Source organism: Lycorma delicatula, chromosome 2 (assembly GCF_047948215.1).
Source record: "Lycorma delicatula isolate Av1 chromosome 2, ASM4794821v1, whole genome shotgun sequence".
NCBI classification, from domain to species: Eukaryota; Metazoa; Arthropoda; class Insecta; order Hemiptera; family Fulgoridae; genus Lycorma; species Lycorma delicatula.
Window position 1 is genome coordinate 55,839,974 of NC_134456.1, and position 288,358 is coordinate 56,128,331.

Here is a 288,358-nt window from a genome sequence, read left to right on the forward strand (position 1 = left end):
TTCATGTATAAAATATTAAATATAAAAATAAAACAATATACCAGTAAATTTAAACTTGAAAATAAAATGAAATAATGCTCAAATAAAAGTAGAAAAAGATAATTACATACCGCATACGGTACTTAATAATTTATAAAAAAATTCATTAATTTCAAGAATAAGCATAAGTAAAAAATCATCAACTATAAAATTACGATAAAAATAAATTTTAAATAAAGAATAGAAATTTAAGAAAAAACAATAAATGAAAATTAATAAATTAATTACTAAGTAATATATATATATATATACACACGAGGTAAGTGTGTATACATGATTAAATTTCCTGATCTAAAGTGAAATTTAAAAATATATGCAAATGGCAAGTAGAAATTTATAAAACGCTTTTTTAATAAAACCTTTTATTTATGTTTATAAACATAATTAAGTTAATAATTAAAAAAAAAAGAATAAATAGTTTTTCAGACGTAGTTGTTATGACATTTAAAAAAAAAGACCTTATTTACTTTAAAGTCGTATCAATTATTAATGTTATTCGTGACTATGTTTTGATTGACTTGTTATAAATTTTCCAAACTCTAGACTAGATTATAAACGAATTTGCGCCCTTTAGTACAGCTGGTTAGTTCGCTATCGTCTATGCTTATCAGATAGTCACAACAATACTAAAACTTTATAATAAAGACAATTGATGCACATTTTTGAAAATGCGCAGATAAAAACAATTTTTATAAAATAAAAAACAATGCTGAAAAGATAGTTGACTTGAGGAGATTATTTATTTAATTTAAAAAGATATTAAAAATTTAGGATCTTTTCCACTATAGGACTGCACGGCTTAAACTTATTTTTCGTTGAAGTCTGGTATTAAAATAACGACTCGACGGTAAGCAGTAATTACTTCATTTATTGCGCTGTTTTTAATTAACCTTAATAATTATATTGTATTAGTTTTTCTTTTGTTGTATACTTATGAGTTGTATATTTAACGTTAATTAAACCAGGTTGGCGAGCGAAACGAACAGAGGTTACATTTGATTAGGTTATATTGATTCCATGCGCTGACGAATAGTACTTTTTTTTTGAATGCACCATTTCTTATCCTCCTCCCCCGGAGCCGGGCACTCAACTAAGCCCTAACACAGCTCTAGGGGGTGCCTTCGTCTCAAACTGCCTTTTTTAGAGCTGTCCCAACCCTAAATTCTCCCAATTTGTACATACATCAAAGCAACTAAACGGTAAAAATTTAACCCGTGCAGTTTTATAGTGAAAAATGTCCAGAATTTATTGAGTTTTTAATATATAAAAATTGAAACTAAAGATAAAAATAGATATAAACTACCATTACACGCAGAATATAAATAACATTAGAATTACTCAGTTTTGAAAATTAATGTAAATAAATAAAACTTATGAATTAGGAAATAATAATTAACCGATTAAATGACTTATAATTAGTGAAGTTTTAGAATTATCAAATGATATATCATTATTGTTTTATTGTTAAATATCGATTTAATTAGCGACATTAAAAAATAAATCGTTGTTAAAATACATTCTGGTAATTAAGATGATTGAAAAAATTATCTGAAATTGTTAATTTAAACCATTTGCAGTATACACTATGGTTTGCACAATTTTTAGTGTAAAATCCTTGTATCACAGTTTTTAAAATTTTTGTACATAATTTTTATGTAAGTTTACACAGATTTCAGTTTAAAACTCAAAAATTATTGGATGATCGTAATGGTATTTTCTTTAGAAAATTGACAATTACATCCATTCAAAGATCGTGAGTGAAATATGAAATGGAAATGTTTAGTTTGAAAAATTCCCAGCACGGCTAGTATTTAAACCTTTCCGATAAAAGGTTATTTGTTAAGACTCCTCATGGAAATTGTCGCTTTACGCTGATTCTTCTACAGATGTTTAAATAAATTTTCTTTAAGAATTGTTTCGGATGAAAATAAATTCAGATAAATAAATTCGTGGATAAGCAGTAAATTTTAAAGGAAGGCCTTGTTTGTATAATACAGCCTCATTTCTTCATGTAAATATAAATGAAAACAACGTATTAAAATAATACATAATAATCGCTGATTAAATTCAGTTCTGTAGGAGTTAGCGTTCTTGTTTTTCCCCAAATGAAATTTAAATATTTTTTTCGCAGTTTTCAACAAGAAAACCGCCTTTTTTTTGTATAATCCTTTTCGTCAAAAATATACAAAACATTAATTAAATTAAAATATTAAGGGTATATTTTCTTTTTTATTTAATATTAAAACGTATTTTTTGTTTATAAAAAAATTAAATGATTGTAACCGTAATTTAGTGAAACGATTAAAAATAACGAGTATACCCTAAACACGAGCATTAATTTTAAACTCATTCGCTACTGTAACTCACTGCATAAGTGCGTATGAAAAAAAATAACATCGATACAAAGCCAACATAACCACAAATTGAGGTTATATTCTCTGCTGTTGATCTTAAATTGTGCGTAATTGAAGATCGATTCAACCAATCTTCATCAAATTTTCACCTGTACAACTTCAATTACACTGCTACACCATATCTAATCTTCACTGAAATTGATTAGGTAGTTTTGGAGATGTACGAGCCAAAAACTTTTAAATTTTTGGGACAATTGAGCATTACTCAAGAACGAGTCAACCGATTCTCATCAAATTCAAACTTGCACAACTTCAAATTCACTATTTATGCATATCTAAATTTCAATGAAATTGATCCGGTAGTCTTGGAGATTTTCGAGTCACAGTTTTATGCATAAGCTATATAAGGGAATTACATTTTAAGTGAATGATATTTTCGTATTCCTCATACCTCTAAACGTAAAATAAAATTCAAGAATTTGTAAAAGAATTATTTTTTACCGTACTTTTCTTCCAAAAGTACGTAAAGTGTAAAAAGAAAGACTGGATATATTTTGGTATTTCATTTATCAAAATCGAGTAAACTTTTCTAAAACTAGAGACATTTAAAGGAAACTTTTCTTGAAACCACGATTTTATGTTTTAAGATTTTGCGTAGGTTGTGACGTAATTTTTTAAATGCTGGTTATTTTTTTTTTTTTTTTGTCTTCAGTCATTTGACTGGTTTGATGCAGCTCTCCAAGATTCCCTATCTAGTGCTAGTCGTTTCATTTCAGTATACCCTCTACATCCTACATCCCCAACAATTTGTTTTACATACTCCAAACGTGGCCTGCCTACACAATTTTTCCCTTCTACCTGTCCTTCCAATATTAAAGAGACTATTCCAGGATGCCTTAGTATGTGGCCTATAAGTCTGTTTCTTCTTTTAACTATATTTTTCCAAATGCTACTTTCTTCATCTATTTGCCGCAATACCTCTTCATTTGTCACTTTATCCACCCATCTGATTTTTAACATTCTCCTATAGCACCACATTTCAAAAGCTTCTAATCTTTTCTTCTCAGATACTCCGATCGTCCAAGTTTCACTTCCATATAAAGCGACACTCCAAACATACACTTTCAAAAATCTTTTCCTGACATTTAAATTCATTTTTGATGTAAACAAATTATATTTCTTACTGAAGGCTCGTTTAGCTTGTGCTATTCGGCATTTTATATCGCTCCTGCTTCGTCCATCTTTAGTAATTTTACTTCCCAAATAACAAAATTCTTCTACCTCCATAATCTTTTCTCCTCCTATTTTCACATTCAGTGGTCCATCTTTGTTATTTCTACTACATTTCATTACTTTTGTTTTGTTCTTGTTTATTTTCATGCGATAGTTTTTGCGTAGGACTTCATCTATGCCGTTCATTGTTTCTTCTAAATCTTTTTACTCTCGGCTAGAATTACTATATCATCAGCAAATCGTAGCATCTTTATCTTTTCACCTTGTACTGTTACTCCGAATCTAAATTGTTCTTTAACATCATTAACTGCTAGTTCCATGTAAAGATTAAAAAGTAACGGAGATAGGGAACATCCTTGTCGGACTCCCTTTCTTATTAGGGCTTCTTTCTTATGTTCTTCAATTGTTATTGTTGCTGTTTGGTTCCTGTACATGTTAGCAATTGTTCTTCTATCTCTGTATTTGAACCCTAATTTTTTTAAAATGCTGAACATTTTATTCCAGTCTACGTTATCGAAAGCCTTTTCTAGGTCTATAAACGCCAAGTATGTTGGTTTGTTTTTCTTTAATCTTCCTTCTACTATTAATCTGAGGCCTAAAATTGCTTCCCTTGTCCCTATACTTTTCCTGAAACCAAATTGGTCTTCTCCTAACACTTCTTCCACTCTCCTCTCAATTCTTCTGTATAAAATTCTAGTTAAGATTTTTGATGCATGACTAGTTAAACTAATTGTTCTGTATTCTTCACATTTATCTGCCCCTGCTTTCTTTGGTATCATAACTATAACACTTTTTTTGAAGTCTGATGGAAATTCCCCATTTTCATAAATATTACACACCAGTTTGTATAATCTATCAATCGCTTCCTCACCTGCACTGCGCAGTAATTCTACAGGTATTCCGTCTATTCCAGGAGCCTTTCTGCCATTTAAATCTTTTAATGCTCTCTTAAATTCAGATCTCAGTATTGTTTCTCCCATTTCATCCTCCTCAACTTCCTCTTCTTCCTCTATAACACCATTTTCTAATTCATTTCCTCCGTATAACTCTTCAATATATTCCACCCATCTATCGACTTTACCTTTTGTATTATATATTGGTGTACCATCTTTGTTTAACACATTATTAGATTTTAATTTATGTACCCCAAAGTTTTCCTTAACTTTCCTGTATGCTCCGTCTATTTTACCAATGTTCATTTCTCTTTCCACTTCTGAACACTTTTCTTTAATCCACTCTTCTTTCACCAGTTTGCACTTCCTGTTTATAGCATTTCTTAATTGCCGATAGTTCCTTTTACTTTCTTCATCACTAGCATTCTTATATTTTCTACGTTCATCCATCAGCTGCAATATATCGTCTGAAACCCAAGGTTTTCTACCGGTTCTCTTTATTCCGCCTAAGTTTGCTTCTGCTGATTTAAGAATTTCCTTTTTAACATTCTCCCATTCTTCTTCTACATTTTCTACCTTATCTTTTTTACTCAGACCTCTTGCGATGTCCTCCTCAAAAATCTTCTTTACCTCCTCTTCCTCAAGCTTCTCTAAATTCCACCGATTCATCTGACACCTTTTCTTCAGGTTTTTAAACCCCAATCTACATTTCATTATCACCAAATTATGGTCGCTATCAATGTCTGCTCCAGGGTAAGTTTTGCAGTCAACGAGTTGATTTCTAAATCTTTGCTTAACCATGATATAATCTATCTGATACCTTCCAGTATCGCCTGGCTTTTTCCAAGTGTATATTCTTCTATTATGATTTTTAAATCGGGTGTTGGCAATTACTAAATTATACTTCGTGCAAAATTCTATAAGTCGGTCCCCTCTTTCATTCCTTTTGCCCAGCCCGTATTCACCCACTATATTTCCTTCCTTGCCTTTTCCAATGCTTGCATTCCAATCTCCAACTATTATTAAATTTTCATCTCCTTTTACGTGTTTAATTGCTTCATCAATCTCTTCGTATACACACTCTACCTCATCATCATCATGGGCGCTTGTAGGCATATAAACGTTAACAATCGTTGTCGGTTTAGGTTTTGATTTTATCCTTATTACAATGATTCTATCGCTATGCGTTTTGAAATACTCCACTCTCCTCCCTATCTTCTTGTTCATCACGAAACCTACTCCTGCCTGCCCATTATTTGACGCTGAGTTAATTACTCTAAAATCACCTGACCAAAAGTCGCCTTCCTCTTCCCACCGAACCTCACTAATTCCTACTATATCCACATTCACCCTATCCATTTCCCTTTTTAAATTTTCTAGCCTACCAACCTTTTTTAAGCTTCTAACATTCCACGCTCCGACTCGTAGAATGTTATTTTTTAATTTTCTGGTGACCCCTTCCTTAGTAGTCCCCACCCGGAGATCCGAACGGGGGACTATTTTACCTCCGGAATATTTTACCAAGGAAGGCGCCTCCATTATTGTTATGTGAAAATGCAGAGCCACATTTTCTTGGAAAAAAAAAAGCAGCTGTAGTTTTCCATTGCTTTCAGCTGCGCAGTACTCAGAGGACTGAGTGATGTTGATACGGCCGTTTAAGTCGTCCTGACTCACGCCCCTAACAACTACTGAAAGAGCTGCTGCCCTCTTTCAGGAATCATTCCTTAGTCTGGCTCTCAACAGATACCTCTCCGATATGGTTGCACCTTCGGTCCAGCTACTCTGTATCCCTGAGCACTCAAGCCCCCTCACCAACGGCAAGGTCTCATGATTCATAGAGGAGGGCTGGTTATTTATTTACTGTAAAATCAAAGTTACGAAATTAGTTACTATTATTTTCTTTTAATGTAATTTTTGTTTTCTATTACTAAAATTTAACAAGCGTTCTCTTTTTTTTAACAGCTTTGTTTATCTCAGTTCGAGTCCATTATTTCAATTTACGTCTAATTTACTGTAAGTACGGATTTACGAATAAAAACATTGATGAAACCTGAGAATGTTATTTGAATTAGTTATAACAATTTATACAATTGAACTCTTAGGAATTTTTGTTATTTCGGATCCTGAGATATTTACCAGTGTCCTAACTATGATAAAAATTAGCTAATCAATTCCGATAGTAACAAACGTTTTAGGTAGTACTATATAAATCATTATTTTTATTGAAAAGTAAATTATTCATCAGCAAATTATTTCCTTCCTTTTTTAAAACAAAAATAAATTTGGATTAATATTGTAGAATTTAATTACTCATATAAGTAACGAGAGAACCGAGGATTCACAATTTTTTTAAGGGTAATGAGATTTTAGGTTATAAATTCTAATTTAGGCTAAGGTTAAGTTTAAATAAAGTTAAAGGTTATATAAGCAGAAAATTTTTAGAAAATAATAACTTTGTATAACTAAGATTGGACTCCAATCCAGCAATAACTCATTCATACTGCAATAAATATTCTAGCATTATTTGATGATAAAAATTTATTTATTTTTTTTACTAACTCGCTTAGAATGTAACTTTCTAAACAAAAAGCTTGTAATAAAAAAAATTAACGAGTTCCTGTTTGGATAACATTTTTAATTTACATGCTCAGACGTATCTTAATAAAGAATTCAGAACAGAATTTTAAATAAATAGTGTTTTATATCAATTTCGCAGGAACCTTTGAATTTTAGAGTTTCTTTATCCGTGTTGCTAGGCAGTTTTCATGATTGACATATTGCGGTGATATTTCAGCAAGATTTCAGAAAAATTAGAATTAAAGTAAATAAAATAATTTTATTTCAAATATTATATTTAAAATTTTTATTTAGTTTCCCTTATCAGTAATAAATAAAATTGAGCTCCAAAGAGAACGGTAGATTTAGTTCTGCTTGTTATTTTATGTAAAAAAATCTGATGTGGCCACTACATGACTTTCTTGTACGCCTATTAAATTGCATACACTTTTTTTGCTACGCTTCATTTAAACTTATTTCATTTGAAAGTGAGGTACGATGCTCCAGTTCTTTAATAAAATGGACACAATTGCATTTTGGTGGGCAGCACATTGCACCACATTTTTTTTGTGTCCGTACCAGCATTTTATTCTAGTTTACATATAATTTTGTTTCCCGTCGCTCAAGTAGTTATGTACTGTGAGAACGTGTCAGATCCGTAACCATGCACACGTCGAATCGAATTTGACTTCATATACATTTCTGTCTTTCCTTCCTTGTACGAAGTAGAAGAAGTATTGTGATCGTGAAGAATTTCGGTTTTCAGATTTCAACGGAAATACCCATTTTGACCATCCCTGAATCCATTTTGAATAGTTTCGGCGTGACTTATGTGCATAAATCTATATTGCATAAATCAAAAACGATTAGCCGTAGGATGTTGAAATTTTGGATTTAGGACTGTTGTAACATCTAGTTGTGCACCTTGCCTTTTGATTACAACTGACTGGACCAAAAGTGTCCAAAAAAGCCTAAAATCGAAAAATATTTGGATTTTGGATTTTTTCTTAACTGCAGTAATAAGCCCTTGTAATTATGATATTACTCGTACTTGCATTCAAAAGTGAAATTTCTCTTAGTAAAAAATATTGCCACGATCCAGAAGCTGTATTGCACCAAAAAACCTCTCAGAGAGACCAGTTCAGACTAGCAACGGATGTTTTGATTTTTAAAAACTACTAGTGAAAATCGTTTACTTTTCTATCGATTAGCGTTAACAAGCTTTTAGATAATTATTAGATATATTTTAACAAATTATTTTCTATTTAGTTCTTCGGTTATTTAAAACCTATTAATTACTTTCCATTGGCAGACCTTCAAAGGAATTAAACACAGAAAAAGTTTATATGGGTATTTAATAGATAAATAACTAATTTTTAGTCAATCGTTTTTATTAAAAACACCGTGCAACATCGGTTGAGAGGAGGTTCAGTATCATACAAACACAAAGTAACACTGGAATATACGTTGAGAAGTTTCATTGAGTTGTTGTTAGATGTGTCTAAATTTACTGAAATAAATGTATAATTTTGTAAAGACTTTTTGCTTAAACCATGTTTAAGTAGATGTGTACTTTTATTATGTCAATATATATTTTATTAACTTAAAAACAAGAGTTTTTCATTGACAAAAAAGAAGGAACACGCGCAATTAATTGTTTCTTTTTTCCATTTATAGACTAGAACTGGTAAATAAAACACGATCATTATGTTATTTTGTTATATCATATAAGCAATTAAAGTATACTAAATAAATAAAAATTCAATTTTTGTTTTTTTTCTTTTTTTTAAATAAAAGAAGGAAATAATTAACTTGGTGAAAAATTACTTTATTATTTGAAAAGTAATAATTTTTGTTCAATTTATGGTATTGACTGCAAAGTTTTTCTCGTTGTAACTGATTACTGCTGGCTTCAAAGATAAAAAAAAGTAAATTATGAAAGAACCTTGATTATTTTATGAATATTAAACTGTTTTTGTAAAAAAAAAAGAAAACAAAAAAAACAATATTATTCTTCAATTCTGTGAAAGGAATTCCTTTTTACGATTGAGATCTTGTTTCCAACTCACCGATTGGTTAGGGATAGTGTCGTCGTTGATCACCTGTTTCGGATCGACATGCGATCCAGTTCATACCATTGTTCAAATAAAAAAAATGTTGCTTTTAGTAGCATCCCAATCTCCACGTTATTGTTAATTTTTTTGCTATTGCAGTTCAATTAATAGCGTATTTTGAGGTGCGGTTGGCATGATGATTTAATTACTTACCTGTAGTTGTACTTTTAGCCTGTTATAAGTCAATAGCTAATTTTACATTTCCAGATTATTTTACGTTACTTGTAATACTACATCTAAATAATTAACCATTTTTAAAAAATGCACTTTTTATAAATACATTTTTGGATGAAAAGTACCAAGGTTTATCATTAAAGTACTGTTAGTAAGGAGTATCAAATCACTTATTGATTTCAGTTTTTTTTATAGTATCTTTTTCTCATTTATCTCATATTGAACCACTTTTTTTTAAATTACTGATTGTTCAATTTCTTGCTCTAAGCAAGAATTGGGTATACTTGAGTTTTTCGTAAGTTTAAATGAATATTTTACAAGTGACAGTGAAATATTTTTATTTTGTATTTTCGGAAAAATTGACCGACACGAAATTTAATGTCCGCAAGATGTATAAATAAATATATATCATGTATATAATATTGTGTGTTTATATAATAAATATAATATTTTGTATATATAAATATATAGAGCATGGCACTAACTTAAGTGTTTCTTGAACATATTGAACCTTAATTGGATTTACAGCGTATTTTGAGGAAGTATATTTAAGATATGGAACTAATATTCATGCATCTGGATGTAAGTATATGTATTCGTATAAATTACAGCGTTTATATTTACTAAAGGGGCAAAAATTTACATGAACGCAGTTTCATCGATCTATTCCTTTTAAGGGAGAAGAGAAAATCTTGTTACAGAATGTCGCAGACCGGAGTATAATTTTATAACGTTCATCACTTTAGAGTACGATGATAAACTATTCTGTTAAATGGCTGGTTGCATGCACTGTCAGTTTGCATAACCTTTATATTTCCTAGCTTTATAACTAGGGCATTTATATTTATCGAATACGGAAAAATAATTTTTATTTCATGTTATGAAAGAACCGGGTTAAATTTTTCTACTACTTCTATATTGTTTGGTAAAAATAAATTTAAATATTTTTTTTTTATTCTTATACTTCCCGTCGGAATTGAAATATCTTTATTTAAAAAATTAGTTATTTCTATGTTATCAGTTGAAATTAGCTCTATTAACTGTTAAATATTACTTTTTTTTTTTTTTTTTAGTCAGTTTCTGTTTTTCAAACATTCTCAGAGTCGACGGTAACGATGAAACGATATAGCAGTATGAGAGCATTCGTCGTGTCAATTGGTCAGCTTAATTGTACTCATGAATTACCTAACGTTTTTATTATCTAATAATCAGCAAATTTTTTTTAACTGTGAATATTTCTTAGTAGAGTTTGCTTTTTTACTCTTTGTATTTGAAAACCGGTCTGCGAATCAAGCTATTTAAGATTATAGCAGGCAGTTACCACGGTTTTTGTTATATTAACTGGAATAAAACTCATTTGTTAAATACAAACTAGTTAGTTCTATTTAATATTTTAATTAAATAATGTCTTCGGAGGCTTCGAAAATCTTGTATAATATTTTTATAGTTGTTTTCTCTCAAATACGAACAGGATGTTTCAAACTCTGTTTAGTTTGAAAGACTACCCCACATGTGCATTAAATTAATAGAGGAGTGCAGTCGAATTCGAAACCCTTTATTAGAGCTACTTCTGTAGTGTTAGCTGGTACTAAACAAAGTAATCAATTTAATAAGCAACCGGTTGAAATACGATGCTGTTAATCAAAAGTCGACTAATATTTTGTAACATGAGTAGTAAGTATATAATTTGTAGTGCTTCAAAAACTACCGACGTGTTCATATTGAAGCTATAATGTTTGAATAACATTATATAATATATTCTCAGGTATAAGAGATATACGTATTGTTACTTCAGGATTAAGAGGAAGAGGTGAGAATTTATTCCAGTAGTTTAGCGCCACAAAGGTAGGAAATACAGAGTGTCCCATATAAAACGCAACCCATCAATCATTCATCCATGAAATTTCAAAAGTCAAACTTACTCCCTTGCTCATTACTGAAATGGACTCGTCCAACATCTGAACATCGCGGCGACGCAGTAGAACACTACCGATAGTAACAAAAATGCAATCATAATGTTCAATGTATTGCCAGAGACATGATGGTGTTTTCGCTAGATGAACGTGTTTTCATTGTTGAGTCGTACTTCAGTACGAAATCAGTGGTCGCAGTGCAAGATTTGTTTTGCCATAAGTACCCAGATAAAGCAGCTCCTAACAAAACATCAGTATTAAGGTTAGTTGCAAAATTTAGAGAGACTGGTTCTGTTAATAACAAGGAACACAAAATATCTGCGTCAGTGTTGAAACACAGTCACTGAAATCAAAGACCGATTACTCGCCTCGCCAAATAAATCGATCAGACGTTTGTCTGCTGAAATTAATTTGTCTAAATCAACTGTTCATCGGGCGACCAAACAATTACAATTACGACCTTATCGCATTCAAACGGTTCATCGACTTCTTGAGCCCGACAAAGAAAAATGGCTACAATATTGTCAATGGTTCCGTCGATTTCTGCGTGAGGGAATTAATGTTATGGATTCGTTATTTTTCACAGATGAATCACGGTTTCATTTGGATGGCTACGTATACAGCCAAAACGGTAGAATTTGGAGTGCTGAAAATCCCCACGTTTATCACGAAAAACAATTAAGTTGGGCGTGTGGTGCGCGATATCGCGGAAGAAAATAATCGGTCCTATTTTTTTCGAGTACACCATTAATGCAGAACGATATCAGGATATTTTATTTCAGTTCATTGCACTCTTGGAAGAGGAAGACAGACACTGCTGGCTACAACATGACGGTGCGACATCGCACTACGCAGGTTCAACTTCTGATTTCGCTGAGGAATTCTTTGGTAATCGTGTTATCGGTCGAGGATTGTGGCCACCAAGATCTCCAGATTTGACTGCGGCGGACTTTTTTCTATGGGGTTACCTCAAAGAAAAAGCCTACAGCAACAAACCACGAACACTTGAACGATTGAAAGTCAATATTGAACAAGCTGTATTAAATATCCGGCCACAAACTTTGAAAAAAGTTGCAAGAAACGCTGTAAAAAGAATTGAAGCTTGTATTCAAGAAGATGGCGGCCACTTCCAACATTTACTCTAAATGCAAGGTAATGGATAGTAATAATAAAAATTACATTTACATTTACACATGTCTTTTTATTATTTCAATACCTACCAATATAAGGTTGGGTTGCGTTTTATATGGGACACTCTGTACTTTTTTTGCCAACAAAATCTCCTCCTTCAACGTCTCTCTCTATTCATAGCCCAGTAAAAGGAATATTGATTTTACAGTATTAATAGTTAATTTTCAGAAGTTAAATTATAAATACCATTATAGCTTGCACCCTTCATAATTAATAGAGGGAAGTTTATTCATTAAAAAGTTAACTACGTTTAAATATTTTAAAATAGTGACAATTTTATTTGATTTAAAACTTTAACGAAAAATTCATTGGAATGAATATCTTTGATTAGATCTATCCGTAATTTAGTAGAAGTTATACGTTTATAATTTTTTCTCTTAATGAATTTATTTTAATACTACAACATTGACGGTTCACAAAGTTAAAGAAAATTAAGCTCTTAAATTTTCATTATCTTTACCTTAATGTTTTCTACAATTCTATATTGGATTCTGGAGAAAAGACAATTTTATACTGCTTGTTTTTTTTTTTTTTTTTTAATAACTGTTGTGAGTTTTAACTACTATTTATTCTTCATTTACTTTATAAATTGTTTAGTTACATAAATATTGCGATTAAATGACGTAATTTATCGCAGTTATTACCAGTGACTATTTATTTATTTACTACATTCAAATTTGCAAATCGGATCTCTAAATCCAAAAATTTTTCTTCAAATTTACAGATTCATTTAGCTGTAATGTAAAACGCTTTTAAAAGCATCTGTATCATTTTTTTTGTTTTGTTTATGACCTTTTAATTTAAGGCTTTGAAATATATGATGTCTAGGATATAAAGTCGTATAAATTCCATATTTATTCCAGATAACGAACTCTAGTCGATTAGTCTAAAGAGTTTCATTAGGTTAATATTTCTTCCACTCTCTACCAAACAATTTAAACAATAATTTTACTTTGGTTTAAAAATGTAAAATAAGAATGTCTGTAAAATAAAAGTGATCTTTTTTATTCTTCGTAAGTATTTTTTGTAAATTCTGTTTATCTATTTCTTGAAGATTGTTTTTAATAATCTGAATAGCTTTTTCCTGTTCCAGATCGATATAGTAAGTTAAAAAAAATACTATTAGGTAATAAGGTCTATGACATCTTCATAATCAAAATAGTTGTAACAAACAGTCAAATTCATTACACATATTAAATTAATTTTTTCCATACACACTTATTGATATTTTATATATATTAACCCGTAAAAATAATCCCAGTGAAAACACTTTTAAACTTTGTATGTATTTTTCAAAGTTATTTACCCATATTGTAAAAAACGTACTCGAGTTACGAAATTAAGTCTTCTTAATATCTGATGAAATATTGTTTTTATTGGAAGTATTTTACCATATCCTTACCTTTTGAACTCAAAAAAAGACAAGATATAAAAGTAGTTAGGTAGTTTAAATTTTAGGTTTGTGGAGTCCTCGCCAGCTTTCATAGCAGACCAGTCCAACACTGCATTTCACTAAAATAATTTTATTAACTCCTTGTTGTGTTTAATTATGTTATTAATCTGTTTAGTTTTTTATTTAAATTCATTTATAAATTAAAAAAAAACATAGTTTATTTGTTTCATCCTAATCTTTTCCCATTTAAAATAATATCCTAGTAAATTTAGTTTGCAATAAATTACCTGATATATTAATCGTTTTATTATTTTTTTACTGGAGGAATAAATTCGTAATTTGGTATAGTTTGCTATTTGGTATAAAAACGTATCTTTAAAATTTATGTAGATTATTTTGTTGGTGTAATCTAACTTTTAATGCTTTTAATATCACACAAAAGCGCGCGTGCAACGTAAATACACATATCGGAGAGTTTTACATTCAAGAATTTGGTTGAAATAGATCATAATACTTCAAATACATGGATCTAGACCATATATGTTAACATGCCAAAATTTCATAACATGGAAATAATATAATTAATTTTTCATGGTGTGGTATAGATGTTTGTCTACTAAATAAAAATATAAACAAATTAATTTGTAATGTCAGGTGTAATCTGTTTTTGTGAGCAAATTTATTTATTTTTTTTTATTTTCGGTATGTAAAAATATATATTTTATCGTACGACAAAATATAATGATAAGACTTAACAATAAATTAAAAATTGTTCTGTATTCCGTCAGTCATATATGAAGTAAAATAAGTAAATCGCTAAATAAACACTTACAATTTTAAGATTGTTTGATTGATTTTACCATTTTAATTCTTAAAATTAATGTTACGATTTTAATTGTTTTGATTTGATGTTTAGATTGTAATTAAATTCAAAACATCTGAAACAGCATTTTTCGTTAATTTTTGTAGTTTATTTTAACACAGATTGCTTTACCTGAATAATTGTGAAGAAACCCGTAAAAAATAAATAATTTAACGAGTTTTGGAATACTACTTAAGGAATGATTAGAAAATACTATATTGTAAAGCAAAATTAAGCCGAAATAGATCAATCTTTGAGATTTTTATTTAGTAGTAAACAAAGCCGATTAACTATAATTCAATTGCTCTTTTTACGTCATAAAAGTTTAATTTGAATGAAATCTACTTACAGAAAAATTCAACATTCGTTTTTTTGAAAAAACCTTTATGCTGTTTAGCTGGTACATTTGCAGACTTTAAAGAATATTTAAAAGGAAACAACGAAGTTAGTTTCAGAAAACCTTTCCATACTAAAGCCGCGTTTCATAAATGATAATTATTTTTATTTTGAAATTAAATTATGTTTTACGAATGTTTTTGGAAATAATTTTTAATTTACGCAAATAACTGATTTCATTCTAATCCTTTCAATAATAAAAACCAAAACCAACCATAAATCTTCTAAGGTAATAAATAAAAGTTCTACTACTATTTTTTGTGACTGATTAATAGCATCTCAACCTTGCTCCCACAAGATCAAGTTCGAATTCCAGAAAGGCTGGGAATTTTTCATACATTAAAAATTTTATGTACCATATTCCGTACATAAGCTTCCAACGTATGAAATGAATTAATTAAAAAATATTAACAAACAAACCACCTGTTAACGCTCGGTTGGAACGCTAACGAAGAAAAATTTAGTCTAATGTAAGTAGAATCATCCAAATAAAGTTATGATAAGAGATATTTAGTGATTTAACAGGAGTTGGATTCAAATCTAAGCAAAATTTTAGGTACTTTTAGTAAGATTTAACTTTCGTATTGGGACATACTTAAAGAGAATTAACTTAATTTGTTGTTTAGAAGATGTTCCTCATATTTATTTACATATTAATCAAAAAAAAAAAAAAAAAATAGAAAAGTAAAAGCTTATCTTTTTAAGTAAGGAATTAATTTCAGAGATGTAGTTCGATTTACAATTCTGGCTCTTAGTATTCAAGTAAAAGCTTATCTTTTTAAGTAAGGAATTAATTTCAGAGATGTAGTTCGATTTACAATTCTGGTTCTTAGTAGTCAAGGGAAATAAGATTTTATTTTATTTGAACGAGTAACGTGTATTGGATTTGATTGCCCCAGGGTTTAAGGAAGATATACGAGTTATATTTTTTAAAAATCAAGGAATTTCTTGTTGAATTTTAATTTTGTGTAGCCTGTGGAGGTTTCCTCATGTAATAGAATTTTAATATTTTCATAATGTAAATACTTCCCTCGACAAACTTTTAAAGTCTGACAACAATTTATTAAAATGTTCTGTAGTGTGTGTGCGCGCGCGCGCGCGTAGGTGGGTGAGTGTGTGTGAGAGAGAGAGAGAGGGAGAGAGAAAGTTAAATTTAGCGCACGTGCAAACTGCAATCTTGTGCTGCATTCAACGTATACGACATTATCAGATTAAAGCCTTAAATTCTCCTTCTCTCCTTCTCACCCCATATATGTAATGTTGCATTGACAGACATACTTATGTCTTACTGATAGGTTAATCATCCCAATTGCTGTCAAGTTACAGTGTTGATGTTCTGAATTGTTTACAGCATATATCCTTATCTTACCAGTTACGAAGCTGATAATGTTAGTTTGCGAACTACGTTTGTATCACGCAGCTCCCAACATCAACACATAAAGTACTGTATAATCTGCTAAAACCAAGCAGTTTATGTTGCTTTTAGTCAGTTGAATGATTTTATTGGTTAATATTATCGCTGATTTTATTTCTATCTTTCTTTTAGGGCTGTTATTGAGTAAACATATTCTTTATGCACAGATAAATTAAATATTTTGATGTCTGTTTTGCTTTATATTTTCACTATAAGTAACTTTTTTATAAATATCTTAAAAGTAATAACTTTTAACATTACCATGATTTAATGTATAAAATGTGTTCTATTTTAAAAGACATCCTAAGAATGAAAATAAATCTGTTAAGAGTGTAGTTATTTATAAATTAATCTTTAAAAGAATTATTGTGTTACAATACTAAATAAACATTAAATTAGAATAAAAAATTAAAAAGAGCTAGTCTGTTAAGTCCAACGGACTAGAAATAATAATTACAGCTTAAAATTGTTTGGAAATTGTTATAAAACATATTTATTAGAAGTAAAGTTTAAAAAATTCGTTACAACCTTCATTATAATCTAAGTAGGCAGGGATAATCAAAAAACATCTTTCAACATGGTATATTTAGATATTGAGAATGCATTTTAACATTAAAAAAAAAATGGTCCAAAATATAGGAAAAAATAATTAATATATTTCTGTAAGAGTCACGTTCCACTTATAAGATAGAATTGTCAGACTTCGATTTAGAAAGGAGTGAGATAAGAATGTAGTCAATCTGCATTGCTTTTCAGCTTATGTGTAGAAAAGCGATACAAAACTTGAAAGGTTGTTTGACTGTGAAGCAACTGTTCATGAAGAAAGGATAAAAATGTTAGATTTATTGATGAATTCTTCTTTTGATCAAAAATGAGTTAAATGAATGGAATTAATTCAATAATAAAAATCAATTTCAGTTTAAAAATAAATAATAAAAAGCTTACGAAATTTGACAAAGTATTAATATTAAAATAGATAGTATTAAAATAAATTATAATATTCCAAAAGCTGTGGAATTTTGATATGTAGGTAATAAAATTATTAAGAATGCAAAAAATAAGCTACCTATAAAGTTGACTCGAGTTCAAGCAAAAAAACATTTTATCCAAATAAGAAATCTGCTAACGTCAAATAATGAGCTAAGAATTAGAAAGATATTTAAAATATTTTTCTGTGAAGCATCTTTATGATAGCGAAACCTGGACGGTAGGAAAAAATTAGAAAATGGGTAGGATCCCTTTCAAATGTGGTTTTAGAGGAGAATAAAGAATATTAGATAATTATATAAAATACGAAACGAAAAGGTCTTAAGATGAACTATTCTGGATTAAAATCTTTTCGGAATCGTCTGAAGAAGTAACTAGATCGGCAGGGACAAATAAACATCCAAGTTTAGTTTATTTGATCATAGTTGTATGTAAAGATGGTAAAATACATTAAACAAGACAAAGATTGGAATATATGAAACAAAAAACTGCGGATATAATAATTATATTGTAGCTGAAAGGATAGCACAGAAAAAATGTAATAAGAAAAAGCATCAAACCAGTTACTGATTGCTTTCTATCAGTGATGGAGAGAAATACCTAATGGCTTTTTAGAATTAAATACTTTACCAACTACTATGTCAGTTTTTCTACCATAAAAGTAATATTTAACATTTTTTTTTGTTGAGATAAGGGAAGTTTCTATTACTTTGTCTTTTACTATTTTACTATATCTTTCTGTTGGTATTGCTTGAGATAAACATTATTTTATTATGGCAGTGGAATAGAGAGTGGTGACTAATCTTGGAGGCTTTAAACGGTATAGATATTGCTACAGTATCGAAATAATTCATTAAAATATTCATATTTACTTTTTCTACCTCTTCATAACACATTTTTACAGTTTGAGTAAATGTTTGAGGTTATTCAAGACTATTTTTTTTTTGTTTTCTCACTTTAAATTTCGTAATGGAAACAAAGTGTAATAAGTAAGTGTTCTTACTTTTTTCTGTTACTGAAAATAATGTAAGTTCTTTACTCATTTAATCTGCATTTCTTTTGTATTGAAAATAGAAATCAATAAAAAGTAAACGGAATTGTTACTTTGTTCCAGTACAACGGCACAAGAACGTGCCATTGTATTGGAGCAAATATCATTAGGAGATTCTCTATAATTTAAGATTTATAATATCATTTTCGGTTGAATAAAAAAAGAAAACTTGATCATTAACGTAAATAATTGCTACGATAGATCACTTATGATCACAGAAAGTAATACAAATCCAAGCTGATCCAAATGTAAAGTGTCTATGTAAGCGTGACTATTAAATAAAGGATTTGACTTTTACGCCGACACAATTTTAAACTGGATAATAAAAAACTGACAACGTTCAAAAGAAAATAGGTTTACTGCGCTTTACAAAGCACTTTTTAAAACAATTTATTGTATATTATATAATTTTATTAATTACGCTCATTGTATTCATTCATATGTATTTTAATGAAGACTCATTTGTACGTGCTTTTATTTAACTTACAATGGTTCAACCGTATCCTCTAATCTTGCAACCTTAATTAAACTCATTTCCTGACATCATACAATGGTGAAATTTTAAACTGCGACGTAGGGAGGATGATAATACTACATTCCATTGTAAATTTCATATTTTTCTATATTTAAATATAGAAAATTTATATACGTATGTATAAAATACAACGACAATATCTGGAGAAAGACAGCTGAGTCGATAAGTTGTACCTATTGATCAGATTGATTTTTACCGTCGATTCAGTGTAAGTCTATCAGATGGCTTATGAAGCGGATTTTAATATAACTAGTATAGAATTTACCTTTAAAAATTTATGAATGCTAATCACCTGCTTAATTTATAAATAAATGGTATTTTTAAAACAACTAGATGTAAAAACTTATTTATCAGTTTAAATACTTACGCGATTAAAAAAATAGATAAAGGGGGAGCATTTGTAATTTCATTTAATTATGAATTAAAACACATTTAATTAAATTTATGTTCAAAAAAATATTTTTTTAAAGTAAAAACTAATACGCAGTAAAGAGTAAAAATTAAATTTTGTTTTCAAGAAAATTACTTTAAATTACTTCTGGGTCTCTGTACGGATATAGGCCCGGCAGTGGACCCATCCGACTTTGATTCTTTTGGCCACAAGTTGGACCGCTGCCTTATAACTGGTAATAATCGTGGCAATTCTTGTGTCGCCATAAGCGTGTCTAATAGATGAAATTCTAAACGATTCATTTTTACCAATGATTGCATGTATTGCTTCTTGTAATTCTTCCTCAGTCGTGTCTGCCTCTAAGTCTTTGATGTGTACTACCGAGCGTCTATCCCCTCTAGATCTTACGTCCACCTGAAGGTCAGCAGCTCTGTTCTTAAGCACCGTGGTGAATTGCGCCGCTTGTTCGGCACCCTTGATCCTGACCTCCAATTCGTTGTTCCTTCCTTTTCTTAGAGAAAGAATTTCTCCAGCTTCTTCCTTGTTTATTTTGCCTTTCATGGTACGGAGCAGATCCGCGTAGGACTTTCCCTGTGCCTTAATGACTACTATCTTGCTCCTCTCACCCGGAGGCGTTGAGCGACGTGCTGAGGCGGATCTGGATCGCCCACTGCTTGAGTCTGATTTCCTGGGTACTACCAATGTTGCAGTTTCCTCGTTGGTTCTATGCAAATAAATAAGTATTTTTCTCAAAATATTGCCATATTCACCAGTTGGTAGAATATAGGTCACTTTGCGTACACTGACTAGTACCTTTCTTAATGCATTTATAATGCATCTGGCCGTAAGCTTTACCACTTTTTCGGAATCGAAGAAAATAGTAAATTTATTTTTCTTAGTAGCCTCCATTTGGAAACTCTCCATCATTGTGGAGGAGTCTAATGCGATCATGCCTGCTTGGATCTTCTCTGTGGCCGCACTCTTCGATTTACTGATGTCAACAAATTGACATGTATCCCCGTCTGTCGGAAGAGTAACGACTTTCGCCTTGTTCATTGCCCACGCAAACCACCTGCGCGGGAGTAACTCAATTAATTCATCATCAGACCGATCAAGATTTAAGATTTCTGTCTGATCCGTGTCAGAAGCAGCATCAGTCTGGGTGGACTGCGTGTTAACCTCTACGGGAAGGGGCACATCAGACAGATCAGTTAAGCCCTCATGTATTCTCCTCAGCTCCTGATCGTGGATATATCTAGTCAAACCTGACCCCGTATGCTTTTTCAGGGCATCAATCGCTTGTCCAAGCTGGTGAACCAGACTGCCAAATGAGTAGGGCGACCCATCCTCTTCTTCAGAGGAGCCCTGACGGGCTCTCTTTTTCCCTTTGATGTCCATTTTCTTGACTACAAACGATTTCGTCGTGCCACCACTTTGGGAGAATGAACCTTCCAAAGGAAGTGACCCACGCCTTCTCATGGTGTGGCACTGGACTCAGTGGGTGGGGTCAAAAGTTGAGGATGTTTGTGATCGGGATTTATATCAAGGAAGATTTTGGATAGGGTAACTATTGCAGGAGTTATGAAGGAAAAGGAATTCCCCCTACTAAATTCGCTTCGTAGCACTCAGTAAAATTTCCTATACACAGTAGGAAATATTAGAAAATTTCCTAAGTCCTTGACCGATGTAATCAATTATCTTAAATAACAATTATATTATACTTACTGATATGTTATCTGTTATCAGCTGGAGATAACCGAATAATCACGTACAGCGAAGAGACGCTCCACTATAATCCTTATTGCCTGTGACAATAAGGTTGAAACGACAAAAATCACAATAAAAAATCCGTCCGTTAACCAAAAATCGTAAAAATTTCAAAACACATCCAGTAAACACTCACCTAACAATACCTATTGTCCGTCTCCAAGAAAAAGCCGGAAAAACCAGTCCAAAAATATTATAATTGCGGAGCAGCTCAACAACACGTCCGTACGGTACGAGTACACTTACTCAACTCCTATCATTATCATTAATAGGAATTCAGTCCACACGATCAGCAACGTTACGTTTACTGTTTTACTCGTATTTAAATTTAGATTCTATCAGGGGATATCGAGTGATATCCCCTGATACCACTGGATATCAGGGAATATCCGGTGATAAAGTTTTTTAAAATAACTTAAAATTTCAAGTCATGTGTCATTTTGCTTTCTATAGCTTGAAAAAAACATATATTTCAGTGACTATGGTAATGATAGAATATTATGATAATTCAGTGGGTAATAATAAAATATTATAATTTAATGCCCACTTCCACCAATCAAATTAAAACTGTATGGGAAATTATTAAAAAGTAAAAGCGTATTTGAAAAAAGTCGTCGAATAATAAATCATCAAAATACCAAAAGACACAAGATAGGTTTTTTTTATAAAAAAAATACCTGTTAAGGTAAATACCTATGTTAATCCGGGGGTCTATTTCATTAATTCTTTTTTTTTGTTATTCATTCCTACATTAATTTTAATTTATAATAAAACTAAAAACTTGTTTCAATTTAGAGAAACTATTTTACCTACTCATGGAAAAGGATTTCATAACCCACTTATTACAAAGTGGGTTACACGATGTCTTTTACGATTTTGTGAACAAATATCACCCAAGAATAAAGTGATAATGGTAAATAAATTACCAAATAATTCACAACAAAAAAAAAAAAATTCATTATTCAGTGATAAATATGCACGCTTTTAGTTTAACCAAATTTTATCAAACTAAAAAAAAAAAAAAATAATTGGATATGTAAAAAAATAAGTTAAAGAAATAATATACGAAAACGCTTAGCCACCTGTCCATTTCTCTGTTAGCGGTTTTTTTTATACCTCTCCTACCTCACTAAAATAAACTTAATTGAAAAATTGAGTTTAAAAAATAATTAGTTTCAATATAAATTTGTTTTTAGTTTTTTTTTTTTTTAAGTAAAGGTACAAAAAAAAATTGTGTACAAATCATTAATTCTTTTTTAGAGTTAAAAACGTTGAAATTTCAAAATCATTTTAAAAGTATTATTTTATTAATTTTTATGCATTTCTTTTACACGACAGTTTGCAATTATTTAATTTGAAATGTTTTTTTTTTTTAATTCTTTAATAATATTTATGTTTTATTTTTTTACACTAGATATCCAGGAATTTTTTTTATTTTTGAACGGATATATGTTAAATATCAGAAAGATATCAGGCTATTTATCATTACGTTATGACAAATCAAACATAAGGAATCTTTACGGTAAAAGTTTTAGAACGTGCTTTTCTTTAAAAAAAATAAATATTAAATAAAAACAATTCATAGTAAGTATTAAAAAAAATGTTTTTCTGAAAATTACTTTTAAAAGAATTTTTCTATTCATACTTGACTAAAAAAAGAAAGCTTGTGGGCTCGCTCCCATATATTATAATTAGAACGCGCTCCACACTTCACAGTTTTTTTTTAATCACGCATAATAGAACATTTTTAAAAGTAAAAGAAAGTTATTTTTTACCTTTTTAGTTCGAATTTTTTTATTTTTATTATTTTTTGAAGAAAAGATGTTTTTAATTTTTTTTTCTAGTTTTAGTCATAATTAAATGGAATTAAAAAATGCTCCCTTCTTTCTTTTAATTATACAAGTATATGTAAAAGAAAAACCTATTGTTAATAAGTTGTATACTTTTTACTTTACTTTTAGTTGTTTTCAGCAAACAAAAATTATTTATATGCAGCTTAAACCTAGAAAATTAGTTTCCATTATTACAAATTATACCCGTTATTTATAATTATGATTAGCGTACATCAATTTTATACGGTAAATCTATGCTAGTTATGTTATAATCCTCTTCATCAGCCATCTGATCTACTCATACTGAATAAATAGTAAAAATCAGTCGGATCGAAAGCTACATCTTATAAATTCAGCTCCCTTCCTCAAGTAGTTCTTGCAGTTTCATATATATAAATGTTTTATATAACACCGCTGAGTAAAATTTCACCATTGTATGGCTTCAGAATATGAGTTTCATTATGTTTGTAAGATTTGAAGAAACGGTTGAACAATTATAAGTTAAAGAAAAACAGCCGGCCTCCGTGGCGCGAGTGGTAGCGTCTCAGCCTTTCAACCGGAGTTCCTGGGTTCGAATCCCGGTCTGGCGTGACATTTTTCACACACACTACAAAACACTCATCTCATCCTCTGCGGTAAAAATTGCTTGACTGCGGACCCGGAGATTAAAAAACGTTATCAATTTGTTTGTTTACATAGTGTACTCATTCGTTAAAAAAATCTAGCATTTAATTAAATGATAAAAACATATAACAGAACACCACCAAGTAACTTTTTACATAATCTCTTTATAATAAACAACGAATCTTTGATCCATTCACTTTTTGAAGAACAACATTAAAAATACCGATAGAATTGAGTAACTTCTATTTCTACTTCCTTGTAAAATGTAAAGGAAGTATTGTGATCGAGAAAAATCTCTGTTTTCAGATTTCAACAGAAACATCCATTTTTACCACCACTGAATCTATTTCGACTAGTTGTGATGTGTCTGTACATACATACGTATGTATCTCGCAAAACTCAAAAACGATTAGCCGTAGGATGTTGAAATTTTTAATTTAGGACTGTCGTAACATCTATTTGTACACTTCCCATTTTGATTGCGATCGACTGGACCAAAAGTGTCAAAAAAGCCCCCCAAAAAAAAAATGGATTTTGGATTTTTTCTTAACAACAGTAATAAGCACCCATTGAGAGCTTTTCATCGATAAATGATAATAATAATAATAAAATAATAAGTGGTACTTAATTTCATTGGTTCCAGAGTTACAATCAAATAAAATTTTTATTAACGAAACATTTGGATCTTAGAATGGGAAGGCACGTCGGTTCGAATCCGACTTCATTTCCGACACTTTTTTTTATTTAAATATATTGTTTTATTAATAATTAACCTAAGACTGTAAAAAATCTTTTGCAACAAATAATAATTCAATAATAACAATTAAAAAAAAAAAGAAAAATATCAGATGTTATTAATGAAATAAACTTTTATGTGCTTTCCATTTAAAAAAAAATGTGTATATGTAATTTAATTTAATAAGCGTACAAGGTATGTGTTGTCCGCATCAGATTTTTTAATTATAATTTCATCATTGATTTTGATAAGTAATTCTTCTGAGCGGGTAAATGTTAAAAATACTTTTCTTTATGGGAGACTAGACAATTATTTAATTTAAATAGTGTTTTCGATTTGTATGGGATTTATGATAAATTTTTATTCTGTAAATTTACTGAATTATCTTGCTTGTTTGCGATACTCAAATTAACGCTAAAGTTAATTGTCAGTTTCCTTTAGTTTTCAATGAGATACAAATGTATGGTAAATAAGAAAAATATTATGAATAAAGTACAAACACAATTTGAATTATTGGCCGTACACTATTTAATATTATACTTTCCTTTTGTAAAATTTAAATTACCTACATTTTCAGAATAAAATAACGTTTCCGATTACGTAGTTTAGTACACATTTAGTACATATAATAAATATAAATAACATATGAATATACACCTATATGTATACCGTACAAAATTTGATTTATTTGTTGTCCCGTAAGTGAAAATGGATGAATATAAAATAGCATTTTTACACTGAATTAAAATGTGTTTTCAGCATTATTCTATTACTTAAGGATTTTTAGAGACAACCATTTTAATTTTACAAATTAAATATTTAAAATTCTTAATATAATGTAATCTTCCCTAAAAAATTGTAATGTTTTATTTTCTACAACATTTTGTATCATGAACATCTCTCTTTAGGGTCCAACAATAGTTCAGCTAGCATGCTCGGACCCCACTTGCCCTGGTACCGCTTTTCCATATCCGAAGTATCCTGATGGAACCGTTCACCATTTTCAGCCACTGACTGCTCCTAGAATTGGTGGAAAAAATCCAAGTGCGAGTCAGTGAAGTGAAGTTTCCGTAACATGTTGCACTTCATGATTTTTTTATCATCCACTACTTTTTAATTTTCGGGTTAAAAAAAGCATCTTCTGGCGATGCTGCTAAAAGACTTCCATGCAGCTTTCTCCACCTCATTTAACGTATTATCGAAGTTGTCATATTTAAATAAATCACTAATTTGAGTTTCTACAACGATTCCTTCTTTGAGTTTTGATTCACAGATCTGTGGAAACTCATTTTTTAAGTAAGTGGATCCAAGCCCACTTCGATCCATTATTTTTACGAAGTTTTTCATAAGCCCCTGCTTTACATGGAGTAGAGATAAATTTGTTTTTTTGAGTAGTAGTATTAACAAGTAGTGTATTAACAACATTATTCTTCGCTGTAGTTAATGCTCTTCTGATTTGGCCACTCTGTACGTAATGATTATTTGGTCTCGCAAAGAAAACAACAGTATTTGGTGAAACCAAGATGAAGACTTAGAAAAAGAGTAATTAATTTTAATTTAAAACAGATATTTCACTGAAATTCTTCATATTTTATTTTATCTAGCAGAAGTTCATGTTCTCGTAAGTTTATTTCAGATCCGCAGCGTAGGCAGTAGCACTGATAGAAACTCATTCTCAATGTGCAGAAGTACGGCTTTCAGACTAGCTTTAGACAAATAAATAAACAAACGTCAGTCTTTCTGTTTTGTACTCATGACTAAATGATTCCATTACAGACAAAACATTATTACAAAAACAAGTCCATCTTCAAATAGAAAGAAATTCTTAAAAGTCATTATGCCTATCTCTAAAAACATTTTTGTTACGTGCTGAAGGAGGTTCCAACCTTTTAATCATGTGCCTAAAAGTTTTGACACAATTTTGTTAAATTCAGATCTCGGCCAAGGTCATTGAGGTCCGCCTTGTGTTAGTAAATGTGGTTCACCAGACGAACACGAAGCTTCATAGTATGGATCAACCCTTAAGTAAATTATTACTTCAGAGGATGATATGTATGAATGTAAATGAAGTGTAGTCTTGTGCAGTGTCACGTCGACCATTCCTAAGATGTGTGGTGTTCTTTGGCCAACCACCAAAGAACACCAGTTTCCACGATCTAGTATTCAAATCCTTATAGAAGTAACTGACTACTAGGATTTGAACCTTAGAACTCTTGACTTCGAAACCAGCTGATTTGCGATGACGAATTCACCACTAGACCAAACCAGTGGGTTATCATTATCCTCAGCAAAATCGTTGTCTTGCTGATCATCGCTAAGTATGGCAAATGGTAAATTAGTGTGTGAAATAGTGTGCTTTGATTTTGAACTAATGCCGGCAATGTTATTCAGACAAAAGTAACAATCGGCGGCATGATTTTTGGTTCCCGCCAAATCATTGGAACAGCAAAGTTCATGTGCCAAGAACCCTCTGACCAGTTGGTAAGGAGTTTGACACAAGTAACACAACAAATACGAGGGCCAAATCTTTGCCTTGGTCACAAACTTTGCCGCCAAAGTAAAGCTCACAATATTTTTGAAGAGGAGTAAAACTACGTTTCTGAAATTTAAATGTTACCTCGCCACTAATGTAACATAAACTGTCCGGGCATTGGACAGCAAGAGCTGTCCAATTTCTAGGCATTTTTCAAAATCACACAATATACAAACATTACAAAAAATATTCACTACACGTCTTGAAATCAAAAGATGAAATGTAAATTTAGAACACATCGTAACTGAGAAACGTTTACACTGAACTATTACATCAGCACATACACACGAAAGATGTACAGATGTCAACAGAGTGAACAATTGATAGACTGGCTATGACTTGAACCAACCCACCCGGTTGGTCTAGTGGTTAACGCGTCTTCCCAAATCAGCTGATTTGGAAGTCGAAAGTTACAGCGTTCAAGTCCTAGTAAAGCCAGATATTTTTACATGGATTTGAATACTAGATCGTGGATACCGGTGTTCTTTGGTGGTTGGGTTTCAATTAACCACACATCTCAGGAATGGTCGAACTGATAATGTACAAGACTAACACTTCATTTACACTCATACATATCATCCTCATTCATCCTCTTGAGAATTATCTAAACGGTAGTTACCGGAGGCTAAACAGGAAAAAGAAGGGAAGAAGGCTATGACTTGAACCAGTCAAAATCAAAACAACTCAGACCAATGAACTCAGACTGCATATAACTATGGCATAGAACTGTCCTATGCCATTGCAGATCTTCTTTCATAACAAACTAATCACTTTTAAATCCTTATCAATACAATTGTTTTATTCATTTATATATTATGCGAAATAATATAACATAATTGCGTAATTTCCATAATGTATATGTATAACACTGAACAGTTATAACTTAAAAACTAAGGGCAAATGTTGTATACTTGTGTGATTTGTTTATATAAAAATAAGTATCTATTTTATTTTGTGCTTTATTAATGATCTACGATATAACAAACTTTAAATGAAGTCTCATGATAAGAGTGAAAACTGTTTTTACATATCTTTTGCAGGTAGTTTAACCTTCATAAAAAGCTTTTTTGTAAGAGTTCAAGATATCGTTGTTGAAAAAATTTCTCTTACAATTAATTTGATTTAAAATAGATATTGAAAATGATTAACACATATTTTTACTGAGGAAGAAATACGTACAAAACAAAATTCAATCATAAATAGCCAAGGAATTCAATGTGTATTTAAAAGGAATTACAATGAAGTACATTCATTTCGAACAACTCAAAAGTGATGAAATATTTATAATTTGATGAACCGAGCTTACAGCTTCTAGGTTAATATCTTACCTATCTTCATGTTTGTTAAGATACAACACGTTTTTCGAGTCCGATATTTAACTGTGAACACACCTTACAAAAAATTCTTAACTTTCCGTTCCGTCTGAGTTTAAAGATGTATATTTTAGGCATGTCTTTTCTAAATCATAATCACAAAAACTTAAAAACTTTTCTTCACTTCTAATTTAAAACACTTTAAAAATATTATTCGTATTAATTGCTACAGCCGTTACTCGTTAACGAATCACGCCAATAGAATGTATCTTTTAATGCTTTTTTTATATTGCCAGTTTCCTAATTTGTTTTAAAATTTCTTTAAAAATAATAATGCATTTTTAGTAATAAATTTAATTGGAATAATTGACTATTGTTGGGTAAAGTGGAAATTCAAACTTATTCTTATAAATGGCGTAATTATCCTGGTTTGTTTTAAGATTTATCATATTTCTTACTGTGAAAATAAAATTAATGATGTAGCTCAATTGTGATTAAATTAACCAAATTTTGAAAGCGTTTCTAAAAACGATTTTAACCCTGTGAATTATCCAATGTTTTGTTCCACTGTCGGCAAAAATTCCACTGTTCACAACTAAAGGGCTAATAATAATGCTCATTATCACTTTGATATATAGTATCGTGACAGCCAATAGATATATATTTACATTGTTGTTGATTTTATCTTATTAATTTTTTATTAAGTTATATTAAACGGTTACGTAAAGGCGGAAACATGTATTTATATTAACAAGATTCTATAATAACATTTCATTTAGATTAAACATAGTGTTATACGCCGTATTTTCCTATTAAATTTTAGTCTGATTAAATGATCGCGTAGATTCACATAGACTGTGTATAATATTCAAAAGCAAATGGTGTAAAAGGCAGCGGCAGGAATTCTAATCTCCTTTTGAGAGGATTTCTCTTTCATTCAATTCCTCTTTTGTATATTGTGTAATATACCCGATTTAGATTACACCGCTTGCATGAATAAAGTAATTCAATTTTCTAAGTTAATTCTTTTTTCCCATTTATTTTTTTACGATCGTATAAGCATTTTACTTTCTTGTTATTAATAGAGGTTTTTTTGAACTATTAACGAAATTTTATTTTTTTTAATATTAAGAATTGTATAAAATCTAGAATTTTCATTTTTATTGGTTGTGTACTTTTATAACATTTTACAGTAGTTTTCAAGTTATACCTTATTGGATTTAAAAATGCCGTAGCAAAATATTAACCAAAATCAAAATTAAAGAAAATTATTTATAAAGAAACTAACAAATATTTATAGTTTATTTAACATTAAACCAATCATAAAACAATGTTAACACGATATTATTAAACAGAGTTAATTATTGTTTTAGTTTCTCTAAACATTAATTGTCGAAATTAATGTTTAATGTATTATTAGAAAAAATGTATGTACGCTTATTAACTTTGTGGTAGTCACATTATAAAATAGTTATTGTATATAGTGTCTTGAACCAAAGTGCACCACTTTATTTTTCTTTCTTGGCTTTGCTGTTTGTTGTGGTTCTGGTACATTTTCGTTTCCCTGTAAATAATTAGTAACACAATTAGAAAAGAATAAGGCAAATTATTTTAAAAGACGTAAATTACTTTATGAAATGTTATTTTGTTTCAACATTTTTTGTCATCCCTCTAACAAATATAAACTACATTAAGCACTTAAGCGCATAAATTGCGATTTGGGGTAAATTATTTTTGTAATTTACCACTAAATATTTTTGTGATAGGATATAAAATATTCTATTTTGTTGTCTACTATTTCACTTTTAGAGAAAAAGTCCACTTCCAAACAATAAAATATATGAATTAAACATATCAGAATTAAATATTTCAAAATTAAACTAATTCTGAATTTCATTTTTATGTTTTTAGTTTTTGATTTTCAGCAAGCAACCGAATGAGAAACTAATTTACAAACTTGTGAATTTTTAAGAAGCTTTTACTTGATACATCCGAAAAATTAATTAATCTTCACCACAAGCTATTATTAACTTCCTAATTTTTTACAGAATTGTAAAATTATACTAACCAAATCAGGAAGACACAGTTGGATAATATTCGATTCCACATTAATCCCTGCATCTAGAAGTAAACTGAGGCATGCTAAACGTAAAGCTTCGTAGCGCGTTGGATGATGCTGCTTGTACACAGACACGACGAATAAGAAATCTGGAAAACGAGAATAGCCTAATAAATCATGACGAATGTTTCGAAAGAGTTCAGCTGCCTCTCCAATTAAACTGCACAAACCCGCTTCTAGTTCTGCACACTCCACTTTTCCGTCTCCGTCATTATCGAGCTGCGAGAACACCTGCCTGTAAGCAGATATAAATTTCATATTATTTTTGTTCCAAGACTGCTGTACTATTTTCTACAGCTGTTTATTAAAGCCGGAAATGTAGTAAATAAAAATAAAAAAACTATATGACAACAGTCAAACTGATATAGATGTTTTTGATTATTTTTACAAATAATGAGTGTCGTACATGAAATCTTTTCGATTTTTTTGTATTATAAATATAAAAAATGAATATAAATTTAAAAAAATTAATATTATGTATTTCCGTCAATCAATCTAATATATAGTGGAAAAACTTGATAATTTTAAAGGTGTATGCATGTTTTTTTTTTTTATCGTAACTGAACTGTTGTTTGTATTTTTCCTTAACAATACTTTTCTGGAGGAAAATAGTTTCAGAATAGTGTTTTCGTTATATTTCTCTACAAAAGTTTAAAAGGTTTTTTTAAAATTCTGTTTATATTTCATCTTAAAAAGTTTTACACTCTTTTAAAACCTTTCATTAAAACTTACATCCTCTGTTAAAAAACTTTATAATGGCAACAATTAAAACAAACCCTAAAAGTATCCGTCAGAGAAAAATGTTTGGTATTTTATAATTTGTCGGATAGCGATTGATTTTTGAGATATTAACGTTTAAAGAATCTTTTCATCCGGATATTAAAAACAAAAAGAAAATACATTACAAAGTTTGAATTCAGATTTCTAAGTATTCATTTCTGTTTAACGATTTGTTTACTTTCTATTTATTACCTTGGGTTAGATTTTTTACAAAACATGTTTTTTATTACTTCAGTAAAAACGACAAATTTTCCAGGGATTTCTTGTATAAATGATTCACACGGTCTCTTTTAATGAGGAATTGTTTTCTTTTCCTTTTCTTTTAAGTTTTTATTATAATGACATTTTTAATAATTTACTACTGTACGTATTGTTTTTGTACAAATAATGCTTTGGCTGGTCAACAAGAAAGTTCTAGTGACACAGCATCTAGTTTTGATTTTAATCAGTAAATTGTGAATTTTTAATGTGGTTAAACAAATTTTATGTGATTTTATATATTGGTATAAAATCAAAAATCAAAATGGCCATAAGATATTTTGGTATATTTTTCGGGGAGTTTTTTTGGCAATATTTTAGTTTTTGCTGTTCCTGCTGACCCGTCTAAAAATTCTTCATTATTTCTAAACAGGTCAACCCTAACATAAAAATATTGTCTAGTGCATTAATACTGCATCTAATACATTACATACTGCTAATTTGAATTTATTATTATTTGAGTAACAGACGTTCTGTTTTATAAAAAAATTGTATTTTCTTTCCAACGAGCTCCTGTGTATTCATGTAACTAGTATTTTATTAAATAAATACTACATATTCTTTGTTTTTAATTTATGTAGCGAAACATTAATAATTTATTATTTTAATATTTCCAACTTGCACGCTAACATTTCTGTTCTAATAAATAAAATTACTTGTAAATTTAAGAATATGTGTAATTCATATTAAAAAAATTATATTAAATTTACAGAGTTAAAAAGTGAATAAATTAGAATAACTTAGATCATGTATTTTTTACAGCAATTTATTTTTGGGTTTACAATGCAATTGAATATTTGTGGTAAATAAGGCACGACTTAAATTTAAACTAATATATTCTTTTATTACACATTATTAATGTGGTTAAATGTTGTGTAACATGATAAATACTGTAAATTTATGTATTCTATTTATAAGTATGTCAAAACATACTATTTTAAGTCTAATAATTCATTTTGTAGGCTCAATAATTGTGATTAGGATTATTGTTATAAAAGAGTATTAAATAAAAGTATTAATTTAAATTATGTTACCTAAAAAACTCAACTTCTTCTCGTGACATCTTAACCACGTGCATTTTTGAACAATTTTAATTTTGTATGAACTTTAATATTAAAACAAAATTTCACTGTTTGTGACGTATCCAATAACAACAAAGAATTATTCAATTTTATTTTAGGTTATAATTTTTTTTTTCTTTGGAAGAAATAAATGAATAGATTACGTAATCATTTTAATTTTCATTATTAGTATTATTATTATTTTTAATACTTCAGTTTTGTTAAACAATATGATTATTTTTGTTTATATAATAAAAGTAGATTCATTTATTTACAACTTTTAATATATGAATTTAATTTAATTTTAAATTTTTGTAAAAAATTACCTCTGACTTTTTACAGTTTTATATAACTGGAGGAAATGCAACCTATTCTAAAAATAAAAATTTTATTGCATGAAATCAGGTTATACAATTAACATAAATTTCAAGGAAAACCGTTGGAGTTGATTTTCACATAAAAATAGGTAAGAAGAGGATAGATATATGATTTTACGAATATAAGTTTTTGGATATAAGCATATATTTGAAAACTCTTAGTTTCTCGTTTGGATGTGAATTAAAAAAAAATCGTATCTCAAACATAGATTAACGAATTTTAGTAAAATTTTGTATTTATGTTTACATCGACAATCCCGGTGATTTCGTTTTAAATGGATTTCATATTAAATTTTTTTTAAACTAAAATCTTAAGCGTTTTATAGTGAAAAGTACATCTTTTTTTCAAATTCAATTTAAACGAGTTAAGAAAAAAATCTTTAGGAAGTACATATCAAATTCCAGTCAGGGAAAATATTTTTGGGCCAGCTTTTGTTTTCTCCATTAAAAAACAAATATTTTTTCATCGATATTCAAAGTCATATGACTATAATACTTTACTTACAAGTATTTCTCTACATTTATATTTACAATAATATTTGGCTATACAAGAGTATATATGTATATTTTGAGAAAAGGAAGGAAAAATAGTATTTTTTATAACTCAGATGATTGGATGTCATTCGTGACTTTCTTCCCTGTTTCAAGGGGCTACTTCAATGAACATATTTTCACCCTTTTTGATTTTTTGTCAGTTTAGGGTGGGGGAAAAACAGAATTTTAGATTTGACCAATGATTATTTGATGTCATTTTATTTTTAAAGAGTGCAATGAGATGAGAAAAATGCTATAATTAAAATTAAATTCGTATCGCCCAATTCAAAATGGCGGCCAAATGTGTGTTTGTTTCTGATAGCTAAAACTACGGTTGTATGCTTCACTTTAACTTTTTTATCGTTTGATGTATCCTACTTATTTATTCACTCTTTGGAAATCTTCTCCAATAAAACTGGCTAACTCAGTAAGCATCAGTTCAGAGTAGCCCTCAAGAGTATCAGAGAGTAGCGTGGCTAAAAATGTTTAAATGTGGCATAGAGGTCATGTGATAGGTTGTTCTAAAGATCTTTGCGAGACAAGCAGAACGTTATCAGAAAAATTAAACTCTCACTCTTTAAACAAAATGGCGACCAAAAATTTCATTACGTTAATTAAAAATTGAAAGAAATAATTATTAACATTTTCAAAAATTAAAAGGAAGCATATAAGCCTACTTCTATCTATCTTCAAATCCTAGTAAGGTCAGTTGCTTTTATACGGATTTGACTAATATATAGTGGATACCGGTGGATGGATTTCAATTAACCACACATCTCAGGAATGGTCGATCTGAGACGTACAAGATTACGCTTCATTTACATTCATGCATATCATCCTCATCCATCCTCTAAAGTAATTTAACCTTACGGTGGTTCCGGAGGCTAAACAGAAAAAAGAGTTCTATCAATCCGAAACATCAAATAATGATCGGTTGCCAACATGGATGGCGATCAGAATCTAGTTTTAATTCTATCATTTTTCTGGCCTCATTGTGCTCTTAAAATGATGTATTAAATGACAATTGATCTTATTTAAAATCTTTGAGTTGCCCCCACCTTTGACTCATAAAAATCAAAAAGAGTGAAATGTACGTTCATTGAAGTAACCATTCGGAACAAAGAAGAATATCGCAAACTGCATCCAATTATCTGAGTTATAAAAATAAGTTAGAGGGATGGGTGTAAGTTACTTTTCAGCCACCCGGTATATATATATATATATAATTTTTTTTAATTTAAATGTAATTACTTGAACAAGGTTATTTATAGCGCTTAAAATTTTATAAATTAAACTAACAAATTCGCAAAGAAAAGAGTATGATGATTTAATTTGAAATGTATTAGTTTTAAACATAAATGCCAGTGGAAATTTCAATAATAGATAATTAATTTTTAATTTTATTTTAATTTCAACTTTTTTTGTCAAAAATCACCTTAGGTAATAGAGAAACGTCAAGGAGTCAAGCTAAATCTTGATAATCTAAATCTGCGCTCTTGTTAATTCTACAAAATATAATGTTGTGGAAATTTATAAACCAGATATTTATATTACAGGGGGAAGGAAAAATATTTATGTAATAAAAAAAATAATAATAATTATTAACTAAAATTATTTCTGCTGACATTATTTTTATAGCTACTTTAATCTAATTTTTTGCATTAAACCACATAGATTGATGGTCGTCATTCCGTTCTATAGAAAAAACTTAACAAATCATAATCTACGATTATCAAAGTAATATGATAATTGAACATAGTAATATATGGTGTGTTTATTCTTATTTCTTTCCAGAGATATGTAGGATTTAGCTGATAATATACTATGAGATTTGTCATTTTTCTTTAAAATAAACATAAAAGGAAGTTGATGTTTACTGAATATCTCGTCAGGGCGTAAATAGAATTTTGTTTAACAAATTGAAACTGATATCAAGAACACTTCATTTCTATTATCAAAATTTGTTATTAATTTAGAATTTTGTTTAAAACCATACATGTTAAATATATGTAATAGACAATAGATACACAATAAAAGGTAATAAACAATGTTTAAGCGTTCCATATAATAAGAAAAAAATAGAAAAATTTGTTACGTACTCTTACCGGCCCGGTTTCATTTATATGTAATACATATCACATTTACAGAAATAATACAATTCTTATGAATATTCGTTGTTTAATAAATGAAAACAGGCTGATAAAAGTTTTGTAACAAATTTTTCAATTTTTTTCTTATTATATGGAATGCTTAAACATTGTTTATTTATTATCTATTATTGTATATCCTATTGTCTATTACATATATTTAACATGTATGGTTTTTTAAACAAAATTCTAAATTTGTAACAGATTTTGATAATAGAAATGTAGTGGCTTACAATTTTTGAAAACAGTATCATTTTCTTAAAAAAAAGTTTTATTTATATTACAGAAACTTTTGTTTTTTGAGCTGAAGAAATGATATCTGTGAGATTCTTCCTGAACGGTTACAATTTCATTGTAATATTTTTGGATATCGCTGGGTTTTGTTAGGTTATTCTTTAATTTTTTTTTATGAATTACTGATTGTTATCTTATGGATTTATTATTAAAATTTATTGCCTTTCTAGAACAAATAAATATACCATTTTTTTAAATTTTTCAACCAATTTTTTTTTTTGTTGATAATCGCATTCAGTCACTTTCATATTACATTCACTTCATTTCGTATTTTTCCTTTTTTAATAAAACTTGTGATGTAATATTACACTTATTGCTTTGTAAGTGTAACCTTCAATTTTTATCGTATCCGTGGACACATTTTTTATATGATTATTAAATTAATTTATTTTATTTCTCCATCAATAGTTCTAATTGTAAAATAAAAATTTTACTAGTCGAATTTATTTCTGTTTTACGTAACAAATCTTTGTTGCCACATTTGCAACACCTTCCATCTGTTCGTGTTTTTGTTTTTTATTAGCAGCTATAATCTCTTGTAAACTATTATTTTTATTATTATTATTTTTTTTTAATGAAGTGATAGGAATTTTAGAAAAATCGTTTCATCTTCAGTACTTTCTTTTACATAAGATCATTTACTATTAAAACAAGCTGTAGTATATTTTCTTTTAAATTTTATTATTTCAAGTTAATTATCAGGTTTTTATACGCTTTCTGGTACTATCATGTATTGCTACCTAGCGGCGCGGTTCGTAAACCCACCTTTTTGAGGAAAACTGACATATTGAGTCCCGCGGTTTATCAATTGGAAGAAAAAAACGTCTAATAAAATTAGAGGTATTTTTTGAAAGTATTCTTCATTATAAATTTAATTGAACTGAAATATAATGTTTTCATACTTATTTTTAAATTTTGTTTTCCATTTTCGTTTAACTTTTAGGTTAGGTCACGTTTAAAACTATAAACATAGTTCGTTGACTTCGCCGTGCCGTCCAGTTTTGCGGACTCTTACCGGCGAAGTTCTAACGAACTTCTTGATGTATGAATAACTGCTTGTCATTATGATGGAAGTTACAACAGTTTTAAACTTTTAAGTCGTGTTTATCTTTGTAAGATGTGTTTTTTTATGAATAAACTATGAATCTAGAATTCCCTTGCATAGGACATTGTACAGAATGAAGATATACTTCTTAACTTCTATGGGCAGTTTTAAGTGGTATCTTCTGTAGTAGAGTAATTCCCTTAAATGAAGTGTGTACGAATCTATAATACAACTTGTTATAGCTGTTAAAACTAAATGATCCATTGAATAGCATTGTTGAATGCGCAGCAACCTAAATAAAAGTTAATTAAAAAATGAATGATCCCTTAACGTGAAGAAATACTCTCAGTTTTGTTTATTCTCTGTTAAATTGTTGGAAAAATATTGTTTGTACAAACATTGTATTATTTTCTACTAATAATGTTAGTATTTAGCCATTCAGTACAGTATGTCGACGATAAATCAAATCCTGTCTCGTATATGAGCTCATCAACCCGTATGATTATTTTATCAACCGTTTAGCGACCTTATATAGATTATTTAATTACCAACTTCTGAAATTAATTCCCCAATATTCTCACGGATCACTGAACTCATTTAACTGATTATATAATACAGTTTATTCATTTTCTTATCTGCATTGATAGACTTATAATAATTATTCATATTTAAAACCGTATTTAGCAATTTAAAGTTGAAATTAAAGTTCCAATTGACTGGAAAAATTTTTTTTTTATTTTTAGGGCGAAAAACGGTTGGACGTTATCATCGCCCGGAAAATAAATAAATAAAAGTAATTAAAGTTGTTACATAAAATTAAAACTTAAAACTACTATCACAGGAAACAAAATCCGGAATGGGTGTAAAAGGCCCATTCTCGGATAACAAAAACACTAACATGTAACTTAAAACTACGTTAAAAACTATCATATTAAAAATAAATAAAACTTAAAACTAAAACAGGAAATACAACTTAAAACTATTATGTTTAAAGTCTTACAACTAACATCACAAAAATCTTACAACTAATATCACAGACGAATTTAAAAAACATAAAAAAAAATATATGAATATATATATATAAAAAAAAAAAATTCCGATAGGGAGTGTAAAAGGCTCGCTACTCGGATAACAAAAACAATACATAGGACTAGAGTAATTAAATTTTTTGTATTAACCCTATACTACGCAAAAACAGAAACATCCGGTTTAAAACCTCTATATCATTACACAAGATACCACGGATGTTTCTGGGTAGTTTAAATTTACGACGCAATGCCGCATAACATATGCAGTCCACGAGTATGTAGCGCACAGTCACGCGGCAGTTGCATCGTGCGCATAGAGGTGCTTATCCTCTTGTAAATAGGTACTCGTGTGTGACCCTCGTGTGTTCTATCCGCAATCGACAGAGAACTACTTCCTCACGCCGGGGTTTTCTGTATGAAGAGTCCCATGGTAACACAGAATCTGACGGAGTTTATTATCAACGGTAGCCGTCCAGTCACCTTGCCACCTTGCTCTAAGTAATTGTTTTACATAGTTAATGAAATCAGAAGTAGTAACTCGGGTGGTGAAAGGAGGCTGGTAACATGCTTCTTTGCCAGCGGAATCTGCATGTTCATTACCTGGAACCCCTACGTGGCTAGGGACCCAGCAAAAACTTAATTCTGTGTTGCGATTATTCAACTCAGCGATTGCGTTGTAAATTTCAATGACGATAGGATGTTTGGAATAAAAGTTTTTTAAGGCTTGGAGAGCACTACACGAGTCACTGCAAATAAGAATTTTTCTATATTTAGGGTTAATGATGTTTAGAGTCTTATTTATAGCGTATAGTTCAGCGGTAAACACACTCGTAATACCGGGTAGACCAAACATATATATTCTTTCATTGACAACAAATGCACACCCAACTGTATCGTTTTGTTTCGATCCATCAGTGTATACAACCGCGTCTGGTTTCATCTTGGAGCGAACACACTGAAACATTTGCTGAAAGACAATAGATGGTGTTGATTGTTTATTGTATGTCGTAAGGTCAAAATTAAAATTTATAAGGTTTATTCTCCATGGAGGATATGAGCAAGGATACATAGGAAAGAATGACGGTGTGTCAACATTTATATGCTGCAGCAGACGCCAGGTAAGGACACCTACAGGTGCAGTACGACATGGATGGTCCTCATACTTTCCTAGATTAGGATTTCTAAAGACTGAGTCAAGAGCTGGGTGATTTGGCTGTCCTCTGAGACGAGCAAAATAAGATAATAAAAGCTGGTCTCGTCTATCCCAAAGTGATGGTTCACCACAGTCTACAAGTAAGCTTGCGACAGGACTTGATCTAAACGCGCTTGTGGCAAGCCGAAGGAAAGCATGATGTACACTATCCAGCATTTTAAGCACGAATTGACGAGCTGAAGAGTAGGCGACACAACCATAATCTAAACGGGAGCGAACAAAGGAATAGTAAAAACGTATCATACACGACCTATCGGCTCCCCAGTTGGTGTTAGTAAGGCTCGCATCATATCTAGTAGTTTGAAACATTTTGTTTTCAATTCTTTTAAATGTTTGACCCAAGTAAGACGGCTATCAAAAAATAAACCTAAAAACTTGACGTAAGTAGAGATAGTAATAGTCTCTCCGTTCAGAAAAATTTGCGGAATAGAAGGGTTTCGTAGCCGAGAAAAAACTACACATTTTGTTTTTTCGGATGAAAATGTGAATCCAGTAATCCTGGACCAAGCTTCAAGGTGAGATATAGTGTTCTGCAGTAGTCTCTCTGCTGTAGGTGTTGAACGGCTTGCAATGTAGATAGCAAAGTCGTCAGCAAATAGAGAACATGAGACAGGAGCCTGCACACGTTTGGTAATATCGTTATGGCTAAAGAAAATAAGGTGGCACTTAATACACTACCTTGGGATACTCCATTCTCCAAGATGACACTATCTGAGAGCGAATCATCCACATGAACACGAGCCGTTCGGTGATTTAAGAATCCCCGGATAAAAGCAAGCACATTGCCCTTGATTCCCCATTCTTTGAGAGTGTTAAGAATACCACGTCGCCAGGCTGTGTCATACGCCTTTTTTATATCGAAGAAGATAGCGACGAGGAATAAATGATCGCGACAACATGAATGAATAAATGATCACGACAAATAAATGATCGCTAATCATCAATAACGCTGAATATTGAATTCGTTGACTCTAGTTTATATATATATATATATATATATATATATATATATATATATATATATATATATGGCCTTCAGGTTACAGGAATGCTCTCCAAAGCAGTTTATCTAGGGCAAGGAATAATTGCAAAACCCATGCTTCACTATCAGACCTAATAACTACAGTTAGAAAAAAAGGTTGAGAACCAAAGGTCTTTTCATGTTTATTACCTAAGAACATTAAGACATTTTCAAGAGCAAAGTATGACTTTCAACCAAATAATCTTAAAAAGTTTTTTTTTCATACAGCCATAAATGGGGCTAGTGATTTCAAGACGACTATGAGAAGCGTAGCGGTTACAACTGAAATATTTTTCCATATTTATTATAAATACAATTTTTTATGTATATTATCCATATAACATAGATATTATTCATGTTAATGGCGTTTTGCCGCGACTTAAAATATAAATAATTATTATCTTTCTTTTTAATGGAACCGACATCAAAATGCGCTAAAAAGTAATAAATAATATCGTCCAAATACTTAATTTCTTAGATACTTTTTTGAATCGGTGCCTGTTTCTAGAAAATTAATATCTAGATATAATATAAATTTGTTCTATAATACTACATAAAAACCATTACCGATATTACATCAGTGGAATTCATATTTATGTGTTTTGATTGCTCTTCCGTTTGCAATTATTACGACTATTTATATACGCCATCTATAGGTCCATTCAAGTACTATATAATAATAATAATGCCTGTTGGCGCTATACGTTGATTACTAATGACATATCAACAGTGTTACGAGTATTATGAAGAAATTTAGATGTCCAACCTTGCGAGAGACCACAAAAGACCAAGTAATGTTATGTACGTATATAAAACTATAAGATTCCCAATTACTCTCTCTAGTTATGTTCTTTTATGAATTTAATTTTTATATTAAGTTTCTGTAGTGAATTAATTCATCGAGCAAAAAAAAAAAAATTATTTTGGCAATTTCTCGGATAAACAATAGTCTTAAATCATTTTTTATCAATGTCAGAATTTTCAATCTGTCTGCGAGTGAATTAGAAATTGGGATTTAGGCTATTGTTATCCTTTATGATTATAGCAATTTAAAAGATATTTATTTTTTATATATATGTAGACATGATTTTAAAGTGAAAATAAAATGTATCCATTCGGTTAATCTATTACTTGCAGCCATTTTAATCGTTTGTATATGCGGCAATATGTAATAGAAATAATGAAATAATTTCAGAAGAATGAATTCATTTTAAATTTGAAACATTTGTTTTTAAATTAAATTGTTTTTACGAGTTACGTCAAATTAAACTGGAGAAAAATTTGGGGATGTTTTGATACGGTTCGTTAAACTAAAAGTGTGCATTAAATGCGCCATCTGTTATCCATCTGATTTCCTAATTTATCATGCAGGAATTCATTTGTTAATTCGAGGTCACATATATTTTATTTAAAATAAATACATATATAATTCGTGAATTATTTGTTTAAAATAATTAGTATACATTTTCTACATATTAATTTTTCTGAGAATTAGTGGAATTTCTTTTTTCATTCATGACTAACATTGAGTAGCACACAAATTTTGATGATTTAACTGTAATTTAAACACACACACACACATATATATATATATATATATATGTACTTTATCTACTTTATATTTATGAACTTGTGTACGAAAATTTTAAATGTCGAACAGACCTTAAACTGTAAAACCTACCACACAGACATTTTTAATCCAATATTGAGGTCGCAAACAAATCTATCAATAAGAACTCTTCAGATCCTTAACGCTGTTATCCTTAAGATATTTTATTCTTAAAAAAATGGATCAAAACTGCATATATAAATGTAAATCTACATAAGCCTCAAAAACCTACAAGTCTCCTTTAGGAGATATAAGTTCCAAAGGGGCTTATATTTTTAATATAATAATATAATAAAATAGGGACTTGTATTTTTAATCAATTGACTGTCCGGCTATTAAGTTCTTAAATGGTTAAACCTCTTGTAAAATCCAGGAATCGATGGCTGATCTGATTGTTGATGACCAGTTGATAGAACTTCAAGAATTTATGGAATGGTCTGAATTTTTTATTAGCCCACTTCCAGAGTTTTCACTCTTCTCTTCATTATTACGAAATTATCCTACATCCTATTTGATTTCATTCATGAAGTATTTTTGGGAACTTGCATCCTCTATTTAGTGTTATGACTCGTACACATGGATCAGGTTAATTAAAAATTATTTCTTCAATACTTTCTCAGAATTTTCGTAATAAAATTCCAGGTTTAGGACTGGTAGTATTAGTTCAAAATTTAATATAATTATTATTTAAAAAATTACTTTATTTTCTAGGTGTATCAATATCGATTTAGAACAACCTTGATTGTTCCTATATTCATTCAGAAAATGCTTGGTTTCTTTGAACTGATTCCTTTGTTTCTTTTAACTGATCTTTAATCGACAGACTCATTTTTTACGTAATAAAAAATATGGATATTCTCAGAAGAAAGAAAATTTTGTACGGAAAAAATTAACCGTTGTTTTTTTTTAATAACAATAAAAGAACATAAGCCCCCCCCCCACCATGAGTATGCCATTAACTAATACATTTAATTACTCGTAAATTGCATCGATAATTTTTTTTGTACCTATTTAGAAAAATAATAATAATAGTAATTTTTTTGTTGGATGTAAGTTTTGCAAACGAACTTACGTTTTATTTTGGTGTTGAACAAAATGTTAACTTTTGTTATTTTTTGAGTGAAGGAATCTTAGCTCTAAGATAAAAAACAATTTACTTTATCATTTTATAATTTTTTATTGTATTGTTCTTGCAAAAGGTTTATAAACATATATTCGAGATTTTTATGGCTAGTAAGAAAGAATTAATCAATAAAATTATAATTACATTAATTTTTTTATTATATATTTTTAAATCGTTTTTTTTTAGGTTGGGGTTATTTGGTACGCTATTACAAAATGAAGTAACCTGTTCATTGTAAACGATATGTAATATAAAATGGAATACCAGATTTTATAATATATAGGTTACTTTACGGCTGCAACTTCATTTATTTAAGATTGGTTGTCGGAAGGATATAGAGTGTTAACACGTTGTGACGTATATGTAAGCACGTATATCACGTGTTCTGTAATGAAAACACAACCCCACAAGATGAGGTGAGATGGTAAAGGAAAGGAAGGGTGTTAGTTATCCCTTTATTCACGGTAAATAACCTGAGGGAAGAACAAGGATATAGGCTATGTCATTAATATTCTACTTGAAAATGTACACATGATACAGAACATCCAACCAACGAGGATTATAATATTTATAAGGAAGAATTTTATAGCTTTTTATCTTTATTGATAATTAAATAGTTATTTATTGTATTCTAATAAAACAATTCTCATTTAGTAAATGGTATTTATTTTAATTAAAAAAAAAAGTACTAGAATTAATTTTTCGTTGAATAATTTTTTGTATTGAATTTTTAAATGGGTATTTTAAATGCATTTGTATTGTATTGAAATAATTCAAGAAAAAGGAAAACATCTGGATTTTATTTTTAATTAGGTATAATATAGAAACAAACGTTATAATAATTGATTAAAGATAAGAAAAATGTAGATCTTGAACGTTCAATATTTTATTCGTACTGTTACTACTATATTGTGAAAGAGATAGTAAAGATAGTAATTTGTAACGAGTAGCTTTTCGATTTTTCTCTCTGTGTGGGATTTCCGATGTACTCGTTACTGCTAAAATTTCATCTAATATTACTGCTAATATTTCTCTAGTGTTTCTGAAGTATCATTTACACAAAGATTATGATGCTATTAAATTACAGATAAACCTGATAAAATTATTAGAAGTTATCAAAAAATACTTTAACTTTCATAAATTTTATTAAATGTTTTATTTTGTAGGTAACGTCATTACTACATATATTTATCAGCGTTTTGTAAATTAATTCAAATTAAAATCAAGTTACTCAAAAGCCTAAGTAATTTACCTGGATATCCCCGAACGTTTTTGACATAGTGGTTTGAATGGCTAATTAGGATACTTACCTGTCATTTTGTTTTGTTGATGCTACAGGACCTACGTTTAAATTTAAAAACCGAATATTTAGCTAAATCTGAGACAAGCAAGACCAATTCTATTTGGTCCTTTTTTAACTGCCCATTAGACGGACTGATCTTTAATCGACAGGCTGATTTGTTTCCATAATGAAAAAATTGTACATTCTCAGAATAAAGAAAATTTTATATGGAAAAAATTGTTTTTTTTTTAATAACAAGAAAAGAAAGATTGGATAATGTTCACCAAGACCAACTATTTTTTTTTGTACTATAAATTTCAGGTCAATTTATAAACAATCTTTCAATTATCATAATAAATAAAAACAGTGTATAAACCTTTAGAGCAATAAAATTTTATTTGTCAACGTATATATAGTATTATATATTTTATTATGTTAAATGGCGTGGGTGGGGTGGCACAAGTTTACCTGTGAAACGAAATTTTTCTTCTGCAAATTCAATGGACAACAAATGTCGTTCGAAAAGTTTAATTGTACTGTTAAATTAAAACGTGTTACATAACTTTTGATGTAGAAATTCGGCGGTCTTAGATAATGAGAATGATGATATTGTTTGAAAACTTAATTTTTAACTTGTAAACATATTATATCTTATTGCTTAATCATGGTGAATTTTTTTAGTTTATGTTTTTAAAAATAAAAACACGTTTGCACTTTGAAATAGCTTGATTAAGTATCAAACTATGTAGTTTTTTTTTACTGAATGATTAAAATCTAAATTATCCCGTGAAATCGGAGGCAATAAGATCAGATAAGTAGCCTTAGTTCTAATCATCATTATTAAGTCAAGTATTCTTTTTTTTTTAGGAAAAATCACATAATGAAATGTTAAACTTCTTCTGATGAATTGTTTTTAATATTTTCTTAAAATGTTTGTTTTGCGAACACGTTTAATTTTTTTTTTTATCATTAAAATATGTAATCTTATTTTTTAGTTAATTTCCATAATGTGATAAAGTTTGAACAATTTTTATTCAGTAGCATCAGTAAATAAATAAAGAGAAAATTTTACACCTTCGTACAAAAATTTCGCAAACTAAGGTTTCACTGTTTAGCGCTATCATTGTCTGACCACTAAATTATTATTTGGTAGCCTATCGTCTTAAAATTGTTATTCGTATATCATATAACAACATAAATAATACCTTAACTGTACAGTAATATATGAACATTAATTCATTATAAATAGAAGTATCTAGTAAAATAAACAAGACTACGAAGTTCAATCCGAAATTGAGTTTTAATAAAATTCAGTAATAATCGTACAATTACCAATGATTTTCAGCAAATAAAGTCATTTACCGGCCTCCGTGGCGGTCTTGCATTCGGAGGTCCCGGGTTGGAATCCCGGTCAGGCATGTCATTTTCATCTAAAATCAATCATCTAGGCTAAAATCATTCATCGCATCCTCTGAAGCAATACCTAATGGTTGTCCTGGACGTTAAAAAAAAAATAATAATAATAATGTCAAATGTACACCTAAGTCTTCCATTGAATTATTTTACTGATCTGTATATAACTGGATAGGGAATCCCATGTATTAGAATTGGTAAAATTTGAAGCATAAATTAGCGCCGCTAAATGCGTGATAGAGCTAAATAAATGAAACGGCGCATGTGCGGAGGTAAGTGTAAGAGTAGGGATAAAACCACTTTTAAACCGATGCAGTAGAAGTGTTCTGATTTTGTATTTTAAACACTTATCACTATATAACTATATCCGATCTGCTGCCGCCACCACCACCACCACCGCCACCGCTGTAGGCGTTATACAAATGTGCGAACCTGCGGCCCCGAACGTTGTCACCACCTAACTGAAATACAAAGAAAAAGAAAAAGTCCGTTACAACTGAAAAAAAAAACCAAATCAGCCCTACATTACCGTATGATGGATTATAGCGTTGTTGTTGCATTTTCACACCACCCAGGAGGTAGCAACCGCGGCGCGTCGAGATTTTTTTTTTTTAGAGTGAAACCTCTCCCCAGCAGGCCTACAAAACACTCGTACAAAATTAAAACGAATTAAAATATAAGCTAAAAATTATGTTGTATACTACAGAAATTACCCCGAACAAAAATCAAGAGAGACTTGTATTCGATGTATAAAAACGTCGGCTAAGACCAAAAAAAATAAATGGTGGTTGCATTTCCACACCACTCAGGAGGTAGCAACCGCGGCGCGTTGAGAATTTTTTTTTAAGGAGTGATATCTGTCCCCTAGAGGCCTACAAAACATTCGACTATATATCTTAAGAATTTAAAACGTCTTCATGGTATTTCTTTACAAGACCGAGATGTTATGAACAACAAATGCAGATGATGAGTAATGATAAACTTGCACAAGAAAACACATCTATCCGGAATAAACAAAATCTATTTTAAAAGTTTACTATCATTTATGTATGCGAAACCTCTCATCTCGTGCAAGTTTATCATTGCTCATCATCTACGTTTGTTGTTCATAACATCACGCTCTTGTAAAGAAGTATCACGAAGAAGAATATGTTTCGCATACATAAACTGTGTTACAAGTAATAAGAAATAAAAATAAATAAAATTTCTTACCGGTTATGTAAATAAATCATCATATTTGGTGGGGAACCACCAACAATCAACCGTCGTCTCCAAGAAACCGACGCCACCGGTCGTTGACGTCTCGCAATTGTGGTACAACTTTTTCCGAAGTCTCTCCACCCGATTCGGACGTAACCGCAAGCTACGATTTCGAATTACTGATTCCACCGTCCCGTACTTGCTCTCATATAACGGGCAAACAGGACAGAAATGCACAGTCTGCCCCTGCGAAGAACTTTACCAGCGCCTTCCGCAGACTCCTCTCAACCGAATAAAACTCCTATCTCATGGTGAAGTACAGTACGGGTTCCACCAACTCGTGTACCGGTGATGTGATGTATACCCGGCGGAGTATAGCCATCATCAGTAAATTATTGATATAAATATATATCAATAATACAATATATATTGTATAAAATATATATTTGTGTATGTGAGTACTTCAGCTATAAATGTCAGGTACTACGCCTTAGGTTGGGAAAAAATGAATGCTTTCTGATGGGAATAAGGATTAATACAAATGTTTCTAAATTATTAAGGAAAAGAATATATTAAGTGTAAAAATATTACTATTCCACTTTACTGGTGGATCAGTCATGCTGCACATTTAAATTTATTTAGTTTTCTTTGAAAAGGTTTTGTAAAACCATTATTGTATTTCAGTACAGTAAATTATCAGTATTATTTAAAGTACCGGTAAAATACGTAATTAGTAAAGTTCCAGTACTGAATGCTGAAAAACCAAAGTAATTATAATTTCATTCAAGTATTTTTTTTTTTTTCTGATAATACTGTTGCATAAATTAGTATCTTCTTAAAATTATTTAATATTTATTATTGTTGTTTTATAAATAGTTTTATATTCGCTTGTTTTTATTCGATGTACCTGTAGTTGTTCCTTTCAGTTAGTTGATATTATAAATCAGCGGTAGGGCAATCTCAACAGAAACTCCCTCACCTTCATTAATTCCTTTTAGGCGCCGTGTTCAAAGAATTTTGATCTGAATATTTCTCTCACGCCTGTCGCTCGACGCACGCTTTGGAATACTGATGGGCTAGAACACGGTTTGCGTTCGAGAGATATGTCTACCGAATAACACCGTTACTCTTACTTTACTTCTCCCGCCCTTTGGACTGCCTGTACTTCTTGCAAACCATCAGCTAGCTAATTACCTTCCCTAACTCCTACTTCTAAAACTTTGCTCGTAACGTAACCCAGATACACAGGTATTTGTTAGTTGATATTTCTACAACACCTTAGTCTTAATGTGTTTACTCTCAGTTTTGCGACGTTGTTTATGTTAAACAAACTTACATATAAAAATAAGTATAAAATATTTCGTAGATATTTTACTGATTCTTTATTAATGACTTTTTTTGTAATAAACGAAGTGAATATAAGGAATATTAAAATTTTTTCTAAAGGTCACTTCTTAACCTGTATAAATCGGATTTGATACAAAATAATGGTTGGGAATTGTATAAAACATCTTTTGTAACAAATACAGGAGAAATTCTGTGATATGATTTCCTTAAAAAATATATATATAGGAAAATATTATGGAAATTAAAGTGAAATGAAATGTCCTATGATTTTTAGATTCCAAGGTTAAATGACTATGTAAAATTTTACCAAATAAATAATTGAGCAAGATTTAATAATCCTTTCTTATAATCTACTGAAAAAGAATTGGTGTATGAAAGTTACACTTCTTTCCCATCGAATTCCCTAAACCGCTACTATTGTAGTTATTTGCATACGTTTTACAGAATAGAAAAATCTCCAAATTAAAATACAGTTATTCCTGACCTGTTTAACTTTAGTTTATATATGAATGTAGAAGCGGTTTCTAGGTTACAAGAGACAAACTAAATGCAATTTAAAACAAAAACAACCTACTCTTTTATCCTGTTGCGAACCACAACAAAGCAAAAGTTTTTTCTTTAAATTATAACATATAAAGCTAAGGGCCATTAGATAAATTAATATTAAATCGCGACAGAGTATAAGTTTTTAAACATAGCTATTTACAGGCATTTTGGTGTAATAATGAATAATTAACAACTCATTCAATCAAAGTAAGAACATATGTCTTAATTACAACAAACATTAATACTCGAAATTAAGGAATATTTGTGTAGAGTGGCCGAACTTTGAATACTTAAATAATAAAGGTATAACAAATCATGGTATAGACATATCAAACCAGTAAACAGAAGTCAGTTAATCAGTAAACAGTACAAGGATTGATAGGGTTAACCATGTAAGGAAAAGGTGTGATCTCCAAATGCCGATTAACTTAAAATATACTGTAAATAGTAACAGATGTTCAAATATTTAATGTCAAAAGATAACATTTAATTTGGTCTCTTAATCCCAGGTTTTGTAGCAAAATATTTTTCCACGGAAATATTTTGGAAGTTTATTTCGTCCTTCTATGCCTAAGGGCCAAATAAAAATTAATCTTTAATTCCTAATCTGGAAATACAATTGTATTATAAACAAATACAACCATCGTTGAAGAAATATTTCTGAATCCTGTACTTTAACTAACATAGAAATTAAATTTTGCTTTGAGATTACATACCTATTGACTTTGTTAATATTCTTACATTGTTTACTATAGGAAAATATTCCTATTTTTATAACAAGTTGTCAAAGCAATGGTTGAGAGTCTCAATAGTAACTCATTTCAAATAATTCCGACCAGGCATTGATTTAATATATATTTTTTAATTTTAACTCGTGGACTGTTAGAAAGTGACTAGCTACCAATGATTAGATCCAAATTTCGTAAAATTCTTTCTCTACTTTCTCCCGTCAGTTTTATCCATTGTTAAACAAAAGATTTCTTAACTCCTTTTTTTAAGATCATCATTAAAATTATTGGCTTAGTCTTTCAAATTATAATACTGTAATACACTGATATTCTGTTCACGTTTAATGTAAAGAAACTTTTTATCTCTTATCTTTATATGAAAATTGCAAATATACATCTTTCTGAATATATCAGTAAACTTTATCAGCTTTAAAAAACTTTTTCATTTTGTTAAGCAGATTGGGAACTAAAAGTATATTGATTTTTAATGAAAATGTTATACCTGTTTTTGAGATATTGCTAAGAAAGAAATTCTTTCGTCGTTTAATCTAAATATATCAACCGTAGTACGATGAACATTTATTAGAGAAAAATGTTAGATTAGGCCTTTTTTTATATCTATTTCATAAGCTAAATTAAGTATATATATATATACTTATATAATTATATATATATATATATATATATATATAAAATTATAATATCCGGACATGTTTTAGTGATAAAAATAAAGAAAAGAGTTCGTTAAGCATAGGTTTGGAATCAATTGGTTAGCGAGTGTCGGTTGGCGAAAGATTTCGCCCAGATTTTTGCCCCTTGGCTAGAAATCAGGGCCAGAAATCAGTAAAAATTTAGCCAGACTGTAATTTTTTTGATCCGCATTACGGAGTAAGTTTAGTGATTTTATATGAAATCCGGCTTGAAACATTAAAGAAAATAGATCCCAATATCTCACTTTTATTATTTATCGAGAAATCTGGGTTTAAAGACGAATGATTGGGGTCGAAAACTCATCCTAATTTATGTTTGACGTAAAGTTAATTGTTAAATAGGTAGTAAATATACAAAAAGTTAAAGGTTGTAGAAAATCTTATTGAGTAAAATGGTTTGAATAGACTGCGTAAAAAAACACAAGCGCAAGCATTGCGAAGTTTATTAAAAACAGTACTCGTACGAAATAGTTAATTCTTAATCACTTGGAATGGTGTTTACTGCTTTTAATTTTGATATTTCTTATGCTTCTAATTTTTTTTGGTATTTCTATTTGCATATAAATATTGAGTTTTAATTATAAAAATCATATATATTACATGGAAATCCATTACGAAAATTTGACTGCAATTTTAAAAAATTATTTAATTACCGATTCTAACCGTAATTATTTATTTTCATTACATTTTCCTTAGTTTATATACTATTAAAATAAAAAATTAGTATCAATTTACAAGTGTTTACATATCTTTATAAAGTAAGAAATAATATACCCTTTTGTGTGAACCATTTTTTACGTCCTACAATACCACAGATAGAACTATTTTAATTATAAAAGCATGCTGCTGTACCAGTACCAACGAATGAAATCTCTCTTTTAATCATCTAAGAAGAATGTTTTATCTCAAGAAACAATTTCAGAGCAGATTAAAAGAACGAGAAATTGATTTCAGAGAGGTGGATTTACTTTGAATTCATGGAAGTAATTATTATTACTTGAATAGCTATCTCAAATTACTGTTTAGTTTTCGAGGAAACGAGGGATACAGTAACTGTTAAGTCTCTATTGCCTTTAAAGGTATATAACAAAAAAAAGACAAGTTTTTCTTCGAGTGTGAGCGCGCGTGTATGTATTACTAAATTCATGGTAGCTCAACAAAAACCTATAAAGCTTTAATTACCGTTATTTTTCTACTAGATAAATATCTAGCTTATTTTTACATCATATTATTAATTAGAGCTTACAAACGCTTGAATATTAGCCTGTATTATATTTTTTTACAAAGAAAATACTTTCTTTTTAACAAGTAATTAATTTCAATCTTTTTAGTTCAAAACTGTAAATAAATATGAAAAAGTAATTCTTAAAGAAGAAAATACCCAACAGTATTGGTTTCAATACATAAAATTAGGAAATTAAAAGAATTAACGATAATTAATAATAATAATAACAAAATAATGATACAGGTTTAAAATAAATAATAACAATAAAGTATTATTATTATCATAAATAATAATAAGAGCTGTTATCCAATCACTTCGAAAAGGCCAGCAGAACGGCCAACTACGAAGAAGATTTTCGTACTAAAAAAGAACAACTTGAAGGTCTACTAAACTTCAGAACTGAGTATAATTACTCATATAATGTACCTTTTAAAATGGAAGAATTCGCGAATGCGTTGGAAAAATCAGGTAACACAGCTGCTGGTCCGGATGAAATCCACTAAAATATGATCAGGCAGCTGAATACCACTGCAAAGCGTAGATTAATAGAACTTTATAAAAAAAATATGGCGGGATGGAACGTACCCGCAGCAGTGGAAAAAAGCTCATGTTGTTCCAGTACCAAAGAAAAATGAAAATTTAACAGACCCCAATAGCTATCGTCCTATTTCTTTGACGTGTGCTAGGGGGAAAATATTGGAAAAAATGATTAATAATCGACTCGTCTGGGTTTTGCAAAAAGAAAACCTGATATCACCGTATCAAGCAGGTTTTCGGCAATACCATTCTACCACTGATCAAATGATCAGCTTTGAGGACGTTATATATAACAGCTTCATTAAAAGGAAACATTGTGTCGGAGTCTTCTTTGATCTTCAGAAGGCTTTCGATATGACCTGGCGTCATGGTATAATGCTCCAGATACATGAATGGGGCATTCGTGGCAACCTGCCAGTCTTACTGAGCAACTATATGAATGACCGTACTTTCCACGTACGAGTCAGTAGCGAATATTCATCTGTAAGAAATTTGGAAAATGGCATACCACAAGGTTCGCCGTTGAGCGGTACCTTGTTTACCATTGCCATTAATAAATTTATATTAGCCATTCCAGCAGAAATCAGCAAAAGCGTCTATGTTGATGATCTGGCAATTGTGTATGCCAGCAACAAGACTGCTATGGTGAGGTACAAATTGCAACGAGCGATCAATGCTCTAAATGAAGTTGCAAAGAATAACGGATTCCAATTCTCACCAGAAAAAACGTGCTGTGTAAACTTTTGTAGGAAGAGAATTCCTCATCAAAGTCCTGCGTTGACAATTGATGATAATCCAATACAATATAAAGACAATGTAAGATATTTAGGATTAGTATTGGATAAATCCCTTACATGGGGATTACATATACAGGACTTGAGTGATAGATGCAAAAGAGCCCTAAACATTATAAAATGTTTATCGAACTTAAATTGGGGCTCAGACAAAGAGACATTATTGTGATTGTATAAAGCATTGGTTCAGTCTAAACTAGACTACGGATGTATCGTATATTCATCCGCTAGAAAGTCGCATTTAAAAAAGTTAGAGGTAGTTCATAATAGCGGAATAATCCGGCGGTAGTTCATAAGCAAAATCCGGCGGTTAGTCTGATGTCTGAAGCCTTAATAATGCCACTACATTATAGAAGAGAGATCCTCTTGTTAAGATATGCAGCAAATATATGGGCTTATCCTGCCCATATAAATAATAAACTTTTTAACAACCATCCTATGGCTGCATTATACGAACGTCGTGCTAACTATTCCAGACCAGCCGGAATTAGGTACCACGAATTAAGAAGTAAATATGAAATTGCCATTCCAGATACATTGGCAATTTCTACTAGAGAAATACCGCCATGGCTCTTGCCAGCGGTAAATACAAATTTGGATCTCTCTCAAGGAGAAATAAAAAAGAAACCAGCAGTGATCATCCAACAGGAAGTTTTGGCAACCGTCAGTAGTTACGAAGAACATATTAGAATTTATACTGACGGTTCTAAAACCGAACATGGTGTTGGATGCTCAATATATGTAAATGAAGAAGCCCACTTTTGGAAGCTAGCAGATGTGGCCAATGTCTACACGGCAGAACTCACTGCAATTCAGCAAGCTCTTCGCTACACTGAACACTATTGCGAAGAGAGAGTGCTAATATGTTCCGATTCATTAAGTGCACTTGTCGCAATTCGGAACAAGAACATTAAGGATGTCCTAATTGCAAACATCCTGTTCATTTTATACGTACTAAAACAACGAGGACAACGATGCGTATTTGTATGGACTCCAGGGCATGCTGGTATTACAGGTAATGAAATCGCAGACGAAGCTGCCAGAAAGGCAACAGTCTGCGATGACTTGGATGCATTTCCTGTAAGAGTGGCAGATGTTAAAAACCGTCTAACAAACATAGTAAGAAACAAGTGGAACGCTGAATGGAGGAGTTTAAATACAAAATTAAACTCAGTAAAAACTTCTCCTTATAAATGGAAAAGCGACTTTAAGTTGACTCGCCTTGAACAAGTAGCGGTGACCAGACTTAGAATCGGTCATTCGCGATCAACAAATTTATATATGTTAACCGGCGAAGTGAGACCAATGTGCGGTGTTTTTATTAAAACACTGACAATCAAGCATCTAATAGAAGAGTGTACCATATATGAGGACCTCAGAAAGAGGTTCCGTCTTACAAATAATATTAGTGCTGATCTGGATAATGGAAATGAAGAAAATATAGTTGCATTTTTACACGCCAGTGGACTTCTTAAAAGTCTATAAATGAATGTTTAAAGCTGTGACAAAAGAATCTCTAAGCGGTAGTTTTATATATACATATAAGGGAGTCTCGAAGCGTGGTACGTATAGTGACGGGAGGTAGCCCTCTTGCCTAGGCCATTTTGGCTCACCTGCATTCAAGAGCAGTGAGTCGGGGTGTTTCCGATGATGGCATGGGGGACCCTCAAGTGTGGATTGAGGGCGCGAGGCTGTGGGTGTACGCTGTGCATGCCTATAGCCTGTTTATAAGAAGGATTCACCTGCCACGGCACCCTGGCGCGACTGATATACTACTCAACGGCGGTTCTGGTCGCCCCGAGGGTGCTTGAACACACTATAAATGAGACTCGTAGAAGAAATAAATAAAGATATGGTATTGATAAGCTGAAATTTTAATTTTATGGTCTTTTAAGAACCTATCTCAAATTTTAATATGGGGGCCCTTTACACCCCATAAGTGTTCGTGATTGTCCTTGTCTTTTATGTCTTAATGTTTATTGTGAAGTTTGTGTTTTTAAATAAAATGTAAGGGCCCTTTACACCCTTACATATGACGATCCTGATGGAGATAATAATTTCTTTTAAAAAATGAGACGAGGGCTAATGACCTTAGCAGTAGATGCCCGTAAAAATTCAGTTAAAAAAAAAAAATAATAATAATAATGATAATTACAAACGGTAAGGTTATAACTGTTAAAATGTTACAATATTTAAAAAAAGGGTAGATTGAAGAAATAATGAAAAAAATAATAAAAGTTATTGAAATGAACGTATGAGTTATTTAGCGTATCAAAGGAAAATTCAAGCATCTTTATTCTCTTTAACCCGGACCAGCCTTTAATGATATCTAATAAATTGAGCGTTACAGATTAGACGGGTTTTCTAATTTGTTTTAGTATTTCTGGTTGGAAAGTCGAATTTTTCTCTTTACCGTTTTTTAAACGCAAGTCTACGAAGCATGCTAATTATAACTTGTCATAAAACGTCAATAATCTTTCTCATATTTATTGATTAGAACCGTTGTAATTTTCTCTTGGAACCCAAAGCCCATACTATAAGCCTAGTAGCTTGTAAGCTTTGTAGCCGATACATAAACCATGAACCGATTTTTAGCCTTATGTTTATTATTTCGTGATTTGTAACAGAGAAAATTTCATGTTCAATGGAGTTTGATAGCAAAATTTGCGAAGACGAACCTACTATGTTCCGGATGTCTTCCGTTCAATTACACAAAATGATCCTTGAAACTCGAACCAGTAATTTGAGTTCAGGGCCAACCAGACGCAAGTTATAATTATCCAATTTTCAAAGCCATCACCATTTTGCGCATCATGTTGAGATAACAAATCATAAGCCAACCAACATGAAACATCGTTCAAAAATTAAAAGAACCATGGCAGCAATTCTTTAGGTGTAGTTTAACATTTCAAACAAGCCTGAAAAATCAAATCTTCTTTTTCGACTAGACAGATCTTGAAAGTTTAGTCAAATTTAAAATTAAAGAAAATAAATAGTTAATTAACCATGTTTAACTGTAATTTTCAATCTATTTTTATTACTTTTTAATTTTATAATTTATTTCAAGGAAATTTAATTAGAATATTAACAAAATATTTAAGGTTTCAGTCATTTTAATAATTTATCAACTTCTTTCTAGTTTTTTTAATGCTTTAATGGTTTGGTTCACTGTTCATTTAAAAAAAAAAAAAAATGCTAAGTTTTATCATATAAAATTATTCCACTTAACTATAGGAAGATAATATTTTATAAGGCTAGGGATTCCCTTCATCTATGTGGAATTACTTAGAGATGATATTTTTGTAGACTGTATATTCAAATATAAAATAACATGCTGATCAGGTTAATGTCGAAATGCGTGGGTTGATGAAGGGGACTCTTGTCTGATCGAGGGTTAAAATATTGAGTTACACAACCCTATTCGGTGGAAGAGCGTGTTAGGATATATTTGTATGTGTGTGTGTGTGTGTGTATATATTCTAATAATGGGGAGGTAGGTAAGTCTGAAAGACCTTGTATAACGTTCACTGTTAGAAAATTTTGTTCATTCGCTGAAATAGATATATATATATATATATGTTCATTTTTAATTATTTCTAATTTTATTCCAAAATTATTTATTAAAATATTGTGAACTGGTTTGTGGTTTGTGAAGTATTCATGATCGCAATAAAATCTGATTTTTTAAAATTACATGATTAAATAATTAAAAAATATTTACTATTTAAAAGAATGCATGTTTTCTTAATCGATCAATATTTTTATTTTCATTGAGTTACGTAAATAGTCTTCTTCATATGTATTTTCTGAATAATTTAATATTAGTAGTAATAATCTTGTGCAATGCTGTAAGTAAACTCCGTTTTTTCCCGTTGTTTCTTAAACTAGTATGGATTTTGATTTGCTTGGCATTTCTCCCGTCACCCCCCCCCCCAAAAATCGCCCTAAAGCATACGACCAAATGTCTGTGCCACAAACGGCTATTAAGCCTTGAACAGTTTAGCGACCAGTATCCTAAATAGCTTCTTCAGCTTACCTAACAACGTGACCGGACTAAGCGCGGGCATTAAACCGCCGGCTTACCTGTCCAACCGCTCACCTGTCATATGTTTGCTAAGATGAATAGGTGCACCCGGTCAACTACTAAAAGTATCCATAAATAAAAATTTATTTCATAAATTTATAAATAAATTTATTTATTTTACTTAGACAGTAATTCGCTACCACGCCTAGGTCGCTGAATGCCAGTAATATTAAAATACCTGTCCACCATATTAAAGCGCTTGGAGCCTTAATTGGCTATTGGTCAGCCGTATATATCTTTAGGTTAGCCTTCCACAGCAGTGCGATAGGAGTCTATTCCTTTGCGTAAACTACTGATGTCGGTTTAGCAAAGCAATCCCATCAAGGAACTCCCACACGGTCCAACAATGCGGCTCTCGCCACATTGACTAGCTGGTTGTGAGTGGCTAACTTTCCCCTTGACCTCTAAGTTCCAGGGTAACCCGGTCTCTGGCTCCCCCAAGAGCAGGGCAGTCAAACATCAGGTGTTCATTTGCCTGACCTCCCCGCAGACGCACAGCTCATCAGCTGCCAGGCGGAACCGAAACAGATATTGGTTTAACATTAACATTAAATCTGTTATGAAAGTAATTAAACAAATGCGTGATTTACGAAATTTGGTGATGTAACCAATGTAATTTTTTTTAAATTTATATATGATTTTTTTGTTGTTCTACAACCAGTATATTTACAATTGGCTACTTAAATGGAACCATAAGTAAATCGTTTATAAGAAGCACATGATAAGGTGTTCTTAGGGAACTCCCATAATAAGTAATTCATAATCATAGTTATCAATAAGAAATAATCGTAAAGTTCATTAGAAAAAATATTTCTGCCAACACCACATAGTCCATAAAACCAAATATCAATAAATAAAAAAAAAAAAAAAAAACAATAAGCAAATAAATAGCCAAACCAAAAAAAAATAAAATAAACAAGAATAATTTCAGTAGATTTGGCACTGTCATTTTATAGCCCCTACGTCAAGCACATGGAGACGTTTCAACCTCGGATGTCCCTGCTGTTATCAAGCAGATTGATTGCTAAATGGTTGACGTGATTTTCTAGTCGTTGTTGGTATTTAACACTGCGCTGTCTAACAACCTCACGAACCATCGGAAGCTCCAGATATTCATGAATTTCATCATTCCGTGTGAACCATGGTGCCTCTGCAGTTGCTCTCGTTACTTTGTTTTGGAAGCGTTGTATGATATCTATGTTACTATTACTTGTTGTTCCTAAAACGTCCACGCCATAAGTCCAGATTGGTCGTAAGATAACTCTGTAAATCAGAACTTTATTGGACAACGTGAGGCGTGAGTTTCTCCGTAGCATTCAATGCAGTTCCCTATACTTTGCGTTCAGTTGTTTTCTATTCATCCTCACGTGACACTTCCAGGTCAAGCGCCGATCTAGATGAAGTCCTAGGTACCGCACACTCGCTGTTTGTGAGGTCAAGACACTATCCATTTACTCACTGGGACAGTCACCCTTTCGCATGACGAATGTAACAAGCTTTGATTTATCTTGATTAACGTTAATCTTCCATTTTTCTGCCATGCGCAAACAAGGTCTAATGCCATTTGCAGTTCCCGCGGGGCTATGTGCGGGGAGGTGCAGTCATATGAACACCTGATGTTTGACTGCCCTGCTCTTGGGGGACCCAGAGACCGGGTTACCCTGGAACTTAGAGGTCAACGGGCGAGTCAGCGAGTCAATGTGGCGAGGGTTGCATTGTTGGACCGTGTGGGAGATCCTTGATGGGATTGCTTTGCTAACGGTCCCGCGGGGCTATCTAGTTAACGGCAAAGATAGTAGTGTCATGGCAAATGTAGCGACGATGCAATCTTCCATGGCTGGTAGGCGGCTGTGAATATGGAATATAATACACGACCTAGTACAGAGCCTTGAGGGATACCCGACCTAATATCAAGGAATTTGGATAACTCATAATTACATCTTACCTGCAGAATAGGCCTCCTTTTCGTCCTCAATACCGTCGTGCTCAATGTAAGTAAAACGGGCGAGTGGTCCGACGTCGAATCGTAACTGTGTTCTACTAGAGTGTATATGATATACCTGAGTTGATAAAAAATTCAAGTAAATCCGGTATCTTCGTAAGGTCCGTAGGCCAGTATGTCGGCTGGAATCCCGAAACTACGTCCAAGCGTAGATTTTGAACACACCTCCTCAACATCCTTCTGCTGGTTGTCAACCGCGAACCCCACAACGGGTCTTTTGCGTTCCAGTCCTCTAACGAGCGATAAACCGTGATCTAGTTCAGCGAAAAACGTAGAACCTAGTGTTACAATGTATTCGGAGAATAAATCGTTAAGTTATAGTATGGCGAGGAGGAAAATACAATGCGGACAGCCTTATAGGTTCCAACCAGTCTGTAGTTTTAATCGTGGCTGCCTGAATCTGGTTAGTACAGAAACCTGGAAGTTGGTGATACCTCAGAGAATTCCTAATCAGTAGCGCAGTTCCTCAATGGGTCTCCCGTCTTGGTAATTTGTTACACCGAGAAACCTTGAAGCCTAAGGTAATTCCGGTCTGTAAAGTGCGTCTTTGATGCTGGTATTACGTCTAGAGAATTGGCAGTTGTCATAATTTCTAGTTCTTCCCTTCTAGAAAGTAGGCTGTTAATGGTCCATGTAACGATCTGGAAATATTTTGTCATTAACAGATTTTTGTTAATGACAAGGCATGCTTACCTGAGTAAGCAAGCCTCTTAGGCTTCCAATTTTTTGAACTACGAAATCTATATTTAAATAAAGCATGTCTAATCTGTATACATTTTTCTCACCATTACGGCCAGCTGCCGCAGCATACGTTCGGGGGAGACTCAGGCGTTACGCAGACTGTCCCAGGTGATCTATCTTTCCCCACGTCCCAACACGGGGAAATTTTTGTCATCAAATGTGAGGCCGGTCGCCGTACGACTAGCCGATTCGACTCTCGGAGCAAGTTGTGAGTTCCGATTCGTCTTTTGTTTTGCCTTCGTTTCCTCTCTAATATTTGTTGGTACACTCTGCAGCTCCGATAGTTTACCGGATGGTCAGATTGACATAATGCATAGTTTGCAGGAGTGCTCCTATGCTTCCTGGAATAATCAGCTGTAAGGTAAAGTGTGGGGAAAGCTTTCCCACACTTTACACAGCGGAAGGGCCTGATGCAGTTGTTTTTGGTGTGTCCATACTATTGGCATCTCATGCACTGTTCGAAGCCTGCTGATTTCCGCAGTATTTCGAACGACACGCTGCAATTCCCAATGTATTTTAACACAAATATAGTTTTATTGTTCTCCTATGGCTCTAGGTTTACAAAAAAACTCGATGTAGGCTCTTAAGTTACTCTGTGGCGTGCATTTATTAAGTTCTTCCCCCTTTGCCTTGGTCTACGATTTCTTCCTTGATCATCTCCAATGGAATCGAGTGGTGCAGGTTCCTAATAACAACACGAAAGGCTCGTTGATACTTTCTAGTGAAGGTATGATCTATTAATAAACCATGTTCTCGAACTATATTTATGATTTTCTTGTACGCTTCAATACCTTTAGACATTATTCTAAGTTGTTTACCTTCTACCAGGCGAATGTTGTAATCCTCCGTAAACACGACCATTTCTGACAATTCGTATATCCCTTAGCACATCATTTATCCCGTAAAGTACAATAGGTGAGGGCTTGACGGGTTCCGATTGGTTCGTAATATTCGTATCACCTAATGGAAGGCCACTAAATATATATGATGTGGATAATCCATCACTGCTAGGATTATGAATTGCAGTTTTCTTTCTCGGCATAGGTATCGTTCTCCACTTACTAGAAGTAGGTTGGTATTCCATAATTACACTGTCGTTATCACTTGAATTTCAGGATAAATTGTTCATTATGTCATCTCTGATTAGTTTTTTACGAGCACCCTCCTTGGATCTCTATTTGACTACGTTAATGGATCACGTTTTCTTGATGTTATTTGATAATCTCCACAATCAGATGCTCCTTCGTCGATCATATCAGTTGGTTATAACTGATCCATGTTGTTTGCATTCCTCTATGGCCTAGGTTAGCCTAACCAAAATCTTAAAAAGATACACTAAAATGACATATAAATAAGTATACCTTACAAAAAGAAATTTTTGTTTCTCTTCCAAATATGCAACAAGGTCCGCAATAATCTCGTACAAATATTTATTTCACAAATTATCAAATATAACAAAACATAATAAACACAGCTACAGTACAAAACAACAGCTGATTTTATTTAAAAAAATTTTTTTTTTAACCTCCGGGTCCTCAAGTTGTTGCTTCAGAGGATGAGATGAATGATTCCTGACCGGGATTCGAATGCAGGACCTCCGGGTGAAAGGCTGAGACGCTACCACTCACGCCGGTAGCTAATTTAATTACATATGAAATTAAGTACAATAAAATAAAAAAAAAGAACAGTACAACATTTTTGTTGAAAATATTGCTCTTAAGAAATAAGAAAAGCGTGGTTGCTATATGAAGAGAAAAGTTTATTAAAACAAGTTTTATTTATAAATGAAGTTCGTTATGCGTTGACCTATATTTATTGGGTAAATATGTTCTTATGTGAAACAGTGATGAAAGGTTCCAGTATTGACCGCGTATTGCTCATAGCCACCAGATACATTTCAACTATGTGAATCAATAGACATATAAAAGAAATTCCTTCCCTTTTGGGGAAATATCTCCGTTCTTTATCCTCGATATAATTTCGTATCTTTCCTGGATACGTTCATTCTCCCACTTAAATCCAGATATGAGATTAGGAGATTTCATCAGCCCCTTTATTATTTTCACCATAATATTGATTTCACCAATTTCATTTATGAATATCTCTAGATATTTTTATATATATATATTTAATTACTTTACTGACTTTCTTTGATATGTACATATATATTTATATTATATAAAGTGATTCAAAAGGAAAGGGATATAATTTGGAAATTGATTCTAGAGCTTGAAGAACAGGAAAAAATTCATACATATATCCGAAAACGCTTTGATATCTGAGTTACGGCTAGCGATATATTTCACCCGGATTTCAATTTTTAAGGCATTATATGAGGGATAAGCTTGATGGTTTCTTTTATTTATGGTCCTGCAAAATCGAATAAAACAGGTACCAGAACTGTATCTCCCGTATTTTTCATGATATCAAAAGAAAATGAGAAAAATTCGATGACAAAAAAACACGTATTTTTTGGTTTAAAGTACAGTAATTTTGTTAAATGGCTAATAAATGCGTTCATAAATCTTATAATTAAAACTTGTAGAGAATTTTACCCTGAGAAAATTTGTGTAATAAATTCTATGATAAACAAAAAATCAATTTCTATTTTCAAAAACAAAACTTAACAGAAAAAGTTCGCATATCTTAAAAATTAAAAACAGGTGTTTTTAGTACAATAAATGTAGACTTTTGAGAAGTTAAAATACTATTAATTTTCTTTTATAAAAATCCTCACTTTGGGTTTATTGTATTATTTTACTATACATGTTCGAAGATATTTCCATTGACATTGATTCACTTTTCAACTTGTTTCCTTACATTTTCTGTAGCCAACCTAACGATACCTTCGCGTTTCTTGATGAGGTTTTAATGAGATCAGTACTTCACATTAGTCTATTGGTATATATCGCATTTCGTCCATCCCCATAAACATTAATATAAAGGCGTAAGGTCCAATGATCTAGGCGGCCAATTTACTGGCCATCTACCTCCAATCCATTTACTAGTAAATTTTTCATTTAAAAATTGTCTTACTTTATTCATGAAAATTATTGATATTCATGAATCATCAATTGATAGTACTTTTAAATTCGTTTCTCCAATGAGATATTTTCAAGCACTGTAAGAAATTCATTGATTAAAAATTCTAGATAATTTCTCCCCATGAGACGTTATTCTGATATGAAAGGACCTATTAAATGGTTATCAATCATGCCACACCAAACGTTCACCGAAAATCTTTGCTTGAAATTTGATTCAACTACAGCATATGGGTTTTTAGACCATCGATGTGATATTCGTCCAAAAATAGTATAAACGTAATTATTGTTAATTACGTTCATAAGTGGTAATTATTCATACCAGTGGTAAATAGTGGTAATAATCATAATAAGTGGTAATTACAATAAGTGCTAATTATTCTTAACCCATTAATGTTAACTGCAGTCATCTAACGCACGGTCACGAAGCTGGAAGTGTTGAATTTTCTGAACATGATAAGAATGCAATCCTTGAGCATGTAATACCTATATAGTATACTTTGTGGAATGTTGATTCGTGAAATTCTTCAATGCTCGTTGTAGGACTAAGCACAGTACATTTGCAGAATGTTTTCCCTTTCACCACCAGAACCGGATGACGTTCAGATGAAACATGACCTCAGTGTATCATTCTCACAAAGCTTATTAAAAATTCTACAATTACTTTAGGGTTTGGAATTTAAATAAATTGTTAACATATTTCTGTTAAGTTTTTTTTTAATAGTAAAAATTAGTTTTTTTTTTGTTTTCAGAGACTTATTACATCAATTTTCTCAAAATTAAATTCTCTACAAGTGTTGATAATAAAATTAACGCATTTATTAGTCATTTATCAAAGTTATTGTATATCGAATCTAAAAAAAAACGTGTTTTTCGTCACCGGACTTTTATATTTACGTTGTATATCATGATACGGTTCTGCGACCTGTTTTTTGATCTTTTCAAGTTGAAAAACATATGAAACCATAAAATTCATCCTTTATATAACACCTTAAAAATTTCAGTATGACCTAATTTCATCGGGGTAACTGAAATCCGGGTGAAATTTTTTGCTAGCCGTAACTCGATAACAAAGCTTTTTCAGACGTATGTTTATATGAACTTTTTTCCTTATTTCATGCTCTGGAATCAGTTCCAAAAGTATTTATCTTTCCTTCGTAATAACTCTGTTTATTAAGCTTTTTTACAGTTTCCTGATGATTGTATTTTAACAATCGTAATAATCCGAGTTTTACATTGATCTTCAGTTTCACCAATATCATGAATACCTTAGATTAATCGTTATTTCTTTGTAAGTGTATTTATGTAAGTTTATGCTCTAGAACTTCTGCTGGAAACAAACTTTGGTATTAGGCTAAATTCTTACAGACACAAAGAAAATAATACTTCATGTGTTGTATTTTATAAGAATTTGCCACGCGCTTTTGAACATTTATTATGATCTCAATTATTTGGACCAATCCAAGGAATGGAATGGCTTTCACATCATTCACCTGTTGCCATACTTTATTCCTACTGTTTTGTCATTTATCTTCTTTATCGTTTTTCTCCTACATCAAAATAGCATATGTTATGTGTGTTTATATGCGTTTTCATTTAAAGATTTCTTTCATTACTTAGATATCTTTAACGCGCCCGACCACTATCCCTTTTTATATATTATGTCAGCCACTATTTCTTTTTCCTCCACACATTCTAATAAAAAACATTTTTTAGTTCACTTACTGAATGCTAGCGAAAAAAATCATTAGCCGTTACTGAATGGCTAGTGTAAAAAATCACAACTTTACTCTATTTAATACAGAAGGTGAGGCTTTAAATGATTATCTTTGTTCTTGTTAGGTTCCACTTTTGCCGTCGGGTGCTGCTAGCGAGGGCTAGAGCTCTCCGGCAAAATATGGTCATAAGATGCCCTACGTCATAATACCGTAAGGAGTGGTCATTGTGATGTAGCGATTTCTATACATTCGGCGCCAGAATCTAACCCAGAGCGGTCGTGTTGTACACTCAGTCCGGATGGACGCGCACACTAATGTTCGGATGAACGCTTATTTTATTAGTATACTTATAAGTAATTAAGTTTAATTATACTTGTTACGTTATATGTTAGAAGTTCAATTGTATATTATCGAAATGTCAAGACGACAAGATATTAAACAATAATTCAATAAGCAACCAGGTGTTGTTTCAATTCATCACCTATGCATCTACAGTTCATACTCGCTCTAAAACCTGCCACAAATGGTCCTCCACATCGCAAAGGATCTAACAGTTCTTTATAATATAAATATACATAATATTAAAACAATTTTGAGAGAAATTACCTTCAGATCAGCGTGAAATAACTCTATCTTTTTTAATTCATTGTCTTAAACTGCTTAACATTTTAAAAAAATTTAAATAAATTTACTGTATCGCAACGGTGGATTTAACATTTGATTTTCATCATACGTTTATCTCACCGATCAGGTAGTTTATTTATAACTGAAGCTATTTATTTATTATATGTGTTCTAAGTTATTAAAGACAATCAAATAAAGATTCATTTGCTTGAATATGATATATATTTTATTTATAATCGATGTTATAAAAAACCTGTTATCAAAATCAGAAAACAAATCCTTTTTTTTCTCTTAAGTAACCTTTGTCTTTATCTGACAACTGATTGACTGAAATTAATAATTAACATCATAGCCGTCTTATTTATTTCTGGCTATAGGACTACAATCGTTTTATATCTTGACAATCGTTTATTTTTACTTATGCATTTTGTTTCAAATTCTCGTAAGGAATAAATTTGGACAGTATTTAAAGTAATTTCTTTAAAATAGACTTCGTTGTAATTAAATTTTAAATAAATAAATTTATGTTTTTTAAATAAATATATGTTTTTATTGGCAAACGTATGTTATCAAAATCTGTTGTTATTGGACTCCTGGATCTTCTAATCATTTATCACAAATAAAATTATTTACGATAATAAAGCTAAACTCTGTTTTATTTTCGTTAACAAAATTAAAAAAAAAATAGAAATTATTTTTTCTTGTTTAAATTTTAAAAAAAATTACATAAAAAAATGTATTTTACAAACAGTTGGATTTTTACAATCCGCTAGGTTTACAATTACGATCTTATAGCTTAGAGCGATGAGTCTTTAACTGTTAGAAAAAATATTGTCCAAACAACGTGTGTGTGTGTTTATTATAAATATATATTTATACATACGCACATAGAAACCGTTCGCTACAACAAATTATGTAACAATTATATTCAGGCGATCTTGTATAATGCTGAAGTGAAAATATTTGTTTTGAAAAAAGTTTTAAATATTTTAATAAGAAAAATAAATAAATTCTGTGTCATTATCGGACATATATTCTAGTTCTTTGTATTATATAAGAAGGATCCAAGGGATAATCTGTCAATTAAAACATCAAATATCTTGCTATAAAATAAAATATTTCTAAAATTCTAGTAAAAGAAAAGAAAAACAAAACAATACTAAAGTAACATATGAAAGAGAAAATAATAAAATTAGGCTCCCCATGAAGTAATCAAGACGACGCTCACCACTCAGAAATCCAACCCAAAAATCACATAGATTTTCCCAAATTCAGTACGCGAAGGCATTTCAGATGCCTAACATCATCGCTACTACTGTAAAGAAGATTTAGCTCTTGATAGTTTGCATGATTATTTACACCTTTATTTGTATTTAGAGCTTAAACTGTGGATTTCTTCTAGAACATACGGTGATCCCAGATAATCATGAATTTGAGTGTTTCTAGCCAACCACGGCTTCTCCATTATGGTTCTCGTCAACTTATTCTGGAAACGTTGCACAATTTTTTCTTTCAAATAGGTCGGCCTTTTTCGTCCGTCACTCCTAGCCCACGACCCATACGACCCTCTCAATGGAGGGAATGAAAACTGAGATCACCGAAAATTCTTCGTGGCCACTATCACTATCCAAAGTCCACTAATCATAGTAAAAATGATAGTCACTTTCCATAATCGTTTATCTATAATGGACTTCCGCAGTTTTTTTAAGTTGCGTACAGTTATGTTAAGAGATGTCCTACCCTAAGGTCTCCGGTAGGATTGTCGCCTCCTCCTAAGTCGCCTCTTTGCATAAGGTCCATCACCTCCCTTGGATTCTCCGTACCTCCCCTCCCATTATATCTGTCCTCAGGTGTACTCATATCTTTCTTTTCTTTCTACATTAAGATCGTACTCTTGTCGGTCACTAAAAAACGAAAACTAATATTTTAATACCGTTTGAAATACTAGTATTTCTAACCAAATTCATATACTGGGAAAACGAAATTCCGAAACTATTTTCAAAATGATATTAAGCTTAATGAAATTATGCTCTTTCTGGCGGGCTCCAGGAAACTTCTTGCATGATCGAGGTTAGGTGCTGTGTCGCATAATCAATTTCGTCTGCACACTTTAACGAGACAGGTAGTACTAGTTCTTCTTCTAGCCAGTTTTGATTCGAATCCCAGCCGATCCTTTTACTACGAAGGACAGGTAACTTCTTCTTTCTTATCACCATCGTGCTTACGGTTAATAGTACAGGCGAGTGATCTGACGTTGAGTAATATTCCTAACCGAATGTACAGGGATAATACTCCCAAGGCAATGACATATAACAGTTCGGCTAAGATCCAATTCTTCTTGGCGACTAACAAGACCGTTGATTTTCCATGTTGCAATCTTGAGAAATCTACTCATCAGCACAGTTTGGTAATTACCTTGAATAGTAAGTTTTTAGATTTCTTATCTGCTGTACCAGGGATTCTATGTTTTTGGATAGTTGCTCTAGTTTATCCTCAGTTTCTCCACGGTTACAATTAACCGCCGCAGCGGGAAGGACTAGGGAAAAATATTTGAATCGGCACCAAGGTTCCTAACTACTCTTCCTCCTAGTGAAGGAAATTTTGCCTTAAGTCAAAACAAGCTGACTGTTTCACCTCAGACTCGAAGGAAGTATTAATCTTAGAATTATAATGCACTCCTTGCCTCTGTTGTCTTTCCAGGGTTTCTCTACACCCTCTGCAACCTTTGTAGGTGGCAAGGTGTTGAAGGGGCCGGAGTGCTTCTTCGTCCTTTCCTTCCTCAAACAATCTGCACTCCTCTACACATTTGACGCAACGGTAAGGCCGCATGTAGTTATTCCATTTATGACTATACGTATGAATTAAACTAAACATATGAATTAAACGTACATATTATTATATGGTAACGTATGAATTAAACTAAACATAGCAGCTTTCTGGGTGTTTCGAAAGTAATACTGCAGTTAGCAATGTAAAAAAAAATCTAGAAAATTTTACATAATTTCCATGCAGACGTGTTTAATAATAATAATTAATAACAAATATTTTTTTTTTTAAAGATGAATTGTGTAACTTGATATTATGTGAAACAACTCTGTTTTGATTGTAATAAATTTATAATTTTTTTTTTTTTTTTATGTATGGTCATAAGAAAAATAATAAATTTTCACTTTTTTGTTCTGGTAAGTGTTAATTTTTACTTCCTTGTACTTAAAGTATTGTAGTCGCAAAAAATCTCACTTTAAAATTTCAATAGAAATATCCATTTTGACCGTCGGTGAATCCATGTTGACTAGTTTCGGCGTGACGTCTGTACGGACATATGTACTATCTCGCATAACTCAAAAATGATTGGTCGTAGGACGTTGAAATTTCGGATTTAGGACTGTTGTAACATCTAGTTGTACACCTCCCTTTCTAATTGCAATAGACTGATCCAAAGTGTCAAAAAAATCCCAAAATCCAAAACAAACTGGATTTTTTACTTTCTTTTAACTGCAGTAGTAAGCCCTCATTCAGAACTTTTCAACGATATATCATAAGTGTTAATTTTTTAATTGGTTCCAGTGTTATAGCCAAATAACATTTTAATTAATGAAATATTTGAATTTTAAAGGAAGGCACATCGGTTCGAATCAGACTTCATCTCTATTTTTTCAACTTTTTTTTATTTAAATACATTGATTTATTAATAATTATTAACCTCTCATTATTAAAAAGATTTACGATGAATAATGATTCAGTAATAACAAAAAAAATGAAAAAATCAGAAGTTATTAATGAAATAAAATTTTATGTACTTTTCACTTTTCATTTAAAAAAATGTGTATAACAGGCGTACGAAGAAGTCATGTAACCCATTAAATTTTTAAAACTTATGAATAGTGTAAAAATTTCAATACAAATAAAATTTATAGCTTTACTTTTTTAATTGTAATGTAAAATAAAAAAAAATATTCTTAGATAAAATCGTAGAAAATTCAATGAATCGGAACCAAATTCGGTGGCTTGGTCTAGCCTACGTTTACAGTATCCCTTACGGCTGAAGAGCCGAAAGAGATTAATACAAAATTATTATTTTAATGCGTAATTTAATTATGTGATAGGGAGAAGGAAATTATTACGTCGATGATTACAGAAAATGATGCTCAACTGGTCGGTCTTTCGATTAAAAAGTTACAAACGAAGTACCTTTGTTTTGTTTATATTATTACTAGTGTATTACATTTCATTTTAATACCGTATAAATAAACCGTAATGCGGTAAGGTATTCGATTAATAAAACTAAATTAAGTATTAAGAAGAGCAAACTTATCCGTTAAGTATTTTCACTCGTTTTGTTGTTAGCTTTTTGAAAGAGTGAAAGAGACAGACTGATAGAGATAAAAACAGAACGTTTGATAGGGTAAGAATAAAGCGAGCAAGATACTACACAAGAGAGAAGTGTGTTTTATTGCCGTCAGAGTGCGTGCAGGGAAGTCCTATAGCTAGTGCGCCCACTGCTGCTGTCTCAGTTTATATCGTGCTGTACGACAGAAGCGTGTAAGAACGTATTTGGTTGTCGACTCATCTTTAACTAAAATTATTATTTAAAAAGGTACTACACTTATTTTAATGCGTATTAATATTATATTTACATCATAAGATGGAATATTTTATGTTTTATACAAAATGATGTTATAAACTGGTATATAAAAACGTTCATTTAATATAAATGCTATTTCATACGTTCACGTGAAAAACAAAATACCGGCTTTTTTTTACTGTCAGTTCACGATGTGTTCATGCTACTACAAAAAACACGTTTCAGAATATACTCATCTACTGTAATGAAATTATAAATATTCAAAGATCATTTTGTTTTTATGTTATGTTAACCGGGTTGTATAAAATTCAGAAATTATTTTACGTATCGTATTCTAAATTTTATAACGGACTTACATTCGTGTATTTTATGTAATTGCAAGTGTTTCACAAATTTTGTTAAAAAGTTTATTTAAAAAAAAAAAAACTATTTAAATGTAGTACACTTCTAAATGTACGACTTCTGTGTAACGACTTGAGTGACTGTCGTCACTTCCATATTTTGTTTTCTATTGGTTAAACATTATGATTATGATTATGATTTACACATAATCAAAGCGGATAATAAATTATTCATGTTTATTACTTCTATTACAATTTTAAAATAAAATAAATCTTTTTTCATAGTTATGATACAGAAACGGCTAACATTTTAAAATATTAAACGCCCAGTTTTTGCTCTATAGAATTCCATTTGATTTTACTTTGAATGTTCATTCTTTTTGATTGATTTTTTTTTTTATTTAATCAAGACAGCTATTCCCTTTAAGAAATATAGTGTTGTCTTTGTGTGTTGTTGCTTCATAAGATTCTGCTTACTCAGTAGGTTGTTATCAACATTGTATGTTTCTCATTTTTGAATAAACTTTTTTAATTGTTGTCTGTCACTCTTCCTTATCTACTGTTAAATTTCCCCTTTCACTTTTTTAATTTTTATACTGACATATATTCATCTTTCTTACAAGATTATCGTTTGCTTATGTTAATCTCTATAAAATTTCGGTGTTCTTTTCAATGTTTACAGTTTTTTCTGATAAATTATTTATTTATTATTACGTCTTATTTTTCTATAAATGAGATTTTCTTATTATTATTTATTATTGTACATTTTTATTTTTATTTAAAAAAAATATAATCGGTAATATATGTACATTTTTGTTTGGTTATTACTTGTAAACATTTCGTTAAGGTCCAACCTATTTATTTTCATTTTACTTTTCTTTTCAGATATTTAATACAATCATCTTTTAATCATTTAACGTCATTTTATTGAATTATTTTATTGTTCGATATTGATTAATATTTTTGAAATTTTAAAGCCCGTTGATCAGAAAGATAGTATTCAAGAATTTTTTCTCTGAAAACTTAGGACTTAAAACTTAGGATTTAGAGAGTAACTAAGTATATAAAGTAAGAGTTTTATTAGATATTTTATTTCCATATAAATCTGATTTCTATGGATTTTTCTTTTACGATATGCTTTATTGGTATAGCTCTTTGTTTCTTTCTTGTCGTGAAAGTACAGATACTGGGAATCGAATGCTGATACGTTCATTTTTACTGATTTTACCAATGAGGCAGTCTATCAAAATCTACTATTGTTTTTTTGGATTATTTATCTAAATATTTTCTGTTAGAAAATTTAAATCTTTCAGGTATTTTTCTTAGGCTTTTTCTGGCTTCATTAGTACAAATGAATCAATCTAAGGAATCTAAAACCTGAAATCAAATTCAAAATTGTTTATAATTTGCCCATAACTTTCAGTTTCCATAATCAATAGAGAATATATTTTCAAACTGTACTACATAAGAGATATCCTTTTGTTTTATGTTCTAAAGTAAATTATACCCGACGTAAAAAAGATTAAAAAAAAATAAATTTTTATTACAGATAATAGTTATTTTACGTTAAAAAAAAATTAATAAATTATGTGATTAGGGTAATTTAAAAAAAAATTTGAAAACTAGACTTCGTGATCACATACCGAATAGAAGTAAATTAAAAATAAATATTTCGGTAATTTATTTCGTTTTTTTTTTTTAATGAAAAATCAAATAGATCTTCCCTCTGCAGAAAATTATCACCAGTTCATTTTATTAAAACGAAAATTCTTAATATTTTACAACCACTATTCAATGCACATTATTTATTAATTCGCTGGTGTTTAAGAATAATTCTCTTTTCTTTAGTATATTACGTTTCTTTACTCCTATAATTAAGGATTTTTTTTACTGAATTTTTATTTACAATGTAAATAAAACTGTTCCATCAAATTATGAAAATTGTGACAGGGATAAACTATCCTTGTCAAATTATACTGTCAATTGACAGACTTATTACACACGTGCTAAAATTTGAATTTACAGTATAATTGTCAAATTATACTGTCAATTCACAGTATAATTCTAAGAGAAAAAAACTATATATAAAACAAATAATTTTAAGATAGAAGTTTATTATAAAGTATTATCATATATTTTTTAATTTATTTTTAAGTAACAAAAAACTACACGAACTGGCAATTTTTGTTATTTAACTCGAATTATACTGCTTCAAAAATCTTTCACAGTATCTAAATAGTTTAATGAAGTGATATTAAAGACACTGACATATTAATTACTTATTTTAAAAAAATTGAAAAAAGGTCATATGCGAAACTAATAGTGATAAACATATTTTTTTTAATGTCTCATACACCGGTAGTTCTGACAATTATCATTTAATTATGGCATATTACAGTTATAAGTTTGATTGAAATTATCAGATTTCATTTCGGTTAGACATTTTACATAAATAGTTTTTAAATTCCATCGAACAAATTGTAATATAAATGAATTTCATTAATTTCATCAGAATTAGGCCAAACAAAATATTTATGTTGACAATTCAGAAGGTAGAAGACAAATTTATCAAAATCAGAGTGGATCAAACAACTTATAAATAATAAACAAATATTCGTTATTTTAATTTTTATACTTTTTAATCTACCTTTTATAAAGTTGACAACAGGATTTCATCCTACAACACTTGAGTAGTTACTTTTGTTCATATTAAGGCCAACCGTACTCCTTTGCAGTTGTTTAATTAAATTCTAACAGCCAAATTAACGAGCGAATCCAGTTACAATTAAATAAAACTAATATCTTTACCGAAAAAAAACAGAATCAGATAAAGCTAATTAATTTTGTAAAAAAAAAACTTAATTATTCTTTCTTCTCTTTTTATGTTTTGTTTAATTTATAATTAATTTTATTTTTTAACGGTGTGTGTGTATGTGTGCGCGCGCGGTTTTTTCGATGTATATGTTAGCGTAAATCCAACAAGAAGTGTTCTTTATTTTAATGAGAAAAATAGATCCTCTGTTTTATGGAACCTTCTTAAAAACTAAAACATATTATAAATTAGTAGAGTATTATGAGAATTGATTATTTTTCAGGATAATTTAATCGCAAGTATTATGACCGTTTGTGTTATGCAAAATCCACTCAATTCCTTAATAATTTATTGCTACCATAAATGTATTTATTATATTTTGATTTTTTTTTAAATAAACTTATGTTATCTAAAAGAGGTGCTTAGTCGAGTGCTTGTATATTTATGGTTTGGTATGTTGTATTATACTGGACGTGTATTCGGAGTAAGAAAATAAATTAACTTATTGATCTAACCACGGTTTCTAAACGGCCTGACCACTCTACAGAACAGTAGTCTATATGTGTAGTATGCGATTTGTTTCAAAATGTTGTTGGACTAAATACCTGTTTTATACATGTTCTATTTATTTAATAAATTCTGATTATATTTGTTTTTTTTTTAATAATAAATTAGTTTAAAATATTTATATTTTTTAAGGTTACTTCATATAGTTATTTCATAGTTTGTTAAGTAAGAAACAGAAGTTTTTTATTGATTTTTTTTTCGTAATTTATTAATGCAATTTTCAAGGCTAAATAAAATGTGTAGTTGTTTTTCATTAATTTGTTATTCTATATTTGCTATTAATGGATTTCTTAACTAAATAAAGTATAGTAGAAACTCCATTATAGAACTGGCACACTTTGGTTGGGCTTACAGCTTGTACTAGGAGTTTGTTATAGTGCGTTGTATACGTAACACGATATAATCGAAATACTTTAGAAATGAATTTTTCGGGTACCTAAATGTAAAAAATTGTTAAATATTGTCCAAAAACAATTTATAAATTTTATAAAAGAACCTTTATCTTAAAGTGTAGTTACTTATATAAAACTTGAGAATGATTACTTTTATATAGTCAATTTATGAAAGGTAGAATACAACTGAGTCAATTTATAAAAGGAAATTTTAGAAACTATCAATTTTCTTTTTATAAAGTCGGTTCCCTTTCGTTATCTTCTCACCAGTTTTTACAATGAAGTTTTGTGATATTTATTTTGTTAATAATAATAATATCAACAGTAATTATTAATAATAATAATTAATTAATTATATGAGTTAATTAAAAAATTTAATATTTTTTTAAAAGTATAATATTTTAAAAGTGCTGTTATCACCGAAATTCATCAATTCATTGATACGGCTGGTAGAGGAATAACGAAAGAAAATCATAAATTCAGTAAAAAATTACATCGGTGAATATTTATGTTATCTTACTCATCTTTCGAAATCTATATTATAATAAATAGTTGAATATTGTAATTGAACTGTTGTTTCGTAAGCTTATTTGTAATACGATTTTGGGTTAAGTATTATTTTATTTAACTAATATTTATTCAGAAATTTTGTCACTTATTATTTTAATTTATCAATTATCAAACTGAAAATTTTAATTTTCCTGAGAAGTAATCAACATTAAGTGCTTTATACCATATTAACTATGAGTTTACCCGTAAAATTTAAGTATATTCATCAGTTTAGAAATGAAATTAGATTTCACTTTTGTCGATTTTAAAGTAGGCCTATTTGTAAAAAATGTTTATTATTAGTTAATCTTTACAGGCTAAATTTTGGATTAAATATTTCAAATGTAATGTGCTTAAGCAAGGTATCTTTTGACCTATGTTCAGTTAGTTTCGTTACTGATTGTGGGTAAGGACAGAGGACAAATAATTTTTTTTCATTAGTAATAATAGTAGAAAGAGTAAATTAAATTTCTGTTTTACATTAATAATACACAAGTGATAAATTCAATACAATATTACTTATGGTTTGGATGCATTTGTATCACCTATATACAGCGGTACTACTCTGAGAGATTAACAACTTCGATGAAACAGTTAATCCCTGTAGTTAACAAATTGAAGAGCCGCTGGTAGTGGTTAATAATATGAGAATTTTGATAATTTTTGCATGTAATATTGATCTATGGGAAACCACTTCACACCTCATTTTTCATTCAAAATTTTTCGTTGGCTTAACATAATGTTTGTTATTTATGAGAATAATTCCTCCTCACAATCCTCTATTCCTCAAACTCTCACTCTTTAATTCTTCACTCGCTACCTGTTGTAACGGGTACCATGATTCGACTTCCGGAAAATTTCGAAATAACTTCGTGTTTCACATCCCCCAGACCCAAAACCACCAAAAGTTTATATATATTTCACTTTCTTGTGGAACGATAACCGCCGTAATTTTTCGCCAGTCACTTTCAAATTTATCCATAAAATATAACTGCTTAAAATCTCGGTCGAGTTCGTTAATGGCAAAATCGGATCATGGGGGTGGAAATGGAAAAGCTTTTTCGAAAAAACAAAATATCGCTACAACTTTCCTATTAAGTAAAATATCGAATTCTTTTAAAGTTCCTATTATTTGTAGGATAAGGGCCTGAAACTTATCTAAGTAAAGTTTGTTGATATCACCAACCATTGGCCCAGGAGGTGGAAAAAATGGGTTTTGAAGACAAAAAATATCATACTTCCCTTAATAGGCACAGTATCGAATCGGTTTAAAGTGGTCGTTAGTCCTCTAAACATTACCAAAAAATTTTGTCTGAAACAATTTATATGACCAGCCCTTGTGGCAAGGGATGACCAAAATGTTGCTGGAATTGTAAGAAGATGGGACTTGTCGTACGCTAAACATGTGAAGCTTATTTCACACGCAACCATTATTGTATTGAGTAAATTTGAAGTTTTTCGTAACTTTAAGATGGAAATTTTTTTTATGCCCTACTTAGCACCAACGAAATCTACCTCCGTCTTCCGGCGTGCCAAAAGGGATTTTTTTATATTATACGTAAATTTTAATTCGGTTTGAATACAGCAGGGCATAGGGTTTACGCTTAATTATCACTTATCGTCTGTTGATTAAAAATATTTACACTTCCAGTTAATTTTATTTTCTCCATTTATTTTATCGTTTTATTCTTTTAACTTTTTTGTAATTGATTATTTCAGAGTATAATTTTCTTTTTTAGTTTCCAGTTTATCACGTTGAAGTATAAATAATGAACGTAGCCTACATTAGGCTACACCGTATTTACAGAGTCCCTTGTCAACAGTCTTTGTAATTTGTGTAACCTTGGCAAATAGACAATAATATGAGATCTGGGAACGCTTTGTGCAGCAAAGTATACAATTAATTATTAGTTATACAATACTACTAATTACTATTAGTTTTCATTAACTACTCCACTAAATATTAGTTAACTTTATTAAATATATAATTAACCCTTCCATCGATTGTTCTATCGATTACGAAGAATACATTTGCACGAATAGAGCAGCTTTGTGGGGAACTTTCTAAAAAATACTAAAAATTTGAATTCATTCATTTATTATGTTTATTAAAAGTACAATTATTTTTCAGGTAACAATTTTTTTATTTTAAGATATATGTACTTAAAGGAAGGTGTTTATGCATTCGTTAATTAAATAACTTGAGAAATTTAGAAAATAAAATTTCAAAATTATTTTTTTACTACACATACTCCCAAGCGGATGAAGACACACACGCGCGCGCCCACGTATGAAAGAACACATTCATATTTTTATAATCTCTGTTAAATATGCTACATAATGAAAACAGTAATATCAATTTACTCTTCAGGTCAGTAGTATTATTGATAGGATAAACAGCAATTTACTTTTTAATAGTTAGGGAAAATATTTTTTTATATTGTTACACTAAATGCATAAAAATAAACTATAAACTGTACAAAAAATTACTGTTAAAATCAAATCCTAAAATTCCAGTTAAATTCATTTATTTGAATGTAAATTAAATTACCTGGTCTATATTGTAAATTACTGGTTTAAGTATGTTGTAGTTCTTAAAATATACTAACACACACACACACATAAATAAGCCAGAAGATTAAAAAATTATTCAACAGAGAAAGGAGGATGATATTTATGTAAATTATTGTTTCAAGAATATCAGCACAATTACATGTTGAATATAATGCATTATTACAATATTATTAATATCTGGATTATATACCTATTCTAACATCCCCAGATGTCTAGTTAACTGAAATGGCTGAGATCCTCAGGAATATAACATCTCCGGCAATTGGCCCTCTTATTTAGTGTTCCTCTCTTACGTGACCGACGTTCTATCGGTCTGTTTTTAGCAACCGGTAAATTCAGTTTCTATACAACTAAATTGATACGTAGGGGCAACTACTGCCATTAAGGAATCCCTACGGATAACCTAAAGGATATTCTCCTTTCTAAGGAGAAATTCTCTTGTGTTTTAGTTGATATAAATGGTTGGAAATTCACTGAAGGTTGACAACTGACATACACAGATAGATTAGCGATCATGCTCTCTCATTTTCTCTCTTTCTTTTGTGCATACGCCTACACAAATTCATACACACACAAGTGATGTTCATTTTAAATCATTATTATAATAAACAATAGATTATTTACTGAACTGAAGATTATATAACGTTACGGATTAATATATATTTCCTTTGATCTCTTCTCTTTGTTTACCACACAAATATATGGTTGTTATGTTATACATTACAGTAATGTAAGTATGAGAGTTTCAGATAATCTGTATTATATAAACATCTATGTTGTATTATATTACGAGATTAGCGCTTATTTGAGTGAGAAAATACGGAGATATAAATCGAATTAATTAATGTTTAATTAGAATTAAGATAGAATAACGGTTTTACTTGTCAAGTAGAATTATATAAACAATATTTTCTCATATGAACATATTATTGAGGTTCTGTTTTTATTACTCGAACCTGGTTAGATTCCGGGTGTCATATTTATTTTTAGGTAATATGCACGTTGTCTGATATATATATATATATATATATATATATTATTCGGGAGATTCTATTAAAGTTAGCAAAAAACTATATCGGAATATTTTCGTTATAAATGTAGTTAAAAATATGCCATTGAGACCTTGAAATTAGTTGGTTGGTGTTTAGTAACCTTATTCCGTACTTACGTCATTCCGTACTGTAAATCACTACAAAATACCATTCAGTCTACTCTGTACTCAGAAATAAAACTCTTAAGCGGAAGAATGTATTATAAAGAATTGGAATAATTTATTGTTTATTTTATAATTTATTACTTGAATAAATAATAAACTTAAATATTTAAGATAGATTTGATATTTTTTGTAACTATACTTCATTGTCGTTTTCGTTAACTAATATTCTTTATGAAATATTAACACATTGTAATTATATTTTTTGGTAACACAACTGAAGTTATTTTGACAAATTTCAAAATATCTGGTGCGGATTTACATAAGTAACCTAGAGAATGAAGAAGCCAATTTTCAGAAAAAAATAATAAAAACTTCCGGTTAAAACATGAGTTTTTAGTATTTATTATTATCAACAATTGTGATTTGTTGTAATTATAAATGATCGCCTACAATTGTTTTTATGGCGTGTAATACGTTGCAACCGGTGTATGGTGGTGCTATGAATAATCTGATACAAAAAAAGATAATCCAAATCCAGTTTAGTTAATAAATATTCCTCTTTTTTTTATAATCAGAAGGATTTAGTTATTATGAAATTAAATGATCTTATATAAAATAAAATATATTTAAGATTATCCCATTATATTTATAATTTTTTACGATCTTTTTTTACATAATTTACAGTAAAGTTACTGAAAAATATGCGAATTGTACAAACATATTTTATCATTTTCCTTGTACATTTTTCTATTCCTATTTTTTCTTCCTATTTTATCATTTCTCTTTTTATTTTTCCGTTAGTTTTTTACTCGTATTCCCATTGCAACATCTTCAACTGATAAAGGAAAAGATACATTCTTCTGTTACCTGTCTTGGGAGATAGAAATGTCACACCATCAATCACCTTTCATCAGTAGTAGTACGTTCTTAAATGAAACAACAAAAGAACACGCATACGCGAACGCGAAGGCATAAGCGCACGTACCATATAATGTGTTTTGATAACATGTTACTTTAATAAAAAGAATTTAGGATATATAAGATAAGGAATTTTCAGCGTTTGAAGTAATTATTTGTTACGGGAATACTTTTTTTTAATATTTTAAAGTAATTTTATGATACTGGATGTTGTTAGATCATTAAGGCAAAATTATTATTATTTTTTTAAATAACAAACCTAAGTTAATTAGTATTAGTTAATAAATTAAAAATTAGTTGTATAAAATTATAGTTTTTAGAATAGGAAAAAAATCGCAAAAATACACTAATACAAAAGTCCTGCGAACACGAACAAGCTCTGTCCCCACTGCACGAATTTCTACATGGACAAACAAAACGCAATTTGTGACGAATATGCATTGTGAACTCGTAAATGAATGCTTAAAAACCGTAAGAAATAATACATTATTTTGAAAAAAATAAATTAAAATATTTAGTCGGTCGTACAAGGTGAAAAAACTTATAAGTACCTCAAGCAATTTAACTTTATCCATAAAAAAAAAAAAATTGATAATAAAATAAAATCCCTTTTTTTCACATTTTCTTCAATTATAATTTTGTTATTTTTACTTTTGCGTTTGAAGAATTTATTAAAACAGTATTACGAGAGTAAGGTAAAGGTGCAAAGAGGGGACCAAAATTATTCAAAATTATACATAATCAAAAAGAAAATTATTTCATGATAGTATGAACTTAAATATTTTGCCGAAATAATGAGAACGAGTAAGGAAATGATTCTAGAGACTATTTCACGAAAATAGAATTAAAACTCGTCAATAGTTATTTTAGTTGAATTAAACATCCATCATCCATTCTATAATCTCTGTTTATATAAATTTCAAAACAAATAGAAACAACGTATAGCTCTCTAATGGTGACAGGCATTAACACAACTATCAATAACAGCGTAGGCTAAAGAACACTTCAAACATGTATAAAAACGTAACTTCTGTACCGTACATTGCACGTACATTAATGGAATTCAATAATCCAGTTATAAGACTAAATTAAATAAATGCAAATACACGATGAGCAGAAAAATGATTCGTGGAACAAATGTTTATGAAATCAGCTAGTTGTCTTTAAGAGTGTCCGAGTTTTGCATTAAAAAAGAAAAAAAGCAACTGTACAAAGTTTTTAATTAATCAAAGATTGTGTTTTGCGCATGCGTAATACAATTTAATAGGTTAAGTACTAGTGTTTTTGCCCTGTCGGTTAAGTCGCCCATGAACCTTTTATTAGGATAAAAAATTACTACAACCATAACTACCTACATAACGAATTACGGTAATAAATCCTTACATTTTTTCACGTTAAAGCAGCAGAATGAAAGGGTTAAGTTGAGGTAAAAGAAGTATCCCGCTCGCTTTTTATGCTTGATACTGAATTGAATGGCTAGTTCAGTCTTCTCATTCTCCTTTCTGCATCGCTCTCGTTTTTAAATTACCCCATGACAAGCGCTCTCTGATGTGTTTAAAGATGAGGTCATAAATCTTACTTCATGGCCCTTCATCCATTGACAGGTTGCGTAGGGGATGAATTGTGGGATAGGGGAAAGATATGCTCCCCCAACTTTGGCAGAAGCTACTCGTATTTATCCTGCTGTTAGCAGCAATAATTATCTAAAATTTCATTACCATTTAGTCTTATTTTTTATTTTTTTTAATTTTATTATTTTACAGTTTTAATTAAAAATTATATTATATAAGTAATTGTTTTTAGTAAGATAAATATACGATGTTAAATTGTAGGTTATAAGCAGATAAATTATTATTGGTAAATACATGTAAATAACGATGATTTACACATTAATTATTACGTACTTCAGTACAAAACCTTTTCTTTTTCTTCATTTTAATATGATGACAACATAATTAAATTTAGATTCATTATAAAATAAAAATAATAAAAATTAATGAAAATCGTAAATAACACGAAAAAAACTTTAAGTACTACGATAAACATTTTATTCACATCATAAAATAATTACACATTATATATGGGTGTATAGCATGTTTGGAATGATCTATTTCCTATTCCACGGAAAATAAAAATACACAAATCATCAAAAATCAGACAAAAAGTTTTATAATAGAAGTAGCATTATCATATAAGAATTTTTAAATAAAAAACGGAATTTTTTTAAAATCCACACCAAAACAAAAAAAAATTAAATTAATAACTAACAAAACAGTTATGCAAAAATAATAAAATCAGTATGCAATAAAATAACAATTTCGAAGACTTTAATTTCTGTCTATGAATTCTAGTAGTTATTTAATTATTTAAGTACCGTTATACAATAAATAAAATTTAAAAAAAAACAATTTTGCACAAGAAAATATTAAAATTAAAAAAAATTCGAAGATGGTTTTCAAGTATTTATCTGAAGTGTATTTTGAGTAAGATTAAATCAAGTAAATATCTCGTTTAGTGTAGTTGGAAAAGAGGAAAATTTGCATTCATAGTTCGAAATTTTTAGCTTCCTTCACCCCTTTTTAAGGTCGAATTTCAAAAATGGAGAAATAGGTTTTTAGATATTCACGTAGATTACACATGCTAATATTAAAATTGATATCTTCATCTACTAAAAAAAAGGTAGTAAAATTTAATCTTACCCCCATTTTAATCCTTAAACTAAGAATTTCAAAAAAATATAAAAATTAGTTTTTAGAAATTTACATGAAGATTACTCACCAAAAATCAAGTTGGTATGTTTAAAAAAATATATAATAACTAATATAATATAATAAATTATTATTATTATATTGTCATCTATTAAAGAGAAATGAAAAAAAAATAGCCGGGTTTCAAAAATCCATTTTGACTTTTTGACTTTCGGAATTTCAAAAAATTCTTTCTTAGTGTACACTTTCACTGTAAGAAGAATGTGTATACTTTTTTCATCAATTTATTGTCAGTAGTTTTTACTGAATGTTGATTATGAATCACCCACGACGTGTTCTTTTGCACATATGTATATATATATATGGAGCGAGAGAGAGAGAGAGAGATAGGAAACCGAATTAAGTGAATGGTATTTTCGTGCTCCTCCAACCAAAAAACGTAAATAAAACTCATTTTCACCCCCGAATCCAATCATGCGACCGAATGTAATACGTAATACCGTACTTCTCTTCGAAAAATCATCGATAAAAAAAATTAATTTACCTAATCAGTAGCTGCTATTTACAAAGCCCTAGATTTTTAGTTATTGAAAATTATTACACTCGCTGACAAGTATTGAAAAAATAATCAAAAAATGGTAATTAAAAATGTTTATGTACATGAAGAAGTGATGATACATAAAGAAGATAATAACAAAAAAAAATTAATGAAAAATTTAAAGACTTTTTCCTTTTTTAATGTGCAGTAATCAATATCTAAGTTTGAAACATTCTTTTATAATAATTATAGTAATAGAATAATGAAAGTTTGGTATTGTAATCGTAGCTACACGTTCATTAACAAATCGTTAACTTTTGTTAAATGGAAGTTGACTATTGTTAAATGGAAGCCTAATTAAATCTGTTCATACATAGAAAGTATTTATCACGATTTTCATCCTTTTCTCTCATTTTCTTAATAATTTATTTTTCTTAAGTTAACCTGTTTTGTTTGAGTAAGTGCTCATTTAGTTTCAAATATAGAATTATTATTGTAGTGCAAAAAGTTCAGATACGGTATCTTATGTTAGTCATAGCAGTATGCATAACTATACAATCAATAATAATTTTAAAAAACCTGATGTGGACACATGACTTCCTGGTACGCCTATTAAATTACATATACACATTTTTAAAACTACATAAAATTTTATTTCACTAATAATTTCTGAATTTTTTTTTTGTTATATTGAATTACTATTTATTGTAATTTCAGGTTAATTAATCTTATCTTATATATATAAATGAATGTTTGTTTGTTTGTCCCGTATATGCGTTTCTATACCATTCATCCGATTGCGATGAAACTTTCACGTTGTGCGCACGTCCGCGAAGGCAAAATAGAAATATTTTTGCGAAAAATGGAAAAGGAAAATAGGGAAATTGAGGAAAAAGGAAAAAGAGAAAAAGCGAAGATGCGAAAAAAGAAGAATGGAAAAAGGGAAAGATTTGAGTAAGTAAGCTTTGTGAAGTTCCATAATGTTCAGTTTTTAATGTTTTATCAAACTTTCATTTGTGTTCATTTGCAAGTATGTGTGTGTATATATATATATATATATATATGTATATACTATTATACTACATACCAATACATATTTATATTTATATAAACATTCGTATTTTATTTAGAAAATGACAGGTTTTTGAAGAATTTTGATTCAAGTTTCATTAAATCAACGAACTTGATTAATTAAAATAAAATAAATATTGTCATACTCATTTTTATAAGCTGTTAAACTTTGTTACTGTTTATATTTTACTTATTTTTCTTTAAGCCTAATTCATTTGGTGCATTTTGTTGTCTTCTTTCTTAATACTATTTCGGCCGATGGAAACCATAAGATTTTTCATATTCAGAAAAAGGATCTCTTCGAATTTTGTAGGTATTTGTTGTCTCAGTTTTTCTCTTGGTATTGATAGTGAAGTTCCAAGTTACCTATGTATTATTTTCTATTCTTATAATTCATCCTGTTAATCTTCAGTTAAGTTCTACGACATATTTCAATTTATCCGTAATGTAATCTGTCATCTTTGTTCGTTTATCAATTCACATATTTTCGGGTAAATTATGATGTTTCTAAATCCTTTTGTGCTCGCCGTTTAGATAACCGCTTTAGTTTTATTCTCTTACGGCAGAATCTTTATCCAGAAATACAAGCTATACAGATTAAATAGCGAATCATGTGTTCCCTTTCATCCTCGTTTGCGACAAGTATGATTATATTCGCAATATGTTTTATACTTCTAAATATTATAATTGTGTTCTGCTTCATAATAAAAGCTCTGCTTTTAAGTTGCTATGATACTGTTCTATTACATGTTAGTATCAGATTATTTTTTACTGGGTATCTATGGTTGATCTGATATTTTTAAGTAGTCAATTAATTTTTAATTAAAAAGTTAATGCACCTCAGTCAAGATTTTCGAACATAGATGTAATATTAGTGAGAGTTCTTTCTGTAATATTATGTTGAAAAAAAAATTATTGCTTACGTATTTAAAAGAAACATCTCTTTGTTAATTATTTTATGTATTAAAAGTAAGCAAAATTATTTACCAAATTAAAGTTTACGATGAACAAGTTGGTAAAAAATTCAAAAGAATTTAGTTTTTCAGGTAATCATAGGTAATTAATCTTTCTCTTTTTACTTTTTCTTGAATTAAATGTAAAATTTTTATTAAAAATTGGGCTACTGTTTGTAACACAATATTAAAACTATAATCTGTAAATGAGTTGTACGTTTTAATAAACATTTGCGAAATAGATTGTTTCTGTTATCACTTTTGCTGATAGAGATGATGTAATGATCATTATTTTATATTTTTATTTAAAAATGTGAAAATATTATTCGATATTTATCAATTAAGCTAAGCGTTATAAAACTGTAAAATGTCATATTTATTTAGCATAGATATTAGGCTTTGTATATATATATATATATATATATATATTTATTTATTTATTTTTTAGTAATACTGAAAATTATATGAATTAAATAAAAATATTATTATTTAAAAAAAAAAAACAAAAAACATTATCCTGTATGTATAACACGCCTGAAATATCATTTCCGATGTTAAAAATTTACTTTTTTACGACTGTAAAAATTTTGAGTTGTTTGTTATAAATGATATAATGAGTTTCAATTGAAAACTTTATATATCTGTTTTAATTAATTTTTAATGAATAAAATCACATTGCTAATCTCTATAATAATTTTGTAAAGCAATTAAACCGATGTTTTTTGCTAAAAATTCTCATTTTTGTTTTATATTTAGAAGATAAATTTTTCGCTGGTAATTTGTTATGTGATATTGAATACGAGTGTAACCGCGCTGGAGTAAGTAGACTGTCAGTAGAAAATTGCTGTTCATTCGCAGATGCACGACCAACATGTATATGATAACCCCAGATAATAATCATATTCAACCATTTAAGATGAAAGTCCGCTTTTGACAGTATCTTCAGTGAACTAGATAAATGGAATTTTATTTTTGAAAAATGCAAAGATGCGTTATACTTTTTTTTTTAAATAATACTGCAACAACCAGACTGTTCAATTTTTTTGAAAAATAACATAACATTCGTATATATTTGTAATATTGAAAAACCCATAATAAGAAAAAAAGGTAGTGAATTATACTTCATTTGATTTGTTTAAAAGATAAAATTCACTTTCAGCAGTGGGCTATTTGGTTTTGTAGACCTTGGAAAATAGTCGTTGCTATTTGTAGGAATGTTCGGAAAGTTCTCGGCCCGACAAAAAAAATACAAGATGTTTCTAACATTTGTTTGTTTATTTTTCAACACAGCTACGTTGCAATTCAATACATATAGAACAATGAATTAAAAAATTTTCAATACCCTCAATATAGTGGGATTTTTCAACTCTCCAAAATAAATGTTACCTCAGCTTTTACCGCAGTATTTTAAGTGAATCATAGCCCAGCGAGCCATTTCTTTAAGTCTAGGAAAAGGAAGTAATCGCTGGGAGCCATTCGGAGCGAAAACAGCGCATATGGAAACATGGAAATTAACTACGTTTAAGCGTAGATCTTTGAATTTTGCGCCAAGCCGAAATAAGCATGGAGGCGCATTATCATGGTGAAAGACTACTTTTGTTTTAGCCAGATGGGGATATTTAGCCCGTTGCCACCACATGTGCTTCATATCGGCGAGCGCGACTCTAGCCAGCAGGGTGCCTGGGGGAGTTGCAGTTCACATTCGCATCTGCACTTGCACTCCCCTCATTAAGCCAGGTGAGCGCGCAGCGCTGAGCCAGCAGTCAAACGGAAATGCTTAAGCATTGGACCACCACCAGGAGAAAAACCACAAGAAGAATGAAGTCGTCTTGCCAGCTCAACGTGGGCTCTCTCAGGGGAAGCCAACATCCCTGTCGAAGCAGCAAGCCTGTTCGGTCCGTCTCGAAGCCCACTAGTGCAAGGAGCGTAGCGGTGAAGACGAAGCCGGACGAACATCGTTTGAGCAGAACGCCTCAGCCGCGCCAGCGAGAGTCCAATGCTGACCCGACTTGCGGGGCTCTGAAGCCCCCCCACTGCCAAGCTGTAGTAGGGACCGAACATTTGCTGAGGGGAAGTTCGATCCGATTCCAATGAACGAGTCGTAGCTCCCCGACAACGACCTGTCGAGCCAAGCCGACATTGCCTGCCAGAGACCAGCGACCAAAGCGCTTCTTGGGCTACCTTATCAAACGCACAAACGGTCCTTTCAGGGCTACTAAAAGGCTCATAAGGTGCCACGTGCTGTCGAAGCGATCCGGTGACAAGCCTAATGGCAACCTTCATCGGCCAAATAATGAAGGATAATTCTCTACGGTGATGATCTCCTGTCTTTTTCCAGACATGTACCAGCACCGCACAACGAAAAAAAAATCATAGCCGTGATTTTTCCTGCAGATGGAAACGTTTTTGCTTTCTGTGGCATACTTTTACTTGATCCCGCTAATTGCTTGGAGTGTGGCGTGTTATGGTAAATCTGTTTTATCTATTTTTATAAAACGTAGAAGAAGCTCAGTGAAATCGCGTTTAAATAAGTCTAAACCTCTCGAGAAGAGTAAAATCGAAGCGTTTTTTGTCGACTGCTTTTTTGAAACGCAGCATTCATCGAGCTGTAAGTTTTTTCATACCAATACGTTATTGTACCACTACAAGTATAGTAAATACTGTCCTTTCGAGATGTTTGCTATGTTACAACCTTCAGTCATGACTAAACCTTTGCGTACCTTCAGTCGGTGATCATTTAATACAGCTTTGTGGATTTTTGTGACGATTTCGTCAATTGTAGCGGCTTTTGAGCGTTTCGAGCGTCATCATTTTAAAAGGATGTACGATTGCGTTTTAATTCAGCACTCCATTTCTTTTATGGTTGAATAAATGAGGGGAAGAATTCTTTAAAATTGACTCTTTTTGTTATCTTTTAAAACCAAGTACTTTATAACGCGTGGAACTTCAGTTTTTTGCATTTTTCAGAAATTATCAAAAGTTTGATTTAATCAATCGTCATAAACTAAACGCACGCGTCTGAATCTTCGCAGAATCCTATGTAAAGGAACATACCTGACAAATTTATCATAGTCGTTTCGTCATACTTGCGCTACACCTGGGTCAGGCCGAGAACTTTCAAAACGGTCCGTATTTTATAATCAGGAACGTTTTATTTATTAGAAGATAGTAAGTTATTTATTCTATAATACGAGCATGAAAATAATCTGTGATTACAAAAAGAATACTTAACTTTGAATTTTTGTTAATTTGATATATAATATCGTTTGGTCTCTTTGTTATCCGAAACAGTTCACAGAAAATGAAAACACTGCTGGATTTTTTATCGAAAATTGTTTCCTTGTGTAGGTTTTAAAATATCATTTTGTTGTTTCTACCTTCGAGTAGATCGAGGAGTATCGCACTCCTCGTATGAATGCCAGAATATTAACTCCTGCATATGAATGCCTGTATATTTGTAATTAATTGAACGATATTCATTATTGGCGATGATTTTTACTGATAAATATATTTCATTACTTAATGATCCGTTGCTAATTGTAAATAAATAGAATGACGATTTTGTTGTGATCTATCAGCAGAAATAAGACAGAGATTCAATCCGAAATAATACTATTCCTAACGTACTTATATTCTTACTAACATTTCTGTGTAGGTTTATTCGGCGGAAAATTCTAGAATTCCAAAAAAATTAAGCAACTATAATTTAAAATAAAAAAGAATAAACATAGAATTAAATTATGTAATATATTTTATTATATTACCAAGAAAATTAATACACATATTAATACATTAATAATTAATACACATATTCTAACAATGAAAAATTAAAAATTGAAAAAAATGACTAAAAATAACAAAAAAAGTTTAGCAGTTTGCATAATTAACTTTCTTACATAAAAAAACTTATTCACTCCTGGAACAAATTTTTGAATGTTATTTCAAGCAAAAGTTTCATGTAAACAAGATTTTGGACATGCTATGTTTTTTTGAAAGCCTAGTAAAAAATTCGTCCTAATTTTTGTTCTAAACATAAAGTAACAGAAAACGTTAAAAAACGTTTAATGATTTATTGAAAAATTAATAAAATATTGTTTAGCCAGTCAAAATTATAAGCGAAACATTAGGAGGTTATATATAGTCTTTTTTTCCCGGGATTCGAACCCGGAACCTACGGGTGAAAGGCCGAGACGCTACCACTCGCGCCACGGAGGCTGGCAGTTATGTATAGTCTAAACCGCTAAAACTCACAGCTTACATCACTCATTACAGCTAGGATAAGATAAAAATTATATAATCAAAATTGGGTAGCATGAACATTCAATTTTCATAATAATATCTTGAAACTTAAAATATTGAAAGTGATTTTTCACTTTCAATATTTTGCATCTTATTTTTAAATTTTACTTTCGTAAATCATTGTAAAACGTTTTTTTATTTTATATTTTAGTTCAATAACCGTTGTATTTGTATCTATTGTTATAATGTTTTTACTTCTGATTTATATAATTTTTGCTTTTAATTAATACGTAAATAAAAAAAAATAAATTTAAAAGTTTTCAGTTTTTTAAAAATTATAATGTATATTTCATTGTACCACAACGAAATTCAACTGGTGTGTGTGTGTGTGTGTGTGTGTGTGTGTAGATAATTGACGTTTCTTAATGAATATTTTTAACAGTAAATAATTTTCAAAAAGTTTTCATTGATTTTTGCGTACAAAATTTTGTTGTTTATTGAAAAAGTTTTCTATCTTCATTACGCTATGTAATTTTTTACTTGAATAGTATATAGAAATGCTCTTTTTAGAACAAAATAATAGAATAAAAGAATACAAAATAATAGAGTGGAGAGTAGAATGTAGTAGAATAACAGGAATGTTCCCTTTGAATTACTTAGAAATACAAAGGATACTTATTCAAAGGGACAGTGCAGTATATTTGTGCTTATCATTCAGGGAAGTACATAGATGAATCATCTTCTTGCGTAACATGCGAGACGAGAAAAAACTGTTTTCTTTTTTAAGTTGCTGGAAAATATTAACTTTTATAATAATATAACTTTTATAATAATAATATTTAAGAAAATGATTTTGACTACAAGAAATGCGCGTTTAAATGGGCTAAACTGAGTTAAATTAGTGGATTATATTAGGAATACTTTAAAAGTTTGATGAGAAGGAGTTAAAAAAATTAATTTTTACAGTTTAAAGTTCTGTATTAACTTCTTTGAACAAATTTATCGTAATTGTTTAACTTTGTAAATTAATTTAATCATAAAGAGAAGTAGCGTTTAGTAAAAATAAGTTGTTCAATCTAATTTATTTCGGTGAGTAATTATTTTGAATTTTAACGTTTAACATTTTTATTAGAATAAGAAATAATGTCTATTACATACGGAATGATTCCAAATTGCAAGGCAATCAATTGGAAGATGATTCTTTAGTCAAAAATAAAACAAAAAGGTATAATAAACAAAGATCAGAAAACGGTTCGTTAATGAGTTTCTGCTCGCAGACAGAAAATTCTTGGGGTAAAAACTAAGAGGTGCTTTCTTATGGTTTTTGATCCAAGAAATTGAATGGTAGTCCCAGACCTCTATCTTACTTAGGTTTTAAGAAAAACTGGATAAACAAGAAAAGGTTTTGTAGGAAAATACACTTTTAAGTTTGGAGTAGAATAACTTTGTGAATTTACCGATAAATTAACAAAATTTTTAGTTAACTTGTAGAGAATTTAATTTTGAGAAAAGTGGTGTAAATAACCTCTATTAAAATTAAACACAGAGTTGAGAAGTTCAACTTTAATTAAAAATAAAACTCCTAAACTTGATTGGAAAAATGATACAATTTTAAACAGAGACAGTAACATACAGATGCTAAAAGTTAGAAAAATAAGTTTGGAAGACATCCTTTTTTCATAGGTTAGCAATAATAGCTAATCAGTAATTGTGTTAGTATCTAGGATTTGAATATTCATTCGAGCGGTGTTTGTGCTACTATTTTTCGGTCAGTTATATTCTCAATGGATGATACTACATACAAATTTGTTTTCATTTGAAGAGTTTCTAATTAAATTTAACTTCTCAAATTTAGGTTTAATTTTAATAGTCTGTATTCACATCAATTTTCTCAGAATTAAACTTTCTCTACAAGGTTATTAGAAATTTTTATTTGTTTATTTGTAAATTAACATAGTTATTTTATTCCAAATCTAAAAAAGGGTATTTCTGGCAAAACCATTTTGTGTTTTACCTCGTTTTTCTTAAAACCCAATTCAGATAAAGTCTGGAATTACTTTTATTCAATATCTTAGATCAAAACCATAAGGAAACAGTAAATTTATTCCTCGGCTTCTACCCCAAGACTTTTGGTACGGTTTAATTTCAGAGAGGACAGGACTAAATGGTTTGCAAACCGAAACTCGCTAACGAACGGTTTTCTGACGAATGTCAGAACGTTTTTCTTATTTTTGGCTGTAGAACCATCTCCCAGGAGATTGCTGTGCAATTTGGAATTACTCTGTATTTAAGTGTTTGTGTGTGTGTGTGCGCGCGCGCGCGCGCAAGTGTTGTTTTCTCTAGAGGAACATGGCGGCAACCTCGAAGATCATTCCATATGTTGTGGAAAGTTATATTTTAGGAATTATTTTTTGTTACATTATTAAAAACCTATTTCTTATTATTATTATTATTCTCGAGCATGTATGTGTAGGGTTGCAAGATATATTTATAGTTTTTTTTTTTTACAAATTGAAAATCACTATTTATTCACATTAAAACATGTTATTATTTGATATCTTTACTGTAATGTAATTCTTTTAATTTTTTTCATTTATTTTCCGGTGTAAAAATGATATTTTTGTCGTTTAATGTAAAGCATACTGTAATACACGATTTTTGATTATAAGTTCAAGTGAACTCCTCCATTAAACTGAGTGGTATAACTTCCAACTCGTAGAACACTGTAACCAGCGTGTTGTCGCGCCTGTCCTGGTAATAAAATGTAATGCAATATCACAGCAAACTCGCATGTTCAAACTTCAAATATTTCCAGCTGTTGAGATACGTCTAGATTTATACTATAAATGATTTTATGTTTTTATTTTTAGCTAAATGTAAAAAGAAAAAGAAAATTAAGAAAAAAATATTTCTATACTTTTCGTTTTTATATTCAATATTGTAACTTACAATTTTTATTTTATTTATGTATTTATAGTTTAATGAATTAAGCTTATTTTCATGTTTTTAGAAAATATTTGTATTGAAGACGTATTATTTTGCCGCTTTTTTATACGACATGAAAATTTATTACCAGCGTGAAATTAATATTTATATAACGATTCTTTCACATGTAACTGTAAACTTGATGCTACAACTTAGCTAATAGCTAATAATAAATTTCTTTCATAAGATTAAGTTTTAGATTTTGAGTAATTAATTTTTTTCTTAAAGTTGTAAAAAACTTTTTAATATGTGAAATGTAAGTTTTTGCTATATTCTCCTCTTCAAAGTGAGGATTTCATTTTTATGAAAATAATGTTTTTTTCATGTATCTAAGATATATTCTTTTTGTTAACGTATATGAATAAAGATGTAACGTTTGAGATACACATTCCGGAAATAATCACAAAATTAAATCCTTTGTTTGATAAAAGAAGAGATTAAATCCGTATTTTAGCATATATCACAATTATATTCTAACATATATAGAATATGTTATTAAACATACATACAAACAATACAGGATTTCTTTGTAAATGTTATAGAGCGGGTTAGTAACATAAACCAAAAGTGAACGTACAAACAGTTTGTAAAAAAACGCAGTAACTGCGTTTAATACAAACGAGACTTTTCTTGCTTTATAAATGGGTAAAAGAAAACACAACTAACCAGGACAGGTTTTGTTTTATATTTTTTTATTGTAACCGTTACAAATTATAACGTCTCAAACTCAGAAACTATTCTTCCATTAATCAGATTACGAGCATATCTTAAAGTAAATTTTTGGCAAAACTCATAAAAATTTCAAACCAACTAAATATTTACGTGTAAGTTGTATTTTTTGTGTAGATTAAAATTAAAACATTTATTTAGCTTGGGATGGAGGTATTTCAAATAAAATTCTTACACAAATAAAAGAAAGTGGAATTTAAAAAATGAAGACAAGTCTATATATTAAAACAGATTTTCATTTTATTTTTCTATAATCAATTTTTTTTCTGAAAATAAATGGGTTAACACGGAATAGACGATTAGATGGAAACATTGGGTGACTTCTTTTCAATGAAAATAAAATGTATACGTTTGATCGACAATATTTTTTTTAGACCTGCTCATTCATCAAATAATATATATTTGATGAATGAACAAATCTAGATGGAGCTGAACACAACCGAAAAAGTGTTTGTATGATTTTACATATACCTTAATGCACAAAGTAGTATAAAAATCAACGAGAGAATAAATGTTAGAATTTGTTTCTTTCCACGCTTTGATAAAGTTTATAAGAATAAAATGAGTGCATAATAATACATAAAATCAGGCAAAGTAGAGCGAGATTATAAAAAGCGTTGTTATATTTAATGATCTTTAACGTGTTATTGTTATGATACTTATTAATCACTCCCTTGTTAGCAGATTCCCAAAGAATTTGGAATTTGGAGGGGTGTTGCGACTTACGTATTGAGATGTGTATGATACCTTATGTAGTTCATAATATAGGTGTTTACTATGACCTAATTGTAATTGAATTTCTTTTACACGTGTTGATGCAGTATTTCTCCGAAGTTAGTGATCCGGCTATGGCAATGGATTTGGAGAAATTGGAGGATCGATCAGTCATAAAGTTTCTCACCAAAGAAGGTAAAATATCCGAAGGACATCCACAGTAGGATGGTGACTTGTATGGAGATAATGCGCATTCACAAACCAAGCAAAATTTTGGTCCAAAAAATTTAAGTGGGGCAGGGAATCCATCGAAGATGATCCCCGCAGCGGAAGGAAGACCTGTGGAAGCTACTACACGCAACATCTGACAGAAAGTCTACAGATTGGATACGGAAGACAGACGTGTTATACGTGCTACAGAATGTAGGGTGTCCGACAGAACCATTATAACAATACTTCATGAATATTTACACATGACAAATGTCAGTTCCCAATGGGTCCCACAAATCCTCACACCACATCAGAAGCAATGTCACGGGCAGTTGAGTGCGGAGAACTTGCAGCTTTGTGAAAGGAATCTTACGGATTTCTTCAGAAGGTTGGTGACTGGTGACGAAACATGGGCGCATTACTGGGATCCTAAGACCAAACAAGAGCCCACGCAGCGGAAACACAAAGGATCCCCAACACCCCAAAGATTCAAGACCCAGCCATCGGATGGGAATATCATGGCCACATTTTTTAGGATAGTGAGGGAATTTTGTTGATTGACTACATGGAGCACAAGTAGACAATCAGTGTCTACGAACGCTGAGTATCTTTAGAAGCTACTGGCAGCAATAAAGGAAAAACGGCGAGGGAAGCTAACCAAAGGTGTCTTGCTTTTGCATGACAACACTCCAGTCCACTCGCACAAAACAAAATTTGAGGGAATGTGGATTTAAAAACGTTCTCACCCTCCCTACAGTCTGGACCTGGCCCCTAGTGATTTATTTCTGTTCAGAAACCACAAGAAAAACCTTTGGAGTAGACGTTTTCACGAAGATTATGAATTGAAAGCATTGTTTCAAGGAATGTTGAGGAGCAAGATCAAATTTTTTTACTCTGACATAACCTCTGTGCAGGCTAAATGGAGCAAGTGTTTTGAAGTGTAAGGAACCTATATTCAAAAATAAAAATAACACTCCTCTCCGCTAACACTTTCTAAGGTAGGCAGATAACTTTTTGAGTGCCCATCGAATGTGTGTACGAATAATATTTTTTCATTCATTCTACCGGAGCAAATCTTAACAGATTTTGACAGTACTTGGTGGGGTGAAGTAAACCTTCTGGGTATAAAGCTCTATTGACCTTCAATCGAATCGGTTCACAGGAACCGATTAGAACCCCCAAAACAGTTTTTTTAAATACATTTTCAGCTTTTATTTTCTTTCTCATGGGCATAATTGTTTTACATTTCCTTCTATTTTCTTAAGAATAATTATGTTAAGAGATAAGACTGGTTTGATGCTCACCAACCGTTCTATACAAAGCCTATACAGCACTAGTGAAGCGTAAAAAATATTAATATTGTAATAGCTAATATTTAAATTAATGATAATATATACTAAATTTAACGTTTAATTATCTGCAACTAGAAATATTTTTTTGATTAAGTTTTGATATCCTAACCGGTAAATTTAAATATTTAAAAAATAATACAATAAAAATTATTTCTGTTTAGCGGATTTCCAAATAATTTTTGTAGAAATCGCTATTCTACTCGGTCATTGTTTATAAGGAGGTGTCAGTAGATGGGGAAACTAATTTCTCTTTACATTTCGAAGTCTCGTAAACATGATTCTACAATGTTTATATGCATATATATGTATGTGTGTCCACTCTACTGGACGTAAATCCTAACCGATTTTGACAAAACTTGTTGGGTTGATGTGAACCTTCTGGTAATAAATCCTTATTGATTTTCAAGTGAATCAATTCTCAGGAATCGGAGTTAGAGTCAAAAAACTGGGTTTTGGGGTAAAGTTTTCAAGGTTAACTAAAACCGGAAATCCACCCTTCAGAAGCACTTACTGGGACAGAATTTTATTTCAGTATTATAATATTAAATTATTTCATTTTATAATATCGTATTTATACACCTAGTATTGAAAAATGAAATCATCAGAAAATATTACATCGTTTTTTTGTTTTAAATTTTAAATTGTTCTTAGCTCAGTTCAAATGATAATCAAAATTGCAATATTTTTCTGGATTGATAAATTAAGCAAATAGAATTTACAGTAATAAGTACTCAACTATCTAAAAATTAAAAAAAAAAATTAAAAAAGATTTTAAGATATATATTTTTATATATAAAGTCGAATGATGTTCTTTTAGAAAATCTTAAATAAAAGTAATGGAATAAAATTATATTTTGCTCTATACTGCACCTGAAACATGTTAGGTTAATTGTTATTGAGTATCCTCTTTTAATAAGAATTAAGAAGTTTAAGCAATATGTCCAAAAATTAAAGTTCAGTTATTTAAAATAACTAATAACTACTACTGAATAATTTTTTTTTAATTTTTTTAATTTAAAATCATTGCTGTATTACAGCGCAAACAAACTACTGGCAAAATATTGGCAGACATACATTGATGCACTCGGATATAATTGTTTATTAGGTATGATTATGTATTGAGAAATTTTTTTTGGATTGCTAGTTATGAATCATATGTAAGTTTAATTTTTTATAAACTTTAACTTTTTATAAACTTCTGATTCAAGGCATTTGCGTACCAGTGAATTTTATTGGTTATTTAGCTGTCACTGCAAAGACAGATCTAATGAAAGAAAAATACTCCGCCAACACTGTACGACTTGCTGCATTCTTTCCAAATACTCAAATCTCACGTTAGACTCTTAAAAAGAATAAAATTGGTTGCACCCCATTAAAAAACATCTGCCGGAAATTCATCGCCAAAATTGTAAATATTTTGAATTTAAAAGCACATTAACTGCTTGAATATCCAGATAGAATTTTGTTGCTATTAGTCTGAAGTACAAGAATTGAACTTTTTTTCATTATTTTTTATAAGGCTGATTACAAAAAAATATTTCATGCTTATTTTTTTTTTTTAGAGAAAAGATCTTTGTTCAGAATTTTTTCCGATTTCTTATTATTGTACAAAAAGTGAAAGTGTTCTAAAAAATTTAATATTAGAATTTCATAAATAAATTTTTGATTTGCTTATGATTTGGTTTTTTAGGTTAATAACTATTTTCAAAACTCAAAATATACTTTTTTAAATTCGTTTTTATAAAATTTGAACATTACGAGTATTATAAAGTTGTTTATTATTAAATGATAACTGCTATAGGTAACTTACTAAGGTAGAAGGATTTTTCATGTAAAATATTTCTTGTAAAACGCTTCTTTAAAGCCAAAACGGATTCACGGTCCAAGCTAAATATTTTTTTCAAAATTTCTCTGTTTAAGAAAAGAAGATAGACCAAATAATTTATACGAGCAATAGCCAATTTTTGTTTCCTTTTTGTAGTATTTTCCTTGATAAGTTTCCTTTTCAGATCATGTAGCCTTGGAACTGGTTATGTACGGCGTCAGTTTTAAAACGCTGTTACAAAATCATTTTATATGGCATCTAAGTCGGTTATTTTTTTTTATATTCACAAAGTCATCAGTTTTATTACACAATTTGAACGACGTTTATACGATCTAAAATGTTTTATTTAGACTAGAAAGAATATGACCATTTTTTTCTCAGAAATGTGCTTGTCTGTATGTGACTTGTGTATTATAATTGCTATGAGGATTACGGATTTATTTATTATTTACAAAAATAGCTTATCTTACTAGCAACATATCGATATTGAAACACATAATAAATTATGATTACAAAAAAAGGCTCACAAAAAAAGGAATTTGTGGTCATAAATACGTCACTTTTACTTGAGGTCTATAAATATCTTTTGAGACAAATGATATCGGTAAACATGTAGCACATATTGATTGATAATGAACAGCAGTATACAGTAAAAATGGTTTTTTGTCAATCTGAATAGCCATTTGAGTAGTGGAAATTTTTATAAAACGTAGTTTTCTGAATCTACTTTCATTTATACTAACATATGTTACTAATCTGTGATTTATGACACGGGTTTTTCATCATATTTTGCCCAATTTTCAACCGATTTGCTTGAAAGTATTATTTTTAAAATCAGCAAACTATGTTTCATAAACACAAAACAAAAAAAAAAAATCGCTAATAAAAAACGCGGTAGAAATGCGCAAAAAAAATTCGGCAATTAAATTATCGTAATTTTTGTACTGTTTCAATTTTTTTGTTGTTACAGGCATATAAAATATCCATTCCTAACGGTTTTTTTTATGTCAGAATCTGTTAAATCTCTTTAATATACTGTAATTTTTTCACGAGAGGGTAGCATAAGACTATGAAGGGAGGCAATCAGATACCAACATATTTTCGCTGCTATCAACTGCGGATCATTGTGATGGGAAAAGGTTTTTTAAAGAACTTATGTATATTAAATCACAAAAGTACCAATAAAGAGTTTTCTAATTTCTTCTTTACTTATTCCCTGCCAAAAATGACTTTGTTGTCTTAATTTTAACGCATTCTGGAAATCGTGCAATTTTTTAAAATTTTCATTTATACGTGTAATTTAATTTAATTTTCAGTTCCGATATAATCAATCAAGTGATTGATTTTTACTTCCTTGTACGAAGTAAAGGAAGTACTGTGATCGCGAAAAATCTTGCTTTAAGATTTCAACGAAAATATCCATTTTGACCATCCTCAATAAATTTTGACTAGTTTAGGCGTCTTCTGTACGTACGTATGTACGTATGAATGTCGCATAACACAAAAACGATTAACCTTAAAATGTTGAAATTTTGGATTTAGGACTGTTGTAACATCTAGTAGTGCACCTACCCTTTTGATTGAAATTGACAGTACAAAAGTGTCCAAAAAAGTTCAATATCCAAAAAATTTGAATTTTGAACTGTTTCTTAATTGCAGTAATAAGCCCTATACCCACCAGGTTTGTCTAGTGGTTAACGCGTATTCCCAAATCAGTTGATTTGGAAGTCGACAGTTACAGGGTTCAAGTCCTAGTAAAGCCAGTTATTTTTACACGGATTTGAATACTAGATCGTGGATACCGGTGTTCTTTGGTGGTTGGGTTTCAATTAACCACACATCTCAGGAATGGTCGAACTGAGAATGTACAAGACTACACTTCATTTACACTCATACATATCATCCTCATTCATCGTCTGAAGAATTATCTAATCGGTAGTTGCCGGAGGCTAAACAGGAAAAAGAGAGAGAGAGAGTAATAAGCCCTCATTGAGAGCTTTTCAACGATTTATCATAAGTGGTACTTATTTTCATCGGTTCCAGAGTCATAGCAAAGTAAAAGTTTAATTAATGAAATATTTGGGTCTTACAAGAGGAAGGTACATCGGTTCAAACCCGACTTCATATAGATGTATTTTTTTTAACTTTTCTCTTTTTAATTTAAATTTATTTATTAATTAATAATTATTAACCTCTGATTGTAAAATCTTTTTACAATAAATAATAACAAAAAAATACGAAAAAAAATTAGAAGTATTCACCTTATTAGCGAAATAAAATTTTATTTACTTTTCATTTTAATTCCAAAAATTTTACACAGGTTAATAATTATTAATAAATCAATATATTTAAATTAAAAAAAAATTAAAAAAATATATATATATATATGAAGTCGGATTCGAACTGATATGTCCGTAATTATGGATCCGACACATTCTCACTTAGACCACTTAACTGCTTGAGCGCTATAAAATTAAATGAGTGTATAAACTGATATAAAATGCTGATACGGACACCACAAAAAAATGTGATGCAATGTGGTGTCTGCCACAATGCAATTGTGTAACTGTTCACTTTATTAAAGAATTGGATGATCGCATCTCACTTTCAAATCAAGTAAGTTTTAATGAAGTTCAGTAAAAAATGTGTATGTATAATTTACTAGGTGTAAAAGGACCACCGGGTTGGTCTAGTGGTGAACGCGTCTTCCCAAATCAGCTGATTTGGAAGTCGAGAGTTCCAGCGTTCAAGTCCTAGTAAAGCCAGCTATTTTTACACGGACTTGAATACTAGATCGTGGATACCGGTGTTCTTTGGTGGTTGAGTTTCAATTAACCACACATCTCAGGTATGGTCGAACTGAGAATGTACAAGACTACACTTCATTCACACTCATACATATCATACTCATTCATCCTCTGAAGTATTATCTAAACGGTAGTTACCGGAGGCTAAAAAAGAAGGAGGCTAAGGAAAAAATAAGAGGTGTAAAAGGAAGTTATTTGGTGTCCACATCAGATTTTTAATTAAAATGTTACATAAAGATGTTCATTTGGCTTAGAATTTTTGTTAGATTAAAAACTGGTTTAATTTATTTGGGAGACTGAGGTAATGATTATTATATATTTATAAAAATAATTTTATTTATTTATTTATTTTTTATTCATTACGGATTATTTATATAAGAAAGATCAGTTAAGGCACTGAGCGTATTTGTCATATTTAATATATTCTGTTAATTTTCGGAATCAAACATCAACATTTATTATAATATTGATTAATTCAATTCTTATTTAATACAAAGTATTCTACATATATTATATATTTTTTTTATAAATTCTGAATGATATCGATGAATTTTATTATATTTTTTTTTTAGAAATCTGTCATTGTAACCTATTTTCATATGATCTGACTACGTAATCGTTGTTTTCGAGGAAAAATTCATAATTAATTTGACTTTAACGATTAACATGAATGAGATATTTTTGCTGTTCATTTTTTTTCTTGTTCTTTTAAAATGTTAAGGAAAAATGAAATGAAGATAAAAAACTATAAAAATAAAAGACGAAAAAAGAACAAGAAAAAAGACTATGAATTTGATGACGTAAGGTCCTATTTGAATGTAAGGATTTGCCTGAGGCAAAGAAGTTGAATGTTGAAGGGAGATGTTAAATTAAAATTAGTGAGCTTCTTTGTGTGCGCTACTGCAACAGTTCCGTTCATTAGAAAGAAAAGTTGTTACTGGATGGTCGATAGGCTGGAGGGGTAAGGATGGGTGCGATTCAAGAGGGAGAACTAAGGGTAAAGCGCTAACGAGCTACGTCAAAGAAGTGAGGCGTACAGGTTATAATCTGTCTCAACATTTCTGTCAAGTGTTATTTGTAGGTCATTAACGCATCCACTTACTTTTCGAAACAGTCAAATGGAAATAACTAAACGGTTTATGTAATTGGTTCATTACACAATATTATTAAATAATTTTTTTTCAAATTAATCGGTATTTTTTTAAAACAGGACCTTGTTTTTGATCATTTTTTTCATTTGTTTAATATTTATAGATAATACTACTATACGTATTTAACATTCAGTAAAGTATGACTTTTATTCTACCATTAATTTATATTTCATTAAATTTTATAAAGAATTATTAAATAATATTTTTATTACTCTTGCAATATATAAACATTTTAAAGATCATTCATCTAATTATATTAATATATTTAAACCTAAATAGTATATTAACATTTATAAACAAACAAGAAATTATTAATTTTATAATTTTATCTGAACTATATTTTCCAGCCCATTTTTTCCAAACATTTAATTTCATCATTACAATTATGTTTAATTAAGTTATGAGATTTTACAGCAGTTATTTAAAACTGCTGTAAAATTAAGCGGAAATAATTAGTACGTTCAATGTACTCCTCTGAGTGAGATAACTGTACTTCATAAAAAATACGAATAATTCTACTTAGTAGATTAAATGGATTTCGCATCTTTCTTTTCTGGAAAAATATTTTTTTATATATTTGTAAATGATGATCTTTCACAGATCGTTAAAATGAGATCATAATTATGTTTAAAATTACTAAACAAGAACAGATGTTATTTCATTAAAAAAAATAAATGATATTACAGCTGTTGTTTATTTGTTAATTGTTCAATCGTTGTGACTGTGTGTGAGCATCTGAGCGTGTCAGTTTTCATTACAAATACTTTTTCAAGATTTCTGTTTTATTTTTTAATGTATTAATACCGTAATGATTTTAATAAATCTTTTTTTATTGATTTTTGAGATAATGGAATGAAATTCGTTTAATTTAACTATCTTGCTTCCTAAATGATTTGGTAGGAAAACCTACGACATGATTTTGTAAAAAAAAATCATTATAATTAGCATTAAAATCTGCCACATTTATTGTTTAATCCATTCACATCTTTTCCAAAATGTTTTTTTTTTTTTTTTTTTAAGATAAATATAACGCAGTTTTCTAGTACTAGGTAGAGGCAGTGTGTTTTAGTCACTAAAATAAAGTTTTTAATGTAAAAAAAAAGTAAATTAACTCGTTGCATTGCTCTATAGATCACAGTATTTCTTACGATCACGACGAAAAGCATTTAAGATACAAGTTTCTACTAGTCAGAGTTGATTTCTCTCAAAGTAATAGGGTTCATTAAACAGACAGTGTCATGTGAAAAGTAGAGAGCAGTTGTTATTCACAGCTGCATATCACCTTTATTTCTTCGATAGTTTGGCATGGTTCATTGGTGTAACCATTTTTAATTTTTTGTAGAAGATAACGGGCGATCACTTTACTTCTCATTTCCTTAATTAACCTGTTAAGAGATTTTTAATTGCATCCCTAGTTTGTTATTTTGAGAACTGCTATCTCACTTTCGTGTTCGACTTACGATAAAGAAGTCCAACTAAGAAATGATTTATGTATAAGTTACTGTGAAATACCGATATCTGGCAAATGTCTATGTTCTCCGGTGAATGGCTACACGTAGCAAATACGTCGGTGAAAGACAAATATTTGCATATATTATACATTTAGGAATTAACGTTAAATATACAGATAATTTATGTTATTCTTCAACACTGGAGGCGATTAATCAAATTCATAACAATTATAAAAAAATTTAATCAAATGTTCAGCATTTTATAAATTGAAAAGGCCATACAGAATATGTTAACTGCGTGGATGAATGACAGCATACAAACAAATAGTCGCTCTATTTCTTATAAATATATTTTTATTCAAATTTCACCATCAGTGCATGTTGAATGCGGTGAATTTGATTAATCGCCTCCAATGCTGAAGAATAACGTGTATAATTTGTATATTTAAAGTTAATTAGACGAGGTTAGGGAACGTATGTTTGGCTTAAATTTAAACTTCCTTTTTATATGAGGGTTTCTCGTAATTTATTTACCTTAGCGATTGGTATTAGGTGATTTTTTAAATTTGTAGTTATCATTTCGAACCCCACCAGAGTTTATATCTGTGCTTGTCGACATATACCGGCGAAGGTCCGAATGTATAATAATATAAGCAAATATTTCGGTCTTTTACCAACGTATTTGGTATGTGTCGACATTTATCGGAAAATATTGTTGACATTCTCTAATTTCGATCTTTCACATAACATATATATATATATATATATATATATATATACATATGAGTAATAACACTACTTACATTTTTGTTAAGAGATGCTATATACAGATATCCATTTAATACATTTGTTTGTAGCTTTCCTTCGCTTAAGCAACTGGTAGGCTTTAAGCGACGAAATATCACCTCTTTTTCGGGATCTAGATAAGAATTATTTAAAATGTATTAGTTTTTGTATAATTAATTGCTTTCTAGACCGTTACATAGTAAAAGTAAATCAAATTTAAAATAAAGAAAAAAATGTTTTAATAGGAACTTAAATGTATGAAATAGTAGTCAAAGAAAAGACAAGAGGTTTAAAAACATTTTTTCTAAAGCTTTACAAGTGTACAGAAGTCATGCAAGTCTAATAAAACTAACCTTTACTTTTTTCAACTTATTGACGTGAACCTGCACTAGATTACCTAAGAATTCTAACTGTGACGTTTGATACAGTAATTTTAAACATCTTATCACTGTCAATCATCTATTCGCTGAAATTGTTAAGCTGTGAAAATAATTCTTAGTTATTTATTATTGGATAATGCATCTCTTGATTATATTTTCCGTGCTAAATCTTGACCGATGAATTTGAAATTTTAGTAACTCGCATAAAAAAAAACCCGAAAAAAATCGAGTGTAATTTGTGTTGCTTCCAACTTTTATTTCCGTTTGCCTTTACAATGTCACTTTATTATCGAAAATTTTCTTCAAAAACCTCAAGAAAACTGAACAAAAGTGGTGCACTCTTAAAATAATTTTTTTAATTAACACAAATTTACCTCTGTGAAAAAAATTCTAAACATTTCCCTATTTAACGTCGAAATAGTTAATAATATTTACTTAGTTTTCTTCCTCAGTTTGGGCGTTTTTCGGAAAGAATTCTTCGAAAAAACCGATAAGTTATTTGTATAAGCTGAATAAGACTGGTCTTTGTGTAGAACCATTAAACATTTATTAATACAAGGAGGCGAATAGTGTTAAAGAACAATTTAAACAACTGATGCGGGTAAGAAAATACTTCAAAAATATCTTGTAAAATAGTATTTGTAATTGCTGAACGCTGCAACAAGACTGAAGTCCAATAAGTTTTTTGAGAAATTTTAACTTTTTTTTAAATTCACGTTTTATTTATATTCACATTATTAAACCGAATATACGAGCTTTTTAATTTAAAAAAAAATGGCTATTCTTTACTAAAATATGACAAAAAGAAAATAATAGATAAAAAATTATATATAAACATTTGCTCAGACAAACCTAACTAAACTTTTGTTTCCAACATCGGTCGCTGTAGGATACAGAATAACTTCTGGCTAGTTTTTTAACTCTCCAATACTCCATTTTTTCGCTGTGCCGCTTCCTCCTTTTTTCCAAACACTTTAGGTTAGCGCATTCGTTCTTCTTCGGGATCCCTTTGAATTCTTTTTTCCTTAAGTTCCTTTCTGTCTATTAAATCTGTTACTTTTATTTTTGCTACCCTTAGGTCCTCTTTAACTTGCTTGAAATATTATAACGTTCCTTTTGTCACCATTACACTTATCAATAACTCTCTTCGTAAGCCTTTTTGAATCTATTCTTGTCAGAGTCCATAGAATGTCAGTCTTCGCTTTTGTATTGCTTCCTTGATTCTATATAATTCCCGGTAAATAAATATTTTAAAATAAAACTTTTTTTAAAAATATTTATTAGATCCGTTTTGAGTTATCATTAGAATTATCTTCAATGACTGGTACTGCTGTTTTTACACTATATCAGATAATGTTACTCCTATTGTTGTTTACTTTTTTTTAATTGAACAGACATTAGATTTCTTTAGAGTGTGATCTTAAGTTTGATTTGAATTTCAGTCCATTATTTTTATATATTTTATAATTTTCGACTACATTAAAAGGAAGTGATTTTTAAATAAGTTAAATTTTATTTCGGTTTATTTCCTGCAAAAGTTTATATTTTTAAATTAATATCATCGCCAATTATACGAAAAAACATAGCTACTATGCAGTAAATACAATGTACACAGCTCCTTACGATTTTACAAATATAATATATACAACTTAATATTTTGTTTTTTAGTCTAATTTATTTAAAAGATACATTTTGTGAATATAATCGGAGATATTTTCCTCATAAGTATGAATGAAGAATCAGATTTTTATTTTTTTGTCAACTATTGATTTTCGGAGCTGCTTTTGCTGATGGCGTGATCATTATAATTTTTTCTCGCCATGAAATCAACATTATCATGAGGGTGCAGTAGTTGTTTCTTTGCGTGTAGTAAAATTTAGTATTTTGCGGTAAGGATTACGATCCTACCGTTGTCGGGTTGTAAAAAATAGAATAATTGATTAATTCCATTTTATCAGTAGTATTATTTATCACTACATGTTACATATTTGTTTAAGTAATTAGTTAGATGAATATATTTTGATATCCAAATATAATTGCTCGAAATATACTTGCTGATGTTTTTTCTCTTATTTGTAAAATTCATCTTTTGTTTATCCAGATGAAAACTTAACTTCTTTTTACAACTTTTAACCTTATTTGTCTTCGTATCTACTTGAAATGGGTAAAAAGAAAGAAACAAGACATATTGATTTATCGATAAGATCATCTGCCAAACAACCAGTAATTTTTCATTATTCTCGCCTTATTTATATTATATTTCTTTCATTATTCTTACATTGTATTTTCGCTTTCTTCTTTCTAAATGAATTCAAGATTTTTTTTTTTAACTGGAAACTTTATTTATTTTTGTGGCGTAAAATATATGTGTAAAGATCAAAATTAATCATTATTGTGAATAATGATAAAATATCAGTCAATGCTATATTTAAAAACAATGTTAAAGTGTTTTAACTTAAAATTTCAGTGATTGTAGGAATCGAAGAACTAATTTACATAGGTGTTGAATATACTTTTTATATTCGTTTTAGCTCTTTTTTTAATAATGTCTATTGTTAGAAGACTTTATTACGTCCATTTCCTCCTTACAATTAAATTATTCTAGTGTTCATGGACCTGAAAAACAAATTTGGTATCAAGAAATTTTAATTGTATACCCATAAATAATGCTTGTCATTATAAGATTTGATCTATGAAGTCTCACCAAAGTTTGTGTGCTTCTGTATTATCGATTATGTTTCCAGTCAAAAACATTCTCTCGCATGCGTATTCAAACGCATTCTTCTAGCAAATCGTCTTCCTGTCATATTAGAAAAGGATAAGAATTAACAATTAACATTTTCGCTATTTGAGATAACGTATTATCAGCATAAAGTATTATCAGCATTATGTTGTATCGTGTGTTTTTTCTTTATTATTAACATTCCTTTTCTCATTTTTTATTTTTAAATTTGTAATAATATTTTTAAATTTTAAGCGTTTATATATCTGAATTTTCCCGGAAACAGTAAATTGATTAGTATTGAAATTATAAAGCGGTTATTTACTTGTAATTTTATTTGTATCCTAATTGTTAGTAATTAATAGTTTTTCGAGTAGTTTTAGACGATCATTATTCCTCATCAAAATTAATAATTAATAAAACGTAGGCCTCATTTATCTTGTCTCTTATTTTTTTCACTATTGAGTATACCGCGTTCTGTGACCTATCTTTTTTTTCTAACTTTAATTTTATTACGGAAAAAGTAAGAAAAGGTGTTTTAAAATATATACATAATTTCTAAGTATCGTGCTGGTAGTATTACATGTATTAAGTGGTTCTTACAGCTATTTCTAACTATTTTAAGCTTATTTTTAGCGTATAAGGTGGAATAGGGAGTAACTCTCTTTTTGTGGTCATCGAAAGTTAATTAGAGTGTTAAAGTTAATTAAAGTGTTAACAACTTTCATCCTTTCAACAATATGTTTATTGTTTACTCTTCCAGAATTATCAAGTATATTTTTCCAAGTTTCCATTGTTTTTTTTTTTTTTTTTTAACTGAATTTTTACGGGCATCGACTGCTAAGGTCATTAGCCCTCGTCACATTCTTTAAAATAAATTATTATATCCATCAGGATCGTCATACGTAATGGTGTAAAGGGCCCTTACATTTTATTTAAAAACACAAACTTCACAATAAACATTAAAACATAAAAGACAAGGACAATCACAAACACTTACGGGGTGTAAAGGGCCCCAATATTAAAATTTGAGATAGGTTCTCAAAAGACCATGAAATTAAAATTAAACTTATCAATACCATATCGTTCTTTCTTTCTTTCTTCTACGAAGTCTCATTTATCGTTTGTTTAAGCACCCTCGGGGAGACCAGAACTGCCGTTGAGCAGTATATCGGTCGTACCAGGGTGCCGTGGCAATTGAATCCTTCTTATATCAGGCATAGGCATGCACGGCGTACACCCATAGCCTCGCGCCCTCAATCCACCCTTGAGGGTCCCCCATGCCATCATCGGACACACCCCGACTCACTGCTCTTGAATGCAGGTGAGCCAAAATGGCCTAGGCAAGAGAGCTACCTCCCGTCACTATACGTGCCACGCTTCGAGACTCCCTTATATGTATATATAAAACTACCGCTTAGAGTATCATTTACCACAACTTTAAACTTCCATTTTATAGACTTCTAAGAAGTCCACTGGCGTGTAAAAATGCAACTATATTTTCTTCATTTCCATTATCCAGATCAGCACTAATATTATTTGTAAGACGGAACCTCTTTCTGAGGTCCTCATATATGGTACACTCTTCTTTAGATGCTTGATTGTCAGTGTTTTATTACAAACACCGCACATAGGTCTCACTTCGCCGGTTAACAAATATAAATTTGTTAATCGCGTGTGACCGATTCTAAGTCTGGTCACCGCTACTTGTTCACGGGGAGTCAACTAAAGTCGCTTTTCCATTTATAAGGAGAAGTTTTAACTGAGTTTAATTTTGTATTTAAACTCCTCCATTCAGCGTTCCACTTGCTTCTTACTATGTTTGTTAGACGGTTTTTAACATCTGCCACTCTTACAGGAAATGCATCCAAGTCATCGCAGACTGTTGCCTTTCTGGCAGCTTCGTCTGCGATTTCATTAACTGTAATACCAGCATGCCCTGGAGTCCATACAAATACGCATCGTTGTCCTCGTTGTTTTAGTACGTATAAAATGAACAGGATGTTTGCAATTAGGACATCCTTAATGTTCTTGTTCCGAATTGCGACGAGTGCACTAAATGAATCGGAACATATTAGCACTCTCTCTTCGCAATAGTGTTCAGTGTAGCGAAGAGCTTGCTGAATTGCAGTGAGTTCTGCCGTGTAGACACTGGCCACATCTGGCAGTCTCCAAAAGTGGGCTTCTTCATTTACATATATCGAGCATCCAACACCATGTTCGGTTTTAGAACCGTCAGTATAAATTCTAATATGTTCTTCGTAACTACTGACGGTTGATAAAAATTCCTGCTGGATGATCACTGCTGGTTTCTTTTTTATTTCTCCTTGAGAGAGATCCAAACTTGTATTTACCGCTGGCAAGAGCCATGGTGGTATTTCTCTAGTAGAAATTGCTAGTGTCTCTGGTATAGCAATTTCATATTTTCTTCTTAATTCGTGGTACCTAATTCCGGTTGGTCTGGAATAGGTAGCACGATGTTCATATACTGCAACCATAGGATGATTCGTAAATAATTTATTATTTATATGAGCAGGGAAAGCCCATACATTTGCTGCATATCTTAACAAAAGGATCTCTCTTCTATAATGTAGTGGCATTATTCCGGCTTCAGACATCAGACTAGCCGCCGGACTTGTGCGGAAAGCGCCTGTTGCATATCTTATTCCGCTGTTATAAACTACGTCTAACTTTCTTAAGTCCGACTTTCTAGCGGATGAATATACGATACATCCGTAGTCTAGTTTAGATTGAACCAATGCTTATACAATTTCAATAATGTCTCTTTGTCTGAGCCCCAATTTAAATTCGATAAACATTTTATAATGTTTAGGGCTCTTTTGCATCTATCACTCAAGTCCTGTATATGTAATCCCCATGTAAGGGATTTATCCAATACTAGTCCTAAATATCTTACGCTATCATTATATTGTATTGGATTATCGTCAATTGTCAACGCAGGACTTTGATGAGGAATTCTGTTCCTACAAAAGTGTACACAGCACGTTTTCTCTGGTGAGAATTGGAATCCGTTATTCCTTGCAACTTCATTTAGAGCATTGATCGCTCGTTGCAATTTGTACCTCACCATAGCAGTCTTGTTGCTGGCATACACAATTGGCAGATCATCAACATAGACGCTTTTGCTGATTTCTACTGGAATGGCTAGTATTAATTTATTAATGGGAATGGTAAACAAGGTACCGCTCAACGGCAAACCCTGCCGTATGCCATTTTCCAAGATTCTTTCACATGAATAGTCATTGTTGACGCGTACTTGGAAGGTACGGTCATTCATGTAGTTGCTGAGCAGTATAGGCAGATTGCCACGAATGCCCCATTCATGTATCTGGAGCATTATACCATGACGCCAGGTCATATGAAAAGCCTTCTGAAGATCAAAGAAGACTCCGACACAATGTTTCCTTTTAATAAAGCTGTTATATATAATGCCCTCTAAGCTGATCATTTGAACAGTGGTAGAATGGTATTGCCGAAAACCTGCTTGATACGGTGATATCAGGTTTTCTTTTTCCAAAACCCAGACGAGTCGATTATTAATAATTTTTTCCAGTATTTTTCCCATAGCACACGTCAAAGAAATAGGACGATAGCTATTAGGGTCTGTTAAATTTTTATTTTTCTTTGGTACTGGAACAACATGAGCTTTTTTCCACTGCTGCGGGTACGTTCCATCCCGCCATATTTTATTATAAAGTTCTAATAATCTGCGTTTTGAAGTAGTATTCAGCTGCCTGATCATATTATAATGGATTTCATCCGGACCAGCAGCTGTGTTACCTGCTTTTTCCAACGCTTTCGCGAATTCTTCCATTTTAAATGGTACATTATATGAGTAATTATACTCAGTTCTAAAATTTCCATTGTTTTGTTTAAAGATATTACTTTTTTCTTAGTTGGGATTCTTTAAATTCAGCCATGTCGTGACCGGTAATTATACAGTCAAGTCACAGTCGTAAAATTGCATACTAAAATATTTATGATTTATCGGAATAACCCTTTCTGTTACACAAAAGAAAAATTTGAGTTAATATGTTAACTAGTAAACTGTAGTAGAACAGAAATAAATATTTTAAAATCCCTTAAAATATTTTTAAAATAGCTAGTGTTGAATGGTTTATATAATGAAAAACTAAAGAAAAGTTTATCTAAGAATTAGTTACCTTTAAACCGTCACATTAAAAAAACCGTAATGAACATGGGAAAAGTTTATGAAGGTCTAGCACCAAAATTGATTTTAAATTGCTAAAAAATATCTGAAATGTACATAAATATCAATATAAAGCTGGGAAAGTTTGTAAAACCGTATCCGATCCAAGTCAAACATAATCAATAATAAATAAGAAAAAATCATTACAATTAGTCCGTAGGTGAATTAAAATAAATTCTTTAATAAATCTGATTTATTTTTTTGAAGTATTAATCGTGGCGTTGGGCTTAATTTAATTTCAAAATATCGAAATTTTAATATTTTCATAAAATTTTTTATTAGTTTTATAAGATTTAGAGCTTATCTAGTACAGAATTAATTTAATTTTTAAATATTATGATATATATATAAAATTATTTATTACTTTTTATTATTGTTAATTTTAATTGTTTTCTTTGTACTTATTCGTATTCAGTTCTACATATTTTCTGCATTTAAGTAATGGTAGTCTTTAGGTTGTAGCTAGAGCTTCCACCGCAATATATTTGGTGAAAAAACTCGTTTAATATACAACAGAGAAGCTTAGTTTCACAAATTTGCAACTCTGGCAAACTGATTTCACGGAGAGCCAATCAGTTTTCACTACCTTTTCATTCTATTATTAGTTTTCCACTTGAAAAAGCTGTTCGATGGTGCCTTTAGAACACTCTTGTCAGTTTTTATAATCAGGGAACCGGACAACCATTAATCCCAGATGAAAGTAAACACTCAACTCTGATGGGATATTTACATTGCAAAACACTCAACCCGTACCAATACACTTGCCACCACCTGTCAGCGGGCGAATAGTGGTCTGTGTTGTATTTTCTCGTTATTTACGTTTGCCGTACTGTTTAACTTCGGGAACTTCTGTTTTAACTTTCGTGTCTCTTTTTATATACATCTTCCATATGGAAATGAAAATCACTTTCTATTCGCTTTCAAATTGCTCTGGTTTAATAGAACAAAAAATTCAACAATTTTACAGCATTCATGTTAATGTTAGAAATATTAGTATTTATAAACTAATGTCGCGAGATAAAATCAATGAGAAATAGAAGTGAAATTTAAAGATTACATATACCCAAATTTATTTATAGTACTTCAATGAAGTACTATATAGTACTTTATAGTACTCTTATATTTTGAATGAAGAATATATATTTCAAAAATTCATTCATATTTTTTTTTTCTTTCTAAACGTGTACTTAAATCGCTCGGTACTCTATTGTACCGAGTTTTCAAATGAAAAAATTGATGCAAAAACCATTGAAAGATTGTATTTAATGGAATTTGTGTCGTCAAAAAAAAAAAGGTTCAATCACCTAAATTAAACAGGAAGTGTTATACTTATTTAGTAGGTGTCTCTTATTGTTCTTATTTTGTGAACTGCTATAAAATTTAAAATAAATATTCCTTACAGGAACAAAAAAATTTCTCAACTCCAAATTCTTGGAAATTTGTTCAGTTGGTTGAAATTAAAAACTAAATTTTACTATTGTTATAGTTTCTTTTCGTATTTATAGAATTAAATATATTTTTATGAGAACTAAATTTCTTGAACGTATGCATTTAAAATATTGGAAAAGACTTACTTTAGTTTGCTATTTAAGAAAGAGTATTGTAATCATAATGTTACCTGTTCTGAAATCTTTTGTACCATGTCCGTTTCCACTCTGCTCAATCTTCAGCTAAACTTCTTATTCTTGATATTTCTTATATCTTTTTGTATAGTGTATACCTTTTCATCTTTTCTGGCTATTTTTTTTTTTTTGCTACGTTTTACTGATCTTCTTAGTATTGTTTTAATCAATTGTTTTCTTTTATATAGAACCGAGCAAATTTAATTAATTTACTTATTCTGAATTGTTTCGATTATTATTTTCATTCACTCCCAACCACGCTTTTTCATTTTTCACTAGTTTTCCAATTACTCTTCTTCAATATCCTTCCTTTCCACATTTCAAATGCCTTCACATTTTCTTTTTCTCGTGTTTCTATGATTCAGATCTAAACAGAAGTACGTACCAAATAAAATACTTCCCAAGATGCTTCCTCAAATCTAACTAAATTTTTCTAATTAATAATAGTATCTTATTTCTGTTTTGTCATACTAATTTAGCCTATTTTGTTAACCTACTTTATTTTCTTAAAATTTATTTTATATCATATTCTCTTACAACACGTAATTTTGAAATCATTTGTTAAATATCTTGCATGCTCCATATTTTAAAAAGACTATGTGATCTGCATCTACTAATAACTAAAGACGTATCTTTTTACCAACAATTTTTAAATGGTTTACTGCGTCAAAAAAGATCAGTTGATAACATTCTTATACAAATACACCCCTTTACATGACATTAAGATCGGTTTATTACTACAAAAGCATAGAAACGGCTAATATAATATCTTCCTCCCTACTATTGAAAATGGTAAACGATTAAGAGAAATATTTGTGATAGGCGTAAAACATTCGATTCCGTATCTCATTCTCTTCTACTTAATAAATTACAGAAGATTATTTTTAAAGAAGACTTCGATCCTACAATTCTGGTAAACAGAAAATTATGGAAGTCAGAAAACTTAAAATAATTCATTAAATGTCAGAACGGGCAATTCGCTATGTAATGTTTATAGTCTGATTTCATTTTGTATTTTAATTTACATCAGAGTTCCGTTCCTGAATCTGTTTCGTACTAATACAAATTATTTCAGATGGTTGTAATTTTATAGTAAAATATAGTATAATAGTATTATATAAATCAGTAGAGTATTGAACTGTTACTGACAAATGTAGTTGCTGCCTTAACGAAGCTTTCGAATCATAAATGTTTTTAGTTTTTTTTTTTTATATATGGTCCTAAATACTTCAAATTTAAATACATGTCGTTTGGAGTTTAATAAACCAATCACTTCTCGGTTTATTTGTTTTGTGAACGATGTTGTAAATGTGACGATTAGATTATAATTGAACTTCAACAAATCTGTTAATAATTTAACTATTTTACAAGATAGTTATTGCGTCTTTTTAAATATTAAAAAAGACGTACAGTCTACAGAATCACCCTTTTTCGTCCTCCTATGCATATTTTTATTCAGTAGACAATTTGACATTGTATTTTGAAGAAACGCGTTAGTAACCTAATTAACGAATTAAGGTTACAGAATAAGTTGATTCGAATAACTGTTTGTTACCTTTTACGCTTAGAGAAAGAAAACTTAATATTTCCTTTAAGTAATAATAATAATAATAGTAATAATTTATTAATACAATAACGCAGCAGGCTGACATCTACCTATAGTTACCGGTGGATGATAAACGAATCTTGTAGAATGTGAAAAATGCTATGCCAATCCAGGGATTCAAATCTGGACTTCCTGATGAAAGACCGAGACGCTATCACTTCGCCACGGAGATTGGCGGATTATTAATAATATAATAATAATAATACTGAGTAATGTTTAAGCAATGAATCATTTTTATTAGTGATCTATATGCCTTATTTACAAGTCCTGTGGAAAATTTATCAAACGTTTTGATATCAGAATAAAAACGGTATAACAATAAACCCAGTGAAAGTATTTAAAAAGAGAAATCTAATAGCATGTTTAAATATAAAATGTTGCCGTGTTGTTTCTGTAGGGTTGATGAATAACAACTAATCATGATGTTACATGTTTTTTTCTGTAAATAATAATTATCATACTATCAATCAGTAAATGTTTATTCAATAAAATAAAAAATTGTATTTAATGGAGCACATTGTGTTTTATATATATATATATATATATATATATATATATATATATATATATATATATAAATTTATTAATAGAGTGATGTAGTATTTACTTTATGTACAATAATACATGTAATTTACATAATGCAGTCGAATACGTAAAAAAAATTGATTGAGTAAATAAGTAGATAGATGGTGATTGGTTGCGTAAGTATGTATACGTGGGCGCAAGAACGTCGTCCGAACGAAATTCTTAGGATTATAATTTCACTAATGTATAAATAAAAAAAACACTTTAAATAATTTTTTTATGTCCCAAAGGCATTTAATCAGTTCTAAAATATAATAAATAATACGTATTATTTTTTAATTATAATAAGTTTAATTGCAAAGAAATCATTTGGAATTTTGTTTTGTTCGGATTCAAAATGCAGTATTTTGATTCCATACCACTAAAAATGTCTTAATTGATTGTACCCGAACCGATACATTTATTTTCTTCTATTTTATTTTAAAATATCCATTAGAAGAGAGCTCGTTTACCAAAATATGTAAATGAATGATATATAGATAGGCACATAGATAGATTAATGTGCCTCATAACGAACTGTTTGGGAAGGCCAGGCTGCTGTTGTAGCTTCTGCCTCTGCCGCTGCTCGCTACTAAATTAACCAGTCCTACCACTCCTCCACCAGTCATCAAAACCACCCATCATCGTTCCCCTCTTGCGACCCGACCACCGCCTCTTCACTTTCCGTTCCAACTTTCCTAGCCTATTTCACTGATGACAATGGAACAGGCGGTCTTAATTTTAGTAATTGCACTTTGTGCGCTTTTGAATTTACGACTATCTCGTTATTTCTATTCGTAGTGAAATTAATTTGTTATTTTAAGTTCATATTTTACTTCGATGTGATGTATTAATTAGAATATACCTCATTAAATGTATTGAATAACAAAATTTTGCCTTTTAAAAACAATCATTAAATTATATACATTTTTATTTGTTAGTAATTGGATTCCAAATTTTGAGACAACATACGTATTTAAACATTTTAAATTTTTCTTGAAAATTTAATTTCGTTCTACGCATCGTGGTAAGTCTATGTAATCAATTTAAGAATAATATTTTCATATGAATAACTAAAAACTGAAGTGAGACTTGTAGAACTTAAAATATAATTCGTCGTTAGTTCTTCCATTACTATTATTATTTCTTTAATTTATGTTACATGTTTAGTATTCTAAAACATTAAGATGTGTTATAAAAGCGGGAGGCAGCACCATAAGCTTAAAAACCGGAAGCGGTATACAGAGGGTTAAACGATTCGAATGAATCAGAAGCGCTGCGCGGCAGTGCTGATTCAGTCACCCACCAGTATACTATATATACTGTATTGAAGTTGAGTTATTTATCTGGGGGAAGTAAAAGTTCGATGTTATGCAAAATCTAAAGAAAACAGAAATAAAGAAAATGATTTTTGCAGAGATTGACTGATGTTCGATAAAATGAGATAACTAACGTATTTATCAGGCCTTTTTGTCCTATTCACAGACAGTTTGACAATTTAGGATGAGTATTCCATAGCCTTGTTCTTCGTTTTTTTTTGGGTGAAATAATTAATTTAATGTAATACTTAACAACACAGATAGGATATATGGAATGCAGTTTGAAATTAAGAAAGCGGTAAAACTCCTTGTCTAGGTTTGCACTTGGTTTGGTCATGGTCTTACCATTGCGATTTTGCCATTCATATAATTTTTAAAATGAAGGGACAGTTGGTCGCCACAAATCTGCGGTAGTTTTCTCGTTCACACAGTTTCAACCTTACTGTTAAAATGAAAATATTTTGGAATTTCTATTTATTTAAATTATAGAACCATTTTTTAGTTCGTTTTGTTTTGTTGTGTTGGTTTACTTTTTAAGCTCGCTTAATGTAATTTATCATTTGATCTTGTGTGCGCTTAAATGTGCGTATGATTTTTCAGACCGAAGGTTGATGGCTTTAGTGTAAACATGGTTTTACTGAATTTTAATTGAATACTTTTGTCATTTTTACAAAAAAAAATATTTTTAGAAAAAGAAATAAGCTGAGAGTTGTGAAATTTATAGCTTCTTTCCTATTGATATTGTAATTGATGTAATCTTTATTATTAGACGACACATCTTTACGTTCGCGGAATAAATTTTTTGAATAAACATATAAAGAATAATCCGGTACTTACGTATTAACGCCAACGCAACTACAGCTTTATTTTTAAAAAAGTAGTCAATCGGATTTCGGTGGAAAATGGGCCGATGTAGAGTTTAACATAGATTAAAAGAGGTAACTTAAAAAATACAGTGTACAGAAAAATAATAACGGGGTTTTAAAGCAATGTAATACCTCTTTCATTTATAGTAATTAATTATTAATAAAATGAAGAAACTTTCTCGTTTTTCCATAGAAGTTTTGGATGTAACCGACAGAGGGGTTCCTCTTATACTTTAACCAGCTTGTCTGAGTAATGAAAGCGACAGGTGCTTCAATCCTATGTCTCAAATCGGGTTGATCAGTAGGTAGCGGAGGCACATAAACAAGGTCCTTTGTAAAATCCAAAGGAACAGATCAGATGACCTTGTAGGCCAACGTAAAACGAGTGTTCTCATTGGGTTCATGTCCACCGATCCAGCGGTTGGGGAAAACGTCATTCGACCTTCAGTTGAGAATTTTCCCATTAAGGTGGCGCATCATCTTGTCAAATAAAATGCTGTGATTCATTTTGCAATTCAGGAAAGAGCCATATACACAGCATATCCAAATAAACAACGCCTGTTATTCTTGCTTTTAGAAAAAAGAACGGTCCGTAAACTTGCCGTACATGAAATTTTTTTTTTGGGGGGGTCCCTTTCGAATAAAAACAGTTCATGGGAATTTTCTGACCGCTAGACCGCTGACATTCCGCCAGTTAAATTTCTCATTAAAATGAAATGTTGACATCACTAAACACAACAGTACGATCAAAAACCTCGTATTGCTCAAGAAAGCACCTTTAATGCTTCAACATTTCACTTGTGAAGTCAATATGCACTGCGTAATCGGTAAGCTTTAAAGTCTGTAACAACTGTAAATGGTATAGATGTATATATTAGCGTTTCCTTAAAACATTCCACGCTGTCCTTCCCGGCATTGCTAGTTCGCGGCTGGTCTTCCTAACAGATTTTTTAGGATTACCCAGGAAAGACTCGTCGACACATTCAACATTTTTTTAGATACTCTTGATTGTCCAGTACTCTTCCCTTTACACAGACATCCGGTTGTTTCAAAGTGATTATGCCAACGGCGAATGTTTTTATCAAACATTACGCTACAATTTTGATCACAATTAAACTTTGTACGAATGCTCGTTGAACTGTAACTACAGATCCATATTTATCAAAGTGCAAAATACAGAAGGCCTTTTCTGTTCAGTAGTCACCATTTTTAATAGTGCCTGTCAAGCAAAAAGATTGAGAATCAATTTATGGCCATGGGTGCAACTAAAACTGTTGCTCTTTGATTCTAGCCTTAAATCAATACTGTATACCTCACTCAGTAGATATTATTACAAATTTAAACTTCGTTACCTCCTTTTTACTCACGGTATTTAACGGATAATTACATTCAATGAAAATTTGTTTTCTACGCGTGAACTAAACTTCAAATTGGAAATATGAAGTTAGTGGTTCCTAAGAACCAGAAAGGGACCACCTAAGAAGCCGAAAAGGAATAATTCATTCATGTGTATTAAATACACGTGCATATGTCTACACGCGTATACACATTTACAAATTGTGTCAGGTATTGATTAATTTCTTTGTGAAAATTATATAAAAGGATAATATCAAATTATTGTATATTATAAAATAATATAGGAGAAATAGCGAATTTTAAATTTCGTTTAAAAAACATATCAGTCGTTTGAAAGCTTTTTTCTGTCAAACTGATTGACGAGGCTTGTGTTTTTTTTAATAATAAAGTATAGGCATATTAGCAGTACACACTGTGTTTATAATTATATATATATTTTGTTTAAAATTTGTTTATCTGAGCAAACTAAGCTTATAAATCAAGAAAAAATAAATGAATATTATTTAATGCATTAGCGTTTATAAATTTCCTCCGATTTATGAAATCGGTATATCACAGTAAGTGAATTTTGAATATGAAAAATTTTTAGTCGATAGGGCTTTAGTCATTTAGTGATTTAACATTGTAAATTTAGCAACGTCAACGTGGTGGTAATATTTTTACTGTATAAAGAGAGAAAAAATAAAGAAAAAAGTTAAAACAACCGTTTATTTATAACACGTAATAAATTTTTGTTGTTTTCACTTTAATTTTAATTTCGCTGAAAGCTTCCAAAATGGGCTTTACTTAATTGAAATCTGCTTGCTTTTTCTTTTTTGATTTTGTGGTGGAATTTTTCTTTAAGTTTATTAATATTGATTTATTAAAATTAAAAAATGAACTGTAGTCCCGTTATTCCTTTCTCATTTCTGTGTTAAGTTCCTTTGTAGCTTTTGTATTTATTCTCTTTACGCAAGTTGTTTGTGCTCATAATTAACTGTATCTAAATTACAAAAACTAGAAAATTAAAATTCTTCTCCTTCCCTTGCTAACTGGAATATATTGGTTACTTCCCGAAGTAACTGTGAAAATTCTGAAATTCTTCTTTCTAATTCCCCTCCTACCATCCAATCCCTTGACTTGTCAGATGTACCCATATAGTTCTCTAGTTTTTTCATCATATGTTCAAAACATTCCTTTTTTTTTCATTGTATTAACAATCTTTTAATTGTTACCCGTTCTTATCAAGGCGTCATTATTTCTAACACAAGTGTATGTACGAGTATATCCTACCAAAGGCAGTTACTTTTATACGGAATTTAATATTAGATCGGGGATACCGGTGTTCTTTGGTGGTTGGGTTTCAATTAACCACATATTTCAGGAATGGTCGACCTGAGACTGTAAACTACCCTTCATTTACATTCATACAATCAGGATCCTCATTCATCCTCTGAAGTAATACTTTACGGTGATTCCAAAGTCTAAACAGACAAAGAAAGAAATGAATGTATTTATATGTATGTGTGCGTGCATGTGAGTGTATTAATAATATAAACGTCTTTTTTCATCAGTATAATATAACAAAAATGAAACTTTTTTTATGATCGATAAGCTAACAATAAACAAAAATTTCAAAAAAAAAAATTAAGTAATTAAAACAAATAGAATCCAACAACAAAAGACCAGGAAAGAAAATCCTAAAATGAAAGTTTTTGAAGAAGTGAAAAACATGCGGAGAAATAAAGAGAAACTTGGAAAACAGAAAGTAGCTGAGAAGAAAGAAATGAAGGAGGTTCGAGTATGATCCTAAGGTGTACAAAATCGTAAAGAAATCTTTTACCTATATAATAAATTGTTATTTCCATCTTATGGCTTCTAAGAAGCAAATAAGAACCTGAAACAAAACTAGAAAAACCAGCATTTTAAAATCCATACATTTATTATCTATAGAAAAGGTACGGGAATGAATTTAAAAAAGAGGTTTCGGAACATTTTTTTTCAATCTTTAGTTGAACGAAAGTAATGAATACAGATCGTTTAAAGATTAATTTTTGTAATAATCTTAAGTTTTCACTTAGCAACATTTTTTACATAAATGTAGATTAAGTTCAATGAGAATTACCTTTAGAAAGCTGAGCTTTACCTAGTATACCCTCCTCCAGCTGTTTGGATTTCTGTAGTGTTCCAGATAGAAAACAGACTGCCCTTCAAAATTCTAAAAGCAAAATATGTTGGATCGCCATTAAACTGAAAATCAGTAAAGAAGCTGCTTCCTTGCTGGTTAATAAGAGCCAGTAAGGTCCTTACTGTACAATTAATGATTATCATACTATATAGCCTACTATAAGCTACTATAAGTTAATGATTATCATGCCATAGATGAAACTAAGATGGCGACTAATCCAATATACAATTTTCGTGGCACTCGTCAAAGAATAGTGTAGTTTATTTGAAAATATTGTAAAAACTTTTCAACCGGTGTGAAAATTAATCGTAAGTAAATGTTTAATAACAGTAAAAATAGCACTAAATGTTCTTGATGGATATTTGTGGTATCACGTATTACCACATATGAAAAATAAGTTGAACCGAAAGAATTTATCGGGTTTGTTACATAAATGTCTCTAGAGAATCATATAATGGCATAGGTTGAGATACGTAGTGGAGATGCCATCGTGTTAATAGAGTTGTTTTAATCATGAGGAAAATATTTAATACGTCGTTCTCAATTTCTTTCCTTTTATTTGATGTGCTTGCAAGCAGGTAAACAGAATGAAAATGTGGCCCAAAACCCCCTTAATTACTTCTATTTCTGATATTTTCTCCCAAAAGTAAATATTTTGGGAGTTTGACTTTGGGATCCACCAAGAAAATTTCAGAGGAAAAAATTTAATTGCGGTAGGGACCGCAGCTATTTGGCTATACGGTGTAAAGTACTTAGCCCCCTTCGATCGGTTAGTTAATTTATTATACGTCTACCCAATTTTTTTGTGAGAATTCTATTGAATATTTTAATTAACTCCTAATCAGTAGAGATAAAAAGTAAAGTATTATGAAAAAAAAAATTTGTTTGCTTTTAAATTATTGGAAAGCTATAAACTTTTCGTAGTATAATTTGTAAAAATATTTACAATAAACTGCGTCGCATTATTTAATGATTATGACGTTAATGGTTCTTCAGATTAAGAAAAAACTTTAACTAAGCTGAAAAGAGATTAAATAAATAACTAGTTTAAATACATATATATTAAATTTTTATAAATATTTCATTTTCGTGTAGGAATAATCAGTAAATTATTTTACATACATCCTTTGCGTTTAATGATAACACCTGAGAAATTTACTAATAAAACGAAAGTTTTGTATTGTATTGTGATTGAAGGATTGCAGAAAGTTTTAATTTTAATTCTGAAGAAGTTTTATTTAAAAGTATGATTTTTTATTGTTAAAATTCTCTACAAAATTGTAATTTTGCATGTACTTTCTCATAAAAACAATTAAGCGAAATATATTACATATTCTGATTAATAAGTTTCCTACTGACACTTTACCTTGCTTTTTTTAGAGTATTGCTTACAAGGTAAAAACGTAAATAATTGATAATTTTAATGGCAATGGCGTAACTTGCTTAATGAATAGGTTTATAACAGTGAGTCAACAAAAAATAAGTTTTAAATATATTTAAAAGTTTACCCGTTGCTTTATTAAAATACATTATTGTAATATTACTTTTACTTACTTTTTAATCTGTATTTTCCTGCAGTTTTTTAAACAGTAATTAATTTTATTTTTTAATTAATTTTGAAAAATTTGATGATAAATTTTTGTTAATTTTTTGATAAATTCGTAACGTTTCAATAATTAATTAAAATAATTTTTTGTTAATGAATAAGAAGTTTACACTTGTATTTTAATTATTTATTTTTAAATTGTAAATTTCTATTTCTAGTCATTATGACGAATTACATAGTTTTTTTTAATTTCCTCTTCCTAATGCTTAATTCACAGTGTGTCAGGTTATGCTAGAATTAATATTTAAGAATAGCTGATAACAAAGTTTTTATACCTGGCATTGGTTATTTAATCTTTTATAGTGGAAAAATAATGATGGCGTGCAGGAAAAACGTTTAAAAAATTCCAAAAATCAATATCTTTTTATTTTTTTTCTGCTCCCACACCCCAAAATCACTTCCAATTTTTTTTTTTTTTTTTTGGTTTTTCTATGTTTATGTTGTTAATTTAAAGAAATTAAAAGAAATTCAATTGTAAATTGTACTACCAATAAAAAGTTATCTAAGTTTTATTTTTTGTGAGTGGGGGTAAATTATGATGAAATTTTGTTTTAGTATTGTTATCAAAAGTTTAAATAAACCAAAAATGTTTAAAAAAATTTTTTTAAATTAATATTTTTAAACATTGATTGGCTCTCGCATTCCAATATTGCCCCAAAGCAATTTTTTAAAACGCACTATTACTATGCTTAGGAAGACATAAAAAAATTCTGTTAATATATATAAATAAAAAGAATGTTTTTTTCGATTTTTGAGAAAGGGAGAATTTGGGGTAAATATTCGTATAAATGGTAAGATAATTATGTAAACATATACTAACCTTAATATAAAGTTGGGTTACGTTTAGAAATTTTGAAAAAAATTATCCCAAATAAACTGTCTACCCCACCAGTTGAAGATATTGGCCCCAGACTTTTATCGTCCTGAACCCGTAGGAGAAGACACCCGTCTTATGTGATCTCGGTCGTCAAACCAACTCCTCCGTTTCTAGCACTGATGGGCTTTACCGGAGGTTGTCTCTTAGACCCTTTAAACCTTGATAACATAACGCAGTCATCAGTTTGGTCTCTTTCAGGATGCCACCGATGTAAATGCCTCGACAGACATTTCCATCATTGTATTACACAACCTACTGTTGCCTTCATGTAGCCGCTTCTAACCACGATCACGTATCATAACCTACAACCCTCAACTCTCAAATTAAACAATTGGCGGAAGCGTGATCTCCGCGCATTCCTCTAACATCGAAGGTATCACACATAATTTCTCCCTATATCTAAATTCAATTAGACTATTCACTCAGATCATTGATGATTGAGTCTTTAAACACCAAAAACACTAATCTAATACCAACAATACAAGTGTTGATCGCAAAAACGAAAATATTGTCGTACAATTCTATTTACTCAAGTGCCTCTTCATTTACTTAAAAAATCAAGAAACAAATTCCCAAATTTTATAAGTCTCTAATGATTAGATACCTTATCTCTTTCTCTCTGCTGTGGTCCGTTTTCGGGGAAGAGGTCAATGCCTACACTCTCCCAGATTTTATCCCTATCACGGTGTTTTCTCCTCATCCATCTCATCCTTGCAGCTGCATAATCTAACCGGGATTCGATGCCAAAACGCCTATCATGGCAAAGTAAGCACCCAGGCGAGCTCCTAGCCACCCTGGTTGCTATTCTGTCTACACATCTATAACAGCATCAGTCCCCCTCAGTCATCCTTTGCAGGGCTAAGAATCTAAGGAAGTCAGCAACTATGTTCCATCCCCTTTCGGTTTTCGAATTAACTTGCAGATCAAAAATACAGTTATCCTCGCAAACTTTCTAGCCGCTTTTGTACGTTCAACTTTGTACCTACAGCAGATAACATAAGACATGACGCACATCATCATCAATGGCTCTACCTTCCGGACAAAAGCCTGAATTAATCAAAAGAAATCTGGCCAACCTATCTGGAAAAGCACCATGTCCAAAAAGAAACTAACTAATACGCCGATTGGGGAAAATACACCTGCATACAACTCACATCAGTAAAATTTCCATGCGTGTAACGGCCATCCGGCGATTCAGTCCATGTAACGGCCATCCGGCGATTCAGTCCACCTGACCTGACATAAATAGAAACCCTGGTCGTCTTATTTCTTTTACGCATTCAGAGGTAAGTTACTCCTGTGGTAAATACTCTCTTAGCATCATAACGTAATTAGCGCTCAATCGCAAGAACATCAATAAACTTAATACGAGAAATAAAAGGACCATCTCTAGACGGTTCTACAGGCACCAATCACAGATAACAAAAGAAGACTTTGGGCTCTCAACAAAGTATTCCCGTAACAATACTACCCCATTATAAGAGCCCAGACAAGTGAAGCATATAGCATTATAGCTTTGCATACACCCTTATGTAGAACACGCATGGTTCTGAAATTAAACTCTTAATCGCGGTGAACTGCTCTCCGAACACCGAAGAAAGCAGAACATATGCAGCCTTTTTGGCAGCATATTAAAATTCCTCCTTGATTCGAAGATTATCATCAACGATAACACCTAGATACTTGTGCAGCGGGACATACCTAATTCGATGATCTGCGATTGATACACGATGTCGTGTGTAACAGCAGTCTGCCCTTGAGAATCCTCAACCGCATCTAAGGACTGAATTCAAGAACCCAGAACAGGGGTTCTTAATCACTATTCTGTAGACAACCTTTAGATAGCGTTTTCCCCATTTTGGAGATGCCGTCTCGAAGAATGACGTCTCGATTGCTAAAAGAACTATTTAACACATTCAGCTCATGCTGCGTAAGATTACGCTTCTGAAGCTTAAATAGGAAAGAAGACAAATTATTAAAAGTTCCTGTTATGTTCAAAAAGATACCTGAGACATACTCAGACTCACTAAAAGAAACAATGTTCATAACCTAAAGAATAACACATTCCGTGCCCCTGTCTGGGCAAAAACCAGGCACTGCTCACATTATTTCCCACATTGTGCTAACAGAGGGAAGAATTAATAGGCCTGCCCTCAACCGTAACGAAATTACTAATCAGGCTACTTTTTGATATCCGGGTGGACGTACCTGCCTGATTAACTTGGCTTTCATCAAAGAAGGAGAAGACGGAAACATCCTCCACTCCCCTCTCCTCACGTCAATCTCTCTTCATTTCTAACCCACCTTAGACTCCACAGTCCCTTTGTTAGTCACTTAGATTCTCCTGATTCTACAATCGACTTTTTTTTTCAATGTTTCCCTAAGTAAATAAAATAAGATAAGAATCTATCTACTTACTCACTGATATCGACTAGTTTGTCAGGCAAGCTCACAAATGTGACAACTGCCCGCAGCGAGATATGGACAACCGGAAAAAATTAATTTACTTTTTTAGATTGTATTTTAATTAAATAGTATTCAGGAACCGGTGGAAAAAATCTGGAATTCGTTAAAAAATAAGCAAAGATATATGTCTGTCTCGCAATGTATTGAGAAAATGGAACTTTGAAGAAAAATATAAGTTCAGCCCTTAGAAAGTTAATTGGTAAATCTAGAAAAGCATTTCATTAAGTTAAAATTACTATTCGTTTTCTTTTTATGGAGAAAATTATATTTTATTTTTTTATTTAGCCTTAGTTACATTATCTATAATAAAAATCCTTTGATTTTTTTTGAAAAATTAATAAAATTTTACTTTTCCTAACACAATTTATAACCTTCAGTTTTCTATCATGATTGTTATTTTTTCGGACTTGTACAGCTCTGTATTTCAGCTAATTATTATTATCATTCTTGGTTTTGTGCATTTCTTTGGTTAGCTCATTTAAATTATCTGGATTGGTTGATCTAAATCCAATTGATTAACTGTAATCGAACTGATTTACATTTATTACGAATGATAATAAAAAGACTATACTTTTAATTGTTAAGAGAATCATTTTCTTTGGTAGCTGTGAAGTTAAATTCAGGGTGACGGGGAAATCGTGTAAATTTACTATACACATAAAACTTTTATTTAAACTGCACTGAAGCATACGTATAAAATATGCATATCATAGCACATAAATAGGATATACGTTATCAGCTTTTTAATTATTCCCTGCTGAATGAATTATACTTCCTTTGATTTCTTGCCAACTCTATCTTGCTTTTCCTTTCACCAGTCTTTTGGTCCTGATTTCTCTTTTAACATTTCTCTTCTTTTTGATTGTTCTCTTCTTCTTATCCTCTGGCTGCTGTAAGGTTCTTTTGTCTTTTTCATTCTTCTTTTTCTACCATTTATTCACAAACTTTCATCTGAAGGTTTCCATCTGTATTTCTCTTACTGTGACCTCCACGTTCTATCTCTTAGAATACCTGCAGCATATTCCTTCTGAAAGTGTTTGAATTTTATTTATTACTTTGCTATTCTTATTCGTAATATAACCAGCAAGATTAAAAGTTCTGTTTTTATGGAGATTTATTTACACATTACACCTACACACACGCGCACGAATGCGCACACACACACACACCACATCCACTACTTAATTTATTAATATTAATATTTTGTTTATAATTTCAGATTCAGTTTAAGAAAATTGTAGCTGTGATAATTATTATATTGTTAACAGCATATATTATAGCTAAAGTAATAATAATAATAATAGTTTTCGAAACAGTTTCGCGAGGTGATAAAAATGTTTTTCGACTAGGATACATAAAAATACAGGTAGTAGAGAGATTTTCATTAAACTAATCAAATTAAGTAGTAACTCAGTGTTACGCCATTAATTGTGAATGAATTATTGTGCCATGTAAATTTTATTTTATTTTTACAGGGAGTTTGAATCTCAAGAAAATATTTCTTACCGAATAAGAATACATAATACTTGTAGGACTAAGTATGTAGAACCTGTATGTATGTATACATATATGTCGAAGAAAATGCAGTCCATCATTTCCATTTAAACCGATATTTAAGTTTACAGGAATTAGTAAAAAAGCATTTTTAATAAATTTCAAGTATTTAATAGAACGTTTTAATTAATAAAAGATACGTTAAATACATTTATATTAATACTAATTTTAGAATTTTTTAAAAAATATTTCTTACTTCGATATCACAATATTTTTAATCTATCATTGGAAATTTAGTGTACGTTTGAGTAAGTTATAAACGACATGTGTATTCGCTTGACCTATATCGTTGGGAAAGGATTATTTTCATCATTCAAGTCAGTAATATCCTTATCAATTTCAAAACTCATTGATTCAGAAAGGAAACACCCTTCAGATATACCATTAGTGTTTGTATAACTCTTCCTGTCGATATTACCTCTTATCATGCACCTCCTTTCGTATATATAAAAATGATTGCTGTATCGGTTTCTTGCAGCAGTCTTTTTCGTGCTTTTGTAATTGATTGGTTGGTCAGCTAGATAGAACCAAATACAACCGGATGAAAAGTTTAATCAAACAAACAAAAGAAATCAGTCCATTTTATTATAAAACAATATTTTGGAAATGAAAGGTAACAATATTATTAAAAAAGGAAAATTCTTACATTAATTTTGCCTTTCAACTTTAAAGACTTAAGTTATTCTTTTTTTTAATATAAGAACGTATATTTAAAACCGCCTAAATAATCACCTACCGTCTTATATGTACTTATGAAACTTTTATTACTTCATTACTATAAAATAAAATAAATCAAAAAAGGTAAAAGTGTACATTTGACCAAGGTTGAAGTAAAGATAAGCAGAATAATTTATTAAACTTTTCGACATTTTAGATTTTTTTACGCAACATATTACCATTGCCTCGGTCGATTAAGATGATAAGCCATTTTCCACAAAATTTAACTTGTTTCAAAAATCTTTCACGGATTCTTTGCGTTTAACCTACGGAGGTTTTCATTAAAAAAATATTTTTATTATAGAATGAAGTTTCAGTTCTCATAAATTACCTTTAATGTAAATTAAACCATTTAAAAATTACCAATATATGCTTTGCTCAAATAATTTTCTCTATCATCCTACTGTGAAACTACGGTAAACTACTTAATTTTTGAAGTTTTAATGAATCCGTTTTATGAAATATACATAACTATGCAAGGATTACGGAAGTATTTTATTTAAATAAATCTCTTCTAGTGTAACTTCTTACTTAAGTCCGTACGGAACAAAAAGAAAGACTAATAATCAAATCCAAAAGTTATTGTTAACATTTTCAAGAACTTCAACGTTGTTTATAATGTGGAACATCCTCTTTTTTATTAGTTTAAACAATAAAGTTTTTTTTTTTTGAATTAAGATTAGCTTTAAGTCTTTAACCATTTTTAAAAAAATACATCATACATTTTCCGAGCCCGTTACTCACTAAGATTGTTCTAACAAATAACCTAATGAACTTCTCACGTAATATCCAATTCAAAAGCGTAATAATCCTACAACTAATGGGTCTTCTTTCTTAATAGTAGTTATTAGCTTTATTTACCGAGAAAAGTGTAGATAGAAGCGGTTTAAAATAATTGAGATTAAGAGAAATAGGTTAAAAAATAAAATTTGTTTAGTATAAATAGCTAAAAGTAGGATTATATTTTATAAAAATAACAACGAACAAAAAAACTGTTTAAAATTAATGTGATTTTATTTAAACAAAATAAAAACTTGAAATTTCTTTTGATAGATAATAGAAGAATTCTAATTTGCAATGCTTCGGAGTCAAAACTAAATAATATTTCCGTTATGAGGTTAGCTATCGATCTTAAATAATTAAATTTCAGAACAGTATGTAATTGCAAAGTTAAAATCTTAAGTTTTCTGTGTTAGTACCGTTTACCTTTATTAGCTTCATTCTTTTAACAGTAATAAACACAGAAATCATAGTGTTCTAGGCAAAAAATGTAATAATTGTAATGATTATCTTAATACAACAATTTTAAAATATTAAGGTATTGGAATTTATTCGATAAATTATTCAAAAGATTTCCTGAACCCAATATTTTCCTTGCGTATAGTATTTTTGTTTCAATTTATATGCCTTGTTAGTAATTTTATAGTTCCAGATATGTTAAAAGTTTTGTCGTAATGGTTTACGAAAACAGATCGATTTAATTATGAATTGACCTCATTTTAGATTCGTTTTAGTAATTATTAACTTGTCAATTACTACTTTGTAATTATTAACTTATCAAATCACATATGTACTTTTTTGAAAACGTGTTGATTATTCAGATTTTGAAAAATTCTTCTTTTGTATTTATCTTCTTTTGTATCAAAGAAGTACCAACGAGTAACTGTCGCTAGGAAAAGGTAGTAAAAATTGTGACTTACTAATCGAATCGGAAATTCATGATTTCAGTATTATTTTTAAAAGAAGGAAAAACAGAATTAGTTGTCTTCAAAATTGCCCGAACGTAATAATCTGGCAGTGTAGATTAAGGTTTTCAAACGGAAAGCGAGGAAATACATGTAAAACTTTATCTAGAACCTGTTGACTGATGTTCCCGACTTGTATGGCGGGCACGCAACTGGTCCCTCGGGAACTACAGTATCAAATGTCTGGAGCCGTTCAAGCCTCGTAACCTCATGTCTCACTGCTATCTCCATCTGCCATATCTATAAATCCTTACCGCTTACACCCTAGGCGCTAATAGTTCAGTCCACAAACTCTTCAATAAATTGTTTTCATTCTGCTTACCTTCTTTCCGAATACTCTTTTCAAACGATTTAGTAGACTTCTGCCGGTTGAAAGGAATAAAAAGAAAGAGAAGAGACGTAATAAATTTTACGGAAAGAATACGATTAATATTAACAGTATCTGTTAAAAACATTCTTAATTTTCCATTTAAATTCGCGCTAACGTTGGTACGTTGAGATTACAGTAGGAAATGATTAGCATAGAAATCGAGAAATTGTTAGACTAATTCTGTAACCGTAACTGCCTTGAAATTAATGTTTAGTCGGAACGATTTGAATCCGGATTTAATCTCCTAATTACGTAGCATTTAAATCTTTAATATCCCTCCTTAATAGGTCTATGTAAAAACGTATATCCTGTAATTTTGCTTTCCTTATTTAAATTTCTTTAATAAATTATCATCCATTAAATCTATAAATTTTTTACGAGATTATTTCAGAATATATGTAAATTTAACTGAAACAAATGAGTACTGTAAAACTAGCGTAATTTCAAGTTTATTAGGTGTCTTTATATCGTATTTATTTTGTTCTTTTCTTTAAAGTATTTTTTTGTTATGTCATTGTTATTACGTAGATAAACGTCTACTTTAGTATAAATATTCAGACAATACGATAAACCGATTTGATATGAAATTAAAATTCTACACTTAAAGCGTAAAAAAAATAGTTTTCCGGGTTGAAATTCGTGTTTTTTTGCTTTTTTTAAAATTTGTTTCATAATTTTAATGCTGATATATATTTTAAACAAATTTTTTAAACTTCTCTGAAACGTTTGAAATTTGTAATAGCTTTAGAAAATTTATCAGTTTGTACCTGCTTAATATGTGTCATGTTTTTATTCAGCACTTTCCAATTAGCAGTCATGTAAATGTGGAAATAGTGCACATTGTGGTTTTGTAATTGAATTCACCAGTTAAGTAGACAATTTTACTATTACTAAAGTTTAGGATGCCATACTTGAATCCGAGTTATGAAAGATGTTGCTAAAATAACGTAGAAATGATCCTAGGTCTTCACTTCTAAGATATAACTAGATATTTAAAAATATAAAATTATGTTTTCTTACATTACACGCATATAGTTTTTATTAACTGTCAAGAATATATAATATATGTTTTTTAATTTTTAATTTCTCTGAGATATTTCCTTAATTTTGTATTAAATTAATTTTATTTTTCAGTAATAATTTAAAACATGAAAACCATCTATGGTGTTGTGATGACTGTTATTTAATTAATAGTTGTTTTTTTTTTTTTTATTAAAAAACAAGATATTTAATGTTAAGACATCCTATTATAACATAATTCTATTATATTTCCAGACTATCTTCATCTAAACTGATGAGGTAAAATTTTTTTCATGAGTCAGTGTTTCGAAAAATGAGGAAGAAATATGAGTGTCTTCTTTTATTTTATTTATTTATTTTTTTTTGCACATGACTAACTGTAAGTGGTGCTGTATCTATTGTAGGTCTACGTATACGTAAAAAAAAAAGATTACAGGTATGAAAAATGTCAAGCGACATCATTGTACTCTATATGAATGATGGTTTCTTACTACAGTACTCTAGCTCTCCCAGCTTTATTTGATAGGAAGAAATATGTTTTGTTTTATTGCTTACAACATATAACATATGACATGAGAGAACTGTTTTCTGCTTAAGTTGGCTTATGATTGTTGATTTACAGTTATAATCCCTCTTAGGAAAAGGAACTTTATTAAACTACGAAATCAGTTTTGAACGTATGGATGAAAAATAAAATCTCGTAAATCAATTTATAAATTAAAACGATTTTAACGTATTTTAACTGATTGCATACAATAAAATTACTATTAATAATTATAAAACCGGTATATATTTTTTTATTAGTTTTCATCGTTAAAAGAACTTTTCTGAAACATGTAAACATTTTTGATGGGTTAATCAACAACATCCAAGAAATATCAAATATTTAACATCGAAGTACATTAAAAAAAAAAACGCATAAAAACATAAAAAATATTTTAAAATATAATCTTGAGACTAATCACAAAATGAGTTTATTAGAAAGGGTTTTAAAACCGTATGTAATAAATAGGAATTAAATTGTTAAGAAATTTACCTATCGATAGTGAAGCAGAATTACTGAGCATTTTTAAGAAATTTGTTGTTAAAGTTTTTAATCGTAGAAACATTAACCGTGAAATGCTGATAAAGGATTTTTGTGTTAGGTTTCTTTTTTAGAACGATTTCTTAAACATTTAGCCAAGAAAATCTTTACAATGACACAAAATTTATTTATTTGAATTAAATTAGCCACTGGTTTATAAGAAAAAATATTCTCTACAATATTCTAAGCTAGTTGATATTCTCGAATTACCTAGACTCTTTTTAAATGACATCATTTCTGGTTATTACCTGAACAAACTAAATATTAAATAATCTTTTCGTACGTCCAATTTATTATTTTATTTGAACAGAACTTGCATACTAACTATAAATACGTATCTTGAAGTAAAACGATGTTATTTTTATCAGTAATATTTTTTTAAATTACAATCAAATAAAAATATTTTTCTATGACAATCATCTGACAATTTTATTATGTTTTCTTCTACTTAGTAATAATATCGGTTCCACACTAATTTCTTCTCAGGTTTCGTATATGTTATCTTTCAGGATATTTGTGATATTCATTAGTATCTTTTTTTTTAAAATAAACTATTTTTTATTATTTGAGCAAATTCTGAAGATTATTTTATTAAGTTTTCCTATATCAACAAATTCTGTAGATTTTTGATTTCAGTAAAGATATTTATAGTATCTTTTCATAAGTATCTTTTTTTTTACAAATAAAACACAAGAATTTCTCACTTGGTAATCTAATTCTAAAGTGTAATTGTTTGAAAGTATACGTCATTTTATAGTGAGTAAAATTATTTTGTTACGTATAAATGGGTAATGCTTATTATAAAAGTGTATACTAAATTCTTTTTATCAGACATTAACTATTTCATAATTTCCTAAAAAAATCTGTGATTTGCTCGAAGTAACTGAAAAAATAACATGAATTCTTACGGGGGAAATGAGCGATTGGTCTTAAAGGCAATGTGGTCTTTTGTAATCATTTCATCGATCAGTTAATAAGATGTATACATAGCCTCTTTTGAACCTTTACATACATTACTGACTTTCATACGCCAGTGATCCATGTAAAAGGTTTAAGAGCAGACAGCGTCAGTCCAAGACTCATCTAAAAATAATTATATTTATTAACCATTCAGGTGAATAGAATAAAGCGGTTCATTTTAAAGCAAAATACCACCTATACTTCAGTACACGCTTACCAGTCTGATATGCAAAGTTACATTGGGCTCAATGCAGAAGGCAATAAAAACCCCTTCACTTCTCACTTTTCCTGGTAAGCCTGGTGTATAGAATGATTGTTATTCAAAACTGGTTGTGAAATGTTTAAGTAAAAAAGCTCTATTGAAGCTCTAAGTAAGCTTTAATAAGCTTTACTTAAGCTAGGTAGCCTATTGAATTTCTAATTCTAGGATTGATCTTTGAATCTTCAGATTAAACCAGTTAAAACTTGCTACCGACTTGATTACTCTATTGTTAGTTTCTCTTGTTTGTTGTCCAGAATCAAGATACTACTTTTTTTTCTGTACTCCTCTAGGTCGGTCCGGACTGTTGGGTATAACTCCACCCAGAGGAGTGTCTGGTTGGAGTGTCTAACGAGCCTTCCCACCAACTGACTGTATATCCGGCACGGTAGGTCGGCTCGCCGGTCAGCTCTTTTGAGGAATCTTTATTGTGCCCTTTCTTGACGCCGTGTCCGGACATATCTACCCAAAACACAGCGCCGGGTCTTTTCTCTTTTACTGTGCCTACCATCCTCTGGAATCCCCAGAGGGTCATAGGCACTGGCACACCTGGACATGCCAGCCCTCACCTCTGGGGCTGTCCTCCCTTTCCTATATTAATAGCCCCGCCGCCGCTCCTCTTGACTTTTACTCCTGATTACCTCCGTGGCATATGTGTTGACTTTTCTCTAATGTTCCTCGCTTTGTAACATGTAGTTTACAAGGGTATCTGATTTGCAACGTGCGATACCCGCCCTATTCCGTTGTATGTCCTACTTTCGGCACTTGAAGACTGTATGTTCAACAGAGTCCTCGTCTTCGCAAAACATACATGACGGTGACGCATGTCTGCCTATTTTATGCAGATAAGCTTGAAAATTATCATGCCCCGTTAATATCTGCACTATGTAGAAGTTTATTTCACCAAACTTCCTGCCGTTCCACGCGCTTGTCCATTGTGCCACCTCTCTTGCACGCCACCTGTCCTTCCATTCAGTCACCATACGTTCTCTACCGTCCCTCCTGCTCGAGCCGTGAGCTGTATCCAGCCTTTCTCCCACTTGAAGGTCGTCTGGCGGAACTGAAGCGAGAACATAGAGGGCCTCGTACGATACCGTGAGGTAGGCGGAAACTACTCCTATTAGGGCTCTTCTCTGTACGCTGTTAACTCTAGTCAAATTCCTTTTTATGAGTAAGGATGTTCCCCACACTGGTGCTGCATATAAGATTGACGACGTTATTGTTGACACTACCAATTTCCTCTTCGACGTCCTTGGCGCACTTTGCGACGTTAGTAAACCGTTCAATGCTTTTACCATGCCTTCCGCCTTCTTGCAGCAGTTGATGATGTGGCTAGTAAATTTACCGTTCTTATCCAGTAACACCCCTAGATATTTTTAAGGAGCTCGTCTCATGAATCGGTTGGTCTCCTACTACTAAATTTATCGGTCGAATTTGTTTTTTGCCTGTCATTAGAATGTACCTGCATTTCGTGGGTGCCAGGGTCAACCTTTTTGCCCTCATCCACTTATCGATCATTGCTAACGATTGATTACCTATATCTTGTACTTCCTTTTCACGTCGTTTTCTCACCAAGATCGATATATCGTCCGCATAGGCAACGATCTCTACCCCTTCTGGTAGTTGAAGACCCAGAACCCCGTCGTAGACTAGAATCCATAATAATGGCCCCAAAATGTACCTTTGTGGTACTTCTCCGAATATGCGAAATCTAATCTGTTCTTCTTGCGCATCCACAGAGCACCATCTGTCAGATAAGTGTTCTTTGATTTTCCTACGCGGGAACGGACTTATTCCTTTCTCAGCCAGAGCAGTCAGTATAACCCTCCATGGTATTGACGCGAACGCGTTCCTTACGTCGAGAGAGACAAGGAGGGGAATTTTCCTGATCCGCCAGGTACCTGATCTAACTTCTCTTGCCCAGTCAGTAACTCTGGCAATAGCCTGGACCGATCTATTCTTCCAAAAGCCAAATTGATTATGGCTTATCCCCGCTCCACTGTTCACCCCGCCAACTAGTCGATTCACCAGTATCTTTTCCACTAACTTCCCCATTGTGTTAATCAAGCTCAATGGGCGGAATTCTATATTGTCATTATCTCGATTGGGCTTTGGCAAGAACACCACCCTCGCCTCTTTCCAGCACCCTGGGTACTCTATTCATATTATTCTACTGCCGTATCCCCCACTTGAATATTTTTAGCTTTGAAATGAGGTAGCCGTAATATAGAAACTACAGTATACTTAAGTTTCTAGTCATTACTATAATTAAATATAGTAACTAATTTAATTATTTCTTCTAGCTCTATTTTATATTCCTTTTCGTATCAATAACCATCAACTTTAGAAAAGAAAAAATAATTAGTTTGAACCTAATTTTTTACGGTTAGTAGTATTTTTAGATTGCAGTAAATCGTTTTTTTAACATAGTGAAATCTATATATTCTATAATTTAATGTACAACGGTAGAATCTTAATATTATTTGCGTTCTCAACCATTTATTCATTAATTATTTTCTAATATCGGTCTAAATGTATATTTTGTGAAAGTGAAACAGAAACACTTTTTAGTAAAGTGAAATTATATTAAAGTTAATAAACGTTTTTTCTCCCACCTATCAACGTTTTAAACTTACTAATGAAGATTGACGAGATGGCTTAGAGTAGGCAGTTATTTCTCACCGAACTCCTGAGAGGAGTACTGCTGTGAAATATTGTATTCCGTGATTCCTACGGTGAGTCAAACTGATTTTGTATTTTCATACCATGCTTATACCATCTGAAAAGAACTACTTATTTCTTATGTACATTTTTAAAAGTTAAAAGAAGCCATATCGTACTTGTCGTTAAAATATTCGGACACAAAGTTGTTTTATTGTCATGCCAAATAGTTTTTCTTAACGGGACAGTTTTTTGCTAAATATTTCTTGAATTAAAGAAGATTTAGAAAAAAACCTTATTTAAAGACGCATCCAGAACCTTCTTAAGTGATCATCCAGTTTTATTACAACTGAAATTACGAGTACTATTTGTAACACATTTACAATTACAACTGAAAGTATTATAACAGTTTTATGCAATTCAGAAAATCTTATTCCGAACGAAAATTCCCTTAAAAATACAAATTAATAGTAATTATGGTTAGTAAAACGAACGGCAGTTCAAAAGACGATTAGTGTCGAGATTCACATAAGTTTTCTCTGCTACACAAAGCGTTTTATCACTCGATTTGCTTAAACCAGATGAGCAACTTAAAATCGAACTGAGCCGGCTCGAACTGCAGTTATTTGAGCGTTACATTTACGCTGCTACTAAAAGGTTCTTTATTAGTTGTGTTTTTTATTACTCTTGTCTATTGTCAGTTTATGCATCCGTCCAGTTTAGCATTTCGTTTTTTTCCTAAGATGTTTTATTCGATCGAGAAAAGGGTTGCTATAGTGCAATTTTATGTGCATTTTGGATGTTTCAAGAAACACATCAAATATTAGCAGAAAAATTTCCGAATGCCAGTATTCTAGCAAAGAGTAGCATATATGATTCGATTAAAAAATGGCGTACAACGGTGTCGGTTTTAAATGCAAAATGAAATAGGCGACCTTCGGATAGAACTCCATAGGCCATACCCGATACTCAAAAAATAATTTCTACCGATCCCGAAAAATTCATACCTAAGTTATAAAAAAATTGTTGTAAACACACATCTTGCCGTTACATTGTTTATGATTAAAGTTTGAAACCGTATCGTATAGCATCTTAAGAAAACATAATAATCGAAACCTTAAGTATTGCAACTATCTTCTCAAAAACATTGTCGATGAAGACATAGACCGGATGCTGTATTTCGTGTCAGACGAGGCCCGGTTTTTTTTTGGAGCATGTTAATTCGCACAATACCAGGTATTGGATGACTGAAAATGCTCAAAACACGATGAGAAAACATGTATTTGGAGTGCTATTTCTATTAATCGTATAGCGGGGATAAAACGATTTGACCGGTTGTCAATACAGAAGTGTACTGTGCATTTTTACAGAATTTTGTTTACAATTAACAGATCGTGAAAAAGTATGGCACCTTCCAACAAGATGACGTATCGCATATCTACTACGCGATCATGTGGTTTTTATAGAAGAATGAACTGTTACCGGAGAGAGGTGGTTTTGCGTTTCACAGAATTGAGTAGTTGCGTGATTCTCTTCGTGACTATTTGAAGAATAGTTTGTTAATAAAATCTTCACACTGCCAATGAACTGAAGGTGAGAACTTAACAAGAAATCATTGATATTGACGACAGCATTTTTCGTCGGTTGACTCTTAATGTGATCACTCGAGTACAAAAGTGCATCGTTTGCGCAGAACCCTTACTTCGAATATATCTGTTGTAAAAATATGGTTAAATGTATAAATTTATGTGTGTTTTTTAAATATGGTTAATATATAAAATTTTAAATTGCCAACATAAAAAAGAATTTAGTTTAATTTAATTTACGTTTTTATTTTTTTTAATTTCATTCATAAAAGTTAAATGTTGCTACTGTGTTTAGTCGCGGTTTGTTTTTATGTTACTCACCTGGTTTCACAACTTTCGTTAGTTATATTTTTATTCGAGTTTAAAAGAATTTTTTGAAAGATTATATTTCGTTGAAAAATTTATTTTTAGTTTTACTATTTATGTTGAAATTGATTTCTTGTTTAAACAGTCATAAGTGTGAAAGAAAAAGAATGATAGTACTAAAAAATAAATGTTTAGAATTTATTTTAATTATACTTATTAAATAATATTTTAATGCTGCTGCAGTATAAATAAATTATTCTGTATGTAGTCATTCTTTTAGTGCTACATTTGTTTACTCAAGACAGATATTATAGTTCTATTTCATAATTATGTATAGATTTACAATTACGTAAAAAAATATTTTATCTTAATATCCTTCTACACTTAAAGCTGTTCAACCTAATGTCGGTAGTTTATTTGGTTACTAGTCTATTCGTTCGTATTAAGTATTAATTATGCTGTATTAGACTATCAAATGAAAACCTGTATAGTAAAGAACAAAAAAGGAAGAGTGGTGGAGTTATAAGTTATAGTCGTGTATACCTTTAAAGAAAATTTACCATACAATTTAATAACATTTATATTTCTTATAAACGAAACACTGCCATTTTTATCAGCAAATACGGGCGATTGTTTTTAAATTGTTAATAGTTAGTAGTAACGGAAAGTCATTGAATCATTAATTACCCTTTTGTACATTTTATTTACATTCATTTCTCTATTGCCGGTTTTTTAGTGTCATAATGTAAAAGTTTAGATATGCGTTCATTGTTCTTTTTTAATTTCATTTTTTACCTATTTTATTTTTAACTGAAAAAAAAGAAGTTCTTATAACTGATTTTCTTCTTAATGTACTTTTGTTTGGTAATTTCATTGTATTTGTTACGCTCGTAATAAAGAATAAAATAATTACATAGATGATTTCGATCAATAGATGTATATATACAAAGTTAAAGTAAGCTCAGGCCAGTTTTGAAGCCGTGTTGTAAATTAATCGTTTATTAAAAAAATAAATAACACCGAATAAATGATACGATCTCGTTTTCATTTTCATTGTTATACTTTGATTTCTGCATTTTCTTAAATTAGTTTTAACCAATATATAAAACTTTTTCGTAGTAAGTATTTTTTAATTTAAAAGAAAGGGGGTGACGGATTATTGTTTAACAACGAGATTTTAATTTTTTGCATATGCAATACTTTATAAGCATACTATTTTAACGACTTCATAAAAAAAATAAATATGATTAATGCTGATAAAATATTCGATATAGATAAGTTTTACCCTACAGTATATTTTAATAAATTTCCGTACTTGGAAAAGTAATTTACAGGGGCGGTCGTTAGGGGAGATCGAGGTTTGGTTTTCGGAAACGCGATGGGCGCCTGCGGCGTTGAATACAACATGGAAATATTCATTTCCTTGTTTTAGGGTTTAAATTAGGAGTACTCTGCTATTCCCGAGCAAGCAGGGACGGTGGTAGGGCTCCATTAAAACTCATCCCACGATCTTTGCTTACCCGCGCTCTGTAGTAGAGTCGTTATCATCAACAGACAATTAGTTGGCCTACTGAAATAAAACCAACGATACTGGGATATATGATTTCTAACCGCAAACAAACAGATGGTATTGTATCGCGGTAAAACATAACAGTTTGTTATGGAGGTGTTGTCCTTTAACCGACTATCTGATTTATTTAATTGTTTTCGCACCACATGTACATATATTCTATGCGGTGTTACTAAAAAAGGAGTGAATTTTTAATTTAATTCTTCCTTAAGAATTATTTAATTCTCTTCCCTTAGGACCTACCATTATTTTTTGGTTAAGAATATAAATTGTGTGTATTTTCCCATTCCTATCAAAATTCGGTGATTATAAATGTTGTTTCCTCTACTATATAGAGATAATATATAAAATAACAATTTTTGATAGTTACTAGATGTAAAGAGATTTACTTTACTTTAAATTTAAACTGATTTCTTTACTTTTAACTACTTGTTCCAGATAATCTTATAACTGACTCACAAGACATAAGAAAATTAGTTTTGTTGGAGAACAAATTATAAGCAATATTTTCACTAAACGGGCAGTTCATTTTTTAAAATAATAGAAGCACGTGCAGTACTGAATATTAGGTTCAATACGGCAATGAGTTTGATATGCTGATGTGTAAAATAAAGCTAGCACAGTGAAATCATTTTATTCTTAACATTCCCTTATTATCCTGACATTTGGTATATATCACATTTGAGATTAGCTACGCCCGGTTTATGATTTATGTCCGGTCTTCTACAATTTTTAGATTCTATGGCTCTGCAATTAAAAAAAAAAAACAAATTTGGAGAAAAAATAATATTTGCAAAAAAATTACGTTTTTCCGAATAATAAAAATGTTAAATCGTTCTTATTTAATTAATTAATTTCATAATAAACTGGATTATTTAAAAAAATGTCATAGATTAATACACGTAAACTAAAAACAAAAGAATGATGTTAATTCGTGCAAGTAAAATATTAGTATTTATAGAAATTTACAGTGTTTATGTAATGAGATTGTCTTATGTGCAAGAAAATCTTCTAAAATATATATATTTCGTAATTGTGCAAGTATAATTTCTCGTACGTTTACGTAAATTTTATTTATATGTTAGCTTTAGATATGTTAAAACTGTTCTTATAACAGTTTTTTAATAATTAATGGTAATTTGATTTTAAGCGATTAATAATAATTAACAATGTTATAAAAAAAATCATGAAAACAGTATTTTATTATCGAAATGAATTTTGCATTTTTCTCCTTACTATGTTAGTAATATTTTTAAGCCATTACTTCTCGAGAAAACTGATTTATATCATTTATTCTCTCATATTAGCAAGTTGTGAGTTAAATTCATTATAACATGGTTAATTAAGTATACTGTTAATCATTTGTTTCTCGCAATTTTGCTTCTACCACATAATAAGCCTTTCAGTAATACTGTCAGAATAGTAGATGTGTAATCATTGAAACTGATTTATTTTAAATGTCCATTCGTAGTGAAATTAAGTAAATTTGTACTTTAAAAATTAACTGTTAGTTTTATCATTTGAATTACTTTCGGAATTTTTTCAGATGTGACAAACTGAAGTATTCAGTAGATTTTAGTAGTAATAAAACAGGTTTTTTTCACAATTTGATAAGAATTTTTAATTCTTTTAACTAATTATTTTATTGACTTATTTTTATGATTTTTTAGTAACGCCTTATTAATTAACTTGTAATTATAATTGAAGCTATTAACAATGTTAAAATGTTGTTAAATTTTGTTTTATTGCGTGTTTTTTTATGCTTGCAGTAAACATTATGTACAATTTTTACCTGCTTCAATTAAGCTTGTGTTATATGATTGATACTTGAAAATGAATTTCCATCAAGGATATTATAGCAACATGGTTCGTTATATTTTTGACAAAAACACAGACAGGAAAAACATACTGCTAACAGATTTCAGTTTTAAATTAACAGTTAAATTAATTTGCTAACAGTTTTAAATTAATTTAACTTTGCTATGTTAGGGAATTGATGTAATAATAAGTCTTGATAGGCCTAAAATAATATTATGTTAGGATTTGTAACCAAATAGATGTGGCTGCTTAGGATGACATACAATTTTGCCTCAAAAGTTGCAGAGCTATCGCAAGAATACGAAATATGTCATGCAAAGCTTATCAAGGAAATAAGGAATAAAGTTAATTCCCATTGTCTTCTTTTTTGTGCCTAATTTACTGATGCAACCTGCATACCAAGACACTTAAATTGCAATTGATACTCAGTCTTAAAACTAACACGTTCACTCCATTCAGTGTAATGAACATCATTACACTAAGAGAAAGTAGCTCTGACAAGTACCGCTTGTACCTTAAATGCTTTATACAGGTTGTCAAATACAAGAAAAACTGGGCTATCTTGGTTGAAAATGATTGCTTAATGCAATCTTTTGCTATTATTAACTACAAATTTTTTATGCCACTGTATGAAAACATTTATATTGTTTTCTTAGTCTTTCAGCTGAGAATAAAATTATTAAATTGTATTAATTAGTCATTTAATTACGTTATAATATCACTTGTTTTGTCTTCATAAAAACTATTTTTTTTTCTTGGGATGTAAATTGTAATTAAGTTCAGCGAATTAAATTTATAATAGGCTCTTTTTTCTTGTGTTGGAAAAACACGAGAAGAAATATTTTGAATTATCGATTTTATAATGTGTTCACGGTTATATTAGGTAAAATTCTGAAAATTAGATTCAGCAAGCATTTAGTTGTAAGTTTTCTCTCCTTTTTAGATAGACTATTTATTTTATTAAAGAAAAAAAATAGTGTGAAATTTCTGAATTAAGATTGTTTAATTCTATTTTATATTTTTTGGAATTATTTTGGTTGTAATAGAGTGAAAAAAATTATCAATACTTTTTCACTAAAAAAATGAAAAGAAAAAAAATTATGAAAGAAAGATAAGTTAATAAAGTAAAATAAATAAATCTTTCGACTGACTGGTCGCAAAAACTTGTGACCAGTCAGTCTGCGGTAGGTTCTTTGTAAGAAAATTTATCGTCTATCAGGTTATAGGTTTTTTATCTCTTAAATTGTTTTATTTTGTATTTTTCATACAGTTGTACGACCATTTATTTTTACATATTTATTGTTTAAAATATATATCTGTACCTATAAAGCAACTTGTCCTGACTGACTGAATGATCCATCAATGCCCAGCAAAAACTACTGAAGATAAATTGATGATAATTTTTGCACATGCTCTTCTTACAGTGTACGTACAAATAAAGAAAGGTATTTTCGAAATTCCAAGTTGAAAGAGGTAAAGGAGTATTAGTAAAATTTACTATTTTTTTATTATTTATTGGTAATAAATGAAGGTATTGATTTGATTATTGGTTTATAAATTTCTAAAAACCAATTTCTAGATTCAACCTTGAAAAGGGTGAAGAAAGGAAAAAAATGTTAAATATGGTAGCAAATTTTCCCCTTTTCCGACTATAACAAACTAAACGAGATATTCACTAGATTGGGGCTTGGAAATAGTCTTCAGATAAATATCTAAAAATCATTTTCAGGTTTTTTGAATTCCGATTTTATTTTAAGGGATGCGCAGTGTACAGCGCAGTGGCTCAGCCAACTCAACCACTGTTACCGTATCTGCGAGCGCTACTGTCTATACATTCCTCCGGTTACTAAACTCAAAAACATAAAATAAAAACAATTTAAAAATTAAAAAAGGAAATAAGAAACGAATTACGATCACTTCCTAGTTGTGTTTGTCGAGTAACGCTAAGAACTGGTCAAAATACATTTTTACCCGTACGAAGTACTAGTAACCAGTTATAAATAATATTTTTAAGATAGAAGCTGACAGTTCCAAACTCTTGGATCACTCAAAGTTTCAGGTCCTGTACCGACCAAACAGTTGCTCTACAGAAATTGCAATTCACCGATTTTTTTTTGATTTTTATAAATGGAACATGTTTAATTTTTATTTATTATTATTATTCTTAAAAATCACAGCGGGGTTCAAGGGGTAAAACCCTATGGCTAGACGAAAAGGACGAGCGATAAGAGCCATGACTAGATAAATATTCCGTGATCGCAACGGAAACGCAAGTAACCGTATAGCGCGGGCGAAGCCGAGACGGGGATGCTAGTAATAGTTGTGTGTGTGTGTGTGTGTGTGTGTGTGTGTATATATATATAAAAATAGAAGCGTTTAGTTATTATACATAGGTTAGTTATACGTCTTATATTCATGGGTTCATTATATAATAAAGGTACAACCAGGATAGTTTAATAGAAGGTAATATAGAAAGCGGTTTCACAAATATTAAATTGCATTCACATTCACAATTAAAATCACTAAATACATCGAACATCACAAAAGCAGTATTAACGTAAAATGGAAAAAACGTATTGAATGAAACAAGAAAATATATAAAATTTTAATCACGAACTGGCTTATAAAGAAACGTGTGTCAACCCTACAGTTACGACGGAAAACACATTCATTCAATACAGTACAAATGGAACGCTGCAGTACTACCAAAAGACTACACGCAGTAGTAATCAACCTCTCATTGGGCCGTTGGCCATCATGTCACAATAAAACTACCTGTAAAACTGCGAACTTAGATTTAATGAAAAACAGAACGAGTAAAGACTACAAACATTCTATGTATTACATTACCAAATGTTATTGTTTTAGAGAAATTTAAAAATAACATTTTTTAACATTTGTACAGGTTAAAATTAGCACGGATCTAACAAGAACATTAAAAATCTTTGGTTATATTTTTACAAACTACAAGTAAAAATATTTATTTATTATATTTTTCTTTGGTTACGATATAGCAAGTTAAGAAAATACAACGCAGAACAACGATCATAGAATTTCTTTGTTTCCTATTGTCCTTCTAAATTAACCGTTGGAATAGACCTGATACTAATTATCAGTAGTAGTTATCTGAAAATTTTATTAATATTTCACGTACCTATAAACAATTGAACTTACATAGTTAAATTCGTTAAATTTAAACTTTCATCTTTAAAGGGAGTTTTTTAATGTTACTGAAGGTAGTACTAAAACATTAAAAAATTACACAGCTTATTATGTAAATAACAAGCAAAAATAGTTGTAATTGTTTTTTTCAAAGATGGAGTTAGTTTTCTTCATTTAAATAAGATTAAATAAAGTTTTTCTTTCATAATTTTCACGGCGTCGACGTAGTTAAGTCGTAATTTTTTTTAAAAATATAACTTCTAGAGTTAGAATTACTAATATATATATATATATATATATGTGTGTGTGTGTGTGTGTGTGTGTGTGTGTGTGTGTGTGTGTGTGTGTGAGAAAAAACTTATCGGGAGTGATTATAATCAACGCCAAGCAAAATCTACTGAAGACAACTGTATGAAAATTTGTATACTAATTCTTCTTACCGTGTAAGTGGACACTAAGAAAGGATTTTTTAGAAAGTTGTGGGTTAAAATGGAGTAACAATTTTTTGAGTTTCTGTGTAATAAATTAACTGATAATGACGTCTTGTGAATGTAATCATCATTCGAATATCTAAAAAACAATTTGTAGATTTTTGAAAATGCGAGTTTAAACAATTAAAATTAATTTCCGAATTTTTTTTTTGAAACCCGACTATTTTTTTTTTCTCGGTAACAAATGTAAATATCAGCTTGATTTTTTCTATGTAATCTTCATATGAATATCTAAAAAATGTTTTAGATTTTTCGAAATTTGACGTTGAAAGGGGTGAATAAGTTAACAATATTTTGAAGAACAGTTGCAAATTTTCACCATTTCCGACCATAATAAACGACATATTCACTAGATTTGGGCTTGTAAATATTCTAAAAAATATCTAAATCCATTTTCTGGATTTTATAATTTCGATTTTTTTAAGAGTAGCGATGGTGTACGGCACAGCGGCTCAACCAACACAGCCTGTTCCACCGTTGTTCTTTGTGCGACGCCAGTGACTGCACGTACCTTCTGTTACTTGACCAAGAAACATAAAATAAACAAAAAATCGATCGCGACGGGAAATTCCAGCAACCGTACAGCGTGAGCAAAGCCGCGAAGGGAGTGTTATTATTTTAACGCTACTAATTCCTGTTCAAGTAATCGGGCACGTTTTGGGTTTAATATTTTCAGCTTAAGTGAAAGGGTTTTACTTTTCATAAACGTTTTTCTGCGTTTGAACACGGTTTTTGATTTTGTACTTTCTTTTTATACCGACTCATAAATGAAACTTGTACACATCATTTGCCTCATTTGTTCATTAATTCCTGATTATGTTCCAAAAACTACTTTGTAATTTTTTCTATACTACGAAATCTATATAATTGTATTACCTTCTCTGTCGATACCTAAAATCCTACTGTCGTTCTAACCAACAATATGTTATCAGAGACTATACTAGAATAATTTCTTTATGTGGTTTTCTTATAAATGTACTTTAAAATTGGGGAATATACCGTTGAACAACATTTCTTATGAAAATGTAATCACTGATAGATCTTTTCCCTTACAACCAATTAATAAATGGAAAAAGTATGAGGAAAATCTTTTGACGGAAAAATGTTTTTGATTAAGTATCCAAATAGACGCTTTAAAAAAAATCACTATTATTAGGTTGTGTTACTTATCACATAATTATCTTTATAGTTGAAAGAATATATTTTGAATTTTATTACTTTTTAATTTCAGTGTCATTTATGAGTTTCACTATTTCATTACTAAATTATACTTAAAATGGTATTTTATTATAATTTTATCAAGAAGAGTTATTTAAAAATTTCAGAAAATTCTTGAAAGTTGTTTCACATCTTTTCCCTCTAATTTTTATCCGTTAACTAATTTTATTAATTCATCGAGTAAAAATCAGTAAATCACAAAACGTTATTATTTTTATTAATAGGGAATCAAAGTTCCGATTTGAAATAAAAAAAACTTCCTTGGAAATTCTACTTTAAGTTTTGTCTAAAATCTTCTCAAATAAGATTATGTACAAGGTGAAAGCCACATGTATAATGTAGAATGGATAAAAAACAGGATTAGGAAAATTCACCCATCAAACTTTCTTAAAATTAATTCCAGCATTTTTTATCGTACAGGCCTGCAAAGGACCACTAAAATATCATTTTAATTTCTTCTCTTCTAACTTTTCCTTTTTCTCCTTAAGAATTTCTTCAATCTTTCACTATGCTGTGTGTTTCGTTCTGCTGTCCAGCGCGTGAGCTCTCTTTTAGTTTTTGGATTCAGATGAACCTCTATTGTACGGATTTTTTCTCTAAATTTTTCCCTATCTTAACGATATTTTAATTCTATATTTGCTTTATTTAGGTCTTCCTTTACTTGTTTTACGTATGGAGGCGGAGTTTTATATTGCCAAAATTAATCAAAATGTTTTTTGTTTTATCTGTCTAGATCCATTCGAATCATATGTCCCACAAAATTTAATCTTCTCTTTCGGATTGTAGTTTCTAAATCATTAAACATTTTATGTATGTTTTCTTAATTTTCTCTTTGTTGTATTTCTTCGTTTGACTTCATTCTATATCCGCCTTTCGTTTTTCTTAGCCCATGGGTCGTTCTTAAAATTTTCCTTTCAGTTTTTAAAAGTGATTCTAGTTTTGTTCTATTGGAGATTTACATTTGTTGTACTTTATTATTTCCGGTATTTTATGTTATTTTATTACTTTTTTTTGAGTAATTAACAACCTAACAGATGCATTGCGGATAATAGGAAAAACGTTTGAAAATTAATGATGAAGTAGGACTATTTTATTAGTAAGAATGTTCTAGCCGGAATAGAAACAAAAGTTTATTTTTGTCTTGTACGTATGGTATATATATATATATATATATATATATATATGTGTGTGTGTGTGTGTGTGTGTGTGTGTGTGTGTGTGTGTGTGTGTGTGTGTGTGTGCGTACACACCCACACACACATTGTAAACCTGTATTGTTCATGTACAAAAAAGCTGTTTTTTCGCCTTCGTCTAAGTTTATTTTGATCCTATATTTACACTCCCCATGTCGACGTTTTGATTACAGACTAATTCTGTAACCATGGAAACTGACCTGAAAATGTCACCATTATTTTTTAGATTTAAAACCAGAGGTTTTTATCTTTAGATACTTATAGCTACGGACAGTATTAGAAGAGAATAAACGGGTAATTTTATCTAAATTTTAAGCGATACTCATTGCTCTTATGATTGTATCTTTAAACATTTTAAACAGAACTTTCAGTGAGAACTGTACTTTTAAATTAAAATTTCATAAAAATATCCAGTGATTAAGAATGATTTGTATTAAAAACTGATTGAATCTTATGTATTTATTGATTTATAAACGGATTAGATAGTTTTACTTGAAAGAATAAAAGATTTCTGTATGCAATAATTTTTCCCCTCTGTGTAACATTTCAGCACACTACTTTACCAAGGAAGTCGTTAAAGGAATTGGCATCGCCTTACTTCTAGTGACCAAATGGTTGATCCTACTCAAGCTGTTCGTTTTTCCCTCACGGACGGTTACAACGCTCACAATAACCAACAGACAGCTTATAGTTCCGACGGTTTTCAAGATATAAAGAAAGTTGCTTTTTGCAAAATGTTTACCAGAAGGGCGTATAGCAGTTTAAATTGTTCTTTCACTCCTTCTCCTCCCTCTCTGAGCGCGCATGCGCGTGCGTGCGTGCGTTTCATCGCATCTATGTGTGGACGTATAGATTGCCAATGTGCGACACACATAGATGTGCGCTAAAACTTCGAATTGAACTTGTACTAAACAATAAACTGGTGTCTTTTTTTTTAGTTAAGATATGATTTCTTATCGTTCTGTAACTTTTAAAATTACATGTCAATGACTAAGCTTCGTATACCTGTAACTATACAAGTTTTGAAAGATTAAAAACAGTTAGATAAATATCTTTACAACACCGACACGGCCAATATATCACAAGGGATAATAAGGATTAATATTAAGGATATTTAATGGATATTTTATTAATTTATACCTGTGATACGCGCACACATGTAAATAAGATTATACATATGTATATGTTGATGAAAAGAACCAGACAAGTAATGAGACGGGTAGAATGAAGATGAATAACGAAAAGAGATAGTGAAGGAAATGGGAACTACGTTTTTGAGTATTAATTTTGCATTGTAACCTTTACCCCAAAACTGTGTTCTGCTTTATTTATGCATTCAGAGTGTATCCAAAGCTCTCACGGAACTTTCTAAACCAATTCGGTTCGTGAAAATAAATGAAAATGACCTGCAAACTTATGCTCTAAATTCCTTCGTTTGCGAGTTACGATTAGTGAAAGATTTCGCTCGGATTTCACCTACTCCGGAGAGATGTGATCGAAGTGAAATTTTTAGGATAATTAAGAAGCGAAATTAGTGATTTCTTATGATTTTTAACCTGAAAGATCAAATAAAATAGGTCCAGAACCGTATCTGTAATAGCCTTTGAGAAATCTGGAATGAAAACCAATAAATTGGGGTAAAAAACTCTGTTTTTTATGTTTAACGTAAATAGTTCTGTTAAATATCAATAAACACATAAAATTTTTAAACAAAACTTGTAAAGAATTTAATTTTAAACAAAATAGTTTAAGATAAGTTGAATAAAACAAGGAAAAGTTAGAAAAAGTTGAATTTTATATCAAGAAAAGAAAGTTTATTTATAACTTTCAAAATGCATGTTTGATACATTTCATATTTTCTTTCTTGTTTCTTGCATTCCATATTCTAATTATTATTTTATTTGGAAACATTTAATCGCAAAGTTCTTTTCAATAGTGTGCCTCGTATTACAATTATTATGTAGTAGTAAATTCTATTGTCAAAACTAATCAGTCACACTTTAGCGTGTTTAAATTATTGTCAGATTTATTATGTGGTGGTTAGGTTTCCCTTCGGAAATGTAACCGTTGAATTACCTGACCTGATCCTTTACTTTTTATTAATGAGGTTTTTCATTCGTTTATGATTTCTCCGACCGGATTGGTTTTATTTACCTCCATTTATATAGGACACGATTTTAATTAGAATCAATTAAACTTGTGCGAATGAATGTCATGATACGCTTGTAAATTAATTTTTGTTTATTACATTTTATATATGTTAATTTAATACTTACTTTAAAATGATAAATTATTTGCTAACCTTTGCAAATAAATTCACAAGTTACTATTTCAAAGATATTAAAAAACACGTACTTCCTTGTTATGAAATAAATATATTTATGTCTTTTTTCTATAAACCCTTAAATATTTAAGATGTGATTGCTTATTGTTTGTAACTTTTTAAAATGAACATGTCCGACTAAGCTACATATAACTGTAACTATATAAGTTTTGGACAAATATTAAAAACAGATAAGTAAGTATCTTTGCAACACTGACACTGTTAATATATCACAAAGCAGATTTTCCTTTCGAAACACCTGTTAAAATCATAAAAATGGTGTTTGACAACTGTTACCTACTTTTCTTGATTCAGCTTTATTCTTTATTTAATTTTCTAAAATAATCAGTGTTGATTGAGATAACATTCTCAGTTCCTTAGAATAACAATTTCTAAGCATCTTTACTCATAAGAAGGACAACTCATTACTCATCAACAATTATTATGCGGTCACGAAGTCAAATTTATGCCTCTATAAATTACTTTTCCGGTAGGTATTATTAAATAACTACCGGAAAAGTATACTAGCATTAGCTAGTATAGCATTATAATGCAGATACAGTCTATATATATATATATATATATATATATATATATATATATATCTGAATATTAGGGCTGGGCTTTACTAAGAGCATCCTAGCTCCCCCATACTCTGAATTTTGTTAGTGTGGAAATATCCACACTATTTGCTAGTGTGAAAATATCTATCTGATACCCAATGGAACATTTTTTTTTTTCACTGGAATATTTTTCTGTAAGTGTAAATATCAAAATATTATAAATAAAAGCAGTAATTTCAGCGGATATTTTAAAAACAAAATGTATTTTTTTATTGTATATAGTATGTGTTGATTCTTTTTTATATTTTTTTCTTTCTGTAAATATTAGAATATTACATGATGTTTTTCTTATAATTCTCCATGTAGTATTGTATGTAACAGATATAACAAGCTTAAACGAATCACACCGTTGACAGCTTTTATACACTTCAGATGCGAAAACTTCCTTATGCAAATTTTTTTTCATTCACTTTATAAAACACCATAGTTGTTTTACAATAAGTATAATATGGTTACCTTTTTTATGTCTAAAAACTCTTTCTAAATAAAATTTTAATCATTGATTTAATGAAGTGAGAGTAAAAATAAAAGTTAAAAAGCTTTGTAAAATAAAATTAGGTTAAAAAAATGATTTTAACTCAAAACTTACATTTATTTTTAAAAAATACGGTTTAAATTTTGTGATAATGCTTAAAATTTGAATTTAGGAAAATATAAAATGAGTTTTACTGATAATGAAGAACATTACATAAAGTATGCAGAATTCGATTCTGGTTTTCTGAAGCGAAAAACTAGCATAAATGATGCAATTACTGTTAATGTTTCGTTGTGGTATAAAAGGGATTGTTAGTGAGCGGTCCATTCATTTACAGAAACACTGGTGTCATTACCTGATGGGCAATTTATTAGATAAACCGAGCTTTGGTGGTCTTATAACGTACCGTACGTTTATTCGTCTGTCATTATTAATTCTGATTCCTGTCAATAACTGCCCTTATAATCTCAAAAGCTATTGTTCACTCAGAATTATTCATTCTCTATATGAACTATACGTCAGGAAAAAGATTAAACAGAATAGCGGTTGAAATATGTTGTAATCATTATGTGTGATATACCGTATACGCTCGTATTTATAAACTTATAAAAACAAATACACGTGATTTTTCAGATCTAACTTTAACGCCTCAGATTATTTTAGAAAAAAGTAAAGATTATTAATATTATGGAATTATTATAGTTTTTTCTTGGGTGTGATAACTTTACTAAATCTACCATGAAAAATAATAGTATTAATCGATAAACGACTCCGCAGATATTTGTATTTTTCAAGATTTTGAGATTGTAACACGTAAAAAAAACAAAATTCTTGTTCTCAAATTTCCACGTGTTTTGATTCATTAATATGTTTATCCATGTATCCATTTTATGTCTGTTTTGCGTTACATATCTATCAACATAAATAATTTATATTTGGTCTCTTTAAGTTGTGTAATAGTAAGAATTAATTCTTTAAAAATTTTTAAAATTCTGGAGAAAGCAAGAAGGAAAGTATTTTCTCAAAATCGAACTTAAAAAAATTATTTCAAAAATGTTATGAATTCATACAGGCAAGCGAGCGAGCAATGACGGTAACTGACAATAATGAAAACTGTTAATTTAAAGTTTGAATGAATGCACATATATTAAATGAGAACCTGAATTCATGAAAATTCAATGTGAGTGTGTGAACGCGCGCTCTTGCTCGTACGTGCGTGAGGGTTGGTGTGTAAATTTTGGATTCAGAATTTGAGTGCTATGTTGGTAAGACTTTGCTCTTTTTATGCACCACAAATCCCATTCCTCGTTCTTTGTGATAGGTTGGCGTCAGAAGACATTCCGGCCCTAAAACTACCACTGATCTAATCGCATAAAATGTGCACAAAGATAACCTAAAAGAAAAAACGGTAATTCTTTGAATAATTTGTTACCGTCAGCCGTTTAACAATGCTGTAATAGTTGCCAAGCATAAAATTTGTGATTGAGTTTGTTTCATTTTTATTAGAATACAAAAGATGATAATAATTATTAAGCCAGAATTCTGTAGATTTCGAATGGCTCATTCAGTTTTAGTATTATAATCAATTGCAATAATTTATTAAATTTACATTATTTTATAAACATATATATATATATATATATATATATATATATATATATATATATATACATATATTAATTATTTAAATGAGGACATTGGTAGAAGAATATTAAAAAATAATCTGAGGTAGTAAATAAAAAATTAATTAATATTTTATAAATAAAAATCAAACAATATTTTATAAAATACATCGTCGATGCAATGTGAGCTATTATTTTTCACTTACGATTCTCTTTTCATTATTTCAGACATAAAAGCTAATACGCATTATTTTATTTTTTTAAATGGATATTATTAAAACTGATGAAAGAAATACAGTCTTGTTTTATACATCCGTGTGCTATTAAACTTTGAACCTGTTTCAATCTTTTATTTAATTTCTCAGTAAAACGTCGGGTAGATGAAATTCCGCCTAAAATTATATTTTACATTTGTAACAAGCAAATGTTTTTACTTTCCACGAGAACGACTGAATATCTTTCATGTTTTACTAAACGTTTTGATTTAGTTGTGATTTCCCTGTTTTCAGAATCTCTGGTTGTACTTTTGTTATTAAAATCCTGTGAGTCAATTTACCGTTGTAGCTTGATATAATTTTTTATTCACAAAAGCTTGGAATGGTTCCTCAAATTGGCTGGAAAGCAATGACTAAATATTTAAAAGGGAATTTTACATTTTATTATTCAACTTTCATTTTGATATTAAAATGTTTGTAAAAAATTAATTATTATTCTCTTTGTACGAGTTGAAGATCTAGCAGACTCTTTTTAATCATTACTTTTTTTAAGTCAACAACAGTGATATTTTAAAGCAAATTCGTTGATGATTTATATTCATATATGGAGTATGTATGTATTGTTAACAATATATATATATATAAAATCACGTAACCCTCACTTAAAAAAAATAATTTATTGAAAAAGACTTATCAAACTGTATGATACAATTGTAAATTATTTCATATTTAATAATGCTTTATTTACATTTCACAATTTTTCATTATTGGTCATTGAAATATTCTTATTACTCGTCATTGAAGTAATCGTATGTTCACTGATATTGAAAATAGTTTATTTGTCTCTTGTAAACTCTTCAACGTTTTTAGTCGTTATTGAAAACATTACTTTTTCAGAATAAAATCCTGCAAGTAAGAATATGACAGCGAAAAATTAGACGATCATTGAAAAATTTACTCAACATCATCATAGTTGAATTACCGATAAGACATATAGCGGTGTCTTGTAGTAACCACCAGACTTCTCGCTCGTAAATTTTTAACAAAACTGCTAAGTTTGTAATAATTATTCTATAATGTTTACCGGTTAACATCAGTAAAAAGTTGATCCTACGTCGTCAAGAAAAAATGACCAATTTTCAGATAATACGAAGCATTTTCAGGGAAAAGTTTGTTATCTTAAAATATCGGTATAACGTTGGTTATTTATCTATTTGGAAAGGTTATTAAAATTATTTTCTAAACCTTATACACTTTTCATATAGGTGGTTCAGAATGAAATAGCTGTACTGAAATTTGTTATTAAAGTCGGTTTTTCTACATCTATGCACTGTTTGAATCCGGTAAGCGCGTAACTTAAGTTTTCAGTAACCTTGTGAACAGTACCACCATCTATTTAAACTACAAAGTTTATTATAAGATTTTTGTTCAAAATATCAATATTTTGTTCAAAATATTGATCAATTTTCTACAGAGTGTCATGTAATACCAAAGTCGCTATTTTTTAAGGTCAGTATATTAGTTACAAAAATTCTTGTCATTGTCTTGTACTGCACAACCAGTAAACCCACAAATCGTTCAGACATTATGAATGTACTTAAATTATCTAATATTGCTCCTTAATAAATGCACATTACGCTTACGAATGCGACGATACTGTATTCAAAGATCCGATGCTATTAATTCAGACAGAGAAGTTACTTATCACATGGTCTATCTGTTTCATGTTTTAATCCTACATTTGTGGTGTTAGAAAGGTTCTTACCTCGTCATATATTTCTCATTAACTTACAGCAAATAAATTACAGGAATATTTCGGTATTGATATTACGATTCATATTTTCATATAATGATATAAATAAAACATATCGGCGTTTAAACAATGAATTCTTTTCACTAAATGAATTGATTAACTTGCTTAATGAATTGATAAATATCCGTAAATTTAATTAATTAATTTACTAAATTAACTTGAAATTAGGGAAAGAAACTTTAAAGAATTCATGTTATTGTAATTTACAATAACAATCGTATTCGATATTGAAAAACTATTCTTTCTTTATTAAATACACCGTCTTATTAAACTTTGTTTCCACTATTCAATTTTATTATCAGTTTATATCCGTTTTCATTTTGAATATTTATAAATTTTGGAATAATCAAGCTGTAAGTAGATGCCAATTAAGGTTTTCTCATATTTGCATTTATAATATTTGATATTATAGCTACGTTTTGATGTTCAATTTTCAGAAAAATTCTACAATATCATACTGCATATTTATATCATACAATACATAATTTCAGTTTTCAAACTGAAATAATTGCGGAAAATTTTTATCAGTTATCTACCGTTCTATCATTTATTAGTTACACTGACAAACTCATACCCTTGTCTGTAAATGTCAGCTTTGATTATTGAGATTGAAGTCCTTATCATTAATGATCATTATCGATTAGCTCCCGTTAAATTAAATGATGAAAGATAAATATTTTTGTTGAGATAAGGTTGATATCAGAATTATTAAATTATTGCTTCCTAGTAGTTGAATTGCTAAAGATAAGACTAGCTATTGACTTACTACTAAAAATGATGTTTACTTACTACTAAAAATCATATTTAATGACTGAGAGAAGCTTACTTTTGTACTCTAGTAATTAGACGTAGTTAATAGATAATTAATGTTCTTGATCGTTAAAGAATTGTTAATTCGTTCATAGGCTACCAACGACATTACATCTGAGTAACCGTGTTAATTACGTTATGAAAATCTGTCTTAAAGTTTATTCCAGAATATGGATGTCAGATTGCAGATTTATCAATAATTTTTTTATTAAAGAATTGTATACAAGCTTGTTATCAATTATTTTTAATTATTTTTCGTTTTGTTTCAGGTACAACAGTTCTGTCGACAGCGTAATAAATTTCAACTGTCCCAGTTACTTACTCAGGTATGAGCTGTCTGTAAAATTATATATTAGTTTATTTTAAGGATTATTTATATACATAAAAGAAATTTTGCTTAGAAATATGGTACAGAAATTTTTTTAATTATGACATACGAAAGCCAGACCTGGATCGATCACAGAACCATTAATTTTAATTACAAACAATATAAAAAAATTGTTTATTAACTTATGCTATTTTCGTACGTATTTATAAAAAAAACGATCAAATGATTTTATTCGTACTGCTTTGAGAAAAAATTTGCCTACATAAATTTAACAAAAATTATTGAACCTTAATAAAAGATTATTCATTTTCAGTTTTATATTACGGACAATAGATTTTATTTGAATGGATAAAATTAAAATTATGGCAATTTTTGAAAAAAAAATTATATGATTTAAAATTTACTCTTAGACTAATGAAAAATCTGAGCTTCTTAGTGGGTGTATGATGGGCGAGTGGTAACTTATTTTTAAGGGATATACACCATGTATTCTAACAGTATATTAGAATTATTTTAACTTACTAGACAGTTTTCATGTAATCTCCTAAAGAACTTAATGTACGAGTAGTAAGATAATTTATGGATATTTTTTATCTATTTCGGTATAGTTTCCAATTCAATTATAATTTATAGTGTATTTTGTGCGGAAAATTAGCCTTTACTTAGTATTATAATTAAGTAATTGTAGAAGAAGATTTTTAGGTAGATTTTTATTTTATGAACTAAATAATTATCAAACTTGAATATCTTGTTGTCATGTGGTTAAATATTGTCAAGAAAACTTAATTTCACAATTAAAGAAGAAAACAAGGGTTATTTTTGTTGTTTATTAGTCATATTATGAGTTTGGGGAATGTAATATCTCTTAACAATAAAAAGATTAAATACTGACGGAAGTTATTGATGTAGATTAATATCAAATGCATGTTGTAACTAACGGTTGGAACTTGAAAAGAGATTAATCAGAGTTTGCAATATTATTGGTGGAATATATTCGTTTCAACATTACTATCTTGTTATGTGTAACAACTCTAAAATCCAACTGTGTTTTCCCAACTCTGAAAAAGCACGGTGTTAGCTTAGGCAACGCCCCATTTTATATCGTTGTTAGGTTCAAATAGTATTTTGTTTGATAATAAGAGATTTCTTTGTAAATCTTTCTGACATAATAATTTATATGATAATGTATAATGATATTAATATATGTATATATATTTAATGAGTATATTATAAATGTAATATTTAAATAATACATAAATATTTGTTAGTATATCACATCTAATTTAATTTTTTTTTAATTAGCTTATTAGGAATAATATTTTTAAAAATGTTTATCGAAATTTGATATGATAATAAAATTATTTGGACTTTCAGTCAAACCTACTGATTAATTACAATACAAACGAATTTTTTGAAATACTGGACTACACTAATAACATTCATAAAACTAGTATATTGGAAAAAGCTCATATATATATATATATATATATACTGAGTTTAATGCTTGATTAAACTGTTTCTTGTGCAGCGTGTTACCTTCCTTCCCGTATTTTATTCCTAAAATGTTAATTAAAACATAAAATTTTAATAAAAAACCAATTAAATGAATAAATCTACAGAGTGATTCAAGAGTAAAGGAAATAATTTGGGAAATGATTCGAGAGCTAGAAATAAGGAAAAAGGTTAATTTTATATATATATATATATATATAGCTATGGCTATAGCTATAACTAGCCCTAACAGAAGTTACATTTTTCAAAAAATTCGATAAAAATACGCCAACGCCGTAAAAATTATGAAAGAAAAACTTTATTGAATATTATTTAAATGAGGAAAAACCTACTCCATCTTTGAAAAAAAAATTACAATTACCTTTTCCTTGTTATTTACACAAGGTGGGTGAAGTTTTTAATATTTTAATGCCTTCTTCAAAAACATTAAAAAAAACTCCCTGTGAATGTCTCTGAAGATGAAAGTTTGAATGTAACGAATCCAATAATTTATACATACATGAAATAATTCAAAAGTGTTGATTTTATTTATTTTTTTTTTTTGCGGAACCTTAACAGGTTTCGTATGATGTTATTAAGAGTGCGTATGTGTGCTTGGCCCTACCGACTAAACATCCTCTCTCACCGACCCTCCACTTCCGAGGCCGGACCGGCAGTTAAGCATCGCACGACCCCGGGAGGTGCCATCGGGCTCAGGGGATTCAGAGTCTCCGTGTCATCACTTTCGATCCACACAAGCGCAGACCAACGATGGCTCCACAGGTAGCCGTCCTCCTCTCCGTCGCCCTCCGATCATGTTCTTCTGTCTCCCTCAGAGGATTTTGGATTGTTTTTACTCAACCTCCACGGTAGTCGGGGGGGGGGGGGGTTTATCTCCACAATATATTTCTCGACAGCATCCCATTCTTTCTGCCCAGTGAGCATGTAATTGACAGTCTCTTCTGGGTTTAACCGGTCAAGTCCCCCTTGTTCTTCTCTCATCTGAATCCATCTCAGACATGTAAAGGGGTGCTTAGGAGAATCTTCTTCCCCGCAGTATATACACAAAAAACCGGTGAAGGCATGTACCAAATTTATCACGACCAGTCAAGTAAATGCTCACTTCCTTTTGAGCCGTGGCTTTATACTAGGAATTAGCCTCTTTGTCCACATACTTTTATTTGAGGCTTTCCACTCGGTCTGCCATTCGGTGACGAGTAGCTCATATGCTTATCCCTTTCTCATGCCTTCATAAGTATTTACTAGCTTGTTAGCTCTGATGTGTATAGATGGGACACCTGCCAACACCTCTGCTGCCTCCCTAGAAACCGTTTAATATGCAGATGTAATTTTTAGCGCTGCCCTCCTTTGGAGGGAGGGTAGTCTCTGAACGTTTCTTTTCCGCTGAAGTGCCTCATGCCAGGCCGGTACAGCATACAATAACACTGAGGTGGCAGCTGATAGTATCAGTCTTCGTTTATCTACCCTGGGCCCCCTTCTATTACCCATGAGCTTACCCAGAGTCCCGATTGCCTTTTCCGCTTTTATGGTACTTTATGTATACTTTAGGTATACTTATACGCTTTTATGGTATATTCGTAATATGTTTGCTGAAGAGACCTGGTCGCTCGATTCACACACCTAAATATTTTATTTGTCTCTTAGCCAGCTCATTAAAACCTACTACCGCTATGCCGTCGTCTCTTATTCTTCTCCTTCCGACCATCGCCAGCACGGTCTTCTTTTTCGCAGCTTCAATGCCTTTGTTTTAAGCCAGTCACTTATCTGGGTCAGGGTCTCTGTAGCTGTTGTTTCAACCTCTTGCTCCGTTTGACTAGACACAAGGACGACCATATCGTCGGCATATGCTACGATGAATGTATCCCCTAGGAACTGTAACCTCAAGAGATCATCGAAGACTAGGTGCCACAGGATCGGAGCAAACACCGATCCTTGAGGGATACCCCCATACACTTGGAATCTAACCTCCCCTTCCACTGTTAGTGCCATCAGGTTTCCATCATACAGGTAGTTGTTTAATACCCCTACAGATAATCACTAATGTTTTTCTACCTCAGTATCCTTAACACAACCGGCCAGGGGACACTATTAAAGGCGTTTTGAATGTCTAGTAGTACAATCAACGGGATTCATCTTGTCCTCCGTATCCCTGCGGTTCAGTCTTTAGCCCATGTTGTTTCTATTTGAATTGCTTACGTTGGATTTGCTTCTGACAAACCCGTATTGGTTGGGCGATAATCCTCCAGCTCCGTTTATCTCTTCCCAAACCGGTCCGGCCAGTAGTCTCTCATACAATTTACCTAGTGCATTTAACAGACAGATTTACCTAGTGCATTTAACGGTATTTTATTCCTGATAATCCGCTCCTGGTTTGGGCAGCAGTATCAACCTAGCTTCTTTCCAAAAGCCCGGGCAGCCACCTTGGCTCAGCGTCTCAATTACCAGCCGTGGGTGCTGGTCCACAAGCTTCTTCATTAGTGATCCCAACACCCGGTTCTTTACACTCTTGTTAACGCTTATCCTTTCCGCCACCCAGTCAAGCTCGTCGATTGTAAATCGTCTATCCTCTTCACTTACAAAATCTTCGTGGTCTGTCTCTATGTGTGGGAATAACTGAAGCACCGCCCTTAGGGTCTGTGTTCTGGATAAAGGTTGCAAGGTAACCTCTGGCAACCTCTTGCATAAAGGCTGGTAACCTCTTCATTACCAGCCTGTGGGTTTTTCCCACGATTCCACCTCCAGGTCTTCTACTAATTTTTTCCATGCAGCCCTTTCTCACCGCAGCGTCTCCTCCTGCGCCCAGCTCAGGACATTTTATGGTCGGCGCCGTCTGCAATCCTAGCCTCCGGTCCGGTGTTCACTCATTCCGCAATGGAGACACTTCCTAGGCTCGTCGCACTCACCCATTTTGTGACCCACGCCGCCACAGTTGAAGCATAAGTTGGTGCGATTGGGCCCACAACAATCCGCCGTCTTGTGACCAAATCTCCCGCATCTATAGCATTTAGTCTCTTCAGTACAGGGCTCAAAGTGGCAGGAGTCCAGTCGACCCACACCCTATCCTTATCCGCCAGTATCTTGGCTCCCCGGGCCGGGAAAAGAACCGTGTAGCATTCTAATTATTGCCCAATGCCGGCCGTAACTCGCTCTAGAAAGCGCCTTAAGAACCTGTCTAGTAAAGTCGCCATCCTCCTGTTCCGCCTTCACCACGTAGACAGAGAACCTGTCTTTGTCCTCATCCCGAAGGTAGTAGACCTCGGCACTCCTGGAGTCTCGAAATACAGTTTGTTTCGCATGGAATAGATGTCCCTGCATCTAAGCGCCTCCCACTTTCCGGCACGAGATCTCTGATGATAAATAAAATATTTATCACTGATATTTTAGTAACAGCTCTATTCCTTAATTTAGAAGATGGACATTAAGAAACAATTAAATTTTATGATTGTTATTCTGGGACAGATTTTTTAATCAAGTTACTACATCATAACCAAAGATAAATATTATAAATAAATAGTTTCTTTTTCTTGTAATTTGTAATAATATAACAAAACATTTTTAATGTTCTTGTTAATTTTAACCTGTATAAATGATTTAAAAAACACGTTGTTTTTCCATTTCTTTAAAACAATAACTTTTAGCATTGTGATATATAGAATGTTTATAATTTTTATTCGTTCTGTTTTTCATTAAATCAAGGTTCGCAGTTTTGCAGGTAGTTTTATTGTGACATGATGGCCAACGTCCCAACGAGAAGTTGATTATTATTGCGTGTAGTCTTTACGTAGTACTGCAACTTTCCACATGTGATCTATTGAATGAGTTTTCCCGTCTTAACTATATGGTTGACACACGTTTCTTTATAAGCTAGTTCCTGATTAAAATATTATATATTTTCTGATTTTCATTCAATATTTTTTTTCCATTTTACAACGTTTTACGTTAATACTGCTTTTGTTATGTTCGATGTATTTAGCGATTTTAATTGTGATGTGAATGCAATTTAATATTTGTGAAACCGCTTCCTTCATTATCTTATATTATATTACCTTGGTTGTGTCTTTATTACCCACGAATTTATATGTGTACAATATTGAACTTACAACTATGTACAATATTGAAAAGCTTCTAAATATATATATATATATATATATATATATATATATATACTAGCATCCCCGTCACGGGTTCGCCTGCGCTGTATGGTTACTCACGTTTCCGTTCGTGGTTCGGATATATTTTTCAGGTCAGGGATCACTTTGCTCATCTTTCCCGTCAAAACAGAGGGCTCTGCTTCTGAACCCACTGTGTTCATTAAACTCATGCTTGTGAAAATAATAATGATAAATAAAAATTATAGCATGTTCAATTTATAAAGTTTATTGTAATTTCTTCAAAGCAACATTTTGTCAGTACAGGACCCAAAATTTAAGTGATCTGAAGAATAAGAGTTTCAAGATAGTCGGCTTCCTTCTTAAAAATATTAGGCATAGCTGGTTACGTCCTTCAAACGGGTGAAAATGTATTTTTCTCGGTTCTTAGGGTTACCCTACAAATATCAGTGTTAGGTTACCTTACTCCGTTTCTGTTTTTTTTTTTTTAAATTTTATTTTAATGATTTTTAGTCAAGTAAACGGTGGCGGGTGCAGCCAGTCACGTCGCACATACAGTAACAGTGGCCCTTAAAAAATTTAAATACGTTAAAGCCGAAAATGGTTTTTAAATATTTATCTGAATAGTATTTTCAAACCCAAATTGAGAGAATATCTTGTTTAATAGAGTCGGAAATGGGGAAAATTTGCAACAATCTTAATTTTTTTTTTCTTTCTTCGTCCTTTTTAAGGCCGAATTTTGAAAAATCAAGACTAGATTATTAGATAAGTCAGGTGAAGATTACACACCAAAATTGAAGTTTTGTTACCAAGAAATTCAAGAAATAGAAAATATCTTTTTACGTCACTTTTGCCATTTAAACTTGTAATTTCGAATAATCCTTTCTTCGTTTGCACTTACACCGTAAGAAGAGCGTGTATACAAATTTTCCTCAATTTATCTTCAGTAGTTTTTGTTGGGCGTTGATTATGAATCACTCACTACATGTTGTTTTATATACGAGTATAAAGATATATATATGTCTTACTTCATCTTCCAATACCTTTTCTGTTAAATAATCTGTAACGTTTTGTGTCATTCAAGCCAAATTATGTAATTTTCTCATGAGAACCGCTCATGAGAAAAACTTTTCCTATTTTAACATTATGTGACAATCATTTTCTGGTTACAGACTACCTTTCAAATGATATTATTGAGGTTATTCAAATAACTGCAGTTCCGTTATTAAACTTACGTAATTTTCATTCAATCAGGTGAAGAAATGACGGAAATCTTTTGTGCACATATGAAGTAAAGCCTATTTCACAGGTTTTCAGATCTACACCAAGAGGAGTAGTAAAAGAATGTTGAACGTATTCATAATTGTCTGGAAATAATGGATTTGTTAGTATTATTGCATTAGTACAGATATAAATTGGAAATCCAATCGAAGACTGAACCGGTCGATCTTTTTATTCTTATACTGAATCAATTATTTAAAGTTTGCTGGCCAAGGAATCTCTCAGTAATTATTCTTTGCATTTTATCTTTACAAAGATAAAAAATACAGTAGCTACATTATAATTTGTAAGCTTTTCAGAAAGTTGCTACGTGTTGCGCAAATTTTCTATATCAAATCTTATTATAAAAGTAACAAGTCTTACTATATTAGAAACAAGGTCTCTTGCATTTACGGGAAAATAGCCTGTGAGATTGAAGATTTTGATCAACAATCGTAGTGTACAGCAGATTAATCATTACAAAAATTTAGGATGGTGACATTTCATATGGAGAGTTTAATGACATTAAGGAGGAGGTCGTTAAATTCAAAACATCTGTGGGAAAATTTTTTTTCAATGCACATTAAGGAATAAAGTAAGAGTAGAAACACTTATAAAGTTTTAAAAGCGTTGACGGTTTCAAAAGTTCTATCTTCAAGCAAAACATGGATGAACTCGAAACAAGACTCGAAGACAAGTTTTTAAGAAGTATTTTGGGTTGTACCTGAATTGACGGACATAGAAACATGTGTAAGGGAGTAACTTCTTTATAAAAGAAAAAATAACGAACTACAGAAGACGTTGGTGCATTCATTTGCAAAGGATGAGTCCCCACAGAATGTCTTTAAAAACACATGTATATCCTACTAAAGGAAGAAAGATTTTGGATGACCTTTGACAAGATAGATACCGGAAAAGGTTTAATAACCTAAACTATTACTGAAGAAGAAGATACAATCTTTAAGCTAAAATAATTCAAATGATTGGAGTGTAACTGAAGTTTCCCATATTGTAAATGTTTCCACGTTTGGTTATAAATTGGAGGTTTTATAGGTTATAAAAATAATTTGTCAGAAACATTAGTATCATCCACCTATAAAATATCAAGTCTGTTATTTTAGTGATATTTACAAATTTTTTGATATCTAGTGGCGCTTCATCACTTCCTAGTTTAGCCTCTGTTGACGCTTCTATATCACCGTAGAATTTGTAGCATAACAAACAAAAAAATAAAAGAAAAAAATTATAGTTAGTTGTTTTGTGTTTTTTAATTGATTGTGCCCATGATGATAAGGATTAAGTTGTATAATTGCGAAATAAATTAAGAATTGCAGATAAAAGTTAATTTACTTGAAATTTTAATGCGATCACCAAAAGAAAATGAAACCGAATTTATAAGTGTACGACTAATAACTAAGGCCTTCATAGATTAAAATATTAAATAATGAAATGTATTGTCGGAAAAAATATAATAAATTAAATCTTATAATTGGAAGAATGTCAGCACTGAAATATGGCGAATAGAAACAATAGAAAGATAAAGAAATGCTGTAAAAAGAAATTAAGAAGGCTATTTCATAAGAAATTTTAATGAGCCATAACTTAAGGTATAAGGTATTAAACAATTTAATAATATACTACTATGAACGATTGTAAGTGAAATTGAAGGAAAGACAACGATTAGAGTATTTATGAAAGAAAAACAAGGATGGGGAATGTTTTAAAAGAGTTGAGATTGAGAGATTAGGACAGAAAAGAAAGGAAGGAGAAATATAGAAAATTGAAATGACTGATGAATTTCGAAAAAAAATGAACAATAGAATATTCCGTTACCGAGAGTTATTTTCTATATAACTACAAAATTTATCCGTGGATTTTTATTTTCTTATAGTGAATCTGCGACTATCATAACAAAAACATCCTGAAACTCCTTTGTTACAAAAACCGTACTTTGGGTTCATTCTAATAAATCTTTAGGTTGTTTTATTTTGAAAATAAAAGTAGTAATAATGATATATATTTATACTTTTATATCAATATTTTTATTTTCCAGATACATTTAATCCTGAATGTATAGGATATATACTCGTTTCTATATATAAAAGATATATATGTATATATATTATCTATATAATATAGTTTCCGAATTATTTGCTATATACATGTATACATCGTAGAAAAGTTTCTATTCAACGGTTGCGGGGTGGTATACCTCTAGAGATCAATAAGAGACTTCTCAAAAGGCATTCAAACGGTCTTCCAATACGTAAGCTCTTGTGAAGAATAGGCTAGTAGCTTCATCCTGGTTCTAACGGCAGACATAAAGGAAAATTAAAAATAAAGTGAATCCTTCGAAATTGTGAGGAACATTACAAAATACTTAACGTATTTCTGTTATCGTAAACCATTAAGGCCTATAATATTCCTTATACAGTCTGTTACTAAATTTGTTTTAATTTTATCGCTTATGTAATAAAGTAGTAAATTACATTGTTTAATTGAACGTATCAACTGAAGAACGCTATTTTCATCATGCAATATTTATATAGAGCTTGTAGAATATTAATTCTAACCGTACTTGCAGTACTATAATAATCATTTACTTTTTATTTCAGCTGTAATTTTGCATAATTCTGAAATTTACGCATTTTTAAATAAATTTTTCTTGTTTTCTTTTTGTTATTCTCGCTTAAGTTAAATAAAATACATTCCTTTTATTTATTAAAATGTTTTTATACTTATAAAACTTAAAATACAGCAAAGTTTTGGAAATACGACAGTAATAATAAAATTAAAAGTATAGTCGTCAGAGATTACAGGAAAGTTTTATTTTAACTGCATTTTCAGAATAATAGTATAATTCATCGTACAAAAGTTTGTTGCTTATTTTTTTGTAAAAAATGATGAAGAGAAATGAAACAATCTTCTCAATTTCTGTAATCACGGAATATCTCGAGACTTGTAATTTTTTAATAATGTTATAATAATCAATACTAAGTCTCGTCGGATTAATATTATTATGTTTGTAATATTTTATAAAGTTTAAGTAGTATTTACCCTGTAGGAAAATTTTAAAGATATATTCTGATCTTTGTTATATTTCAAGTATTTCCCTAATTTTTGTTTTAATTTTATCGCTTATGGAATGAAGGACCAAATTCAACGAAAATATTTCTATTAATAATGAAGTTTTGTTTTGCAGTTTAAACTAATTTTTGTTTCATTCGTGTTGTTTGAAGTAAAGTGGATTGTTAAGCTTATTTTCCTACAGGATTGCTTCGAATATAGCTCAGTATTAATAATGTTCTCTGATCTAGCCTTTATAGATCTGATTCTGTTACGTTGACTAATTTAATGTTTCACGTAATTATAATCAAATTTTAAGTGAAATTTTATTAAGAACTGTAAATGCTTTCCGCTAGACTATGAACAATCTTAAATTAAATTTCCCTCTAGTGCGCGTACCTTTGGATAGAATAGTAATTATTTTACCTTGTGATATCTTAATATGATCCTCTTTACCAAAATGCCTAAAGCAGTCAACTTGAATTAAATCGTTAATCTAGTAAAACAATGGTATATTCCTTAGTAAAGCAAATGAATATCCGTCTTTAATAATCTATATTGCGTAGATTTATTGAAAATATAATTTAGTTAATGAATACTATATGCTTTTTTTATTCATATCACCTAATAATTGAGCTAGATATAATAAGAATATTATATAATAAAAGAAGTAGTTACTTCTTTTTGATTTTTTCTGGTGAATACTAGGGTTCGAGTGGATAAAATAGCATTAATTCGAGTAATTACTTAGGTTTTGTTAATGAACAAGAGTAATTTATTTTAGTCTGTAAGATTAGCATTCTTTGATATGTTCAGTTACAATCATTGTTCGTGAAACGAACAGTACAAGTTCGTGAAAGGATGTTACATAATTTACGGAGAAAATATAAAAAATGAAGAGAATTAGTACGTTATTTGATAGTGAAAATACAGTTTTCGTATTAACAGAGTTTTTTCTCTTTTTTTGTTTAGCCTTGGGAACCACCGTAGGATATTACTTCAGAGGATGAATGAGAGTAATATGTATGAATGTAAAAGAAGAGTAGTTTTTGCATAATCTGTGGTCGACCAATCCTGAGATGTGTGGTTAATTGAAACACATCGGTATTTACGATCTAATATTCAAATAATTACAGCTTTGTCACCGAAGGAAAAATTACGTTATTCCTACGTTTTGTCGGCGATCCAAGATACTAGTCCGGTATAACTGAAGACATTTGGGGTTATCACACCACTGCGACTATAAGTTACGTAGTGCATTGTATCGCTGAAAAATCAAACAAGTGGATCTTTTTCCCTGCATCTGAAACAAATAAGGCTGAGGGTTTTGCCAACTTTATCACTGGCATTAGACTGTACTAACATTGAGTTGTTGAAGAAGTACTCTGCAGGTGAATATATAAATAGAAAGGATACGCTAGTATAAACTTTTAAATTATTTACGATGCTAATGAAAAATTTACATGCACCAGTGCTAAGTAGTCCGGGACTTCGTTCATGAATTCCGGATTTAGAGACGCAGACCAATAAGAAATATAATTTCACGATATGGCAGGAGTTTGATTGCTGGAAAATTCGGGTTATGGAATCTCACCCTGGTTCATCCTACCGTTTAAACACGAAAGATTCTGAAATTTACCCGTTATTAAATAAATTTTTCTATTTCGATTTGTAATTTATTCAACTACAATCTACTGTAACGCAACTATTCTTTGAAATTGAAAAATCGTTTTATCATTTAAAAAATGAAATATTTGTTTAGAACTTTCCTCGTTTCTCAGTGTTAATTTCTGTTACACCACATCAATCTCCTCTCGCACAGTGTAATTTTTCTGTTCCTTGTACTTATTAGTACTAGCAGCCGCGCTACCGAAGACTTTGCAAATATCAAAATTTTCTTAATGTTTTGACAGCTGCAGAAAACATGTCTTCCAGTCTTTCAACCTAATGCATTTATTTCCTGTTAAATAACAATCACAATTATTCTTAACAGTAGTCTTTATATGAATATTATTTACATTTTTTTTAACTAATCATTGTTTACTGTCTTTTCAAGGCATGACAGTACGGTTCGATAATATCTCAAGTTTGCTTTTTTGTATGTAAGGTACCAGATAGTTTTTATTTCTACGAAATATATTTGTAAATAATCTTTAGATAAAAGTCCCTATCAAATTTTATTTCAAGTTTAACCTTTATATCACTCGATAATGAGCTTAACGCGAACTGTTTAAAATCGAATCTACAAATGATATGACGAGGTTACAGAATTGGAGTGTGTGTGACAAAGATGACTGAAACGGGAAACAGCTGTATCGAGTTACTAGTTAACCGAGTAATTAACTAAGCCTAGTATCTACTTCACCATTTAGGAATTCCGAAAATGCAGTGCGCTTGACATTCAGCAGTTTCTAATGGAAATATATATATATATTTTTTTTAATGCACTGGTTTAGATGAAGTACGTTTAAAGTACTTTAAACAGTAAATCAATATTTTGAAGGCATCTTAACTTCATTTCTCGAATGAAGTTAAATTCATTTTATTCATTTCACAACATCTAACTTATTACAAGTATGTCGCTTCATAATTAATTTTTTTTTGTACAAAGTATGTTTTCTTATTTTCGTAAAAGCTGTAGAGGAGGATGATTACTATTAAATCACTTTTTAAGGTGCTGAAACAGAATAAGAGGGAGATATTTACGGCTGAAGTCTTTTATAAAGCGTTAGTGCTTTCAATATTTTCTGGCGATTTACTTATCCTGAGTAAAATATGAGTTACAACGACGCGGAAGTTTATTGTTAAAGTAACTCATAAACCTAGAAACGTTGAAACATTTTTTAAGGGTTATAATTTTAACTTCATAGATTTCATCATAAAAAACTTCCACTTATAATTTAAATTAGGTAAATTCAATAAAATCCACCTTTTTAGCTAAACAAGTTATTAGAGGGAAACCATTACGTCAGTAAGTTTTTACCGTCTGTGGTTCGGTATACTTTAAAATTTTATTGTGTGGTTCCCCCACTGTCCACGTAACGTGAACTCTTAGGTAGAATTTCGATTAATTTTTCAGAAAAGCATGTGTATTGAATGAATGAGTGAATCAGGGGTATTTTGCACAAATATATACAGGTTGTTTCTAAAATGGTGGGCTGGCTATACTTTTTCTACTTGTAAAACTAAACAAAATATACCCTTAAGAAAAATGGCAATTTCTCCTTCATTCTCCCCTGTCCACCATTTTTTTAAATATAAATTTTATATCTCAAGTTCGGATAGACGGAACGCAAGAATGGCGGGAGTTTCAATATTTCTCCCTACAGATCGCAAAGCCTGGACAATGTCCCTTGCTGCTGTATCTTTCGATTATCGGGCAGGAATTTCATCGGTTATTTAGTGGCGCTTATAAATTTTATGTTTTATTTATGGACGGATTTGGTAATTTGCGTTCCTATCCGTATGGACCATCGTAAAATTTATTTACTGGTTCTGACCGTGAGCGACTAAGCTTATGAGCCTAGTTATCCCGGCGTGATTCCCCTTCAGTCTATCCGCTGAAATCCTTTCGGTACCAGCACTTTCGGCTAGCAGGAGTGCGCCTACCGGAGCCCTAGTTATTTGAAGGGAGAAATGTGCCCCGTTTTCCGGAGGGAGTCGGAGGGGAGTCTGACGAAATGAAATTGTGGTCTCTTCGTGGGACAGTGTGGGGTGTTGTCTAGATTTTTATAGTTTTAACAAAATTTAATTGCGCAAACGGTCACTTTCGCAGCCAGATTTCCATTTATAGGTTACGCGATATAGAGGCTCCTAAGCCTGGTTTGTTATTTTTTGACTGTCTTACCGCCTCTTCACGGTGGTTAGTTTAATAAGGCATGAGGCCGTTTTCTTATACCCTGTGAAGTACGGTCCTCTCGGCAGATGTCCCGGAGATGGCCGTGTTCGGACACGGTCGCTCTCCCGAACAGTCTGCGTGCCTGCGCCACCCCCACCTCGGATACGGTGTGTAGTCCCGCATCGTAGCGAAGAGTGACGTTTCTGACGAACCACGGTGCTCCAATTATCGTCCGCAACGCTATGTTTTGGACGACTTCTAATTTCTTTTGAAGCGTGGAGTTCAACAAAGCTCCATGCCGGGTAAGCATATGTTAGAATTGGCAGGACGTATAGCCGAAAAATCAGCAATTTGGTCACCAGTGGATATGGGCTGGCACTGTTCAGTACTGGGTATAGTGAGGCCCTGACGGCCTTTGCCCTTTGGGTCGCATTTTTAACATGTTCTCCTAAGGTAAGCCGTTTGTCCAGGACTACTCCCAGGTACTTGACTGTTTTCCCAAAGGGGATTTTCTCTCCTGAGATTTCCAGCTGCTTGGCTGGAGCACGTGTGAACATCACTGCCGCCGATTTTTTACCGTTGACCTTGATTCTCCACATATCGAGCCACGTCTCTACTAGATCCAATTGCCGTTTTTCGGATAGTCGAATCACATTAATATTTAATAAGCGTCTTGGTAATCAAGTTTTAAAATTAGCAAAAAATCAATAATTTCGCAAATTACAAAATGGCGGCCATGTTTGTTTTCCAATTCGTTTATCTCAATAAATATTAGTTTTATCGAAATTTATGTTATTTTTCTAAAATATTAAGCCTTTTATTTTGAACAAGATGAAGTTTTATTTTTTTTAAATCGGATAACAGATAGTTGAGTTATGACAGAAAATTGATGTAATTTTGTCTGTTTTCATGTCTCCACTTTACGTTCAATTCAATTAAATATTATTTGTTTTTATCTTTTGTTACTGCATCCCTTGTATTGTAAATTATTATCAAATTAAATAATAATTTTCTCACAATAATATTCCTAATAATTATGACAATATTACAACATAAATTTTCTGCTATAACTCAACTATTTGTATACCGATTTAAAAAAATTAAATTTCATTTTGTTCAAAATAAAAGGCTTAGTATTTCAGCAAATAAGAATTTTGTTATAACTAATATTTATGGAGATGTAACGGATTGAAAAATAAACTTGGCCGCCATTTTGTAATTTGAAAACTTTATTACCAAGACGCTTATCAAATGTGATTCGTCTATCCGAATTTGAGATATAAAAATAACAAATTGGCGGATAGTAGAAGAAAGAAGAAAAAGCCATTTTTCGTAAGTATTCTTTTTGTTTAGGTTTACAAGTAGAGTCCGAAAAACGTATAGCCAGTCCACCATTTTAGAAACACCTGTGTATATATATATATATATTTTTTTTTTTTTAAGTAATAATAATATTGTCTCGCTTAATTTGTAAAATTTGACTCTTTGATTAAAATTGTTTTCATTACTATTATTATATTTTTATATTCAGAAGATTGATGCATGATTTATTTTATGTTTTCATGGTGCTGTTCAAGCAATGAGAAGTTTTAAAACATTTTTTCATTAAATTTTTCGATTTAATAACCTGGTTGGTTATTATAATAAGCCCTGGCGGCTTCTTTATCCGTAATACATCTTGTTTCTTCAAAAAACTTTCTTAAGCGTGTAGATTTCAAAATATATTTGCAATTAGGAATATTACCATTAAACAGATAATAAATTAACCTTATTAAACAATATGTTCTAATCATATTGAAGAATAAAATGTCATTAAGATGGAATTCCTTTTTTGTTCATCATCCTGTTACAAAACAGAATGTTATAATAGTTAAGTTCGTAAGTATATACATACTTTTTACAGTTAAGTATGTAGAAAACATACATTTATAGTTAACTAGCTCTACCCGCCACGCTTCGCTGTGGCACATTGTGGTTGCATGGATGAGAAATGAGAAACAAAACAAAGCATACGTTTCATAGTTTAATTTTGCAATACTTGTGGATATACAATATTTTATGTTTTTCCACTGTCTGCGTAGATATAAAGGCTATCTGGTTTGCCGACTCTGGGAACACGCAACATACAGTTGCCCATGTGAGAAGCAATCCGCATCTAAATCTAAACCACACAATTCTAAAGATTGACCTTGAGCTTTATTGATTGTGAGTGCAAATGCCAATCGAATTGGGAATTGCAATCATTTAAATTAAAATGGTGTATCGGTCGAAATTATGGGTATTCGAGGAATGAGGACATCTTCACCTTTGAAAGGCCTCGTTAAAATCGTTGCTTCCACTACGTTATTCATCAATTTCTTAACTGCAAGTCGCGTGCCGTTGCAGAGTTTTGGCTGATTAATATTCCGCAACAGGAGAATTGTCTTTTTTTTTATCGAACCGTTGCTAGAATCAATCTAATGAGGAATGTTTTCCCAGTTCTTCCTGGGGCATCCAAGAAGAAGGTCCCCCCCAACTCCGTCATTTATCATTTGCATTATGCGATCATAAATGCCTTTCTGTTCACGCGTTAATTTGGGAATGTTTGATTGGACATATGACTAAAGATCACCAATGTTGTAACTCTGTTCACGGCGTAAATCCACATCAAATGAAGCAATCGCAGCTCGGGTGGGTGCCGGCATTCCCAATTGACTAAGAACTTTATTTGCAATAGCTAAGCACTTGTCTTCAATATTTATCAATGCTTCGTTGTAAATGCCTTCCGTAAATTCCATGGTCATATTGGTATTTTTTAGGCGAAATATCCTCAGCCATATGCAATTGATATATCTCTCATAACTCTGTGCGAGATGAAGTGAAGCATGCGGTCAATATAATTGCGAATAATACGCGAATTTGGTTTGGATGTGCAGTGTTGCACGCGTCATTAATACATATATTACACTGTTGGTCGTTTTCTAATAAATTCAGAGCTTGGTGAAAGGCGCAGCTCAATCACGACACGATCACACAAAAGTACCTAGATTAAAGTGAACATTTAATTCAGATTCTATAATAATCTGAATCAGATGCATGTGGATAGGTTTTTTTTTTGTTGATAAACAATGTAATTGGGGACGGGTATTGTTTAACATGTGACTGCGGTTGTCGTTAGCTAGTATGGCGAGTGTTACCCTCGCTTCCGGCAGATGGTGCGGTCACTGGTACACAGCTGACCGTTAAAAAAAAAAAGTTTTCTCGCTGTCGCGGGTATGTGACTGATGCGAAAAATAGATAAAAACAATTTTTGATGCTGGTTATATATCGTGCTAAAATTTGAGCTCAATCGGTGCAGAAAATTTTGAGTTTTTGAAGCGTACACAAACGAACTTAACATTTTTATATATAAAAATTTGTGGGCTGCGAAAAAAAGCCCTTAAGTCGTGCAAAAAAACACATCGTTTTAAATGCTTACAAAAGCACAGTAATGCTTACAAATTACAGAATAATCAAACGGCGTTGATTTCAGATATTAATAAACTGCTAACGTAAGTAGAAGTTGTGCTGCTTCAGTGTACAACGTGATTCTCGAGTATGAATCTACTAATGAATTACGGTCTTCAAAGAAAACAAAACCCCGCAGGTCAATCGAGAAAAAGGTGAGATTTTGATAAAAACGCGATTCGTAAAAAAATTACTTATTTAGAAATAGATTAGCGGTGTATTATGTCCTTTGGAAGAGAATTCGGTTACTGTCTTCGATAACGCTTCTTATCATTAAACGAAAAGAATTCCAGCCGTGTTATAGAAAAACGATGATATCAAAATGTGGCTTAGTTCAAAAGGAATAATTTTTGAAGAGGTTAAAGTTAATGTTCAATCATTGCAAAGGGTTTCGCGTATTAAAAGTAATTATAGTCCGTATAAAATTGGTTTGACACACAACGCCATATTGGTAAGTAGTGTTTTTATTCGGCTCCTAACGAATATGTTTGCCGGCCTCCGTGGCGCGAGTGGTAACGTCTCGGACTTTAATCCGGTGGTTTCGAGTTGGAATCCCGGTCAGGCATGGCATTTTCATATGCTATAAATCATTCATATCATCACCAACTGCGGTTGTCCTTCTTGGTGGCTTTTCTTTTTGTTTTGGTGTTTTTTTTTTTTTTTTTTTAATAAAATACAGATGATTTAGCTGTTAAATATAATTCATAGAAATTTGTTACTTAATCAGTTGTGATTTTGTTTACATTGGCAACGGCCATACGGGCTCTTTGTGATTGGTCGTTGTGTTTGACAGCGGCCATCTTGCATTGATCTGATTGGTTTGCTTTGTTTACATTTCCATCTGATTTATTAGCTTCTTATTTATTAAAAAACTGTACAAATTAAAAATAGATAGATAGATTTATTAAAAATAGATGAAAACAATCTTTGATGCGGGTTATATATCGTGCTAAAATTTGACCTCAATCGGTGCAGAACATTTTGAGTTTTTGAAGCCGTACACAAACGAACTTAACATTTTTATATATATAGATTAATTCAACAATCTTACATGAAATATTAGGACAGAGTAAAAGTCCCTTAATTACTCATATTACAAGATCAGTATTATTCGTATCTTCGTGAATTTCTGATTAACAAAAGTTTCAGATTTCTATGTCGTATAAATAAAAGTTAATAATAATTAAACTATTCCGTTTACTGAACTTCGGTATGTTGGTTACAAATGTTAATTTCATTCGTACGGTGTAAAATATTCAATTTTTATTATTGGATTATTTTGTGAATAATAAAAATGAAAAAGAAACAATCATACAGGAAAAAGATATATCAAAAATATATCAAAAAAAGGAAGAAAATATTGAAACCAAAGAAAGAATAAAAACATTAAGAGATGATGATAAATATACAGGAAGAAAATTTTAAAACCAAAGAAAGAATACAAGATTAAGAGAAGATGATGAATATAAAGGGAAAGAAAATTTAAAAAGTAGAGAACGTTCAAAAATTAAGATCAGAACAATTATATCAAACCAGAGCGATTAAATGATTGGCAACAAAAAACAAATAAACGAAATGATGATCAACACCACTGATGGAGAATATTGTCCGACAATATCAGAGGAGTAATGAACTAAATGATAAGAATTTTTCGCAATTTATTAAAGATCGGGCATGTATGCCTCAATGTATATGTTGTTCTTGTGAGGGACTATTTTTCAGTCAGTATGTATGTATTTAACTTTAATGTTGATAAAATTAAACAGAATTCCAGAATAATTACGTAACAGTAAACAGTAACTAAACCAGAAAATCTAAAAATAATACGATTCTAATTTATAATTTTCAATTATTATTAAATAGTCAGATGTCTCACCAAATCTATAACACACACATTTGTAATAATGCCTAATTAATTATATATACATATTTTTAAAGGTACATAAAATTCTGTTTCACTAGTAACTTATAACTTTTTCATATATTTGTTTTTATGGTTATTACTGAATTATTTGTTGTAAAACTTTTTTTACAAACACAGGTTAATAATTATTAATAAATCAATATATTTAAATTTAAAAAAAAAAGATAAAAAAATATATTAAACAAATGTTTAAAAAAAGGAGATAAAATTTCATTTGAACTGTCGTGCCTTTCCTTGTAAGATCCAAATATTTCATTAATTAACATTTTGTTAGGCTATAACTCTGGAATCAATGAAAGTAAGTACCACTTTGTTGTAAAGCTCTCAATGAGAGCTTATTACTGCAATTAAGAAAAAGACCAAAATTCAAATATTTTTATGGATTTTGGGCTTTTTTGGATACTTTTCGTTCAGTCAATTGCAATCGAAAGGAAAGCTGCATAACTAGATGTTACAACAGTCCTAAATTCAACATTTTAATTTACTACGCCTAATCGTTTTTGATTATGTGAGATACGTACGTACCTAAATACATACATAGGTACGTTCGTATAAGACGTCACGCAGAAAGTAATCAAAATGGATTCAGGAGTGGTAAAAATGAATATTTACGTTCAAATTTGAATACCAAAATTTTTCGCGATTATAATACTTGCTTTACTTGGTATAAGAATGTAAAAATACTTAAGATAACTGTTCTTGCAATCAGAAAACAGTCTAAAAATCTAACAATGAAGTTATTTTCCATTCATACAACCGTTATGAGAATTGTTTAACATTGAACAGTTACTCATTTATTTTGTATTAAATTATTATAATTTAAGTAGAATTTTTTTTTAATTTAGTTAAATTGAGAATGGATTGATTTATGAAATATCTTCGGTCATTAGTTTTCTTTTAATTGTTAACTAAGATATATTAAGCGTTATTTATATTATTAATTTTTATATCTTCCTTTTTTCATACTTTATATTTTTTACATTGTATAGGTATATAACAGATAAAAATTGTACTTTCATCTTTACAGTAGGTTAACTCTACGATGAAAAGTTAGATAATATTTTGCGAACTCTACCGCTCTGTGGAAAAATTACTTGAAATTATTATTATTATTTTTTGTTTTAATAATCTAATGGAAATTTATAATTTAATGAAATAATGAAACTTAATTTTCTCCTTCTGAAATTTTAAACTCGCCTATCGTATTGCTTTTTCTTTACACCATTTTTCTCGTCTTACAGATTTCTTTAAAATGTATGACGTATAATGGATGATACTATTATTTATATTTTAAAATATTTATATATTGTTCTAATACCTATCAGACAATCAAGAGATTGTAGATATGGCTTTATTCCGTCTATAACTTCAGAAGTTTGAATGTTGTCTGATCACATTTTTGATGTGTTAATTATTTAAAACCACTTCAGTGATTAAAACGGTTTTTAATATTTTAGTCTCACCTGAATAATATTGAAAGAAAGATTCATAAAGTTGTTGACTGTACATTAATTAAATCCACGTTCCTTCGTAATTTAACAAAAAACCAGATATTTTTATTTTTTAATCATTGTAAAATAATTTATTTTTTATTCGATTTTTCTAATACATATTTTAAGAGAGTCGCATTTTGTATAACGTAAACTTATTTGTTTATGAAATCATATTTTTAAATAGATAAGTTTAAAAATGTTATTTTATACAAAGTTTATAAAATAGTTTTATTTAACGTATTATCTGAAATATGTAACTGAAAATAATTGTTTTTATTTTGTTTTTTGTAGCTGTTATATATACTAAATAATCCATTATATACTATAAAAAATAAACCAAATAAATAACGTAAAATAAAATAGTTCATTAATTTTTGTTGTTTAGAGCTTAGTAAAAAAAAAAAAATAAATAAATAAATGATAACGTCTTATCTATATTTAAGTGTGTTCTACGGCACGAGTAAGAAAAAAGTAAAGAAACCAGCTCATTTACTTTTCCGTTATTTTTCTCCCGTACACTGTTTTTTCCCTTATCTTTCTTTTCCTTTGACTCTTTTCTCTTTACTCAAAGATTAAGTATAGGTCATTATAGCCGAAGTTTTCTTTTTTAAAGGCAATTAATTAATATATCTTTCATCTTCTTTTTCTCTTCTAAAAAGCGTTTATAAACTTTTTCTTCATGTTAGTATCTCCTTGATTATAAAATATGGTTATATGCAAATAAATAAAAAAAAATAAGACTACATGTGTGATTGTTATAAAATGTATGTTTAGTTTTGTCTTTTGCATTTTTATGCGTAAATATACAAAGTGGCTATTTCATTACGATTTACACATTATGAAGTACGTGAATAAATTTTTGTTTTTTCTATGTATATGAATGATTTTTCACAGCTGCCGTTTAATCCGTTAATCAACGATTAGTTATGATTATCGTAGTTATGTATCTTGGTAGTAATAGAGATTTTATAGATGTCAGTTTTGGTTTAGTAAAATAAACTTAGATTATTTTTATGACTTATTAAATCGAATTTGAAGATTGAGTATTACAGTAAGTCTTTACTGGATTGATTTTGTTGTAATAATATGATTCGGTGACAAATATTTCTGTAATATGTGCTTTTTTACTTTGCTTTATTATAATCAAAGTCTTTATTTTAAGCAATCCAAACTTAAAAAAATCAATAGAAATATGTTTCTATCCCTCACATGTTTGCCTAGTCTCGTTGAAGATATGTTTCAATCTGTATATATATATATATATATATATATATATATATATATTTAGAGTAAACATCGTTTATAGTGACCTCCAAGGAACCGATTTAAGTCATTATAACCGACAGTCACCATAGCCGATGTTTAGGTAGCTTAGTGGTACTACTTTAATATGCCATCTACACGGGTATTGTAATACAGTAAAATAATAATAATTTATTTCCGAACTAAAATAATAAAAAAAAATGCAATAATAAATACAATTACGGTAAAGTAAATAAGATAGAGAAGAAATGTAAAAACTACCTTACTGCAAAAATTTGGTAATTTTACTTTGATTCGAAAATTTTGTGTTGTAATACAGTTTTTGACGGTTCTTTTCTAAATCAAAACAAACACTCTTTGTTTCTTCATTAGCAATTTCTGTAAAACTGAGAAACCGGCAAACGGTTTTCATTACCGCTAAAACGTCTGGAAGATTTGGCGGGTTGATATCTTCATTTTTGTCGATATCGTTACCTTCGTTGTCATTACCTACGTCGCCGTCTATTTCTGCTAGTACTGAACCACTACATCACCATCTGTTACAGTTTCATGCGTTTCTAAATGTTGGTCAACCTCTTGGTGATCTTCAAACAATGCATTTGACAACGATTGGTTTTGCAGACTATTGCCCCACTCCACTAGATTCTTCTTCGCATGCGACGTCAGTAACTTTGCCATCCTGTGGTAAAAATCCTGCATTTTGAAAGAAATTTTTTACAATTAGCGGATCTTTTTACAACCTCATTCCGTAATCTTTCTAACATAATTATAGCATCCAGAATAGTTATTTGTGTTTCCCTTTTTTTTGTTCTTATTTAAAAATTAGGTGTTTTTGTAGTGGACTTTTACCGACTTGATCACGCCTTGATCTAAGGGCTGTAAGACTGCTGTTGTTTTCGGTGATAAGAACACTAACTTCATACACGAAAGATTTCAACGTATGGATAAGTCGGACAGTTGCCAATGAAGCAGCAGTATTTAGCCATTTTCAATCTTTAATTCACGTAACCATTTTGTGTAACCAAGACATAAAGATGTAACTTGCCATCCAAACTTTCTTGTTACTTTCGTACATAGCAGAAGCGATTTAAAAATTTTAAACCATCGGGAAAAGTCCTATTCCCTATAACCAGAAGTTTTTTTTTGTCACTTCAGTGATATTGTAGCAATTAGTACCGTTAGTATTTCTTTTGATAATTCCTCCCCCCCCCCCCGGACACGTTTCGCCTTTAAACCGAAGGGTTCTTTCTGGCGTCAGTTTAAAAAAAAGACCGGATTCATTAGCGTTATGGATTATTTTGTCCGAATAGCCTTCTTTTCATTTTGATTAAATGGTTTTTAGCCATTTGTTTGACACACCGGTTGGAGCTGCTGCGGCCTCGCTGCTTATTCTCCCCAACACAATATTGCGTCGCTGAGGGAACTGTTGTATCCAAGCTGAAGATATTTTACGTGGTTTACCGAATTTTTCAGAAAAATCGTTCGCCTTAGTTTGCAATATAGGGCTGCTAATAGGTATATCACTAGCCCTCTGGCATTTAAACCATTTTTACAGCGCTGGTCTATATGACTATGTTGACTAGAACGTATTTTTTTTGATTTGTAGAATTCGTTTCAAAATTTTTCTTAATTTTTTCACGGTACTTCCATATCACCAATATAATCGAATGACCTACGCCGAATTCTTAGGAAGTGTCCTTATTAGTTTCACCATTCCCTAACCGCCTGATAATGTGCTCCTTTTCCTCTATCCTGAATGTTTTTCGCGAAGTCATAATTAAATCCGTATTAAACGAATTGTACAGGGTATGTAAAATAAAATACTATACTCGCACGATATGATACACTCACAGCAAAAATATTAATAACAACTGAACGCGGCTTTTTCAGTTTACAATAATCTGGTACAGAAAGAACATAAGAAAAACAAGAACTACATTAGTCATAAGTATTAGTATTAGTAATAAGGAATTGTTACTGTTTACAAGATCGAGTCATTAAGCATTTTTATATATGTAATCAACTCAAGTGGAAATGATAGAACATACAACAACATAAATGTATTGTTTGGGCGCCCGTATTGTTTGTAAGTCGAAAAATTAAATAAAAATAATAATTACGCCCAAAAATAATGTAATGAGATGTCAGCACGTGACATCACAAACTCGTAGATTCCCTGGGGAAACTATACATATGCAGGTTAAAAGGAAGGGTGACTTATTTTAACCGTCAATATATTTCTGTAGCTACAATGTAGATATTCTACGTTACTGACGAGTTACTTCCGTCCGTCATTATAAGCGACAAAATTTTGCATTGCAGTAGAAAAAATAAATCGTAATGATCGAAATGTCACTATAACTGATGTAATTATAAACAAAATACATACTGTATTTTGTATTAACAGCATACCAAACCAACCAAGAGACAAGTTTTGTATAACTTGAGTATATATTTATATATATATTTATTTATATTTTCACACACATATACACACATAGGCAGGCAGGCATATACACAGAGAGAGGGAGAGATTAGAGCTAGAGAAAGAAATTGGGAGGGTATTACGGGAGGTATTGGACAAAATTAAGGTCTGAAAAGATATAAAAAATAAACAAAAAATTAATGTAGTCAAATGCTCTCTCTCTCGCTTCAATTTCCCTCTCTCCGAAATTTTGGAATTTCAAAAAAAAATTATGTTAAGAATTGATTGAGATATTTTAATAAAATTTTGTGTACATGAACCAAATAACATCTATAAAATAATTTTGACCTCCAAATTGAAAGCCATTTAGATATTTTAATCATTAGCTATCTAAAAATTAGTATAACAAGTTATATTTTATTAAATAAGTTTTTTAATATGAAAAAAGTTACACCTTATTTATTCAAATCGGTTGATAAACAGTTGAGGTACTGCTGTTGTTATTGTTAACGTGGTTCCCAAAATAGTTTAGCAACTTTGTGCCTGCTTTCACTTCCTTTACGATTAAATTAAAAATAATTAATAATAGATTCTATTATTGGTAAGTGAAAACACGCGAAAGTTTTCAAAATATTTAACTTTGTTTTTTAACGCTGCCGGCCCTCCGTGGTACGAGTGGTAGCGTCTCGGCCTTTCGTCTGAAGGTCCCGGGTTTTAGTCCCGGTCAGATATGGTTTTTCCACCCGCCACAAAATTTCTATTTCATCTCAGGTTCCGAAGGCTAAAAAAACAAACTTTTGGCTTTAAAGTACTTTTTCAGAAAAGTTAAATTATTTTTTACAGAAATATAATGTGTTACAATTCAAGGGTTTACTTTTAAAAAAACCAAAGTGGAATTTTCTTAGAAAAAAATGCTTATCAGATTGTTACAATACTTTCCTGTCGATCATACAAATTCTGAATAATGTGGCATCTGTACTTTTTCAATAATAGGGAAGTTAAATATTGATAATCTTTTCAAACGAAAGTCTTTAAAGTATTTCTTCAAATGTTATCTATATGCGTAAGGCAAAAGCAAATAACCTTAAATACTGTATATAAATTTGACGCTTACATTCTCTTCAGTTATATCTTTTCATTCAATTAAGCTTTCGATGCTAAATTAGAAATTTCTATAAAGCTAGAATAAAATATGGTGATGGCAATTGGACACGATAACTTCACTATGATTTAATCTCTTCAAAATTCATGTTCAAATACCATAACGCCATTCTTGAAGAATTAGATTTATGTAACAGGAAGTTGCGAAGCCTTTTTTAATTCGTTTTAAGACTACTACAGTCTGAGGATATTTTTTTTATAAAGCAGATTATTTTGGATCTAACGAATTAAAATAAAGTGGAATGCATTCATTAACAAGTAAACCGAACTTTTGGATCCTTTACATTTCGATTTTTAACCCCTGATCTCTGTTCAAAGCAAATACTATGAATATTACTTCTGTTTTTGTGTTTATTTTAAAAAAAATGTAATATAGTAAATATTAAAGAATTATTTTACAAATCAAATTTTACATTAGGTCTGTGTTACATACAGATCTCATGTAAACAAAAAAAAAAAATAGGGTGTTAAAAGTAAGGTCTTGGTCTAGTGGTGAACGCGTCTTCCCAAATCAACTGATTTGGAAGTCGAGAATTCCAGCGTTCAAGTCGTAATAAAGACAGTTACTTTTATACGGATTTGAATACTAGATCGTGGATACTGGTGTTCTTTGTTAGTTGGGTTTCAATTAATCACACATCTCAGTAATGGTGGAACTGAGACTGTACAAACCACTTCATTTACACTCATATACATCATCCTCAATTCATCCCCTGAAGTAACAACTAAATGGTAATTCCCGGAGGCTGAACAAGAAAAAAAAGTTAAGGTGTTAAATGAGGGGCCATATAAGTTATTTTTTATTGTATTGTCTTTACATTTGCCTGCCCTATATTTATATCGATACTCTTTTAATTTAGATCGAAATGGAAATTTCATTATTTTAAATGTTGAACGCGTCTAAGTTCAAGATAAATTAAATCTTCCAGTAATAAAGATTTCAAATAAAAAATTGTAGAAAATAAATTCGATAGCGTAAAAACAGTTTCTTTATATTAACAAATCGATGTTTTCCTCTAGAGTTGAAATTAAAAGGAAATAGATGGAGCTTTATCAACGGTAGATAAAGAAATGAAGGAAGGGTTTTTGGGAGTAAAACTGGAGAAGGGTGGTGTAGTATTGTTACAGGGGTTATTAGCAGTATACAACTCGATCAGTTGTGTAGAATGATGAACAAAGGTTTTCAGTTCAGGAATTCCTTTGTAAGTCCGATTCAATCTGTCTGGGAGGCAGTGCAGTGTACAAGCAAGCGCATTGTGCAACTGCAATCTGCATTGTTCAGCCTTCATCAGCGCTATTTCTACATTGCTACTCCTACTTCCTTTTTCTCTCCCTTTTTCCTGCTACCCTCTTTCGGTTCTTCCTTCCTTTAATCTCGTCCTTTGAAACATCAGATGAAGATCTCATAGAAACAATATATCTTTAACGTACGTCAACCATTTATTTGAAAAAGCTTCGTCCATATCAAGCAACTATTCGAATTGAAAATCTATTGTTGTATACTTTATACAGTATTAATTTTACAATACATTAACTCATATAATCAGAATATCTTTACTATTTGAAAAACATTCTTTATTCTGATCAAACTAATATCTTTTTGGGTAAAAAACTTTTTCATACAAATCTATTTTAAATCATTAAATAAACTTAATACGGTAAATGATGAGTTGATTCCAATAATAAATTGTAAATGTATCTTTAAATTCAACTTTGATGTGATTCTTTGAAAACGTTCACCGGTAACGTATTTCTACCAGAAGATACTTCTTTTATTGTTCGGTAGATGGAGCTTTCAAAAGGGTTTTGTAACTATGCAGAGAATGGTAAACAAAGAAATTTTAAGAATAACATAACTGTAATATGAGTGAATGTAAGAGAGAATGGCGTGAAGAACACCACAGAAAAATTATAAGGGCGTTTCATAATGTTCTTAGGAGTTAAAAAAATTCAGTACAAAAAAAGTATTTCACTTACCTAAATACGAGGTGATGCAGGGACTCAAACAGTTTTTGTTAAAATCTATAAATGTTCAATATGTGCTCCTTTGGTGACACGGCACACATCAACACGAAAGTCTAGCTCTTGCCAAACTCGTTCTACCATGCCATTTCGAAATTTTTGTTATCATCAAACTTGCATATCTTTGCCCTGACAGTGCACAAGAAGCTATAGCTGAAAATTATCTTCTTTCATAATTTTTTTTTTATAAATATACCATTTTAATGGTATAGAATTGACGGTTAACGCTTTGAAATATATCTATTCACAACTTACCTGTCCGGTGAGAAAATAAAAATATTTTACTTCATTAGAAAAGATTCATTTAGTGAATTGTGATTGGTTGGAAAAACAAATAATAATTTTAAGATGCTGTTAACGACTAACTGTGGCGCTAAAAATACTTATTTGTAATTTACAGGTAAAACATTGCTTCCCACCTTGTATATAATTTTTCTGAAGATCCGTTGGAATTTATTTTTTTAAATTTATTAGTGTTAAAAAATTTTAAAATTTTATAGAATTTAATAGATATATTTAATTTATTTGTAATACTCGTATATATGCGAAATAAAAATTTTAAACATATCAGAAATTAAGTAAAAATATGTCGAAATATATACATCGAATAAATTTGCATTATACATTACTTTCCCGGTCCACAAGGGTGTTATAAAATGAAAAAGATTTTTTCGTGAATTTAGGAACAGTGCATTATTATGCAAATTTCTGTGGGTGGAATGTCGGATATAATTTAGCTACCGTTCCCATCACTCCATCCACCCGAATCCCCCTTTCTACGGTCGACTCCACTCACTCACACCTGCTATTATTGATTAATAAATAAATTAACTTGTACAGTATTAAAATTGCAAAACACGTTTACCTATCTGAGTGTAACATGCTGGCAGATTACATTCATCGTAACGATTACATTCATTCAGTCATTCATTAATACATTCTTCTAATTAACATTCGTTTATAAAAGCAGTGCAAATATAGATATTGTTTCTGATAATATTGTATAATGCTTTCAGTTTAATTGATAGTCCCTGTTTTTTTTAACGTAAAAAAACATTATATATGGAATGCAAAGTTGGCAGGAGTCTATTACTCCCTACTTTATCGCAGAACCTGGACAGAGTCCCTTGCTGCTGGATCATTCTAATCGGGCTTGTTTTTAAAAGGGTTATTTTTTTAATCTCGGATCTAATTTTTCAAGTTTTGTCTATTATTATTTTAGTGAATTTAAGACGGATTTAATTGCATTCCAATCCGTTGTTAAACCAGCGTTATCGAACCCATTTCATGGGCCGACCGCGGAAGGCTAGGCTTATAAAGCCTGTCCTCCCGACGTAATTCCCCTTCAGACCGTCCACTGAAGTCCTTTCGGTGCTAACTCTTTAATAGGCTAGCAGGAATACGCCACAACGGGGCACTAGCTATAAGGAGGGAGCAATGCGTCCCCTTTTCCGGAGGAGTCGCAATTGCTGGGATATTTTGTCTTACTGTAAGTTTTTTTAAATTTAGACCGCGTTTTTGTTTTATGCGCGACTTACCGTGTTTGACGTCTTCAAACTATTCACTCGCGACCCCGGAAACGCGTCTGACGCACTATTCCGTTTATGGCTCATGCGATATGGAGGCCCCTAAGCCTGGTGGTTCACGGTGGTTCGTCCAGTACGGCGTGAGGCCGCTTCCTTACAACTGTCGGAGTTGGGTCCTCTCGGCAGATGTCCCGAAGATGACTGTGTTCGGACACAGCCGCTCTCCCGAACAGTCTGCGCGCCTGCGCCACCCCCACCTCGGACTGAAATCTCGCATCAGATCGGAGAGTGGCGTTCCTGACGAACCACGGAGCTCCAAAGATCGTCCGCAAGGCGATGTTTTGGACGGCCTCGATCTTCTTTTGAAGCGAGGAGCTCAACACTGCCCCCCATGCCGGGTAAGCATATGTTAGAATCGGCAGTACGTACAGCCGAAAAATGAGGAGCTTAGTTGCCAGTGGGTACGGGCTGGCACTGTTCAGCACTGGGTATAGCGAGGCTCTGGCGGCCTTAGCCCTCCGGGTCGCATAATTTACATGTTCGCCGAAGGTAAGCCGCCTGTCCAACACCACCCCCAGGTACTTAACTGTTTTCTCAAAAGGGATTTTCTCCCCTGAGATTTCCAGCTCTCTGGTCGGTTTTCGTGTCTTGCATGTGAACATCACGGCCACCGATTTTTCACCGTTGACCCTGATTCTCCACATGTCGAGCCACGGTTCCACTAAGTCCAGCTGCTTTTGGAGCCTCCGGACCGCGTAATCCACATTTGCGGATTCGTAGAAATATGCCGAGTCGTCTGCGTAAAGGGCCGTTTTGACCCCTTCCGACAGCGGCATATCGTTCACGTACAAAGTGTACAAGAACGGGGAAAGTACTGCTCCTTGGGGAACCCCAGCGGCTATTTCTCTGGTAGAGGAAATCGTTTCCCCTACGCGCACGACAAAATGTCGGTCTAGCAGATATGACCGCGTCAGTCTGACATAGCGGTACGGGATCGCCGATCGCGCTAGCTTATAAAGCAGCCCGCTATGCCAAACTTTGTCAAAGGCCTTGGCCACATCCAGAAAAACGGCTGCAGTCACCCGTTTCCTGTTCAGGCCTCCGACAAGGTCGTCTATTATTTTTACCAGTTGGAGGGTGGTTGAGTGACCCTCCCTGAACCCAAATTGCTCGGGCCGCACTTCTCCCTCCATGTATCGCCTCAGTTTTTCGAGAAAAATCCTCTCGAACAACTTAGACAATACCGGTAACAGGGAGATTGGCCTATAATTCCGTGGGAAAAGTAAACTTTTCCCCGGTTTGGGTAAACATACGACTTTGGCCGTTTTCCAACAATTCGGGAAATATCCAACGTACAAAATGGACGTGAATATCACCGAAATTGCTGTAATCACGGAGGCCGGTATGTTCCGGAATGCACGGGCGCTGATCCCGTCGATACCCGGGGCCTTGTCGGGGCTTGTGGCCTTAATGGCTGCGGAAACTTCCGCTTCAGTGACTTGGTCAATCTCTAGAAGGGCGTCCTCCACCTGTGAGAAATAATCTACAAGAAAGGATTCCACCTCGGTTGTGTGCTCGTCGTTCGGGGAGGGAGGGGGGTTTGGAGTGAACTGCTCCTCCAAGGTATCGGCGAATACCTCGGCCCTCTCCGCCTCCGAGTATGCAAGAAAACCTCGCTGCCCCACAACCGGATGGCGAGGCTTCTTCCCTTCTCACAGTCTCCTGTTCAACCTGAACACCGAGGAGATGTCGTCAGAGACCGAGGCGAGGTATTCGTTCCACGAATCCTCTCGATGGCTTGTCAGCAGTTGTTTTACCCTGTCCGTTTGATTATAAAAGGCCCGCTTATCAGCGGGGGACAGGGTGATTCGATATCTCCTCCTCAGTCGTCGTTTCTCCATTATGGCTTCGGAGATATGAGGAGGGAGGTCGTTTCGAACAACTGCTCGAGTTTTGGCCGATGAGCTGCCTGCCAGGGCCTCGGTCATTGACGACGTGACGCGCCCGACAGTGTCGTCGATTTCCTCCGGGGTGTTCAGGAGCTCAGGATTTACCGGCCTGTACTCCCGCTGGAGGGTCTCGTTGAACCTTTTTCAGTTGACTGACCTTCGGGGTATAGGCGGGGGATCTCGGCCACCCCCTGTCTGACCTAGTTCCAACAGGACAGGGGAATGGTCCGAGCTGAGGTCTTCTATCGTTTCAATCATGAATGGGAGGGTACCCCCCTTCATGACTGCGATATCCAGCACGTCAGGCCTAGATCTGCCTGAGCGATGCACGAACGTGGGCACCTCAGGGCCTACGACGACCAAGCGGCGGGCTCTCGCCCTTTCGTACAGCAATCTGCCATTCGGATTTGTCAGAATGCTGTTCCATGACACGTGTTTGGCATTGAGGTCGCCCATGAGTATAACGGGCCCATCCCAATTTTCCAGCACGGCATCCAGATCTGCGCCGGTTACCGCGTCGTTCGGCTTGCTATAAGCCGAAACCAGCCGATACACCGTGCCCAGATGCTCCACATGCACACACGTTTGCTCCATCACGTTTGTATGAAGAACAACGCGCGTATGCATGTGGCGTCTGTGGACTAAAACCGCAGTTCCACCAGAGGTGCGAGATCCGGGTCGAACTGGCCTATCCGTCCTATATGTAAAATAGTTCCGAAGGGTCAGTTGCTTGTTTGGGTTCAAGCACGTCTCAGACAACAGTATCACGTCTATCAGTAGATCCTCGGCCAGACGGCATAGTTCCTCCGTCCGGCCTACTACTGAGTTGGCGTTCCACTGCAAGAGTCTGAGGGTGGGCCTAACCATACCTGGACAGTACAGCCATGAGGCACTCTATTAAGGACTGAATACAGATTTTGCCTGGAGCAGGCGTGGCAAAACCATCATGATATCTGGCAGGATATCCTTCACTGTCATCTGCGACAGGAAGTCCATGCCAGTGGTCTGCAACGGGGTAGCCGGTTTCGGATTGCCGCTGGGGGTGCCTTTTGGCGCGGCCGCCCTTTTGGTGGGGCGCGGGGCCACAGGGGCCGCGGTGTTTTTAACAGCCTGCTTGGCCTTCCCAGCCGGAGCAGGCTTTGCCTTTCCCGTCGAGGAAGGCTTGGCCTTCTTCGCCGGGGCCGGCTTTGCCTTTCCCGTCGAGGAAGGCTTGGCCTTCTTCGCCGGGGCCGGCTTTGTCGCCGCCTTTTGTTTCACCACCTTCTTGGTGGTTGCCGCCGGTTTTGGCTTGGCGGGTGTTGGGGAGGGTACCTCCCCTTTTTTCACGACCGCTTTGGCCACGGGTGCGGCACCTCCGGTTTGGGGACTGTTTTTCCCCCACCGGCAACACGGGCCCAGCTGCGGCCGTCCAAAGTCGCGGGCTTTTTGAGTCCCTTGACTTTGTTTGTCTGCTCCTTATAATAGGGGCAGCCCCTGTAATTGGCCGGATGTGGCCCCTTACAGTTGACGCATGAGGCTGGTTCCTCACGCGGCTTGACGCAGGCAGAAGTGTCGTGGTTTCCACCACACTTTACGCATTGCTGGGCCCTCTGGCAGTAATTGGACGAGTGTCCAAATTTCTGGCATCTGTGGCACTGGGGTGGCCCCCCTCGTGACACAAATGCAGTCACTGCGACCTTGCAGTAAAAAATACTGCCAAGGTCATAAATGGCCCGGGCCAAAGGGGTCCTCTTAAGGGCCACTTGGCAGGTCGGGGTTTCTCGACCGTCCCTTGTGAGGAGCTTCTTAACCGATACCACCTCATAGCCAAGGGAGGTCAGTTCCTCCCTTACTTCCTCCGGGGCAGCCCCATAGGGGATCCCCCGTATAACCACCTTCAGCTCCCTGTCCTTCGGGAGCTGAAAGGAGTGAAAGGCGATTCCCTTCGAGTGCAGAAAACTTTGCACCACCCGGTAATCCGCCTCGCTGCCCAGCTGCAGCCTTATCGAGAGCCCAGTGCTTTTAGCCACCAGGCGCCCCCCAATCCTCGACTTTATGTCCCTCGCCAATGCTGGCCACTCTTTCGGGCAGTCCAGCATTATCGGCGGGATTTTCTCCCGCCTGACGGTAGCAGGCTGTGATGGGGCCCCATCATCAGCCTGCGAGTTGGCGGCTGCTGCAGCCCGCTACGGGCTCCGCCTCCATAGGAGGCGCGGAGTCCCGGCGTTTCTGGCGCTTCCTAGCGCCAGACCCGCTTTCCTCTCCACCGTCGGACAGTTCCGTGGTGGGAGAACGGGTTGGAGGAGGCCTTATTTTTCCTTCCATTGAGGAAAATAAGGAAGAAAAATTTAAAAATTAGAATTAAACTTAATTTACACTTCTTAATCTATACTTGCTGTAAAATAAAATCACTGACAGAAAATCAATTAAAAAATAAAATTATTTTAAAAGTAGCACAATAGTCCTATAATAATAGGCTATTTACTTAATGTATTCACAATGACTACAAGAGTTCACTTTACATTATTAGAAATATTGAATAGAATAAAAGTAAAATTAAGAAAAGGATTATCCTTTTCTTAATGTGACTGGCCTGTAGTCCAGGTAGCTGGCCGCCCGGCTGATGTCCTAGCAGACCCTTCTCACATTGTCTGGCGACGCAGGTAGAAGAACTGTTGAACACCTGGCTGGACTGGTTACAACTGACAATTCACAGAGCACAATAAAACACAACCTTTCACTACAAGAGCCAAGGATGGAATCTCAATATATATATAATGTTTTTTTTTTAATGTATTAACTTCCTTCTTATTCGTTCACATTGTAATTCACATGAAAAGTACTGCATCAATTTCTAAATTTCATGTATTCAAAACATCTCTAAAGTCTAAATATCAAACATCAATTCGATAAGATTTATCCGGCTATTAGCAAAAATTAAAAAAAACTTTGAAACATTTGTATTAGGATATAATTTTCTTTTTAACTTTATGAAACTTTGTCACAGAGGAACTCACAACTTATTTCTGATTGATAAAGACATAAAACTGTTTTGACTGATATTAATAACAATGAAAGTTAAATCGTAACATTTACACTAATTATTATTTTACGAATAAATTTTTTAATTTTTTTCAGTGAATCTAAAGGTCATAGAAAAAAATTATTATAAATACATTATATATTTCATATTCTCATATGATAAATTTTCGTGTAATTAGTAACAGTTGTCAGACTAACGCGATGTGAATCTAGAATAGAAAAGTAGGAACTTTCATTTTCTATTTGAAAAACTTACGGTGACCATCATTAACGAGAGCTATTTGATTTATTTTTGTTTTTTTAGATTGGTGAAGATCTTTCTTAATTGATATGCCCCAAAAAACTGATTTTTATCGACAATAGGACTTTTTTTAATAGTTTTATTGTTATATTTATGTTAAATCAGAAATTTATTTATATAGCGTGATAAAAAGTCGCAGATAAATATTATCATGGAATTAACTGTTTGTATATCCATCTGTAACTTGAAAGGGTACGGGCAAATTCCCACTGCTTGGAAAACTCCGCCCGTACCTCAATCGTCGCAACCTTATCCAGCCTACTGGAGAAGGAAGTTGTCTCTTTCAACAAGAATTTTTTTCTTGTTTGCTATGTTAAGAACATTACAAAGTTAAGTACATTACCGTTCAATAAAATCAGGTTTTTTTCTACCGTACTATGTACACACTTATTTAGTTTCATTTGAATAAACGTATTCTTAAAGAAAAAACAACAAGGAAGTAGTTAGAGCTCTGTAGACCAGTTTGACCACAAATCTCGAGAAATTCTCGTTCCAAAGAAATCGCATTACACTTGTGTTATGAATTTACTGTTACTCCGTGTTGTTTCATCCAACAGCATTTACTATTCGTAAGGCTGCAGAAATGATGTGACGTTAACGATAACTTCTTAATAATGGGCCAAGACATGGCCCATTAAGCGTCAGTTTTCATAAGATGAAATATTGCTCCTCTGTATTTGAATATACGGGTCAATTAATTCGATACGCATGAGAAACGTCTTCTCGACATTTTACGAACGACTGTAGTTTTCAGTAAGCGTTAACGATAAAGAAACGTTGGAGCAGCGAATGATAACTGTGCTTCGTACACGCTTTAACAACAGTACTTAACTGATGAATGATACACTTGTTTGTTACCATTGCAAAACTAGTGAAAATATAAATTATCTTGATATTAGCCAGAAATGTTTTAAACTGCGTACATCGATTTGCATAACTTTATAATCACCTTGTGTAAGAGAAATTCTTACTTTCTTTATCAGTTACCTTGTAACTAAAATAACTGATAAAGTTAATCAATTGGAAAAATAAATAATTAATAGATTAAAAGATTGATTTTACTTGTACAGATTCCATTAATTGATGACTAAAGTTCACGTTAGATTGCGAATGAAATTAAATTAAATTTTGTTAGATTTCGGATTTCACGTTAAATTTCGGATGAAATTTATCTATTTTCGTTTTTATGATGGTTTTTTGTGCTACTTCACCTCTCATTGTATGATTTTTATGCGTATTCCAGTAGGTAGCTTTGTTTCATTTAGAAGACACCATCAGTTCATTTAGAAGACGGAAGATCTCTTCCGAATTCACGTCGAAACGCACGTTGAACTAAAATTACGGATTTTAATTCAGCCATCAATAAAACACACTTTGCTTTGTCTTTATCCGAGAACATAGTAACTCACTAAACTCACCGCAACAACAATACAAGAACTGACGTTGTGGTTACAACTGCTGATAAACAAACTTTTGCGTTGGAGGCTTTCAGGGATACAAATATAACTTCTAGAAATTTCCCTACAATCTTCCTATGAATTACTGAAACCGCACCATTCTTTTATGATAACCCTGTATTTATAATCTTGTTATATATCAAAACATTTTTCTTTGTTGTTGAACAGTTTGTAATAATACTTTGATCTTTATATTTTGGAGATTCACAAACGTGACTTTAGATCTCTAAATTTCGGATTTACAAGATAGAGAACAAAAATTATTTTGCTTAAAGTTCTATTTTAATCTTTTTAGCTCTTTTTTCCTCTAATTCATATTTTCTTTCATCTCGGGAAAAGGAAATTTCACTTAGCAGCCAGCCGTTTAAAGGGCAGTAATAATTTGCATTGTTGTAACATAAAGGCAGATTTGTTAAACAAAATTAATATTCAAGTTATTTGCCGATGACAAGCTTCAAAATTGTCTTTCTCATTCTATAAAATTTAATTTAATCAAACCTACGTTGAATTTAAACAATTGCCGAATTTTTGTTTACTTAACCTGTAAGTGTTCTTTTGAAACTAGAATACTTTCTTCAAAAAATGTTATTTTAAAGCTGCTTAATTTTTTCACAAAGTAACTGCTGAAGAGATTTTGATGAATAGCTAAAAATTTAATTTTAATTCTGTTGCTTATTCTAAATTTATTTTAACGAAATGTAAAGTCGCTTTATTTAAAACAAAAATAAAAAGAGAAAAACACAAGAGTTGCGTTATTTTAACGTCTTTTCAACTAATGGAATTGGATTTCTTTCTTTTCTTACAAAACATCTGTGTTTGAATAATAACTTCTAAATCCATGACAGCATTTCCACCCTAACATAGTTCTGCTTAAAGTAGAATTAATTTAGATTGAATAATGCAATACTTTACAGAGATTTAAAATTCTATTTACTATTACGATTTATACGTACAGTCGACTCGTATTCAAGATGTATTTAGTTTCTTGACTGGAATAAACTTTTTTCTATTGCATGGTTTCATATATTTTATTATTTATTTATTTATATTAGTTTATAAGATTTCTTATTAAACAGTACTAAAATTGTTTATTTTTAGTCTGACACTAACGTCTAACAAATAATTTATTGTGATAATAGATTGAAAAATAAACTTTCCTTACTTAAATTGTTTCAAGTAACGAATCTTATATGTTATTTATAATATTAAATATCTTGTATAATATTTGTCAACATTATAAGCTTTTCACTTTAGGCTTTTTCACTTTTGTTTCACTAATAAATTTATGTAAAAAAGGTGACAACAAAGTTGTTATACTTTCCTGACACTGGTTATTTAATCTTTTATAGTGGAAAATAATGACACATGAAAAAAATTTAACTTTTATCGACTCTCCTCCAATATTACCCCAAAACTATTTTATTTGGGTCGTTGACATTATTACTATGCTTAGGAAGACATAAAAAAATTCGGTTTTAAAATATGCTATAAATAAAAAGATAGCTTTTTCGATTTTTGGAGGAAGGGTGAGAATTTGGACGCAAACTTTTATTCAGAATAGTAAAACAAGAATGTACGTATGTACTGAGATTAATATAAAGTGAGGTTATGTTTGCAAAATTTTGAGAAAATTGACTCAAAGTCAACCCCCCCCCCCCTGGAGATATTGACCCCAAACTGTTACCAACAAATTGCAACATATACACGAACTTCTGTGCCAAATTTCATCAAAATCGATTTATTCAGTACAAATTTATTAAGCTTTAAACCTGTCAACACCTACACCCCGCCACACCACCGAGGTTTTTTTTTTGTTTTTTAGTTGCTTGGGTCATGAAACGTCGAGAAATGAAAAAACCCATTCCCCATTTTTCGTCTGATAACCATATTTTCCTCCTTGCTGGGTAGCTCTAGGGCATTGATGCCAGGAATGTAAAATCATTGCTCTATAATCAGTGAGACTGTTGTTCTAATATAGGTAAAATGTGAATTTATCCTTCAAATTTAAAAAAAAAATTAACATAAATAAAACGGAAATCTTTTGTTAAAAGGTTGCGATTTTTATGACTCTCTAGACCGAGTTTTCCTTTACAGTAATCTTTATGCTTATCGTCTTCTTATCTTTACCTCTATCTGAATTACAAAACACCAAAAATACTGCTAGAACCAATGTGTAATCGTGCGTAAATTCATAACACACTGTATTTTTCACTTGCTCATAAAGGATGTAGACGCCCTTACCTCTGAGGTGAATTTGATGCGTGATAACCGCAAGACAGCTGAATGCTCAGTGACGATAGGTGTCCTCTCCTGCCGCCCTCATTTGGGGATAGAAAAGTGGCAGCGGTGACGGTACTGCGTCTACTCGTGGATAAATTGCTGAAGGACGGCCGCATCCGCATTGGGTAGATGATTGGATAACTGGGTTTCAAGGAGTTCAGCTGAGGAGCGTTGCTATAGACGTTGAGGGATTGGGCACCGGGCTGGGTCCTGCGGCTGTTCCGATAGGCGGGGACATTGATTCAACTGCGGGATTATGGGGCATCTACATAAGAATTGCCCAACGGAGGCCAAATGTATTCTTTGTAATTCTTGGGGCCATTCTCTCGGGGAACGCGGTTGCAGGGCCAAGATCAAATAAGGAGTTGCTTTTCCTCTATTTTGGGGAAGACCTGGGTTGTGACAGCTCTGTCCAGGAGGGATGGACCGCTTAGGTGTCCTGCTCCCGGTGTTTGGACAGGGACTCCCTTAGTGTTCCGATCGGACTTCGATGAGGGGAGTAAAGTAAGACGTTGTCCCGGTGAGGGATTGCTTGGGGTTCCTCATTTGAGGCGTGGCGTCAAAACCCAAGAGGAGGTGGAGTCCCGGCGGGTGGATCTCTACGACCGGGTTTCGGCTGTCTGGGGGAAATGTCAGTTCTCGACTAGGCAGTTTGAGGGATGGCACTCCCTGGAGCCGTATTTATGCTTGATTGCGAATTCGGCTCCACGGGTGAATAAACACTGATTACTTAAAAAAAAAAATTGTATTCCGCTATTAACTTGTTAATTTATAATAGAAAATATATATAATGTATAGAAATATTATTGATGTGTTTAAAGGGCATTAATGTAACTGATACAATTACTGTGTTTGTTAACCCAATAATTTTTTGACTGGATCTGTTAACTGAATTTCAACGATATTTATTATATGTTGTATAGTTTTATTTAACAGAGTGATTTACGAAGAATGTAACAAATTTTCACACTGGGTTATACTGGAGAAACTTATACGATTACACGGGAGGAGAAAAACGGAAAAAAGAAGGTTATATTGGAGAAAATAAAGAAGAAATTTCATGTATACATAGATAATTTTGTTTCGTTTAAAAAGTAGATCTAATCTGCCACATTTGATTATAATAAACGTTTGACATTCTAATATTTTTATTTAATTTCCTTGGAGTTTATTCATATCATTTTACTCAGAATCAAATTTCTGTAAGTTTTGTTTAAAACTTTTATGTGGGTATTTTATTACATTATCAATGGATAAAGCCATATTTTATTTTATTTTGATATTTTATTATCCATTTAAAAAAAATATATTTTACGGCAACATGAAATAAGTTATATTTTTTGACCCCAATCTTTTATCTTTTACCCTAGATTTCTCAAAAAAACTATTAAAAACACAGTTTTGGGATCTACCTTTTTTCAATTTTTCACGTCATATACCACAAAATTTACCCCTTAATTTGAATCCCAAGAATTACAATCTGGCTTAATTCTACTAAAGGAGCAGAAATCAGGGCGAAACTTTCGCCAGTTGACACTCGCTAACGAAGCGTTTCCGAATCTATATTTATATGATCTTTCTTCTTTATTTTCACCATTGAATATGTCCTGAAAGTTTGTTACATTCTTTGTAAATCAATCTATACAGCTTTATTGTATACAGCTTATTGTAGCTTTATTCTGTATCTTTATGATTGCTCCATATTTTTTAAACGTAGTTTAAAAAAGCAAGTATATGCGTAATTATTTTATACATTTAGCCTTAACTTTGTTTTTTGATGTGCTCTAGTTTTTATTACTTTAAATCCAACATTGATAAATATACGATTATAATCTTAAAAATCCCTTGTTTTATAAATAATGATTAGATTGTTAAAAACAGCGATTTGGTAAATCTCAGAAAACAAATGATGATGCAGTTATTGAGCTTTCATAACAAGCAACTGTTTACTGTATGAATGATTTTAGGGTCAGAACCGTAGTCTTCCTAACCTTAATCTAATTTTTTTTTTATCCGAAATCTGATTTAACTTTGGGGTGAAACGATCAAATTTAATTACAATATGCCATCATTCAAATTGGTGTTATTAGATCTTGTATATTTTTAAATTATGGATTGGATCATTTTGTGTTTATAGTAAAACCGAACGAAATTCCAAATTTTTAGTTTTACGTAGGTTACATTATTTTTTTGTTAAATCAGTTTTCCCCATTTGTAAGTAAAACACAGCTCAAAAAAGAAAGAAAAATTATTATAATCATAAATGCATAAAGTAAAATCTAGGGAAAAACCATATTTTCATCCGTAATTGGTATACTACCTACATTCTTAATGTTAATTAATATTAAAAAAGATGGCTTATTTAAAATACTTTGTCTTAAAAAACAAATTAAAATTACTGTTATACTAATTTGTTTTAATAATTTTATAATAATATATTCTTATGAATAAGTGAAAAGGTTAATCGTTGTGTGAATATGAATTGAAAACAATAAAATTATTAACTTATTTTAGAATTTCAGATTAATAATATAGTTGTATAAAAATACTTAACTTCAGAAAACATTTCTATTAGTCGTGCTTTTAGAACCTTGGACGTGCTTTTAATATATTTGGGATTTTGTCGGAATATTGTGCCATTTTATGAAATATATGCGATCGTAAAGCCATTGGTAGTTATGATTTTATTTTTCGAGCAGTATAAAAACATAACAACTTCATAATACCGGCATAAACACAAAAGGTGAAAAAAAAATTATTTTATTAAGCAATAACGAGATTATACGTTCAGACATTTTTAAATTTATTTTAATTTAATCTCTTAATTTGTGTACTCCCAACAAAACATTATAACGTAATATTTTAGATATTTTGTTCTGTAAGTTGAGATTAATGTAATTTGATAATATTGCTTTTAGGCGTGGCTGGATCTTGTCTAGACAAATACGTACCAAGTCTGTGACAATGTTTTTGTAAACAGTGTTTTTGTTTCTTCTCCAAAGTCCAACATACGGTATATCTTCAGTCGCTGAATTTTATTCAAAATTAACTTTTAGATTACAACATGTTTTCCTGGGTTTACCAGTCTTTCAACATTGCAGAACGGTTTTTATTTTTGAATGTACTGTTACTCAACTCTGGATCCCCCACTATTCGTTTTTGGCAAATTTTAATAGACATTATTTTAATAGCTCTGTGGTAACGAAATCGACGTCAGATCAGATTGACCTATCTACGTAGATAAAGCAGTTTTAATTTAATTTTCATAGTGGTTTTAATTTTTGTATTAACTACAAAAATCACTTGAAATATTGCGAATAGTCGATCAAAGCAAACATCAGAAAAATATCAAGAAGCTCATTCACATTTTATTCCCTTAGTGAACAACTTTTTTTTTTACTTTAGCTTTTTCATTTTTTATATAAAATAAAAAAATTATATAAAAGCATGTTAAAAAAATAATTAAAGCATAATTTTAATGTTAAATAATTTATCCATTTTCTAATTTTACTAAATCTTTCTATTAATTTTATTTAATAAATCTGACAATAATTCTACACACAATTAAAATAGTGTTTTTTACTTGATCTGTATTTAGATTATTTAATTTATAACGTACAGTTTTCAACCCACTTACATGTAATACTTTTAATAATGCGATATAGATAGCTCCGATCATTTTAAACAAAATGTCACGTACATTTTAATAGAAATAAGCTTTAATTAAAAATCTAATTTGAATAATACTTAGATAATCCTTATTTCATAAATTTTAATGTAATAAAATGCGAATGGAATTAATATCAGAAACAATCTTTTTTCCTCAAAATATACATTTGTACATGTTGGCAAAAAGTGTCCAAATATAAACTGATGATTGTAAGATTAAAGTAAACCATTAGGTATGTTGAGAAATAGAAAATTTGTGTATGTATGTGCGCGCACTGGCCCCTTGCGCGCGCGCGCGTTTGTATGTATTTAATAAATTTTATAATTATAATTAATATATAATATATGTATATATACTCGTATGTATAAAATATTACTCAAAATGTAAAAATATTTATAATAAATTAACTATCTAGTTGTACAATAAATTAATTAATATATTTTCGTCTGTAATCTCCCCGTCCGCCGGAGCCGAATCCGCAACTAAACGTAAACTCAGCTCCGAGAGATGCCTTCGCCTCAAACTGACTTCCAGCACCGAAAACATAAGTCATCAAAGGTGCCACCTCATCGCCCGGCAGGCCTTCCACCCAATTCAAATTAGCCCATCGGACAGAAGCTTGTCCGCCAAGATGGATCGCACTGCCAAGTTACCACTTGCGTCGCCCCAAATGCCGGGCGCATGAATAGTATATCTAGTGAGACCTACTCCTCTGTAACGTGACCAAGTTCCTTTAGAAACTCGTCCTTCGTAGGGAGTACGTCCACGTCCTTAACAACAACGTGGATCCTCCGGCCACCTATTGCCGTCAGAGCCGTAGTGGCACCCTTACCTTTTCGGCGATATCCTTGCTCAGTTGTTCAGCCGCACCACTATCGGCTCGCACCAAGAGATGTAGGCCCTCCCTCTGTGCCTTTCCTGCGGAGAGGGCCCCGACCTCAACCAGCGACTCCGCCCCCTTACTGATCGAAGGAAGTCAGCAGAGGTCTTACCTTCTGCCCTAACCACTACCGTTATTGTCGCCGGACCTACAGGTGGTTTCTTGATTTCTTGCTCTGTAACGACGATGCCGATAGTACTCGTGAAAGATACACAATGTTTCTTCTTCCCCCCGCCTACACATGTACTCCACGGAACACCGTAGAATCTGCAAAAGCCGAGACCTGAGGGCCTACAAAAGCAGACTAGTCGATTCTGTCTATCTTGCGTCACTTGCGATACGGACCTGCAAATGACCGAGGCCACCTCGCAGTCCCCAACTGCCGAATCAACCACCAAAGCATAGTCAGTCCGATCTATATCAATTTTACATCCATTTTGATCATGTACAGTGGACTGCTCCACATGGCCCGTCTTCAATTTGCCCGCTCGGGCCACGTCCCGAATCCATGGAACCTTACGGAACACCGGTGCGTGCTGCGGGTGTTCGACTCCCAACGCCATATCTATAATCCAAGCAGTCCCAACATTCTCTGGCGGTGTCCTCCATTAGAGTAGAAGATAGGAAGACCGGTTCTTTCTATCTTCGGTTGGTTCTTAGAGGCCAGCCTCTAAGAACCAACTGCTCAATGTCTGCCTTCGCAACGCCGCAATCAATAGTTCGTAGGAGCTTGTCAATCGACGACCAAGTTCCATCCCGTTGTAGACCCCCATCCGGAGTCTGCGACGCCATATAAGTGATGATAAAAAGTGTTTGTGTAGCCTCATTCGCTGTGCTCAGTAAAGTAGATGATCGCTCCAGATTCTCCACAGGTATTTCATCCAAAAAATCCGCGAACTCCTCCAACATACAAACACGGCTGTTTATACGGTAGGAGCACTCTTTGATCTCAACTTTAGTGATCGTATGTAGTTGGACCAGTGAGCGTAACTCCCTAACTTTATGCAGCAAGAGAGTCATGTTACGTACAAAACATTTCTTCCGTGATTGAAGGCTCTTTTCCATGCGACCTGTACGCTTCCACCCTTCTAGCACCTCTTCTCCTATACATGATAATATACAAAAATATTTTTTTTTCTTTATAAATATTTGTAACTTACAATGCTTTAGAAAAATATGCTCAAATCTACGTGCGAAATGTGATCATAAGTGTATTGAAAATATTATTTTTAGAATTATTCATATTACTGGTAGTTATCGTCAGGTACTTGATCTTTCATTTGCAAAATAATAAATGAGATTCTGTTTTAATATGTAGTCATTTTTTTAGAAAATGGTAGATGTTACGTTTGATACACATGTAACTTATGTTTAATGAGAATTTACCCTACGTCATAGTTATGATTTAAATTATTATTTTATTAAATAAATACGTTATTGTTATTTATTTATTTATTTATTTTTATAATAGTATTATAAATTTTGTAATTTAATTTTTTATTGATAACATAATTATATTAAATTAAATTAAAGTAGAGCTAACAATTATAAACGAGTTATTATAAATTTTTTCATTTAATTTTTCATTAGAAAAATTCTACTAAAATATTTATTTCTAGGTGCAATAGTTAGTGAGAGGAAGCTGATTTGGTGATTTTATCCTGCGCGGCAAAGGGTAAAGAAAGACCACGGCTTCCAATAAGAGTAAATGGCATCCAGTCGTGGAATAGAAGTGTTTGATTTCCAATAACTGGGGGTCTACCTTCTAACATTTTATTTATTTCAGAATTGTGTTCCTTTCTACTTTGTATAGCCTACACACGCTATTTTATTCATTTCATCTCTTCAAATGTTCACATTAAATTCCCTTTTATCTGTATCATCCTTTTTTTATTTTTTATATAAAAGAGTATTCATACGAATAAATTCTATTTCTGTTTATAAATCTCATTATTTCTTTTTCCTTTGACGTCACGTTATACTGAAAACGTATATTTTTTGTTATAAACGTATATTTTTAAATGAAATCAAATAAAACCAAGGTACATTTTACGTGTTACTATTTATCATTTATCCGCAATAAAAAATGGTTTTTATCCCTTAAGGTCTGAAAATCTTATTATTATATTCCATTTGTAATGAAATTCGTACAATCATGAATAATATTTTGATAAATTATCACAATCGAATTTATCTTCACCAAAATTTTGGTGAATAAATCATCAAATATTATTCTTAAGATATTGATTTATCGAGAAAAAAATTATTAGACATTTAGTATCAAGAATATGTAAAAACGATTCAAAAAAATTTGTATAGCTATGTTATCAAAATCTGCTTACATTTATCTCTATATAGGTAACAACCGGTAATCATGAAACGGAAATAGGAAGGTGTTTATAAATTTAATTTTCTTCAAAAGTAAGCATATGTAGAGAGGTGAGAATTATATTACATTGTTTTAAGTGGTATATTTTCCGATATATTTAATTAATATCTTAAAAAGAAATCCTAACACCGTGCGTTTCAACATGAATATCGAGGATTTAACGTTAAGTGATATTATTAAGTTTTACTTAGATTGATAAATTATACATGAAATGAAAGAACAACTCAAACAGTTTTTCGTATAAGTGTTCAGTGTGATCACCATTTGTCATACGGTACACATCCAGCCGATAGGAGAGTTTATTTCTTATTTTAATCAGCAAGTATGGAGTAATTGATGCGACAGCTACTTCAGCCCTGTGTTTTAAGTCGGGTAGGTCAGCTGGTAGGGAAGGCACATACATTTGATCCTTTATAAACCCCCAAAGAAAAAATCTCACGGGGTCAGATCGGGTGAACGTGGAGGCAACGACAAACAAGCCCTGACATCTAGTCGCCGGCGACCAATCCAGCCGTCGAGCCAGCATTACGCCAGTCCAGCATTATGCCAGTGAGAAGACGCATCTTGTTGCCAAATAAAGTTCTGTATTTCGTACTGCATATGTGAAAAGAGCTGTATTTGTAGCATACCAAGATAGTTCATTACAAAAATACTTGCTTTCCGCGAAAAAGAACGGACCCGTAAACTTGTCATCGGAATACGGCACAAAAAACATTCAGTTTTCTTTACAAATACAACTAGTAATTTTAAATTGTTTATTACCATTTATGAATGTTATTGTCACTCGGGAATCACTTCAAACGGAGAGCACATCGAACGTTAATTACATATTCTCACATTTTGCAAATTACTAAACCCAGAACACTTACTGTTGGGGGTCGCCATCTTTGCGCTTTCAATCAATGAACTTGAAACGTGATAAATATTATATCTTTAAAACTCCGATATTCATTTGGAAAAGCACGGTATTAGTAAGAAAGAAAAATACATTATTGGTCTGTTCTTTTGTTTTTATACGTATGTACATAATTGAAAAAAGAAAATAATAAAGCCTTTTGAAACAATAAAACAATTTTTTTCTGCCCTGTTCGTAAGTAGCGCCCATAAATATACTGGTAAAAACTGAAGATATTTTTGTGATGTTTATTATACTTTCAATTTATAATGTATCACTGAATTCAGATTTTGCTTTGTACTCTAAAAATGTTTAATTGTTATTAGCTTAATCTGAATTTTAATCGAAGCTTATCTTAATCGACTTTCCCTTATTATTCTTTCGACATTCAACAGTTTTATATAATCATTTTAATGCGTAACTCTAAATATTGAGTATGCTAATATATATATTTTAAAACGATCGTACATAATTGAGTAATTCTTTTATTGCGTACAATCATATTTATTTAATGTTAAGATACAATTTAGTTTTTATTTGTGTATTTCTATATACTGACAACTAGTATGTAACACATTTTATGGTAGTATTTGAAATATTGTAATCCAATATACACCTCCGTTCACTACCTTAACTGATAACGGTTGACTACTACGCGCGTGTGAGAATTCGAGAAGTGTTAAGTCCGTTGAGATAGGAATTTGCGGGCTTAGGGTGTAACCGAAGCACGGTGAGACAGTCACGTACCGGCTTCATAATGTTTACAAATTGTTCCCTTAGTCCTTGTACTGCAGTATCTTTCCCGCAAGAATCGCAATTCTGAGATTAAGGCGCTGTACTAAAATTAAGGCTGCTCCACATCATCGTATTTTCCTAATTACATAGTGAAATACAAAATTGTTGTTACCTGATAATTTAATTATGTAATTGCATTTTGTTGTTTAATGTTTTAACGAATTCCAGTTTCAATGTAATTATAAAGAGATAAGGAGGCTATTAAAGTCTACGTAAGGTGAATATTCAGACAAATATAATGTAAACAGAAATTATGTTGCAGTATAATTAAGGTAGCGCATATAAAATGCTCGTATACGCACACACACCTTTCCCCCGAAGACATCTGCGTATTAAATTTACTACACAACTAAATCATTTACAAAATATTTTAGTAAAAGAATTAGATTTTTGTATTAAAAAGCTGACGAAAATAAACACAGGGAATTTTTTTCTGAATGTTGTTTTAATTTCTTAACAAGTAATTAAGCGTTTTATTTAGAAATATTTCGGAAACATCAGAGAAAATATCTGAGTATCTTATCCTGCACTCTGTAAATTCCTCGGTCAACTGGCTGTAGATCCTGTTATCTTTGCGCTGTAATTTTTTATCTTGTTTAATCCAAAATGAGATCCTGTTTCGGTAATACTTCTAAATCAGCGTCAGTAAAGGTTTATAATGTTTATATAGAAGTATATATATATATATATATATATATTAAAAAAAATTGTAAAAACATACTTTAGGGTTTTACGGTTGGTTTTCTTATGTACACGCTCTCAGGTATCAGTGTTAAAATCACAGGTAGATTTATCAGAATGCGGCAATAAATCGGGCGATTTTGCAACACTGTTTTTTTTTTCAGATAGAGTTAAGTAGGAATTAAACCGTTGCTGGAATTTCGTAGCTAACTGAAAGTCATTTAGTTGCAGTGTAACAGTAGAGCGGAGGACTACTGGCGGATTGGTCTACTGGTGAACGCGTTTTCCCAAATCAGATGATTTGGAAGCGAGTTCCAGCATAAAAGTCCTAGTAAAGGTAATTACGTTTATATAGATTTGAATACTAGATCGTGGATACCGATGTTCTTTGTTAGTTGGGTTTCAATTAACCACACATCTCAAGAATGGTCGAACTGATAATGTACAAGACTACACTTCATTTACACTCATACATATCATCCTCTTTCATCATCTGAAGTAATAACTGAACGGTAATTCCCGGAGGCTATACAGGAAAAGAAAGAAAGTACGTGCACCCGAGAACATTGCGACTGAGAGAGGCATTTTATATAAAATTTAGAAACTCATCCAATACGTGAACGTGACTATTTAAGTAGAGAAAATTTCTTTCAAACCTTACTGCAGTTAATTAATAAAAGCAAAACCTATTAACAATTTACTGATGAGTGATGAGGTTCATTTTTATTTATCAAGATTTGTTAACTAGCAAAATTTCCGATTCTAGGCTTACAATAAATCTAGAAATCCTCTAGAGATGCTGCAAAGAGTAATGGGTGGCTTTAACAAGAGATTTACTGAATGTGTACGGCGGAATGACAGTCATCTGCAAGATGTCATTTTTGGAAGATAAATTTCTCTTTTCGGTTACTTGAAATAAAAAATAATAAACTCTTTCGTGTCTTTGTTGTGTTCATACTTGTTAAAAGAAAAGAAAATTATTGATTTACTCTTATAATGAATGTTTGATCTCCGTGGCTGAGTGGTAGCGTCTCGATCTTTCATACGGTGGTCCCAGTTTGAATCCCGGTAAGGCGTGGCATTTTTTTCATACGCTATAAAAATTAATTTTCATATCCTAGGCATAAGCTTTAAGCTTATGTGATGATATTATGAAGCAAAAAAGAAAAATAAATCGCACGATTCACTGTCGCACCTTTATATGACAAGGATAAACAGCCCAGTTTGCTGTGTTACTGGATACAGATTAATCGTTATTTAGATCGAGTATTAAAATTGTTCACATTTTATATTACATTCGATATGTTTAAGACTCTTTACTAATATCTCCCAGACAATTAGTTTATTTTAAAAAGAAACTTGTTTTAGGCCTACCTGATCATGGATTATCTCAAACGCCACCTATATTTTCAAATTATATATTCAGCTTACAAAAATGTTGACGGTCTGAAAAATTTGGTATAAATTTTGTTCAGAAGTAAGTTGGTTTAGAAATAGGTTTGACAATATTGTCGTGTTGTTTCTTGTAAATGGATTTATAGTTTTATATTCGCATATTTATTTCAAAAAATAAAAGATTTAAAATTTATATTTCTATATTTTTTTTTTTAGAATTTTATTTGATTTTATTATAGTATTTTGACAATACCGTAAATGATTCTTCTCATACCGGTAGTAAAATACCTAAATCCTACCATAAAACCTATTCCTAATGTATTTTTGTGAATTATTTAAAACGTCACGTTCTGTTGTGAATGAAAAATTCGGTTTTTGTCTCGGGGTATTATTTGAAGCAGAATATTTTTATACCTAAAATGTTTATGAATGTCAAAGAAAGTCATTAGTATCTTTACTCAGAAAATACGTTTCAAATAAATTAAAATCTAGAGATTTCATTGTAGTTAACGGTCGGCTTACTCTTACTAAATCTACACTTAAACAGCCTATCCCTCTTTATATCTTACAACGACAGACTTCTCTCTGTTACCCTCAAAGGCTTTTGTTGACATAAGGAAGTCCAATAACTGCCGTCCTTCCAACCGGGTGAATTTCTCTCCCTTCCAAGAAAGTCTTACTTCCTTTGACCGTAGTAATTGATTCCGGTCTAGTCTTCCGAGAACCAACAAATTGCGTTCTTCAGATTTTGATTGCAATGCTCTTAAGATGTCGCACTTATTTATGTTTCTAACAGTAATATGTTAGTATTACTTGAATCATTTTCAGTTGAAGTGGATTTTATATCATGTTAGCGGAAATCGGATGATCTGTTAAGTACTTAAGAAAGTTATTTCAATTTATTAATTCCTGAATATTTTAATATGTAAAAGGCTTTATAAATATATATCAGTCGGTCGGTTTGGATTATTATAGATTACGTCATGGCCGTAATTATTATTAATTATTCCCGTATGAAAACGGTTCCTGGGTATAATCCTCAGTATTACTGGTCATGATTTATTGGAACGTACATTACATTTTAAATATAATCCTTGTTCATGTATCCACTGCATGCCCAAATAACTTAGTAAAATGTAATGTTGCTTTCAATTCTACTGTCAATTTAGCCTTATCTTTTGCGTTCAACGGATTGAAATTTTTTTAAAATTATTGTTATATTTGGGTTATTTTTCATAATCTGAAGTTTTTCGCTCTATATTTATCTAAAATGTATAATATATATTATAAATAGCAGTAGATCTAATCTAAACTGTAATTACGTCATAAAGTATATACCAATTATTAACGAATGTAGTGTAGCATTACGTACATAATAAAACTGATTTTTACTTGAATGTTTATACTTGAATTAATTAATTTGTTTTTATTGATATTATATGAGATAAAAAAAGATTAATTTAAGGTTTCATCTCTTTAAATTATATTAATTTTTGTTTCTATAATTACTACTAATCCTCAGTGAAATAGTTACTGGATAAGATTATTTATCTGACTTTTTTAACTACAAGCATGTTGTAAAAAACATAGTTAACAATTACACAAATATTTTATTTTGTAAAGTTACAATTTAGTTTCAATTATTAATAGATTAAAGAATCGATTTTAAATCTATTATAAAAATGTAATTACCTGACATTTTTAATGTGTTTATAAGTTCATAGTTCATAAAATTATTTTCAGTATATTTAAATAAATTTATTTTATGTAATTATTTCTGTTTTAATTTCTTTTTAAAATAATCATTTATACTTTCCCGTCTAGCGCTATAGCAGAGCTAGAAGGCAAAGTACTGTAATCGGTCCAATTTGGGCATACGCGGTTTTCACTGGATCTTGACGTTTTGACAACTAAGGAACCGAAAAAACCAAAAACCGGATGGAAATTTTCCGGATAATTGTATGTACGTATATGTGTTCGGTGGTGCACTCTGAATCACCTTATATCTCCACAACTATTGGACCGATTTTTACCAAACTTAGTCAGATTAATTCTGTATATGGGGCATTGGTGCCATTAAATTTTCAACTTTAAAGGTCAAGGGGGTGAGGTTGTAGAGCAAGGTCACCCTCTCAGTATCTCGAGATTTTGCTTAATTAAGGTCTTATTTTTCTTAGGCATATTTGTTAACAATTAAAAAATAGTATTTGCAAAAAAATTTTTTACATGATTCCACTCCCACCACAAAAAATGTTCTAACTTAATAGCTTAGTGGGTATACTGCGTCAATAGTACCCCCTTTCACCACAAGGAGCGTTAGTGTAACGCTGACGTATTTTAAATTAACTTGTCTGTGTAAGCCACGCACCAGAAAAAAGCCGCGAAACGGGAAAGTCCAACTGTGTTGTCAGATTTTTTTACAAATTTATTATATATGATCTTTTTTTAAAAACATTGATTTAATTAAAATATTTCAAGAGCCGCTAAAATTCCCAGCATAAGGGAATTCCCAAGTATAAATTTTAATTTTCTATATGTGAAAGAGAAAAATGAAATATGGAATAAATACTTATAAGCAGGTTTAGTCCATTTGTAAACGAAATATAGACATAACCACATGTAATTAATATTTTACGTTATTAATTGTTTAATTATAATTATTAATTGCTTAGTACTTCGTTTTACGTTCAATTCAATTGAATTAAAAAATTATATCATTTCTGTCGGTACAATTACAGTTTTAGTAATAATATGTTGGATAGCAAATTACGTTCGATAGGTAACCTGCCAGAATGGTCTAATGGTAAAACTCGTCGTAAATCAACTGATTTCGAAGTCAAGAGTTCTCAGGTTTCAATCCTGAGGTGCTTTTATTCTTATTTGAATACTGTATCGTAGATACCGGTGTTATTTGGTAGTCGGGTTTCAGTTAACAATATCTCAGGTATGGTCGGCCTGAGTCTGTACAAGAATATATCTCTCTCACACATCATGAATAAGGGACGCGGCTGCCTACAGGCCCGAATCAAAAAGCTGTATGGGATATCTGGGAATTTCCGAAATATTAATAAGTAAATAAATAGCATGACAGTTTGAAAAATAATGTTTTTAACTTCGAATTAAACTTTTATAATGAGTCACGGAACCAAATTATATACGAGCAATAAACATTTTGTATAACTTTCTTCAAACCATTTTTTTGTCTTGAGATCATTCTCAGTAAGCTTTTCTGCAGTTTTAACGCTAGTATCAGTAGATATTATTGATAATATTTTTTTTTATTTAGGCAGACCTATAATAAGGATTTGAGTGAAAGGATGTCAGTTAATTTGGTCTATGGTTATTTTTTGTTCGTATATTTCATAATGTTCAAACGTGTTAAGGAAGGGTTCTCTTTTGTTTATGTCAAATATCAAGGATCTGTTGATTTTTGTGGATTTGTAATTTGTATCCATAAGGGGGTTAGCAAATGCTTACTGTATGTTACTATGAAGAGTTTTTAGAGGTTTTTTGTACCTTTGTTTAAACTTGCGTTCCGTTTTAACAGTATAGAATACTACGCAATTGAAACAGTTGCTAGTAATTTATATAGCCGATTCTGTTTATTTAGTGAATGAATTATGTCAAATGATTTTTTTTTTTGACGGCTAGATCATACTAAGGTCTTGTAAAGTTGTAAATTAATTTTTATTTATGTATTTTTATATGATGTATACTTTTGTTTTGTTGATAATATATTCTATCTGTATTTAATTTTTTGTAAGAGTGTATCCAGTGCGCTTTAATATTTATTTATGTGTGCTAGATAATTTGTTGTGTTGCGTTCAATGCAATCTTCAGGTGACATGGGTGTGTTAAGCAGTCTGAGGATTATAATTTTAAGAGCAGATAGTTTAAGATGTTTGGGAGGTTTTAATTATTGGGAACAAGAATGTCGGTAATTATCTGAACTTTGGATTACGCGAGTCATTGCTGCCAAAACTTAAATTGGATTATCCATTTTTAATACATATGATACGTTTAAATACAATTGATCCATATGAAACAATTTATAATACATATGTCTTGCAAACTTAATCTTAAATTCACATGACATTCATTAGTGAATCTTCTATACTAAATAAATTTTATTTTATATAAGAGTTCATAACAGCTGCCAAAAACAGTAGTTGAACCGTCCTTTCTAATGTTAATTTCCTACGACTGCTTATTCGGGGGTCGTAGTAAAGAACTAGTAGATTACAGTAAAAAAATATTTGAAAAGAATGTTATATTAAAATAGACAATAACACTGTTAGTTGATAATTAATTTAAGTATATTTGAACTTAAGTGAATTGGTAAGCATGAAAAATAGATACTAAATTATTTTAGAATCTTTTTACTACTACAATATTCTACTGCTTGTACATTTACATCTCTACTTCAGTAGTTAAGTAAGAGACAAACTCATGACCTAGATAACAACTACCGCGAACCTAAGTAGAATGAAGGCGTCTCTTCATTCAATAGACTATCTTATTGTACAATACGATTCATTATTTCCCTTTAAATATTTCCTTTCCATTGAGCAGTAAGAATTTTCTCACTTTCCAGAGCGTTCATTAAACTAGTCTTAATAATACGAGTAACATATAAAATACGTAATGCAGCCGTATGTTGATTCCAGTTGTTGAAAAACTCTTATTAAAGGAAAGATTTACGCGTGTATTTATTTTTATTTTTTTTTAATTTTATTAAACCTTTTTTTGCCCGGAGACTGATCAATTTTAGCGATATTTTCACGGCATTAGATTTTTGTATAATCTATTTATTTATATTAGATAACAAATATGTTTTAGATGTAAAACGGGTTTTTTACAAACTCATCATAGTGTTAATGTGATTTTTAGTTATACATTTATTATTTTAATTTTTCGTGGTGCAGACGTTTTAAGTCAAACTCTCAGCTGAAATCTCGTGAATTTGTTACACTATTAGATTTGTGTTTCCCTTGCTTTAATTTAGTATGAAATATTGAAACATCGCTACCTTTATTGTATTAAAAGATTATAAAATAAACAATAAACTAGAAATTCAAGTACTTAATAAAATAAATCTAGCCTAAATTAATATAAGAATGCACACACACCTTAAAAAATTTACCGAAAAAATTATTTCAGCATTAAAGTATGACCAAATTTAGTGTTGTTATTCAAAATTAATCTATTGTTCGCTAAGAAGTAACTTTTAAATTTTATAATTTAAGCTCTTGAATGCATATTATTTTAACGGTACGTAATTTAATCTGGAATATGCATAAAATGGAATGCACACTGTAATATCCCTTTTAGTATATTAAGTAGAATATTGCAATAAAATAACATGCACTTTTGTTAAGTTATTCAATAAGACACATATATTACGCAAAACATAGCGTATAAATAATGTTACATTTAAAAAGTATAAATACTCCTCTGAAGAGAAGAATTAATAGATATACATACATAAATTTTTTAGTATTTAAATTATATTCAAATAATCTATTATTTACATGCGCGCGCACGCGTACACATTCCCATACATACATACACAAGTATGCATATAGTACTTCCGAGAAGTCCGACTACCTCTTCCTATAATTAACATCTTAATTTGATAGTCACGTGATATCTAGTTTCTATTTTTTTACCGAAATTGGTAGCTCTGTTCTTAATGTTATACAGGATATTTTCACTTGTTTCCTTTTTGCAGTTGCGATGCCTGATGCGAGTAAACACAATTTCTGCGTTTAGGAGCGGTCGCGAAAACTTGTTTGGGTAGATGAACGACAACGTACGGAGCAAATAATTCCACAAACAATGAGCAAATTTCGTGAAAAATATAATGTCCACCTTATAAAACTCGTACAATGCTTGATTAAGCGTGTATTCGCTTTCGGCAGTACTAAAGAAAGGCCGTTTAGTGGACAAAATAAGAACAAAAAGGTTTAGTCCTGAGTACAAACATATATCACGGTCACCGATTCGATTAAGCAACCTTTAATTAAATTTGTTGGTAAACGAGCGGCTGAAATTTAATACCCTGCGGTCAGTGTATGATCATATTTAAAAATTATAAATAAAAATGATACCATTTCGACCGACTTCAGTAAATGATCATACCGGGACAATTGAACAATTGGAATAGAATATTACCGTTTGCAGTGTTTTATAGTACGATTTTCGAATGCGGTTTCCTATACGATGTTCTTTTCTGATGAATACGTAATTTTTATTACTTACCAGGACAGAAATGAGGTTTTCTATGCTAACGAAAATCCTCATTTTGTACGCGATTTGAATATGATTCCTGATTTTGTACGCTGTTTCTTATACTTAACTAATATTTAAATCCATCTCTGATGTAGAGTAAAAAATGGGAAAAATAAAATTAAATTAAATACTGTGTTTATCGTTTTACGTAGTAATTTATTTAATAAAATAAACAAAAGTAAAACATTTGACAATGAAGTATTATGTACCGTAATTGAAAATGTTCGTGAGAAATCAACTATGTATTTTGTTCGAAAAATATGGTCGAAAAAGAATAAAATTAAAAAAATGTTAGAATTATAATTATTTCTGCTTAAATAAATTTAAACTTATTTTCTGCTTAAATGAAAGTTAGATTCATTTATTATCCTTTGTTTAATTATTAGTAGAGCGGAAATGAAAGTCTTTTTTGTAGCACTTTCTTTGAGAAAATATCAATTTTAAACATCCATGAATAGAAATAAAAAAATTTCCCTTTAATTTATTCGTTTGTTAAAACACACCTTATAAGTTTACACAGTTTTTAACTTGATAAAAAATTTAAAAATCATTCTATGTAAATGTGTATGTTATTTCTTTTAACAAACATTTATATTAATTTATAGTAATTTATATTAATTTAATTATTGAAAAGGTGGGACTGTTTGAATTTTAGAAGCATCAATATGATTATTATATTTTGTAAATAAATTCAATGCTCAAATTTGTATTATCCCATCTAACCGGTCTAGCGATTAACTCGTCGTCGCAAATCAGTAGTTTTAACAGCTGATTTTCGAAGTCGAACGTTCTGAGGTTTAAATCCTAGTAAAAATTAGTTGCTTTTATGTAGATTTGAATAGTAGACAGTAGATACCGATGTACTTTGGTGGTTGGGTTTCAACAGGAATGTCGGCCTGAGACTGTACAAGACTACACCTCATTTAAAGGACATACATATCATCCCCATCTCATTGGGCCGTCAGGGGGACTGCTTATTTTACACAAGTTGAACAGACTGCAACATGCATATTAGGAAAATAAATAAAATTGATATTAAACAATTTTAATCTATAAAGAATTGAAAACGAAATGAAAAGTTAGTTAAATTTTAAAAAAATTATTGTACTTCCGATTTCTAGTACACTAGATGTCGTGTAAGGGATCTGAAACATTTGTCTCAAAAAATGCCTTTTATATCTACTAGTTTGTTTTTATATTCTATTTAGCGAACAGAAGTTATAACGCATTCATACTTTTTTTTATGAATTATCTACAAAAAAGAGAAAAGTTAAAGGGCTATTTGAAATCAACCTTAAGAATTACGATCATACAAATACATGTATACGCTACGACGTACAATCGTCGCATTTAACAATACACAAAAATAGTGAAGAGTTCTTTTTGATAGCATTTTTAATGACCAATTTCTATATCTATACACCTTTCCACTCTTCTGCTATAAATAAATAATTTTTAACAATCGCAAATTTTTTTTAGTAATTCATGTTTCTGTTTAATTATGAATCTTTCATTAATTTTATTTCCATTTGTTTAAATTATGACCTCATCTAAATGTACGAGTATATCTATAGAACTAAATAGAATGTTTTGTTTTAATCTGTGGAGAGTTTTACTATTACAATTAATATTACAAGTAAATTCCTTTCTAGGCAATGAATAATTTTTCTTTTCTAGTTTATAAAAACGTATTTGGAACAAATAATAATTATTATTTTTAGTAATGGGAATTTGTCCCGTTGTGTTGATATAAATTAAATTAGTTATTTCATCTACTTTAGTTATTGAAAAGGTTAATAGAGTTATTTTTATCAATTAAGTTAAAACATTGATGCAATCAGTCGTTGATTAAATACAGCATATATTTTATCAGTTTGTTTTTTCTTTATGTAAATTTTTGTTTGTTTAAAATTTTGTAGTTTAAAATCCGACTAGCGACTTACTGTTAAACCAAATGAATTATTTTTATAATTAAATGGTAATATTGATAAATTATTGTGGTTTTTTATATTGATTAAATAAAATTCACCTTATTATTATTAAACATAATTGATTAATTATGTAGTTGCATCCCCCGAATATTTTAAAAAGTTGTTTCACTTCCGAAAATATAGTTATTATTAGATCTGATTGTCTACTTTTCTGAAACATAACAAATAATAAGGGAATATTAGGATTCGACTGTAGTTAGAGGCCTAGAAAAGTAATTCTACTCATATATTACTCTGAAAATCCCAATCTTATCGGGTATCGATACTCGAACGTGAAATCTTAATTTCAGCAATCGACATGTTAAATACTATTCATCTTTTTTTTATGCAATATCCTGTTACAAAACAGAATGTTATAATAGTTAAGTACGTAAATACATACATACATTTTACAGTAAAGTATGTAGAAAACATACATTTATAGTAATTATGTAGAAAAATTCCGAGGTTATTCCTGTTTTCATAATCGGTGATTATTGTAGGTTATTGGAAATATTTTCGACTGATAACAGCGTAGCAGTTTATCATACCAACCATAAGTATAACATCATACAAACCGATCTCAACTAAAGCAAACTATATCATTTGTCTCATGCAGCCTTAATCTGTAGGACATTAAAAAAAATTTTAAGTAAACCTACAGAAACAATAATTAGTAAATCATTTATAATTTAATATTTCTTTATATTTGGTTAACTTATAAGCCATGCTTTAAAAATAAAAAAAAATTGTTAGATACTCCGTTCTCATATATGTTTTCAATGATACGCTACGTATGTTTTATTGTTACTTTCATTTTATTTTAAGTGTATTCTTCTTATGAATACATTTATTATCAGTATAATAACTTAATTTTAATGTTAGAAAATTGAATAATTTTTTTAATAATAATTATCAGCGGTCGTGTAATTTCATTTTTTTTTCTTATTATTATTTTTTTTTTTGGTAATAATAATAATTCGTAAACGTAGCATGCTCCTAACTTATACATTGCGTGTACTTCCTACATGCGTGCTGAATTATAACGTTTGCGTGTTAAGGTGTTGTGGGGACCGGGATATATTATCATTGGAATATTAAAACGTAATACCCCAAAAACTTAGATTGCTATATATAGTTTTCTATTTTGTTTGTTAGTTTTGCTTTTTATCGCGTTACTAAAAAAAAAAACTCAGGATTATCTACAATGTTATTGCAAGTAGCCTCCATTAATATCTGAATTTAAATCGGAAAATATTACTATTTACTGTACACCATCAATTACAGGCTAGCCCTCCAATTTTATTATATTACCCTGCTGCAGATACTCGTTTATATGTATGTATTAGGTCTTTATTTTGTTATTGGTATAAGAAACATTTTTTATGTTATTGTTTTCTTTTCTATTTAAAACTGTGTAATGTTCTTTTTCGTTAGAATATAACTTCCTACAGCATGTAGGCAGCCTTCTGAAAAGAATTTTGATCCTGTTCTTATTTTGTCAATAACGCCACACAAGTGGTCTAGAGGTAGAGATCACATATAATCTAGAGGTATTTAAATAGTGATAATATCCCCTTAAATGAATTTAAAGAAATAAATAAAAGGAATAAAGGATTACTTTAATAAAGTAGACATTATTCATACCAAATCAGTAGTACTTTTTCGTCTTTATAAAATAAATATTTTATACCCTTGAGAAGTATGATTATTCAGCTAGCTACTTTAATAAAATATAATTACAAATATTGTAATTATAATTACTTGTACTAACTTTTATATCATTAATATTTTTTTTATTTAACTTCAAACAATGTGGGTTGAAATAATTTACACCTCCTCTTTATAATCAATTGGTTGATTCGGTTTTAAATTATATACATTAAATTTTTCAATGATTTGAATACATTCAGCTTTGATAAAATTTCTAAATCTGTTATTCTCAAATAACTAATAATTTTTCAGAATTATCAGTTATTTGCAGGAATTAATGTCTGATTACCAGTTCGTAATAAACAAATTATTTTTCTATTCAAAATCCCAGAATTTAATTACTAGCTTTATAAATATGTATTCAGTTTTAACCTTGTTTTCTTTTGACTTAAACTTTAAATTAAATAGTTTCAACCATTCATATATAAATTAAATTAAACACCATTTAACCTGTCATATATTGGTGTTTCTTAGCAGGAGTCAAACCGTAACTCATTATACTGTTTTGTTATCCAAGATAGATTTTTATTGCATTAGAAACACCTGTCTTCCTCACTTTTTTTTATTATCTTATTATATTACTCGGTTCTATTTTAGAATGTACAGACACTTCTCTATTGTCTCTTTCTTCCTTGAACATCGTGTTGTATTCATTTCCCAATAAGAATTTTTTGTTGGGCATAACTAATGAAACGGTGGAACGAGGCCAAATGATAGGAAAGAAAAACAAGCCCAAAGTTTTTGGTTCAAAAACCGAATCTAGGATCTTCAATGGATTTTTCGGTTTTTCCATCAACTTTAGGACTTGAATAGCGACTGATTAGAATTACTGCCGCTACCTCTTATTCACTTGCTTAACGTTATATCCAAAAGTTGGTGAAATTTATAAAAGTGGCCCGTTTATCAATTTGATCCATTTGAAATCATTAAATGCATTTTAATTTTTTTACTGTAAAAGCCTGTTTTATTTCTTCCTATCTTTTCATTTTTTTATTGACATTAAATAAAATTATAATATATTTCTATTTTTCAGTTGGATCTTGACGGTCTACGTCAACTTTTATTTTAAATATCTTAATAATCAAACGTTTTGTTTAACAACTTTTAACCTTTTGTTTAGAGTTACTTTCGATACACGATAGAAAATCCTAAATTGATATCTGGTTCAGTCATTCTCTATTTTTCTGAGCGATAGGATGATACAAGAGTTAAAATATTATTGGACAAAGTAAACAGGTCGACGTCTAGGTGTTACACTAAAATATTAATGCCATCAGTTGCTCAGTTTTATCTTGTTTCGTCTCTAATGACTATTTGTCTTAGGGTTTTAAACACATACAAGGCAACAAAAACTAAGATTAACACAATTATTGTATATTGCATATAAATCACGAACAATGAACGAGTTCCTACATGTAAAACTGTATCATAATCTTTGGATTCTTATTGCTGGATGTTAAGTTAAAGACAATTTTTCCCAAAAAATTCTGGATTACTGATTTGGTTATGAAGAGACCCACCTGCTTATTTTATTTCCCTTTAAGTGAACGTTACGTGGCCTGTTTAAAAGTATGAATTTTAACTAGTCTGTAAACCATTTTTACAACAAAATCACAAATAGTTTTTTGATTAATAAGATGTCAAATACCTGGATGAAAAAACTCGTATATGTATTTTTTACGTAGTATGGACATCTGTCGAAAACCATATGATCTGTAATGAGAAATTTCTTCAGTTCGAAAATTGTTGAAGGGACTTGTTTAATAGTAGATTATAAAGGCTTTTGAAATTCGTTTTTAAAACATTTTTTCTGATAGTTTACTTGAGTTTCCAAACGGCCTTGAATTTTAAGATAAAGAAAATGGTGTCTAACATTCACTATTATATTTTCTTCAAATACTGTTGTATACACTGTAATTTGAGTAATGTAAACGAATTTAATGAAAATCGGTACAGTCGTTGTGGAGTTAGATGGGTGGAAACAAACATGAAAATTCGACACAAAAAAATACAACCATACAATCCGAACAATAAAACAACCATAAAATCGTCTTAATGGAGTGGGTAATTAAACGAAACTTTTTAAACTTTAAAATTATCTAATAGGTAATATTAAAGAAGTTTTCTATTATGTGAGTTTTCTAAATCTTAAACCAAAGTAACGAACGACATTGGCTGTTGTTGGTTGCGAGACCCGTACTGGTAATTTGGTAAATAATGGAGACTTACGGTGATAAGCAAACGGGTCACGCGAACTGTAAGGCAATCAATAGCGTCTTGCTGTTCTCACGTCTCTAACAAAACCATGCGTCACTATTCTCGTCGACCCTCTTGTTTTATTCTCAACCGTCTATTGGTCTTTTTTAATAAGGTAAAGTCCTGTTTTGAATATGTAATAAGTGCGCTTCCTTGAGTAAGACAAAGTAGTAATTTTAATTACTTATAATTGTTCTACCTTTCTTCATTTTTTTTTTAGTCACGTTATTTCCGTAATATTTATTAAAATATTGAAATCTTTTAAAATTATTTATATTATTTTTGCCAGTATTAATGACTGATGTGGATATAGATTAAAATTGAGGAATTCTTTTAAGAATGAAATCTAATAGTTAATAGATAATAGTTTATGTGAAAAGACAAAGCTTCCGGAAGCTAGTGGAAATACTTTTAAAACTGTTATTTTTTAACATAATCTGTGAAAACTTAATGAAATGTTTTGTTGGAATATATTTCATAATATATATATTATATTATGAAATATTTCACAGGGATTAAGGCGACCAGTTGGTTCTCTTCTATATCAGAAATCTCATATTGTAAATTAATGTATCTCGTTTTATACAGAAATTTATACGTAAAGTGTATTTAATATATACATATATTAGAAATTTATGTTGACTAGGTTTTTACCTATATTATTTTCATTTGATACACAGAACGTGAACGCATTGATATTTATGCATGCTGAAAAAAAAATTAATGAAGAAAGTTATTCCTGAAGACTTTAAAGCAATTATATATGATTAAATGTTTTTCTAAAAATTTGTTTTGTACATCTCGTTTTAGTCTATATAAATTCTCTAAGTAGATTTGAAACATTCTTGTAAAATTTAATCTGAATATAATTCATTATTTATAATCTTTTATATTTATTGTCTTAATTTCGTTTAATGTTCCTTGATAAAATATCCAGGATTATTTTGTTATTTTTCCCTTTCTTTTATAAAGAAGAATGGAGCGTTAGCCTATCGCTGTATGTGCTCACATTTTTATTTTCTTCTTTTTAGCAAGATACAACAACGTAGCAAGCTGCATTTGTTACTTTGTGGCTACGTTAGTACGCTAAATTTTATTGTGCATTATGAACAATACGTTGTTTATATTAAAATTAATTATACTTATTTTTACTTTACTTATTTAGTTTTTTACTTTTTGTTAAAAAAAATATTGTAAACATAAGTTTTTTTTTCTGTGCAGTGGTCCTGACAGGACCGGCCAATGTTTTAACTGCGGGGAGGTTGGCCATGTCAAGATGAATTGTCAGAAGAAAGCCCGCTGTACTTCCTGCAAAACCTCTGGCCACGCTTTGGGGGACCGAGGTTACAGAAATGAAAGTGAAGTGTATTCGCTGTAGAGCGTAGAATTATGGTGGCTTCGGCGCGGAATAGCCTCATCTAGAAGGGGTGGGAGGCTCTGGCGTCTCATCACCGATGAGTAAACGGGGACTCCTGGCGAAGCCATGAGGGGAGGATAAATAAGACCGTATTCACGGTGGGGGTTCCCTATTAGAGGCAAGGCGGGGAGAATATAAGACCGTAGTCCCGGTGGGGGAGCCCTCTGGGGGGTTCCTTATGTGGCGTAAAGACCCTGGTGTGAGTCCATGTGGGTGAGTGCTGGTGGGGGATTCCTTCGGGGTTTCTCATTTGGGTCATGTTGAATATTCGAACATCCCAGCTATCTGGGTGCGACCTTGAGTTCTGCCGAGGTAGTTTGAGGCGATGGCACCTCCCGGAGCTGTATTTATGCTTTATGCTTTAATTTCTTTTTAAATAAAAAACCCAAGTTGTTTGAAATTTAAAAAAATAAGTAAGTATATAATAAATGTTAATATAAGCAACGTACTGTTGATAGTAGAAAATATAATTTACACAGTTGTTAGTTCAATTTTTTGTTATTAATTTTCTTCATTTTGATCTTTTTGGAATTGTACGAACAATATAAGATGAAAGGAGCTGCTCCAGGATTTGCCTGGTTGAATCAGGAGAAACCATGATAAAGCTTGAGAAGAGCAGCGGCATAAAACATAAAATATTTAATCCTCTTTATATTATAAAATTGTAAGAAAAATGCTAAAAACACGAAAATTGTAATAATTTGAGACCTAATTGATCTACTGGGAGGGACAGTGACTTAAAACACTCAGATAATCAAAAATACAGCTAATGAGGTCTCGCCCAAAGTTTTCCTCAACTCTGAGCCCAGATATGAGCGAACATTGGTTCTCCCTATATTATGACAAGGTAAGAAAAACGCTGAAATGCTGGCCGCAAAGCAGCCAGGGTCGCCTAGTTATGATAAAGAATTATACCGAAACACTGATACGAAATGAAAGTTGTGAAAAATAGGCTATTAAAAATAATAAAATACAGAAAAAACAGTTTAAAAAAGATCAATATTTTTAAAGGGATTAACAGAATAAAAGTATCAGTATAATTAAAGTGAAATAATATTAGTAAATAAAAGGAGAATAAATTTCAAATAAATACAAGAAAATTGTGTAAATACTTTCTTTATGTCACGGATTAATTTTTTTAGAACTACCGTCTACCAAATATTTTATATCCGATGATTATTAATTTGTAAATATTAACTGCTATTCAAAATTAATTGCCAATTTTAATACTTTTTACAAAATGATTACTTGCAGAATGGATACCATTTCAATTCCGTCTATCTTTTGAAGTTGAAGTCTATTTGTAATTTATTATTTATTTATATTGGAAACTACAGAATGATGTCCATTTACCTGCTTTATTTTGAAAAAAATAGTTTTAAAGTTAATTATATATATTTTTTTTTATATTTTGAGGCCTATAGCCTGAGAATCAGAAACGAAGAAAATTCCAAATAAAAATAAAATGTACGTCAATAAAGGGCCGAAAAGGAATCAGTCATTGGCATTTGGAATACAGTTTGCGGCTAAAACGAATAAAATTAATGTAAGTGAATGTTTACTATTGAGAGCTAAACTTATTTATTTTGATTCTATCTTTAAATACTGTGTTAAGTTGTAGTTGTATAATTAATCGTAATTTAATAATAAAAAATGATTTAATTTTAAAATAATACGTTAAAAAATATAGGAAAATATAAACCTGTTATATGAGAATTATGTACGTAGTAATTTTTGGTTTACGAACAAACCCCTAAACATTAATTTTTCATAAACACTAACGTTAGTTCTATTAACGTAAAACACGCACTTTTGTAAATGAAAAATTAGTATGAGTTTTTTACTCGTATGTCGCTATCAAACAAAACGTAGCCATATCCTTTTTAAAAGCAGATTATAAAAGTGTTCATATTGGAATGTTTATATATTGAAGTCGTACTATGTAGTTGTTAAATTTTAATATCTTGCATATACTGTGTTGTAATATCAATCGATTCTAGTATAGCCTTTACATACCCTTATATTCGTTAAGAATATATTTTATTATCATAAAGGACCATTATATATGTATTATATATATATATATATATATATATATATATATATATATTTATATATAGTATTATTATTATTATTATTATTATTATTAAACCTTCTATAATCGGAATTTTAATTAGCTGCTAATTAATTAATGTAAACTTCAATAATTAAACAGATTTTCCCTTTCTACTGGTTTATTCCGCAAAAAATTAATTAAATGTAATTATGATGGTATTAATTAATGATGTTTTTAAAAAAATTATCGTGCATTAAATTACTATAAATAATCAATAATATTATAAAATTTTAATGTTTTTTAATATAAATCGGGTAGAAAATAAACTTTCAAACCGTGTGACCTGACATCATGAAAGATAATTTTTACACTAATTTGAATCCTAATATCTGTTTTAAAGTTGTTTTTTTGTTTAAATTTATTGCAATACGCCTTCCATTAGTTATTTAAAATAACTAAATATTACTGCTGATACATAAAAAATAAATAAAAATTCTTGCGCAGTTCTGCGCAAGATCAACTTTTCTTTGCCGACGTCCTTACTATTTCGCAGTCAGATACGCCGCGGTTTTCATAGTACAACGTACTACATATTTTCGATTAAGGAGTTGGCCCGACAAATAAGCGTAAAATATAAACTCACCACTGTGACTCACTGCATAAGCGCGCGTGAAAAATACACCAATACAAAATCAATATAACCTCAAATTGAGGTTATGTATTCTCTTGTTGACCTTAAATTGAGCGTAACTGAAGAACAACTCAGCCAGTCTTCATCAATTTTTTTCATGTACAACTTTAGACAGACTACTACATTTTAATGAAATTTATCTAGTAAGTTTTGGAGATTTTCGAGCCACAATATTTTATATGTAAACATTAGTTTTGAGATTATCGTGCCACACAATTTTTATACACGAATGCTATTTTCGTAATCCTCATACCAAAAAAAATTCATTCTTCCCCAGTTCTACCATGCGACCAAAAATAATAACTGAAATTGTGGTTATGTTGTCTGTTGGCGACCCTAAATTTAGCGAAACTCTGAAACGACGTAACCAATCTTCAAAAAATTTTCACATGCACTACTTCAGGTACACTACACCACATATAAATCTCAATGACATTGATCTAGAAGTCATAGATTGATTTTCGATCCATAGATTTGTGTACATAGTATATATATATATATATATATATATATATATATATATATATATATATAACGAAATTTAATTTTAAGTGAATGGTATTTTCTTACTCATACCTCAAAACGTAAAGAAATTTCAATTTTAACCCTCAATACCGTGCAACTGAAATTAATACCGTACTTTTCTTTAAAACGTTGGTAAATATTTCTTTATATAAAAATAAATTTTTTAAATAATCATTAAAAAGCAGAACTTAAAATACTTTCAATCTTTTTTAAATCTCGACTGTTAGAAGACTGTGTCAAATTAAAACCACTACTAACACTTACTAACCTTAATTTTGAGGATATTGTTTTGTAAAGGAAATTTAAAGACTTAAAGAAAATTAAAGTAAACGTTTTCCAATAAACGTTCGTAGAAAATTGAATCATATTTAAGAAGAGTTGCGCACAGAATCTTTCAGCCGTCTGGTATAAAGTCTACATATATTAGGATGTACTTGTACACGAAGCAAAATATTTTTTTTTATTTCTTTTGGATATTGTGATAAAGTTAATTTTTAATTTTGGTTGTACTGACTTGATTTGTCCATTCATTTAGGGTATGTACTGTTATACTATTGATACTTTGATTGTACTATTATTATGTTGTAACTATTTCGTTTGGTAGATTGGGAATGGAAATATCGTCTTTTTTAACTGCTCTAATTCCAGAAACAAACTAGAAGATTAAAATTTTCTTGACATTCTCAAAATAAGACTACTGTATAAGACTATTTTCTTCTAATAGCAATTTTTAATGTTATATTTGTATATATAACATGGTCCCATAAAGTTATTGACTGAAAAAAGAACTATTTGTTAGGTGTTAAATATTTCCCTTTATTAACAATAACTAAATTACGTACATCTAAATAATTTTTATAAAATTATTTTATTTAACTAATAGACGCGAAACAGAATACTTTAAATCAAGCTATTCATCAACTATCAAAAACGTTTCACTAATGAGGTAGTGTTCTAAAGCCAGGTTTTATTCTTCGATTCTCAGAATACACTTAATTTTGACGAATAAATTTTGTTCTTTACTTATATTCTGCAGTTATAAAATTTTTGTTTTCTGTTTGCATGGAAAAGATAATATAATTAATTATTTTATTATAAACGTATATGTATATATATATATATACACGTTTTTCAATAGAAAGACAAAAAATAATACTATTATATTTATTTTGTTTTTTAAAAGTTGCAAATTTTACGCACGAGTATATTATTTTAATTAAATAAAAAGTAATCAAATCCGGAAAGAATGTACAGGAATTTAGAAGATTGCAAGTTTACCAAATAAAAAAAAGATAAGCTAAATTTAATAAAACTTTCTGTTTTATTAAAACAGTTTTTCCGTATTTTTTTATTAACTGTTATCAAAAAAAAAAGAACATATCTTAGAGTATTATGTATTTTTCATAATTATTATTTTAATTATTTGATTTGTATTTTCTTAGCTAATAATTAACAGCTTAGTTTTATAATCAATCAGAGTTATAATAAACGTATTCGATTATAAATAAATAGAAAAATCAACGTCAGTATTGATAAACGACACAGAAAGTGTAACTAACAAATAAATTTATCTGGTACTCTTTATAATGATCTGAGCCGGGGGTGGTATTAAGTATATTATAAAAATAACTTATACCACCCGATTTCAAAAATATTTCTATTACTTTAATATTTTTAGAAAACGTGCACATATTCTAATTTCCTGTTTTATTCAGAATAAACATTGTCGATATTTATAAGTTTACTTTCTTATCATGATACATACTACAAAAACATAAATAATTTTCACAGGTAAAATTTCTTGGCAACTGCTTTTTTGGAATTTCACTACATTTTTTATACAATAATGCAGTAAACTAGATTGCAACTTTAGTCTAAACAGGGGTGTGTGTGTGTGTGTGTGTGTGTGTGTGTGTGTGTGTGTGTGTGTGTGTGTGTGTGTGTGTGCATTGATAATATTTCAAGAATGAACTAAGTGTAATCAAGAAATTTGGTATTATGCATATGGAGATTGAACTTTTATTACATTTTTATGAAAAGCGGATAAAATAATGGAGGCTGTTTTCTCTAACTACTACTACAATCTCAATATAGGCGCGTTTTGGTAATAACTTAAATAATAGTATAAATTCGAAGTCTGAAAATGTTTCCTTATACTTTCCATCTAATAAAAAATAAAAAAAACTGATCTAAATTTCTGGGTTCAGGTTTTGTAATATTACAAATAAATATAAATAATTTTTTTAAGAACTAGAGGAGCACTTGATTCGAAAAAAGCAAATAAAAAACTAAATTTTTTTGTTTCATTTCCCGAAAATAAATTATTATTAATTATTTATTATTATTATTATTAATTATTTATTTTCCAAATAAATAAGAAAATAAATTCGGTCGTTCGGATAATAATTAGTTTTATTATTATAATTGAGGAAAGGGTTTTAATTAGCGCACGCAATTTATTATGAGGGAATTCACAAACATCGTTGCTAGCTTTTAGTGTCCTCATAGTACCATAGAGAATTAAAAATACCCTCCATTCATTTATCTAATTTCATCTTTGTTCGATTCGATGAGTTTTATTTTTTGTAATTCGTTCCTGAAATCATTAAGATATGTATTTCAAAATTTTATTTGTGTTAAATTATAAATACAGTATAAATAAACTTTACTCCTTAAAAGTTTTTAATTTAATTCAATTATGTAAACATGTTCTTAAAATATTTTTTAATATTAGAATACATAAATATTTTTAAAAAGTTTCGGAATAAAATTAAAATTGGATTATTAAAGTTCAAAGTTCGGGTAGACAAAATAAATTTTACAGTACGAAAATTTGTATACATGTGGTATTTTATGGTATGGTTTTTATAACTTATTAAGGGTTGATGACAAAAAATAATACTAGTAATAGGGGTAGGAATTCAACATGTTATGGAATGTAATACAAAAGGACAAACAAGTCAATTTTTTCTTATTAAATAACGATTAAATTTTACGTCAAAGTTCAGTGCGCTTGGAAATTTTTTAATAACACGTTATGTTATTATAAAGTCGAGAATATATTGGCTCCTGTGGTATTAAAGAAAACAGGTTTGTTTTCTTTGTTAGTCAAAGAAAATATCTTATTACAGCAATCTATTGTAAATTATAAATATTTGGTATGTAAAGTTACTTAAAATTTTAAGTTTATTCAGTTTTAAATTAAAAAAATAGATTAAGTACTCTATTGTAGTCCTGTGACGAAAGAAGCACTCAATATAACTCGAGAATATTGTTTTTTTTTTTAGAGATGTACTGTAATTATTTTGGTTCTATTATAGATTGGACATTGCATGCAATATTGCACATGTTCGGAGGAGGTAATACAAAATAAAGAAATAAATGGGTTTCGAAATATAATTGTATTCCGTTATGCTTCCTTTCAAAGTATTCTCTGATTTAAACGAAATGACTTAAAACAATTTAATAAATTATGTATATCATTTCGCTTGCTGAAATTAAAGCAATGTTTAAAACAAATTGTTTTACAATTTTGTGAAATATTAATGCGTTGCTTTAAGTCTAGCTGTTTCAGTATTTCTTAATGTTGTCATGCGTTTTAAGCATGTTAGGTACATGAGGTACTTAACCAGAGTTGCTTTCTTTAAAAATAATGATGTTCACTATACAGCCAGTCACTATGGTAAAAAAAATGAAGGTGCTCTTTGTAGAGTTGAGTAACACCTATATTTCAATGGCCTTTACTTCTTTATATGTGAGAGCGTATTTAGCTCATTGAAGAAGTCAGTGGGAAATCGAATATCTTATCATTTTCCCCAGCCAGTTTGAAATGGGATGCTTAAGGATAGGTATGTTATTTTTGAAAGTGGTTCAAATTCAGTTTCAGGTTACGTACAACCTTAAAATTATGGTACCTAACATCCATATATCCGTATTATGTAGCCAAGATATGTAAAAAGGTTTACAGTAAAATTTTATTCATTTCTTTAAAAATAGTATTAACGGTCTAAAACCGTCAAAGTTTGACGATTCAGATCGTGATCGTCTAAGTTTGACAAATCACAACTACGTCAAAACATATTGGGTTTATTGATATTATAGTGAAACAGTGTGAAATTTGATGTATGTAAACTTAAAAAAAAAATATGTGTTTTGTAACATTTTATTGAAGTTTTAAAGCTTGAAAATTATACGAACAAACGTAAAATTTAATTTTATCATTATATAAAGATAGATTTTTTTGTTCCTGTCAAATCATATTTTATTCATTCCTTCATTTTAAATCGCAAAAATATTTAATCAGATTGATGATGCAAAAAGAAGGAAAATACAGCAGGTGATTACTTAACAATGAGAACAGTTATTTTAAAAACAAGAATATAAAATAATACAAATTAAAATTTAATTAGTAGGAAACTTACAAAACATACACACAATACATCATAGAAATACAACAATTACACCTTCCTGACGTAGCAAACAAAAAAATAATACATATAAAACACGTTGCTGAACAGAAAATTTTCAAAATGGACAGAAAGCAAATACGTAAGTAATAGATATATCCATCTTGTTTTATTATATTTATTTATTATTATTTTCCGTTATAATAAAATTATTTAAAAGAGAAAGAAAACTGTGTAAACTTATATCGTTTTCAACTTTCCTTTTATGAATTGTGGCACTTCGTTAATTAAATTATTGTTCTTTTCTTTAATTTAGTAATCACATTATAGCAGATCAATTATCGTTAACCTTTTATTTTCGGTTATTTCTTTGTAAACTAATGTATTGATAAAAATAGTTATATGATTTTTACGGTATTATTTGAATTTATTCATTAAGAAAATAAAAATAAATAATAGCGTAAAAGAAATTTTAGTAAATATAAACAAAAATATCGAAGGAATATTTATTTACTAGCCTGGATAGAATTTATTTTGAGGATTATTAAGTTTCATTACTCTGGTTAATAAGAATTAAATAAAAATGTTAGCTATAGTCAATATAGTTTTCTTTTGCACTTACTTTGTTAAAGTTGAAGTACAGATTTTTTGGAACGTGTTGTGTAATAAAAGTAGTTTAGGCACATCTTAAAACAAAATTAGAATAATTTTATTTTTAGATTTATATTTCTAATTGTTTAAAAACAAAATGATATTAATGATCATAAAATACTAAATCTTTTTTTTAAATTTGCTTTTAATTACAGTAATAATTATTATAAAATAATTTTCACTACAGCAATAATATTATCATAAAAAAAAGTTTCTACAACAAAAAAAAAAAAAAATGTATAGAAAAGAAAATTTTAGCTATTTATTAAACTTTACCTTGTTTGGAAACTTTTCCTCATACAGAAGATATAAAAAAGTTTAATCTTTCCATAAATGTTCCTTTTACACGCTACATCTCTAGAAAATTAGTTAGACGTCAGCAGTATATAATATATATCATTTTAACCCTTTTGTTATTTTATAAAAGTTCATATTTGTTTTTTGATTTTTTCATATTAATAATATTTTAACTTATGTCAAAAAAAAGTTATCTAATGTTTTCCAGTTCTCTCTATCTCATGGACATGAAATTTAAGATAATAACGTTGCATTTTACAGCAGACTAATTGTTAATAATAAGTACGGTTCAACAAATTAATCTAAATTTAATGACAACTTTTAATCTAATTATATTAAATAGATTTTTCTACACAATTCAATTTCAAAAATTGGATTTTATGTTCACAGGTTGAGGTTTTGTGAAATAAGTGCGAGTAATTGCTGGTAAGTGATCTTTTTTAATAAATTTTTAAATACTGAAACAGTAAGTTATATTAAGTTTTTCCTTGCGTTAAAAAAAAAGTTTTATAAGGATTATGTGTCATTACAAATATTGTAGTTGTAAGTCCACTCACCTATTAATGCACTATTGTATCTATAATAACGTAAATTTTAACAAAATTCACTGATTTGGTTTCTTTTTTCCTAATTCGAAATAAGACTTTACAAAATCTTAAGTTGTTAATCAGTTTTTTTACACCTTGGTCACAAGGAATTTTTACTGTTCTGTTTCTTTCGATATATTTTTCGGCTGAATTCCCATCATTTAAGTTTTATGTCATTACCTATTCGTGTTTTCTATTTTCATCGTAAATTCAAACAGCTGTTTGTAGATAGTAGCAAAATCTGAACAGTCCACCTCGTGAACTAGTCGCTAAGTGAAATCAGCCGTTGTAAAAATTCTGTAAATAAAATATTAAGTTAACAGAACCTTCATTTAATTAACGCTGAGTAATATGAAAAACCTTTTACGAAGTATTAGAAGAAGAATTTTTGGGATACAAGATATTAACGAAACTGACAAGCGTATATACGTGTTTTTTAATACGTAGATAAAATTATAATTATTTTTTAAAACCGTTTTAAATTAATTTACATAAATATTGTTAACACATTATGCTGTATACCGGTTTGGAACAATTGTGGGAGTTAATAAAAAGGTTGGTCAACGATGATTTTCCTGGCTAGTTTACGTATTTTATTTCTTTCAGCTATTACACGGAGCTACAAAGTACAGAAAGAATATTGAAAACGGTCAAAAATGTACCCTCTAGTTTTAATAATCTGGATAATTTCAGGTCTCTGAATAAAAAAATATTTAAATGTGTAAATAGAATTCCACACGTAGGCTATGTTTGTCTATCCTGAGTAATACAATATTTCTTGACAAAAAGGAAAACTTATTTCGTTACTTCACAAAATTTGTTCCACTTTCTTATGGTCGTGAGAAAAATGCAAAACATTTCGGGTGCAAGAGCCACTCATCGTATATTGCTTCCTCTCATAATAATTGTGTTAACTGCATCGCCAGTTTCTGCAAAAACAGTCCCTGTTTATTTTTTTCTCATTAAAATACACGAAGAGTAATCCTCTTGGTTTAGAATAATAATAAATTAATTCGAATGGGCATATTTCGGTCTAATCTATTTTCGTAGCTTACTATTTTATTTCATTATTTTAATTTAATTTTCAACTATTTTTTTCGGAAATATGAACACCGTGCATAAGTATGAAAGAATTACACGTAATGAATTACCGGTATTATACATTGAACCATTGCCAAAATCCTTTTTGATCCTGTAGTTGGTGCCCACCAGCAGAGTAGAAACGAACTGCACAACACAAAATTATAACTGCAGAAACGTATATTAAATTTTTATAGTAAATTTTTGATAACCATTATTTTAAACATTTTAATTCATTTTTTTATTCTTATTTTTTAGAATTTACGCGAAGGAAAAAGTACAAAAGTAGAGATTAGTTTATAGATTAGTTAGAGTTAGTTTATATTATACATAACAAAACCAATTTAATAAAAACATTAATAAGTTCTTTATGTAAAAACTTTTGTGTTTGAATAGAAAATATATTTAAATTGTTGTAGTCGTGTAACGTAGATAAACGTTATTAAAGTGTGTATGATAAATAGTTTTTTAACGGTTGTATAAAAGAAATATTAAGTAATCTGTAACAGTAAACTAAAAACCGATATAAATGTGTATATTTACTGTACTTCTTTTTTAAAAACTTGGCTCTTAAGTTTCTGCAGTGTTTTTACCGCTTTGTGATACTAGAACAATCACTTTAGCTGCAACAAACCATGGTTATCATGTAAACAAGTAGCGTAAACATTTAGAAATTTTAGCATCACTCTATATGTATATATATATATATATATATATGTATATATATATATATATATATATATATATACACATATTCTCTTTCTCTTCTCTATCACCCTCTTTCTTCTGCTCTCTGTTCTTTATCTATTTTACAAAAAGATTTGTAAGGAAAAAATCGTGTGTAAATATTTTCTCTTCCTAAGTTTAACGTTCTTTTGAAATTTGACTCGATAGTTGATCTAGCTGTCAGCACGGTTGGTTCTCGTCCAGCCGGTTCTAGATTCGATACCCAGCAAAGATATAGCATTTATATTCATAATGAAAATTTCCTGCTATTGGAAAAACGCTTGTTGTAAAAAGGAATGTAATATTTTCAGTATTTCCTAATATGTCTTTTGTTTACAATGGGTAGCTTTAGCTTGTTGTGTCAGCGCAGCGAGGAATTAATTCACCAGTGACACGCTGAATAACGTACTCTGCTAATTTACAACTGTAATTAAAAATTCTATAATTATTAGTGAATGAATGCCAAAGAGGCTCGAAACGCTTGTCTCCCGTTCGGAAGGTTTACTAGTTCACTATTCGAGACTTGGCTAGATGTTACAGTTGGGTTAACGGCTCCTTGACACTAATTAGTATCTCTACTGTTCAATTCTAGCTAAAAGCATATTTTGGCCTGATAAGTGTAACAAGATAAAAACTAGTACAGTGAGGCTACACGAATAGGGGTCTGAGCTGCCCGCGGACATAAAATCTAAAAAGCCGTAACTGAATATCTAAAATTTTAGAATATCACACGATGAATAAAAAAATTTTTGGTATCAAACAACATGTGAAAAATAATTAACATAAAAAAATTAGTTAACATGTTACTTATCATATTTAAAAGAAATTACTCTTAACTACGGTTTTGTCCTGGCTGTGATCATAATTTGAACTACCTAATCAAAGAAAAAATGTCCATTAATCTTCTTTAATTTTTTACGTTCCGTTGAATCTAATATATTACAGCCTATATTTAAAAAAAAGTATTATCAAACATAAATTAGTAGTAATTCCAGTTTATTAAATCTTTCCATTTTATAACCTTTAATAAATTTATAAATTGTGTTTAAATGAATTCATTAAGGACTTAATTAAAAATTATGCTTGACAGAAATTTTGTAATAGTTTAAATTATCTAAAATAAATAATTTAAATATCTAAATTATGTATTTATCTAAAATAGATAATATATCTGTTACGTATTCCATTTGAAAGATATTATTTTAGTTATTCAGATAGTGTTTTTTCTTTTTCTTTTCTTATTTCCAACATTGGTCTCCAGTTTGAAGAAATAAAGCTTTCAACTTGTGTCGCAGTCAAGAGATTATGAAATGCTATAAAAAGTAATTTTTTAATTTTTTTTTGCGATTTGTATTCGCGAACGTGAAGTTTTACCTTGGATGAAATATTTTAATTATTTAATCTATGATGCGGTAATCTTATAACTGATCTATTTTCTAACTAAAACAATACATTTATGGTTTACTTCATTCTTGTTTGGTTTGTTTTTTAATCTTTATTATTTCAACCTATTGTTTAGATAATCTTAATTTCGGTTAACCAGTTCTTGTGTATTCTACTCTTTTTCATTAGAATTTAATTATTAAGAAAACTTTTAAACATTATCTGTCAAGTTAATCGAGTTTGTAGGTAAGTTTTTAATTGAAACCATTTATAAACAGTTTATAAATTCATTAAAGTTTATAAAATGAAAATGATTAATTTAAATTACAATGGAGATAAGAATAAAATCGTAGACATCACAGACATTTATAATTGCATGTATTTCCAGTATGCTTGACGTAAATTGATCGTAAGTTTATATTTTTAGATTTTAATTCACTTTTCTAATAATATAGAGTTTTGAAAACTCAAATTTTTAATTTAGCTTTTTTATTTACACTTTTTATTGCAGTATTATGAAAATTTTATATTCTAAGAAGTAATTTTGTTTCGAATTTAAAATCTTCATTTTATTCTCAAAAGTAAAAATGAACATGTTGTGTTTGAACATTTCATTTATTTGCATTGCCCACCCCTCTGAACCTCTGCATCTTCAGAAAGATTAGAACTACGGCTTCATGTAACGTCAGATACTCCCTTTATAACTCACACAGCTGTTGTGTTTTATGGTTTCTTCTTACACCGGCTAATTTTTATTTAGTTTAAAATTTTCGTTGCATGTACAGTGGCTTAGGGGAGAAAAAAGTTAAAATATCAGTCACAAAATCAATATTAAATACAAGTTATTTTCTGTTAGTATTTTTATTTGATGGTCCAAACGAATTTTTTTTATAAAACAATTAATTTTGTTATATTTTTTACACGACTGTAAAATTATCCAATTATTATTATTATTACTTGTCTTTGTGATTAATCTATCGTTTAGAAAGTAAATCCAATGTTTTTTTTTTTGCTGATCGGAAATTGAAAATGTATTTTATATAGATGATAAAGAGATATTTATTAAATGCTGGCTTGTCTCTCACACATTAGAGAAGGCACTGAGAATGTGTTCCTTATTTACTGCTAACACGTAATTAACAGTTGTCTTACAACACTTATAAAATTAAGTTTATAAAATTAAATACGTTACTGTTGTCTGTCTTCACTTGAGCTGTCATGTCTTCGATATCTTTACTTTCATCTCTCTGAATTAACATAAGGTAATTTTAAGGAGCTACAGACAAGATTACATGATAAATTTAAAATCATTCTCGTATATTTTACAATAGCTAAATTTATAATCATTTTCGTATATTTTACTGTAGCAACAGTGATTCATTCCTTGATAAAATTATTCGGTCAGATTGTATGTATAATCCTGATGTGAATCATTTTTACATATTTTCATCAAGTTTTGGATAGTTTTTTTATAAACCAAGCTTTTAGGTAATTTATAAGCTATGAAACTTATTTTATCGGCTAGAGTTCATGCTGTCCTGATCTGTAATTTTAATTTTTGTGTATTTAACTTTCTTAGAAAAGTTTTTATTTTTTTGAGGATTTAATTCCATTTTATTAATGTTAAAAGGAGTATAAAACAGGTTAAGTTATGGTAAGGAGCTCATTAAAGTATGATTACAAAATAAATACAACCATACTATATTGTTGTACTATTGCGTATTATGTAACAATAGCAGACTCTCTCTCTCTCTCGCACGCGCGCGCGCACACACACACACACAATGAAAGATTTATAAAGTTGGTATATCAATCACACTCCATTTCGGTTAAAACATCACCACTTTATTTAATTATCAAAATTATTCATAAATAATTCAAATAATCTAATACTTGTAAAATGAAAAACGTATGACGCAACAAATTAATTACATAAATATCATATTAAATGTAAAAAACAATCATTGTATTATATGATTGAAATGTTTAGAAATAAACTGTTGTATATTTCTATTGTAAAATCTTTGAGAACATGTAAAAGTGTGAGAACATGTTTAGCAATGTGTGAAACTATTGATGTAGCTGAAAAGTAAATGCTTAAATATATTTCATAAAGTAATTTCATCAGTAATATAACTATACAAGGGTTTAGACTTGAGGAAATCTGTAATTTCGAATTTTTTAAGAACGCATAAGACTGACCAAAAATTTGCCAATAGAATAATGAACCATGAAGGTGTCACTATTTTATTGATATTAAGTAATGCGTAAACCAATTATATAAAAAATGAATATATAATAAATGTTAAGTAATCTTTCAATAAACATTGTAAAACTAATAATCAGCTTCGGAAAAGTAAAAATAAATACAGATAAATTCAAGAAATAATAATAAAACAGTTTAACCACCCGTTAAATCACATATATTGACACAACTTGCGTACAAATATTCAAATGGTAATTAAAATGCAATTCAAAATTTGTAAATCACAAAAGATAACTTACATAACATAAAATTTTATAAAAATAATAAATAAAATAAAAAATTTAAAGATGCAACTAAAAAACAAAACACAAAACTTGATATCTCTTACAGGTACACAAATAAAAAACTCATTGTATGGATTAATTATTAATGTACAGGACAAAGAAAACAGCATATAGCTTTTAAGCCGAATAACAAACGAATTATTTTCAAATTAAGTAAATTATACATATGATTTCACTGGTACATTTAATAAATTAAACGATATACTAACTAAACAGATAAACCATTCAGAAACTGATTCTCCGAATATACTAATATAAAAAAAATAAATAAATTGAATGAAAGAAAACATCTAAACAAAAAAAAAAAAAAAATAGTGGTAAAAACATCCAAAAAGATTTTACGATGAATATGACATTTTTAATTTCTAGAATATTAAAATAAATTACAGAGTACAATAATGATGTACATAATTTTAAGAGTAACAGAACGAATTAAGAAATAAATTTGCAAATTAATTTAGCAATCCTTGTTCGTTTAATCTAGTATAATATACACACTCTATATGTTAGTGTCTCAGTTATCTCACACACACACACACACACACACACACACACACGCCGTCACACATAGACCAGACAAACACACATTGTGTATATGGCACTTTCTTTATACTCACAAGTTCATTCTATATAAATTGGTTTATCTTTTAATGTGTTTAGTTATCTAATTTTATGTAGGGAATTAAGATAAAATAATTTAACGTCCACATTTCGTCGGTAATATGTGTAAGTTCAATAATGGTTAAATTTATTTTAAAATTGAATCTTTTTCTTTCTGCACTTTAATTCAGGCAAAACCGTGGTTGTGTAAATAAAAGCGTGTTTGGCTCAGGAGATTGAAGAAGCCTGGTGATTTTAAGCGAAGAATAGGGTCGATTGGAGAGCCCCATTCATCAACATTAGGGCTCTGGGATTGTGTTTATCGACAGCCTTCCTTCCTCTTATTCACTCTTTTTTAACACTCACTCGCACTCTTTGTCAGTCGGTTCAATAGTAGGTCTAACTTTAATTATATACAATCCTGTTTTGTTTGTAATTCAAGAAGAGCCACTCGAGTCTTATTGCTTTTATTTATTAAAGAAATCAAGCGTAGATAATTTAAAAAAAATTTAATAAGATTTTTTAAAAACAATATAAAAATATAAACGATTTTTGTTAAAATTCAGATACAATTGCTGTGGAAAATAGCAGTGCAAATTTTTTTTTTTATTAATATTTTTTGGCTCCACAAAATCAGTTTTTGTAGTGGTCCCTGGATTTTATATATATATATATATATATATATATATATATATATATATATATGTATGTATGTACATTATTATTCATTCATATTTATTGTCAATACTGTATGGAAAATCACTTAGTACTTTTGAATGGCAGAAGAACTGTGAAAATGCTCAGAAACAGATCAAAGCGATCTGTTCATAAAACAAACTCATTAATTCATTTAAAAAATGTATATATTTTTACCGACAGAAAAAAATTACGGTATAACTTTCAACTGTACGTTGAGATTTGGGGATGAATTTAATTTGTTTACGTTTTGAGGTAAAACGAAATTTCGTTATAAATATATAAATAGGCGTATGTATAAAATTTGTGGCTCGAAAGTCTGCAAAACTACTTGATCAATTTCATTGTAATTTAGATATGCTGGAATAGTGTACCTGAAGTTTGTGAAGGTGAAAATTTGTTAAAGATTATTTGGGGTCGTTCTTCAATTACGCTCAAATTAAGGTCAACAACAGACAAAGTAACCTCAATTTGAGGTTATGTTCACTTTTATATTTGTGTATTTTTATACCCGCTAATACAGCGAGTCAGAGTAGTGAGCGAGTCTAAACTTAATGATTGCGTTTAGAAGAATCTACTGTTTATTTCTAATCATTTCATCAAATTATAGTAATAGTAATTTAATTTTTTGTAAACAGAATATGTATTATAATATTAGATTTTTAAAAAAATATATATATTTTTAAAAAATTTTTTAGATTTTTCATTTAGTTTATATTTGTATATTTCTTGCGCAAAAAAAAAATTATACAAAAAAATATTATACGGAGTAAAATAACGGAAAGTTGGTGTTCTTATACAGAACTGCGCAAGAAGTTTTAAAATAAATTCTGAAAACTTGTTTATAAACCTTTGAATTGTTATTATTAAGCAGCCGCATTAAATTAAATTACAGTGGTAATTTAAAGTTTATCGAACATTCTGAGTTTTCTTTCTTCTTCAAGTGGTATCTCCTTTCATGAGGCTTGCAATCATCATCGCTACTTTGACCTTTGAGTAGGCAGCTCGGAACAGTTCAGTATGGACGTTGCGCTGAACCATTCCCTCCGATTGCGCAACCATGAAATTCTGCGCCTCACCAACGTTACGCCTACCCACTATCTTCTCTTGCATGATCAACTAGAGTAACTCGAACTTCTTTCCCCTCGTTATGTGACCTAGATGATGTTTGATACCTTATCTTTCCAAGATATCCTTAGCATGTGTCTATAGCACCACATTTCAAAGCCCGCCAACTTTTTCACGTGTGGTTTTTTGCAATGTCCATGTCTCCATTCCATATAGCAGCAAAAGAAACGCATAACATTTTACCATTCTAGTCCGCAGATTATATCTGCGGGCTAGAATGACCTACCGATCACACAAGAAAGTACACATTTTGAGAAATGCGCTTTAGCCATTTCTATCCGGGTATTAATTTCCAGTGTTTGGTCCATGTTGTTTGTCATCCAAGTACCAAGGTATAATGTGAGTTTTCTTTGCTATTCCAAAAAAAAATAAATTGTTTTATCTTAATTTTAGAATCGTTCATTGAATTTTCTGCCTGATTTTTATAGCATATTTCTATAATACAACTAAATAAATAAACTAAATACCTCCCTGGCTCTGAAAGACAATTAACATGTCAAATCGATAATATGTGTAATTTTAGCACATTTTAATTTCTGAATTGACTAATTTTGAACTTACTAATTTTATGTTTATTTCAAAGAAAAGTTGGTTAATAACCAAACTTAACGATATGACTGTGTCCTAAAATATTTATTCATCTAATGAATACTCTTCTAAATCATACCATTCTAGTTTCATTGTTTGTTGTAGAAATGAAATTAATCTATTTTAACAAAATTAAAAAAAAAATTAGTTAAGTTAGATTTTTATTTAAAAAATTACGGTCTTTAAGTGATGTAATACCTTAATAAAAAATTATTAACTTGTAACAGCAAAAATTATTTTCACAGTAAACCAGATCTTAAGCAGCACTGAAACAATATAATAAAAGATGAATGACTGAGCGAATTATAGAGAGCAATTTTAAAACGATGAATAAAGAAGAATCTTCTTTAATGCGTTGGTAGAAATACTAAAAAAGGCGTGTTTGTTTTAATTTTCTTATAAATTAAATCTCATTAAATTTGAGATTTAATTTAACTCTTCTTTCACTACATAGTCTAGATTTTGGATATTTTTATCTACTTATTTATAAAAATTTCCCTTTTTATATTGCGTTGAAAATTTTATTTCTATATCTTATCTGACCTACCACGTTTTTAGTACGGTTGTTTTAGTATTTAAAATGGCATGAAATCTCGTTTTTTTAAAAAAGTCATATTTCATTACCGTAATCATAATTATTTAACAACGATACGGCTACAAAATTAAGTGAACCTGTTTAAATAATATCCGAATAAAATGTTAATAATCAAGTTAAAGGATAAAATTTTTGTATTTTTTCAAAATAAAATAAAATTTTAAAATATTTTAAAGAAAGATGTGATGTAACTTATCAAAATATAAAACGTTTATAAAGTTTGTATTGAACAGATAAAAAAAAATTATGAAGTTACAGAATGTAATAAAAACAAATTCAATAGAATCTATGAGAAACAATAACTGTGTGAGATGAAAGGAGTTGCCCGTTTGTTAAGGAGACAGACATTTGTGGCGTCAGTCGCATCCCCTTTAGGGATTCTGGTGGTGTAGTTGTAGAACAGCATGGTGTCGCATTGTGTGACCCAGTTGCAGAGATCGATTCGTATTACATTTCCATTCATAGCAAGGTGATATTGCGCTGTAAATCGACTTTATAACTACAACAAAATGACTTTTTTTAAATGCAAATTTACATAAACAACTCTTGTATATTTTCGAGTTTAACGCTAACCCTACTCATAATACAGTGGCAGTGGACAAGTAAGACACCCACACACACTCTTAGTTAGACGAAATATAATCTTTAAGATTTTTCTTCCAATATTTATTAAAAAAAAACAACCCTTAAAAATATATTAATACTTAATGGTAAATTATCATCACTTGAATCTAATTATTTTTCTATAAGGCGCTATTAGTTTATTATATGTGGTAAATTGAAAGTACCTTCATCAGTAATACTGTGTTTTGTGAAATAGTATGTGTGGAATTTTCTAATCGTATTACAATTATTGTCTGTAGTTAGTAAAATAAATATTGCTAGTTCGTTAATTCTGTAATTGAATGCATCCAACTATTTCGATTTTACTATTTTTGCAAGAATACATAACATAAAATTATCGATCCATCAGTCGAACAAAAGTATTGAAAGTCTGAGAAAATTTATTTTTACCGTAAATGAATGAAGTTTTTGTCCTAAAGTTTTTGTTAACTCTGTTAGAACGAGGAATTCATGACTGCATTGGGAAATTGATGCAAAATATAACAGTATGAGACGAAAACTTGTCTCTGAATATCTTAGTTTCATATATTTTAGTTTTTTACTTCTATTTACTCTTTACTCGAAACGAGAAATCTAATTTTACATAATACTTCATTATGGTTATAATCATGAGTTAGTTACTGGGGAGATTAAAACCATTGTTTAAATATCAATCAATAACAAAACTCATCATCATAAAATAAATTAAAAATTTTCACAAAATTTGTAAAATAAATTAAAATAATAAATTAATAATTAATTAAAAATGATTAATTTATTAAAATAAATTAAAATTTTTTTCAAATTTTTTTTGTCAAAAGCATTAACTTGTTTTAAATTTTTCTTGAAAATTAAAGTATGAATAACAAGTCATTAAAAATTGTGATAGGATATCAATGCGTCAAGACAACGCAGTAGACATGTCTGATAATAACTTAAAAAATTCAATCAAAATAAATTACGTTATCAAAAAGAAATCCGATCTTTTCTAGGAAATAATTTTATTATCTATTGCCATCATTATTTTGAGGTTGTAATCAAGATTCTCTGTTTGGGTGTCGAGTGAATCTCCGCCTAAAGTTCACAAAAGAGAAAAAACACAAGTAAATGACAAAGGTATACTTTAGTGAAATGGTAAAGCTTCTTATGAAAGGTGAACTTTTCGTTCACCAAAAACCATAACAGTAACATGACAACCGGTAATAGAGCTTTGTTCTTCACTTTTCTTTATGTATAATCTATTTTCATTATTAAATATTTATTAATTGACACGTTAACATGTTTTTACTTTTTTTACTTCCTTGTACGAAGTAAACAAAGTATTGTGATCGCGAAAATCTCGGTTTTTCAGATTTAAACGGAAATATCCATTTTAACTAGTTTCGGAGTGACGTCTGTACGTACGTATCCATAACTCAAAAATGATTAGCCGTAGAATGTTGAAATTTTGGATTTAGGACTGTTGTAACATCTAATTGTCCACCTTCCCTTTTGATTGCAATCGACTGAACCAAAAGTGTTCAAATAACCCAAAATCCAAAACAATTTGAATTTTGGACTTTTTCTTAACTGCAGTAATAAGCCCTCATTTAGAGCTTTTCAACGATATATCATAAGTGGTACTTATTTTCACTGGTTCCTGAGTTATAACCAAATGAAATTTTAATTTATGAAAATTTGGATCTCATAAGGGGAAGGCACATCGATTCGAATCAGATTTCATCTTCTTTTCTTTTTTTCAACTTTCTTCTTTTAATTTAAATATATTGATTCGTTAATATTAACGAATCCAACCAGATTAACATCTGGTTGTAAACATTTTTTTACGATAAATTCTAATTCAATAATAACAATTTTTAAAAAATTATGAAAAAATATCAGAAGTTATTAATGAAATACAATTTTATGTACTTGTCATTTTAAAAAAAAAATGTGTATATGTAATTTAATAGACGTACAAGGAAATCATGTGATGGCTACATCAAATTTTTTCATCAAGAAAAATGAAATCGCCATTTTTATTCTTCTCTGACAACCAGCAGGCGTTCGTTTCGTCTATATTTTGTCAGATGGCGCATGCCATTAGGGTTGGACAAACAATAGGATGTTTCAAAAAGTTATATTGGAAAAATGGTTTAATAAATTTCATATATAAATATAATATTATAATGAAAATGAGTATTTATTATTTATTAACAAATATATTAATAAAGGTAATTTATTTTTTTGTATATATTATTAGGTTGAGTATTTATTATTTATTAACAAATATATTAATAAAGGTAATTTATTTTTTTGTATATATTATTAGGTTGAAATAATAAAGAATATTACTAAATGTTAGTAAAGAAGTAATCAACGTACACTTTAACAAAATATAACAAAAATAACTGATATCACAACCACCAAAAAAGCGATTTCATTGTAAAAGTGTTAGAGAATCTTTTTATCATACCCCCTCCCTTAAGCAAAACGTATTTCTTGTTGAAAGCAGGCCAAAAAACAATTGTTTGTCCTGAATATCAACAAAAACAGAATAATATAAATAACTGTGAATAATACAAATAGCCGACAAACACTTACAGTGTGAAGGAATCCTTATAAAAATAATTGTTTTTCCTGAATCCGAAAAAATTGATATACAAAGAAACTAATATCATCTGCTGCTCTCAAACTTCTCTAAAAAACACTTCTTTTCTTCAAATGATGAAAAAAATATTTACGCAAAAAAATAAAAAAATTACTAAATTTCACTCGCCACAGGGCTGCTTCAGTTATAAAACAAACAGCAAAATTATGTTATAAAAAATTGTTGGGTCCTTACATCCAAAGAAGAATAATAATAATTAAGAATAAATAAAAGATTAATAACGTTTTCTATCTTATAAGACAATAAGAAAAGACTACTTTGACATATGAACATAGAAAAAAACAACCCCGTGAAGTTTTTGTAATTTTTTTCAAGTTTTTGCACGACTTAATTTATTAAATATTTTTTCTTTACATTTGGAGCAAAAAATTGTTTTTTTTTGAGAAGTTTGAGAATAGCAAATAGTATTCAGTTTCTTTGTATATTAACTTTTTTCCGATTTGGGGGCAAATAAATTTTTTTTGTAAGATACCTTCGTACTGTAAATATTAGTCGAGTGTTTGTATTACTCACCATTTTTTTGTACCATTCTGTTTTTGTTGATATTCAGGTCAAACAATAGTTTTTTTGGGTCTCTTTCCTACTAACAATATTTTTTGGAAGGGTGGTATTTTTGGGGAATAAGAAATTCACTAAGAGTTTTACAATGTGGTTTTTTTTGGTTGTGGTTGTGATCTTTACATCAGCAATGTAAGAAATATTAATCTTATGGGTATATGTAACATACAACGGAATAAAATTGTTTTAAATAAATAGTTAATTTAATAGTGGTGGAAATAAAATTCAGATGAAAATAAAGTGAAATAAATTGGTTGTTTGTCGATCGATTTTCAAAAGTATGGTGTCATTTTGTTTAAAATTAAAGGCTTAATATTTTATCCAATAAAGCTAATTTGATGAAATTCACGATTACTGAGATATGTTTGTTTTTTTTTGTAAGTAGAATCCGAAAATGAATAGACTGGTACATATTTGTGCTACACAGTGAAAAACCTGTGTTGTTTCATATTCCTGAACTATAAATAAAATAATCCAAATTGGTTGAAAGATCACTTCCATAATCTCCATTGACCTTCAATCTTTCTTTTTCCTGTTTAGCTTACGGTAATTACCTTTCAGGTAATATTTCAGAGGATGAATGAGAATGATATGTATGAGTGTAAATGAAGTGTAGTCTTGCACAGTCTCAGTTCTACCATTCCTGAGATGTGTGATTAATTGAAACCCAACCACCAAAGAACATCAGTATCTACGATCTAGTATTCAAATCCGTGTAAAAATAACTGACTTTACCAGGACTTGAACGGTGAAACTCCCGACTTCCAAATCAGCTGATTTGGGAAAATGTTAATGATCCGGTAACTTTGAAGTATTTTCAAAGTTACGGGATCATTATGGTTACGGTTGATGGGCTTATATAAAAGTACCAGAAAAATATTCCTGTAATTCCTCAACCACCTTCATCACCTGACTTGAAAAAACAGAATTTTGGGAAATTAGAAAATTTTTGAAAAAAGGTATGCGACCACGTGAAGGACATTTCGGTTTCTGAGTTCCAACACTGCTATGAAGAGGGGGAAAACCGTTTGAGCGTTGCGTCGCTACCAGTGGGAACTATTTCGAAGGTGATAGAATCCATGTATAATTTGATTGTTTAAAAAGTTTTTTGAATCAGTCTTATTACTTTATTTAGAGACCTCATAAGTAAAATATAAATATTATTATTGTTATAATAATATAAAATATTTTAAATTAAGATCAATTATTATTTATTAATTTATAATAATTTATTATATCTAAATAATTTTAATCTCTACAAAAATATAGAACCCACTATAGTCTTAAGACCAAGATGAATGACCAACATGAAATCCCATTCGTATCTACCTTTCATCCCCATTACACTTACAAAAAATCCTAAAAAATATTAGATGTCAATGTTTTTTTTGGAATAAATATATTATTTAAATGAATAAAAGTAATTTTTCAATATTTATAAAGAAATACAGGCAATAAATTTTACATTAATTTATTGATTGGTTTTTATTTCTTTTAGTTCTTTAAATGTATTTACAATTTACAAGTCTGATTTCTTGTTTCTCTAGGTTTTAAAACCTTTCTTTTGAACAGTAAAAAGTGTTTTTTTAGAACAGTACAGAAAGGTTTTCTGAAGTGTTGCTAATTAACTGATTGAACCTTTTTCGACTGGTCTTGTCTGTGTAAATATTTTGTTTATTGCATCATTCACTTAAAAGTAGTACTTAAAAACGGATCTCAGGGAGACTCCAAACACTTGTAATATAAAATAACTAAAACGTTATTTACGCATTTAAAAACAAGATATGGAAGTAAAATGGATGAAATTTATTAAAATTAGTTTGAAAACTATCAGCCCCTATCGAAGATTAATGACGTACCAACAAAATAAAAATCTTAAGAAATTACCCTGATGTTTAAACGTTTGGTTCAACATTTAGGAGGTCATTTTTTTTAAAAATTAAGAATAATCAAACCTCTATAAATATTTTTCACTTTATTAAATATATTGGGTTTATAAAAATAATAAACTAAATTGCAAAATAATTTAAAGATTTGGTACAAAATTAAAAAGATTTATTAAAAAGTAAAATATTTTCAATACAAATAATCTCACAACTACGAATAAATGTCTTCAATTTCATTAGTTACTTTCAATAAAAAATAATTCATAAAGACCTTGAATTTTCAGCACGGTGGCCCTCCACTAACATTATGGTTTTATTTCTATTTATTTTTTATTTATTACTTAGATAGCTTTCTTCTTACATTATTAGTGTTAACTGGTTTCTTTCCGATTAATAATTTTTTCCTTTGGGTTTTAGACTCTAACCTATTACATAAGTTTTATATTGTTGTATTTCTGCTTTACTCTTCACTTCTTTATTTCTGAAATATTGTCGGTATTTTTTGATGTGGGGGCCCTCCTCCCCACCTCACGTTATCGCCACCCCAGAATAACCATGTTATTCATCCATTTCTGTTTCCGCTTCACTTCTTGAATTAGAATTATTAAAAACTTTTTGAGGTGGGGGCCCTCCTCCCCGCCTCACGTTATCCCCACCCCAGAATAACCATGTTAGTCATCCATTTCTGTTTCCTCTTCACTTCTTGATTTAGAATTATTGAAAACATTTAGTGGTGGGGGCCCTCCTCCCCACCTCACTTTATCACCACCACAGAATAACCATGTTATTCATCCATTTTTGTTTCCTCTTCACTTCTTGATTTAGAATTATTGAAAACTTTTTGAGGTGGGGGCCCTCCTCCCCACCTCACTTTATCACCACCCCAGAATAACCATGTTATTCATCCGTTTCTGTGTGACTTCACTTCTTGATTTATGAATTATTGGAAATTTTTAGAGGTGGGGGCCCTCCTCCCCACCTCACTTTATCGCCACCCCAGAATAACCATGTTATTCATCCGTTTCTGTGTGACTTCACTTCTTGATTTATGAATTATTGGAAATTTTTAGAGGTGGGGGCCCTCCTCCCCACCTCACTTTATCGCCACCCCAGAATAACCATGTTATTCATCCGTTTCTGTGTGACTTCACTTCTTGATTTATGAATTATTGGAAATTTTTAGAGGTGGGGGCCCTCCTCCCCACCTCACTTTATCGCCACCCCAGAATAACCATGTTATTCATCCGTTTCTGTGTGACTTCACTTCTTGATTTATGAATTATTGGAAATTTTTAGAGGTGGGGGCCCTCCTCCCCACCACACATTATCGCCACCCCAGAATAACCATGTTATTCATCCGTTTCTGTGTGACTTCACTTCTTGATTTATGAATTATTGGAAATTTTTAGAGGTGGGGGCCCTCCTCCCCACCTCACTTTATCGCCACCCCAGAATAACCATGTTATTCATCCGTTTCTGTGTGACTTCACTTATTTATTTATGAATTATTGAAAATTTTTAGAGGTGGGGGCCCTCCTCCCCACCTCACTTTATCACCACCCCAGAATAACCATGTTATTCATCCGTTTCTGTGTGACTTCACTTCTTGCTTTATGAATTATTGGAAATTTTTAGAGGTGGGGGCCCTCCTCCCCACCTCACTTTATCGCCACCCCAGAATAACCATGTTATGCATCCGTTTCTGTGTGACTTCACTTCTTGCTTTATGAATTATTGGAAATTTTTAGAGGTGGGGGCCCTCCTCCCCACCTCACTTTATCGCCACCCCAGAATAACCATGTTATTCATCCGTTTCTGTGTGACTTCACTTCTTGATTTATGAATTATTGGAAATTTTTAGAGGTGGGGGCCCTCCTCCCCACCACACTTTATCGCCACCCCAGAATAACCATGTTATTCATCCGTTTCTGTGTGACTTCACTTCTTTATTTATGAATTATTGGAAATTTTTAGAGGTGGGGGCCCTCCTCCCCACCTCACTTTATCGCCACCCCAGAATAACCATGTTATTCATCCGTTTCTGTGTGACTTCACTTCTTGCTTTATGAATTATTGGAAATTTTTAGAGGTGGGGGCCCTCCTCCCCACCTCACTTTATCACCACCCCAGAATAACCATGTTATTCATCCGTTTCTGTGTGACTTCACTTCTTGCTTTATGAATTATTGGAAATTTTTAGAGGTGGGGGCCCTCCTCCCCACCTCACTTTATCGCCACCCCAGAATAACCATGTTATTCATCCGTTTCTGTGTGACTTCTCTTCTTGATTTATGAATTATTGGAAATTTTTAGAGGTGGGGGCCCTCCTCCCCACCTCACTTTATCGCCACCCCAGAATAACCATGTTATTCATCCGTTTCTGTGTGACTTCACTTCTTGATTTACGAATTATTGGAAATTTTTAGAGGTGGGGGCCCTCCTCCCCACCACACTTTATCGCCACCCCAGAATAACCATGTTATTCATCCGTTTCTGTGTGACTTCACTTCTTGATTTATGAATTATTGGAATATTTTAGAGGTGGGGGCCCTCCTCCCCACCACACTTTATCGCCACCCCAGAATAACCATGTTATTCATCCGTTTCTGTGTGACTTCACTTCTTGATTTATGAATTATTGGAAATTTTTAGAGGTGGGGGCCCTCCTCCCCACCTCACTTTATCGCCACCCCAGAATAACCATGTTATTCATCCGTTTCTGTGTGACTTCTCTTCTTGATTTATGAATTATTGGAAATTTTTAGAGGTGGGGGCCCTCCTCCCCACCTCACTTTATCGCCACCCCAGAATACCCATGTTATTCATCCGTTTCTGTGTGACTGTTCACTTCTTGATTTATGAATTATTGGAAATTTTTAGAGGTGGGGGCCCTCCTCCCTACCTCACTTTATCGCCACCCCAGAATAACCATGTTATTCATCCGTTTCTGTGTGACTGTTCACTTCTTGATTTATGAATTATTGGAAAATTTTTAGAGGTGGGGGCCCTCCTCCCCACCTCACTTTATCACCACCCCAGAATAACCATGTTATTCATCCGTTTCTGTTTTACTGTTCACTTCTTTATTCATGAATTTTTGTAAGAATGAGCAACGAAAATTATCATGGAAAATATTACGCCGCATCAAATTTTATATGTTTATTATTACACCATTTATAATTCTAAAAATCAATGTCCTGTTTGCTAAACTTTTAGTTCTTCGTAATTTTTATGGTGCACGTAATCGTCCATCAGAGCAACTTATTCGTCCGAATGTTGATAATTTTTGAAAAACATTAATTCTACTTCATGAAAAACCAACAAGACCTGTAAGTATAGACGAAAATATCGGTATTGTCAGTGATAGTTCAAGAAGATCGGAAGTATCTAAACCACATCCTGCTACCAAATTATTCCATTCATTTAATCAATTTTGCGACCGAATTATTTGACGTAATATTCTAGTGAATTGTCCTCCAAGATCATGTGACTTAACACCAGTAGATTATTTTCTTTGGGGATGTTTTGATCTTTGTTTATGCTGATAAACCAACAACAATTCACGCTTTGGAAGGAAACATAACTCTTGTTATTAACAACATAGGTCCCGAATTACATTTAAATTGGTTCAAAATTGGAATTGTCTAGTCCTGTTGATCTAAGTTAATCGTGGTTGAAATTATTTTCAAAAATAAACGGAAAAATTATCTTTGAGAAAAACAAAATTGTTTTCAAACTTACCTTTTTATGTGTTTTATTTCAATTCAAAATTCTATCACTCTAAAACAAACACCCAATATAAATGTTGTAAATGTGTACCACTTGTCTTTTCCAGGTCTTCTGTATCACGCCTTTACCTTATTTGAAGCTTTTGTTTTCTTTACTTATTATAAAATTATTTTTTTTAATTTATGTAATTTGTTATTATTTTAGTTTTTACCCGACTTTTTTACCCGACTTTTTTAACCGACAGTTTTTAACCGACCCATGCACTTTTATTAGATATTTGAATAGAATTAAATATTTAAATTACATGACGTTGCTGTGTTACGAATTAAACACTGCTTAATTATTGTTTAATTATTGTTAATTATTGTTAATTATCACTGTTAATTATTGTTTTAATTTTTATTAATAAAAAATAAAAATATTTTATTTAGATCGTATGTATCTAATGTTATATTTTTTATAGATCCAGTGAAAGTAGTAAAAAAAGTTGATGGCTCTTGTAAGGGACAAATACTGCATGGCTCTCCTTGTGACAGACTTGCATGACAAAATATGATGTCCCAAAAATTGGGTGTCAAATGTTTTGCTAATATATGTGTGTTTTGCACCGCTTTTGACCTTATATCTCAGGATAGACCGAACCTATTTTCTACAAATTTTGCCCAATTATTATGTGGGTCGTCTATATATGGGTAGTATTTAAAAATTTTTAAAAAGAAGAGTTTTAAATTTTTACTTCGTTATACCTTCAATCTACGGTATAGGAACATAACTTAGTAAAAATTATCGAGTAAAAATGATGGTTAAACGCAGAACTATCTCGGTAAATTTTCTCTTTATACAGCCAAAATTTAATCACAACCATACGAATGTAATATTTTAAAGAAAATTTCATTTGATTATGCTTTTTCTATCAAACTTTACTATTTCAACTGTATGCGTAAATACAAGATCATTTGTATTTAAAGTCCATCCCGATTATCTAAGTTGATGACTAACATTAATTTTTGTCTTCAAAAGCACACAAATGTTTCATATTCATACCTATACACAAATTATAGCTTGTCCAAGCCGAATTGGCACAGATCTGGCCTAAAGGCCTAAGTAAGGTATATAACTACAGTTTATAAGCTATCGTGATTTTAGTTATTGTAAAAATAATACGTACAAGCCAAGCATTATAACTCAGGAAATGAGTCAATCACCTTTCTCAGAATCATTCAAGTGTGTGGCGGGACGGACCAAAAAAAATTTCACAAAATTCACAAACAACTGCCGACGGTGAAAAAGATAAGGTTAGCGATTAAAGATGCCATTGGTTATTCAGGAATAGAGACTTATTTGAAAAAAAGTCGAAAATGTCGGAATAGTTCTCAGAGCGACATGACATAAGATTTAAGCGTATTCAGTATCGTGACTACCGTAAAAATGTTTAGAACCGAAAATAGGCCGAGAATATATCTCGAAAAATCTTTCTCTCACTACATCGTAGTGTTTTGATTCAGGTGATGGATAAAAGTTACTGTTTCGAAAGGCAGCAAATTTATTATAGTGCGTGTCGGAGGAGAAATGGATTTTATACCAAACGCCTTACTAATTTGGCAAGCAAGTTTAAAAAGTGGTAATTACAGAGGTCAAATAAAAGCGGAAAATTACTTAAAATGGACAGAAGAATTGTTAATTCCAACCTTCCCAATAATTGTGTTGTAATTTTTTACAACACACCCTGTCGCAAGGCCGTTTTAGAAAAATTTCAGATTTCCAATTTATAAAAGAAGATATGATAATCGGTTTCAGAAGCATTATGTTCTTCATTCATTCCTGCCGTTTGATTTCTGAAACAACAATTGTACAATCTGGTAAAAGCAAACAGAAAACGTTTCTGTTTATGCGTTTGACGAACTTTTACAAAAATAATGGGCATGATGTTCTCCAAATACCTCCATGCCACTCAAATTTAAATCCTATCGAGATGGTCATAAGTTAACGGACGTAACAAATCATACTGTAACTTTTGATATCAAAGATATTCAAAAGCTATGTGAAAATAAAGTGGCGGGTTTGAAAAAAAAAACGGGAAGCTGTATTTTAATAAAGTTAAGGAAACAGAAGCTGAATTTATGCCACAAGGACGCATTTTTGACAATGCTATTGAATCATTTATTATTTTTTTACTAGAAGATAATGAAAGTGACATCGATGATTACGATGATGATTCTGATGACAGTAACATCGTAAATTCTAATAATTCTTGCAAAGTGGATGGCGTTCATCGTTTTATTATTAAAATAGTTTTGTTTTGTTCTACCATTTAAAAATAATTAATTTCTGCTGTAATTTATTATTCCATTATTTACTGTTTGTAATCATTATCTTGCATTTACTTTTCAATATCTGTTTGAAAATAGAATGATTTATTTTATTGCGAATCAAAATGATTTTGATATTATACCTTTTAAGAGTAGGCTCTCTATTTCACAATTTCCCGCTTCACATAAGCGCTGCGCTTTTGTAATTCTTAGCACGTTTTCCATTTTGAAAAATGCATAATAATAATTTCTTTCGAAGAAAATGGTCGAATATTAATTAAAAGGTTTCAGTTAGGAAATTAAATTTGACATAAAAAATCTATATATATATATATATATATATATATATAATTAAATTAAATTAAAATTAAAAATGTAATAATGTTCGAAATATTAACATTGAGGTGATTAAAATATAAAAAAATTGTGTTCTGCGATCCAATAATAACACCACAACACATCTTAAGAAGGCCTATTCGTTGTTAGGTAATGAAGCAAATATGTGGCTCAACCAATACAGCCTCTGTCACCATTACTGTATTTGTGACTGGCTGTACTTGCCTCCGATTACCTGACTAATGAATATAAAACAAACAGATTGACCACTACGTGAAACGCAAGTAACTATTTAACTATTTACCGCGAGCTGCGACAGGAACCTAGTATGTATATATATATATATATATATAAATACACACACACGCACACACATTCATAAATGAGAATAAACTATGAAAATGTTTAAAAGAAACTTTTTCAACTGAGAAAAAGTAGAATTTAGCAAATTCTCCTTTCTCAAAACGATCTATTTTTCTGTATGAGACCATCACACTTCCAAGCCAACAGGGACTCGCATAGGTGAGCAAATCAAAAATTTTAAATGGATGTTTTAAGAATCAATGAAAAAAAAATTTATTTCAGGCTACTAAGGGCTACGTAACCGTTTACATACACCTTACTATTATGTTAGGTATGTAACCAAAATGGCAGTCATTTAAGACTACTTACAACTTTTTTCAAAAGTGACCTACATTATATTCCAAGTAGTAATTTCATATCTAAAAATAGAATGAAGTTAAGAGGATTAGTTTAATTCTATTTCTTTATTTTTTGGTATTAGGTAGCTATTTAAGTAGCTTTTTTTTGATTTAGGGGGTTTTATATTTAGACAGGTAAAATAATGTATCTCAAAAATTGTACTGTAAGATTTGATAATTTAATAAAAAATGTTTAATCTATAATAACGTTACTGTAGTACTAAATTACGTTAGAAAAGTCAAAATGTATGTAATGTTACGTAAAACGTTTTTAATATTTATACAGTACAATAGCTTTGTTTCTTTTTTTTTTTTTCTGAATTTTTATGGGCATCGACTGCTAAAGGTCATTAGCCCTCGTCACAATCTTTAAAAGAAACTACTATCACCATCTGGATCGTCATATGTAAGGGTGTAAAGGGCCCTTACATTTTATTTAAAAACACAAACTACACAAAACATTTAAGACATAAAGACAAGAACAATCACAAACACTTATGGGGTGTAAAGGGCCCCAATATTAAAATTTGAGATAGGTTCCCAAAAGACCATTAAATTAAAATTAGAATTAAAACTTATCCTACCATATCTTTCTTTCTTCTACGAGTCTCACCTATAGTTTGTTTAAGCACCCTCAGGGCGACCAGAACCGCCGTTGAGCAGTATATCAGTCGCGCCAGGGTGCCGTGGCAGTTGAATCTTTCTTATAAACAGGCTATAGGCATGCACAGCGCACCCACAGCCTCGCGCCCTCAATCCACCCTTGAGGGTCCCCCATGCCATCATCGGACACACCCCGACTCACTGCTCTTGAATGCAGGTGGGCCAAAATGGCCTAAGCAAGAGGGCTACCTCCCGTCACTATACGTGCCACGCTTCCAGACTCCCTTATATGTATATATAAAACTACCGCTTAGAGATTCTTTTGTCACAGCTTTAAACATTCATTTATAGACTTTTAAGAAGTCCACTGGCGTGTAAAAATGCAACTATATTTTCTTCATTTCCATTATCCAGATCAGCACTAATATTATTTGTAAGACGGAACCTCTTTCTGAGGTCCTCATATATGGTACACTCTTCTATTAGATGCTTGATTGTCAGTGTTTTATTACAAACACCGCACATTGGTCTCACTTCGCCGGTTAACAAATATAAATTTGTTAATCGCGTATGACCGATTCTAAGTCTGGTCACCGCTACTTGTTCACGGCGAGTCAACTTATAGTCGCTTTTCCATTTATAAGGAGAAGATTTTACTGTGTTTAATTTTGTATTTAATCTCCTCCATTCAGCATTCCACTTGTTTTTTACTATGTTTGTTAGACGGTTTTTAACATCTGCCACTCTTACAGGAAATGCATCCAAATCATCGCAGACTGTTGCCTTTCTGGCAGCTTCGTCTGCGATTTCATTACCTGTAGTACCAACATGCCCCGGAGTCCATACAAATACGCATCGCTGTCCTCGTTGTTTTAGTACGTATAAAATGGACAGGATGTTTGCAATTAGGACATCCTTAATGTTCTTTTTCCGAATTGCGACGAGTGCACTTAATGAATCGGAACATATTAGCACTCTCTCTTCGCAATAGTGTTCAGTGTAGCGAAGAGCTTGCTGAATTGCAGTGAGTTCTGCCGTGTAGACACTGGCCACATCTGGCAGTCTCCAAAAGTGGGCTTCTTCATTTACATATATCGAGCATCCAACACCATGTTCGGTTTTAGAACCGTCAGTATAAATTCTAATATGTTCTTCGTAATTACTGACGGTTGCCAAAAATTCCTGCTGGATGATCACTGCTGGTTTCTTTTTTATTTCTCCTTGAGAGAGATCCAAACTTATATTTACCGCTGGCAAGAGCCATGGCGGTATTTCTCTAGTAGAAATTGCCAATGTATCTGGAATGGCAATTTCATATTTACTTCTTAATTCGTGGTACCTAATTCCGGCTGGTCTGGAATAGGTAGCACGACGTTCGTATAATGCAGCCATGGGATGATTCGTAAACAATTTATTATTTATATGAGCAGGGAAAGCCCATATATTTGCTGCATATCTTAACAAGAGGATCTCTCTTCTATAATGTAGTGGCATTATTCCGGCTTCAGACATCAGACTCGCCGCCGGACTTGTGCGGAAAGCACCTGTTGCGTATCTTATTCTGCTATTATGAACTACGTCTAACTTTCTTAAGTGCGACTTTCTAGCGGATGAATATACGATACATCCGTAGTCTAGTTTAGATTGAACCAATGCTTTACACAATCTCAATAATGTCTCTTTTCCTGAGCCCCAATTTAAGTTCGATAAACATTTTATAATGTTTAGGGCTCTTTTGCATCTATCACTCAAGTCCTGTATATGTAATCCCCATGTAAGGGATTTATCCAATACTAGTCCTAAATACCTTACGCTGTCTTTATATTGTATTGGATTATCATCAATTGTCAAAGCAGGAATTTGATAAGGAATTCTCTTCCTACAAAAGTGAACACAGCACGTTTTTTCTGGTGAGAATTGGAATCCTGTATTCCTTGCAACTTCATTTAGAGCATTGATCGCTCGTTGCAATTTGTACCTCACCATAGCAGTCTTGTTGCTGGCATACACGATTGCCAGATCATCAACATAGACGCTTTTGCTGATTTCTGCTGGAATGGCTAATATCAATTTATTAATGGCAATGGTAAACAAGGTACCGCTCAGCGGCGAACCTTGCGGTATGCCATTTTCCAAGATTCTTTCACATGAATATTCATTGTTGACGCGTACTTGGAAGGTACGGTCATTCATGTAGTTGCTGAGCAGTATAGGCAGATTGCCACGAATGCCCCATTCATGTAACTGGAGCATTATACCATGACGCCAGGTCATATCGAAAGCCTTCTGAAGATCAAAGAAGACTCCGACACAATGTTTCCTTGTAATAAAGCTGTTGTATATAATGTCCTCTAAGCTGATCATTTGATCAGTGGTAGAATGGTATTGTCGAAAACCTGCTTGATACGGTGATATCAGGTTTTCTTTCTCCAAAACCCAGACGGGACGATTATTAATCATTTTTTCCAATATTTTCCCCATAGCACACGTCAAAGAAATAGGACGGTAGCTATTGGGGTCTGTTAAATTTTTATTTTTATTTGGTACTGGAACAACATAAGGTTTTTTCCACTGCTGCGGGTACGTTCCATTCCGCCATATTTTATTATAAAGTTCTAATAATCTACACTTTGCAGTGGTATTCAGCTGCCTGATCATATTATAGTGGATTTCATCCGGACCAGCAGCTGTGTTACCTGCTTTTTCCAACGCTTTCGCGAATTCTTCCATTTTAAATGGTACATTATATGAGTAATTATACTCAGTTCCAAAATTTAGTAGACCTTCATGTTCTTCTTTTTTGGTTCGAAAACCTTCCTCGTAGTTGGCCGTTTTGCTGGCCTTTTCGAAATGATTGGATAACAGCTCTGCAATTTCATATGGAGTATCTTTTATTTCATCTTCATCTTGAAGGCTAGTTATGGGAGCAAAATCATTACGCCCACAAATCGCCTTCACTTTCCTCCAAACATCTGATGCAGTAGTAGTTTTGTCGATGGATGACACGTATTGCTGCCAGGATCGTTTTTTGGAATCTATCATAAGACGTTTTGCGTACGCCCTGTATTTCTTAAAGGCAACAAGATTTTCTATACTAGGACGCTTCTTAAAGGCGTTATACGCCCTTTTCTTTCTTTTTATAGCTTCACTTATTTCATCGTTCCACCATGGAACGGGTTTCTTTGTAAGTTTCCCAGATGTTTTGGGAATATATCTCGATGCCGACTCAATTATTGCATTTGTTATGGCGTCGACATCGTCTCCGATAACTCCAGTTGTTTCCGGGAGTATCGTTCTAGCTGTGAAGCTCGTCCAGTCTGCCTTTTCAAATAACCATCTTTTAGGGATGGGATATATTGTTCTTGTAACATCAGTTATAATTTGCATCGGGAAATGATCGCTTCCATGCAGATCGTCTATAACATGGAAGCTGTACCTCGGTGCTATCGATCCGCTTATAAGTGCAAGATCTATACAGGACGTCGATCCATCTCTGGCATTGAAAAAGGTTCCTGATCCGTCGTTTAAAATAATAAGTTCTGAATTCATCAGGAACCCTTCCAGTTCTCTTCCACGGGGATCTACTCGATCTGATCCCCAAAGAGAATTATGAGCATTAAAGTCACCCACCAGTAAAACAGGTGGGGGAAGCTCGGAAATTAGTCTTGCTATGTCATCCTTATTCCAATCAAAATACGGCAAGTATATGCTGCAGACAGTGACCTGGAGCGGACGCTTCATTCTAACGGCGACCGCTTGTAGGTTTGTGTTTAGAACAACCGCTTCAGTGGTAGCTCTAGTCGATGTTAATATAGCTACTCCACCTCTAACTCTTATATTTGGCGGTTGATCTCGCCGAAATATATTGAATCCTTTTAATTTAAAATTTTCATTTCGGCGGAAATGTGTCTCTTGCAGACATATACAGATCGGGTCTACATCATGTACCAAGCGTTGGAGCTCATGGATGTTTGAAAAACATCCATTGATGTTCCACTGTACTATCGACTCACTAATTTTTAATTAAATTATTGTCTGGGTTTTCCTTTCGGCCATCCTTTTTTTCGCTTCTTCTCCATGTTGCGAACAGCAGCATGCTCGCGGAGAAGGTCGTCGCCTGTAAGGCTTCCGGTCTCCGTGTCGGAGACCACCGAAGCCACCGACGACGACGGACATGGATCGGCGCCGGTTTCAGGCGCCGATTGAGAGGCGGCAACCTGGCCACTCCCCGACACGGGGATAGCACCGGTCACCGCCTGTGGGAGGGGGGACACTCGCCCCCCCCTGTGTGATGTTTTGTGGCCTCTGAGGCTTAGAGGCCACTTCAGTTGCAGGAGGCTTGGGAGCCTCCATAACAGTCTCTGTAGGTATTATCGTTTTCTTGTCATCAAGAATCTCACTAAGATGGACTTGGCATTCTGCTTTGGCGTTTTCTTCAGAGCGAGAGCAGCTTTCGCTGTTTTATCTTCGGGAGGAGGCTGCACTAATATCTTTGGCTTTATTGGATCTTTAATATTGAAAGATTTCATTTTATTGTCAATAATTCTTTCAATCATGTTAGCCAAGTTCGGAGCTAGTTTACTGATGAGCTGACTTTCATCTACAGCAATTGGAGCAGGAGCAGGAGCAGGAACAGTAGCCGCAGCCTGAGCATAAGATGTTGTTGCTCTGGGTTTGCGGGCGTTAACAATCTTTTTGGCTTCGATGTAGCTGACTTTCTGCAGAGTTTTAACTTCCTGCACAGCTACTTCTTCTTTGTAGACAGGACAATTCCTGGATCTACATGAATGCTGTCCCTTGCAATTGATGCATGTAGGGGGCTCTTTACACGGCCTTCCTCATGCACCTCTTCGCCGCACACGCATATTTGCGTTCTCTCACATTTGATGGCGGTGTAGCCAAAACGTTGGCACTTGAAGCATCGCATTGGTTGCGGGATAAATGCCCGCACATCCAATCGATGTATCCCAGCTCTAATCTTCTCCGGCAAGGTAGGCCGGTTAAATGTGAGAACATGAGAGGCTGAAGGTAGGACCTCGCCATTCCTCCTCATGCTCAATCGGCGACACTCTATGACTCCCTGCGTTGACAACTCCTCAACAATTTCTTGTTCCGTACAATTTAGAAGGTCCCGACAGACGACCACACCTCTTGAGGTGTTGAGCGTACCGTGGGGATCAACATGCACAGCCAGTTCTCCAATCTTTTTAAGCCCTAAAATCTTTTGAGACTGGACATCATTTACAGTCTCAACATGAAGTCCCATGAAGGTCTTCCTTATTTCTTTTACAGGGCCACCAGCGCATTTGGTTATCTCCCGAGCGATGAGAAAAGGACTCACCTTCGAAAAATTTCCATCCTCCTTGGTAATAACCAAATATTTAGGTTTTGGTGCATTATTGCTCTTGAAAAAAGCTTTTTGTAAGCTCTTTCTAGCCTCAATCTCTATCCTTTTAGTTTCCGCCCTTTTTCTCCGTTTTGCCTCAGGCGAAACGGCTGGTTCTAAACGAGGGTGTTTGCGTGAACCCTCTGCCATGTTTAATTGTTCAATCTGCATGAACAATAAATCCCTTCTGTAGTAAGGCTAGCCGCCGGGGTACACCCCCACTCCAGGGCTACCAACCCTGGAGGTCCGTTCCGGTACTCCGGTGGAACCGGCATATGTCCTGGCAGAGAGCGGATGCGCAGTCTCTGCACTGACTCCAGGCCCTTACACACCGAGGCTTTCAGGGCTCCCATGCTCCGAACAACATGGGCACCTTAACTACATGCTTGCCATCGCGGGGGGGGCATGTGGACGACGTAAGGTCTCCGTTACACCTGCAAATAACTTCGACCGTGGCCGCCACATCGCCAGCTCTAAGTTTGGTATATGTCCACTTCCTAATCCATAAATTGTTCATATCCTGCAGGTAGCCAAAAATCCAATCCATGAGGGGACCTGAAGGTGGAAACAGGTCAAAAGAAAAGCATATCCGAGGAATTTACTCGGAGCCCCGTTAGCCAGCTATATGTATTGTACATAAGTACGGCTGTTACCGCCCTGGACGTGGAACGTAGATGTTGTGTTCCGGACGTGGGGATTACCTACCTCAGGGCACTTTGTTTCTTGAAAAAAGTCTTAGTATTTTTTTTTTCTTCTGGCAGACTTGAAAATCTATGAAATTTTTCAGTCTTCACTAAGGTACTAAGTATCTTCTAGTTCGTTTGAACCTTCGAACAATGTTCGAAAATTATTTATTGGCGATTTCGCAATAAATTTTTGTTCTTTTACTGTAACTCTAATAATTTGTTCCGTTTCGTTCTCTTTACCGCAATCCTTACCAATGGTAGATTGTGACACTCACACGATATCATTATCGGTAGGAGTGCCGCTAATTGCAATATCATCTTCAAAATGTGCGAAGTCAAATTAAATTTCGTCCATACTAGTGTTAAAGTTTTTACAAATCACACACCATCTTCTGAAATTGAGAAAGGTTCCACAAATTCATCTTGATTTTATACACTATTAAACTGAATTTACTACTATCCAGGCTTCTTTACAAATCGTGTACAGCATGTAAATTCTTTATTGAAAACGTTTAAAAAAAGGTTTTATTCGAAGAAATAATATATATAAATCAAGTTCTCGAAATTGTCGAACAAAGGATAAAAACCTCCTTTGTTCGTTTAAATTTAAAGATGATTTAATAATTAGATTTTAAAGATGATAGACATAATATTTTTCTTTTTTTAAATCCTAAGGAATCTTTTTGCAATCCACGGTATCAACAATCTTCATTACTACTATTAATTTTTACGCATTGATTAGACATTTTGCTAGGCATACAATATATTTTTGTGTGAGGCATTTCCAGATATTTTTTCCATGATATAATACCAGATTTCTTTCGGTATTATATAAAGATACCTGATACCTTGCAGTATCATCTGGCTTTTTCCATGTGTATATTCTTCTATTATGATTTTTAAACAGGGTGTTGACAATATACTGCGTGCAAAACTCTGTAAGTTGGTCCCCTCTTTCATTCCTTTTGCCCAGCCCATATTTATCTACAATATTTCCTTCCTTGCCTTTTCCAAAGCTTGCATTCCAATCTCCAACTATTATTAAATTTTCATCCCCTTTTATGTGTTTAATTGCTTGGTCAATTTCTTCGTATACACACTCTACCTCATCATCATCATCATAGGTGCTTGTAGGCATATAGGTGTTAACAATCGTTGTCGGTAGGTTTTGATTTTATCCTTATTACAATGATTCTATCGCTATGCATTTTGGAATACTCTACTCTCTTCCCTACCTTTTTGTTCATTACGAAACCTACTCCTGCCTGCCCATTAATTAAATCTGAGTTAATTATTCTAAAATCACCTAATCAAAAGTTGTTTTCCTCTTCCCACCGAACCACGCTAATTCCTACTATATCTACATTTATCCCATCCATTTCCCTCATTAAATTTTCTAACCTACCAACCATTTTTAGACTTCTAACATTCCACGCTCTGACTCGTAGAATGTAATTTATTAATTTCCTGGTGATCCCTTCCTTAGTAGTCCCCACCACGAGATACGAACGAGAAAATAGTTTACCTTCGGAATATTTTACCAAGCCTTCATCTTTGTTATATGAAGATGCAGAGTTAAATTTTCTTGAAAAAAAGCAGCTGTAGTTATCCATTGCTTTCAGCTGCACAGTTCTCAGAAGATTGAGTGATGATATGGCCGTTTAAGTCTCCTGACCTACGCCCTTAACAAATACTGTAAGAGCTGCTTCCCTCTTTCAGGAATCATTCCTTAGTCTGGCTCCTAACAGATCTCTCTCCGATATGGTTGCATGTACAGTCCAGCTACTCTCTATCACTGAGAACTCAAGCCCCTTTACCCCCTCACTATCGACAAGGTCTCATGATTCATATATGTACATGTATATATATATATATATAGTCGCCGAATGGCTTCGACGGCACGTGGCACTTAATAACCGTATGATAGCCCTGAAAAGGACCGTTTTTATCGTCTATTGGCTTCTACAGCTCGTTGTAATTAATCTTATGGTAGCCCTGAGAAGGGCTGTTGTCGAATGGCTTCGACGTCTCGTAATTCATAATCTTGTGGTGGCCCTGAAAAGGGGCTTTTTTGCGTTAGCTCTGAGAAGAGCTGTTGGGTCCGGCAACTGGTCTCCGAGGAAGTCGAGGATGTCGAGGATTTGCGGCGCGTCCATTGAAGTCAGACCGGGCTTCCACTCAGCGGCAGTTGGGTCCCCCAGAGCCCCGCAGTGTCGGGTCGGCGTCGGTCATCCTTCGCCGGCGCGGCCGAGGCGGTTCTCGCCGAGCAAAATTTATCAGTATTACCAATTCCTAAATATTTATTTTAAAGTTTATCGTTAGAACCTAAATTTACGTTACCACTAACATGAAATAATCACGAGCGAGACAGTTACACACAAACCGTTGCCAACAAAAAATTCGATTACAAATATTGAAAACGCAATTACAAATGTTGACAGTAAGGAAGAAGAAAATAAAATACTTAATAATATATGAAAGTAATATTAAAGTATATAATAATAAAATTAAAATGAGAGTATACAGTAACAACATGGTAAATGCGAAAGCGAAGAAAATAATAGAAAATATCGTCACAAATACATCAAAAACATAAAACTTCATACAGCTAAAATACAGCGTAATACAGATAAAATCATAATCCTTAATGCTAATAAAAGTAGTAAAACAGTTATCATGGACAATAATGATAATTCAACAAAAATGGAAAATATGTTAAATAATAAAAGTACACACAGAGAAATAAAAAGGGCTCTGACCAATAAATTATAGCTAGAAAATAATAAACAGTTGTCTGCACATATAACAAAAGAAGCGAAATTAATAAGTATCAATAACGCGATGCCGCCAAGAATTCACGGTATAATAAAGTTACATAAAAATGATTGTCCTATAAGACTTATAGTAAACTGCATACAAAGTCCGAAGTACACGTTTATTAATAATCAAATAATAGCCACACATCACAAATTAATTTCGCTGGATCATTATACACCAGTATTACGAAGAATTTAGCGATTGAAGCTATAAAAAGAAGATGGAGTGAATTTGAAAAAATAATTAAAATTAAAAACACAGAATTTTTAGAATGTATAAATATTTACACAGATAATATTTATACAGATATGTATTTAAAATTTTAAATTTAATTATATGAACAGTGCCCCATGATTTAACGATGTAGTTACCAATCTTCTGCTTAGTAAACCTAACTATAGAATATTTAAAAAATAAAGTAATAGAAAAATTAAATACTATGGTCTCATTCTATAAAAGATATGTAAATGACATTCTAGTATGTGCAGATGAGAAGGATATTGATAATATTAAAAGAATTTAACCTATTTAATGAACATATACAATTTACAAAGGAAGTTGAGATTAACAATAGTATAAACTTTTTGGATTTAACAACTCAAGTCGAAAAGAAAATACTAACAAAATGGTATATAAAACCAACAACTTCAGGCAGATACCTAAATTTCCTATTATTAATACAACCAATAGCAAAGAATAAAAGCCCATTAATATAAAAAAGGAACTGAAAGCGCTCACAAAACATGCAATAGAACATAAACACTCGTTTCATTTCAACAGCACCTAAATATTAGAACAAAATACACATAAGAGGACTATTCTAGACATTATATATATATATATATATACTGAAATAATTTATTAATAATATTGATGACATTTTATATATATATATATATATATATATATAATGTCATCAAGAAAAATACAAACGCTGTCAACAATAGAACGGACATTTCCGGATTAAGCATCATACATGTTAATTTAATATAAATAGAAATAAAAAAAACCATTCTAATGTGGTCACCAAATGACTTCCTTGTACGCCTATTAAATTACATATACACATTTTTTGCTGCACTTCATTTGAAAGTGAGATATGATCCTCCAATACTTTAATAAAGTGGACAGTTATACACAATTGCAGAAATATGAGTTTTTATTAACAACAAAAATGTATATAATTATTAATTCAACAATCTTACATGAAATGTAATGTAGGATAGAGTAAAAGTTATTACTCGTATTACTAGATCAGCATTTATTCGTAACTCTTCGTGAGTTGCTGTTTATATTAATAAAAGTTTTTGATTTCTGGTGTGTCGTATAAATAAAAGTTAATAATTAAACTATTCCGTTTAGTAAACTCCTGTATACTGGTTTCAAGTGTTAATTTCGACCTTACGGTGTAAAATATCCACTTTGCATTTTTGGATTATTTGATGAATAATTAAAAATGAAAAAGAAAGAATCATACAGAATAAGAAAGATAACATAAAGAAATATAGCGCAAAAAACTACAAGCAGATGAATATGAAGAGAAAGAAAACGTTAAAACCAAAGAAAGGATAAAAAGGAAGAAAATGTTGCAAACTAAAGAAAAATAAACAGAAAGAAACTACCTCCAGTGAGGTTATTGATTGAGGAATGAACCAGAGACGTAGAGGACTGGCACCAACAGAAACTAGGCAGCAGCTTATAGCGGCCTGGCAAGAACAGTGTGACACGTCGGAGAAGGGGTGGTGGACCTGGAGGCTTATCGCACGAATTAAATCGTGGCAAAGCAGAAGGTATGGGGGGGGGCTGAATTACTATCTTACACAGCTCTTCACTGGCCATGGCGATTTTGAAGCTTACGTGCACAGATTCTGCCTACGTGTGCAGACCCTGGGTATGTCTAGTGCGGGAAGTAGATACCCCAGAGCACACCTTCTTCGATTCTGGAATGTGGATACCGCTATGGAGGGACCTCGGGGTCCTCTAACTGACACCGGACAATATGCTGGAGTATATGCCCAGGGAAGATAGAGAGTGGCTTGCAGTAGCAGAACTAGCCACAAAGATTCTGTGAGGATCAGGGTGAACAGCTGAACAGATAGTGAGAACAAAACGGGATGCAACTATGTCTAGGGTGCCTTGGCTGACTCAACTCAATTGAGGAGGCGAGGCTCCGCGATAATAACATGTGTACCGTCCAGCAGAACACAGAAGTCCAGCGAAACCTCAAGAAGTGAGGTGAAGGATACCGAACTGGACAGTAAAGGGAGAACAGACTGCCCTCTGCAGAGCTGGCGTTCGTTCGTGGTTGCACGGATGGGCGACAGTGATGATGTACGTGGACCCTGAACACACTGAGCTCGAAGGTACGTCCTTGGGCTAACTAATGCTTAATTGCGGTTTCCTGCCTCGTAAGGGGGGCTGGTGAGTTGGAGGTTTAGTCGGAAGGGCGCAGGCTACATACGCTGTAACATCTGCGGAACTTGATAGCGAGCCTGACACTTTACCCGTAAATGGGATTACTCTCCTAATCGGAGGAAAAAAATATATATATTTAAACTGTCGTTAATTTTGTAGACATGTTAAAAATTACTCGAAACTATGAAGATTGACATTTATTGTTACTAAATTCACTGATATAATTATATTAAAATTTTATTTTTTATAAATTATATATTTTTTTCTGATAAATTTATTTAATATTGATTTTCAAAATTTTTAGATTAATTTTATTAAAAATAAAAAAAGATAAAAACGTCTTTCTTTGTGATTAATGGAAATTTATCCTTTCGAATTTGTGTGGAACTTATATTTCCGAAGGTCTTTCGGTATAACTATCAGCAACACCTCTTCTGGTAGCATTATAATTAATAAGTGCCATTTTAAAAATAGTATTAAATTCTGCATATTTTCTGTTTCTCCCCACAATGGTTTTTTTTTACGTTACGTATTATATTTATCAGAGTGTATTTGGAGGTATTTGCAGAGAAATTATAAATATATAATTTCCCTGTAAAAACGCAAAATATAATCCAATTATTCCATATTATAGCACAATGCTTTTATTGGACCTTTCTCAGGTACATTTGGAAGACCCAAGAATGAATAAAATTAGGTTAGCAAGCGAAGCGAGCGTAGGTTAAGTTTGATTAGATTATATTTATAATTTCTCTGCAAATACCCACTTATTTGGAAGAAAAAATATAAAATATAATAAGTAATACGTAACGTAAAAAAACCATCGTATGGAAAAACAGACAAGACCCTAAATCCCTTAAGTATATAATCTAATATTATATTCGACTTACTTTCTGTTTGTTTAATATATTGATACACTTTGAAATATCATTCTGAATAAATGAAGTGCTGATTTTTATTTTCTACAAATGAAAGATCTTGTGGTCGATGTTATTGTGTTTGTGTATTCTGTTTCTTAAGGCGTTATTTATAAGTTAATTTCACAGTAGGTACTGTTTGTATAATTATGAGTGAATGTACATCCAGTCTGTCTGATGAAATACTTATGACAATTATTGCAGTGACATTGTATACTCCTGGATTTTAGTGTTCATCAGTGAGTGTTTTATTACAGTCTATATTTTATTTGTTGTTAAAAGCAACACAGTGTTAACTTCTTTGCTAAAAATATTTGGTTGTAGAGTTTCAATATTTTTGTCGCAGCAACTTCTGAATGGGCAAGAAGTCTGTCTGTTCGATGTAGTATTTAATACATGTTTTCTTACTTTATATGTTTGGAACTTTTTATTTTGCCCGTATTTTTAAAACGATACAATAATCTTCTCCCTAGAAATTTCAGTAATTTGATATGACGTCTGATGTACATCTTTATTTTTTGTCCCAAATTGTCATTATGATTTTTCAACAATAATAGTTAAATCTAATTTAATTTGTTAATGACAAATTAATATTACTAACTTAATGATTTTTTTCTTACGCCGCTCTCCGTGGCGCGAGTGGTAGCGTCTTGGCCTTTCATCCGGAGATCCTGGGTTCGAATGTCGGTCAGGAATGATATTTTCACTACGCTATAAATCATTCATCTCATTCTCTGAAGCAATGCGTAAAGGTGGACCCGGAGGTTAAACAAAAAAAAATTAATATTTTAAACTGTAAAATTTCAAAAGTCAGTATTTCTATAACCTACTTTATTTTGTAGTTTAGAAGCTAATATGTGAATATTTTACCAAATAAATTTATAATTTTCGTTTAGTGATAGTGGCCGATGCTCCGCTTCAGAATTCTGTTTAATTGCATATTGCTAATCGCCAGTAAACCCAAACCCGATTATCAGGCAAGATTAAATTAGTTTTCCTAATATCCTTACTGCTGCACAGCTTTCCCTCATTTTATTTGTTATTGTTTGTTTCTTTTATTTTTTAATTATTGTTCGCATTTAATTTTTATTTTTATGATCAAAGGTGTAGAAACAATAAAAAAAAACTGATCTACAAACAAATCAATCTGAGAAAAACTTAACTTAAAATTATGATGTTGTAAAATTATTGTAATTATTACGATTAAAATGTATACTACAATCGTATATTGTTAATATATGATTAAGAGGAGAGATTTTAACTTAATTTTTATTGATAAACATGACATTTTTGTGAAACTAATACATTTTTAATGACTTAATTTCGTCAACGTTTAAAATAACTTAAACATTAATATCATTACATAAAAATTCTATTATTGAGCATTTACATTTTTTCTATTTCAGTAAAGTTTAGATTATTGTGCCCTTTTATAGGGTTTACTTCTAATCACTATATGTTAATTAAACGTTAAATATAAACCGTACGTACAAAGATAGTATTAAATAATGAGATATTAGAACAAGTAGCTGCATTTGATTACCTAGGTTGTCTGCCTTTTTTTAATCAGAAGATGTTGGTAATAAACTGCATAGATTTCAGAAGCTGTCATTCGTTCCTCACTCCGTCACGCTCTCATCCTTCTCTAGTTTTTGACTCTCAGTTAACTCCTTCCGTAGCCATTCGGGCTTCATCCCCCCCTGTTGGTCTATCCTGCCTCCTCAGTTCCTTCTGCAGTGTTGCGCATATCCCCTGTTTTCCAGACTTCGTTCCCCCTGCTAGTCACCACCTTCTTATCCGGTCCACCATAGATGCGGGCCATCGTACGGTAACCTAGTTTTCCGCATACTATATACCTTTGCGGATCTTTACAGTCCGCTCTCAAGTGTCCCGGCTCAACGCAGTTGTACCAACAACCACGACGGTCAGGACCTGTTCACTGGGAGACCACATGACCACCACCACAATAGTTATTGTGGTGCCAGCAGACCTTGATCCTTCCTGTTGCAGCTAGCCTGTAGCCCCCTCCAAATGGAGTATCACAGTCGCGTTCTGTGTCAAACCATATACTGGCCTGAGCGAAGTGACCCTCGCAGTCGAGTCGCCGCCAAGGGCACTCCTAATAGCTTCCAAGATATCACGCTGTGTCCTCGGTCCTCGGTATAAAGATCTTTAACGTGAATTGCTACTTGTTTCCGAGAATCCTTCTCTATAATCGCAACTCTCTGTATACTAGTTACAAGTCTTTCTCTCAGCTCCAGAGATCCCTTGTTTCTGGTTCTCAGGCGGACCTCCACCTCATTCCCTTGCCCTTACTGACAACGAGGATGTCTCAGGACATACCCGTTGTAACGGAACACTTTACCTTACGTAGTAAATCCGCATAAGATACACCCTGTTGTTTAATAATCAGGGTGGTCGCAGTCGGCGAGCCTCCCGGAGCGCCACCGAGCCCGTCGACAGCCAAAAACAATTTAACTACCACACCCCGCCTCCTGGCCCAGTATTCTAAAGCTTTTTAGAGCTTAAAGCTTCCACCTTCGGAAGCAACCACTAGCAGTCCACGCTCTTCTGCCTCATCAATCCTGTCAAGTCTACTCAATAAGTCCTTGGCCACCACACGACCTTCACCTTCCAGCAAGACAGAAAAGTTGCCCCTGCGTCTTCAATAGTCACTTCACCAAGTGAAGTGACGCCACGGTGTCACGAATGAGAGTGCCTGAGGGGAGGCCTCCCGCAAGAAGCCTCCTTCTCAGCCCGGGCGCAACTGAGCAAACCTTCTTCATGTAGGAGCTCGTCCCGTCACACTGAGCGTCAATGACAAAAACCCTCGCCTGTTCCTTCAAGACCTATGGAAATTCATTCTTCTATATGTCCTGTTTGAACACTTGATCAGGCCAACGCCGTTTTAACGACTCAAGATCTTCTTCTGTCAAACTTGACTGAAGCTGGTTCTGCTGGGATGCCCCTCCCCACAGTATCTGAGTATTTTTATCCTCTATATACTTATCTAGCTTTTCGACTGTTTCCTTCACCTCCAATGCAATATAGTACAATCTAACTGCTGCATTTCTGATAGTCTTTCTCATTTCCGTATGCTGTTTACAGAGGTCGACCAGCGACCGTGTCTCAATATCCATTAAAAATGTTCAACATCCGTTAGGCTATTGCCTTCCGATACGCTGCTAGATCCTTATCTTCCTCTTCCCAGGCTTAGTTGATTTACCAGATATTTTTTGCTCTATTGCAACTTCCCGCAACTCTTCCGGAGGCTCCTTCATCGGTGCGTCCGTCAACAAAAAATACCAACAATAGTGGATTGTCCTTCTCACTCCGATTTGGACGACAACCCACAATACTACTTTTTCTGAGAAGGGGTGTCGGGGAGGAGAAATGTATGTGGCCGAATATGGAAAAAAACTTTGCTGTGGTGGCAAAAGATGGAGATTGCCAGTTTTGGATAGATACGATCGAATTTGACAAAAAGATGAAAGGTAATGAAGTTATAATATTTGGCAGTTCCCTTATCAACTGGTAAGGACTTAGAAATTCCGAGGTCCAAGAAAACTAACGGTTAGTCCAAAGGGGGGGTTACTCACCCACTCACACACTCTTACATCATAGTGCAATCGCATCATAATAGGAATATCAACAAAAACACATCAGACAGAAAAAACTAATAAGACTTAGAAAAGTTATAAAAATCCTCGTTGTAAAAACCTCGTTATAAAAACCTATCGAAAATAATACAAGTCCAAATGTCAAAATGCTTGGCAAAAGTAGTTTGGAAAAGAAAAGAACTACAGGTGCTTGTAAACGCGGGAACAGCCATCGCGCCAACTAAAGTAGGCTAACCTACAAACGTTAGCCGACTTCCGCCAAACTAACCGATTTACCGCTAAACCAAGCAACAGCTTTTAAACCTCTGGGACCACCTTTAGTTATTGCTTCAGAGCATGAGATGAATTTTTTGTAGCGTGTGAAAAATGCATGCTTAGCCGGGATTCGAAGCTGGGATCAATGGATGAAAGCCGAGACGCTACCACTCCCGCCACGGAAGCCGACAGCTGATATAACCTAGTTATACTGTACGTGAAAAGTGACGTCACCTTCTTGTTGTTTCTTGTCTTTAAGCTAATTAATTTAAAAGCTTCAACCAGAACCGACAAATATTAAAAAAATAACAGAAAATACTATAAAAGAACCTGTAACTGATTAAAGCCAAGCCCAGTGCCCTTCCTCACTATAAAAAAACACACTTTGAGTCCACTTAATAACGTCAAGACACCTTGATACGTCGAGACACCTCGACTTCATCCTAGCAGAGAAAAACCCAATAAAAACAAATCGGTCCGTTTTCCGAAAATCAAGAACCGCTACGCATGTCTAAAAATCAGTATACGACAAGTTCTAAATGTCTGTACCGTTAAAAAAGCCAAAAATACAACCGAAGACACAAGTTAATCGCAGAGAAAAAACAAATACGTGCAAACACCTCCATCAGTCTAACTCGACTTGGTTCTGAGACTAGGATTCTTACTTCACATCAAAGTCGGAGAATTGAATCTACAAAAATGAGATTTTTGCGTAGCGTGTTGGGTGTTTCATTGCAGGATCACATAGTAGCGGTGCGATACGTCAGCAGTTAGGAGTCGACAGTATTGAAAGCATAATTGCAAAAATGTGGGCAACAGTGGATGAGTCATATAAACAGAATGGATGGAAATATAATTCGAAAGATAATATGGTATAATAGAGCGTTTGGTATGAGAAAAATAGGACAGCCAAAGAAGAGATGGAGGGAGCAGTTGCAAAACTTGTGAGACCGAGTATTTATGTCTATGGCAATAGAACAAGCTATATAGCCTACCCAAAACGTTCTTGATAATGATGAAGTATTAAATAAATATTTTAATTTTTTTTTACAATAATGCATAACTCAGAAAAACGCTTTTGAGCAGTAATAATTGAATTTTAACCGCGGAATCATCATCATGTCTCGTATATTGCAGTTTTTTTTTCTTCCTGTTTAGCCTCCGCGAATCACCCGTCAGGTATTACTTCAGAGGATGAATGTGGATGATAGGTATGAGTGTAGTCTTGTACGGTCCCAGGTAGACCATTTCTGAGATGTGTAGTTAATTGAAACCCAACTAACAAAGAACAGCGGTATCCGCCATCTAGTATTCAAATCCGTATAAAAATAACTGCCTTCACTAGGATTTGAACGTTGGAACTCTCGACTTCGAAATCAGCTGATATGAGAAGACGCGTTCACCACTAGACCAACTCGGTGGATCGTATATTGTAGTCTTCTTTTTTTGTTTTACGTTGGATGAGGGAAAATCTTCTGCCAGACGCCCAGCGGCCCGTACCGCTGGATGTGTGGTGTTTCCCGTGTAAGGCGGTGACTCATTAAACACCCTCCCCATCCCAATGCGTGGTGGCGGAACCACCAATTGAGGTGCACATCGCCACCACACGTAGCTACGGGTACTCCGGGTGTGGTCCTTCCACAACGGCTTTAGGCGTACCCCAGAAACACCAAGCGGCGACAATCCTGTTGGACCCCGCCGCCCACCCCCGAGGGCTGGCCTTCCATCCCCAGTTCGGGGCTGCACACTACCCTATTCTCTTCTTTCTTGTAATATCATGGAGAGAACTCTTTTGAACCATCTCGAGCACCTGTCCCAACCTGCGCTCGAGCTGTTCATACTTTCCATCACCTCCACAAATGAAACCGCTCTACAATAGGGTCACTGCAAAGCTCATATTGGAAATCTGAGAAAAGTATGTTCTACGTCATCCTTGTCGTCACGTAGCGACATAGAGATGAGCTAAGCCTACCCTTGGCATGGAGGTAAACCTCGAACGATCCTCGACGCGTAATCCATTGGGCCGTCCAAAAATCCACCTCCCCATGTCTTGTCTCGGTCCAGTTCTTGATCTGCGCTATCAACTTGAAGGTCCATCTACCGATAACCGCGGCGGACCATGCTCTTACCATTTTTAGATTAACTCTCTCCTAGCAACCGCAACGTCTCTACTCTCATATCTTTCCAGACGTTCCACCGCCAGCAGTCCACCGGAGGCATTCCCGTTATCACCAGCACCGCCTCAAATGACACTGATCTGTACGCCTGGGTCACTCTGAGTGAAAGCCGTCATAGACACTATTAATCCTACGTCTATTACGCTTAATTTTAAAGGTTTCCCACCACACCGGTGCTGCATACATGATTGCGGAGGTAACCGTAGCCGCAATAATCCTTCTGTTTGGACGTCTAACATTCGTCATGAGTCTGGCAACTGTTGAAGTCAATCTCTTGGCCTTGTGGCACATCTCCGTTATGTGTGTTGTAAACCCCCTCGTCTCATCGAGCCTAACACCAAGGCATTTCCCTCTCCTCAAGGGGATCGCTTCAGTACCTTGCAGTTTAACCGAAAACCTTGACATCCATCTCCTACCTGTCATCAGCAATATTTTGATTTTATTCGTAGATCCTTCAAGACCTCGCATCCTCAGCCACCGCATCAAGTCTGCCAGTACATTGCTAAGGTTTTCACCTTTTCGATCGACCTCGCTGTGACCAGCACGGCATCCGCATATGCAACAAAGTCCACTCCCGCAGAGAGCTTCTTGTCCAGCAGGCCATTGAAGACCAAGTTTCACAAGAGAGGGCCCAGGACCAACCCCTGGGGGATCCTTCTCTCCATAACAACGACGACCTCCTCGCCTTCCACCGAAGAGATCTTCAGCTACTTACCCGTCAAGAATTCATGGACTATCCTCATCAGGATAGTCTACCTTTTTTTACCAGCTGACTGATTATTGATTTTGATTATTGATTTCCAACTCACGCTATTAAATGCGTTTTTTATGTCGACTAATATTACCAGCTGAATCTTCCTCGTATGTCGAGTACCCGATGCCGCGTCATTCACCATTCTCATCACTTTCTTGATCGCATCAGAGGTTGATCTCTCTTTACGAAATCCATACTGTTTATTGGGCCAACCTCCTCGTCGTTCCAATTCCACCTCCAGTCGTCTTGCCAATAGGGCCTCAAAGACCTTCCCTAATGTATTTGTAAGGGCAATGGGTCTGAATTCCCTCTCTTCCCTCGAGATCAACACCAGACATGCTCACTTCCAACTTCCAGGAATTTTCTATATATTGAACCGCCCGATTAAAAGAGTCTAAAAACGACAATGGGGACGTCTCGACAAAAACCTTAAGTACTAACACGGAGACGCCGTCCTTGCCGGGACTTTTCAGCGGTTAAAGCCTTGAGATTGCATGTTCCAACTCCTTGCATGTAAACGGAGGTATCTCTTCCGCCACAGCCTCTCTGCGCCGTAAATTCGTACCTCCAGGAAAAAGCTCACGGAGAACATCCCTCAGTTGATCTCCAGGTAGCCTGGGCAGCGATCTCCCAAGTTTGCCTCTTGCTATCTTGTAAGCCTTGCCAAACGGGTTCTTGTCCAATTCATCGTAGAGCTCAGCCCATTTTTCTCTCTTTGAGCTAATGATCGCTTTCTTTACTTCTTTCTTGGACAGTTTTAACCTCCGAGTTGCATCTTCAATCCCCCGTGAGTCTATATATTGGAGTTTAAATTCAATCAACAGCACCTTTACTTACATTTAAAAGTAGTATCTATCTAGGCGTTGAATAACAAGTTTTATAACAGCTCACTGCCGAGAATGCTAACTTTTAACCAGTTGTACAGCATCAGCAAGTGTGTGTTTATGGAGTATTTATGCCTAACATGCATTTAATATTGTACATGCTGCCAGCTGTCATATTAGTTTTTTAAGGTATCTAATATCCCTAGGCATTCTCATATATCTATTATAATTATATTTATCAACAATAATTCGGGTAGCGTGTTTATTTAAATTTAAATGAAATATTTTCATTACAAAATAATAAATGCTGTTGCGTATATCAATTATTTCAGGTTTTAATACAAAAAAGTTTGTTATTTATTAAAATTGAATGAGTTAATAATAATAATAACCTAATCATACAATTTAACATATCATATTGACGTAGCAATATGTAGAAATATGTGTTAATGGATGGAATATAACAAAATCAAACTACTATATTCCATCCCGCAAATTCCATTATCTTAATATCAACAGAAAGTTTTTATCTGTTGTTGAACTGCGATTTACGAAATGTAAGCGTATTACATCTAGCGGTTCAAATAAAATTATTAACAAAATCTTTAACAAATCTATTTTTTTTTTATCAACCTTCGTTTCATTAGTAATTTTGTGAATGTAATTTTTTATCTATTAACAGTCTCAAAAAAAAAACATTTTCAGTTTATTTTAGTGTACTAGTCTTCACCAAATAGACTTCATATTTTAAAAGTTTTTCTTGATATTCCGAATTAAGTTTTATTCATGTATTTTAATTAGATTTGTTAAATTAAAAGTTAACAGCCTCTACACACGATTAGAAGATATTTTATTTTTTTACCACCATCATTGATTTCAGTTTGATTGTAATTTATTTATTTATTCATTCATTGTTAATGATTGCAAATTTAACGTTATTTTGATATTTCAAGTATTTAAGTAACAAATTTTTTTAAAAAATTAGTTGGATATCGGCAAGTAAAAAAATTAAATACTTATTTTTACATTCTAGAGAGCTTTTGCTGACACTCTGCAGCAATTTCTACGTCATTTCTCAGCATTTTATTTCTTATTTATATAATAGACAGGTTTTTTACCTTTGTATTTCTTTCGAAAGGTGTCTGTGTCTATGGGTAGCGATTTTTTCTTTCATGCAAATTCATGTTTGAAAGAAAAATAAAACTGAAAAATCTAATCTAAAAAAAACAAAATAAGATTGATTTTTGCCGATTTCTCTAAGTAAATTTAAAGAAGAATTGTGAAAGGATTATGTCGTATCTCTATATACTGTTTTTTGGGTTTTTTTAATTCGATTATACTTATTTATTTTTTCAAAGTTTACGTATTGAAATATGTCTTACTGTTGTGATCGTTTGATTTTAACACAGCTACTTTTTTAATATTTTGTTAATCATATAATTCAATACTCATTCACAAAAAATAAAAAATAGTGATATTGAAGCTGTAAGATCCAGCTTTGATGGAAGTAAAAAAAAAAAAAACAGAACAAAATGTTACTCGTAATTCATTCATAAATATTACGAGCAGGCATACTTATTTCATTTATAAAATTTGCATAAGATTCATAAAAAAAATAATTTTTGATTACGTATAAAAAGTTTTACAAAAAAAGTAAAACGAGCGGAAAATTTAATTTAGAAACGGGTTGCAGTATTCACCGTCGGGTAAATGTTTTAATAAAGGATTTAAATTTTCAGTTTTAAAATTTATAAGACAGGGACTTGGTAAGGCGCTTATGGTTTCCTGTTCCAATTATTAACGGGCTGCATTTGCATATCGTCCATGAAGTAATCTCCGGACTGAGGAAATTGCACCTTGTTCAATCACCTGACGCCTTCCTGTACTTAATACTAGACAAATGCCAACAGATTGCCGGTGAATCCTACCCAAAGAAAAAGTTTTTTTTCTAATATTGTCATCTCCTTAAAATAACAAAATAAAGTTTTAATTACGAATTTCAAATGAAATAATAATAATATTGTAGAAACGTTACAAACATTTCAATTGTTATCTATGTAGAACCAATGAAAATAGAATAAAACAGGAATTTTTCCTTCATCTCATAATATTCTGAATTTGTGAACACTACTTATCTTTATTAATTGTTACCATAAAAAAGTTAATAATATTTGCTTAGCAGTTAGTAAATTATTTATTGTGACAGAAGTTATTTCGAATTATGACGATTTACAACGGTCTCTAAAAGAGTTTAATGTAATAACGTTTTGCGGTAGCGTTTAATTGATGTAATCGAAATAATAGTTAATATTGCTATTTATATTTTCAATGCGCTAAGTTTATTACTCTGTAATTAAATATTTTAGTAATATTTTTTACTAACTGATACAAAGTCAGTACATGATTGGCGAGTTCCTGTTTTAACTCGCCAATAAGGCGAAAAAACAGTTCTTGTTTTAAGTTAACTATTTATTAGTTAACTTTCGTTTTAAAGATGAATTTATAATTTAAGTTTCTATTTAGCGAATTTCAATAGAGGTAAGTTCAGATGATTTATGGATTGTGTTCTTTAGATTAAATTAGGGTGTTTCATTGTATTTAAAGTGAGATTTACAAGTTAGAAAATGTGTAAATTGTAAAATTGAGGCAAGATTGTTCATTCAAGAATGATAATGAGTGAAGTTAGTTTACTCTATAAATAATACAAGTACATATTCCCTTCGGTTGCCAAACAAAGAATTTAATACTTAACATTCAAGATAATTAATGGGATATTTGAGGACAGGGAATACTCATTCCTCTAATAATTCTTCAAAAAGTTGGTGAATTTTTCTAAAAAATACCCCATTTAGAACTGGGACCTAATACCTAAAGGAAAAATTCTCCGATCCCCAATTAAGTAGGGTGTAATGGTATCCGAATAATTATAAATTATATAATCATACCATACTGTTTTACCTTAAAAGTTTTTTTTTTATTCAAAATGAAGATGTAAAAACAATGTGCATCCTTACTTTCGAAGAGGTCTTAAATATTTTTATCCGATTTGATTGACTTACTCAGGTTTCATAATATACTGTTATGTATATACAGTTAAATTATCATAGTTTACAATAAGACTTAATTTTTTTTTTATAAAAGTCCCTCTCATTTTTAGCAGTGTTGTTGAATTTTTTCGTAAGGATATTATTGTAAAAATGTTTTTTTTCAGTCAGAGGTTAATAATTATTAATAAATTAATATTTTTAATTAAAAGAAAAAAGAAAGTAACAAAAGGAGATGAAATCTTATTCGAACCGATGTGCCTTCCCCTTGTAAGATCCAAATATTTCATTAATTAAAAGTTAATTTGTTTATAACTCTGGAACCAATGAAAATAAGTACTACTTATGATATATGTTGAAAATCTCTCAATGAGGGCTTATTTCTGCAATTAAGAAAACGTCCAAAAACTAAATTATTTCGGATTTTGGGCATTTTTGGGACGCTTTTGGTCCAGTCAATTGCAATCAAAAGGAGAGGTGCATAACTAGATCTTAAAACAGTCCTAAATCCAAAATTTCAACATCCTACCGCTAATCGTTTTTGAGTTAAGCGAGATAAATACGTACTTAGAGATGTCACGCCGTCAAAACTACCGATGGAACTAGTCAAAATGGATTCAGGGATGGTCAAAATGGATATTATTGTTGAAGCCTGATAACTGAAAGTTTTTCCGAAGACAATTCCTTTACTGCGTATAAGGAAATGAAAAAGCGAGACTATTTTTTTTATAGGCTGCTTAAAAAAGATATCCTTTGATTATTTTTTAATCGCTCAAAACTCACGATTTGAATTTTTTTCGATAAATTTTATTATAAACAGGAATAGTAGCTAATGTTATAGTAGTCCTGTTTATAATAAACTATTTTTTCACAGGAGTAGATGATAAATGTTAATTATTAATTAAGTCAAAATGTTTTAACTAACTCTTATTATATCGTAGAACATTTTTTTCTTAATAAGGGTTGAATTTTAATTAATCGAAATTTTGAATAATTTAATAAATTAATCCAGAAAAAATTTTATTTGTTCCCTTCAAATTCAAAACTAAATAAAATCTTTAAAAAATATGGTATTTTATTTTTATAATTTGTGAAGTTTTTAGTTTTAAGATCTGTAAAAATGTTCGAAGATTCAGCAGCGTTATTGTTTTTTTTTTTTCAGTTTACCAACCTTAATACTTATAAAATTATTTACATTATTACTATTTTTATTAAAGAAAAAAATGTGAATATCTGGAAAAAAAATGATTTTTTCCTTTTAGATTCAACCTATCTTAATTTGCGAATTATACTTTAACTAAGATAAAACAAAAGTTTTAGCATTATGTCAGAAGAACTTACCACGTAAATTCTAAATTACAAATTAAAATATAAATCTTTTAAGGTAGTAAAGATTGATAATGTTAATAATGTAGAATGGAAAAAACACAAAATCATTTAAAAAAGTTTATACATGTAACCCCGCCGGGTTAATCTAGTGGTTAAACTCATCATCGCAAGATCAGCTAATTTTCGAAGTCTTGAGTTCTAAGGTTCAAGTCGTAAAGGCAGTTGCTTTTATATGGATTTGATTGCTAGACTGTGGATACCGGTGTTGGGATTCAATTAACCACACATCTCAGGAGTGGTCGGCCTGAGTGTGTTCAAGACTACTCATTTACCGGTACATTTATAGCCAGACTGCGCATAGATGCCTTGGCATCTCTGCAGTTTCCATAACTTATTGTGTTTTTATGAACAGGAAAAATGTAGACTTTTTATTGTCGAAATCCATTTCTTGCATTTATTTATGTATGTATTTTTTTTCTATTTATATTTTGGTTATTACGTCTACTGATTTAATTAGTAACTGTAAAATTTATTTAGAGATGAATATTATAAATTTCATACATTTTTTTTAAAAATAAATGTTTCTTTAATAAAAAAATTATTTATTTTATAAATGTTCATGTTAGTTTGTTATCGTTCTACCGTAAACAGACTAACTCTTTGAAGAGTGAAAAAGTAAATAAATAAATATATTTCTGAAAATTTATAAAATGTTGTATTAAGATTGAAAACATTTGTGGTGAGTTTTTTCATCGTAACTAAAAACCGGTGGGAATAACAACTATAAAGTTTGTTCGCTTCTTCTCTAAAATGAAATTTTGCTTTTTTTGACTTGCATTCATTTAACACTCTTTCTTTGAACGAAGTATATACACACACACGCGCACGCGCTCGCGATTTGAAAGAACTTAATATTTTCAAGCAGTAACTATGTTCTAAACTTTTAAAAGAAATAATAAAATAATAAAAACGTTATTTCCAGTGAAGCATATTAAGAAGGAGGCAGGGAAGTCAATTTATAAGAAAAAACTTTCCTTTACATACGTACCTTACGAAGGTTTTATTTGTTTATCTGTCGCTTACTTTTTTTTTACATTATTTTATCTACCATATCATTTTTTCAAACAATCAACGAACTGTCAATTCTTTTAAAAATCACATGTTATGGGTATTAAACGTAAGGTCTTTAATTTATTTTATTTAAAATATCTGGAAATTATCAGCGAAATTTAATTTTGTTTTAGGTTAATAATAAACAATTATTGTTTCTAAGCCGAAAAGAACATATAGCAAAGATAAAATCTAGTTGATATTTGATTAGTGAATGGACTGGAAGTTAAATATCGTTTACGTCTGCTCTCGAAATATTGGTTGGTCAAATTTCGAAATCAAGAACTCCTCCTTTAATTTAATTTTCAGTCAATACATTAGGAAATCTGTAAAAAAAAATGATTGTACAAATTAAACAATTAAAAATTAAACAAACTAGGTACAATTATTCAAAATTAAACATATGTATTGTAATTCAATAAAAAAGTGTTTCTATCTTTTTTTACGCTGTTTCATCTTTATTTTATATTTTTATGGTATTTGTAATTATGAATAATTTATCCAATTTTATACTTTATTGCAATTTCCTTTTTTTCGAATTTTGCATCGCTTCTTTGTCTATCGTTGACTTTGAAATAAAGTTATACTATCTGGTTTGCTATATGTATTCTTAGCTTATTATAGCTAAGATAGTATGGCGTTTGTGTTTAATTCTCAGAAGAGGTGTAATTTTAAATCTCATGTTAAAATTTTCTGTGAGGGCTCAAGTTATAATCTTAAAAATATTGTGTCAGGAATAAAGCAGAGTATCCTCGATGTTAGTTTAATTGGATATTTTCTCATGCTACGCAATTCAAAGGATAAGCGACTTCGTTCTTTTAAGATCCCTGCACTTATTCGTGGGTATCTCTTTAATTTCTAGAGGAAAATTAATTTATGTTGCTTACTGATCGACCCAAAATCATTAATAGCTACTTCTAGATAGATAGAAACGGCTCGATTTTAGACGAAATACTCTACCAATGCCTGAAGAGACGATAAGTTATCTGTTAGATGAGTTCCTTTTTTTAGTAAAGGGTTTCTTCATCATTAGATTATCATTATGTACCTACCATTCAATCCTTTTCCTTACCCTTGATTTCTTTTTATCCATTTTGACATCTATAGATATCGGTTAGAAAGTGCTAGATTCAACTGAAGGTATTAAAATCGTCAGAATCTGTTTATCCTTCGTCGGGTCTGTCAGCCAATCACGGATTTTGATTCCGCGTACAAGTTATGCAGTAGTCAGTGGTTGTGCAATAACCCTAATGATGACAAGCCTGTCATGTAAATTTGGTCTTACTAATCTATAATAAAATGCGTAGTTCAAAAGAATCAGCAATGATAGGAAAAAATCTCTTTCCTTTGAAAAGGATTTCTACGCTATCGATAATAATATACCGGTAAAAAAATAAATATTCAGTGTTTTCTTATATTCATAATGGTGTAGTATAATTTTAATATTTGTTACATTATAATTAATTTAAAAAACATTTTTTTTTAAATATACTACTTTCCAAAGACATATATTTTAAATTAAAAACAAATCAACATTAAGAAATTAATAATCGAGTTAGCTGTTTTAATTATTAATTCTGATCATTATCTAAGAATTTCTGTTCTTACAAAAGAGCAGTGAAGGAAATATGTTGTTTTTTAAATAAAGAAAAACATTGAAATACAAGCGCTGTGAAATTGTATCAACGTAATTCTCAGTTTCCCTTAAGTGGAAAACGCCCGAGTTACCTTCCTTCTATTTGAGTTACGCACGCCTGTATTAACTTTACTTGCACTTTGCTCAGAATAAACTGAACGTGTGAAGTTATTCCTTTAAGTTGGAAGTTATTAACTCTCTATGTTTAAATGTCAACAGTTGATGTTAATTTTATATTTACTTTGCATTATGAAACTGAATTAAATTTAATCTTTTATTTTTTATTAACTTTTTTTAGACAGAAAATATAATATAAAACAGTTCCTTTCAGATTTGATTGCATGTGTTTAAAATAATTGTAAAAAATAAATATTTAACATTACTTTGAAATAATAATCATCATAGCGTTATATTGAAGAAAAAATGAAATAGAAGTAAAGATATTTCACAAAGAATTTTCTTTGAAAATAAAAAGCCAATTTCCTCTAGTGGAAGTTGATCTTGGTCTATTATTGCATTTCCAGTAGATTTTCTCTTCTAGTTTTCTCCCTTAAGTATACTTTTTCCTTTTTCTTCAATATCGATCATATAATTTCATTTTACTGCAATATTAATAAGTATTTTTTCTTCTACTGAAAAAATATAATTCTTATTTGATTTAAAATTATAATTTTAAATCAATCTCGTTTGCCTTGATGGTTTTCATGTGAATCTTTATTTCAGTATTAAAAAAAAATTGTTTCACAAGTGTTCATTTTCATTATACGGTATGCGCATTAACATATTTTTGAAATGAAGATTTTATAATTTAATCAGAATTTCCAATATTTTAATTTAGATTTTCCTGTTTCAGAAGATTTATTTAAATATATATTCTTTGTTTATGAAAAGGAGTATTAGCTAAATTTTTGTTTATGAAGGTTTATGAAGGATAATTTAAAAAGTTATAAACGTTTTACTTCTGTACAACAATCGCAGCCTCGATGTAATATCCTGGTTATGTAAGCTCTATATTTTAATTGCCGGATACAGAAATATTTATTGTACACTCCTTTATTCACCTTAATTAATCATTACAGTGAATTATATTTTGTAGTTAAAGTGTACATTTAAATTATATATTTAAAATTCTGTCTAGCCAATTCCACGAATGTGTTTTATTCAACATTTTAAAGGAAAGTGACCATACAATTAATGAAGTGTAATAACATTTAATGTCAGCTAGTTCAGTAAATAATAAGAACATGACAGTAGCTTGATTAAATTGAGTAAGAATATAAAGAAAATAAACGAATCTTAACATCTTCCTTGCACGAAGTAAAGGAAGATTTATTAGGCTCAATTGATTAATGTTTTTACTTTATTGTACGAAGTATTGTGATCGCGAAAAATTTCGGTTATCAGATTTTAAAAGAAATATTCATTTTGACCATCCCTGAATTCATTTTGACTAGTTTTGGCGTGACGTCTTTACGTCTGTACGTACGTATGTGCGACGTATGAATCTCGTGTAACTCAACAACGATTAGCCGTAGGATGTTGAAAATTTTGATTTAGGACTGTTGTAACATCTAGTTGTGCACCTCTCCTTTTGATTGCAATTGACTGCACCAAAAGTGTCCAAAAAAACCCAAAACTCAAAACAATTTGGATTTGAACTTTTTCTTAACTGCAGTAATAAGCTCTCATTGAGAGCTTTTCAACACTATACTTATTTTCATTGGTTCCAGAGTTATAGTCAGATAAAACTTTTAATGAAATATTTGGATCTTACAAGAGACATCGGTTCGAATCAGACTTCTTCTTTTTTTTTAATTTAAATATATTTATTTATTAATAAAATTATTAACCTCCGATTGTAAAAATTTTTTTTACAATAAATAATTATTCAATAATAACAATAAAACAAATGAGATAATATCAAAAGTTATTAATGAAAAAAATATTATGTACTTTTCATTTTAGAAAAATGTGTGTATGTAATTTAATAGGCGCAAAAGGAAGTCATGAGGTGTCGACATCACATTTTTTACTGAAATAATGAATCTTGGTCTTTGGGAACATCTCCAAACACCGCTACTGCTGTTTGCACACGGTAATGTAATTACTGGAGGTTATTGTTTTTAGGTACATGGATATTTAAGATGTGGTCGTTAAGTGTGTATGATTTGAATTGTGATGTATAGTATGACGCAATCAATCATCCGATACCGTTACACGCATGGAATTTTTCTTGATGTGAGAAGTATGCTAGTTGTTTGGTGGATTTACCCCAATCGGCAAATTACAGTTTCTTTCTGGATATGGTGCTTTTAGTGATAGGTTGGCCAGATTTGGTTTGTTTAATTTAGGCTTGTAGCCGGAGTGTGAGGCCAGTGATGGTATGCGCCATGTCTTAAATGATTTCCCAAGGCATGAACGTACCAAAATAGTTAAGAGAACTTGCGAGGATCAATTCAAGTTTTAATCTGCAAGTTAAATGGAAAACCTAAAGGAAACGGAACATAGTTACCGACTTCCTAAGATTCTTAGCCCTGCGGGGGGAGGCTGAGGGGGTTCTGATGCTTTTATGAATGTATAGATACGAGAATACCAATCCCGGTTTTTCCATTACCAATACCATTCCCGGTTCCAGGGGCCTGCCTGGATGCTTACTTTGCTAAAATAGGCGTTTTGGCATCGAGTCCTAGTTAGCTGAGATATTCGCTGTTAGGATGAGAATGGATGTGTTGAGAATTGTGTAATGGTGCTACGGTCTGGAAGGGTGTAGCCATTCACCTCGCTTCCGAAAGAGGACCAGAGCAGAGAGAGATAGGATATGCTTTCATTAGAAGCTTATTAAATTTGTGAATTAATTTATTATTTTTTGAGTAAATCAGGAAGACGTTGAGTAAATTTAATTGTAGAACAACATGGTCGTTGCGATTAACACTAGTTTTCTTGTTAACCTTCGGTGTTAGAGAAAGACGCGGGGATAGCGCAGTGAATCCTACAACCCTCAACTATTGCTTCAGCGATAGTTGAAGGTTGTAAGTTATGGTATGTTGTTCGGCTGGAGGAAGCCACACGAGGGAAATAGTAAGTTGTATAGATACACTGATAGAAATGTCTGCCGAAGCATTTGCATCGGTGGCATCCTGACAGGCCAAATTGATAACTATGATAATATCAAGTTTGGAGGGTCTAAAAGATGGACCTTCAGTAAAGCCTATCAGGATTAGTAACGGAGGGGCTAGTGTGGCCACCGGGATCGTCACAAGGTGGTCTTCTATTGAGGTCAGGATGATATAGTATCATTGCAGTATGTTTTAAACAGTTCATAATTTTCACGTATGAAAATGAAGATAAAAACTGTGTCCCATTTTTGTTATGTATAAATCAAGGTTTTAATCAGTATGGTGGATTTGTGATTTGGTGTACCAAATGTTTGGCAAATGTTGACTTTATGATCCTGTGAAGGGCTTTTAAGGGTCTGAAACGGCTTTTCGTTATACCAATATACAACATTGTGCATTCTGTTTATATTTAATTCAAGAACATTTGGGTTTTTTTATGTTTGTGTATTACGATTTGTGCTGTTTATTATTCAATTGTGCTATTTCCTACGAATTTTTTTTATGTTTGCTAATGTGATTTTTTTTTATTATCTTGTGTAGGAAAGTCTCAATTACGGTACTGTTACGTCCATTTATTTCTACTTAGAACTCTATAGTGTTGAGTAAAGTTATGTATTCTTCTCATGACATAATTGTTGAAAGTCCTTTAATCATGTTTCTAAAACCAAATTGTTTATGGGAATTGTTTGTGGTATTATGAATGAGAATGTCTGTCATTGTTGGATTTCCGTATACGAGTATTTTAAGTATGTTTTTCAATTTATATTTTATTTGGAAGTACACTCTTTTTAATTTAATTTCCTAAGGATTTGAATGAAGTAATAAAAAAATGTATACCTGGGATACAGCTACAGGTCTTAGGGGTAGAAATGATCAGTACAATAGAGTAAATTAATTTCTTAAATGGAATTATTTTATAAAATTGTTCTACTTTTGAATTTGACGAAAACTACTGTTAATTTTTACATTAAATTAAGCATTTCCATTTTATTTCCTGTTCATTATAAGCATAATACTTTTCTTCAACATAATCACAGTTTTTAGTCTTAAAAAATAATAATGGTATATTTAATTTTCTAAATCTGATTTTATCAGAATAAAACGTTGTGGAGAAACTGTTGAAGAGTGTTACGAAAAATTAAACTATGAAAAATCTTGGAAGAGATTAAGATAAAGGAGGAAATTATATTCTGAATGATTAAAGTTTGACCTATATCAGTAATACGAATTGTTTTTAATTGTTTTATTGATAAAACGAAACTCTAATTACAGAATATTTTGATATATACTATTGTAATGAAATGAGTGGGTGCGTTTGTATGCAGTCGATCGTTACTAATGAATATAAAAACTGCTACAGTATAGGTAACTAAGATATTTATTACAAAAAGTAATAAATAAAATTTAAAGAAATAACTCTCGTAGAATGTAAATTTTCAAATGATGAAATAGTTTGCAAATTTTGTCAGCTTTTACGTAGACATTTCAACTCTTAGATTTGAGAGACAAAAGTTTTATCATATCCTTAACCTTATTTTCATTAAGGTTAAATAATTTTTTCAAGAATTTCACAAACTAGTACCTTGTGAATATAAAGTTAAATGAATAAAATTTGTTTAGAAGGAATTGGAAAATTTTATTATTATTTTGTTACATTATCTGTACCGCATTATTAAAATTGAGATTCTACTAGGTTAAATACAATCTATTCAGTTTGTAACAACACTACGGTCAATCCAGTGCATTATATTGTTAACAATGAAATGTTTAGTAAAACAAGGTCTTGTTGTATATGTAAACACAAAACACTACCGCATAAAAAATGCATTTATTTGAACAAAATATAGTTTTAATTTCTAACAATAAACTTTCAAATAATATTCAAATCTATTAATTGGAGTTAATAAACTCTCAGAAGAAAAATATTATTTTAATCGACCAGAATCAGTTAAAGAAAAACTCGAATGATAAAATTAAAAAAAAAAAAATGGCATAAAATCTCCAGAATAAAAATATTTCAAAAACCAGTGGGGAAAAACATGAAATCAAAAAAGGTTAAAAAGAAATAGAAAAAGCAAGTGATGTTATTAAAATTTATTTACCGTCAAGGAGAAGAAAGTAGTAAACCTAACTGAATTATATATTTTTGAATTCTCTGAATAAATCCAAAGTTATTACACCGATTTTCATGAACTATATAAAAAACGATTTGTCCAAATCATTTAAATGCTATTGTGTATACTGATTTATAATGTAGTTTTTCTTCAAACTGAAAAATCAAAGTTATTTGGAAATATAAAGTAGAGAATTAATGAAAGATGCGAGAAATATGGATTTCAGATGTATTACCGAGATCTAAACAAAATTAAGTTTGAAAATTTTATTTACAGCTTATTATGATCATGATAACATACAGAAATTTTTATAATTCATAAAGTATCGTTTGTTTTATTATCGAGTGATACTTCTCACATACTAATATGAAAAAAAGTTTTGCTAGAAATATTATTAATTATTTGTGATATTCTTACGGCAATGTTTAGCTAAAAAAATCCCCATCAGGAATTTTTTTTCTTTCTTGTTATTTTATGCCCTACTTTCCCAATTTTCTTTCATGACAAAAGTAATTAGTTTACTTTGATTATGTCCATAAAGTTGATAAAATGTAGTTAATATTGACTGTTTTCTGCATTTTTTATTAATTTTAAAATTCTACTTCATAACTTAAAATTACCTTATTTAAATAAACGAGTTTCCTTTTCGTAAACTTAGACAAAGTAATTAAGAAAGTGAAGCAAATATTTAAAAACATTGCAAAATGAAGGAATTCTGATAAAAGTAACAAGACGATGGAATGGGAAAACGTAGTAGCAAAAAGGGGGAGGACTTGGACTTATACCATCAGGATTAGCAACTAGGAAGCAGGTGTGAGGGAAAGCAGAATAACCGTTCCCGAGAGTGCTAGCTCTACGCTTCTACATTTCTAGAGATGCCTAATTTTTAGTTTTCGTCAACATTTCCATAACTTTTACTTGAGAAGTGAACTTAAGTGAATGAAGACTGCCTTATTACAATTATGTTATAACTTTAACCAACTAATATGCCAGCTCCTAAGTTAGTATATTTTGGATATGTATATTTTTCTTTATTTAGGTATTAAAATGTTTTCTCATCCATTTTTATTAACTTATTCTGTTTAAATTTAAAAAATTAATTTATTCTCTTTTCTTATCTTTTTATTAAATTTTTACTGATAATTACATGTGTTTAAAGAGTATGAACATCCACGGTCACATGAATAGTTTTTTATCTATTTTCATTTTCATTGATATTAATATACCTCAGTTATTAACTTTATTTATATACACGCATAACATATTAACACATAAATAAGCAGTTATCAGCTGTTTCTATTTCAATTTGCTTTCAAATTTATGAATGTAATATTTGGTGAATCTGTTATAACAGATTTTTTTAATTGGTACTCGTACGAGTGTATTCAGTGATGCATAAATATATTTACAAATTTCATGCCACTGGTGTTCAATTAACTCTGTTTTCAAAGTACTTGTCCGTTTGACTTAGTAAAAGTAAATAGAATATTCATGTATCATGACTGAATACACCTTATCTTCTTTAGTATGCAGTGATGTACTGCAAATATTAGCTTTATAAACACTCTTCAAATTAAACAAAAATGAATATAGGTTAAAGTAAAGTTCGTTGAAAATATTTTTGCGATAGCTGACTAAAAAGTACATCGGTACAATTTATACCATTTTTATGACACGTAATTATAATTAATTAAATTTAATTGTAGTAATTTAATTTATGAATAATAATAAATTAGTAAATTTTTTGTGGTTAGGTAGGAAATTTTTCTGTATAGAAAATAAAGAAAAAAGAAGTTAAATGAAATGTTTAAATGATATCCTGTACGTTCTATAAAATTAGTTTGTCACTTTTTACTCGACTTTGTCATGAAAAGACTGATATACATGGATGTTTGGTTTTTCAGAGCGACTCTGAATTGTTTGGGTTTGTACGATAATAAAATGTTATTATTTCAGTAAACCGTTATTATTTTGCTAACCGAAGTAACATTATTTTACAAAAAAGTTTGTGATTTAATATTTTCTCTGTGCTTATTTAAATCAATTGATATTTTGCTGGCCCACTAATTATTCACTGGTTTGGATAATTACTAACTGATTTATTGTAATCAGCTGAATTACCGAATCTGAATTCATTGGTAAAAAATGGAATGAAAACATAACAATCTTTCTAAATTTAAGAATATAATAGTCTTTTAAACTTAAGATCCAATACTTATCCGATATGATAAGTCCTCATTTACTACTCCTCAGTTAATTTGAGACCTCATTTAATCTTTGGACTTAAAAATTCAAATTTTATATGATTTCTTTGTAACAGTTATAATAGAATAAAATGATAGAACACAGTAAGAGTGTTACGTGTTTCTTAATGGTTCAAAGTATACAGTACTGAAAAAAAAAAGAATTATTAACGAAAGAAATATTATCGTTTGATATCAGTGGATGGCTAAACATGTCGTTGACCAATATGTGGGGGTTACAGTGACTTCATCGAAGTGTATATTGGACAGCATAATAGGCGGAAGTGTATATTGCTGACAGAAATAAGACCAGCGATTTATGGAGGCTGCGATAGGAATATCGCATACGTACAATAGAATTCTGGCCGAATGGCAACTTAGATGGGACATCTCTGATAAGGAAAGGTGGACTTACAAGTTAATAAGGGACATCAAGCCGTGGTTCGGGAAGAAGACTGGGGAGCTGAGCTTTTGGCTCTCGCAGTCCGATACGAGCCGTGGCTGTTTTAAGACAAGCTGCATCGAAGAAGACGTGTAGAAGACGACAGGTGTTCCTATTTCCTACTGGTGGATTCGCCGGCAAATGTTATGTCCCATTCTTCCAGAAGGGAAGCCCAAAGACAGCAGTTGTATAGAATTACTGGGCCCTTAGATACCAGAATTATTATTAAAATAATGCTATATATATATATATATATATATATATATATACAGAGTGATTCAGGAGGATAGGACAATACTTTGACAACTCATTCTAGAGGCTAAAAATAAGAAAAAAGTTCATATAAACATAGGTCCGAAAACGCTTCGTTAGCGAGTTACACAGGGTGTAACTCGTCCGAGTTTCAGTTCCTCCGGGTAAATTAAGGCTTTCTGAAATCCTGGGAAGGTCAATTAAGGAGCAAATTCAATTGTTTCTTATGGTTTTTGAGCTGGGAAATCGAAGAAAATAGGTCTTTTTTTGGTAAGGGGGAGATAAAACCGTAATTGTTCAAGAAATATGTTTGCATGATTTAAGCTAATAAATAAAAACAGTATATAAACAAAAATTAATAGTAATTACAATTTAGAGGATAATTTATAAAACATATTTCTGGATAATGAAAATAATGTGAAAATTAAAAAATGAATAAAAATGTTTAAAGCAGTATCTGATAACTTTAAAGCAATAACTCTTTTTTAAAATATGTTATTATTTGTTGAAGAATAAATCAATGTAGACACTAAATGACTTCCTTCTATGCCTATTAAATTACATACACACATTTTTTTTTAAATGAAAAGAACATAAAATTTTATTTCATTAATAACGTCTGTATTTTTTACTTTTTTTTATTATTGAATTATTATTTATCGTAAATATTTTTTTTTACAATCAGGGGTTAATAATTATTAATAAATCAATATATTTAAATTAAAAAAAATATATATTAAAAGAGAAAAGGAGGTGAAGTCAGATGCGAACCGATGTGCCTTCCCCTTGTAAGATCAAAATATTTCATTAATTAAACTTTTATTTGGTTATAACTCTGAAACCAATGAAAATAAGTAGCACTTATGATATATTGTTGAAAAACTCTCAATAAGGACTTATTACTGCTGTTAAGAAGTGCAAAAGGGCTTTTTTTGACACTTTTGGTCCAGTCAATTGTAATCAAAATGAGAGGTTCACAACTAAATGTTACAACAGTCCTAAATCCAAAATTTTTAAATCCTACGGCTAATCATTGTTGTGTTATGCGAGATATAAAAACGTACGTACGTACAGGCATCATGTTGAAACTAGTCAAATGGATTAAGGGATGGTCAGAATGGATATTTCCTTTGAAATCTGAAAACCGAAACTTTTCGCGATCACAATACTTCGTTTACTTCGTACAATAAAGTAAAAACATTAATCAATTGAATCTAATAAAAACATTCAGGTAGAATAATAAAATCGAATAATCAAATAACTTGAATCATATACATTCTGGTAAAATGTTAGAGTAATTACTATTATTATTATATTATTTAAATTGCCATTTCAGATAATTTATCTTTCTTCACTATACGATAAATTTATTTTTTAATATTTATTTCGTTATCTGTTATTTATTTTTGTTGAATATAATATTAATTTTATGTAAGTTTTAATTACAATATTTATTATTTGATTTTTAAAAATAATTACGTTAACATATTAATTTTATTTTTTAATTACGTTTAAGTATTTATAAGTTTTTTTTTATAAATATAAATACGTTGTGTTGTAAACATCAGTGCACGATCAATCGTAAAGAAAGAAAAATTTCAATTGAATTATCAATGAAACTAAGGTAGAATATAATTTTTTTGGAAATGTTTGAATAAGACAGTATGAATAAAAAGTGGCAAGTAAGACCACTAAAAAAATATTTTTAAGCTCGTAGAATTAAAAATAAAAATAACAGAATTAATAAAAATAACAGCTAAAATTGAAAGCAAGTTGATTTTGCATAAATATTTAACTGGCCCGTAATATAATGGATAACTCCCAAATCAGTTAACCTGATTTTATTTTCATCGATAAGAGAAGTTAAAGATAGTAAAGAGTGATGTTAGCCACATCACGTCCTTTCTGTACCATTGGCTGATAAAGAGCGATACCTGCTTTACATTTAAAATTCTTCATTGAATAAACTTTTGGTTCATGGAATACCTCATCTTTATTAAATAGTAAGAATAAGGAACTGATCTCATCTGTTATTTCTGCAGAAACGTTAAATAACGTAAATGTTTGCTTTTTACAAAGAATAAATTCTGCTTCTGTTAGTTTTTTTTAAAATTAGATTTAAAAAAAAGAAATTCCTAAAATATTTAGAAAAAAGCGGAAAGATTCTCTCTCCTCCAACTTTATAGTCGTTTATCTTTCTCACTCTATATAGTGCGTTTTTAGGCTGAATACACTTCAGTTCATGGAATACACTTCAAGTCAATTCATAGAGATTAAAATTTGAAAAATAAATTAAAAATAACTGTAATAAAACTGAATGACTTAATAACTGTAATAAACTTAATGACTGAATAACTGTAATAAAAGTGACTTCAAAATATATATTTGCCTTTCTAGCTCGCTTAAAAAACTTCTAGCAGAATGCTGCGGATGTACATTCTTAGGGATTGTGTAGAAATTAAATTATTATTTTAATTATATTCACTATATATATATATATATATATTAATGTTTAATGAACACATTTAAATTCGTAATATAATAAGATATGAACTATAACTTTACTTGCATTCTATTGTATTAATTTTTAAGATAAAACTTGTTATTCCTATTTAAGTTTTAAACGTATATCCGTTTAGCCTGAATGATACGGATAGATAATGAAGACCGTATCATATGTTGCAAATAATAAATGTTAGGATACTTAATACAGATACAAATATATTCTGTCTTACGAGTCATCTTTATAGTTTATTTTGTTATTGTATTTTTAAACTTTTTGTGTTCGCATACGAGTTTGCAGTACGAGTGTTTTAATCGGTTATTCTATAATCGATGATGAAACAGTATTAAATACCGGCTGCCAATCTGTCAATTATATATTTTTTTAAAACATCATATTTCTTTTGCTGCCAGAGTTGCCGGCAAATAAAAAAGTAATAATAATCATTAAGTAACTTGAACCATGAAATAGTTAATTTTTATTATTTTTTTGTAGATTCTTTGTTTTAAATTTCAGCATTTTCAAACGATCGTATATTATTTGAACTGATACGAGTTGAAATGACAACCTAATAGAATTCTACAATATTACTTGACCTAGTTTCTAAGTATTTATTTCAAGACTTTTTTGTTAAAGGAATTCTTTAGATTCCTTTTATTAATGAGTTATCTTTTACGGAGTGTAAGTAATTGGAGAAGTTGAAGTATAAACAATTTATTACGGAAATTGTCGTTGAACAATTTTATTAAAACAGTTACGATGAATTGTTAGATTGTGATGGAAATATGAATTATTCAATCAGTATATTTGTTTTTAAAGGAGTACGTTATCATCTGGATAATTTCATATCTTATCTTGTTTTCATAAAAAATTTCAAATTTCTTTTATCCTTCTAAATTTTAAAAAGTTTTTTAAGGAACTTTTTTTAATTTTTTTAGAGATTAAAGATTTTTAATCTCCTTTAAAAATTTTCATTAAAAAAATTAAGAAAATTATTTTCTTTAAAATCAGTTCTAAAATTTAAAATTAATGAAATGATAACAAACTCCCTATTTAAAAAGATTGAACAATAGTATCAACTCGATATTTCCTTAGAATATTAGTGCCCCAAACCATAAATTTATTATTGTATCTTTCATAATTTCTGAATTCATTGTTGTACTACTTTCCTTTTTTATTATGAAAAAAAAAAGATTATAAAATAATATCATAAGCAAAATATTTGTTATGTAAAACAAGGTAAAGTTAAATATTTCATGACGTGATATAAAATCTTGTCAAAAAAATCGACATGTTCGTTTTTTAAATAAAAATCTTAAGTAGGTCTAATATTTGAAGTGAAAAGGAAAATTCCAAATGTGTTACGTTTAAAATTTGTAACGTAAGTATGTGAAGCTCGTTTTACATACCTGGTTTTGGTAGTACATAATCTGCTCGGATTCACATTTACATAAACTTTTATTTATTTACTTTTTTTATGATTATTTAAATTTTAGATTTTTCCCCGTTTTTAAATATTCAAATGAAAATACGGTATTTCCATTTGCATTTCAATAATCAGGAAGATAGAGGAAAACGTATCCTCCCATAACAAGGGATTACTTTGCCCGTTCGTACCCTACTTTATCGCCTTAGTTATTTTCATAATGCTCGGAATAAATCATATCATATTTTCTGAAGTATAGTAATAACAAAGATTTATATTACTGTTTATTCCTGAGAATAAATAAACCATGATTACTCCTACCAGCGACTTCATTAAAGTTTAAATTCCCATTATGTAATTTGAAACCGTTTATTATTAGTCATAAAAAGTTTTAAAAAATTATTTTGGGGTACGCTTGGTAATAAATGTGGATGAAATAATTCAATAATACAGCACTAGCTTTTCAGTCACAAAATTATTAGTTTGAATCCAGCTTTTATATATAAATAGATACAGCTCTTAATATAATGAATAACTTCCAAATCAGTTCACATCTTACAGAAATTTTATTTTCATCGATAGAAGTTGAAGGTAGTCAAGTGTGGTATTAGCCATATCACTTCATTCCTGTACCACTGGCTGATAAAGTGAGATATCTGCTTTACTTAGAAATTTCTTCATCGGTTACAACCTTAGGTATAAAGAATGACTCATCATTTTTAAAGAGTAAGAAATAAGAAGTTGATCTCTTCTGTTAATTCTGAAGACATGGACTTACTGTTGAATTTTATGGAATAAATTTCTTCTACGTCACTAAAAATAATAGTATTGGTTATTAATTTCATTTAGTTTAATATTATATTTTATAATTTTACTTTTAGTAACAAAAGTTA

The 288,358-nt window shown here is 31.1% G+C and overlaps 1 long non-coding RNA gene across 1 annotated transcript; it reads left to right on the top strand.

The window, feature by feature from the left end:
* Positions 1–82,949: 82,949 nt before the first annotated feature.
* LOC142318818 (uncharacterized) lies at positions 82,950–198,489 on the top strand. Its single transcript, XR_012755049.1, has 3 exons — positions 82,950–82,996; positions 153,962–154,018; positions 198,283–198,489. It is a non-coding gene; the product is annotated as an uncharacterized LOC142318818 (long non-coding RNA).
* Positions 198,490–288,358: the final 89,869 nt, after the last annotated feature.